The sequence below is a fragment of the Cavia porcellus genome, unplaced genomic scaffold, assembly GCF_034190915.1.
Source record: "Cavia porcellus strain 051 isolate PalLab524CR breed Dunkin Hartley unplaced genomic scaffold, mCavPor4.1 scaffold_25, whole genome shotgun sequence".
NCBI lineage: Eukaryota > Metazoa > Chordata > Mammalia > Rodentia > Caviidae > Cavia > Cavia porcellus.
The window spans coordinates 49,867,938-50,156,295 of record NW_026947508.1 but is presented as its reverse complement, the minus strand read 5'-3'; the positions used below and the strand labels follow the sequence as shown (position 1 = coordinate 50,156,295).

At 43.2% G+C, this 288,358-nt stretch overlaps 2 protein-coding genes and 1 long non-coding RNA gene across 8 annotated transcripts; 2 read left to right on the top strand and 1 right to left on the bottom strand.

Annotated features, from left to right (window-relative positions):
- The first annotated feature begins 90,177 nt into the window (after positions 1–90,177).
- On the top strand, positions 90,178–108,574 carry LOC134473081 (uncharacterized). The gene is made up of 4 exons (XR_010043197.1): positions 90,178–90,344; positions 105,651–105,698; positions 107,415–107,715; positions 108,436–108,574. It is a non-coding gene; the product is annotated as an uncharacterized LOC134473081 (long non-coding RNA).
- A 10,990-nt stretch (positions 108,575–119,564) lies between these two features.
- Usp24 (ubiquitin specific peptidase 24) lies at positions 119,565–259,920 on the top strand. Of its 5 annotated transcripts, none has more exons than XM_063236559.1 (69): positions 119,565–120,024; positions 151,886–152,051; positions 153,312–153,379; positions 158,386–158,529; positions 159,080–159,202; positions 163,788–163,823; positions 164,178–164,243; positions 167,062–167,127; positions 170,626–170,700; positions 171,255–171,413; positions 172,537–172,651; positions 172,833–172,936; positions 175,391–175,498; positions 175,665–175,760; positions 175,850–176,011; positions 176,210–176,257; positions 178,167–178,226; positions 181,583–181,690; positions 182,296–182,445; positions 183,203–183,334; positions 184,132–184,243; positions 185,843–185,919; positions 186,862–187,002; positions 187,176–187,229; positions 188,132–188,247; positions 191,357–191,423; positions 191,539–191,649; positions 192,289–192,387; positions 192,479–192,652; positions 194,397–194,482; positions 194,642–194,735; positions 195,694–195,849; positions 199,313–199,410; positions 201,524–201,619; positions 201,733–201,961; positions 202,607–202,766; positions 203,578–203,733; positions 206,136–206,206; positions 206,831–206,991; positions 211,949–212,010; positions 212,757–212,948; positions 214,076–214,193; positions 216,621–216,765; positions 218,325–218,444; positions 218,966–219,091; positions 219,712–219,810; positions 220,672–220,754; positions 221,288–221,429; positions 222,760–222,879; positions 223,252–223,472; positions 224,219–224,343; positions 225,443–225,584; positions 226,019–226,169; positions 227,218–227,367; positions 228,010–228,113; positions 229,765–229,878; positions 233,002–233,098; positions 235,296–235,415; positions 236,092–236,184; positions 238,260–238,362; positions 240,091–240,212; positions 240,990–241,103; positions 242,762–242,827; positions 243,865–243,931; positions 245,453–245,531; positions 253,687–253,762; positions 255,341–255,427; positions 255,779–255,889; positions 257,452–259,920. In XM_063236559.1, the coding sequence occupies exons 1-69, from the start codon at positions 119,710–119,712 to the stop codon at positions 257,512–257,514; spliced, it is 7,971 nt and encodes a 2,656-aa protein (XP_063092629.1). In that variant the 5' UTR covers positions 119,565–119,709; the 3' UTR covers positions 257,515–259,920. The 5 variants fall into 5 exon arrangements, with proteins under 5 accessions (XP_063092629.1, XP_063092630.1, XP_063092631.1 ...); XM_063236560.1 differs by having other exon boundaries at positions 119,566–120,024; positions 235,299–235,415; XM_063236561.1 differs by lacking the exon at positions 227,218–227,367 and adding an exon at positions 227,078–227,173 and having other exon boundaries at positions 119,566–120,024.
- Positions 259,921–260,814: 894 nt separating this feature from the next.
- On the bottom strand, positions 260,815–272,224 carry Pcsk9 (proprotein convertase subtilisin/kexin type 9). Of its 2 annotated transcripts, XM_063236565.1 has the most exons (12): positions 272,033–272,224; positions 270,658–270,781; positions 269,820–269,834; positions 268,869–268,987; positions 268,571–268,712; positions 267,266–267,462; positions 266,044–266,227; positions 265,249–265,422; positions 264,980–265,128; positions 264,468–264,642; positions 262,913–263,091; positions 260,815–261,848 (listed from the first exon to the last, which is right to left on the bottom strand). In XM_063236565.1, exons 1-12 carry the CDS (start codon positions 272,054–272,056, stop codon positions 261,633–261,635), a joined length of 1,698 nt encoding a protein of 565 aa, XP_063092635.1. In that variant the 5' UTR covers positions 272,057–272,224; the 3' UTR covers positions 260,815–261,632. The 2 variants fall into 2 exon arrangements, with proteins under 2 accessions (XP_063092635.1, XP_063092634.1); XM_063236564.1 differs by lacking the exon at positions 269,820–269,834 and having other exon boundaries at positions 268,869–268,996.
- Positions 272,225–288,358: the final 16,134 nt, after the last annotated feature.

The window sequence follows — 288,358 nt, the reverse complement described above, 5'->3', positions numbered from 1 at the left end:
AGCCAGAAAATTTATTTAGAGTTATCTCTATGTCGAGCCATATGTGGAATGGTCTTACCAACATCCTCTTTTTTAATCCTCATGACAGCTCTTCTACTGTTAACCCTGTTTGACAAGTAAGGCTCAGAGAAGTTAAACAGGTTTCTGCCAAATCCTCAGAGTTAAAAGGAGGAAGATACCATGATTTAAACATAGGCCTGTCAAGTTTATAATCTGCCCACTGTGCTAAAGTATGACATTATATCAGATAACATATGTGAAAGCTTGAAGTAATCTACCTGGCAAGGAGAGAGAAGTCGATGTACGTTTATCCTTCCCCCCTCCGAGAGTGTTTCCAGAATGAAGGAAGGAAGGAATCTGCATAAACATACACCACCCTCTGATTCTCCTGTCCCCTGTGGTCTCTTCCTCCTCGGAACTCCCAGGACAGTGTACTTCCCTCTCAGTGGGGAATTGTTTCCTCCCCGCCTGCTCCCTGCACCCAAGAGCTTGTCTCCTGGAGAAAAGCCCAAGTCTAGCTCCCCTCTTTTCCGCTCCCCGAGGCTCCTGCACTGGTCTAGTGTTCACTAGCTGCTCAATATCTATCACAGAGTGAAGGACTATGTTAAACTCCTCTAAAGCAGCACTGGTTAAAGAAATGCAGGAAAAAAATCTGAGCTGAGACTCAAAGCAGGCTCCAGGCCTGGCATGGTGTTATGGTTTGAATCTTACATGTCCCCCAAAAGTTTATGTAGGGCATAGTCCCCAGCGCAGCAGGGTTCAACAGTAGAGCCTTCAGGGCATCGTTGGATTGGGGGAATCTGACCTCATGAATTGATGCATTTATAGCTTAATTTCAAGATTGTGGAAACTTCAAGAAGTGGAGGAAGAAGTTCACTTACAGGGTCTATCTGTCTCCACACCCTTCTCCTGCGCCCTCTGTTTGCTGGCTGCAATGACATGAGAAACCCCCTCCGCCATGTACCCCCACACCATGATTCGCCTTCCCACAGGCTCATAGGAAGGGGGCTGTCTTCATTGCTTTTACTCTTTAATAACACAAAATACCCAAAACTCAGTGTCAAAAGAGGACTGTTTAGTGTATCTCAGAGTTGTGGAGGCTCCAGTCCATCGCTGGCTGGATCCAAGGCAGGCTGGCATGGCAGAGGGGCATCACCGAGGAGAAACAGCTCATGGCAGCTAGAGGGTAGCAAAGCAGCACGTGATGACAAATACCCCCCTCTGTGCCCTGGTGTTTATGCAAGTAAGCACTTAGGTCAGGTAGCACTCACACCCAGGCTAGACCTGTCCGTTATCCACACCCAAAACTATGTCAAACCAATAGGCAGACTAATTAGTAATCACAGACCCTGAATCCCAGAGTTACACCCTCTAGATCCAGCAACATATGAGCACATGAAGCTTTGGGGGGGCATCTAGATACAAGCCATGACAGGGGCCAAGCAATCATGGGCTAAAGCCTCTAAAAGCATGAGCCAAAAATAAACTTTTCCTCTTTTTAAATTGTTTTCCTCAAGTATTTTGTTATAGCAACAGAAAGCATATGCTGTTACTAACTTTATGTGCAAAGTCTGGCTTCTCTTGATCTCATCTTTCCATCTTCAACAAACGAGGGGCTTGCAAGATATCTTGAGAGCTCTTCTGATCCAGTATTCTAAGTTATGATGTCACTAATGGTCAGAAGGGGCTGAGGGCATCCAAATACCAGCAGCAGCACCTATGCTGTCCAGGAATAGACAACGCTTTCCCAGTTCCCAGCTCTCAGCATTTGGGAGCCTTGCAAAATCCTCTTGCCAGTCCCAGGAGAGAACTTTACAGAGATGACTGAAATGAAGAGCCGAGCACTCTCAACCCTCTGTTCCTTGTTCCCAGAGAGCCCTCCTGGGGCCGAGGAAAATTCTAGACCCTTGAGTACCAACAGAATCTGTACTGCATGTCCCTTCAGGAAGGAGCTGTAGTGATGATAATTGGTTTGTGTACAGATGATTTATCCTGCCTTGTGTGATCCCTTCATGGACACTACTACAATTGATTTTCCTGTGAGGCACACTGCATTACAGTTTACATATAATAATATAAATTTTTGTTATAATATTTTGTATTTGACTCCTTGTTTTACAAATCAGCTGGAGCTCCAAGACTGAGAAAAGCATTCTCGGGTCCATGGAGCTATCTTCATACTCCGAGGCCCAGTCTTTATATTTAGTTTTATTTTTCTAGTAGGAAATGTATTTACGTGGTACAAACTCCAAACGGTATCAGTACGTGTACGAGTGTTCCCCATTCTCCGTGTCTCCCAATATTTCATTCTCTTCATGAGAGAGGATCATAGTTATCAGATGCCTGCAATCCAGAAATCTCCACTAAGAGGGAAATGCTGGGCACTGGGGCACACCACAGTTTCCTTTTCCATTAACCTATGCAAAGCATACATGCCAGTACATAAATACCTGCCTCATTGGTAATGGCTAGTTGGTGGTACAGTACTTAAAATGATTTCCATTGATTTTGAAGAAAGCATGAGGAGCACAAGCCCTTTTATTGGAGAGAAGGGTTTGAGACAGGGGACTATGTAGTTCAGAATGGCTATGAACCCACTTTGTAGCCCAGGCTGGCCTCAAACTCATAGTGATCTTCCTGCTGCAGCTTCCTGAATGCTGGGATTACAGACATGCACCAACATGCCCAACTATATAACCTGAGTTCTTTTTTAATTTTATTTTAAAAAGAATAAAACCAAACAAAACAAAACAGTGAAATTGATACCAGACTTCAAAACAGGATAATAGGAAATCAACAATGGCTACCATAATGCATCTGAGTGTCTGCAAAATCGCTGCCCATACTATCAGACATAATAAAACCAAACAAAACAAAATAGAATAAAAACAATGAAAACAGAACATTGAATGAAATAAAACAATAAAATAAAAAAGTGGGAACAATATTGAATTTCAAAAACAAGACAGAAGGAAATGCCCTGCATTTGCCTTATTGCATATTGCTATCCTCTCAGTTGATGCTCAGACTACATGCTGTAGGCCTGCAAAGTCAAGCAAACAATACAAGCATTAAGGTGTTTTTGTAACTCAGTTGCTAACAACAGGGGGTGAGGAGGATGCGGTGTTCTTGTCTCCTAGTTGGCTCACAGGAAGGCTTGTTTCTCCTCCCGGGACCCGCATGGCTTCCACCAGCTCATGGGAAGAGCAAACTGTGTAACCCAATTCTTAAGAATTAAGGAGCTGGGATGGCAGGTCCTCAGACCCAGGGTCACTGAGTTGTTCCCATCAACTGATTCTGGATGAGAGCTCTACACAGACTGAATGAAGAGATGAGAACAGCACCACATGTGAGCACAGTGCAATTATTGTACTCCAGAGCGCTGGCCACAGGTACCAAAGCAGTTGGAATACTAGACAGTGACAAAAGTCACGGGGAGAATCTGCCTTCTTCCATGGAATCTGCCTTCCATGCCCCTTCTTCTCTGGCAGCTTTGCATTCCAAACCCAGCTCTTCCACTTCCTAAGTCACCTATGTAGCAACCATACACCATCAATCACTGAGTGTGGGGCAGACAAGTGGATGTCCACCCACGGAACTACATTTCCCAGGAACCTTTGCTGCTATATTTTCACCAAACAGTTGTAGCTAGAAATTGCCGGCCCACCACTTCCTCTCTGTCCTCCTTCCAATGGACTACAGTACTTACATGGAGCTAGTATCTCAGTTTACCCATCTGTAAAATGGGTGTGTTAATAGTTTTGTGAAACCCACTGAGACAAAAATGGTACCAGAGGTACAGAGTACTTTATGCTGATAAGAAGTAGGGGTTTAACCTTCCTTGTGCTACTCTTGGCCAAGTCTCCTCTTGGATTTGATGTAAGAGTTCACTTGGATGAAGTCCTGGTTAAGGCCTCAGACTACACAATGCCTGCTGACCTTGGTGCGAAGGGACCAGGGGCACAAAGACCTATTGTCCTGTATTTTAAAAATAATCAAGTGTTGGCAAAGAAGGACAGAACACGACAAAAGAGAACTGTATTCACAATTTCCCACTACTCATTCTGCTCAGATCAAAGGTTTTTGTGGCCAGTTTTCAGAGCTGTATGAACCACAGTTCTGTTTATCAGTGCCTGATGTGGGCCAGGCTGATGCTTAGTGCCGTATGTTGTATATGCTCTCCCTCCACTGGTGTTCTCAGCAGCCCTGGCCAGAGGTTCTCTCACCACTTGACAAATAAGGGCTGAGAAAAACAAGAATTGCTCGCCCCAGGTCACAGAGCTGCTGGGTGGCTGAGGATTTGAACACAGGTCCGTTTGGTTTCAGGATCGGCACCTGTGACTTCAGGCTCTCCCGAATACCTCCTGTGTTCCCAGCTCAGGCTAAATTACCTGCGGATAAAAGTAAAAGGTATCAGACACGGACCTTGGAAAATGAAGGAATGAAAAAGCCATCAGATCTGAGACAGAAAACATGTGTTTCTCTGCCCTTAACTCCTTCAGTGCCCTTTGTACATTTCTACAACTCTCTGGGCTTCATCGCTCTCATATAGAAAATACAAATAGCTCCAAAGCCCAGGGTCACTAGGAAGGTTAAGTGAATGAGGTAACACGTGTAGAGATGGCATGTAAACTAGGAAATGCTGGACAAAAATTAACACTGCTTTGGTGTGTTCCAGAGGCCTCATGTGTTGAATGCTTCAATAATATCCGTGCACATTCAGTCCACTAGAAACAGAGGGAATCAACTGGTGCCTCTTGAAGACGTCCCCAGCCATGCTCCCAGGAGTTCATGTGCATGAAGGCAGAGCCATTGGAGCTTCCTCCAGCCGGGGCCAAGGGGAAGATGTCAACAGCTTCACAGCCCTACGTAAGCATCCCCGTGCCAACAAAGCCTTTATGTGTGGAGTGCATTTTGGAGCGCAGAGAGCTGTGCAATGGCTGGAAATTATTTGGGCTGCCCTGGAACTCAGCAAGGCAGCAGGACATTATGCATATGAGAAAGCTGAGGAGCCACAGCTCCAAGATGTGCCACAACTTGCTCAGAGACTTAGAGTTATTAAGGAGCAGCTCATATCTCGGGCCTGGACGTGGTTCTAAAGTTCTTTCCATTCCCCCACATTGTACAGCACTTTCAACAGAGGAAATACATTGTCCTTTTTAGAGCCGGGGTTACAAAGCCTCGGGCCGTGGTGGCGAAAGTTTTAGAGCTTCCCATGACTCGAAGCAGCTCACTGCGGCATGAGTGCCATATTCGCCACCACTGGCGTAGGGTGAAAACTTATTCATTCAATGAACGTTTACTGAGGCTCTGCCCCCGGCCAAAATGCCTTCAACACAAAATACACAAGGCAGAATTGTAAGTTTACAATTGCATGTTTAGTTTACACCTTGCAAAAGACGATTCAACTTACTCATTTTTCTTTTTGATTTCTAAACTGGTAACTTTACACAATCATAGAACATTCAATTCAAAAAATGTTCTACTTAAGCTTCCTCCATGTACAGATGGGGTTGCTAAAAACCACAAAATACAAACGCCACGCCCAGTGTCACACAGAAATTTGATATCAGGAATTCAAGCAGAGTGCCTGAATTTAAAGCCCCATTTATTTCTGCTTCACCATATTCTGGGTGTCTGGTCTGGGCCTTAGCAAGTTCCCCTTCTCCTTCTCGTTCCCCTGCTCCATCTCCTCTTCCTTCTCCTCCGTCTCCTTCTCCTTCTCCTCCGACTCCTGCTCCTCCTCCTCCTTCTTCTTCTGGAAACATCACCTATTCGATGTAGTTTATCTTTGTAAGATAGTTGTGGTTTATCTTTGTAGTACCAGCATCTGGCATGGAAGATAATACCCTCCACAAATGTATGATAGTTGAATGACAAATGAAACAACAGTAACACAAGAGTCTCTAACAGACTAGAGTATCGTCCAAGGTTACATAGCTCCCAAGTGGCCAGGCCAAGACTCAAAGCGGCTGTTCTGGCTGTGGAAGCCCCCTCTCCTACTGGCAGGAGGGCCTGCATGGGGCACCGGGGGCGCAGCGACGTGGAGAGCCATTGCACCATCACCCTCGAGGCCTTCTTGCTGCTCTCTCTCAGGGTTGGCAAGAGCCCTGGTGGCAGGGTCCTGCAGGAGGATCAGGTCAGCGGGCTCAGCTGGAAGCCAGGCACGCACGGAGAGTAAGGGAAGATCCTCCGTGCGAGGCCACCTCCCGGAGGGCCTCGGGCCAGATGGCCAAACCAGCTGCATATGTTTGGAAGGCAGGGAACAGCCTTGCTGGGGGCCAGGAGAAAGATCCGTTCTGGGGGTTCTGCCAGACCTGGGGATGCAGCTGCCAGAGGGGAGTCGGGCCGTGGGGAGGACACATGTGGCCACAGTGCTGCCAGAGGCCATGCTGGCCCCACAGAATCGATCCTCTAACCAGAGCCATAACTTTCATCCAAGTCCCAGCGTGCCGTTTCCCAGATTAGGCCAGAGAAAAGTGGTTCCACATGGAGGGTCAGCCGGTGGCCTGCTCGCCCCACCCCACCTCCGGTCCGGAATCACGGGGCTCCATTTTGTGTCAGCACGAGGATGTTACTCTTTACTTTTGCTCTCTTGAACACATAAAAGTAATTCTGCCAGATTTAAATGTCCGTGTGAGGCCTGCAGAAGCTGAGCGTGAGCATGTTTGCACTTCAGGGCTGGAGCAGGTCCACGTGTGGCCGCTGGAGCCAGGTGTCCACGTGGGGAGCGCTGCCTCCCGCAGCTCGGGGGTGCCGAGGAGGGAAGAAGCTCACACACAGGTGCCCCTTCCGAGGTCTTCTGGTGGGTTCACTCGTGTTTCCTCTGTTATCTCACTTCACGGATGAAAGAGCAAAGTGTCTGGGAAAGCTGACTCGCTCACAATCACTCTTTCCTTCACCAAATGTTTAGCATGTTCACAGTGTGCCTGGAATGAACTTTGGTAGGTGGGAAAAAACCACTTATATTCTTTATTTTCCCTGCTGTATAAAAAGACTTACTGACGTATTCCCTGAGAGTTCCACACAGTTTCCCAGAGAACCTAGGGAGAAGACTAATCCTGAGAAAGCCAAAGAGGCATTTGGAGAAAACAACTTCTCCAACTAGACTGCACAATTACACGGGAAATCACTAGTTAAATGATGATTTCTTAGGAAATTGCTGATTAAAGAAACTAAACAATGCAGGATTTTCTTGGATACAGAATTTTTCAACACTCATAACTGGCTGAAATGTACTTCACTCTCCCAAAAACCTAGAGAGTATGTGGTATTCTCCCAAAATCTTGAGCTTTAGTGCTAAGACAAACTATTTGGGAAACATTTCCCTCACATATAATGAGGCTGAATCATAGAAAGTTTCCAAAATTTTGCTGGTTTTGTCTACAAAACACTGCCCCATATGGTTGAACCTAATAGATACGATAGAGTTTTCACAGACCTTGTCCCTCCCATGTCATCCTTCAGAGTGTGACCTAACAGGCACTCTGGCCATGTAACCGTGAAAGGCTCATGGTTAGGGCTGGAGGAGGCCCTTGGGCAGCTGGCATGGGTGGCTGTGCTGAACCAAACCCATGCTTGTACCTCCACACTATGGAGCTGTCATGAGACCCACATGCATAGCTAGCAGCTAAAGTCCAGGAGGATGTGGGGGCGCTAAAATCCACCAGCGAATGTGACACTTCCCTGGGGAAGAATCAGCTGTACATCCTCCACCATTTGTCCTCCTTCTGGCTACATACAGAAGACTCTAAGACCCACGAGGCTGGCAGATCCTCAGGATGGCAGATCCTCAGGATGGAAGCTACACTCGAGGGAAAATCCACACTGAATTAGTATAAGGTACGGGAAAAAGAAACTGTTAACCATAATCACCATTTAGGTGACCTTAATCACTAATTTGGTTAGTTTTGTTTTCACAGACATCATAGGAGACAGTATTATCTACACTACTATAGTAAAGATGGGAACAGGTGGGGAGAGTGGCTGGACCCTGAAGATTACAATGTATAGAGAAAAAAAGCAAACCAACTTGAACAAGGTTCACCTGAGAAAGGGATCACCCTGAGCAGGGTGGCCATTCCAGGCCCACATGTTTGGAAGCCAGGGTATAAAATCTGAATGAAGAGCCACGTCGGCCATCAATGATGTTATTTTAAATGCTGCCCCGTTGGCTGACACACCCGTGGCGTCTCCTCCCTCCCGCCCACGTCTAGACGGTCCTCTGCCCGTGCTCTTGCTCAGTCTCAGGGCTCTTCTCTCCCTAGCACTTGTGTTCTGGATTCCCCATCTCCAAATTTCCCTAACACCAGGCTTGAAGGGTTGGTTCTCTTAGCTCTGAAAAACCCAACCACATCTCTCCCTGCTTGAACTCTTCAGTGGTCCCCAGGACACTCGGAGTAAGCCGGAGGCTCCGCAGCCTGGCACTCAAGGGCCAGCCTTCATCTCCTTTCAAGCCTCCCACTGGCGACCCAAGCACACCCACCCATCACCCATATCGCACATGGCCATGTCTCACCTCATCCTACACACTCTCCACCATACAAACTACAATAGTACCCTTTTTTTCCTTTTTGAGACAAGATTTTGCTATGCAGATCAGGCTAGCCTTGCACTCGCGTTGCAGCCCAGGCTGGCCTTAACTCACAATGATCCTCCTGCCCAAGCCCTGGGATTATAGGCATGCGCCACCACATTTGGTGCTCATTATTTAAAAATGATTATCAGTATAACTTTAAATACCTCAAATGATGTATACCTATTTTAGAAAAATTTAATAAATTCCAACAGACTCTAAAATTTTCAATTTTTCTGAGATAAGAAAAAAATTAAAATATTTTCTCTGAATGTTCAAGGTTTTTCTGTTTTGGGGGTTTTGGTTTTGGTTTTGGTTGATTTTGTCTGTTTGTTTGGTTTGGGTTGGGTTGGGTTGGGTTGGGGTTTTCTTTTTCAGATTTTGGAAGAAATCAAACATTTTCTTGGTCCCCTGAAAGGTTTTCAGGCTGCAGGAGCCACAGCAGCGGAGCCAGTGGAGCAGGTTCCGCGTCCTTCCTGAGAAGTGCACCCATCTCCAAGCCTTTCCCCGGGGCTGTGTTGTGAGAAGGAACAGCAGCACCTCGCTGGGACTTTCTCTCCCCACAGTGCCCACGTAACAGGAGGGGCCTCAACTGCAGCAAACTCAGGGTCACCAAGGGGCTGGTTCACCACAGATTCATTGCCTCAGCTTTGAAGGTTGAGGCTCTGAAGTCTTGGATGAAGTCTTGCTAGTCTGGACTTCACAGTCTCCCCAAGTGATTCTGGAGCAGACACACACACACACACACACACACACACACACACACACACACTCTCTGAACCCTGAGGAACCCTTTCGGGAAGCCTGGTGACAATGGGGAAACGTTGCTGTGCCCCTTACAGCTGCAAAGGTCACACTGTGTGTGTTTCTGGCTTCTACCGACCAAGACAGTGCCTAATGCCAGTGAGTACTTTAAAAATGATGAACTGACCTGGGCTGAACTAAATGGGTACAGAATGCTTTAACCTGAGGACGTGGTGGTAGAAAAAGCTGCAGTCATCTGATCTCCTGCACTTTCCTGCAGAAAGTTAAAATGCAGCAGACCATCGCCCAGAGTCTTGGGAAAGTGAGCCATGCCTCCAAAACAGAGCTTACTGAGCAAAACAGGAAGAAGGTGCCCTTGAAGAGAGACCAACCTGGGTCTAAGAGTTGATACCACCTCCTCCTAACTCTGTGGCAATGGGAACCCACCTCATATTTAATCTTCTGTTTCCCTACAAATGAAATAGAAGCAGTATAATATCTTGTATGGAGCTCATGCTCAGGGGAAATCCATCGAATTCTTTCCATGTGGACAGAGCCACGGGCCTTGGAGGGGGAGGTGTGAGCCTGCCTCTCCCACCAGGCTGGCCCTGAGCTCGGGACTTGCACAGAGTGAGCTCTCCATGTGTGTGGCAGCAGTGGACACTAGAACCCTGCCTAGCACTCAGAGCTCTCTCTGTTCTTATTACCACACCAGGGCTTGACTTCAGAAATGAGGAAGAGGTCACTCTCTGCAAATCACCTTGCATTTCCCTCTCCCGGGTAAGAAATAAGTCCTGGAGGTGTGGAAGAGACTCCATCCTCCACCTCACCAGGACCCCAAAATAGACCAGAAAAGCACCCATCGTTATCGGTGGGCGTGCCGGCCCTGACATCCACCTGCAAACTGGTCTTCAGGTCAGGCAGGCACCACAGTTGACCTTACAGTCCTTTCTGCTGGCCTTTGAAAATAACACAGAGGGAAAATATTTACCTCCCCGAGGCAAACATCTGCGTTACAGTTTCTGAACATGAGCCCACAGAGAGTTCTCTCTCCATGAGGGCTCCCAGAGAAGCTAGCAATGCTGGGGCCCGCTCCCAAGAAGGGTGGCCCAGCCTCCCAGGGAGTCCCCAGGTGCCCATCCCTCAGGAATGCCATTGAGTCCCTGTGCACACACTGCTCTGCTTTCCTTCGTCCGGTCTGTGAGGTGACTCATCTTAGCAACGCTCAGGTTTTATGAAATGGGTTTCGTTTTGTTCACTTCAGGCCCAATGTTCTGAAGGGGCCTCAGCATGGACCTTGATTCTCTGTCTGGCTAAAACAAGATGGAAGAGAAGGGAAGGGGTAAAATACAGTAATCACAGTTAGCTCCAGGGCACTGTAAGGCTACTGTGAGCCTTAACTGCATGAAGCATTTCAGCTGGCCACTGGAGACCAGGCTTAAAAGTAGTTAGTCTCTAATAATTTATCAAATGTAATAGAAACTGTTGGCTGATTGCCCCATGGGGGCTTCTTTCCCATTCTCCTCACAGGGATGGCAAGAGAGGGAGAATGCTAAAAAGCAAGATTTCTTATTCCCAGCCTTTGAAAAATAGCCATATGACCTTATTAAATTCACTGACACACAGGGAATAAGGTACTACTGGGCTCCTGAGACAGTGGCCCCGGAAGGACAGATGGAGGGATCTTCCTCTGGAATCGCTGGCCGACTTCACCTTCCTGTCTTTGAAAATGGGCATTTGACGCCTAGAGCTGAGGCTCCCCTGTTTAAATCAGGAAGCGACCAACCTGCAAGCAAGAGTCACCATGGAGGAAAGAGGAGCAGATTGGGCAGTGTGTGTGTGTGTGTGTGTGTGTGTGTGTGTGTGTGTGTGTGCGCGCGCTCACGCGCGCATGTGTGTGCTGGGCCAGGAACGGCCTACTTCTTAAACTACCGCAATCATTCACAGTCAAAGATATCTTGACTGATGGCTAATGTATTATCAAACCACAAGACACTTACCTCCTCAGGACGTGAAGTAGGGAGTAGGTGACTTAAGGCTTAAAAATAGACAATAAGCTTTTACAGAACCTGGAAGATATGTAAGTGAATATTTAATATTCTTAATACAGCCCATGAATGTATGTGTTTGCAAAATGAGAATGATAATAGCTACCTTTTGGGTTATTCTACCAATTACATAAGCTAATATATGCAAAGTAAAATCAACAGTGCCAGGTGCATACCAAGTACTACCTTATTAGCTATCATGTTAATGAGTAAAAACTACAACTTCCTTTAATAAAATACTAGTTTGGAGAGGGCACTGGCCTGGAAACCTGAATTCAAGACAGATGCATTCCCTCTTTGATCATGTATCAATTTTTATGACTGTTTTAGGACAATGAAATCTTAATGCAATATATTCCCTGTATCAAAGGGTGTTGAAAGTTTGATGACTTTTGAGTGATTGCATGTTGCCAATTCAGTAATTAAATAAATGAATCACTGGACATCTAAAAAGACTAAAAAAAATACTTGCAAATAAATAGAACATTTTGGTTATGCAACTAAGTATGAGTTGGATGTTTTTAAATAATTCATATGAAATTAGTTTTCTTTTCCTAAAATAATAGTTGTCCAATACCAAGCAGAAAAGTAAAGAAGACACCCAGGGAGTTGAATGCCTGAGGCCCAGTTCTGTTTCACCACTAATCTGATATGTCTCTGGCTGAGAGATTTCTGCAGGAGCTGAGCCTCAGTATCTTAATTGCTTAGTTAGAACAAGAGCCTGGAGCTAGAAAGAAGATGGCTCTCCTCCAGCTCCACTCCTTCCTGATCAAATGCCCCACTTCTGTTAGGATGAGAAACATATACTGCAAAGGGCCTATAAAGAAAACTACCATTTATGAGAGATACTGGGCATTACAAAGTCAATGAAAATAATGCTAAAAGGTGGTGTGAAAAACACGCAAAATCAACAATAAATGGTAACCTAGCAGCAGCAGCATTAGACAGATGACAAGGGGCAGTTGGACGTGTTAGAGAGCAGAGCTGGACACATTAGCCATTGGAGACAAGAAAGTCAAAAGGGATATTGATATAAGTGCTTCAAAGGAGACGCAAGGTAAAAGTAATAAAATATCTATTGTATTTACAGGTTACCTGGTTATGGGCCACACTGCAAAGGTCAAAGCTAAAGAAAGCATTTTGTGTTAGTACAAGATGTTATCTGGAAAACGATTCCCAAAAAACCAACATTTGGTTCATTTTAGGTTCATCCTAAGGCCTCACGTGTAATTGTCATCCAATCTCAATTCTGTTGAATATAAGACAAACTAAACATGACAATAATGTTTTGTTCATTTTTCAAAATAAGTTCTCACCAAACTTGCATATTTTTTTACTGTTCACAGTGAAATTCTTGGGCTTATCTTAAGCTTATTGAAGGACATTTTGTATGGTCTGACTAACAATAATTGCCCCCATCTATCACTGAAGGAAGGAGCATACCAATGTTGGGGAAGGAAGCATCACACACAAAGCCAAAAAGATACAAAAGTATATTTGTTTTTAAAAGTAATTTTCAACACTTTTAGGAATCTTGTTCAAGAATCCAGTGAAAGATACAGGTACTATCTTTCAGAGAAATACAACCACGTGCAAATACACAAACATTTGTCTCGGACTTCAGGATATCCATGGCCACGCAGGTCTGTTGAAGATCTAAAGACTGAGAACCATAGGTCCGGGACCGGCCTTCTGGTGTGGTTAAGGAAAAGAATGAACTCTTGCAAAATGATCAAAAAGTATCATATATTCACTTTTAAAGTATTTTTTCACACCAACTGTGTACAGTCACTGTTCCAGGTTGTGGTCAAATGACTTCACTGGTCATCCCAAGTAACAGATTCCTGTACCTACCCCTTGCTTGGTAATTCTGTGATCTTCTCATTCTGTCCCTGGGAGTGACCGTGTCACTTATTCTGGCCAATAGGACAGCAGCAGACTTGGCACAAGCAGAGGCTTAATAAAAACTTGCATGCTTCCACTTCCTTTCCTAGATCGCTCACTTCCACCCACCACACCGCACACACACCAGCAGCAGCAGCAGAGACTCTGGGCTAACTCAACAAGAGACACAGCAAGCTGAATCTTCCAGCCAGTGTCATCCTGAGCCAGCTTGTCCTGGTCAACTTTCCAGGTTACGTGATTACATGAAGACACAAGAGTGACCCCAGTCAAAGTCGGCCAAGTGTGGCCCAGACTCCCAAACTTAGAGGGTGCTAAGAAATAAAAACCGTGATTGCTTTAGGCCATTAAGTACTTGTGGATAGCGGGTGATACAGCCGTAGATAACTAATACATAAGCAACAGGGGAACAGTTGTGACCAAAACAGACAATAGCCTTTTTTTCATGGAGTTTGCTTTCGAGCAATGGAAGACAGATGTGTGCAGAGTAAAGAAAAATGAAGTGGAAAAGGGTAAGCAAAACCAACTTTGAAAGGCCAGGAGGCCTGGTGGAAGATCTTGGCAACATTTCAAGGGATAGTAATGAGCAACTGAGCGCTTTGGAGCTTTGGAGCAGCAGAGTGATCTTCATAGACTTTCGTTCCAAAAAGATCTTGAACAGCTGTGTAAAGGAGCAAGAATTGGGCGGTGCTGGCCAATTGTGTGGCGCTTCAGCAGCACCAGGGGGAAATTAGAGAAAGGCAACTATGGAAACAGGAAAGACAGTGAGAAAGAGAGGAGCCTGAGAAATATAGAGAAGGTAATGTTAAAGGAAGTTAGAAATTATTTTTATTTGAAGAGTGAAAAAGAAGAGTAAAGCTGGTCCATTTATTCAGTGACTTCCTCCTGAGCACCAGTCATATCTCAAACCCACCGGGCAGTTTTGGGGTTAACACACTCCCACCAGCCTCAACCACTAGCAGCACATGCTGGCTGGACTGCCCAATGGGACTTTCCCAAGCCACGGAAAGGGGCAGTCATGCATGTGCCACCGATGGTTCAGAGCCACCTGGTGGTAAGACACACGAATTACAGCCCCAGCTCTATCTTTTCAAATGTAGCAGTGAAGAAAATCAATCGCATATGTATCTAAGTAAACAGGCAACTACAAATTAGGACAAGTGCATGAGAGAGAGGAATAGACAATTCCTAACTTACAACGGGGCAGGCATGATTAGTGAGGGATCGCTGAAGATGTGAAATTTGAGCTGAATCCAGATGGGGTGAGAAGGTGTTAGGCAGACACCTAGAGTCAGGAGACAATACATCAGACCTCCCACCCGCCCCCACCTCAAAAACTTTGTATGAACATTTTGGGGCAAGAAAGGTTCTAGAAGATGTAAATGAAGGTGTAAGAAAATGAATAAAAGGGACAGTGGGTAGGACATTATGAATGAGAGATGTCAGCAGGAGCAGTTCTGAAAGGGCCTGTGGTCTGGTTAGAGAGTTAGACAAAACTTCCAGGGGCACTGGGAAGTGACCACAGGGTTTCCAGCAGTTATTCTGCATGACTGTGGGGAGGACAGAGGTGCCACTCCAGGTGCCTGGCAGCAAGAGCAACAGATCTGGAAGAAGGCGGTGAGCTCACTGCCAGGGCACTGCTGGGTTTGAAGTGGCTGGAGACCTGCATTCGGAGCTGCCCAGTAAGCAGCAGGATAAGGGCTGAGGGTGACCCGGGGTGTGGGTGTGAGACAGAAGCTTGGTACTCACCAGTGCAGAAGACACCGTCGAAACCATGCTGGCAGACACAACCCTCCAAAGAGAACAGGCGGATGAGAAGAGAAACCACAAACAGAAAGTCCTGAGAGGGATAGAAAGGAGACTGCAGCCTTCCCAGATGACTCAGGCCACACCATTACCGCCAGATCCCCAGGAAGCCACAGGAAGAGTGTGTGGATGAAGGAAGGGCTCCAGGAGGACATGGCTATGGCAATGGAATACTTACTTTTATGCCTAATGTCAGAGGTTAATATTATTAATGAGTTTGATTTGTTACATGCTGTGAATTGAGTAACAAAATAAAAACACAAGCTTGATTTTAAAGGGAAAACTTTGGTCGGAATAACCTTTTCTTCCATAAACAAAACAAAGCCTTGTGCAACCAAGCACGAGGAGCCAATGTTAAACAATGTCATATGGAACTACCGTCCCTCTGGGTCAGCCCTAAATAGTATATCAAGTTCGATGCGGCAGACACTCAGTAAAAAATAATGACATAGGATTTAGGTGATCCAGAATCTTCTTAGTGCCCTGCCAACATCACTCATGAGACTCAAGCTAAATCATTTTTCTGCATAACATTGTCATCTATGAAACTAAAAAAGTGGGGCTTAACTATGCCTCGAATTTCTTACAGTGTCCTTTGAAAGGCTGGTCAGCCAGCAGTTCTCACTGAGTTTCTATAAATCCACAAACCTGCATATACATCATCTTAGCTGATGCCTGCACACACCGACCCCTCCTGGGAAAGGCATTGTTGCCAGCTTGGAGACAGGATGAATGAAAGTCAAAAAGTCAGCATTACAGCAGAACCCACTTGGGTGCTCATGGCAGATAACCTGGAGTTTAATAGGTCCTCGTGCTTACGGTACAGATTATCAATATATCACCTCTCAGCACTGCCACCCTTTGTTGTCCTGCTGGCGATGTAAGAGCTGGACCAGGTGGAAGGTTCTCCTTGCCGCAGGCAGCATGTTAAATTCTGTCAGCAGAGGCCACTGGAGGGGGGCTGGATAGAAAGATTTTTTTTCCTGGTGCCTGATACTTACGATCTGCTTGGTCATACAGTGCAAGCCGCGTGTCAAGGATGCTCAATGGTGCCTGGTCCTCACCAAGTCTCCCTGCATCCCTAACAGCAGCTGTTCCCCAGGAAGTCTTCACCGCACCCCAGTGAACAGAATAATACCCCAGAGTTTCATCAGCTCCCAGGGCTGGTTTCCCGCAGACCTCTCCACCATCTGCTGAGCTGCACACCTGTCCAATGAGGCCCAAGAGTCTGAACCTTGACATTAAGGCAAAGGGGGAGAGGCAGGGGTGGGGCATTTTGCAAATTGTTTCCTTCCTTAGGTATTACAGCTGCTCCTTAAACCCACTACTTCTGCATCAGTTAAAGGTGTCTCTGCCTTTTGGTAGTTAGGCTTCCCTGTCACCAGTGAACAACTCTACATTAAACTCTCTTCTACTGTGCAGTTTCTAGGTTCTGACTGCTCCTGAGTGCCATGCTCTTAGAGAGAATCACTTAACCTCTCTAAGCTTCAACTCCTGTGCAAAGTGGGAATAAAAATAATAACCTGCTGTGATGTTACACCTCTTAGAACGGTGACAGGTGCTTTACAGTTATGGCTCAGGGGCCCTCACAGAGGCCCACCCAAAGCAGCAGCAGGAGGCAGGTGGCAGAGCCCACGGGTCACTTCACCCAGGAGCACTACACCCCAGGGAGTCAGGGCTCAGAGTCAGAGAAGAAATTCAGGGTTCAGGGGGAGGAGACTGGGGTCCAACAGGATAGCAGGGTCCCAAAGACACTGTTAGACACAGGTAGGAGCTCTGGGGGTCTGGTGACTGTCTCTGGGATGAGACCAGCGGAAGGACCTGCTGTTGCTGTGTCCACCCAAGCCTTGCCCACCTTCCTCTGGTAGCTCTGCGGCGCTTTCTGCTCTTTAGAGTCCCTCCAAGGAAAACCCGAGATAGACCTTCCCCTGACATCTCGCCCTGTTTGCTCTGCTTGGACTGCAGATTCCAGGAGTCTGCCTTTGTGCCTGACCACAAGTGTCCCCGAGACTCCTCCAAGACATTGCAGAGAACCAGCTAGACACTGATGCCACCGCCCCAGGCTCCAAGGACAGCAGTGCCACCCCACCTTCCAGCTGGTCCAACACCCCGTTCCCATCTCATCCTCAGGCAATGGTGTAAGGCGCCTCTCTGAACCCAGAATCCTCGCCTCCTCCCGACCAGTGCAAGCCACACACAGCTACTGCGTTCTGCGCAGGCGCAGCTCTCCCTGCTGGAGTGCTTGACGCCACAGTAAATCTCAAGGTCACCTCTGCGAGACCCAGTAAGTGACCTTCCCCTCGGACCTCAGGACTGCCTTTCGCATCACAGGAAATAGGTCCTCAGGAGACCTTCCCTCAGGTCCTGACCAAGCTGGGAATCCCATAAGCACTTGGTCCCCATCAGTCACACAAATACTGCATCTGTTTTCCCTTCCTCATCCTCACTCTGGGAAACGGGCTGTGAGGACAGGCCCCCACCTGCACCCCCGCTTCTGTGGCTCCCCCTCTCTGTAAGGGACCCCCAAGCAGACAGAAGATTGTCCCTCCCCTTGGTCCCTGTCACTGAGACAGTGATTTCCACTCGCAGCCGCCTACAGGGGAGATGAAAGAAACCTTTCACAGGGGACCCAACACAAGCTCACAGCCACACCCGCCGCACACCTCATTGGCACTCACACACTGGCTCCCTCACACCTTCTCACACTTGCTGCCCACGGTATCCAACCACTTCCTGTCCCGAAAACACTCTGGTAAACAACCCTACACTCTTCTGACGTGTAGGGACTCTCACACAAGCCCTGCTGGAACTGGCACTTACGTTCCTCCTCTCCATCGTCTCTGTCTCTGTCTCTGTCTCTCTCTGTCTCTCACCACTCCAAGGACCCCACTCCTTCCTGAGACAGGGAAGAAACTCCAGACGCCATCGTTGTCCCTGACACCTTCTCCCTTGGATTTGGCTGCCCACCCAGCCCCAAAGGCCTCTCCCCATCATCCTCCCAAATAATTCAGACAACAGATGGTTTGGAGTGCCAAATCCTGCCCCTGGGTGACAGAGGATGTGCAGGGCTGTCAAACCTCGGCTTGCGCTGATCAGACTACAGGAGGTTCAGGGGGTGAGGATGTGCAGGGACCCAGCAAACACAGGCAAAGGTAACATAAGATTGGGGAGCAAATTATCCCTGTGCCCACCGCACGAGGCAGTTCTCCCCCAACCATGGGTGCGAATCCCAGGAAGCTTGGGCGGGGAGCATTCGCTCAGCCCCTTCTTCCTCCTGCCACACAGTACCTGGCACTGATGCATACTTTTTCTGAGCCAGAGACAGGACAGGCACTGGATATATCTTATTTCATTTAAATCTCACAACCTTACCAGATAAATGTTACTGCATTTGCTGTGTGGGCAGTGAAAAAAACCAAAGAATTGGAGAGTTCAAAGCAACCTGCCAAAGCCACACAGCACGTAAGGCCACACCCCTACGTGACCCCCAAGTCCACAGTGACACAGCCGCCTCCCTGCACCACCTTTCCCTTGCATTCTGAATGGGCAGAACCAAGTTTAGGCCTGGCTCTACCACTGACTGCGTGGCTCTGGGAGCTGCTGCATCTCTCGGCCTCCAGCCCTGTACTTGTGAAATGAGGATCCCACATCTGGTTGACAGAACGGCTGTAAGGATGACAGAGGGATTTTCTGAGGCACTTAGCACACTGCCTGGCCCATGAGAGAGAGGTCATTAACAAATGTCTCATCTCCATCTTCCTGCAAGATCAGGGGAGGACCTGCAAAGGCTGAAATGAGCCCACAGGTAACAGCTCAAACCCAGAACATCCTCGGAAAAGGAATGAAGCTTTTCAAATGTAGTTTTTAGATTAAAAAAATAATACTCTCCTTCCTACCATAGGGGTAAGCCATATGGAACTCATTCCCCTGAGGTGGTGCAGACAGAGGCCATAAGCAGGTTCAAGTTGAGCTGAGATCCCTTGATGGATGACAGAGCAAGTGGGGGGGCATTATGGATGAGTAATGACCCCTCCTGCTTACCCCACACCTCACAGTTTACCATCCCTTGTCCACCAGTTATCTCCTTAGACACCCACAATTGCCCCAAGGGCGGACAATGAGGTAGAGGATCTCTAAGATGGTATCACCTCCCCATGTCAGGTGGAGGAACCGCAGCCCAGAGAGGGAGCAAGTCACACGCACGGTCATGGCTGGGGCTCAGAGACGCCAGGCCAGCTGACAGCAGGACTGCGTTTCATAATAACAGAGCTCATATCCTTTTGCCAGCAGGACCAGGGCAAAGTGAAATAAGAAAAACATCTAAGGCACGGAATTTAAGTCCGGGAAGGCCAGTGTCCCCACAAGGCATGCTTTGCTGGCACTCACCCCAATCTTGGCCCTGTTTACCAAGCTTTGTTCTAAACACCTGTGTTAGGCTTAGAGATAGATGTCCTCTCAGGTTTTATATATTCAGAAGTGGGGCTTTGGAAGGTGACTGGGTGATCAGGTGCTGACCTGCTGTTAGGAGGGGGGGCCTGATCGAAGGCAGGTCACTGGAACCGTGGCCTGGAAGGGCATAGCATTCTTGTCCCCACCGGTCATCTCCCCCTTTCCTGGCTGCCATGAGTTGAACACATTTTCCTTGGCCATTCTATTTCTGCCTTGAAGCCAGCCACCCACGGACTGAAACCATGAGGCAAAATAAACTTCTTTTCCTATAAGCAGTGGATGCCAGGATTATGTTCCAGCAACAGGAAGTAAAGAAAACCAGATAAATATTAACTTACCTAATTTTCACCACAAACCATAAGTTAGGTACCGTAGCATCACCTTTTAAAGACACAGACGACATGGTGCTCCTTTGAAGGTATGGGAAAGAGGGGGGAAGTTGACTGCTCAAGGTCCCGTTGGAAAGGTCCACACTCAGGTGGCCTGCTATGTGCCCGCCTTCTCCCCTGCCCTTGGGAGAAACAGACATCACAACAGACATTAAAAACAGACACTACTTGTCTACAGGTTAAACTTCAATGAGCAGGAGAAAAGAAATGACAGTCACTATGTCTCTGACACGTAGGTGGTTGGATCTTACTATCTGTAGTAGTTACATTCGCCAAAGCTACCATGAACACTGAATGCCACCATGAAAGCCACCATGAATACAGGAGTAGATTCCTGCTGGTCACAGCACTATCATCAACTGATTCCTGTGTAACCTACTGTTATGCATTTCTATTTAAAGATTATATGAAACCTTCATTTAATAGATAATATTAATGCAGGAGCTTTGAACTCACCTGCATCAGCGCTGCAGTTCACACCTGAAAGAAGCTAGCATGTGGGACTTTTTCAAAACAAAGGCCTCCTTGCTCTTAATATACTAGACAGCAATTCAGCACTGTCCTCAGGACCATTTTAAAAGCAAAATCACCAACAAAAAGCACAAACGTGAACAATGTGGTGCTACGTAGATTGTGAATAGAACAATTGTTTCCATGCAAGAGCTGGAATAAGATGAGGCATCACTGTCACGAGATTAATTAAGACCAACAGCCCAACATTCCAAGGCCAATAGCCAGGAGCTGCAAGCTGGTAGGGAGGAATCCAATTCAATAAAGGGTCTCTTTGCAGAAAATGGAGGGGCCGTCATCCTCACAGCTCCATCTTAGGGGTCCTGGGATACTAAAGGCCCCTGGGTTACAGGAAGGGAAAGGAAGAGAAAATCAGACAGCCATATGCTGACTAGGGTCCCCATCTTCAGGACCTGTGTCTCCTCACCAAAAGATCACAATAGGCCTTGACCTCCTGCAGCTAGTCCCTGTAGTTTCTTCAAACAAACATACTACTTTACTGCAGCTTTAAACCTCACAGTAATTTACATGCTTCCTGTGCATTTGACTAAAGGCTAAAGAGGGATGTTACAGGGTTCACCAGATGTTCTGGGATTTTTAAATTTAAAAACAAAATCACTTAACAGTTAACATCTTCACCATTTAGAATTTAGAATGCTTCCAAAGGCTTGGCAAGGGGAAGTGACAGTATGTCCTGCTGAGGACAGTTCCCACAAGAGCCACCACTGTTAAATCACCTTGTTGGAGCTGAGCCGGAGGTGTGTGTGTCAGGTAACTCACAGTGTTCACCACTTCACACATGATCACAGCTGACTGCAAAAGCTCCGTGAGTGCTGGGAGCAGGGCTTCACATCAGAGCACTTGCCAGAGCATGTGTGAGTGCCTGGGTGTGAACCTTGGTACCATCAAATGACAGAACAAAATAGGAATACTGATTGGAAGTGACAACAAATTTTAGTAGGCTGGCAAATTCTCAAGTAGCGAATCCCTGAGGAGTAAGGATTTGCTATGTGAACAGCATATACCAACAGGTACACCCACTGCACGGACACTCTACAGAGCCCAGGGACCTGCTCACAGCTAGGTGAGCAGAAGTGGTGGAATCTGAGCCCAGAACACTTTCCTCCATCAAAGAGGAGTACGTTTAGCTCTTCCCAGACCCTCCTTTCATGAACCTTAAAGAACCAAGTGCAGTGTCACACAGGATTTGCAAGAATATAAAGACCAGGTCAGAGAGCCCTGCTGAACTTCATGACACAAAGTTTGCCCACATGTACAGAGGAGGCGGCACCTCCTGCCTCACATGCAGCTTGTTAAGATGAGTCCATGAGCTGCAAGGGCTTCAGGTGCGGGTGACTGCATCCACGTCTCCTGGAAACCAGTCTTTCTTCCATGCCAGTCCTATCCCCCGAGCAAAAGCAGCAGGCCAGGCCCTCCCACAGCAGGAACAGTTTTTGTTTTTTTTTTCTCCTTCTTTCAGGGTTCAACACTGAAAAGACAGCTCTTGGCAAGTTGTGTCCCTTTGGAAAGCTCTCACGCTTTGAGGTTAGAGAGCACCAAGTCCAGATGCCAGGGCCACGAATGACTGTGTGACCCTCACTCATCTGCTCTGACCCTTGATGGTCTGATTGCAAAATGTGATGAGTGCTTCCCTGGATTAGTTTCAGAATTAAATGAATTAAAGTTCTTTGCAGTTTGCTATTCCCAGCATGTTCTGGAACCAGCATCATTGCATCAACCTTTTAGGAATGCAGCAACTCAAGTGCATCCTGGGCTGGAGGATCTGAATCCATCTTGTAAAAAGACCCCAATCTAGACTAAGGAGCAGCTCTGCTCTGAATGTAGCTGTAATCATCGTTGTTACCTGGACCCAATCCTCATGTTAGTTACTGATGACTAATGTGAGCATGACAGTCACTAATCTGAGGCTGGGACATTTTGAAAGGCAAGAAAAATGTCCAGGGAATAAAGAGGAGAGAGTGCCACCACTCAGGGGACCTGGATGTATCGTTTGACCTCAGTTTCCTGCATTCCCTATTTGCTTTAATAGTGTTTAGCATTATATTTAACTTTATTCTCTGTCCTGGGTCCTGGAAAAAAAGCTAAATAATGTCATGGCTCCCTTACTCAAGAAGTTTACTTTCAATCAGAGACACATAAACCACTACCCCCACAAAAGTTATAATACTGAGATGGAAGTCACCAGACCACCCAGCAGGTGCAAATGAAGGATGCCTGAGGAGACAGAAGATAACGAACTCTTCAGGTCTCTCTCTAAACACTCTGTCTCTCTCTCTCTCTCTGTGTCTCTCTCTCTCTCTCTCTCTCTCTCTCTCTCTCTCTCTCTCTTTCTCTCTCTCTCATTCACTCTCACTGTCCTTCTCTCCCTCCAACCTTCCTCTTTCTCTGCTCCACCTCCGCCTCCTATCTTTCACACTGTTGTGTCTTATTAGATAAGTCACCTACTTAAGTATTGGGTGCTTTTCCAGCCAATAGTATTACATGAGAACAGTCCTGTAGAATACCTGGTATTGTGAACAAATTGCACTCCCAGGAACATGTGCCTTTATTGTTGTCTCCTAAGAGCTTTTAAAATGTATTCAATGGGGAAAATTCCTCCAGCATCTCTAGACAAAAACTGTGACAGCTCTCACTTAGGTGATGTAACAGAAAAAATGTGCTAGACTCTTTGTAAATCACAAATTGTTAGGGTTTTCTGCTGCCGTAGAGAAGCAAAAGGAAAGAAGAAGTGGCCTTTATTGAGGAATGGAGAGGAGCGTACCACTCGTGGGGTTGGGCTTTCTCCTCTGCCAGGTACAGAGGAGGCTGAGGGTTATGTGGCCTCTGCCCAGAAGCAGTGTTTGGGGCGGGCACTGATGGCACGTGAACTGACTGGAATTCTCTTCAAGCGCACCAGAAAGGAAAGAGGAAGTTGTAACAAGGCTGAAGGGGAAAGAGGAGGAAGAGGTTTTCAGGGTAAGTGTTGTTTTTGCTTTGGCCTTCTGCCGTGTTAGACCACTGCCACAATGTCCAGTAATTTATATGAAAGGGCAGAAACCTTTCATTCTCGTCTTTCTGCTGTTAGGAAAGACTGACAGCTCTCTCTGACTACTTACTCCTGGATGGGTGCATCATGTTGGGGGTTAGGTGGGTTGACAGGAAGATGGTTGATGCCCATGGAGAAGCTGGTACCAGGTGTTAAGTGTAAGGAGTTTGTCGTTGGTCAGTGCTCTCACATCCTAGATTGGAGAAATCTTGAAAAAAGTTTTAAAAAGACAAGGTGCTATGAGGAGGCAGGTCACTATCATAATTAAAGGTCCCAGGGGAGGTAGAAAGAAAAGGGCCCATGATCTGACTGTGTCGTTCCACCAAGACCATGGTGAGGAAGAATATGCGTAGCTTAATTGTTGTTAGTCTAAGTCATTGCGCAGACTTTTTACCTTGTCCATTACAGTGCCTGACTCATTTATAAGGAAAAATCTTTTTCCTCCCAGCATAGCACAGGTATCTCCCTCTTTTGCCATAGGGTGTCTAGGGCTCTTCAGTTCTGGAGAGTGACTGCTGCAAGCCCATTTATTTGGTTTTGAAGTGCACAGATGCAGATGATTATGCCTTCTATGTGTTGGTGAAGCTCCAGGCAGAGCTGATGATAAAGATGAATGGTCAGGCCTATTTTCCCCACCCTGAGGCTCTAAGTATAGAGAGAACACCTGCATCAACAAGAAATGGAATGTGGATGGCCCTGTTTCTCAGGTGCAGTGTGTGTGTTGGATAAGAACAAAGGCTCCATGGCCTCCTGAGAATTTATTGTTAAGGCCAAAATTAAAGGACTGATGTATAAGCTCCTGCTGCCCACTGGGAGGAAGACAAGTAGAGGATGCCCCAATTCGGCATCCTATAAACCAGCCCCGGGGTGGGCAGCTGGCTGGGTCCCGGTTGGAGGTAATGTTGTGAGTGCGTGGGGAAGGTCCTCCACTTGGTGAGAATAATTTTGGGACAAAGACACCAGGCAAGTGAGATTAGTCAGCCAGTCAGAAGAACCACAGATAGAGTAAAACTGGGGAAAACGCAGCCTACTGTGTGAGGGTGGACGGCTGGGAGAGAACATGGTAGCAGGAGCTCAACAGCACCTGTTCTAGTTATATCTCCCACTCGGGGTTCAGCTGAAACCTAGCCAGGTTCTCGGGAGAAGCCCATGTGCAGGGCTGATGGAACTGTCCTGTGCATGTGTCCTGAAAGATTGTAATCACAGGTTACACTTACTTTATAAATGAGTCAGGCGCTGTAATGGACAAGGTAAAAAGTCTGCACAGCTACCTAGACTAAAAGCACCAACAGTTAAGCTATGGGTATTCTTCCTCACCATGGTCCTGGGGGAATGACACAGTCAGATCATGGCCCCTTTCCTTCTACCTCTCCTGGGCTCTTTAATTACAATAGTGACCTGCCTCCTCATAGCACCTTGTCTTTTTAAAACTTTTTTCAAGATTTCTCCAATCTAGGATCTGAGCATTGACTGACAAATTCCTTATACTTTACACCTGGTACCAGCTTCTCCATGGGCATCAACCATCATCCCGTCAACCCACCTAACCCCCAAAATGATGCACCCATCCAGGAGTAAGTAGTCAGAGAGAGCTGTCACCCTTTCCTAACAACAGAAAGACGACAATGAAAGGTTTCTGCCTTTTCATATAAATTACTGGACATTACGGCAGTGGTCTAACATGGCAGAAGGCCAAAGCAAAAACAACACTTACCCTGACAACCCCTTCCTCCTCCTTCCCCTTCAGCCCTGATTACAACTTCCTCTTTCCTTTCTGGTGCGCTTGAAGAGAATTCCAGTCAGTTCCTCATATGTCATCAGTGTCCGCCCCAAATGCTGCTTCTGGGCAGAGGCCACATAACCCTCAGCCTCCTCTGTATCTGGCAGAGGAGAAAAGCCCAACCCCACGAGTGGTACGCTCCTCTCCATTCCTCAATAAAGACATTCTTTTTCTTTCCTTTTGCTTCTCTGTTGTGCCGGAAAACCCTAACACATACAACTTGAGCTACTATCAGCATCTGTTGCATTTGGTGTTTCTGTCCACCAGTCTCCTCATGTTTGTTTGGTGAAATATTTGAAAGCAAATTATAAACATCATGTTGTTACAGGCAGTGGAATTAGTTAGAAAGATAGGCAGTCAGACAGGGATGGGCTCTCAAAGGCGCCAAAGCAGAAGACCAGATAACTTGCAACTATGGAGGAGATAGACACCTCTGCTGTGGGCCAGACATCAAGACAAAAGGCAGAAAACAAATGCAATCACAACCCTAAGTATAAACATCAGGGGCTGATTTCTAAATAGGTGTGGAGTGTGGACTGCCTTGAAGACACCAAGAGTCACCATCCCAAACCCCTACGGGAACAGTCACTGTCCTTTAAGCATGACTGCTTGCTATATAACTGGCTTCCTCCTTTGTCCTTGATTTTGTCAATTTTGCCTGAATAATTAATCTTATTGGTTGACCATAGTTCTGTCCCACTTTGTGCCCATCTGCCTTGTGAGTTCCCATGTTTTCCCCATCTTCCGTGTTTTCCCCCATCTTGGACCCATCTCAACTTGTAGTTTTACTCCGTAAGAGTCCTTAGAAAAGACAGTCTTTGGCCCACTTTCCCCCGAGCCCAGCTTGTTTGGGACCCTCAAACCTTCTGGGTGCGCTGGAAAAGCTAGGCGGGTCTGAGGTACTTGGAGAACTGTGGAGTTCTAAGCAAGAAGGTGGGTGCCCACTTTCACCGGAGCCCAGCTTGTTTGGGACTGTGGAGTTCACCAGTTCCAGAGGCCTGGCAGTCTGGGGGAAATGGGTGCCAGAGTCCCAGGAGCTGAGGGCATAGAGGTGGATTTCCAACAGACCCTGAGGAAGCTTTCCAATAACACTTGAAACACAGAAATATAGGAAAATGACAAAACGAAAGACCAAATTACAACGTCAAACCTCCAGCCCATCCCAAGAAACCTTAGAAGTGATGTATATAGAAGAAAATATATGCCATACACCTCAAATATCGAACATAATAGCAACTAAAATAAACAAGCAAAACCAGGAAGCTTTAAAGAAATTCAAATTAGAAATAATCTCTCAGGTAAAAGAAGAAATGATCAAAGAAATGAAAGAGATGCTGAACACATCTAAAGAAAACATTAAAAAATTGGAGGAACTAAACAAAAAAAATGGAATCCCTAGATGAGCAATATAAGAAACAAACAGAATACATAAAGCAGATGCACAGATATATACAGGAAATCAAAAACTTCACTGAAAGCTGCAAAAGCTGCCTCAATAAAAGTAAAAGTAGAATTTCAGACCTTGAAGACAAGATTGCAGCTAGTGAACAGGAAAGGAAAGATCTTTTAAAAATAGCAAAGAATCAGGCAATAACAATTCAACAGCTGCAAGATGATGCAAAGGAAAACAGCATAAGATTAATAAGGATACATGAAAAAGAAGGGGACAACACAAATGATATCAAGAGGCTATCTACAGAAATAATAGCTGAAAATTTCCCAAACATGAGAATGGAAACTGACTATGGATCAGTGAAGCATATAGAACTCCAAATAGCCATAACCAAAATAAAACTATGCCCAGATATATAATAATGAACATCACAGAAATGCAACATAAGAACAGAATATTAAAAGCTATTAGAGAAGAGACAGATCACCTATAAATGAATACCTATCAGAATCATAGCAGACTTCTCAACACAAACAATGAAGTCAAGAAGAGCATGAAGTGAAGTATTCCAGATCCTAAAGGAAAATGATTTCCAACCTAGACTGATGTACCCTGAAAAACTATCATTCAAAATTGATGGTGAAATAAGATACTTCCATGACAAAGAACAGCTGAAGAACTTCATGATCACCAAGCCAACCCTGAAAAAATATTGAAAGACAGTTTAGATACACTTAGGAAAAAGCCATTAAGCAAAGCAGACAATTAAACAGAAGAGAAAGATAAAGATGCAACAGCAGAAAGATAACATGTCAACAATAAACCAACACATAACAGTTATAACCATTAATGTAAATGGTCTCAATGCACCAATTAAAAGAAACAGACTGGCAGAATGGATCAAGAAACAAAATCCAACCATATGCTGTCTACAAGAAACCCATCTAACCCAGATGGATACTCACAGACTGAAAGTCAAAGGATGGAAAACAATACGTCATGCAACAGGAACCAAAAAAAAATCAGGAGTAGCCATTCTGGTTGCAGACACTGTGAACTTTAAACCAATAATGATCAGAAGAGACAAGAAGATCACTACATACTCATTAGAGGAAAACTTCAAGAGGAAGAGATAACTATCCTAAATATATATATACCAAATCTCAGAGCACCCAGTTATATAAAACAAGTATTAGCAGAACTGAAAAGTCAAATTATCAATAATGCAATTGTAACATGAGACCTTAACACACTATTGACACCAAGGGACAGATCAACCAGACAGAAAATCAGCAAAGAAGTAACAGAACAATCACACATGTGAACAAATGGACTTGATAGACATATACAGAGTGTTCCATCCAACAGCATCAGAATACACATTCTTCTCAGCAGTACCTGGGTCATTCTTTAAAATAGACCATATATTAGCTCACAGAACATATTTAAATAAATGCAAAAGAGCTGAAATTATCCCTTGCATGTTATCGGATCATAGTGCTTTGAAATTAGAAATTAATGATAAAAGAGACTGCAAATGTCCCACAAATACATAGAAACTGAATAACACACTCTTAAGTAATCAGTGGGTCACAGGGGAAATTAAACGATACCTACAAGAAAGTGAACATACAAGTACAACTTACCAGAATCTGCGGGATGCAATGAAAGCTGTCCTGAGAGGAAAATTTATTGCACTGAGTTCCCACATCAGGAAAACAGAATGAATACAAATAAATAACCTGATGCTACACCTCAAACAGCTAGAAAAAGAAGAGCAAGTCAAGCCCAAATTCAAAAGAAGAGAGGAAATTATAAAAATCAGAGCAGAAATCAATGCAATAGAGACTAAGAAAACAACCCAAAGAATCAATGAATCAATGAGTTGGTTCTTTGAAAGAATAAATAAAATTGATAAGCCCCAAGCCAACCCTATTTTAAAAAGGGAAGAAAAAGCTCAAATTCATGCAATAAGAAATTAAAAAGGTGAAATCACTACAGACTCTATAGAAATACAGAAGATCATCAACACCTATTTTGAAAACCTCTACTCTCAAAGGTTTGACAACACAGAAGAACTAGACAGATTCCTAGAACCATGTGAAGTACCAAAGCTAGGTCAAGAGGATATAAAACTGCTAAATAACCCAGTTTCTATTAATGAAATTGAAAATGTAATTAAGTCCTTACCTACAAAGAAGAGCCCAGGCCCAGACGGATTCACTGCAGAATTCTACAAGAAAAACAAAGACCTAATGCCCACACTCCTCAAACTCTTCAATGAAATTGAAAGGGAAGCAATACTTCATAAATCATTCCTGGAAGCAAATATTACTCTAGTACCAAAACCTGAGAAAGACTGAAAAAGAGAACTATAGATGAATCTCCCTAATGAACACAGATGCAAAAATCCTCAATAAAATATTGGCAAATAGGATGCAGCATTTGCTGCATCAAGAAGATTATACACCATGACCAAGTGGGATTCATCCCATGCAGGCAGGGATCGTTCAACATACGTAAATCAATAAATGTAATCCACCATATCTATAAAGCCAAAAGTAAGAATCATATAATCATTTCTATAGATGCAGAAAAAGCTTTAGATAAGGTCAAACATTCATTCATGATAAGAACGTTACAGAAAATTGGGATAGATGGTCTTTACCTCAATATAATTAAGGCCATCTATGCCAAACCAACAGCCAGTATCGTACTAAATGGCCAAAAATTGAAGGCCTTTACTTTAAAATCAGGCACAAGATAAGGATGTCCTTTATCACCATTCCTATTTAATATAGTACTGGAAATACTATCCAGAGCAATTAGACAAGAGATAAAAATAAAAAGGGTAAAGATAGGAAAAGAAGGAGTTAAATCATCATTGTTTGCAGATGACATGTTACTCTACATAGAAGACCCCCCTAAACTCCATTGAAAGACTCTTAGATATAATAAATAAATTCAGTAATGTAGCTGGATACAAAATCAATACTCAAAAATCAATAGCATTCCTATACACTAACAACAAAATCACAGAGAGAGAAATAAGAGAAGCCACACCCTTCACACTAACAACCAAAAAAATGAAATATTTAGGAATTACTCTTATGAAAGAAGTGAAAGACCTATACAGGGAAAATTATAATACACTGAAAAAAGAAACTGAAGATGATCTCAGAAAATGGAAAGACATCCCTTGCTCATGGATAGGAAGAATAAATATTGTGAAAATGGCCATTTTCCCAAAACTCTTATACAGATTCAATGCAATCCCAATAAAAATACCATCAACATACCTCATAGATCTAGAGAAATCACTTCTAAAATTCATCTGGAGTGAGAAGAGACCTAGAATAGCAAAGACAGTTCTAAGCAACAAAGGCAAGGCAGGAGGCATCACATCCAGACTTGAAGTTATACTACAAAGCAACCGTAGTAAAAACAACATGGTACTGGAATCAAAACAGAGCCAAAGATCAATGGAATAGATTAGAAGATACAACCACAACTACAAACACACACAATCACCTTATCTTTGATAAATGAGCCAAACAAGTTCACTGGAAGAACGACAGTCTCTTTAATAAATGGTGTTGGAAAAACTGACTCTCCATTTGCCGAAAACTAAAACTAGACCCATGCCTATCACCATGTACTAAATTAAAATCTAAATGGATCAAAGTCTGAATATTAAAACAGAAACACTAAATCTATTGGAAGACAACTTGAGTAGATACCTTGAAGACATAGGGGTAGGTAGAGAATTGATGAATAGGACTCAAACTGCATGGGAAATACTTCCCAGAATCAATACCTGGGACCACCTCTTATTAAAAAGTTTCTGCATATCAAAAGAAATCTCCAGCATAGTGAAAAGAAAAACCCACAAACTGGGAAAAAAATCTTAGTGAACTTTCCCTCAGACAAAGGACTTCTGTCTAAAACATATAAAGAATTTTTAAAAATCAGACCCCCAAAATTCAAAAATCCCAAAAATGGGCCTCTGAGATGAAAACACACTTGTCAGATGAAGAAATACAAATGGCAAATAAATACATGAAAAAATGTTCATCATCATTAGTCATTAGAGAAATGCAAATTAAAACCACGCTGAGATTCCGTCTCACTCCTGAAAGAATGGCCAAGATCAAGAAAACCACCAACAACAAATGCTGGAGAGGCTGCGGGTAAAAGGACCTCTCCTGCACTGTTAGTGGGAGTGTAGACTGGTACAACCATTGTGGAGGTCAGTCTGTAGATTTCTCAAAAAGCTGGGATTGGAAGTCTCATTTGTTCCAGCTATTCCACTTCTAGGCATATTCCCAGAAAAACTGAAAACATCATACCACAGTGATATATGTGCACCCATGTTTATAGCAGCACAATTTGTAATAGTCAGATCTTGGAAACAACCCAAGTGTCCATCAACTGAGGAATGGATGAAAAAGTTGTGGTATTTTTATACAATGGAGTACTATTCAGCTATAGAGAAGAATCACATTGAGAAATTTTAAATAAATGGATGCAGCTTGAGATAATACTCATAAATGAAATAAATCAAACTCACATGTATGAATACCAAATAGTTTCCCTATTGTAAGAAATGATTCAAATGTATAAAAGTGTGTGGTAATCATGATTCCCCATTATGTGGCTTTGAAGCCTTATAAAGTTTTCACTCATTAATTAGAATGGCTTTATTCTGGGCTATTTGATATTATTGCCTGTGATGAAATGAACAGCTATTCTGAAGAAAACAAGACATCATAATACCTAGTGCTGATTTAATAGCATCTTGTTTTGAAGTCCCACCAAACTGTTGCTCTCCTGTCTCCATTGGTTTTATCATATTTATTTTACTGAATTTTATTATATGATAGTATAAACAAAAATTTTTTATAGGCAAAGAGATAATATAGAAACCATTGTTCGTTTTCCATTAGCTGGTTCTAAATACCCTGTAATACTTTCATCCACGTGAATGGTTTCACACTGTCTTGATATGTTTGATGCTATGTACGAAGTTATATTCAAATATTTCAAGGAAAGAGACACCATGGTAACTACTATTAAGTCGAGTTATCTTGTGGTGAAGCACTAGGTTGCTGAAATTGTCATGCTTTGACCTGTATTATGTTGTTATGTCCTCTTTTATCTCAATCTCCCCCTTATTCATAAAAAACTTTATTTTTTATTATTTTTTTAATTAACGGGAAAAAATCAAAAAAAAATTAAGAGGATATGTTATAGTACCTTTTTGATTTCCTATTAACTTGATTTGAAGCTCTGTAGTACTCCCACTATCTTGTTTTGACTGATTTTACTCTGTTCCATTCTGTTTGATAGTATCAAGTTTGACGGTATAGGAAACTACTTTGAAGGCAATAAGATTCACTATGATGCCCATTCTGGTTTGACTATTATCTTCTTTTGAAGTCCTGTAATGTTTCCAATGTTTAGGTTTTATTAGTCTTGTTCTGTACTGTTTTGTTCAATTTTATTATACCTGATGACATAGGCAATTCTTTTTAAGGAAGCAAGAGGCATTATGGTAACCATTGTTGATATCCTTGTATTCTGTTTTTACATCATGTGCTATGTCTATACTTTGTTTTGACTGACTGCTTTGTTTTGTCATATTTGGTTTTATTCTCTTACAGAAAAATAGTAATAAGAACTATGGGAATAATAAAACCCAAAATGTGTAAATTTTGTTGTAAAAAAAAAAAAGAGGGAAAATAAGTGCTCTAAAGGATACAACTGCAAGCGTGTTTAGGTATGTTAAGGTAGATGACCATATTACTGAGTTTTTGTTGGATCATTGAACACAACTGTTGACAGTCTCACTGTTTGAATGTCCAGTTGGTATGTTTTAATCCTGTAACTTGAACAACTATTTTTAAGATGACAATATGTAATCTACTAACTAGTGATTTCTTACCATCTTTTTTGTAATTCTGTATTACTTGTACCCTTATACTGTTTTGGTTTTTTTCCTTTAAATAAAAAAGACAGTCTTTGGCACCCTACTTGGGACCCCATCTCTCTCTCTCTCTCTCTCTCTCTCTCTCTCTCTCTCTCTCTCTCTCCCTATCTCTCTATCTCTATCTCTATCTCTATCTCTATCTCTAAGAGAAGATATTCTTCTCTTAACTTCCATTATTCATAAAATTCATTCTTCAGTTTTAGAGAACATGGACTCATACTGGGACATCTAGTAGGCTGGGCGTTGCATTCCTCTATATCAAGGTCACTGATGTCCTGGCTGCTTGCGTACCTCTGGGAGACTTCAAAGATGCAGGATCAAGAGTAGAACAAGTCTTTATTTTAACCTCAGAGACATCTAAGAAACATAATCTGGCATCGTCCCAAGAGGTAAAACCTGCTTTGGCCTTTGCTAGAATAGGAGAATTGCCCTCCAAATTCGATAGTAAATCCTTTCCTAATAAGGGAGTAGGGCACCGTGAGACAATTAAAACCTGCAGCTAAACATTTGCTCTTTGAATTGGCATGTCAGAGCAGAAGCACAGCAGCTCTGGCTGTAGCTTTGCTTAACCCCAACTATGGCTATAGATCTAGAGGAGGGTTTCCAAAGAGAACTAATGGTGCTGTTAGAAACAATCCCCAGACTCAGTTTATCATGCAACTAGTAAAGCATTCAGACACCAAGAAATTTCCAACAAGATGACATTGTTTTACTGCTGCAAAAGGGCGCCAGCACATTTTACAATGAGGCAGCAAGCATGCAGACACAGTAGCAGTCTCTTTATTTTGTAACACGAGAAGCAGCTGACCTTCTCTCCATCCACCGGATTGAAGGTTCACAGTCCATCCCAAAGGGCGAGTTTAAGCGGCATGAGGGGAGGGTGTAAAGGATTGCTGGGGGATTGCTAAGGAAGGGGATGGTGGGTGTGTGGGACTGAAAGTCCTTGGCTATTGATAAGTTATCTTTAGTGATCAGTCATGCTCCTGGAATCTCAGATGAGCAGACATTGTTTGTAACTCTAGTGTAAGGTGTAAAGAGCCTAGAGTGCACTGGAGTTTAAGATGAAGACATTCTCTTGTTATATTTGTCATAGAAAAGACCTTGTTTCTCACAGTACCAGAGATAAAAGACCATCCGGGGGAAAGCACAGTGAGACTTTGATCATGGAAAGGGTAGGTAGCCCAGGCCGGAGACCAAGTTACCACGATTATTTTTCCCCAAAGAGTGAGAAAGGTATCAGAAAGACTAAACTCTAGGTGGCCACATGAAACCTGAACAAGGTGTTCTGTGACTAGGTTAATAATAGACACTCTGGCTCCTTTTACTGCCATAAGTGACAGAAAATGGCAAAGGGAAGGAAGAAAAGGGGCGAGCCATATGAGGTGGACCTCTGGGGCCACCGGCTGCGGAAACATAGAGGACTGTGCTTGCTCTCCCCGCCCCACGGGTAGGTAGGATGCACTGGGAAACTGTTCCCAGCACCACAGGAAGGCTTCCTGCAGAGCCGTTAGAGGGACAAACAGACAAACAAGGCCCAAAGGGCTGTACCTGCTCCTGGCTGGCTCAACAAATGTGCTACTGGATTCTGGGGTGCTACCATCTTCTTTTTTTTTAATAGTAGCAAAGTTATTGAAGGTAAAAGAAACTTTTCATATTTATTAAAAGTAGGAAGAAAAGAAGGGTAAGGAAAAAATGGGCTCTTCAGAGCAAGCTCAGGCCAAGAAAAAGTAGGAAAAAGGGAGGAAAAGGAATCAATGTGTAAATTCACCTACAGGCACAGAGTGGGCTACCGTGAAGAGACGTGATAGCTGGAGTCTCCTTCCAGAGGTTCTTTCTGTCTAGGTCCTTCCTGTCCTGACAAGGAACTAGTCAAGAGAAGCACAAGTGGTAGCAACTTGGTTCCATCCATAGTAAAGGCATAAAAGGAAACGAGTTCTAGAAAGCAAATTTGGGCCAAGTTAACGTAGGAAGAGAAGAACATTCCACAGCGTGAGGGTGGACCACCACGAAAGAACCGTAACAAGAGCTCAGCCTTGATGTCCTTCTTCACGTCTCCCACTCCGCAGTCTGGCATCAGGTCTCAGCCATCCCACTGGAAACCTGCTCAGATCCTGGCAAGAAACCCATGTGTGCAATTCCAGGAGCTGTTGTACGCATGTGTCCTGGGATTTTTGTAATTAACAAGTTATACTGAGTTCTCCAGCTCGTCTTGGCCTCTCCCTAGCTTATCTCACCGCTATGCCGTACACATTGCCTCGGTCCCTGTTCACACCAAGTGTTATCAGTTTCCCAGTGCTGGCTAACTTAAAAACAGGAAACATAACTTTGTTACCCCATCTACCAAATTCTCCAGGAAAGTGCCTTTGGCCACCTAAGATGAATGTGAAACACCAGCAGATTATAAAAACAGCCCAAAGGAGGGGGTTCACAAACACAAAAGCTCAAAGTTTCTTGCCTTATCTCTTAAGTAAGTATGGTTCTTCGGGGTTGGGGATTTAGCTCAGTGGCATAAGCGCCTGCCTTGGAAGCAGGCAGTTGCGAGTTCGATCCCTGGTACCGATAAAAAGGAAAAAGACAAAAAGAAAAAAATATGGTTCTTCTACCTCTCATAATAGTACCAACTAATGATTACTGAGTCCTTAAGACATACACTATTCAGTCCTCATCACATTCCTGTGAAGCTGGTACAATTTTTACATCCATCTAGCAGATGAGAAAAACGAGGTACAAATAGCTTAAGTGACCTAACTGAAGTTGCACAGACAGCAAGTATCTAACTATAACTTGAAACCAGACTCTCTGGCTCCAGAGATAGTGCCCTTAAATATAAAGATATCTATTTCTTCCATAACAGCTTCAAGCTCTCTTTAAGTTAAAAATGCACTGCACCTTCTAACTTACCATGTACCCATGGCCTTGGACACTACGGCCACTATGAGTGTGGCACCTGTGCTATGAGCACCCCCAGCGGGAGAGGCACCACCCACAACCCTACCAGGCTAATGAATTACCTGTTAGCTTACCATGATCATATCATTAGTCAGGCTACCATCACCCCCTTCAAAAACAAGAATAACTTTCGGAAAGATGAAGCGCCACAATCATACAGCAGGTTTGATCTGCTCTCTTCAGCTGTAAAGACCCCCTGTTCTCCTGATGGCCTCTTTCTGGTGAGGACTCTGACCTATGATCAGATGAGTGTCGTAGTGTGATCACCAGACATTAAGCCAGAGTGACTTCAAGCTTGGATTTCCAACTTGGATGGATGTGGAGTCACCGCCCAGCTCTGTAACCTGCTGGCTATGTGGCTTATGATCAAACTGTCTGAGTTTTCTTATCTACAACATGGGAATAGCAAGTCCTACTACTACATAGGCTCAGGTGAGGATCAAACAAGATGTGAGAGCGCTTAACCCAGGGCCTGACTCCATACAAGCACCTCAATGAACAGGAGCGTCTGCAGCACTGGACACACCGAGTGACAGTGACACCAAGTGCCCCGCCAGACCTCACAGCAGTGCTGGGTTCACGGTTGGGGTCCCAGAGGACGGATTTCATCTGGGCGTTGGGGGGACAGAAATACTGAGATGAAAGGCTATTCTTTCTGTCTTCCATCTCCCGGCTGGGAGAAGGCCTGTAGCAGTCGAAGCCACCAGAGCTAAGCAGCAAGGACAGCTGCTGTTCCCCAGCCAGGAGTCACACTGGGTGGGGCCTGAAGGACTATGTCCTCTCTTACTCCATGCCATGCTGGTGGCCTCTGGGGAGGAATCTACCCTCTCTGAGACTTTGGTTCACCATCTTTAAATGGGGGAATGGTAGCACCTATCCCATTACTCACAGAAATCACATACATGAACCCCCACCCAGCGCAATAGAGAAATGGGCAATAGAGAAATGGCAGTGTGTGCATGAGACACCCTATGCCACACCCTCATTCTCCTGTCCCCCAAGGCCACCCAGCTCCAGGTAAAGCAGACAGTCCTTCTGGCCTCCACATGCAAGTATGGCCATGTGTGCTTGCTTACATGTACATACATGCACACACACATGTGCACACACACAGGAGAGTCATGTTTAAAATCATCGCGTGGATTCTGATGTGTAAAGCACTGAAAATGTTGGCTTTCAAAGCATATTCCTGCCTCAGACCAGACCAGCTCCACCTCTGCCCCAGCTAAGAGCTGCCCTGCTGTGCAGAACTCCCACAAGCTCCTCTCCTTCAGCCGAGCCCCACCCCAGCCCCCAGGAGGAAGCTCTCACTTTCTGAGTGGGCACTGTCCAGTGTGGGCACTGCCCAGCCAGGTGAAGCACTTCCCATGCAAGTTTCCTTCCCACTATCAGGGGGAGTCTGGGTCCTGGGGCAGCCACTGGGGAGCCTGTGAGGGCCATAGAGGAAGAGGGCCTGACAGATGAAAGGGCCATGGAGCAGGGCGTGGTAGTGCATGTCCATAATCTGAGGACTCTGGGAGGCTGAGCCAGGAAGATCAGGACTTTAAGTCTAGCCTGGGTAACTTGGTGACTTTGCAAGACCCCATCTCAAAATTTTAAAAATAGGAGGAGAGTGGTTACCAGAGATGTTGCTCAGTCAAAGGGCCGAGTTCCGTTGCTAAATCACCAGTACCACACATACACAAAAGCAGCAGGACGCAGCTCCCTCAGCCAGGAGCCAGTCACAAACTCGATCAAGGCTTCCCTGCATGCACCTCGTACCAACAGTGTGTGATGCCTTTCCTTTCCCTTTTTGTGGTTCAGGGCAAATGAGACTCAGCCTCGTGTCTGCCCAGCATCTTCCCACTTGTTTCTTGCCTTTGAGCCCTTCATTATAGTCACTATATTCCCTGCCTTGCTCTGACCCACAGATAGAAGCCCACCGTCACCGCCTCCAATCTCCTGATTCCTAAGTCAGGACTCTGGCACCATGATGCTCCTCTTATCATGTTACGACAAAATATCACTGCAGAAGCACAGCCTAACACGAATGAAAAGATAGATAAAATGTAGCTCCCCTCACCTCCATTGTGGATGAGGAAACAGAGGTGTAGACAGCCAGGAGGGCAGTGAACTGGCCACAGCCTATTTGCATAAATAAAGTTTTTTTAGGACACAGCCACACGCACTTACACACACATGGTCACACAAGGGTGAGTCATTGCAACACGGAATGTATGACTCAAAAGCCTCAATATTTGCTATCTGGTCTTTGAAAGGAAAAAAAATGTGCAGATTCCACGTGAAAACAATTTGGATAAGGTCCTGTAGTTGTAAGAGTCAGAAGCAGGAGTCTAGCCTGGGCCTAACTCCAGAGGCTGTGTGGAGTCACCCCCTCCCCAGATCCCACGTGGCCGGAAGTAACCATCACTGTGATGAGCTGGTTTGACATACTGAAGTCTAAATCCTACCACCTGAAAATGTGACCGTCTTTGGAGACCAAGTCTTTAAAGATTTAGGTTGCAGTGAAGCCACTAAGATGGGTCCTGGTCCAATATGACCTGTGAACACCCAGACAGAAGATGACCCCGGTGAGCCAAGGACAGAAGGAAGCCAACACTGTGACCTAGAACTGCCGTCCTCCAGAGCCATGAGAATTAAGTTTCTCCTGAGCCATCCAGCTTGTGATCCTGGTTACCGCAGCCTGGCACACTACACCACTCCTACACATACCAGATCTGGAAGGTAAGGTGAGAAGGGAACTTTAGTCATTAACATCACTGCATAAGTGTTGTGCGTGTCTTGCGCCCCGAAGTTCTCACAGGATGCCTGCAAGCTGAGAGCTCCTGTTTCCATTTCACAAATGAGGCATTTGAAGCCTGACAGAATATGTACTTTTCCAAGATCACCCAGTTTAGAGAAAGGGGATGTGACACAGTCTGAGTTCCAGAAGGGTTGGTGCACTGGACCCCCAAAAAGGCCATTTGGGGAACTCTCAGAGTCACAGGGTATTTGCTCCATTGAGTGGTTTACAAGGACTTGCCATGCTGCAGACTAACCAGTAGAGGGACCCTGTGACCAATGCCCTTGTTCCCAGACTGGTTCTGGTCAGGGAGCACTGACAGGGAGGCTCATAATCTCCTGCCCAGATTGATGTACCCTGAAAAATTGTCTCTAGAAATTAATGAAGAAACAATATGCTCCCAAGATAAAGAGGAACTAGGGGAATTTGCAACCACCAATCCAACTCTTCAGAGAATACTGCAGGACAGTCTAAAGAGAGAGAAAAGTACCAGGATCTCAGGAACAGTGGCAGAAAGGCCTCAATAAATGGAGCAGAAAGCAAAATGAAGAAGACAAACAGACAACTAATGATGGAAAAAGAGCACAACAGGAATGAGGCAGAGAAGGTTGGATATAATTTCTAATACAGATAGCCTAGATACACTAACTTAATGAAAAAAAGAGAAAATCACAGGCAGAGTGCATCAAGAGGTAGGATCCACCGAGATGCTCTTTATAGGAAATATAATTAACCTTAAGAAGTATATATGGACTGAAAGTCAAATATGAGAAAACAGTACTCTATGTGATAGGGAACCAGAGAGTAATAGGGACAACTGGACCAGTATTTATCGATAGGTTGGAAAGACAGGCTTTAATAAGTAAAGAAATACAAGTAGAGATCAAGTCCAGGAGTGAGAAGGTTCAGAACCACTCAGGTAAATAGCAGGCTGGCTCCCCGCAATATAAAACTGAGGATGTTGGGGAGACCCCAAAATGCACAGTGCACCCTGGGGGAGTGAAAGGGGAGGAATAGTCTTTAAAACGACAACAGAATATATTGCTAATAGTGTGTCAGGAATTTAGACCCATGTTACTCTCACCACTCTGCTTAGATAGAACTTATTCCATCCCAGTTTGTATACAAGCACTAGATCTGAGGGCACAGTTAACTGTCCCAAAAATATCAGGATATAGCACAGTAATCATCTTTAATTTCCTATCAACTTAATCTAGATCCCTATATAACTTATACTGTTATATCATGACTGATCTTAGTTAAATCTGACTTGTTTGATTGCTGTTTATTATTGACAGACTTTATTCAAAACTGTTAAGGTTGATAGTATCAAGTCTGAGAATATAGACAACTATATTGAAAATGACAATGATTCACTATGATAGCTATTCTGGTTTGATTACTACCTGTTTTTGTAGTTCTACATTATCTACAAAGTTGTATTTCTATTAATACTGTTATGTACTGATATATTCAATTGTACTATGTCTGATGATATAGCCAATTCTATTGAAGATAACGAGACAACACAGTAACCATGGTAGAATTCCTTCTACAGCAATTTTGTATGTCTTTTTAGTTTTATGTGTCTATAGGAATATGTTTTGTTCTGTCCTGCTTTGTTCTGTTTCTCCCTCTAATAAGAAAGGATAGAAATACATGTTAAGACTCATGCTTGCATAAAACCTATAAATAGTTTACGAGAACTGATCTTATGACACATGATGAAGTGAACAAATACTTTGAAGGAAAAAAAGGCACTACAGTACCCAGTGCTGATTCCAGAGTGTCATGATGTGAAATCCAGCAATACTATTATTTAGTCTGCTTTGATTTGTTTAATCTCAACATAAATGAAGATTTGGATAAATGCGTGTATGTTTTAGTGTATAGGATTGATAATCATATTACTAAGTTTTTAGTTGATAGTTGAACAGAACTATTTGCAGTCTCACTGTTTGAATTACCATTTATATGTTCCACGTTTGTGTCTTGAACAATTATTTGTAAGAGGACAAAATATAAACATCAACTAGTGATTTATTACTGTTTATTTTTTTCTTTGAAACTATGTATTATTTCTACCCACTTTGTTTTGTTGTGTCTTTTTTAAATAAAATTTTAAAAAATAAAAGTTTATGTGATACCGTGAGATGTTCATGAAAAATATTTCTTAATTACTTTGTTAAAGTAGAACTACTTATCACGAATGTTCCTGCTGCCCATCACAATCCATAGTACTGTTATCAAAAGATTAAATACTTAGCTTACTCTTACTGATTCAGCTCTTCTCTTTTGGACCAAAGTAACCTGAGAACAAGTATATTAACACCCATTAGAATGTAATTACACCTGTCATACCTTTGGAATGTTATGACTGTCTTTCTATAATTTTGGGGGGTTGTTTGTTTGTGTGTATGGCTTTTTTCCCAGACAGAGTCTCACTATGTAGTTCAAACTGGCCTTGAACTCATGCAGCCCAGGCTGGCCCACAAATTCACACGAGCATCCTGCCTAAGCCTCCTAAGTGCTGGAATTATAGGCATGAATCACCACGCATTGCTTCTTTATATAATTTGAATTACACTACGTGTTAGAGTTTTGAAAAAATGTGGCCAGTTTTTACAGAAGAAAAATAATAAGTAAGCCAGAGGTCCTGCCTTGGTGTTGGGGAGTGACCACCTTGCCAAGACACGTCATGTAAGTGGGAAACAGGCAAGATGCCCCAGAAAGAGCCAAAGGGGTTTGAAGAGCCTGCAGCCCCATCCTTGTCAACAAACAGCAGGGTGGCCTTGGGCAGCTTCCCCCCCTCAGGCCTTCTCCCACCCACACAGTATGGGGTGGTCTGGATCCTGTTAGGCTTCCTTCAAGCTGTAAAAGCCTATAGCACCTTTGACACAACAGCAAAAATGCTCATTCTCTCTTTCACATCCTAGAAAAGTGTACATATACTGCTCAAAAACTAATTTGGAGACTGGGGCTACACTTAGTGGGAGAGCACTAGGCTGGCATAGGTAAGGCCCAGGTTCCATCTTCAGCACTGTAGGGGAAAAAAAAGAAAGAAAGAAAAAGAGAAAGACTACTTGGGGAAGTCTCTGTCCTTGGTGCCTCTCTGAGCTCTCTGAGATCGGGTAGAGTACACACTGACGCATGCATCCCATTGCCTGGTGTGGTGCTTGACACACAGGACGCAGGGGAAGGGTGTTAAATGAAATTTAATTGGAGGAACATTCAGATTGAAGTGAGACGGCCACCCTCTCACACCTACACACACTTGCACGCTCACACGCACACAAGCGTGCAATGTTCACCTTTCTGCTTCCTCTAGGAAACATCTCTCCTGTGTCCTTCCGACCCTTTGCAGTTTATCCATCAGTACCTGCCCCACCACCTGCTTCTATGGTGCCTGCCCATGGACCTGAAACCCTCAAAGGGCTCATTTCCCCAAGCCTGAGCCACAGCCCTGGGAAAAGCACTTTAACGAGCTGCTGGTGAGCAGCTGGGAGCAGCTCTGGGTCCTGCTGCAGACACCTCACTCCCTCCCAGCCAGGGCTCAGGGAAGACAGAGAGGGTCAGGCTCACTTTAGCAAGACCCTCCCCTCACAGCCAGTTGTGTAGCCTCACAGAGGAGGAACGGAGGACCCCTCCACTTCAGTCCTTTTGGTCTGCATCGTTTAGAGACTTTGATTCACTTGATGTTAAATCAGAAGCACCAGAAGACACCATCACAGAAACCCTGAGGACATAAAATGACTGTCACTAAAGCACCGCCCCATATCCAGATGAAGAGAGGAATTGACATTTCCAGAGCACCTACTATGCAAGCAGGGCTGTGCCAAGGAGCACGTTATTATCATATTTTACTTATTCTTTACCCCAAAGTGCTTGGCAGAGATCAACTTCATGTCAGAGAAACTGAGGGTTAGGGAAGGAAAATGACTTGCTCGACGCCCTGCGAAGTACCTAATTCCAATTACTCAGCTAAGGTTCATTCATTCCAAAGCTCATACCTTTCCTTCCTTCCTCCATTCGTCCTTTAAAACATAGTGTCCGGCACATAAGAGGTTCTTGTCTGATGGCTTGTGTGACACTGTAAGATACAGATGCAGGATAGTGAAGGAGGGGACAGAACAGGCATCTTCTGCCCCATCCAGGTTCCTCAGGCCAAAGCTCCATGGGGACCAGGGAGAAAAATGAATTCCAAAATGGACAAGGGATTCAAGTTTTAAAAGACTAACTGACCAGAAAATGCTCAGCTCTGCAACCAAAGTGTATTGCATCAAGCACATAGGAAGGTAATGATTGAGATGGCCAGTGGTTCCATGCTTACATCTTCCCAGGACTAACCTGGTCAATGCACCAGTTTTTATAGTTACATTAGAACATGAGAGGCAGAGGGTCCAGGGAGGGATGGAGCCAAGGATAAAGTGCAGCCCTGGGGGGTCAGGTGAGTCCTTGCAGAGGAGACTTGCGGTAAACAGCACCCAGGCAGAGACCCGGGCTAAAACACAGGGTCAGTCAATGTGGCCACAGTAGATAGGAAAAGGCTGGGAAGGGGTGTGCTGGGGGCAGGCAGGAATGATGAGGCTCTCATAAGCCAGGCTGAGGGCTCTGGCCTCTAGTCTAAGGGAAAAAGAGAGTCTTCACAGAGCTATGCAAGGGGAGTAACAGCCTGGTGAGCATCTGTAAAATATGATCTAGTGGTAGAATGGACTGAAGAAGTGAAAATCTTAATGCAGGTAATAGAGGAGATGCCCATGTCTGGAGCCATGGACTTGGAGACAAAAGAGAGAAAGTCAGGAAGGATGCTGTCAGTCCATTTAGAGGCTTGATGGAGATTTCCACGGGTGAGATCCCAAAGTTAAAGAATGTACCTAAGGCTGGGTGTGGTGGTGTAATTCCAGCACTCAGGAAGCTGAGGCAGGAGGATCACTGCACGTTCAAGGCCAGCTGGGATATAACGTGAGTTCAAGGCCAACCTGAACTGCATAGTGAGACCCTGTCTCAAAAAGACAAAAAAAAGAATGCACTTGTGCAAGACATCAGCAACAACAGCAGGCAGCATGGAGCAGAGACTCGGAGCAAAAACCGCCTGCAGCTTCACTGTATAATTCTTACAGGTTCTTATCTTACGTTTACATTCTCACGTAGTGTTATAGCCAGCGCATGCGCGTTTACCTGCGCTGTCAGTGTTACATAATTGTCTCCTACTATGCGCCTGCGCTAGAAAGTGGGGTCCCATCCTCAGGTGTCCTCAGACGCCCCTGACCTTTGAAGCAGTCTAAGAGATTCCTCTACAGACACCAAGGAGCGCCTGTTTTCTACAGCGACAGCTTTGTCACCTGTAACTTCTCCAAAAGGAACTCAGGACTTGGGGATGAATCTGTGTCACTTTTGACCTAGATATGTACCTCACTCAGGCCCCTAGCCAGGCCAAATCCTCCCAACCCAATGGTCTTTGTCAAATTGCAGCTGGAAAGAAGGAGCAGGAAGAAACAGACACGGTTCAACAACTGGGCAGTGTCCAGCATAGCACAGACCAATGGAAGAAGACATAAAAATGGAGAGCAAATTGCTCTACAAAGGTCACTTAGCCAAAGACCTCATTCAGTGGCCGAGGACCATGCAGGAGCAGCGCCTCCGCGATGCACAGTCCTGGCTTCTGCTCTCCCCTCGCCACTGGCCTGTGTGAGACGGGGTGCTCCCATCTCTAAAGTGGTTTACCGAGGCTTTTCCCTCACAAGTTTCACGGGGTCCTGGGAAGGTCTAATAAAATGCCGGTAAGTCACGGGACGGGGCCATTGGTTTAGGCAGCGGCAATGAACACACTTTCAGAGGACACAGGAGACACCTTGAAGGCATTCAGGATGTACAAAGGAAGGGATGGACGTGGATGAGGAACAGGGCAGAGGCCAGGAGGGTGCCCAGCGAGCTGCGCACACACTGGTGTACAGATTCAGGTGCGGGAACCCCTCCTCTCCGCAGCCTAACTCATTCCTGTCCCCTGGGCCGAAGCTGGTGGATGACTCTGCCCTCCTCCCTCTCTCATTGCCAAGAAATTCCCGGGGGGACCTACCTCCCAGGAAAAGTAAAACAACACTCCTCAAGCATTTGCTAAGTGCCAGCAGAGGACTTTATGTGTTATTTCAGCCACACGACAATCCTTGAGGAAGCAAATACACTGTCCTCCTACTCGACCAGTGAGGAAACTGAGGCTCAGAGAAGTGGGGCAGCTAGCTCTGCTGGTCCTCTCAGCAAATCCAGGGCACATCTAGTCTGAACCAGAGCGTGAAACTGCCCGCCTGAGGGGTAGAAGCTGGAGCCGCCCAGCCCAGCGGCTGCAGGTTCTGCTGGCAGGGTGGTCTAAGTCAGTTACTTGTGAGTGATTTAGTGGAGGGCCTGGGTTAGGAACAGCTGGGTGCTTGAGCAAATTTGTGACCCCACCACCAGGTGTTCCTGCTGCCTGCCAGCAGCACCTGGATTCTGCATAGCAAGGAGAGCAACAGAGCCCAGCCAGTCAACACCTTGTAGCTGCACCAACTTGCTTGAGCTGAGGAACCCTGCTCTCCAATTTGACCCCCAGCACCCTTGTCCTCAGCGGGTGGTCCACACACCAGCAGCATTGCATGGGCGCCACCTGGAGCCCTTAGGATGCAGAACCACAGGCCTCACAGCGGTCCTGTGTATGCAGGAACACAGCCTGTGACTGTAAAAGAGTAGGAGTCCGGTAGCCACGGAGAGGTTCCTGGGCCTCAGACAAGTCCCGCTCTCTTCTGCCCCTTAGTTTTCAGATTTATGAAACAATACAGAAAATACTCAGATCTACCAGGCAGGGGACAGAAACTTGCAGGCCAACCACATAGCATGGTCAGTGTTTTAATGATGAATTAAAATAAATAACTCCACCAGTGGTTACTGAGTACCTACAAGGTGCGGCCCTATTAAGTAATGAGGCCTTGCTCTAACGAAGCGTATTGATTAACTCTCCAACTAACAAAAGGGGAACAAGAGCCTCCCTCTGCACTTCGGTAATGCATTTTAAATTCACCAATATCTAGTCTTCCCACTTATAAAATAATAACAAGCAAAGAAGCTAACATTTACTGAACCCACACTGTTGCCAGGCGTTATTCTAAACACACACAGGGGCTGGGGTGCACTTAGCTGGGGGAGAACTTGTTTGATACACGTAAGGCTAGGGTTCAATCCCGAGGACCACAGAAATTGAAAGCTAAATTGTATAAAACAATCCATATAAGGATTTTCTCATATAAATGAGCTCTAATCTTGATACCCACACTATAAATGCGCATGTGTATGCGAGTACACACACACACACACACACACACACACACACACGTAGGGCAGTATGCCTTTGGAGCAGTTCCTGGATAGCACCATGCTGAGGCTTCAAGGGACCCATGAGTGCACCCTGAGGAATGAACTGAGTGTACACTGACGGTCACTGCCGCTGCCAGCGCTCTCTGGACACTGCCCTCGGCTCAAAATAACCAGCTCCCCCAGTTCCTGCTCATGTTAAATCCCCCACAGTGCAGAAGTCCGAGGCCTCATGCTCACCCCAACCTGGACCAACTGAAAGACCCACCGAGTTCCCTCTCCCAGTGGAGTGAGCTGAGGTCCTGGCTGAGACCGCATCACAGCCCAACCTCTCTCTGGGTCTCTGCTGCTCTCTGCCCCTGTGCCCTGCCCCAGGAGCTGGTTCCAAGAATGGCCATTCCTAAGCAGCCTGCACACCCATGTTCACCTCCCAGGTGGCTTCCCAAGCACTGCAGCCTGCTTGCTTCCCCTGTACCGGGTGGGACGGGAACCTCCCCACGCAGCTTCATCAGCGCACTTCGGCGAGCTCACTCCATTGCTAGCCTGCTCTCGTGTTGTCTGCCCTTGAGCACAGGAAGCCTGGAGACCAAAATTTCCTCTTTCTGAGGCCTGGACAAAACTGGTTGGATGTAAGATGACCACTGGGGTGACCAAGACACACCTTCTAACTTCGTCCAAATCTGATGTCCATACTAAGTGGCGCAGCTATGGTCCGCCGTGAAGGAGCAAGCAGGGAGACACTGAGTCCCGGCAAACCCCCTCCCCCATGGACGTGCCCCTCCCTCCTTTCTTTCCTGTCTGTCTATGAGTCCCTGCCCCAGGGGGCTCAGAAATAGATTTTCAAGTGAGGCTCCAGGTTTTCCACGATCTGGTCAGAGAGCAAACTCGGGCCATTGGTGTTCAACTTGTTTTGCCTTCTGGCTTTGTAACACTGAAAGGGAAAAATTTGTACCTGTGCATGATGTATCCTCCCTTTGTATTCCGCTCCCCTCCCCTCCCTTCAGCCCTTCATCCCCTGCCCGTGTACCAAAGGTTTGTTCCCATTGCTCTCCTTCCATTCTCTTTTTCAGATCCTTTTTCCCTTCCTTGCCGCCTCCTTCCCCTCACTTGTCCCCTTCCCATCTGAACAAGCTCTTCCTCTCCCCAATCCTGTCCTCCGTTGTGTCCCTCATTTACCCTGTGGGTTTCTCACGCAAGAATGTGTTTCTGATTTATGTTATTTAAAATTACAGTCTTGGGGTCATCCATTTACTTAAAAGTATCCCAAGTTTATTCTTGTTTATGGCAGAGTATTATACATATTATACATAAAAACCACGTTTTCTTCATTCATCTACTGATGGGCACACTGGCTGTTTCCACAAGTTAGTTATTATAAATTGTGCTGCTAGAGACGTGAGTGTGCAGATATCACTGTGTTATGATACTTTATAATTCTTTCAAGACATACCTAAAGGGGGAAACCTGGCCCGAATGAAACCTCTACTTTTAGTTTTTCGAGAAATATCTACACTGATTTCCATAGTGGTTTTTCCAGTCTACACTCCCACCAACAGTGAGGAAAGCTTCCTCTTCCCCCACGGCCTCAACAGCGTCGTTACTGATTGACTTTTCTTTTTTAAGTTTTTATGTAAAAACTGTCTGATTTCTTCTTTAATTTCCTGTTATTATTTCTGTAAACAAGTTTTTCGTTTTGCTTTGTTTTGCTTTGTTTTGGGTTTTGGCTGATACTGAGAACTGAACTCGGGACCTCATGCTTGCCAGGAAGGTGCCTCACTGCTGAGCTATACCCCCAGCCCTTGATATCTTGGTAATGGCCATTCTTTCTGGAGTCGGATGGACTCTCAGTGGTATTTTAAATTACATTTTTGAATAGTCAGCCATGGTGAACATTTTTTTTGTATATTTATTTGCTGTTTGTACTTCTTCATCAAAGAAGTGTTTGTTTACTTCAGATGCACATTTTTGGATTGTGTCTTTAAATATGGAGGAATTTGATTTTTTTTAGTTCTTTTTATATGCTAGATATTAATCCTTTGTCTGAGAAACAACTGACAAAACTTTTTTCCTATTCTGTGGGTTGTCTCTTCAATCTATGTGAAAACTTTTTAATTTAATGTGAACCCAGTTGTTGAGTCTTCGTATTATTTCTTGACAGATATTGGATGGCTTAGAATTTTTGTATCTTCTTGCTTCAGCTTTAGTAATTTATATGTATGTAGGAATCTATCCATTTCTTCTGAAATTCCCTCTTACTAGACTAGGACAGGCTCTCAAAATAGATATTAATAATCTTCTGGATTTCTGAAGCATCCATTGTAATTTCACCTTGTTCATTCCTAATTGCATGGATTTGGGTCTTTTCTTTCCTTGTTTTAATGAAGTTGCCTAAGGGTTTGTCTATTTTATTTAACCTTTCAAAGAACCAGCTCTTCAGTTTATTAGTTCTTTGTATTGTTTTCTTAGTCTCAATTGCATTTCTACAATTTCTGCTCTGATCTTTATAATTTTCTTCCTTTTATGGGCTTTGAGTTTACTTGGTTTTCTTTTTCTATAAACTTGAGGTTAAACAATAGATTATTTATTTGAGCTTGCTCTTTTCTTTTTTTCTGATGTAGGAGTTCACTAAAGTTTCCTCACAGGACTCCTTTCATCTCCTCCCACAGGTTCCAGTATGTTGCATTGGCATTATCATTCAATTGTAGAAACTGTCTAATTTCTTCTTTAATTTCACCTGTGACCCCTTGGTCATTGAAGAGGGTATTACTTAATTTCCATGTTTTTAGATAGTTTTTGTGGTTTCTTTTGTCATAGATTTCCAATTTCATTGTGCTATAATCTGGTGATATGATGGGATAATTTCAATATCTTTGCATTTATCTATACACGTTCTATGAGCTAGTGTGTGGTCTACTTTGGGCTGTAGTACTAGGTATTGGCGTGCAAAGAAGATCAATTGATCACAATAGCTATGTCTCCTTGGCTAAACTGGTACAAACGTTATTAATAATAATGCAATCAGTAATAACAGTAGCATCAAATGCAGACTAGAAAATGACAAACTTTGATAACTAATAATTTGCTACATTTAACCCTAGATATGAGATTGTTAGTTATTTAACAAAATTTAAGACAAATCAGAAAATTATCCAATAGAGTGTTTTTACCCAAAAGGGAGAACCTTTAAGAGAGAAGGGGGAAACATGGAGAATGGAAGAAGAGAAGGAGATTTGAAGCAAGGCTGAAAGACAGAGAGAGATTATCCAAGCCTCAGGAAATGGGTGAAGAAGAAGACAGGAGGGAAAGAAAGAAGGAGAAAACAAACAAACAAAAATATCCTAAAAATAATATTCACACTTACAAAACAATACAAAAGAAAAAATAAAGGTTTTCTTAAAGCCTAAAAGCAAAGGAAATAAATATTTGTGTGATTGCAAGCCTGTGGTTATCTTCTGGGGTCTACAGATTTATGGCAAAGTCCAATTCAAGGAATGCCTCTGCTCTTGCTGTAGACAAGGCAAGCAGTCAAAACCTAGAGCTATTCTAGACAATTCCAGGAAGCCAGCAGTAGGATTAGGGAAGGATGCTGTTTGGGACCTTCAAACCCGCAGAAATTGAGGTTGATACTGGCCTCTGGTTGTAGGATGGGTTTCAGTCTTTGTTCTCCTTCCATTCTCTTTATTAGATCCTTTTTCACTTCCTTGCCTCTTCCTTCCCCCTCACTTGTTCCCCTTCCCCTCTGAACAAGTTCTTCCTCTTCCCAATACCTGTCCTCTGGTGTCTCTTGCTGAGCTGATCACAGCTCCCTGACATGGACATCTGCTGGAGCTTTCCCTCACCCAGTCACTGTGGGAGTGTAACAATGAGAGCCCTGAGATGAAGCCAACCCGTGGCTGCTCTGAGTCCCAGGATCAGTTGGGCCTTCCCTAAAATAGCACCCAGGCCAGCACTCTGGCCAGGAGTATGTCAGACACTTGGACCAGAGTCACTCACCAGCTGTTGTAGTGCACAGTGTCCACTGCTCCATTCCACTGGTGTGTTTCTCCCTAGAGGCCTCTGGAGTCATCCCCTTTCACCGTGCCTCTGTAGATTCAATCTTCCTTTCTCTCGCCATAGTCTAGGAGCTGGGGGGAAAGTGCAGGTTGCACCCTTCCTTTTTCTGTGTTGTGTTTTGACTCTTCAGTTTCTCCGTGGGCTTTGAGCTTCCCTTCAGATCCCCCTGAATCCCCAGGAGCCAGTTCCCTCCTCCTTTTGCTCTCCAGTTATTTTCCAGTGTCTGGATTCCAAAACTTAGAGAGGCTGATGTATTTTTGCTTACTGCCCTTCTGTCTTCCTAGATATTTCACTACTTTTCTGTGCTGGGCTCTCTGTCCATGACGGCTAAGCTGTGTGAATTACATTCTTTTACAAAAGAGATACTGGGGCCCAAAAAGATAGTGGTGCTGGCTCTTTTTTCCCTCCACCTTGTTCCTCTCTAGTACAACAGGGTTGAAACACTGGGTCATCCAGGAGGAGTCACCAAAAGTGTCAGAACTCAAGTCTGGAGAGACCGGCCTGCTTGGGAACACCACCCCTGCCATTCCAGAGCAGGGCACACAACTCTAGACAAGAGTGGACGGATTTCAGGACTCAGACTCCTGAGTGGTGACCCAGAGCAGGTTTCACGAACGTATGCCAGGTTTTACCTGGCATTCTCTTCCCTTCTGTCCCATTTCCCTTTGAGAAATCTTGCCTTCTGATCACTCACATCCAAATAGGGCAACACAGAGTTGAAGCAGAGAAAAGGAGGGAAAATCTGGGCTGGGAAGGTAGCTTGGAAGTAAAGGGCTTCCCTAGCAAGTGTGAAAATCCTTACTCCAGTGTTCACTTTCAGTCATACTGTAATTCAGTACCATCACTGGGCCTTTTGGTCCCTTTTGGGCTTAAATAAATGTAAGTTTCTGACATATTGTGAGCTAAGAGTCTTCATGGATGTAGAAAATCTTAAGCTGAATCAATAAATCTGAGTACAAGTCAGAGAAATTGGGGCAAAAATCCCAAGTGTCTGGACCCACACTGGGAAGGTGGCTGTAATTTCCAGTGCACTGAACTCTGAAACATGTGGCTTGGCCTTGACTTTTAGTTCAGGCATGGAAGCTACCTCTCTGTTCCTCAGTTTCCTCATCTTTGTGACACAGATACTCAAATTCACCTTCCCACTGGGCTGTTGGGATGATTAAATAGACTATCACACATGAAGTGCCTGCAGCAATGCCCAGCAGATTGTAAACTCTTAGTAAAAGGTCTTACCATGAACCTAAGATACTGGGTAACCTGAGGTTCTTCCAAGCAGCAAGATAATATTAATGAAATGTTCAGCATTTTTTTAAATCCTTGCAATTTATGCATTGTATTGTTTTGTTTACTTGGAGGTTAATGGAGTCCTGTAAGACTCCATTAGATAGAGACTTATCCTCTCTATTGTAATCACTTGTTTCAACATTTTCTTTGGAGAGTGGGGCCTCTGTACGTGTGGAGACTGTTTGCTCATTGCTCTATCACTAAGGCTGAAGTGTGGTGTCCACTCTACCAGAGGGTCTATTGCAAATGCTGCTAGCAAGAGCTAGGCAGTGGAAAGGTGGCTAAATATTACAGTGCGTCCTTACCCACTTTGTTCACTCCACTTGGCACCTTCGAGCTTCTAGTTCTCCCCCAAAGTCAAAAATGATCATGGAAGTAAAACATTTTGAATCAATTCAAGCATCAAGATAATAACCAAGATAGCACAAATAAAGACACTTACCAAAGAGGACTTCCAGAACTGTTTCAGAAAGTGGCAAGAACAATAGAACAAATGTGTCTGAAGCAAAGGAAAGTATACCGAGGGGAATTAATGGAAGGTGCATGCTCTGAAATAACTTTTTAAACTGAAACACAGTAGTTTTCAGTCACAGCTCCTTATATGGTAAACTCTTAATGAATAAGTATTTGTTGAATAAATTGGCCAGGCCAAATCAGCCAGGCCTACAGCTAATGAATGCAGTGTTGGAGAAGAAGGAGGAGTCCTTGCTGGCTGTTGTATCCCTGTCCTAAAGAATGGTTCCATTTTTCTCCAGGTCACCACAGGAAAACCAGACTTACACATATGGAGATAGTCACGGTGGATCGTTCAAGGGTCCAATCAACAGTACTTGGGGCTTCCCCAGGTCAACATCATGAAGGCAAAGCCCAAGAAATGTTTCCCTGAGGCCTGGGAGAGGCGAATTTTGCCAATCCTGATCATTCTGTGCTGGTAACACCACATCAAATGGTCTCTGGAATTTGGGAATATTAGCAGCATTTGTGGCCAATAAGTCATCTGTGACAACTTAGGCAACATGGGGATATTTTGGCTTAGATCAACCTGGAAAAAAATTTTCCGTAGAAATTGCATGAAGAGCAAAAAATGAACCCTGTTCAAACAAATGTTTCTGACCCAGATCTGACTCTGTAAATAATACCACATGAGAGCTCAGACATGCCAGCCACTTAAGTTAAGGGAATACTCATCACACCTTTCAAGTACTTTCTTCTTTCGGAGGGACTTTAATTAAAAGGCCAGAGTAAGTCTGGTACAGAGAATGACAAATGGGAAATAGGTCATCTTATAGAGGCCACTGGCATAGAAACAGGAGGATCTGGGCAGGCTGGGAAGCTGAGCGTTTATTAAAATTCTTTAAGTGGGAACTCACCTAAGTTAGCTGTCAGTGGGTGCTCTGGGGAGGATGAAGATCTCCTGCTCAATATGGTCCCAGCCTGAGTCTCATCCGAAAGCAAATGGCAGAACTATCTATTCAGATCTGAGACAAACCTCAGTATTCCCTTTAGGAATTCTGCACCCACAGATCATACTGCCTTCTCCAGCTCATGTCTAGGGCTGGAGTGGAGAAGTAGAAAGCCAAAGTTTGGAAGGAGTCTTACAAGAGCAAGCTCCAATGCAGAACAGGACTCACCAGGTGGGACTTGTCTGGCCTGAGTGTGCTCAGAAGGAGGCTCAGGTGAGCCTTGGTCTCCAGCTGGCCTAAGAGGAATGAGCTGAGCTGAACCAGCCAAACTGTACACCTAAGCAAGAAACACAGGCCATGCTTTGGGGCCAAGGGGAGCTGAAGGACCTTCCAAGTCCTTTGTCATTATCATAACTGGCTCATATCTAGGTGACCCCCAGAAGACTCATGCACTCATGGTGGGCATTTCTGGAGTGTATGACACCAGGATTAGGTGAGTACAATAACTGCATTAGTGTACTGACTGGTTTAGCATAGTTCTAGGAGTCGGTAATGGAAGACCCATCTAGATGTGGGTGGCACTAATCAATAGGCTTGTAGCCTGAGTGGAATAAAAGGAACAGGGAGGTTCCTGCTTGCTGCTTCCTGCCTGCCCTGCCATGAGCTATCGCTCCCCTCTGATGCCTGTCTGCCACACCACCCTGCCTTGGAGCCATCCAATTATGGGCTGAAATCTCTACAAACTGTGAGCTGAAAAAAAAATCTTTCCTCCTTTACTTTGGGTGTCAGATATTTTGTCCCAGCAATGAGAAAAGTAACTCAGACCATCGTGCTCCCTATGATTCAGTCTTGGCCCACTTCTCTCAGTCCCTGCTCTCCAGCTCCAACTTCCCTTTTGAGACCCTTTCTCCTCTTACAACCTGCCTACTAGGCTTCTCTTGCTCAATATGTACAATGCTCTTCAAACTTCAAACCCACAAACTGGACCCCCACTTTGCTACCTCCTGCTCAATATGGTCCTAGCCTGAAAGTCTCCTCTGACAGCAAATGGCAGAACAATCTATTCAGATCTGAGGCTAACACTTCTTATCAGCTTCAACTCCTCTGTTCCTCACAGTCGTCCACGCCAGCTGTGGATCTCAAACAGAGCCTCTCACTGTCCCTGTTTGGGATGCATCAGGTCTAGGGACCTTCTCTCTCCAGCCTGGGGTGGGTATAGCAAACCACAGTGACCCAAAGACCTTGGGTGGCCCTGAGGAGAGTCTAGGTCCTAACCCTTTGTCCAGGGCTCCTCCTTCCCCCTTCAGCTGCTTCTCCTGGTGGGGCCATGCCAGGCAACTGACCCCTCTGGCTCTCTCTACTCCCAATTCTTCCTTGTCATCATCTCTGCCCCACCTTGAACTCTGAGCTAGTGGGAAGCAGAGAATGAGAAGTCTCAAAGTCCCCATCGCCTCCTGTGTATCTCTATCACCAGGAAAGACTGGGTCTGCACAATTAGTTACCAAGTGTAACCTCAACCTACAAAACAGAATCATTCACCCTTAAAGAAACCTGCCCAGCAGGAAGCCAGGCTCCCACTCCCCTGTGAACCAGAAGCAGTCTTGCTAGCTGGGGAGAACCAAGAAGCCACACCCCACTAACTATTGTGATTTTCCTACTGTCTTGATTTGAAGTCTGATATCATTCTAATTGTTTTGTTTTGCTTCGTCTTATTTTATTGTTTTGTTTTATTCCCTTTAAAATAAAATAAGCCATGGATTTAGCTCAGCAGCCAAGAACTTGCCTGGCAAGTGCAATGGTTGTGAGTCCAATCCCTAGTACCAAAAAAAGTAAAATAAAATGAAATAAAGTAACCTGGTCAGTTGCAACAACAAAAAAATTGAGATCCCCTTCAGAATTTTTTCTCTGTCACTGCTACACCAGCTGTCCTCCCCAAGCATCCTGGAAGCCACCAGCCTACTCCAGAGCAGGGCAACTACAACACACACACACTCACACACACAATCCTGCATACAAGCATGTGTGCACACATAAATATTCAGACAGTCATACGGGGCTTACTGGAGGAGGAAGAATGGGCTTCTTGTTAATAAAAGTAGGAGATATATACTGGGACACTGCTGGGGAGGACAGTATCTGTGACCCAAACTGTACATTTAGAGCCTTTAGTTCTATTAGTTGGATTTTCCTGTAAAACTCAAAGCTCTCCAAGAAACACTGTCTTATTTATTTCTGCAGCTCAGAGCCTGGCCAGGATCTGACATGGATGCTCCTTCCACCCCTAGAATCCACCCTAGGAAACTGGCTCCTGGTAGCTAAGAAAACCAGGCATCCAGGATAACCGCCAGGATATTTGACTAGATACCCTGCTCCATCTTCCCCATAAGTCACTTGGGGACACAAACTCTGAAGGTGTCACTTACGTTAGTCCATTTGGTTATGACCTGATAAAAGGCCCATAGAAATCAGACTTAATGGCTAAAGCACAAGTTGGAGCAGCCCAGGGAGAATTAGGAAGGAAGCAAAGCCCATGTCTGTGAGCCACCCTGCATGAGGGCTGGGGAGAGAACAACCCCACCTCCACCCCCACACTCCACCCGCCTCCTCCCCTCTAACCTGTAAGCAACCAGCTGATTCAGAGGACCTGATGCATTGCATGCAGGGGCAGTGAGAGGTCTGTATTGTTTGACTGACTTGGCAAGCCTAAAGCTGGTAGTCTGAGCAATACAATAACTACTGTAAATTTCCAACTCTCTTATCACTACTTTGATTCATTTTATTGCTCTGTTTTATTCCCTTTAAAATTAAATAACTGAGAATCAGCCATGCTGGGACTAGGAGGACCCACCAAGAAGCCAACAAGCCAGACTTTCTGGTAAGCTGCACAAGTTGAACAGGTTCCAGGAAGAGAAAAGTAGATGGCGCCTCCTGTGAGCTACTGGCTGGTTCAGAGCACAGGCTGAGTTGGTAACAACTAAGGTACATAAAGCAACTAAATGCTTGTATTATTTGGTTAATTTTGCAGGCCTGGGGCCAGCAGTCTGAGCATTTCTTAGGAGGATGACAGTATGCAGTATAGCAAATATGGGGGATTTCCTTCTATCTTGTCTTTGAAATTCAATATTGTTCTCACTGTTTTGCTTTGTTCTGATAAATTGTTTTTGCTTTATTCAATATTCTATTTTGATGGGTTATATTCTGCTTTGTTTTTGGTTTGATTTTGCTATACTTCATGGAATGGACAACTATGAAGAAACAAGATATACTATGGGGGCTGGGGATTTAGCTCAGTGGCATAAGCGCCTCCCTTGCAAGCAGGCAGTCGTGAGTTCGATCCCTGGTACTGATAAAAACGAAAAAGACAAAAAAAAAAAAAAAAAAAAAAAAAAAAAAGATATACTATGGTAGCTACTGTTGTTTTCCTAGCATTCTGCTTTGAAGTTCTGTTCCAATTCTGCTGATTTGTTTTGATTGGCTTTGTTCTGTTTTGTTTGTTGGGTTTTACTATCTTTGAAATAAATTTTTAAAAAATATTAAAAAGCAAATTGGTCATTACATGTTCGTGGATGAAGGGAGAGGTGTTTACTAAGACCTGGCTTGGATAGGTTTCATTAATTCCTTTACTCTTATCAGAACTGTGCTGAATAGTTATTATCTTTATATGGGTTGCCATTTCACAAGTAAAATAACAACAGCTCAGGAAATGTAAGTAATTTTCCTGGGGTCATGCAGCTACTGAATGGTTCATTAGTTTTGAACTCAGATCCTTTTGCAAAGCCTGCTATCTTTTTTTCCTATCTTTTTGAGACAGGGTCTCGCTATGCAGCTCAGGCTGGCCTTGAGCTCACTTTGTAACCCAGGCTGGTCTGGAACTCAGTGATCCTCCTGCCTCAGCGTCCTGGGTGCTGGGATTACACTCGGCTAAGCCTGTTATCTTTTCACATTCTGTGAGGCAGCCCTCTTCCCTTCAGAGAGGCAGCTCAGTGAGCCTCAGAGGAGGAGCCAAACCGATTGGGACAGTGAGGGATGGGATGGCACTTAAAGCAAATGTGGAAGGGAACAGGAAGCACTCTGGCCCAGGCCAGCCATGCTGTGCTATTTTAGCCCATCCTCACAACAGACTATAAAGGAAGGAACTGGGGCAAAGAGAAGAAAAGAAACAACCAAAGTTGCAAATCATAAAAGATCTGAGATTAAAACCACATCTCACCCAAGAGGAGGTGGTAATCCAAAGGCCAAGGCCCTGTCCACTGCCATCCTGGCTAGACTGGCTATAATCCAAGACATAGGTCCACCCAGAGCAGCGGTGGCAAGCCTATGCCACACGTGCCGCGGAGGGGACACGTAGTCTCTCTGTCAACACATAAGCCAAGTCGCCCCAGCAGCAAAACATCAGATACTCAGATTTAATAGCAGTGTTGGCACTTTTCAATAAGTAAGTGGGTTTTGATTGCAGTTTGGGCACTTGGTCCCTAAAAGCATCACCATCACTGCCCTAGGGAGATCTAGGAGCCCCCTCAGAGACTCTGGCACCCAAGGTAGCATATGCATGTTAACACTGAGAGCGGGATTATTTGAGGCTGGGACTTTGGGGGAAACGTAGAACAGATTCTGACCCCTCTCATGCCTGTCCCAGACTCAGAGGGAGCCATATGAAAGCACTTCGTCTTACACCGCAGTCTCTCACTCCACTGCCCCAGCTCTGATCTGCATGTATATTATTCTGTAGAGGAAAAGATAGACAAGGAATAAAATTCAGCAATGCCTAAAATCTCAAGGGGCAAGAATTGCGGTCATTAATGAGACTTGCTGTCATCTAGAATGCCGGCTGGCTAAAATCTGTCTTCTTTTTCTGCTCTTAGATAAGGCAATGCCTTTAGGAAGCCTTCCCTGGAAGGCAGGCACTCACCCTCATCTGCACTCTGTCAGATGGCCAGTTCAGAACCTAACACGTGCAGCCCAATAATTACTTACACGTCCTTACTAAGCTGTGATCATACTGCAAGTCAGAACCCTGCCTTCTGTGCAGTAATAAAAGAATGTTCACCGCTTCTCATGTCCCCACCACAACCCACATGGCTGACACTCATCATCTTCCTTAGCATTCATATAGTCTACATCTGTCTGTCTCAACAACTTGGGGACTTGATCCCCAGAAAGATTCCCTACAGGACTCAAACCTGTAGAGATCCAAATCTGGGCTCTGCTCATGTGCAACAATGCAGAGTATTTATTGGAGAAATATTTGTCAGTATTTGTAGATTCTAACCCTGTCCCCTCAAGTATTAACTAAAATTGAATATGTATCAGCTTTCCATTGCTGTGTAACAAACCACTCCAAATCTTGGTGGTTTAAAACAACCACCATTTCCTTTGTCCTTGATTCCAAGGATCAGGACACAGGCCTCTCTGCTACACACATACAATTTTCTGCTCTGTGGCCTCCCTCTGCATGGGTACTCCAGGGTTCCTTACATGCAAAGAATGAAAGCAAAGAATGCTTAAAAGTTTAAATCTCAGAATGTCAGTTCTGCTGTGTTCTACAAGGAGCAGAGCAAGTTACAAGTCCAGCCTAAATTCAGGAGGGTACAGAGACGCACTCCACAGCTGTTAGATAGGGCAGGCAGGGGTACATTACAAAAGACACAGAAGTAGGAGACAGAACCCTTGGGAACCTCCTGTGCCTGCCTGCCTCAGCTATGGTGCCCACTGGTACTGCTCAGCACCAGTCCAGAGGCTGCGAAGTGTGTGTGCATGTGACAGACATGTGCCACTCACTGACTGAAAGGTGATACCAGATTTCCTGCTTGAATGTGGGCAGAACTCATGCAATCAGTTGAAGGCTTGAAGAGCAAAGACACAGCTTTCCAATGGAAGAAGGAATTCTGCCTCAATAGAAAGTATTGAGTTTCTGCCTGAGTTCCCAGTCTGCTATGTGGATTTTGGACTCAGATCCACAAAATCAACTCTTACAAAACTTCCAACCTATCAACAGTCCTCCAGATTTCAGACTTGCAAGGCCCAACAGTCATGTGAGCCAATTTCTCTGTCTCAGTCTCTCTGTCTCTGTCTCTCTCTGTTTCTCTCTCTCTCTCTTTCTCTCTCTCTCTCTCTCTCTCTCTCTCTCTCTCTCTCTCTCCACCCCTTTCTCCTCTCTCTCTATCTATTCTGTGCTTCTGTAACAGAATACCTGATTTTAGGTAATTTACAAAGAACAGACCGGTTTCTTACATTTCTGGAGGCAGGTGAGGCCAAAGCCAAGAGGTCACGTCTGATTAGACTCAGCTTGCTGCATGGTCCCATAGCAGAAGGTGGCGGATAAAAGTGTGAGCGTTATTAAAGTCCTTTTAGAATCAGCGTGAATCCATTCTGGAAGGCAGTGACACTTCAAAAGCTTAACCTCTCAACACTGTTGTGCTGGAGATACACTTTTCAATGCATGAATTCATATGGACACATTAAAAGCTAGCAAACATATACACTGTGTTTTGTACTGGTTTATTTCTCTGAGGGACCCTGACAACCCCAGGGACCATTTTAAACTATTACAGTAACATTAGATAGATTGCAATCAGAACAAAGGGTTGCAGGATTATCTGTTCACTACCTTGAAGAGAGATCACTTCAGTCCTCATGTGGAAACCGGAGTAAGCTTCTTCTGACATGAGACTCTTAGTGAATTTTCTCATTTTCCACTTAGGCTAGAGTTGGCTATGATAATCATCACATTCACATGACAGTGATCGTCACAGACATCATCTCTTTTACAGACCTGTGCAGATTCTAAATTGAATCTGCAGAGTTGGGCACAATCTTTTAAAGTTCCAACTGCAGGGCCCTGGGTACAACCCCTGGCATGTCCCCTGGCTGCTGTGGACATGGGGTACAAAAACAGGCAGCCCTGGCACCAAAGTAGACCTAACTTGCCTTTGAGTCATTTGCTACAGATGCAGAGCACTGAAAGTGGACATTTCAGGACCTGGAAAGTTTGCAGTTGTGGAAAATTCCCTACTGGGCAGGAACCAGAGGAAAAAGAGGCTAATGGGGGAGCAGATTCAAATCTGCCAACTCAAGCGGGAGAGCCCAGCCCCGGCCTACCCAGCCGGAGATCACCAGCACACTGTCACACTCAGAATCCCCTGATGCGATGCGTGTGACAGGCCACCTTTTCAAGCCAGCTCACTGCCTGCATGGTGTCCTGTGATCACTCCCAGCAGGAGCAGGGAGGGCACGAAGGTCAACAATAAAGGCGCTTTTCTCAAAGGCTCAGTAGAGTTTCAGGAAGCCAGCCAGGGCCAGCTCAGCACCCTGGGGTTAGTGGCAGCTGAGCCACTAGAACACATCCCCCCCAGTGTCCTGATCTGGGGAGTTCCTTCATTCAGAGTCCTGCTGCTGGTGCCTCCCCGAAGTCAGAGGACCAAGGGATGCACAAAAGCAGGCTATTGCATGCCACTGCCCAGCCAACACACAGAAGGTAGAGAAGAAGAGAGTGACCAGGACAAATGAACACCAAACCTGCCCCCCCACCAGGCAGCAGGCGATCAGAGATCTCTGAGAATTGCTCTCCTCCTATGCCTGACTGAGTAATCTTTGAAACTCAATTACTCTGTTGCAGGAAAATATCCAAGCCAAGCCAGACCAACCAAACTGAAAGGAAGACTTTGGAAAGAGGAGATAAGAAGGACACATTTAATCTTTAAGCAGCGGACTACTGGATCTTCACACTAGTGGACTGCTGCAGGGATAATTTCTCAAAAGCAACAGCCTTGAATTTAGGAAAAGTTTAGGTCATATAGATTTTAGAAATGAGAGGTACAAGGCACTTGACAAAACCTTACATAACTGGTTATGTACATTGAGTCATGTACTGACAAGGCAGGCTGGTGTTTAAACAACAGAAACACTCATGGAACAAAGGAAGGGGGCCCTCATTGAATGAGTGGGCACAGTTAAGGGCATTACCACATATAGAAATGTTCCAGGGAGAGTCTCGGCCCTTACAAAATGAGCATAGTTAAGGGTGTCATAATATAGGAACACTCTGGGGAGGGGCCCTTGAGTTAGGCCAGGGTGCCTGAAGGTATACACAATTACTCTGACTCACTGCTCATCAGAGGTCTGCAGCTGGGTTGTAAACACCGTCAAGGTTTATTGAATTCAACAGAAACAGCAGAACAGAATCTTAGTTAGAGTCTTCTAACTGATCATGAAATACCTCTAAGTTTGTGCTCTCATAAATGTGTTCCTACATTATAATTGTGGCCCAACAACACCATTACCCCTCTTTTTATGGTACTGGGGTCAAATTCAAGGCCAAGTACTACCCCAGCCCCCAAGTTACACATTTTTAGGTGGGCAAGGTCTATGACAATAACATTTGTTCCAGCCAAGTGGAGATGTCATCTCCCAGTCCCTGTTCTGATGTATAAAGCTTGGGTAATAACTTCTGCTTCCAGAACACTACTTGAGAACTCAGTGAGCTCATGTGTGTAAAAACCTTCCTAACGTATAAAGCACCTACAGACTTGCTCCATGCTATCTAATGGAGCAGGAGGCACCTCCACACTGCAGGATGACCAGGTGACTGCAGTCCCACCACAGTGCATCCTGTCACGTCGCCCACAGGTTCCACCACGCATGTCTGCTGTGATGTGCGAAGTCAGTGATGCTCCCAGCAGGGCCCCTGCAGCAGCAGCAGCAGTGGCAGCAATGACTACATGAGCACTATGAAGTCCTTTTGCATCAGTATGACCAAGGATCTGAGATGCAAGAACATCAGACCAACTTTAGTTTCAGGAGCGCACTTCTCTCCAGAGAGGGCCCCCAGAAAGCATCAGCATATGCAGATGACTTGGGAGCCTGTGTAACTAGCCAGGCAAGGAAAAGTGAGCACAGTCCCCCAGGAGCAGCCAGCAGAGGCTGCTGGCCAGAGGCTGGCTGTCCCTTGGCATCCTTGAAGGACCATCACCAAGCCCTTGGCCAAGAACCATTCCAGAATTTATGAGGCTAAAAGAGGCACTAACATGACTTCTATTTTATTTTTAAGAGAAACTGGAAGAGTATATAGGGAACAGTGTCCCTCGCTATTTTCCAAGGATCTTCAGCAGTGTGGCATCCAAGGAAGGGGTCCCCAGAATCACCATGCATGTCCCTAGAGTTCACTGTAATCTCCATGGTACTCAGGAAGCCAGGGAACCTTCTACTCTTCTCCACCACTGCCCACCAGACACAGTGTGGAGCTCCTTAATTGGACACAGAAAGGCCTGTCCAGCTTTCCCCAACCAAATTTTACAAGTTTATTACTCAACACAGCACGGAAGGACTCACAATGCTGGTGTCCCACGGTAGTCAGATGTACAGGCTTCTGACATGGCAGATCTGTAATCTGGGCTCCTTCCCTTACTATACTGTGTACCTTTGGATGTATCGTTTCTTCTCCTTGATCTGACTTTGGTTCCACATTCTAAAATAATAGCATGTGCAATAGATTTAAATGGAATCTTTCACATAAAGCCCTCATCACCATGGTAGCCACCACCAAATCAGTTGTCTAACTGTGCGCTGTCCTTTGCCCAAGAATCCGGCCTGCCCTGCCCTGGGCCCACCCTGGGCCCACCCTGGGCCCCACACTTCCAGATGCTCCAGCCACATTCACCTCTCCCCCTGCCCTGAGTCTCACTCCTCCCTCGGGATTTCAGGTAACTGCATTCACCTGTGAAGGCACCTGTGGGATACAGAAATACTACTCAATTCAGCACCCAAAGACCATGGTTCAAACTTCAGCCTCTCCAGTGATGGATGGCCCACTAGTCCTTCATCCTCTCTGGGCTTCTGTTTCCTCATCTTGAAAAAAGAAAGAAATACCTCCCTCCCCTTGTAGACAGTGAACAGGGTGATTTATGTAAGAGAACTCTGTAGACTCTGAAATGCCACGGCATGTTACAACAAGGGCAAACTACTAAGTTTCAGGGCAATGGTAACATAAAACCATAAAAACTTAGTTATTTATGGTCTGGTTATGCCTCTGTGGTCTATAATGTTTCTGCTGGGAAACCTAGAGTTCCGATTCAGTGAATCTGGAGAGATCATGTTGCTGATAAGAAGAATTTCCATGGACTCCTTTTTCCCTCACCCCTTCCACCAGGTCCCACCATGAAAAATGTAAACATAATTTGTTGTTGCTAAGATGAGGAGACTTCTACTTCCTCTCACTTGCAAAGCACTTTACAATTTACAAATAGGTCACACGTCTCAAGCCTGAAGCACCAAGCAGAATTCTCCATGTCAACCTGGGTTACTGCTCCCCTTCCAAATCCAAGGCCCCAGTGTTCAAAATTACCTATGAACCTAAAAACAGCCTAACTTCTTCTACAAAGGGCCAGGTGCCCACAAGAAATGGGATTCTTCGCAATGCCTGTCCCATGTACAAAGCAAGCCAGAGTTCTCTATCCTGGTAGGTAAAAGGATGATCCCTTCCTCTGCTTTATTTCTTGAAACATGAAAATCTGTCTGTCCTGTCTCTTCAGGATGACAGCTGCAAAACAGACTGAGACTCCACATAACTAACCAACCAGCCTGTCCAGGTCTCTGTGGGTTCTATAATAAGATGTTTCTCTCACTTTAACCTTCCTGGCTATTTCCTAGGCAACATCTAATGATGGAATTTCACAGTGCTCCAATCATCCAGTTACTTTCAGATAGGAAAGATGTCTAGAATAAACAGATTAATCTGTAAGGGGAAAAAAATCCAACTTGTTGAATGCTGCACTGTTTCATAGCTGGAATTAGAAGCTGTAGTCATGGGGGACAGAGGTATAGCTTAGCGACACAGTGCCTGCCTGGCAAGTGCGAGCTTGTGAGTTTAATTTCCGATACCAAAAAGAAAAAGAAGCTATAGTCTTCAATGTTCTCTACCACTTCACTAAATTCTACTTAAACAATAGAAATTCTACTGAGATAAGTAAAAGGAAGTTAAAACATAGGAGCTGGGCTTTAAATAAGAAAAATGGATATCTATTCCATGCCTGAAGTTCACTGTATAACACTGAATGAGTCCGTTTTACTCTCTGAGTTTCAGTATCTTTGTTGGTGAATGAAACAGCTGTACTATTTGAGGTACAGCAAGCACTCACCACACGTGTTCCTGTAGGAGCTTTATCCATTTGGAGCCCATGCAGACATTGCTAATTTACAACACGATAGACTCTGAAATCCCAGTTTACAACACGATATAGTGCTATAGGCAGCAGCCACCAGTAGGTCAGACCTGAACGGGAAGTAGGTAAAGCCAGTGTACATCGCTGAGATACATGACTTCTGAGAGTTCTGACATTCTGTGGTCTATACTCTAGTGAAGAGAAAAAAGTGCCAAAGTAGATCAGGAAACCTGGAACCTAACCACCACCCTACCCTGGGTTTTTAGCGCCACCAAGAACTCATTTGTAAATGAGAATAACCATTTTATTCTTTTTATTTGCACTATATCTGCAAGGCTGAACACAAAAATCCATGAGATGTGGAACAGTTTGATATACCAAAGAATTCTGCTTATTGTGATAGAACATCGTTTATTAAGCACCACATCAGGTATCCTGAAAAATTTATCTCGTCTCAGGTGATGCTCATGACACTAGTGTGGAGTTGAGTTTCTTGGAGAAGATCCAGTCAACACGTGCTTCAAATTCCTCCAGAGCAGGACTGGCTTTGCCATGCTTTACATCAATCTTCAGCCTGTAGTCTGGGCATTCAATAAATATTTGCTGACCTGATTCTGTGGAGGAAGCTGGGGTCATAGTTAGCAGGTGAACTATGGCTATGATGATGCATTGGACTATTGGGAGTACGAAGTGTAAACTTCTTCATCACGGTCCCGGGACAGTCCGCAGCTCCAGACACCATATTTTCCAAGTGTATGTGCAAAGTAAGTTAGTGACTGGGCAACGAGGGTGGGCTGTTCAGGGAGTGAGAGAGAGAGAGCTTCCATCAGGCACTGGTCTCCTTTCACTAAGGAGGGAAATTCTTCTCCTAAGTGACTTTTCCTTATAATTCCTGGGCCACATGGTCCTCCCTGTGTGCAAAAGAGTATGGGAGGGTGAATACTTGGGAAAGAAGGGAAGGGAGGATGGGTTAGGAATGGCCCTGCAGTAAACATGTAGCAACAACAGGAGGCGACACTGCTTCACGCATTCTTCATGGGCTGGTTGCCTACAGATGCTATAATACATTTAGTGGTAAAACAAAGGATAATAAATTTATTCTCTTTATTGTTCTGGAAATCAGAACTCTCAAAAAGGGCTCACCAAACAGAAATCAAGAGCAAGGCTGGGCAGGGCTTTGCCCCTTCAGAAAGCGGGGCAAACTGGGCATGAGCATGAGTCTGCCATGAGCAGACTGGGCAGCATGTCCTCCCTCTGCCCTTGGTGGCTCTCCCTGTCAGCTGGCAGGGCAGCATTTCTGGAATGCTCAGACCACCTTCAGCTTCCATTCCTGCATTTTCCCTGGCCCTGACCTTCTGCTGTGACAGACCTGTGATTACACAGGTTTCCATTAGGATGGTCCAGGACAAGTTTCTTATCTCTAGATCCTTAACTAACTCACACCCACACAATCCCTTTTGCAATTAAGGTCACAGGTCAGGGATTCGAAAGTGGACACGAGGGCCTGTTATTACCCCTCACCTGATGCCTCCTGACACCACCCTCCTCTGGCACAAAGGTGACAGCTGCTGGAGGAAGACTGCAAGGGAAAGGAAATCAGACGTGCCCGAACTGGGCACATCTCCTGCTTACCTGCCTGGGATTAACATTCAAAGGACAACTGCAGAGAGGCCAACTCAGAACAAGTCTGTCTGCACCCAGTCCAAGGAGGAAATATCCAAGACTGCTTTGAAAACCAAAGTAACAGTGCTGGGAAGGGAGGAGCCCTCCTGCTTAGACTATCCAACAGCACCCCCCAGAGCCAGTGAGCAGGAAGGGAGGGAGGGCCTGTCCTTTGGAGTAATCTGCTCCCCACAGAGGTTTTGAACCATGCTGAGTAGATCCAGGAGGCTCAGGGCAGGTGTTAGGAGGAGAAGGCCAGGCCCAGGCAGTGGTTTAAACTTCCCCTGTAATTCTAGGCCCAACTGGAGTTAGACAGAGCAGTACACAGTGACTGAAAACTTTTGGCTCTGAGGATTCAAATGTCAACAATCAACACCTCCTCTCACAGAGCTTCCAGTTTAGACAGACTAGGAGAGCTGGAAGAGACACGGACCACGACTAACAGCTACGTGGTATAAAGCAAATTACGGGTAACTGCTCTATTCCAGAGTTCTTGGTTGTAAAATAGAGGTAATAATAATAGACCCTGCCTTACAGGATTAGAGAAAATTACACTAGAGAATTCACATGCAACTCTTAATATGGTATGTTGTTTAGAGTAAGCTCATAGCTAGGAGACTAAGGCAAAAAGATCACAAGCCCAATTCCCATCTGAGCACCTTAGCAAGAACCTGTCCCAAAAATTAAATAAGTCAAAGGGGCTCAGGAGGTAGCTTAGTGGCACAGTAACCCTGGCTTAGATCCCAGTACAGCTAAATAAAGAAGACACACATAGAGTTGGAGGCCTCTTGAGGATGCTGGTCTAGGAAAACATGACTGCGTGCTGCCCCAGCACTGTGGAATCTGAAGTTCTCCTCACCAGACCTGGACAAAGCTGCTGGAGTCTTTCCATTCTAGTGCTCCATTGCAATGTCGCTCTGCAACTTTCATTTAAGAAAACAGAATCAGGAAAGCGGAGCCCTTGGGATGAGCCCTTGCTGAGCAGCAGGAGGACCTGCACTTCCAGGACAGGTAGGGGTCTGGTGCAATGTCTGGGCCATGGCCAGCATGCTGAGCTGCGCTTGCACCCAATGCACCTTGCCCAAAGCATTCTCAACGTTCCACTTCCTCTCTGCCTGCTGCTTACCCCACCCCCGGGTATTCTGCATCCACAGTGTGAGGTCAAGTGACCTGTGTGACATTGTTAGTACCCACACCCAGCAATTAAAGCCACACTGCTAACTAAGCACTGACACCTACTTGGTGAACATTATCTCCGACAATTCCCAGCAATTGTATAAGACTCACATTCTCAAGTCTATGACATAGATGAGGAAACAGGCTTGAGGAAGTCTGGTATCTTGCTCAAGATACAAGATATTATCAAGAGGTAAAAGAGGATTCAGACTCAAGCTGTTTCACTTGACACATCCATAACTTCAGGAGGCAGGTTCACCAAGCTTGCTGGACTCCCAGATTTTCCAGCCTCCTTCTGACCTAACACGCCCTAAACCTGTCTTGTCTACATATAGGCCTCCCCCAAAATACCGTGGCCTCTAGCCTGTCTCTCCCCAAGCACACACATGTATCTATATACCTTACCCTCTGGTTAGCACTGCTCAGGCGCTCTCCCAAGCAGACTTGCAGAACCACCAAGTGATGCTGCTTTAAGATGTCAGCCTGCGCATCCCTTGTGCTGTGTATCAGCCCTAAATATCCCTCCAGTCCCACATGTCCAGAGCTGGAGCTTTGGGAAGGTGATTAAAGCACAGGAGTGCTATCCTTGTCAGAGGATCGATCCACTGATGAAGTCAAAGCTGACAGTGCTGTTAGGAGGTTGAGTCTGCTTGGAAGAGATGTGTCTCTGGAAGTATCTCCTTCCCCAACTCCCTCCTTCCCTCTGCTTTGTGATTTCCAAAGGTTAAGCAGCTTCACCAACTCCTTCTACTCATCATGCTCTTTCTGCCTGGGAGTTAGACAGCTGTGGACTGACCCCTCTGAAACTGTGAGCCAAAGAAGCCTCCTCCTAGCCTTTAAATTGCAGGTGTCAGTAATTTATCAGACAAAGAGTGACTAACACACCTTGTCTCTGCACTTGTCAAATTGGACAGTACTGACACATCCTCTGGTGACAGTGCAAGGAATCTACAAATCCACAAAACATGTGAAAAATAACAAACACTGTTATAGTTAGTAAGAACAGCTATTTTTTGAGCTTTGAGACATGAACTATGTAAATCACTTTATGTGTGTATGTGCATATGTATACATATGCATAATCTCATTTGATGATTACTCTAAGCCTCTTGGGTGTTATTATCTCTGTATTTTATAAGAGGTAGGGTTAGAAGCAGACAGAAAACAAGCCTCAGAGAAGTTAAGTATTTGCTCCAACCTATGTAGATCTGCAGGTGGCAAAATCGGATTTTGACCCCAGATCCTTGAGCCTCCAGAGCCCACACTGTGACCACAACACTTTACTGCCTCAAAAGAGTGAGCATTACATTCATACCTTTGCACAAGGAGAACCCATGAAGGAGCCAACGTCCTTGAGAACTAAGTAAATCCTTTCCTTCTCTCCTTATGGTGACCCCACCTCATTAGCACTTGCCAGCAGACAGCAAACTATTCTCAGAAATTGATCACAAAGAGATTACAGACCGGAGATGAGGAGATGCTGCATTTACAAAGCTCTAAAACAAACTGTGGAAGCAAACAAAGTAAGACCCACAGTCTCCAGCCCTGTGTACACTCCCTCAGACCCTGAGTCCTTTGAGATCTTCCTCTGACCTGAAACAGCCCAGCACAGAGCCGGTGCTCAAAGGAAGAACTCAGTGAGTGAATGTGCTTGTAGTACTCATGAAATGGGTGGCAGTGGAGAGATAACACATACCCTTAAAAAATCACAGGTAAAATTTGTCCATGCATGCTACAAAAATGTGTTTCATGTGAACTTCAATGGCCAAAATCCCAGTTTTCAGGAAGACAGTCATCCTTTTTCATCTTTTCCAACAAAAGGAATAAAAACTATAATTGCAAAATTAATAATTAAAAATTAAAATAATTATTTTATAACATCAAATAGACTGGTGATTAGCACATGCTTCCCTTCCTCATGTGTCATTGCCGATGAGGATCATGTGATATCAAGTATGCTAATCACCAAGCTTCTCTGTGTCACAGAGAAGAGCTAGCAGGTTGCTGCATGCCGAGGGCAAGAAAGCCAGAAGCAGCTCCCAGCAGGATGCTCAAGGGAGAAACTGCGAAGAGAAGGCTAGGAGGTGGAACAGGAGACTGACGTGAGAGCAGACATCTGTGTCCAAGGATGTGCAGCCAGGAGCATCCGGCCAGAAAGCAGGCACCTTCTTGGCAGCCCGGTGGGATGAGGGACCTTTGCCTCCTCATCCCGGACTCCTGCTCGCACCATTCCACAGCTGTGTCTCCCAGAAGCTCCTTTATGGTCTTTGACTTTTTCCTAAATGCTCTGTCTTACTTTTAACCTTGGTTATTCTAAAGGCGGTTAATCCACCCCACCGTCTCATCAGGGAGAGGAACTTCTAAACAAATGAACTGACTCTTAAGAATGCACAGGAAAATGGAGGAAGTTTTCCTTCGCTAGCGACCATGAAGGGAAGGAAGATATCTGTCTTCTGGGAATGGTGAGATGCGGCCTTTCCTAAGTCCCCCAGTCAGGCCTGAGTTTAGGTGACAAAGGAACTCAATCACGAACACGTCAGGGCCCATCTCCACAAGGGGGCAGTGGTGTACACAGTCAGAATCCAGCTTCACAACCTGGCCATGGCCACTGGGATCAGAATTAGGGGCAGGAAAAATCAAAGATCCAGAGTCAGAGAGTGAAGGATCATTGCACACGCACACACACACACCTGCAGCTGGGACGCTGAGTCCCAGGAACAAGGTCTCACCCATAGTGTCCTAGAGACCAGCCCAGAGCCAGCCCTCCTTCCCTCATCAGTGGTCCCATGTGGTTTGGTCCACGGTCCCTGAGATGCTGGGCCTACCCAGTCCCTGGAGCATGAGACTCTCCAGGTGGGGTCCAGGGTCCCAATGGTTTTTAAAAGCCTCCAGCGTTAAGAAGTCCAGCCACACCCAGTGTTGCCTCTCAGAGAGAAATATGAATCTCCTGTTCCTTAGCAATAAAAAAGAGGCAATAAAATATGCAAGTATTTTAGAAAACGTATTTGAAATAGTACATAAGCCAAGGGCATCAGATAACAAATGTCCTATTCAAATTGAGTAGCTTGGGAAAGTTTATAAAAGAATTATAAAAGTAGAGTCAGGATAGAGAAAAACCACAAGGATCAGCACACCTGGGAAGTGTGACCAATCCTGAACCAGGAGAGGTTAGGAAGATGGGAACCAGGCAGGCGCGCGCGGGGGGGGGAGGGGGGGGGCACCCTGGGGGGCACACCCCCAAAGGGAGCTGTGATTTCACTGGAGAGGCTGTCAAATGCACTGGAGCCACTCTCCCAGCCCTCTGAGGGCAGAGGCCACAAGGCAAGCAGTCTTGATGTAGTTCCTGCAGGTGCACTTCCTGGACCACGAAATAGGGGCAAAGGACAGTCAGTGTGCAGACCTTCCCCTCCACGAGAGCTGGGTGGGTGTGCTGTATGCCACTACTGTGTGGAAAACTTCACGTGGACTCGTGAGTGAGGAAGACATTTTTTCACTTACTTGAACACAATCTGAACAAAATTACTCTAGGAAAACAATGATAGGACTTTAGTTAGAAAATATAATTTCTAAACATTTTAACTTCACAGTGTCTTTTGAAATATGACAGTGAGCACCTTTCCTTAGAGCTGGATGATAGGAAAAGGTTCATTAATTGCAATGGAGTAAGATTGGTGATTTTCTGGCTGGAAAAATGGACTCCCCTTTATGAGGCTCAGAAAAAAATCTATACTGCTTATGTTTGCTTTTTGATGTCTGCTTTTTCAAAGAAGTGTCACATATATATTTCTTATATATTGTCTTCCCCTAGATCCCTTCACCAGCGGATAGATCTGATGCTGCAGGCAGAGTCAGGAGTTACACTGAAGTTGGGTACCAGCTTGATTGTTCCCTCATTGTGCGACCTTAGCCTCATGGCCCTTCCCTCCTTCGGGCCTCAGTGTCCCCAGATATAACCAGAGAGCTGAATTAGGCTTGTAGATTTCAAGTATTTTTTAGCAGAACCTTTCCAAGCAAATCACACAGCCACCAAACATCTGAAAGATTTAGTAGTTCCCTGTGTGTTGAAGCAGACCCACCCTGACTTGCAGCCAAGACCCTCGGGGAAATCCCAGAGGGTTTCACCATCCTTCCAGACCTGTCCTGTGCAATGCCAGTTGCATGAAGTGGTACACAAGCAGGGGAGAGAAACGTGCAAGGAAAGTTGGAGGCACCCATTGGATCTACAAAGCTCAACAGATTTCTTTACTGCAGGAATTATTTACTACACTAACGTGCTTTGCTAATGTCCAAGCTGATAAGAGAAAATATAGTTGGAGAAACAGTAATCTGCACAAGTGTCTCAATTTTATTTACCCGATTCCACAATCAAAAACATAATTTATTTCAATCATGATTCAACACATACATAGGAAGAAACAAAAGTTTCACAAAATTTATCGCTACTGCACTATGGGAACATTTTCAATGTTTTAGTTAGATGTGAGAGTACAAATATGTGTGTCATTGAGCTGTGATGCAAAATTTCTCAGTGTAGGCTAGAGTCAAAAATGTCTGAAAGCCACTAACTTGGAAATTCTAGGCTCTGGGATTTCGTCATGCAGCCTGCAGCCCCCGCCAGGTCCTGAAGACACAAATTAACTGATAGCTTCTAGGGCTTACATCCTAGGAGCCTCCTGCCTCTGCCCACAGCAGAGCTGGGCTCCTGAGAGCAGGAAGGATGGAGGGAACAGAGCGGTCCCTGGAAGCCTGGGGGTGCAGCAGGGAACAAAGAGGTAGTTTGTCTCCAGCGCTGCCAATCCTGCCCATTCACAGGCACCAGAGTCATTCATCCTCTCAACTCCCAGGCTGCCCCCCGGGGCTCCCCAGCCACTTCCACAAGGGGTTAGTGTCAGATCTGGGCAGTGCTCCCTGCTTGATGTGACCAGCATTCAGGCCGCCTGTGAGAATCGGAAATGGAGGCCCCCTCGTCAGTTCAAAAGCAGCCCCCCACCCTGGCTCTCCAGTGCTCTTGGCTTCTACTGCAGCCCAGGAGGACCCAGAAACACCCACCTCTCCAGCTGTGTCTAGGTTGTGGGAAAGGTGCTGGTCCCCACTGGGCTCCTGCTCCTTCCCCACCTGCCCCTTCATTCTCTGGTCAGCTCTCAAAGGACTGCTCTGAAAGTCCACCTGTGCCCGAGCAGTGCACACTGCCCTTTCACTACAGAAGGGGCAGTGAGACTGTCATTAAAGTCTGCCTTCTCCCAAGTTCAAGCCTAGCCATGAGGAAGAGAGAGGCAGCGGCGACACTGGGTCAGCCCGAGCTAAGTCCAGGCCCAGTGACTGTGATTCCTGGAATGAGGAACCAAGAAGGGTCAGCGGAAACAGCAGCTGAGTCAGGAGCTGAGGACAGCAACAGGGACATGGGACAGAACACCCATTTCGCGTCACACACACTCAACTGCTGCCGCTGTTTATGTTAAACAGATTTTTTACAGCAGCTTTATGTTTGCAGCAAAAATGAACAGAAAGTACGTGGTTCCCCTGTGACGCCCAGCACTTTTGCACATCTTCCCCGCCCCAGCATCTACATCCACATCTGCACTTCCCTCCGCCCCACCACGCTGGAGCAACACTGAGCCACTGCTGCCAGCCAAGTCCACAGTGTGCACTGCGCTTCACCAGCAGTAAGCTTGGAGTATGAGCAAATGTACAGTGCCGCAGAGCCACCGCTGTCGTGCCCGACCTCCAGCTCCCTGTGCTCTCTCTCTTTATTCATCTCTCCTTCCCTCAACCCTCAGCAGCCACCACGCCTTTTCCTTTCTCTAAGGCTGTGTCTCCTCCAGAGTGCCACCCAGCTGAAATCATGTGGGAGGGCTTTACAGATTACTCCGACCCTGTCTTGTCCTCTAAAGCAAAGGAACTACAATAGCTAGACTAATTTTGAAGAAGAGGAATAAAATGAGGAAATTTATACTACTGTTTTAAGGCTTATTCTAAAGTAATCTGGACTGTATGTATTGCTAGATGGACAGATACATAGATGAAAGCCACTGAACAGAGATCTTGGAAATAAATCCACATAAATGTGTCCAAATGCAAAGCCATCGGATGGACGAAAAATTGCTCTTTCAATTGATACAGAAATAACTGAATATCAGAGGAGAAAGAATAAACTTCAATCTAAGACATACCTTAAACATAATTAACTTCAAATGGATTGTGGACTTATTATAAAAACTATTACACTTTTGGGGGGAAAAACTATAGGAGGAAATCTTCAGGATCCATAAAAGAAAAAATGGATTAAAATTTAATCCATCAATATAAAAACTTTTGCTCTTTTAAGAGGTTGAAAAGACAAGCCTCAGTGAAAAAAATATGCAAAACATAGCAAAGAAATTGCATACACAAATGCCACTTGAAATTTAACAGATCCAGAACACAAAAATTCAACAAAAATATGGGGAAAAAAGACATGTTACTGCGTTTCACCGAAAAGGCTGCACAAATAGTTAAGTACACACACAAAATGGGGTTTACCTTTGTTCCCTGATAGGAAGATACAAAGTAAAACTGTCACAAGGTATTACTACACCTATGTCAGAGTTAATGAAATAAACCCAGTGGCAACACAGATGCTGTAGTGGGTTTAGAGAACCTGAATCACTCACACATTGCAAAACTCGCGAAATCAGTCTGCAATTTCTCCAGGAATTTACCCATGCAGCTATAGTACAAACCAACAACAAAATACCTGGACATTTATTCCAGAGAAGTGAAAATTTACATTCATGTAAAAACTTGTACACAAATGTTTATCGTACTAGTCAAAACCTAGAAAAACTCAGATGTGCTTCCCAATTATTTACAAATACCAGTGGTGTGACTGTCATAACCATTCAACTGACACGTCTTCTTGTATATGTGTGAGAATTTGGCAAACAGTACTGAATGGCCACCCATCTTCCATTCTTATCTTCTAAGATTATCTCAATAAGTAGACAGACATGTTTGATCCTAGCTATTATAGAGCTCACAGATTGGGGAACGAGACAAGGGAACAAGAATGTACAATTGAGTGGATCAACGGTGTGTTGTGTTGTTGTTATAAATCCCCAGCATTCTATTGCTACCTCAACCCAAAGACAGGCCAGACGCAGAAGCTGACTTCACAGATTTGCAGAGGGGCCTGGGATTGTTTTATATTTTCATGCAAAACTCATCATGAAACTTTCCAAAGGACTATGAACCCTAATGAAGTCTGTCCTAATTAGAAACCCAAACATCACTGAGGAGCTCTGATCAATGGAGCAAAGAATAGTTGCCTGATTTAATTATCCTGCAAAAAAAGTTGGACTTTCTCCTCTTCTTAGACTCAAGCATGAAGAACACACATGGTAATATAATTACTAAGGCCTACAAGATAGAGTCATCTCAGCCCCGCTTCCCTACAACATAGATGACCTTGATTTAGTTCCTTACACCTTCATTTCTCCTCCTGTGAAAAGACCATCTGCTAAGGTAACTGTGTGGGTTAAATGAAATACAGTAATGCACACAGCCCCGTGCCTCCCACATAGCAACTCTTCAGTGGTTCGTGTTGTTGCCTTAGGATAAATTCTTGGGAGTAAAAGTGAAAATGAGATCATTTAAACAGTTTTTAAATTTCATGAGTAAAGTGCAAAATTGTTTTCCAACAATAGTCAAAGCAGTCTGTATTCTCTCCAACTGTGTAGCATCCATCTCTCCCTACCCTTCAATTTCCTCGATGAATTTCTTTCTTTGTGTTTCTTTAACAGTGAGAGTGAATGAGTTTTTAAATTTCTGATAGCTATTTGCAATTCTTCTTTGGTAGATTGTATAGATAGATAGATAGATAGATAGATAGATAGATAGATAGATAGATAGATAGATGGATAGATGGATATTCCGCCAGGAATGTGCTCTTATTGATTTGTAGGAACTCTATATATTAAGGACATTGATTCTTTGTTGACAATGCAACACTTTCTAACTATGTAGAGGGGGTGAAAGGGGCAGTTTGTCACTGGGATGTGAGCAGAGTTTCTGAGTTGATTCTAGATGACCTTCAAACTGCTCCTAAGTCTGCATGAATGCTAGGACCACCATTGTCCTTTGTTTCGTTCTGTTTTCCCACTTATCTATATGACATTTCCCTTCAACCACAGATGAAAACTTCCACAGTCTGTGTCATGTGTAGGGTGGCCATCGTGGGTCCTGTGTGTGCCCCATCTTTCCATACTGCACATGTGAGCATTGCTGATAAAATTCCTCGACCTTCTTCAATCCAGAACTGTCCTGGGCCAAACAAGAGCACCTCGTAGAGAAGTTCCATCTCCCCCACCACTTCACCTGGGCACAGACCTCAGCCAAAGACTGATTGACAACCGCGTGTAAACCCAGTTATACATGAGAGGAGGATTCAGGAGGAGACTGTGTTCCTGCTTGGCTCCCCCTGCTGGCTGCAGGCTGCTCACCTCTCCCCGTTTCTGAGAACATTTCCCAGCAAACTTCTGGAATGTGACCCGCTGTCTCAGAATCTGCTTCTGAGGAATGTAGCCTGAAGCCGTGGCCTCCCCAGGAGTAAACATTCTTTTTACGTGAACCTTTATTTCTACAGCACATTCTGACTTATACTCCTTCATGGTCACACTGAGCCTTGTTCTCCTTGATGATTGAGGAAACCAGAGTGGAGAATTGTGCCAGTAGTTGTCCAAGGTCATCCAGTGTACTGGTTAATATTTACAGAAACCCTAGGGGCAAAGTAACCTGAACATGCATTTTAGGCCAATAACAGTAGGAACTATAGCTTGGCACCTGGCCTTCATGAACTGAAATCTCACATCTTGCTTCCCACAGCTGGTTCCTTCTGAGCAGGAGTGATTCATCATGGCTCAGCAACTCTAGAACAGAAGGTACAAGAAGCACCTCACCCAGAGGTCCACCAGGCTGGACCCACTGTGTGGTGGTAAGAGCTACAGAATATCACAGTGGTTGTGTAATCTTACAGGAGGTAAACTGAGGCCCAGCTGCACAGGCACATTGCCCCATGGGCCTTTCTGGCATGGGAAAAGTCTGGGCCTGTTCACGCATAGATCCTTTGCTTTGATTCCATTTGATACTAATCCAGCAACCCCCTTTCATCCCTTCCTCGGACCTTCCCTGGTACCCAAGCTTAGCCCTGCGCTGGTGCTCCTCCAAGACACTCTTCTCTGTCTCCTCACCAGCCCTGCATGCCTGCCCCACCTGCCTCAGTTGGTCTCCTTGTTCCTGCTCCTGCTCACCAGGGCAGACTGGCTGCTATGTCTCCATCAGCTGGCTGGGGTTTGGGCAGCTTTTTACAATTCTTGGTGGCACTTTTCTCATTCCCATCATTGTCCATCCCTAAAACACACAACCTGACCAGTGGCTTTAGGGAGACAGAGGCAACCGTGGATGTGGCCCCTGCAAGCCATTCCTCCGGCTGAGAGGCTCTACATGCAGTGCTGTTGTTTCAAGTCTGCGTGGCCCACTTATTTGCTTCCCCTTTAGCTGCTGCTTCTTGGGGGCCCAGCTTCTCAGCACGTACCCTGTTCTCGCCACAATTCAGCCCTACTGCCTCTCCTCTACTGCCAAGAAGCCTGTACATTAGTTCAAGTTCCTCCACCCTAAAAATAAACCAAACAGTACAACACCAGCCTGTGAGCCTGCACCAGCCCAGGGCTGAGCTTCCCTGGATCTCCTTTTCTTCCTGATGAGGCATCAGTGTTCCCCGTTGTTTCTTCCTCCTGTGCCTTTCACTGCTCAACTGTTGCAGCCAGGCCTCAGCCACCACTGCCTCACAAAATGGTTCTGACTACAGCTGCCAGGGTCCCCTCCCTGCCCATTCTGATGGCTGATCTTCAGCACTCACTTCGTACTGTGTGCCACTCCCAGCAGCTCTGCCTCTAGCACCAGGGTGGCCAGGACCCATGTGGGTCAAAGGACATGGGATTTTAGGACTCCAATGGGGACAGTGCCAGGCAAACTGGGATGCTGCTCACCCCAAGCGATTTCCTGCCTCTAGAACTTTACTCTCTCTTGGGTCTACTTCTGTCCTCAAAGCAATCCTCCTCCATTCCTAAATAATGCTCTTATTCTCTGCCCAAGAGCCATTTAACTCTTCAGGACTTAACTTCAGTTCAGTTTTCTCTCCTTATGTGTCAACCCTGAGTGATCTCATCTCTTCTCAAACCTTGACATCTGGAAACGTGCACTGCTGTTCTTCCCTCCCAGGTCTCTTGTGAACTCTGCAACAGCCCATGTCACACACCCACATGGCAAACCTAATGCAGTGAGGTCACCACAGAGCCCCCATCCTGTCCCCCTCTCAGTTAATGGAGAATGGTGAAGGGCACTGCTGTGATGGTGAAGAAGATCAGGGCACCCAGGACAGCAGGGGCTCTGCCCACCCAGCATCCATACCCTTCTTGTGACAACAGCACTCACTTTTCTTTTTCATCTGTCTCCCAAACCTTCTGTTCAGTGTGTTTTTGTGAACCAACCCAGCTGAGGTCAGTCAGACATGTGGGTGATGGGATAAGACAACATCACATAAATGATGCAGGTTCATCCTGACTGTCCATTTCTCCTCCAACCTGCATCCCAGGGCCACTCCATCCTGTTCCTTCCAGGTCCTGGATACTGAGATGTCTCCATGTTCCTTATCCCTGTGTGCTACCCAACCCTCCACTGAAAAGTCCTACAGGATTCCTTCCATAATTTCTCTCCAGTTCAATCCTTCTATTCTGGTTTCTCTTCAGAGTGAATAAATCTTTCACCTTTTTCCAAATTTATCCTTCTAATGCATCTGCATTCTACCACTTACTTCTGACACCATCTCTGATGTAAACTAAGCAATAACTTCTACTTTCAAGTAACTACTTTGTGCCCACTTAGTTGTTCTTTTCCAAATCCTCCAAGGTGGGTTTTGTTGTCACTTCTTTAAACACAAGGCAATCAGAACTTGGAGAGGTGGAGTTATCCGCCCAAGGAAGCAGACAAACACAGTGTGGATGTACGCCCTCTGCACCACCGCTAGGCCTCTCTCGAGCTCCCAGGCGAGCCTCCCTCCCGTGCTGCCTCTTCTGGTATCTTATCTACATAGCAAATCTGGCCAGCTGTGCGCGTGCTCAAAGCCCTGCTGGAACTCTGTTGACTAGAGGATGCCAGCAGAGGCCCTGGGTGTGGTCTTTCCCGTGTCACTGCCTCTTCCCAGCCCCACTGGTTCCCATTCCTCACCTCATACATGTGCTTCTGGTCGCACTGACATACTGCAAATTCCCTGCACTCACTGTTTCTTGCCTTCTTATCTTTGCCATACAAGTCCCTCCTTGTGGGACACCTTCTCCCTTCTGCCTTCTCTTTCCCCTCAAGACTCAGCCCAGCTGCTCTTTCCTGCAGGGAGTCTTATTTGACAGCGTAACTCCTTCCACCATGTGGCACTGCTCTTCATCCATATGTCCTGCTGTGCAGACCGCCACCAATCAATCTACTCACTGCACTATGAAATCGGCTATGTCTGTCTCCTGCATGAAGCCAGGGCCTCCTGGCAGACCAAGGCTTGGTTCAGCCCCATTTGCACCTGAACATGATTAGTTACTGGCATCTGGTGATCCCCCTGCCCCTCCTGCACATGCCCCTAGGACCCCATCCACCTTGGTGCTGTGTTACTCCCTGACAATGACAATACTGCACCAATACAAGGAAATCACTAGCCAGGCCATCTCAAGGTGCTGTCACTAAATAGGAGCTGCCAGAAACTGATTTTCCTTTGGTATTTTCTAACATTGTAAAAGGAATTCATGCTTCTATAGTGTGCTCAAGAAATTTACTCATGGGATACTGAGTTTTCAGAAGCAAGTAAGGTTTGTTTCAAATTGAAGTGGTCCAGTCAGCCTCTGCCATTGCAACTCCCAACTATTGGCGGGCTGGCACCGATTCCTTTGTTCCCTTCTGCTATATACCCCTGTATGAGTTCACAAGGTCAGGGGTAACCATGGATACCACTTTGTGCTGCACTATCATTGCTTTGGAAGGTTACAAGACCTCCTTACACATCTGGTTAATCCACACACAGAATGTGGGCACCAGGCAATGTGTTGCCTTGAGATAAACCCATCTGTTTCCCTTTCTGTAGTTTTTATGGCCAATTAAGGGAGAGGAGGAGATTTGGGGGATTTGGCCAAAGATCACTCACCATTTGAGGTCTAACTGCCAGCTAGGTGTCTAAACTATAATCTATAGGCCACAAAAGAAATGAAGTTTTCAAGACTAGAATTTAGGAGGTTTCAAAAGGAAAAAAAAAAGGCAGAGAAAAGAAAGCAAATAGTGAGGATTACAAACACCTTCACATTCCCCCCTGAAGGCATATTTTAATCTCTAGGATATGCATAGTCCTTCATAAGGCGGTGGTTTGTAGTTCTGCTGACTATAACAGGGTCATCCGATATCATCATGTGAACCTGATTTACACTGCTTTGAATCCCATCCCTTCCCCAGTTAATGAGGCACATCCCCAAACTGAGTACCAATATTATTATCATGAGTATTAGCCCTGTTATCCCTGCCAGGATGGAGGCTAGTTCTGGGTTCCAATTGAACAATTTATCATACCATCCCTGAAGGTTATAATATAATTTTTCCTGTTCCTTTGCTTCTCGTTCTACTTGGTCTAGAGTTTCTATGATTACCCCTGAGATATTTGCATAGAAGCAACACTCTTCTAGTGCAGCACAAAGTCCTCCCTGTTCTATGAAAAGTAGATTAAGTCCTCTTATGTTCTCTAGGACTATTTCTGCCAGAGAATTCACCTGCTTATGAAGCTGTTTCACTGCTTGCCGCATGCCTGTCACGCTCTGTTCTGCGCTGTGGGTTGTTCAGTGAAGCCTCTGTAGAACTGTTTCAGAATGGGCTATTGCTCCTGCACTCATTCCAAGCACCCCAGATCTACTTACCCTGGCCAGTATTGGCAAGACAACAGCCCACCTTGTCATGTGTAGTGATGGACAACAGGTGTCAGTCCTCAGATCCTCCCTGGATAGCTGTCACTCGGTGGATAAGCATCATCAGGAGGCAAGGACCCATCTGAGTAAACCTTTTCCAAGGTCTAGGTAGAATCCATTAGTACAGAAAAACCAGAACCCCCAAGGTGCCTGATAGGTGAAATCCTGTGACCTGGTCTGATTGCATACAACCTGGTTGTTACTCTGTCCCATGCAAAATTCCTGCCCAGTAAACAGTCTCTATCATGAGTAAAGGTAGGGGTTCTTCTTCTGGGGAGAAGACTGTTTGAATGGATATAACTATGGTTGAGGAGGCTATAGCTTCACAAAAGGGTGGACTTGGTCATAGACACATCCAACATCTCTTTGCTATAGTGGAGGTCTGACATAATTAGAAGTTAGTGACTCTTATTAAGCATCTGATAAATCTCAAACTTTGCACTTGTACAGACCAACCTGAATATTTACCAAGGATGTTGCCTTTTGGGGGGATCTTAGGCAAAACTTTTGGTCTGGAGCCTTTGGGACCATGTAACTCATGGGAGAGTGCAGGAAAAAGGGTACAGACTTCCGTCCTTATATGCAGATAAGGATCCGTGGGCCTATCCATCCCCCTGTTCCTTGCATGTGCATATGAATGACCCAAATGAGCCTTATTGCCAAAATTGGATTATTAATATCCTGGAAGATGATTCTAACCTGCAAAGAACTTGTCTGAGTACCAGTTCTGCAAACTTGTTACTTTTCTCTATAGACCTGTACGAAGTTGTCATTCTGCCCACCAGTGAGTCAAAGGATTTGGGTCTTTTTTTCTACTTGCAGTGTCAGATCCATCATACCATCCTCCCCAGAGTCCTATGATCTCACAATCCCAGTGTGAACAATGTGCTTCTCTTTCATTACTACAATTTCCCTTTTTCATTTTGGACACAATATCACCATTTGGGTTATCCCTATTGTGTGCCTTTTCTTGTACCTTACATGCAGGAAAGCCATTCATAGACCCACTGTCCAGTCACCAGTGGCAGTTACAAAAATAGCATATGGGGATTACAAATACAACAGATTGTTGGTATCAAGAGAGATGTTGTTCTGCTATTACAGCACATTTAAGTCCAATAGAGTTCATTTGTGGGCATGCAATGGTGTAATTACGGAGATGCCCCTGAAGTATAAGGGAGAGACCCTTCTTATATGTGAACTGATGTCATCAAACTTCACCAGCAAGACAAGGAGCAGGAAAGCAAAGCCTAAGTCATCTAGGTGTGGTCCCAAGATGTTTAAACAGGTTAGCCAGAGAAAAATCAGTTGAGAGTGCTTAGTCCAATAACTACAACTAGGTAGAAAAGAAAAAAGCTTCCTTCTCTGGAATTCCCCACCCCTCTTGGGATGTAGTCCAGAGTGCAACAGCAAACATCATGGAAGGAAAGGAAGGAACACAGTAAGGAAAGGGACCAGGAATTCAATGGGATAGCAGTACAGTGAAGTCTGACATACGGTGTCTACTCAGTCTTCAGCCATGCATTGACCCATCAGCTTCCAGGGTGATGAAAATAAGGTTTTGGGTACATTGTCTTCTCTGCATGGACTTTAGGGGAGCTGTCTAATCAGGGTAGTCCTTCCAGTCTTCACTGGGATGTGTCCCCTCATTCTTGTGCTATAGGCTCTGATAACATTGTGGTTTCAGTGGGGACGAGGTCTCAGGTGACAGTGGTGAGTCAGTAATTGTCTAATCCCAAGGTGTCCACTTCCTAACTCTAGAATGATGAAGCCACAGTGTGCAATTTGCAAACTTCAAAGCAGTGGACATGGTTATTATGACCTCACCAGGGCTCTCCCACTATGATTGAAGGGAACTTCTCTTTGCAAGCTTTAACTAAGACCTCATCACCAGCTTTGAACCCACAGACTGGAGAATGTACAGGAAGAGGGTATTGCAGCAGCAGTTGGTTGAAGCTCCTTTGAGTTTGATGAAATGCTTTCATTTGCTGACACAATTCCGAGGTTCCAATCTCCTGTAGTCCTTCAAGCACTTGCACAAGTGGAGGAGATCTCCAAAACATTACCTCAAAGGGAGTGAGCCCATCCCAGTATGGGGTACACTGTGATATTAGGAGTGCAATAGAAAACATTACAACCCATATAGCTACAATTTCTTGGCAGAGTTTTACCAAAGTGTCCTTTAGAGTCCAGTTTTGTCTCTCCACCTGGCCCAAGCTCCTAAGTCAATAAGCCATACGTAGCTTCCAGACAAACCTTAAGGCCTTTGACAGACCTTGTGTCACCAGTCACAAAAATGGGTCCAGTATCTGAACCCACCATTATGGGAAGCTTATACTATCTGGGCTCTAACCATCTCCCTAGATATTTAAGTCCTGGTGGGAAGTGCCTTCACCCAACCCCAGTAGGTGCACATCATGACCAGCAGGTATCTTTTGTCTCTACTCATGGGTTTAAATTCAGTAAAGTCCGTCTCAACATCTTCACATGGCCAGTCCCTCACCTTCAGATGCCTAGCTGCTGCTGAGACTGCAGCTGGCTTCACAATGAGCGGCCACAGAGACACGAAGTCCAAAGTCTTGGTACAAAGAAATAATGACCAAGCAAATTTGACATGGTCATCTTTTCCAAGTGAGTGTCACTAGGTAGGTCTTGTGTTACATAAAGTCCCAGGGTCTCAAGGAAAATAACCTTTCCTCTTGGCAAAATTTGCCACCCATTTTCGTCAGTGGCCCCTTCTGTCTTTGCCCACTTAAGTTTCTCCTTTGAATAGTGGGGTAGTTTAAGTAAGGGCACTAAAACATGAGTTGAAAGAGGCTGCTGGCCCCAGGCAGCTAGTTTAGTGGCCATATGAGCTACCCAGGGTCCCTGAGATTCCACCGTCTCATCCCTGTGACATCCTGGGCGGTGCATCACTGCCACCTTAGAGGGCAACTGGACAGCTTGTAATAGGTTCAGAATCTCTTGGGATTTTTAAATGTCTTTTCCTTTCTCTGTCAAAAGGCCTCTCTCCTGGTAGATGGCGCCATGCATGTGTAAAGTAGCAAATGCTTAACAAGAGTCAGTGTAAATATTCTCCTTCTGTCTCGCCCTTCCCCCAGAGTCCATGTGAGTTCTATTAGCGTGGCCCATTGTGCTGAAGTCTCAGGAGGCAATGCCTCTGACTGGACCTTTTGATCCAAGGTGACAACTGCCACCCCTGCTTTTGGACCCCATCAATTACCATGCTGCTGCCATCAGAAAATAAAGTCAAGTCAAGATCCTGGAGGGGAGTGTCTTGTAGATCCGGCCAAGCCACATACACCATCTTCACAACTTCAGCGCAGTCATGGTCAGGTGGCTCCAAGGAGGAGGGCAAATGAGAGACAAGGGATAATGACTTGAGTGGTCTTAATGATGAGTTTAGAACCCTTTAATAAGACTCCCTGATACAGGCTAATCTGGTTCCCAAAAGCCACTTACCACCAGGTCTTCTTAACAAAGTCTCTACTGCATGTGGTACAAACACATTCAAATTCCACCCCAGAGTCAATTTGTCTGCTTCCTAATATTATTGTGGTAGCCATGGGGTATAGGCACAAGGGCCGTCCTGCCCTCGTCTTTGGCAAAATTTGCCACTGGGTCTGGCCTTTTTGACAAGTATGCCATAGATCTCTTCCAAGGTCCCAAAATTTGTGCTAGGACACCTCGAGCAAACTGGAAAGGTTTTGTGATACCAGGCAGTGCTAGGGCAGAGGTGCTTACCAATATTTCTTTAAAGTCCTCAAAGGCCACCTGCCATTCAGGATTGCATTCCACTGAAGGTGTATTTCCTTCTTTAAGGCCTCATGAAGAGGTTTAGCAAAGCTGCAAAGTTAGGGATGCAAAGCCAACGGTATCCTATAGTCCTCAGGAACTCCCTGAATTCCTTTTTGGTAACAGGTACCCACAGGCCCTGGGTGGCCTGAAATCATGAAGCTGACAGGGCCTGTGTTCCATTATTCAATACAAGCCCCAGAAATTTAACAGTTTGCATAAAAATTTGACACTTTTTCTTCAAAACCTGATTCCCTTTTCCTGGAGCAATCCCTGCAACTTCTTTCTCCCTTCTTGACTTAGTTCAAATATTTCGGTGGCCAAAAGCAAAGGGATAAGGTCCCCGCACAAGGCTTCCCCAAATATTGTCAGTGAGTTCTTAAATCTCTGAGGGAGCCTTGTCCAAGTTAACTGGACATCTCCCCTCAGGTTTCTCCAACTCGAAAGCAAGTATTTCTTGGGACCCTGCAGACAAAGAAATGCAAAAGAAGGCATTGGAACTCTAAGATGAAGAGTGGTGACTATACTATTCACAGCCCTAAGATCCTGGACTGGTCTGTATTCATTGGTGCCAGGTTTCCAGACCAGTAGGAAAGGCATATTCCAAGGGGACTGATATTCTTTTAGTGTTCCCACCTCAAGTATCTTCTGTATGTGGGATTTAACCCCCTTCCATGCCTCCATTAATGACATTGTTTTAAGCATACTGGTTTAGCATGCCCCACCAGTTCTGCCACTATCTCATAGTGGTATGTGGGTTGCCAAACCTGGGAGATTGTCTTCTGCCCAAACCAGAGGAAATTCTGAGTCCAACAGAGGAGCTCAGGGTCACCCAATGAGGGTCCCCTCCTGTCTAGCTCCATGATGTGGCAATCCTCCTGTAAAGGAAAGGTTACAGCCAAAACATGAGCTTCAGCAAAGGGAAGCTCTTCTCTGGTAGTCAAAACAGTTTCTGAGGGGGTGAAAGAAATTTGAGTTCACAGCTTACAGAGTAAATCTTGGCCCAGAAGAGGGAAAGGAAGTCAGGCATAAGCACAAAAGCATGACTAACCACTTGCAGTCCAAGCCAGACCCGCTGAGGCTCACAAAACAAATAAGAAGACATTTGGCCAGTTCCCCTGTATGTTTATTTCCTCACTTAGAAGTGGGGCCACTGACTGTCTATGGATATGTCGGCTCCCGTGTCCACTAGGAATTGAACAGGTTTTCCCTCCACAGTTGTGGTTAACATGGGTTCCCTGGGGCCAAGGGGCAGGGACCCATGACCTCATCAATCTGAAACTTGCCCTGCATCCACCACAAGCATTTCCTTTTTCTTCTTTCTTTGGCAATTTGGGGACTCCCGCTTATGGTGTGCCATCTCCTTGCAGTAGGCATATAATTTGGGGTCTAATGGAACACATCTCCTTCCTCTTTGCAGCCACTTCCTATCCCCTCTCTTACTTCTTGCCCTTGCCTATGCTTTCTTCTTATGGGTTGCTAACATCACCCTCGTCTGTTCCTCCAGAGCTTTGCACTTTCTGTCCTCTCTGTTGAGCCACCTCTGCTAACTGAGCTAAAGTCATTTCAGCACATCTGTCCAACCTCCGCAGTTCATGGCAAATGTCAGGTACTAACATTTCAGGTGACTAACGTTTCCAGCCTCTAGGGGGTCATATGATGTAAACCTGTGATAAGCCTCCCACAGGTGCTCTAGGAAAGCACAAAGGCTCTCATTGGCCACCTGGCATACCTCTGCTACCCTTCGCAAGTTTGTGAGTTGGCAGGCTGCCATATGAAGCCCTTTCAATAAAGCTGTGTGGTGATCATTTAAACTCTTAATTCCATCACCTGTGTTGGGATTTCAACTTGGCACTTCCCAGGGCAGTACACATCTCAGCCTATCTGTGACTTCCTGTGGTGTTCCTGGCCCTTTGGTCTTTACACAGTCTTCTGCCTCCTTCCAACACTCTCTCTCCTTCCCTCCCTCTCCCTCTCCCTCTCCCTCTCTCTCTCCCTCTCCCTCCCCCTCCCCCTCCCCCTCCCCCTCCCCCTCCCCCTCTCCCTCTCCCTCTCTCTCATCTGAGGTAAATAGGGAATAGAGCAATTGCTGACAGTCAATCCAGTTGGGGTGGCGAGTCTTAAATACTGATTCCACCAAATTGATAAGAGCATATAGGTGCTCAGAGACTGGGGGATTTTGAGTTTTACAGGTATACAAGTCACTGGAGCTGATGGAAGTGTTTAAAAAAAAGTGATCTGAATCGTCCCTTCAGGTCCTGGAACCACCATTTCCCAGAGAGTAAAACAGAAACTGGGAAAGAGGATGACATTTCCTCCACAGCGGGCAGTACTCTTTCATCCCTTGCCAGCATATCAGGACCTGCCTAGAGCAAAGCTCAGATGGAACAGACAAGGGTGATGTTAGCAAGATCCAGACTCTATACATCCTGTAGCCCCTACCATATTAGGACCTCGGTGTCTTGAGATCCAAGCTTGAGATCCAGCTTGTGCTGCATGGTCCCCCTCATACAGGGACCATCCAGGAATTCAATGCCTAAAACTCAAGTTCCATGTGCTCATGGTCCCTCTCATATTTGGATCCTGCTGAGCAGAATTCTGGGAGTCTGGATTTGCCCATTCCACTGCCGGCTCCAGAGGGTTGATGGTGGGGTGCCTGGTAAAGCAGAGGCAGGGACTGCAGGAAAGGAGTCAAGGACTCCTCCTCTGAGGACAGAGGCAATATAAGTGGCTTCATATTAGACTGCTTCTCCTGAATTACCAGCATCTATTTGGGAAGACTCCAAATACAGAGTTTAAACGAGGGAAGCGACAAATGAACCATGTGTATCCAAGAATCAATGTATGGAAACTAATCTGGATGCCCTGGTTTTGGGTAGCTACACTCCACAGCCTGTTGGTTATCTAAAAGTCAAGTGTTCCCTCTGCCAGCCATCCAACCTCAAGGGCAGGCCATTAAAATTTACAAAATATCCAGAGTTTCCTTTTCCTCATCTTAACCTCCCCATCTCTGCCACATTTATCAAAATTGCTGAGCATGCAACCAAATACAGTTGGCTTACTGCCAGTGGACCCCACCGTGACCACTGTTAACAAGCCCGAAAATCCCACAGTCTGTCTCAGCAAGTCCCTTGCCCTCTTTGTTTTCTTAGCCCAGCCAGAAATAAAAGTGAAAAACCAACGCTAGCAAATCTTGAAAGACTGGTGGCAGCAATCTTCGCTGGCAGCGGGCTAAAATGCATGTACTAGACAGACACACAAAAGACAAACGGCCTGGGGAGGAACTTCCTCACTTCTCAAAATTTGGAACAAACTCAGGGAAGCTCCCTGACAAATGGGCAATCACCACGTCTGGTGTACTAAGCTCTTTTCAAGTCCAAGAAACAACCAAATAAATTCCTGGTGAGCCACGTGTTATTTGCCCAACTAGGAGACCAAATCAGAAGCACTTACCTTGGTCAAGGGTAGGTACTCAGTTGTTTCTGCCTCCTGGCCATAGGCGCCGTTCCCTCAGCTGTTCCAGCAAGCTGGCTGAAATCAGCCTGTCACCCAGCGTTGGCCACAGGGCGAGGCGCACTGGGGCCTCCTTCAAAGGAAGTTGTCTACAAAGGCAAATCTCGCTGGGGCCTCCAAAAGGTTACCGTGTGCACAAGAAATTTACCCACAGGATGCTAAGTCGTGAGAAACACGTAAGGTTTATTTCAAATTGAAGTGGGCAGTCAGTTTTTGCCATTGAAACTCCCAACTACTGACTGGTTGGCACCGATTCCTTTGTTCCCTTCTGTTATATACCCTTGTGTGTGAGTTCACAAGGTCAGGGGACTTCCATGGATACCACCTTTTTGCTGCACTGTCATTGATTTGGAATGTTATAAGACCTTGTAACACAGTTGCTTAATTGACACACAGAATGTGGGCACCAGGCAGTTTGGTGCCTTGAGATAGACTTGTTTCCCTTTCTGTAGTTGTCATGGCCAATTAAGGGAGAAGAGGAGGTTTTGGGGGGATTTGGCCAAAGATCACTCACTATTTGAAGTCTAACTGCTCACTAGGTGTCTAAACTATAATCTCTGCCACTAAACTGCACATCCTAGAAGACGTCTGAAATCCTCCCTTTTCCTCTCCTCCACATCTTGGATGTGACAGAGCTGCTCAGCACCAGTGACTCTAACACCCACTGTCTTTACTCACATATTCTTGTCCTAACATCACAGACACATAAATGAACAAGCTGGCATGGCCACAGCTTCTGCGGGGAGCAGAAGACTTAAGGGTGGCATCCTTTCTCTACCAGGCAGAGACAAGAGGAGTTCATTTGCTGCTTTTTAAAGGATGCTTCTAAATTTACAAGTTTAGAAATTTGCCTCTTTCTAGGGGTGTTTTTGATGCTGTAGTAGTGTAAAATATGTTTCAAAGAACATTTCTGACCAGAGGTATTTATTGTAGCACCTCAGCTAACTTTTGGGCTCTGGAATTTGAGAAAGTTCCTTATCAGCTCTGTGTCTCTGTTTCCTTAGATGTAGACTGAAGATAGTAATTCCCTTCTCGTAAGGTTGGTCTGGGGATAAAACAAGATTAAAAGTCTGCAGCATCCTTAGAACAGTCTGAGTCATAGTAAGTCCTCAAGAATCTTGGCTGTTTTATGAGGTGACAGTTGTGGCTATTGATTTATTATTATCAATACTTTTTCACCTGCCTTGACCTCCTTCCATTCCACTGTACCCAAGAAGCCTGACCCTCTAGTTTTGGTCTCCTACCTGTGGTCTTCTGGAATCTAATCCCCACACACCCCCTGCCCTTGTCATTTTCTCTAGTGCTACCCCAGTGACCTTTCCAAAAGACAGAAGTCTAATGGAATTAATCTACTAAGATTCTTCAGCGGTCCTCCACAGCCTTTATTAGTCATAGATCCTTGCCTCTACTGAGGTCTCATTTGTCAAAACTCTACTGATAAACTCATGTCTATCTAGAAGTATTTATATATTTTTATAAATATACTTTCTCAATAAGCACTCCTTGCATAAAAAGAGACAAAAATATTGTTCTGGCCCTTCCTCATAACTGTAATATGAATGAAAGAAATGCTCTCATCAGACTTTACCTTAGGATGAGTGGACTATCCCTGTCGGCAAAATACATCTACCAGTGTTTGGGTTGAGTGGTCTCTCATGTGAGGGGGGATATGAGAAATGGGAGGTGCAGAAAGGGGAACAGATGGAGGCCACGGGGGCTATGATGTGACCTCAACCTCGGGATCTACCTCTGCCCACCTAAACTTATGAATCGGTGCCTGCAGGTTGCTTACAGAATACAGTGGCAGGGCTGAACTCAGCCACTGAACAGACTGGCAGACAGCACAAAGCGATGAGAAGGAAGAAGCCACAGCCAGAGAGAAACCATGCGTAACATCCCAAGCTGCAGCTTTGCGCTCAGGTCAAGGTTAACCAGACTTCCCACGGGTAGCATCCAGGGTGCACAACCACCCTCTGGAACACATCGCACCACTGCAGTCCTGGTATGGGTCTAAGTGTCGCAATTCAACACCCAGATGGAGGAGGAGAATGCAGCTCTGACCTCGCTCTGACCCTGCAAAGCCTATGGGGACCTCTGTCTCCACCTTTGCTCAGGCTCACATTCATCTTGCCCTTACCAAAATTCAACTGTTTTGTGCACTCTTTACTGACAGTCCTTGTCACTCCTCCCTGGCTTTTCCTCCTCACCCACATTTTTGAAAAACTGTATTGACCAACATACATTTTACCACAGTTAACATGTTTCCTCATATTTTATAAACCAAAGCCTTGTACAAGCATCAGTGGACACTTCTGACTTGCTTGGGATAACAAAATCAGTGCTGACCTGCTATCATTCAGATTGTTTGTGGTTTGATACTGGCTTGTGTTTGTGGAAATCTTATGACATAACCAGGCAGCCACTCCTAAGGGAAGTCTTTTACTGACTCATTCCACAAACAGAGGAACAGAGGAGACTGGCTTGCTCAGCACAGCAGAGCAAGCACACAGCAACACTGAGATTCAGACTCCCGTCATCTGATAACAAAGTCCAAGCTCTGATGCCATCAACTATTGTTAAGCTGGTGAAATAAGCAGTAAAATGTAAAGCATCCCTAGCATTGCAGATGAAAGCAAAAATATGCAATGTCCACCATGTTTGATGAAATATATCAAAGACGTGGTGCCTGCCCACATCTTACATACATCCCTAAAAGTCCTTGACTTGCAGATAAGGAAACAATGTAATAAATGGAATACTAAGAACGGAATTTACTTTTTTCTTCCAATGTTTTGAGGAGATTGCTTTTACTCTTAGAACAATTTAAAATGTATAATTTGCTTTTTTCTTTCTTTTCTTTCATTCTTTCCTTGCAGTAACACAGAGCCACACTAAGTTAGTAAGGGCTTTTCCACTGAACTGAATCTCCAGCCCCCTATATATTTTTTTAATTTGGCCTAATAAGTGTTTCTTTCTTTTCCTTTTTCCTAATTGAACACAATATATACAGTGCTCTCCCTCAACAGATGTGCAGCCCAGAAGTTTCATACACTAATCATTTGCATAACTATTGATATAGGGGAAAGAAACTGTTGTAGCCTAGCTCTAACCAATGTGCCTCCATCTGGTTCTGTATGTGCTGCACAACCGCCTCCCCTCCCCATTCTTTTTAGGTTGAGTTTCCATTTCCTGTAAAAGCCTTAAGTTTCAGTTTCTTGTAATCCCTCCACCCCTTCTGCCTATCTGTAATAAAATGTGCTGTTCCTTAAGAAATATTTAACTACAAGGAAGTTACAGGAAATACCAAGAAGCCTAGGTGCTATCAAACTGTGTCAAAGTTTGCAACATTCCTGTGATTTTTAAGCTTTAAAAACCCAACCCTTTACCTGTAAGGCGCACAGTCTTCCATATTGGCTCCTGGAGGCTGCATCACCAGGCCTGGCCTAAAATAAAGCCTTTGCTCCCTAAATTTTAATTTCTTGCTTCCTTGGATTTTATTCCAGGGTCCAAGCTATCACATTTGGGGGCTTGTTCAGGATGGAAGCAAGACCCCCAACTCAATTCTGAATACCTAAAAGTAAGTACTCTGGAGGGTTTGTTTGGACCGTGATCAATTCATACTTCAGGAGGGGACGCCCTCAATTTGGGGAGTGGGGACCTCCCGAGGACAGAGTCAATTGGTTTTTTGGATGAATTTTGTCCGTTTGTGACTCTGCCTCAGATGGGAAACCACTCTATTGGGAGGGGACGCCCTCAATTTGGGGAGCGGGAATCTCCTGGGGACAGAGTCAGTTGGTTTTTCTGGGATGAATCTCGTCCATTTGTGACTGTGCCCCGGGAGGGAATCCGCTCCATTGGTTAATTTGTTAATTCCTCCAGATCCCAAAATTTGACCAATTTTTGAGCAAAGGCCATTTTTGCTCCAGCTTGTCTTTATTGTATGTCTGCCTGTGTGTCCATTTGGTCTAACTGTTCTCCTTTTGATTACCCCAAATCTAACAGAACATTCTCTCCTGGGAACCCCTTCTACAAGTCCAAAATGGACAAAGTGATTTAGATATTTATGTTCAGTGTTTTCGTACTTTAGAATTGTCTGCCTGTTTGAATTTGTCACTTAGGGGCTCGTTGCCCATTTCTGTTGCAGGATCCATATGGCTTACTAGACTCAAGGTTCATAATAAAAAATTATTTCCTTTAGCTCACCAAACTGTGCACAAAACAACCTTTGTTTGTGTCTTTAATGTTGGGGTGCCTTGTTTAATGTTTTAGTCCTCAATTGATTACTTGCAACCTCGGCATGCCTTTTAAAAAAGTATTTTTCTTTCTGGTTAAAATGTAAACATATGTGCACATATATATGTATATTTATGGTTTTTAAAATCATATCAACTTTACCAAGTAAAAACCAGGTTATACTGTAATTGAGCCAGTTAAAAAGGTTACAGTTTTTAAAAAAAAAAAAATACAGCATTTTGGGGCTGGGGATTTAACTCAGCGGCATAAGTGCCTGCCTTGCAAGCAGGCAGTTATGAGTTCGATCCCCGGTACCGATAAAAACAAAAAGTAAATAAATAAATAAAATAAAAATACAGCATTTAATGTGGTAAAAAGACATGAAATGATTAAACATGTTTTAGACTACTAAAAGATCACTTCAATGATTTTGTTAAAGGTTTTAATGTCTAAAAAAGCAAGAAAAAAAAGGTAATTGACTGATAAGTTTTAAAAAAGGATGGTTTTGTCTTAAAGTAAAAATGTAAAAGAGAAAATGCTTTCTGTGGCATGGCTATTGCTGGGGGCTCTTAAGCAGCTTTATGTTTGCAAATCAAGAGCAAAGAGCCCAACAGGATAATTTACAATACTGTGAGAATGGGGAGGGGAGGGGGTTGTGCGGTGCATACAGAACAAGACGGAGGCGCATTGGTTAGAGCTAGGCTACAACAAAACTCCCAACCTACTATATGTCTGGAACGAGTTTGTGTTCTCTAAAATCAAAGAATGAATTTTAGGAACAATGGAGGTTAAGAGCAGAAATATTTATTGAGAGAAAGAAAGCTCCTGTCTGAGAGAGACAGAAGGAATCCCGAGCAGGTTGCCAAAGATTCTGTATTTTCCCAGGATTTTTATAGAGTAAAATCATGAGGTAAGGTGGGTCTAAAATTGGGGAAACCAGGAAATTGGGAGGTAGATGGGCATGAGGTGGGACACGGCTATGGTCAACCAATAAGTTTAATTGTTTAGGTAAAATTGACCAAATCAGGGACAAAGGGGGAAGTGAGTCACATTGTAGGTGAGCATTCTTTATGGATCAGTGACTTCCTTAGGGGACTGGAATGGTGACTCCTGATTTCTCAAGGTGATCCAGATTTAATGCCTAAGGATTATACTTAGGATGTGGTTGCGTTTGTTTTGCCTTCTGTCCTGAGATCTGGCCCACATCAAGAGGTGTTCATCTCCTCCAAGGTCATCAGACATCTGGTCCTCTGTGCTGGCTTTTCGAGAGTCTAACCCTGCCTGACTGCCTATAATATTTCTAACTAGCTCAGCTGCCTGAAACACTGTAAATACTTCCGAGCCTCACTAATACATAGTCGTCAGTTTTACCTGTTGCCATACTTCCTGGTACTATTTTGAGTTCCATTCTTTTTACCAAATACACTCTCAGACATTCTCTGCTTTTGTCTTTGGACATTCTCCATGTCACATTAACGTGGAAGACTTGCCTCTCCTTTCCAGCTTGGAGGTCACAGGGCTAGATAAAGAATGTCATATATTTGCACGTAGCTTTGATTTTCTGTTTTAAAAATTGGCCTTCTTCTACTTTTGGATTATTTTCTTAGGCTATTTCTCCCTGTTGGGGACCACAAATTCACAATAGCTAATTTTTCGTATTTCCTTAAGGGATTAATGGAAGTTTGGGATTATCGATATCATCCTTTTGAGATTTCCCATTAACTCTGTAGTAATGGGCCATATCCTCCCCGTACTGAGAAGAAGCTAAAACCACTAAGATTAAAAACCACTCCAGCACAATCTCCTTCTTAGCATAAAATCATCTCTGCCCTCTTAAGTCATTTGTCGTGGACCTCTGAGTCTTCCACCAAATTTGAATCTTCTGCTAGCCCCTCCTATCACTGTATACACCCAATAAATAGTGACTGGTTTGGAGTGCCTTTGTCTCTGCCCATCCTGAGGCATTAACCTCCCAGCATTGCTAAATTTGTCTGTTTCTTATTTCATGCTTTCACCTTATCCCTCACACAGGCAGTTGGGGATCTTGGCCAGGTCCTCAGTATTCCCCAAAGTCTGATGGCCAGGTCCAGGAGTGGAAAAGTATACAGGGAAAGCATGGACCCTGGAAAAAAGACTTGGATTTGCTCCTTTCTCCTCCATTTACTGCTAGGTGGCTTTAGATGCATTGCTTACTCCCTTCCTAAACGTCATTCTTTGACTGATGATACTGTCCCCACAGGACAGTTATAAGGATTAACAAGAAAGTAAAAGACATTGAGTCATAATAGATCCTAAGTTAATGGAGGTAGCTGTTGTTAGTATTACTAATGTAAGTGGTGTGTATGTATGTGTATGTGTGTGTGTGTTACCATAGTACTTTCCAGAAAATTTAGAGTTTTAAAGCCTCAGTCACATTACTTGATATTCACACCTTTGTGTTACCCTGTAGTAGTAGCAAATTAAGCCAGAATCAGTTCTTCACACTGAATGAATTTGCAGAGCATGCACTCCTGCAGCTTAGCTTCTTTAAAGCCAAAAAGAAAGGAAACAGAAGTTGATAAAAATTGTATTTAAAGAAGGTGGTGTAAATTACTCCAAGACCCTGAACTCTGTGCTTCCGGAATCCCTTTTTCATGGATTCTAGCACTCAGGCAAACAAAAGAAGAAAGTATGGTAAAGAATTTTTAAATGTGACTTCTGTTTGAAGAGAGCCATTAATTACTAATGTGCCTTTTACACAGAGGAGTAAATCCTGCCAGGAAAACAAACAAACACACCCGCCTGTCTTGGAGAATGGGAGCTGACATTTGAGAGAGAATTGACATTTGGAAAGTAAAAATAGACACTCAACAGATACAGTATCTGCCCACTAAAAATATGTATCAACACACAGGCTGACCACAGTGGGAGAGTGCTGACCACATTAGTGGGTTGTTCAATAATGCTCTATTTTTAGGGCTGTTGAGTCAGGAAAAAAAAGGTTGGCTTCAATGACCGTTACACATGTCAAGCAAGGACATGCAGGGTAAACCTCTATAGTATCTAGAAATAAGGACTTGGAAGACAGAACACACTTTTCTGTGACAAAGCCATGATGCTATAGCTTTCATACGTGCTGGAGTTAAAGGGAAATGGATTCTCAGCACTGGGAGGCTCTTACTGATACCCTAGTACCAGATGTGAGATGTTTCTTGCCCGGAATCTAAACCTCCAATCCGTACGCTGAGGAATTCCCCATCTCAGGAGAGCAGCGGGGAGCAGACTCTGCCTCCTTCCCTAGAAAGCTCTGCTCTCTCCATTCCCCAGGCAGCTGAGGCTCTAATGTAGGACCCAGCTCAGAATGTCAGAAGCTCAGTTCTCAGTCGGGCGTGAGTGATGCAAAGGAGGAGGGACCGGGAGAACTCTTTCCATCACAAGAAGCAAAAGCAACAACATCTGTTCCCAAGGGCAACATGACCAATTACGCCATTACGGCATTGATACCCAGTCCTGGCACAGGTACAAGCTATGGTGATTGGAGTACAATGGCCTGGTAGCCACAGCGGCCTTGACAGAGTCTGCCCCAACTCTGGAGCTTCTGTTCCTGGCTTCTCTCTACTCAGTCTTCCTGGTTCCTGCTCATCCTATAGGTTTGCTCTTCCTGGCTTCTTGCTAAGCTTGTGAGCTGTCCAATTCCTTTTGACCAGTTAATTTTCTGTTTCAGAGGCAATGAACACACAGCATCAAACCCAGATCCGGAAGTTTCCCACTTTAGTGTTCTTGTCCCACGTGGTGCAGCCATACCGAGCAGAGGGTGCCTGTGAACATGGCCCTCTGTCCTTGATGCGCTCTTCAGTCCTCTCCTGCCCAGGGGTCACTACTGCCACGACCTAGAATCTAAGTGATTCCTAGAATCACCTAGATTTCATGACCAGAAGGGAAACCAGGATATAGTAAATTAGAGATGACGAAAGACTGAGAGGTTGAAAAAATGAACTCCAAGGAAGATAATTCCTTTGAGAAACTTTATTCTGCAGTAACAAAGTGAGGGAGAGGAGATATAAATTCTTGGAAAAGTGAGATCCAGGGAAAATTCTTTAGGATACACAGGACTGAGTGTCCTTAAGTGCAAAAGAAAAGAATACATAGAAAAAAAAGAAGTTGAATATTTTCTATAAATTTAACCTGAAAATTCTTAAGGCTAATACTAACATCACCTACTACAAGGGCATATTGACATCTTCATACAGGTGTGTGATGACTTAGTCCAAGTATTGCTTATATGGGTGATGTGGGACTTCCTAGCCTCTTTACACTGCTGTAGGTAAAATTATTGTTCTGTCCTCTGGTCACCAATAGTCGGTCATGTCTGTTTGCAGAGCTTCCAATGTCATGCTGGTTGTGTCATCTGTCTGTTCCCCTTTTAATATGTTTTAAAGGCTAAAGATTATGTCTTACCAAGTTTTATGATCCTTGGGCCAAGCATAGAGCCTAACAGGGTTATGGGATTACGTAAGTAAAGTCAGGGTATGATAGAGCTAAGCCATACGGTGGCTTTTCTGGAACAACACCCTCCATACTTATTGAATGAATGGGTAAGTGAATAGCAACCAATACATATGTATATGTGTGTGTGTGTATACACAAGATAGGTAACTGTACTGCTAATATCTGTTAGTTCATCAAAAAGAACAGGTTGGACTGTCATTGTTTGATCATTTTTTTCATGCCTTAATCTTGTAATCTGCACAGCCGCTTTGAAGATAATAATGCACAACACATTAACTGTTATCTTGTTTTGAAATCCTGTATTGTTTTCTTTCTTTATTAATTTTTATTTCATCTATTTATTTATTCATTCATTCACTAATCCATTTTGTCTTTTTGAGACTTGGTCTCCTATGCAGTTTAGGCTGGCCTTCCACTGACTTTGTGGCCCAGGATGGCCTCAAACTTACAGAGAGCCTCGTTCCTCAGGCTCCCAAGTGCTAGGATTACAGACATGTGCCACCACATCTGGCTTCCTTCATGTGTCCCTTTGTTTTAACTGAGAAAAGCAGGTTAGCAAACAGCCTTCTGAAAGAGAGAACACTGCAGTTTGGAAGGTACTTCTCATTCTTCATTCAGCCTCACCCATCTGTCCTTTCATTCACAGAGCCAGCCTTGGCATAGGCTGTCTTGAGCTGGTTGGCTTCTCAGAAGGACTTGTGTGTATTTCAAGCTCTACCAAAGAATCTGGGATGAGGGTTCCGTGCTACAAAGGCTTATCCTGGGGAGGGACGACCCAGAAGGCTAAGGTAGCTCTTGCTTTTCCTTTCTTTTCTATTTTTCTTTATTTTTCACCTTCTTTTTTGTATTGGAGATTGAACACAGGGCCTCTGCCTGAACTTCACCCAGCCCCTTTTTAAAATTTTGAGATGAGAACTTGCTAAATCCCTGCATTGCCTAAGCGCAGCCTGGACTTGCCTTCCTCCTGCCTCAGCCTCCCAGCCTGATGGGATTTCAGGCATACATCACCACATCTGGCAAGTCAGGCTCTTTGGTCAAAATAATTTCTCAGAGAATTTAGACTTCTTATTTCAATTAATCTTTGCCTGAATTCCTTGCAAATTGGGGAAGTATTCTGGCAGGAACAGACTAGAAATTTTCATCATCTTGCCCTCTTTGATGCCTCAATAATCCAATAATGGGTGATTTAATTGCTCATTATCGGAAAAAAAGTCATCCACTTTTACCTCTCTCCTGAATGGTTCTGTTCAGGGGGAATCTGCTAAATCAAAACTTCTTTCAGTTGGAATCAAGTACGCTGATATTTTCTTGTAAACATGCTATTTTTTGCCATCTGTAGGTGTGCTCCTCTGTCTGGTGCCCTGATCTGTGTCCTAAGCTGCAGATTGCTGTGGGCCATGTCCCTTGGGTTCCCATGCCCCTGGGCTCCTGTTGAGTTTGGCTAACAGGGGGCACTGGCAGGAGACTGAGACCAAGAAGAGTATGAGGCCCATGGAACCCCCTCACCTCCCTGAGGCGGAGGCCCTCCTTCATCACCCCACAGACCTCCTGCCAGCAGGCGGTAAAGACTTCTCACGTGGTTGCTTTGCAGGCGCCTCAACAGCTCTCTAATTTCCTTAGCGTTTACCTCCATGAAAAGTTGCTTGCTGGTTTCTCTTCTGAATCTTTTCAGTCAGAAATATGATACAAACAACAGTAAATGAGTGAGAGTAAGTTTAAGCACCAGCCAAGCAAGATTCTTATATTTTCTGCTCTTTCCAAAGTCTAGCTCAAAAAGTATCACTGTGGGCTATACGGTGCCGATCACAGTTTCTCCACCAAAAGACATTTTCAAACTTCACGACTGATTAAGGCAAGAATCTCAGACTTCAGACTTTTCCTTGCACACTAAACAGAAGAGATCAGCATGGAGAGGCATACTGAAGTCGGTGAGTTGGTTTCTACAAGCAGTCATTCAATAAAATTTTGAAGTAAATACAGTCTATCCTATGTTCCTTTCCTCTACCTTTCATGCTGCTCTGGTACTCAGGGTCTCTTTCTCTACCTCTCACACCTCTATGTGCCGCAAGGATGTCACATACACACACACACACACACACACACACACACACACACAGAAGCGGAGCATACAAGTAGGTTGAACACTGCCCTGTGGGTACCAGCTCAACCAAAGCTAGAATGCAATAAAAACAACAAAAAGTTATAGACGTAGACAGATATCTCTAGGTACACAAGGGGTGATCAAAATATATGATGAACTTTGAATTTTAAAAATTATTACAGTGAACCAGGCATGATGGCTCACGCCTATAATCCCAGCACTCGGGAGGCTGAGGTGGGAAGATCATTGTGAGTTAGAGACTGGCCTGGGCTACAAGTGAGTTCAAGGCCAGCCTGAACTGCATAGCGAGACCCCATCTCAAAAAAGACAAAAAAAAATTATTACAGTAATTCTTCTAGACTACTCCCTCTCACTTCTGATACCTTTATCACACCATTTTTGCCACTTTGTGAAGCAGTTCTGAAAGTCCTCATTTCAAGTTTCCTTACAAGAAAATACAATGACTGCTGTGCCCAGTGTCACCCAAAGGAGGCTCACCAAAACATCCCAGTGTGTTCCCCCACTTTACTCAAAGGATCTGGCACCATGCAACATCTGGCTCTTTCCCTAAAGTGAAACTGACCATGAGAATTTTGAGTTATTTCAGGCCATCGAACCAGGCACAGAAGAGCAGCATTCATAAAAGAGAACCTAAAACCAGTGCTTTCTTTTACCACCGGTTCTCAGCAGCAAGAAAGGAGGGCATAAAGTGAGGCCAAAGCACCGTCTCTGGGCTGGAGACAAAGCTTACACGAGCACCGTCCCAGCTGTCCTAGCCACTTTTCTCTCACTGCCGAGACAAAGTATCCAATACCTACAAGTTTTAGGAAAGATTTCCCACAAGGGAACATTTATTTAGCTCACAGTTTGTAGAGGTTTCAGTCCGTAAGTGGCTGGCTCCAAGGCAGGAGTAAGTGGCTTCACAGAGGAGAACAGTTCATGGAGGGCAGAAGGCAGCAAAGGCAAAAAGGGAAGGAAAAGACAAACCTCTCCCTGTCCCTTGCATTTTACCCAGGGTACTGGGATTACCATGGTGCCAAACATATCCGGATACTGATTTAGTAATCATCCACCCTTAATCCTAGCATTGCATCATAAACCAACCACACACTCTAGATTCAGTCAGAAAAAGTTCCACATATGACTGCATGAGGCACTGGCAGGACACAAGCCGTCACACAGGCCATGACTGCTATCTCCTATGATGAGCCCTTGGGATGAAACTGTCCATGAGGAAGACATGAAGGAAGGAAGTGGGCCCCCTGGAGCCAAGAAAAATCCGTGTGAATTGAAGCCCAAAGAGAGAATAAAAAGAAAAATTTCAGTGAAGAAGAAGGTGATAAGCAGCTGCACCTTCTCCCTGAGATGGGATTCACTGCTGTTCAGATCTGGGATGCACGGTCGTGGTGATGGTGGCAGCTGGCAACCCCAGCATACTCTGCAGAAAGACATGGCAACGGAGGGCAGCAGCAGACATGGAGGACTGCACTGGCTGGTGGTGAGTGCAGAGGACTTAGTCTTCCCACAGGGAGAGAGTGATTGGCCAGGAGCCATCCTGGAGTCAGGCTGGATAAGCCCAGAGCCCAGAACTGCTGCCAGCTTCTTCCAGAAGCTCCCAGCAGGGTGCAGACCCAGGAAAATTGCTTGGTCTGAGGTGAACCCAATGAGTCTGGTCTCAGAGCAGGCCTGCTAAGGCTATCTACTACTCTGCCATAAAACAACTGCTGGCTTGCTGGGATAGAATGGCATGATTCAGGACTCTGTCTCCACAGATTGTCTATTAGTCAAATCAGAGAGAATATCGGAAGTGGACTATTTCTTTTCTTTTTTTGTTGTTGTTGTTATTATTACTTTGTGTTTTTTTTTCTTTTCTCTTTTCCTTCATTGCTTATATGTGAATGTGAAAGTGGTTCTTAACCTTTTGTGGATGTGATTCTGCTTGGTTCTTCCCATTATCTCTTCCATTTCTCTTTTTCATCAGTCTTCTGCACCAGTTTCCCCAAGTTGGAGTGATCTTCCCCTTTGTCTTCCTGTCTTACTTCTAATCTCTTTCACTTCCACTTCTCTATTTTCTCCATATTTCATTTTAAATTTTAAGCCCAAGGGCAAAATTGACCCAGTATGAACTTACTGCACATAATTATCTGGTTTGTTTTACATTTTGTTATATAATCACAAATCTAGTTCATACAGTTAAAAGTTACAAACTAAGGATTAACTCAGTTTGTTGTTTTCTAGGGTGTGCTTGATGCTATTGGTACCACTATAGCCAAAATTGACGCAGTTGTTCCAAACAACTGTTGGTTCTGATAATCTATGACTGAGATTAACAATTAAAAACATCATACCACAGTGATATATGTGCACCCATATTTATAGCAGCACAGTTTGTAATAGTCAAATTTTGGAAACAACCTAAATGCCCATTGACTGAGAGATGGATAAAAAAAGATGTGATATTTTTATACAATGGAGCCATAAAGATGGATAAACGAGACACTTTTATAGGTGGATGAATGCAACTTAAGAACATACTCATTAGTGAAATAAATAAGACACACATGTGTAAACATCATATTGTTTCATTAATGTGAAAAGCTGAAAGAAAAAAACATGTCATATGTGTATGTATGTGTATCTAGTTAAGATAGTTGTTCTGCTGATTTCTCTGAGTTCACTGAAGAGAAAGATTTGTGCTAGTGCCGTTCTGACAACTGAATGCAGAAGTGCTCTGGGTGAATGATTTAGGGGTGACAATGCACAGTGTATGCACCGTTGTTGCCCTCGGGGGAAAAAAAAGAAACTGTCCGTATAGTTCCAGTTCTGGGGTCTGGATAACTCTGAAGTGTGCCCCAATCTCAATGCCAAATTGACATCCAAAGTAGGGAAACTTCTTAACTGAGAAGTTAGAAACCATATGCTCACTTTTGTTTTGGGTTTGATTTGGTTTGGTTTGGTTTGGATGTTTTTGAGACAGGATCTCTCTATATAGTTTGGGCTGGCCTTGAACTTGCAATGGTTCTCCTGTCTACCAAATGTGAGGATTACATGTGTGCACTGCCATGCCCAAATTCTCAGTTTTAAAGAAGCAAAAATTATGAAAAAGTGCAAGCACTCCATAAGTGTACTGTTAATTAAAACATGCAACAGAATAATTATACACATGGTAAAAATGAAGCTTTCTATCAGCCCTGAAAAGCATTTCTATGCCTCCTACAGTAAACTCAGCCTGAAGATACCAGAGAAAAGACTCTAAATTCAACACACCTAAATCATGAAATGTCTGGCTCCCAAGGCACGAGCCCAGCACTGATCTCAGAACACCTAAATCTAGCCAATCAACACCCATTTGTGCCTCAAAGAGTGCAAACAAAAGGAACACTTTTCTCTACTAAACATTTGATTTAGTCAAAGTGAACCCCAAAAGAATCCAAAGGTGGACTTCAGAAATTGCTTATCTTCACTCTGAAGGTAGGACTTGAAAATAAGAATGCTCTGATTTCTGAAGTATAGATGGCAAACAACTTTTTAAACTTTTATTTATCCTTTTAATAAATGGAAACTAGTTTCAAGAGCAAAAAGGAAAAAAAGAGGACTTCCAGAACTGCTTCAGAAAATGGCAAGGACAGTGTTATAAGTGTGTTGGAAATGGGAGTGGGGATATTTTGAGAGGGATTAATATGGAAAGATAATTGTCTTTTGCTGTAATAAAATGTTTTAAACATTAACAATCACTGTATTTTTTAAATCGTGTCTCACATGTATCTGGAAAAATAATGGGAAAATCATTAAGAGAAAGTTGGATCCATGCATTGAACAATATTGAGTCAACAAGATAATTTGACAGAAGAGATTCAGGGTGGAGATAACATTTCATCTCTCCTAAAAGTTTTCTTTCTCAGGGTTGCTGAAGTCAACGGTGGTGTTAGTCTTCACAGTGTGTTATAACCCATATTCTTGTGCTTCCTTCTACAATGCTGGCAAGCACATATTTTTTTGTCTTTTATTCATAACTATGGCCAGACTATCCCAGACTTTCATTTTCCATTAAGGGAAATGCTGGTGGTGGTGATTTATAACTCACAAGTTATCCTTTTAAAAAAAATCCACTTCTGATTAATATGGCACTTCGTTGCAGCTGACAAGTAGTCATGTTAAGTGTAATTTTATTATTTTTGAGACAAGAGAGCTGTAGTAAAACATAAACTCTATTAAGGCTGATGGATTGCTTCACACTATTCCTTTGCAGAGGACTAAAGCAAGCTGAGTGGAAAAAGCAATCACTCACGCCTCCCTCGAATAATAAAAATAGCACTTGAGCAAATGAGTAGATGGAGGTGGTTAAAAGGATGTAGTCATTTCTAGCTTCACCTTGGACAGCTTCTCAATGCTCTGGTCTGGCTTTTGAGATTCTCTGAAGGCTGTCTCCTGCCTGGGTCTCCTGCCCTCACCATGAGAGTCTTCACTGAATCCCATAACTTAAAGCAGTCCTACCTCTGTGCCTTTTCCTGGAACACTCATCAGAATGAGGACTCAGGAACTCAACACCACCTTTCTTCCTCTTCTCTTTTGTTTGTAGAATACTTGCACCTGTCTCCAAGTCGTCAGGGAATAATCCAGTTCAGAGCTGCTTGAGAACACTGGGCAAGGCTGCCAGGTTCTCCACTGAGCACTGTGGAAGATACACTTCCAGCCCAACCCCTGCCAGGAACAGAGGCGGTGATCTCACTTCAGTCTCTACTCTTTTACTGTCTACATTAAGATGGGAGCAAGAACCAAGAGAGGGAGGAGATTGTTTATTATGAGGCAGGGGGAGGAGTATTGATATCCAGCCCTGAGTCTATCTAACCCACTGGAAGTGACACCGTGAGATGACATAGTCCCAATACTAAGAGTTTAGATCTGAATAGAGGAAAACAGCTGATAAACAAAATCAAAGAGGGTAAATTCAGATAATGGCAGATGCTTGGAAGAAAATGCACTAAGGAATGATCTAGAGTGAGAGTGGAAGAAAATGCTTTAGACTGGGGCTGAAGGGGCACCTCTCTGAAGTGGGGATCCTGAAGTGACCCTGAATGATGATAGGCTGTGTGGATGACAGAGGCAAACCAGCAAGATGCGTGTGACATCTCCCTGGTGAGACAGAGTGCAAAGCCTGCAAGGGCAGACTTGTGCGGCCTCAGCTTAAGTAATAAGATGAAAAGTGAGATGAGTCCAGAGACACAGGCAAGGAGTAGAGGACATAAGGTAAAGAACTTGGATCTTCTACTAATTGAAGCCCAAAGTTATTTAAAGTAAGAGATCAGATACAGTTTGATTTATATTTGTAAACCTTTTATTTGTAGGTTCAAAGCAAGTTTCAAAAAAATGTTATAGACTGGTCTTATAAATCCTTAACCTTTCCTCCCCAATGTTAGCACTTTACATAACTATAGAATTGCAATGGCAAACAGAAACACCAAAATGACACCCGGGATTTGGAAGCAGACTTATTTATGTTGACAAGCACTGATCAGGATCATCAGGCCCTGATGTCTGGTGGTCTAGGGCTTTTATGGGATAAGCAAGCAGGAAGTACAGAGGCAGAAGGGTTTGTCAACTGGGGATTGGTTTATACAATGTGTGCCACAGTGATCAGTTATGCATCAGAGTACCCAGCTATTTCTAAGAGACAGGAGCAACCGGAACTGGAACAGAAACTATTACCTGGGCCGCTAACAAACTGATGTATTCTGGTTGGAGCATAGGGATGTTCTCCTACAGTATAATATCATAGCATAGAATTGACATCACTGTGATCCATAAATTTTTCAGACCTCACTAGTCATGTGTGTGCTCATTTACAGTGTGTATGTATGTGTGTCTGTAGTTCTTAGCAACTATATAATGTGTGTACCTTCCAAAATCACCACCACAGTCAAGGTGCCAACAGTTCCATCACTCCAAGTGTCCACTATGCACGCTACCCTTCCTAGACACTTTGACTCTCTTTCCACAAATCCCAACCCCTAGAAGGCACCAATCCATTTTCTTTATCATCATTACAAAATTCCAAAAGCAGTGCACAAATGAAATCATAAGTATTTGCCTTTTGGAACTGCTTTTTTTTTTTCACCCAGCAGAATCTCTCTCTTTACGATCCATCGAACTTGTTGCTTATATCAATAATTCATTCTTTTTGCTTGCTAAGTAGGATCTTGTGATACAGGTATGCCACTGTTTACTCATTTGTCAATGATTACTTCTAGTTTGGGGCTATTGTAAATAATATGAACATTCTTGTGCAGATTTTCATACAAACATACATTTCTATTTCTCTGAGGTAAACATCCAGGAATGTAATTGCTGCATTGTACGGTGAGTACATTTTTAGTTAGAAAAGAAACCACTGTTTTCCAGGGTGGCTGTACCATTTTACATTTCCACCAACAATGCGTTATTAGTGATCAGACTTTATGCATCCTCACCAGCAATTTGGTGTTGGTGCTGTTTTTCATTTTAGCCTTTTCAATTGGTATACAATGACAGCTGTTTTGTGGATGAGAGGATGGGAGGATTTCGCTATGGATTTTATATGCATTACTCTAATGATTAACAATGTTGAACATCTTTTCGTGAACTTATTTGCCAGCTGCATGGACTTTTTCTTTACTTGTTGTCTGTTGTTTTTATTGTTCTTTTAAGAAGAAGCTGTTTATTTGTTGTGGGGATTGTTTGGTTTTTCTGTTTCTGTTTTTTGAGACAAGGTCTTGTAGTGTAGCCCGTGCTGCCCTGAACCTGCAATCTTTCTGCTTTAATGTCTTCAGTGCTGGGTCACAGGCATGTGCCACCACATCTGGCTTGCATATCCTTTTTTAGTAAGATATCTCCGTGTCTTTCACCTATTTTCTAATGAGACTGTTTATTTTACTGTTGAATTTTAAGGAACATTTTTGTATTCTAGATAGAAGCCATTTATCAGATATCTGGTCTACCTCCCAGTCTGTAGCTTTTCATCCTCCATACAGGGTCTCTCACAGAGCAAATGTTTATTTATTTATTCTGTCTTTTTGAGACAGGGTCTCATTATGCAGTCCAGGCTGGCTTTGAGCTCACTTTGTAGCTCAGGCTGATGTTGAATTTGCAACAGTCCTCCTGCCTCTGCCTCCCGGGAACTGGGAAACATTTTTAATTTTGATGAGGTTCAATTTACCATAATTGTTTTGTAAAGTGTTTTTGGTATCAAGTCTAAGGCATTTTTACTTTGTCAGAGGTCCTTAAGATTTTCTGTTTTTTTTTTTTAAACATTGTTTTATACTTTCATTTAAATATCGGCTCTGCTTTGAGTTACCTCTGTGAGCGTGAGTCCTAGGGCTTGTTACAGTGGTTTCCTCCTGTGGGTGTCCAGTTGCACACACAGTTTGTTGAGAAGACTTGCCTTCCTCTGCTGACTGCTTTGTATATTTGTCAAAAATCATTTGAGCATAGCTGCATGACTCATTCCAGATTCTTTGTTCTGCTCCATTGACCCAAAAGCCTGTCTGTCTGCCAGCACCGCACTGTCCTGATTATTATAGCTACATAGCAAACTTACTATTAAGTAGGGTAATTCTTCTATGCTATTCTTCCTTTTCAAACTTGTTTGCACTATCGTAGGTCTTTCATCTTGCCGTACTCATTTAGAATAAGCATCTCTAGTCTACACAGCAATCTTGCTGGGACTTTGATACGAATTCTATTAAACATCTAGATAAATTTGAAAAGAATTGGTATTTTTACTATGTTGCATTTTCCAATAAATAAACATGTTATAACTCTCATTTGTATAATTTTTATTTATTTCACCTGTGTTTTACAATTTTGGAGTCATATATGTTTTGTTAAACTTATGCTTAAGTATTTTGTTTTCTTTGGAGCTGTTTAAATGGTATTGTGACTTCAGTTTTAGTTTCTTCCTATTCCTTTTTCAGTATGTAGACTTTTGTGTGTGTTCACCTTCTACTGTGTGTCCTTGTGGGACTTACTAGGTATAGGAGGCGTTTGTTCTGTGAGCCTATTTTTGTTTTGTTTTTGTTTTGGTAGATTCCTTCAAGTTGTCTACATAGAAAATTGTGTTCTCTATAAATCAAGGTAAGTTGATTCTGCCTTTCCAATCTATATCTTTTACTTTCTTTTTTCCTAGTGCCGGCTAGACTTTTCGGTGCTGTGTTGAATAAGACTGGTAACTGTGGGCACCCTTACTTTTTTCTGAACTTAAAGGAAGAGCATTTCAGTCTTTCATCCTTTAATATGATGTTACCTATAGATGTACTTTTCTGTTGTGTGTTCCATTTATAAAGTTGATTTCTCTCCTTTCCTACTTCTGAGAGTTTTCACAAATGGATGTTGAATATTGTCAAATGTTTCTTTTCTTTCATATGACAAAGTGAATTTTCTTCTTTAGCCTGTCATTGTGAATAATAGTGCATGATTTTTTGAATGTTGAACCAGCCTTTCATCTCTGAAATAAACACCACATCAGGTTATTATTTGGGTTTACTGTACTGGGTTCAATTCCTAGTACAGCACATTAATAAGCTGGTTAATTAAAGAAAAAGAAAGATAGCCCATCAAGGTTGTTCAGGTATTATATTAAATTTCAGATATGTCAGTAGAGAACTGGGGTGTGTTTGGGCCCAGGATCAGTTGTGGAGGTAAAAATGAGCCTTCTATTAGATTAGCTATAGTTTAGGAAGTGGAGTTGGTGAGGGAGAACAGAAACATAAAAAATGACAAGCACAGAGTAGGGAGATTCTATCCCCTAACACAGGAAAGGCTACAGAGGGAAAAGTTGGACAGGGGGTAACATGCAGAAATCAAGAGCTCTAGGTTAGACATCATAAGTTTGAGGTAATTCTTAGAGCTCAGTGGCAAGAGTAAGTATGCAGCTGAGTATCAAGTCTAGTTCAAGGGAGGAGATACGTAAAGCCATGGAATTGGGTGACGTCATGTAGGGAAAGGCACGTGGAAAAGATGAAAGAGGAGCACAGGCTGACTCGAGACAAGGCTACGCAGGGATAGTACGGAGCACGTAGAAGAGGCTGCTCCCACTTATTTTTTCTGTGACGAGGCTCCTTGAGAACAGAGACCTTATTTAATGTCACTCGGTTACACTCAGAACCTAGCCTACAGTAGATGTGCAGCGGGTGTTTATTAGTGATAGTGAGGTAGAACAGAGCAGTTTGACAATGATTCTTAAGTAATAAGAGCTGAAGAAAATGCACTTCTCTTTTAATCCAAGCAAAGAGAAAGCAACATATAGAATAAATTTCTATTGTGCTGGGATAAAACACAAGGAATCATTTCTTTGTGAGTTCTTTTTTTTTTTTTTTAATAATTCCTGGCAAGAACCTGCTGCTTATTTTGAAAAAAACTTACCTTCTTGCTCCAAATGTACACTCATTTTTTTAAATTTAGAAAGTCTATTTACTTATTCATTGGTACCAGGAATCGAACTCACAGCCTTGCACCTGCCAGGCAGGTGTTTATGCCACCAAGCTAAATCCCTAGCCCTGTGCACTCATTTTCATCCTCTCTACAAGACACTGTTTCCCAGGTACCAACGCAGCAGTGTGCTGGTAAATGTTTACCAACTAACTCTCAAACAAGCACAGAACTGTAGCATCTAGCAATTTCTCTGATGTGAGTAATTTTGTGTTCAATTTAAAGCTATCAGTCTTCTGTTGCTAAACACAGAGATGGAAGTAAATGCACAGTAGTACATTTTAAAAATACTTATAGTAGACATAAATAACCTCAAAGCACGGTTGTTTCACACTGGTTGAGAGTTCTTTTGCTCAATTCCAGATCAAAATCATGAATAACCAAAATACAACTCTGCCACAGCCCTGATGCCATCCATCAGCATCACGAGTGCTGAATCCTAACAGCTGACTCAGTTGGCTGCCAATTCTACTGTTGCGGGCTTCCACCATCCACCAGCTTGTGCTGGGCACCATAGTGAGATCTACACAGTGCTGGTCTCTGTCACCGTCATCACTGGCTGCTGTTCTTTGGAGCTGCTCAGGGCTGACTGCCCCAAGCACTTATTGCTCTTTCTTCTATAGTCACCACTATAAATCACAAGCAGATTTACAAATTTATCAGAGTAAGTCTTTAACAATACACCAGAAGGGGGAGACCACCAACAAGTAGGAAGGGGTGCTGTTCTATAGCAGCTGCAGGCCTGTGGCTGGTCCAGGTGGAAGTGGGAGATTGGAGCTCCTTGAAAGACAGCTGTCATATCTCTGGGGCAAATGGAAGGGACAAAACTGGGGAACTTCAGGAGGGCTAGCTGTGTTCAGCACAGCTCATCGGGGATTGAGGATGTTTGGACTATTAATAATGAGGTCAATCTCTCGTGCCTTGATCTTAGCCGTGTTAGAGTGCTTCTCCTTCTTGAAAGAGGCTGTGGCAGTCTGAAGTGACAAGTGGTGGGGAAGGGGCCCTATGGCTGACAGCTGAGCTGCACTCCTGTTAGAGTAGCCCTGAGAGGGTGGCCACTAAATAACAGAGAGGACAACAAGGCAAGTTGTTCCAGTCCAGTTGGCGGGGGGTATGGTATTAAGGGGGCCCAGAGGAAGAGAAGGAGATGGGTATGATAGCAGTTGGCCAAGCTATCCTCCCCTCTGGCCAGAACAAGAAAATGGGGGAAAGTTAGGTGCTTCTCTCGTGTCTAGTGGATAAGAAGTAAGAAGTGTTAAAATATTAGGAAGTAATGATATTCATAATGCATTATATTCTGAATGTGTACACCTTAAATATAAGCTCTTATAATTAAATTTTCACACTGGCTGTGTTTATAAGCTGGCTGACAAAATTCCTACAGGTTTACAATCGGGCTCACGAGATGGTTAACATCCCCTCCCTGACCTCACTGACTGTGCGGAGTCCCAGACAGAGCCAACCACGACGAACCAGGCGCTTGGTCAGACGAAAGGGAGAAAGCACAGTTGCTTCTTACTGACTGACGCCAGCTTCCTCCTCCAGCTCTGCAGAACCACCGGGGGTCAGGTCGAAATCTTCTGCATCTTAAAAAACCAACCCAATACCTGCCCCTGACAGCCTTTTCTTCTTTCTCTGTCTTATCATGAGGCTGGAAAAAAGAAACATTCATTTTCTCAGGGTTCCGTGTGGCTGAGTTGCCAGGGAGACCCAAGAAGTGCTAGGGGATCGAGATTGGTCTAGGAAAGTTTTTTCGTTTCCTGATTAAAAATGTGGCCCTCTTCCCCTTCTTCCCTTTCTCAGACATGATTAGCATGCCTAGAGCTCAATAGCTATTTTGAGATCATGAGGAAAAGGCAGAGGTGTGACGCACTACTGACACCTGACTCAGCAGTTTCCAACGTCAGACCTAACTGCTAGGGAAGGAAGAAAAACTTAGTTTTTTAAAAATTTTATTAATTTATTTACTTTTATTTTCAAGTTCTTTTGTTGATTGGTCTGATATTTACAACCCAAGTCATGTCTACCCTACACATAGGCATTTTGTCTGCTCTGGGTCCCATTACACTAAAGAACTCAAAGGAAGAAGAGGAAAGCAAGTGACATACTGAGCACAATGCTGGGTGGTTTTCACACTTCTTTCTCTTTAAGTTTCACTATGAGGGAGGACATTTACTAAAATATACACTTATCATGGCTGGTCATACCATGTGTTTAAGGAAGACCTGATATTGCTGTGGTTACACTGACCTTGAAGAATTAACTGCAGTGCAAATTTGCAAAGGTTTCAACACCTCCTGCTCAGCTGCAAATTAAAAGTACATAACACAGACTTGTAACTTGGATAAACTGGACACAAATCTCAGGCTGATGAACATAGCATCCATACCTACTTTTGCCAAGCAACTTAGAACCCTCAATTTGATTCAGATGTTCAGGGACACTTTTTCTTTTATCAATTTGCCTGGGTTTCAAAGAAATTAAGAAAAGCTCTTTTCCCCTTGGGGTTGAGCTGGCATCCACTGGGAGAAGGCCTTTTTTGTTCGCTCTCAGTGTTTGCCAGGTGGCCTACTTACATCCTCATCTCTGGGACACCCACTTGACACCCACAATTTTAAACCAGAAAGGTTTATGTTGGCTCACATTTGTAGAGGGTTCAGTCCATAGCTGGCTGGCTCTAAAGCAGGGTGGCATGGCAGAGGAGAACAAATAGCTCATAGTATGGAGGCAGGAAGCAGACACAGAGATCAAGAGAGAAGCATGGAAGAGACAGACTCAGGCCACGCCCCAGGGACCACCTCTTGTGACCAGATCCCACCTCCCAACAACAAACCAGCTATACCTCCCTGTGATCTCATCACTTTCCCAAAGCCCCACCTATGAGCGCATAAGGCTTTGGGTGATATCTAGATGAAACACCAGGGTTCTAAAATTTTCCTAGGGAGAATCAGGAGGGAACACAAAGAGAAAATTGCATTCCTAGTGCCCAAACAGCCCACTAGGACTAGAAATTATGGGCCTTTACCATGTAGCTTAAAAGGAGGCTTTCCTGGCATGAGTCTGCAAGACACCAGGAAACTACAGAAGATGACAAGGGAGAAAAAGGAGGACAGAAGCTGCATCATAGAAACTACATAAACAGCAAAAACTACACTCTGTTTCCAGTATTAGAGTTCCTCCTCTCAATGCCTATGGCACCTGAACACTCTACCCCCTCCCCGCTTAGACGGGTCTGCCTTGCTGGACTCCTACTTAGGAGTGGAGAGTAGCTTATTGAAGCCATAAACCATGGGGAAAAATCAAATGGATTCAGTCCTGCCATTGCTATTTGATCTGATATACTGAAGTTGCATTCTCTTATGTTATCTGGGGCCTATGTTGGTTTCTGGAAACACATCTCCCTTGTCAACAGGAGAGGGCATGACATTCAGTGAAAATGAGTTACGGTATCCACGGTCCCTGTCATAGATCTGGACAGCACAGGGCCTGGTTATGCCAGGTAATCAGAGGCCCTCTCCAGGATTTTGCTGGGGGAGAGGGGTTGGAGTAATATCCTTCCCTCAGGCTGCAGAGTAGTGGTGAGGGAGTGGCCTGTGAACTAAATTCTATACATTTATCGACCAAAGGAATGAATAGATTTAGTAAAGATGGAAAAAAGAACACCATTTGTTTCAATTGTCCAAGCCTCTCAGTCACATAACCCAACCAATAATTCGTTTCCTTTAAGCAAGTTTGAATTAAATTTCTGTCACATACAGCCCGAGTCCTGGGACCATCTATAGAGCAGGAAGAGTAATATCCACTCCTGAGAAAAAAATAATACATAGCCAAGAACCTAGCTTGATGTGACCCCATCTCAACAGGTACCATTTATTTGTTCATTGATGTGTCATTATCACCAAGGAACACTCATTACAAAGGCTGTCATTAGAGTGTTTTTAAAGGAGGAAAAAATGATGACATGATTTGGGAAATGCTTGTTTTACACAAATTCTTTCCCAAGGGACTTTTCAGAGTCTCTAATCTTCTAATCTGCCTCAAAAATTCCCAAGTAGACAAAGTCATATGACCACAAACCTTGTGACAAGGAGATCCTATAAACACATTGGAGGGATTGCTCTCTCCAGTTAACTCAGGAGCTGTGCTGAACAAACACTGCTGTAGTGACAGTCTGACTGTCACCACCCAGCTCCCTTTCTGCCTGGTACAAGTCTGACAGGTTCTACTCCAGTTGGGTTACTAGCTTGCATTTGAAAACTAACTCCTCTCTGAGCCTCAATCTCATATGTAAGGGGTGATGTTAGATTCCATGACCTTTAGCAACTCATCCAACTGTGGAATTCTTTGTTTGTGTGGTTCTAGAAGGCTCTAGAAAGATGAGATGTAGCGTATGGACTTATGAGGATCAAGAAGGGTACTGAGTAAGAAAAAGTGAGTAGAAATGGCATACTGCAATACCTGTAATCCCGGCTACTTGAGAAGCTGAGGCAGGAGGATTATAAATTAAGGGCCAGCCTGGGCCACTTAGAGAGAACTTAACTCAAAATAAAAATAGAAACATAAAAAGTGCTCCCTAGGCTCAATCCCAAGTGCACAAAGGAAAAGAAAATAATTGGTATATTGGCAAACTGCAGTTTAGGCTCACAATGGCCATTAGATCCAGTTCAGCTTTTTGAAGACATTATTCCAACATTCTAGCAAGAATAATCTTCGGCTTGATTCACTTTCTTAAACTGACATTTGTTCTGTAGATCCTCAAAGGCCAAGAAAATTGGATAAAAAGATGCCACAATTTGGATCTCCAGGTCCCCGCACAACAAAGCACTCCTTACTTCGCTGGTTCTGATTTTTCTTGATAGCTGTGAACTGACTCTCACTTCCGCCTTCAACCAACAGGAAACCTTTTCAGATTGTTTAGTAAGTGCAAATGAAATAATGAAGGAGGAAGCCTTTGAAAAGTGTGAAGCACTTCACAAATATTTTCTTTTTATTATTCATCGAGTTTAATGTGTAATTTTGAGTTCACCACAGACATGACTTCAGGCAAGCAATTCATCAGCTCTGCCCTTCATATAAAATGAATGCAGTAAGAAATGGGAAAGATTAACTAGAAAATGATGGTGGACACCTTTGAAAATTGAGGGTCATTGCAATGCTTACTAATTAACAGTTACCACGCAATTGTGAGGTTATAAATAGCTCTGCACTAAAGCAACAGAACCCACAGCGCCTCGCTACTTTTTCACTTGTTACCATTTGATTTAGTCCATTAGCTCCACCAACCTATAATTAGCACAACACCCTGGAAAATTAATCCAGTCTGGTGACTCAACATCAGAGAAATGAAACAGACTTCTGAAAATGTTAGGAATTAAGCTGAACCCTGAAGGCTAGGTCCTCGTGGTTTCAGAGGGAACTAAAAGCCTGACGTTGCAGCTAAATACAGGAAAGTCCATCTGCGCATTTCCTCAATTGACGTTCAGCTGCTGTCAACATAAACATATTCCTAACTAGAATTTTCAGTCAGCTATAGAATAGGGAAAAACATGCAAGCTGTTACATGATGACTACACTTTCCTTACAAGAATGTGGCTTTGCAGCCGTGTGTGGTAGTACATGCCTATAATCTCAGCACACAAGAGGCTGAGGCAGAAGAATGACCATGAGTTTGAGGTCAGCCTGGGCTCTATAGTGAGTTCAAGGCAGCCTGCACTACATACCGAGACGCTGTCCCCCCTCCCCCCCAAAAAAAAGTTGCTCTGGAGCTAAGTCTGATAATATAATTAAGATAAACAACTCAGATCTTTATCCTGGCAGAGATTCTTGGGTCAGCCTGAGCAGCAGGTTCTGGAGGCTGAACTGGCAGAAGAAATCGGGGCAGAATCTGAGTTTAGATCATAATGTCCCCCAAAGGTCATGTATTGAAGGCTCAGTTGCTGTGACTGGGAAGTGGTAGAACCTTTAGCAGGCAGCACCTAGTGGAAGGAAGTTAGATCGTTAAGGGAAAGCTCTTGGAGGGAACGCCGGGCCCCTGGTGCAATCCTCTTTCCCTCTTTGCTTCCCAGCTACTATGAGATGAGCCACTCTGCTCCCCACCATGATGGTCTGCCTCACCACAAGCCTGAAAGAAACAGCCAGCTGACCCTGGCCTGCAAACTCTGATGGTAGGAGCCAAAAGAAACCATGCCTTCTCATATGTGCACTTTCTCGGGATTTTGTCACAGGAGTGGGAAGCTAACACAGAGTCTGAGCACGCCCAGAGCCGGTAGATAAAGGTATTCAACAGACAGAAAGGAGAGTGGAAAATTACTGAATGTACGCAAATCAAAGCAATATGGAAGACCGGGAAATGGAGCCAACTATCCCGGGAGATGAAAACGAGGTGACTTAGGGTTACAAATGGACAGTGTGCGCTTGGGCAACTTCTCAAGATGAGCTTTGCTTTCAACTGGCATAAGTGTCATGTGCAGGTGAGTATAAAGAGTTATGAAAGGTCAGGAAGTAAGTCATCAGAGAAATAAATGTGTCGTTTTTTTCTCTTTTTTGTAAAATATTTTTATTTTCCAAATTAAATAGCCCCAGTATCCTTTCTGATGAATGTTATCAGCTTTAACTATTTTGTTTCCTACTTTATTCATGTGATAGGATCATGGAAGTCTGCAGGAACTTTCCTAGTTACTTCTCCATTCTTCTAACACCAAAGTCATCACCTTTCCTCTGGTGCAACCCTAACTCAGAGAAATACCATTTCCTTGGTCATTTGGCTTAAATTTTGGCAGTGTTTCCTTTGCTTTGATCATCAGATCCAACTGCTGAATCCTAAACACTGTATCTTACGTCTGCAAACTTTTCATTCTCACCCATAGATGTTTACTTGATCTCTCAGTATTTTAGTGCCAGTGATATTAAAGCACAGCTTCAATCATGGCATTCCCTGACTTCAAACACTTACTAGTTAGTTGCCTTACAAATCAAGGAAAAGTTCTTAGTTTGGCACTCCCAATTCAGTACCACACAGTGGGCTACTGGAGTCATCTACAAGTCAAAGGCTTTCCAAAGTGAGGCAGTGAAACCCATTTGCAGTGTCCAGGGATAGTTCTGCTGATTATTCATGATGCTGAGGACAACTCATTGCTGCTAGAGCAATAACTACAAGGTAATGTAAGAGCGTCACTATGTCAGTCACATCGTACTCCTAAGCAAAGTACAACATGACATTAACTTTTATGCGAAGTACAGTGTGATTCTACATTTGGCAATACACTCTTCTACCAACAGACAGACTTAAGAATTACTTTTCCTCTTCCTCATTCGGGCACATCCTATTGTTCATATTGATTGTGTTGTTTCTGCTGTTGGGCAGTACATACTTAAAACCCAGAATCCACCAAAAGTGATTGTTCTTTTTTTAAAAAACCAATATATCATATGCTTCAAACACTGGAAGACTGAATCCAGTGCATACATAAAGAATTAAGCCTATCTCCAGGACTGCTGTAAGAGAGAGGGAGAGAGAACAGTTGCAACTCATACATCTAATAAAGGATTTGGATCTGGAATATAAAATATAAATAACCGAACTCACAAATGGGCAAAGGAGTCAGTAACAGTGACACATGCCTATTATACCATCTACTGGGGAAGTTAAGGCAGGAGGATGGAAATTTCAAGGCCAATTTGGTCAACTGAGAGTTTAACTCAAAATCAATTAATTAATTAATTAATTAATTTTTAAAAGGGCTGGGAGATAGCAAGTAACTCAGCAGCCTCTTGGCATTCAATTCCCAGTACCACACAAAAAAAGAAAAAAGGAAAAAATTCATCCATTCATTCACTGTTGCTTGAGGTGGGAATAGATGGAGAGACAGGTGCGTGAAAGCTAATGTCTACAGAGTTTCTTTTCAGGAGAGGACAATGTTATAAAATTGACTGTGGTAATACTTTTGCATATCTGTGATATGTCAAAAACCAAAGAACTGTACACCTCAAACAAGGGAATTGTACAGCATATGAATATCTCAATAAAACTGTTACACATACATAAAACTTTAAAAAAGCAATGCCCAACTATAGTATTCAAGATAAGAACAGTAATGTCACTTTGCTGCTCTGTTTTATTATACATCAACATCTGATACGTTAACATCATATCATTGTTTTCTAAAAAACTTAAAGTTCACATTAACCTCCATTTGTCAAAGCACTGAGACACTGAATTATAGTCAGAATTAGGGATCCCTCCCCTACCTCTAGGAGGAATTTATCCAAATCTCTTGAAATAATAGGCCATCTAATTTAAAAATCGTTTCAGATTTTGCCCTTTGGTTCCTTATAACTGCCTTTTTTGGGGTCAGTCATGCCTGCATTCCCAGAACTCTGGGAGGCTGAAGTAGATGGTTCACAAGTTCAATTCCAGCCTGAGCAATTTAGTGACTTAGTGAGACTGTCTCAAAAATTTTTAAAAATTAAAAATTAAGATCGCATTACCTAGATCCTCAGGTCATCGCTATAGTTTTTAAAACTACAATGATTACAAAAACACTATGCTTACAAAAATATAAGAATTTACAAGATAAAAGTCAAAACCAGGGATTTAGCTCAGTGGTTTAAGTGCTTACCTGGTAAGGGTGAGGTGATACATTCAATCCCCGGCACCAAAAAAAAAAGCCAAACAATAGAAATATATCCACAGCAGGACTAGATATGGAAGTTATCCAACATAGACTGAAGTAGTGGTGACTAGTATGTTAAAAAAGTTGTAGCTGGACACAGTGGCACATACCTGTAGTCCCAGCACACAGAAGGCTGAGACAGGAGGAGCATCACCAGTTTGAGGCCAAGTCTGGACTACATAGTGAGTTCAAGGCAAGCCTGACCTATGTAGTGAGACCTTGTCTCAAAAAACAAAAACAAGCAAACAAAATAAGTAATTAAGTGACAAGATAGATATGGAGGCCATAAAAAGAACTAGAGTGAAATTATAGGACTCACATTAATAATTCAATAAATATATTTAGCAGCAGACAAGGTTTAACTGAAGAAAGAATTTGTGAACTGGAAGAGAGGAAAGAAGAAAATACCTATACTAAAGCATAGAGTGGCAAGGACTGGAAATTAAAGAAAACAGTATAAAAAGCAGAAGTGATTCTATGAAAAGCTCTCACAGTATGTGACTGAACACCCAGAGGAAAAGGGAGAGACTGTGAAATAGTAAATCAGTGGTTTTTCAAGCTAATGAAAGATTCAAGGCATGTATTAAAGAATCTCAACAAACTCTACAGAGCATAAATGCAGAGAAAACCACATTTGGATCCATGACAGTAAAACTGCTGTAAACAATGAATAAAAAACAAAGACTATATAATTGTGAAATATATTTTGATAAAACAAAACTCACCTCTTCATTTTAAAGTGGTTACTTAGGTAACCTAGTGGTTACTCCTAACTGGGTTGTCAACTTTCATTCTTTCTCCCTTATAAGCAATTCTCCACCCTGTAATTTGGCTGATATTTCTAAAATTTAAGTTAACATGCTAGGTGTGGTGGTACATACTTGTAATTCCAGTACTCAGGAAGCTGAGGAAGGATTGTCATGAGCTTGAGGCCAGGCTGGGCTAGTGAGTTCAAAACCAGCCTGAACTACATAGTGAGGCCTCAAAAAAATCCCAAAAACAAAATGCAATTTAAGACACCTCACCTCACTTCCCTGCATAAGCATTTCCATAATTCCTTTTCCTTAATACCAAATGCAAACTCTTCATCACAGTCATATGACCGTCTTGGAGGCGGCGTCCGTCTACCTTCCTAACTTGCTTTCTCACTCTCGCCTCTAGAAGGGTGCATTTCAGCCCTGCTTTGCCTGTTTTGAGTTCTTAGTTGCTTCATTCTCACGCAATGTAAGACCTTATGGACATGTTACCCTTGTCCTTTTGACCTTTCTTCCCTTGTGCTATATTCCTTGACCTGGCTTTCCTAATTTTGGTCACTTCATTGTTTATATGTCACTTTCTCTGGGAAACTTTCCAGACTTCCTAGACAGGTAATTTACCACTATCAACCCCTGAAGCAAGAAATTTGCCCCTTACATCCTAAAATTCTATCAAAGCATCTATCACACTTTATGATAAGTTCCAAATGGGCCGGTAAACTGCATGTCTGGCTCACAATGTCTCCCAAGTCCTCAGCCTGGTTCTAGAAATTCAATAAATAATTTAAAAATTACTAATTAATATTAGAAACTTGCCTGCTTTGTCTTCAAGATAGTCCATCACACATCTAGACCTAGCTATATTTTTGTCTTTCTTTAGAACCTTTCTAGAGAAGAATATATGTGAACTGAATGTAACTTAAAATATTTTTTTTAAGTCTTTAACATTTTCTGGACTTTACTGTGATAAAAATAAAAATGTAAATTAGATATATGAATATTCATTCCCTAGTATCCACCCATGCTATCCCAATTCAGTAGGATTTAAAGTGCTCCTTGCGTCCTTACATGCAGAGCTGTGTGATTTTACTACAGTACTTGCATCCTCAGATGACACTGGCTTTTCAGTCACTCTGGGATCTGGTTGGAAAATGGCCTTTCTTGTTTTTTGTAGCCTTTTGTGGCTCCTTTCCAGTTTTTATCACAGACTTTGTTTTTCTCTGCTTCCTCTTCTCAGCTAAGCACAGCTTCCTCTGTCGCGTTCTGTAAACCTGCTACTGTTGAGGAGTCTTTTGATGTGCCATCTGAATCCGCCAGCCTTGGCTCAGTACCGCTTACATTTCAGCTCGAATCTGAGTGGCAAGCTTTTCTTCTCTCCCCTTGTTACTTTCTTTTCCCTTGCAGCTCATTTCACAATTTAGCCACCGAGTTAACACTTCAAAGACGGGGCAAAATTGAATGTTCTTGCTTTGCAAATAAATAAATCAATAAATTTTTATCTATTTGGTTCCCTCTCACATTGCCAGTGCCAAGAACAGAACCTGGCTCCTGGTCAATGGTACCTACTTGAGCACATTAAGCATCATGACAGGCGCTCTGTGACAGGCTGCTTACAGGGTATGAGTTTACTTTTGTTCTTTGCCCATCAGATACACTGAACTTCATTGGTAACTAGATATTTAAAACACTATTTTAATGTCTATTTTGGGGCCCAATCCAATTACAGACATTTTTTCCTTAGGTCATTATTTTTTAAATACTGATGTTCAGAAATGGAAGGATGTTTTGTAATTTTTATTCACAAATTAAGAGACTTTATTTCCTTTGGATATGAGACTTTATTTCCTAAGGATTATAACTTAGCCTTTAATAATAAGAATAAAAAATACAATAGTTACTCCATTTAAATGTAAAAGACAGTGATAGAGTCACCTTCTAAATCAAAATGCCAGTGTTGAGAAATATAGTGGCAAGTTACTAGGCAAGAAGGGTTCATGGTGTAGGGAGAATGCAGAGAACACTGCGGGCTACTGCCAATAGTTTCACACTTGGGGGACAGGGAAGGTGCAGATCTTAGCGAGTGCTGGGTTGGAAACAGGGTTTGATAGGAAGAGTGGCTACTGGGACTTCAGGTACAGGAGTAAGCGAGGATGAAGGCACTGGGAGATGAAACTAGTTATGAAGTCCAGTGAGCCAAGGGACAGGCAGCAGGAGTTTGGAGAGGGTGGGAAAGGGCCTACAAGCATGACTTGGAGGGTATGAAAGGGAAAAAGAAGACCGGGGTAGAGCTCGGTGGCACAATGCTTGTCTGGCAAGGGCAAGGTCCTGATTCTCGGTACCCCACCCAAAATAAATAAATAAATGATAAATTTTTAAGTAGTAGCTCGGGGGCGCGCAGGAGGTGGTGACAGCAAAGGTTGGCTTCCTAGTCCTGAACGTCCAGACCCTTCCTAGAGGGCGAGGAACTCTGGAACACAGAAACAAACGGTGCGGCCCCGGAGCCAAAGCCTGGGGCTGAAACGTGGGCAGGGGTCAGCATCGGGGCGCGGCGTCCCGAGGGCCAGCGCACCTGCGGCTGGCGGAGGGCAACGCGCTGCGCGCAGGGAGTTCCACAGAGCGCGGGGATTTCGCGTTCGGATTGGAAAGAGGTTTGAGACTCTCCTGGGTCTCAGCGTCGGACACGTAGTAAAGTCCGGTCGGATTTGGCGGGGCAGGAGAATTCATTTCGCGTCCGTCGGCTGGGGCGCCTGGGACGAGCCTGGAGTCGCGCGGTGGACGCGGGGCTCTGCTCCAGGCCTGGGACATCGCAGGCCGGGCGCCAGCGGCGGCCCCGGGATGCTCGCTGCTCTGGGGTCGCAGTGGCCGGCGCGCCCCAGGAGACCCGCAGCGGCGGCGCGCGGCGGGGCGACCGCACAGGACCCTCCCCACCCGTGGCCGCCCTTCCACCGCGCCCCGCCCCGCCCCGCTCCGCCCCGCGTCGGGAGCCGCCCCGCCCGCGCCCCGGCGGCCCGCGCGGGGAAGCGGCTTCCGGCGGCGGCGGCGCAGCCCCGCGGGGAGGAGGCGGCGGCGCAGGCCAACATGGCGGCGCGCAGGGCTGGGCCGCGCCGCCCTCGCGCCTGAGTGAGCGCTCCACAGTCCCGGCCCGGCTCGCAGCGCCCGTGCCCGCAACAGGCCCGGCCCGGGACCCACCGCCCGCCGCTCGCCGGCCGGCGTGGCCCGCAGCCCCGAGCCATGGAGTCGGAGGAGGAGCAGCACATGACCACGCTGCTGTGCATGGGCTTCTCGGACCCCGCCGCCATCCGCAAGGCCCTGCGTCTGGCCAAGAACGACATCAACGAGGCCGTGGCGCTGCTCACCAACGAGAGGCCCGGCCTGGACTACGGCGGCTACGAGCCCATGGACAGCGGCGGCGGCCCGGGGCCCGGAGGGGGAGGCGGCGGCGGCCCGCGCGGCGACGGCGGCGGCGAAGGCGGACCCTCCCGCGGCGGGGGCTCCGGGGGCGGCTTCGACCCCCCGCCCGCCTACCACGAGGTGGTGGACGCAGAGGTGAGGGGCCACGCCCCGCGCGGGCGCCGTGGGCGGGGGTCCGCCGCGCCTGCAGAGGGCTGCGCGCGGCCGCGGGCTGCCGGCGGCCGGCGGGGCAAGACGGGCTAGGGTGCCGGAGCACTGGGGGCCCGGGCTTTGGAGGGGGAAGTGGGATGGGCCAGGCCGAGAGGCGGCCTGTGCTGGAGTCGGGAGAGGGCACTGCCGGGGCTAGGGGCGAGGTTGGGGTTTTTAAGGCCGGTCTCAGAAAGAGAGGACCTGGGCAGGGTCTGGAGCGAAGAGTCGGGAGCGAGGAGTGCCAGGCATTGGTTGTGGGCGAGAGAGGAGCGCAGCAGCGAGGCGCTGGGGGCTCGCCGAGGTGCAGTGTAAAGGCGGTGGTGGGGACTGGACAGCGAGAAGGTGCGGAGGAGCGGCCTGGCTGGGTCGGCTGCTGGGGAGGAACCAGCCAGTGCCGAGCCCTGCAGTTGGAGCAGGAAGCTGGGACCTAACCTGGTCAGAGGGTGCTACGTGTAGATAACGCTGAAATGAGTTTGTAGGCAGAGTGAAGGTGACAATGACTTGCGCGGGGTGGCTTAGGGTCGGGGTTATGAGGAATCTGGAAAGAGGCTGCAGGCTGGTTGGTGGCTGTGATGAGTCTAAGTGAAGAAAGCTAGGTCTCTTTAGTTAGGGATGTGAGCCAGAAGACGACACATTTAGTAAAATAAAGGGAGATCAACCAGAAACAACAGTGCTTCGGATTAGTTATTTTGCAGAAAAATAGTAGCTCGTGGAAGGAATTTCTGTTTTGATTAGGGAGTGCATTTCAGGGTGCAGGCGAGAAGCTTGGTCTGATCACAGATCTCCAGTGAGTGTGTTTGTGATTTTAGCCAGAGAAATGAATTTGGATAATTCTTTGTCAAGCCTTCTAGTTCTGAGTAATGCTACGTCCTTTTTTCCTGTGACTTTTGCACCAATTGCTCGGGCTGAAGTAGAGGAGAAAGAAGGTGACACTTAAAAAAAAAAAAAAAAAACAACTCAGGTTTCTACACAAGGTTTCTTGGTTTCCAAACTTTCGCATTTGCTAGGTGGCCTTCTGTTACCCAGTAGCTGTGGCAGTAAGGACTGATGATGTTTCCTACTTTGATAATTTTTTTAAAAAAAATTTCCATGTAACCAAGTAACTGTACTTAGGCCACTTTAAGAAATATGCTCTTGGTGCCAGTTCTCACCACTCCTCGCCTTGTTCCTTCCAGTTTTGACCCAGTTTTGAAATCAAGAAAGCCATTGCATTTTCCCAAAGGCATTTAACTATACAAAGCTCAGTGTGTGTCTTTGTTATATGAGAAAGTTTGGGTTCTGGCCATACATTAGTTTCCTAAGATTACTATCTTTGATGGTGTGATGTTAGGAAGCTGCCTGTACGTTTAAGTGCTATACAGAGAAATGAGGGGGGCTTTTTGTAGGTGAACAGCCAAGTGGGGTTGAGTTTGCTGTCAGATTTCATATTAAAGCAGTGTCAATCTTCCTTTCCCTTTGACCTGTGGATTTGGCCTAGGGGAGACCACACCACTTATTTGGAGCATTCCAGAAGCCTGGTCATGGGGCTGCCCTACCCCATGATACAGTGCAAGCCCGCAGCATCACGGGCCAATGCTTGCCTGACACATGGGAGGCTGGCGATGAGAATATTTAGCCAGTGTTTGCCACTGTGATTCTGAAACTCCCAGGGATGTCCCCTATGCAGCTTGCCCATATTTGCATTAGACAGAAACCAGGGCTTTCCATTCTAGGAAATAAGGAAAGGCCCTCGTTTGTTGAACATCCACAGTGTTAGGCTCTGAATTTGCTGCTTGTCCCTTTTGTAGGTCCTTGGGTGAGCCAGTTACTGCAGGACCGTTTTAGAGATGCAGTTAGTGGCAGAGCCAGAACGTGAACCCAGGTCTCTCTGACCAAAGTTTGATTTTTTCCAATGTTTTACTCATCTTTTAGGGCTGAATTTATTCAATAGCAGTTCAGACAACAAAGAAAAGTAGAAGAAAGAGACAGATTTTGATACTACTATGCAAGTTCTGGAAGGATGTGAGAATCCAATAAAAGTATTGAGACCAGAATAATGGGTAGGATGAAAGTAGAACTATAGATTTTTGGCCAAATGTGATGGTGCACACCTGTAATCCCAGCACTTGGGAAGCTGAGACAGGAGGGTCACGACAAGTTTGAGGCCAACCTGGGCTACATAGCAAGACCCAGTCTCAAAACAAACCAACCAACAAACAAAAAACCTATAGTTTTTTGTGGGTATTGGGAATTGAACTCAAGACCTTGTGCTTGCCAGGCAGACGCGGTGCCACTGAGCTGTATCCCAGATCAAAACCTACAGATTTTTAATGCAGACTTTAGAAGCTAATTAGCTCAGTTCTCTCATGTTATAGATGCTGTTTTTCAGGCCCCAAAGGGGAAATGACTTATCTCCACAGAGCCCCCTGATAGATGAAGGGGCTGGAGCTGTAAGGCCAGGGCCCTCTCTCCCTATCAGCTGCCTCCCTTTCAGGAAAGGGAAAAAAAAAAAAAAAAAAAAAAACAACAACCCAGGAAACAGCAGTGGGTTAAAGGGAAAGAAAAAAAAGAGTAAAAATAATTTACCCTTTTTATTTATTAACACTTAACTTACATAATATATATGATTTTTTTTGGATAGACTATTTCAGTTTCAAATGTCCTCTTAAAAATGTTTGAGAATTCTGGGTGCTAAAATGCTTGTCTAGCTTGCATGAGGTCCTGCTTGCATCCACAGCACACAAAGGAAAAGAAAAGAGAAGAAAAATTAATACCTTCATTTTATATTTGTAGGCTGTAGACCACAGTGATTCTTTCAGTTAATGCCTTCCATGCCCCAGGCAGGGAGTAGAGTGGCGAATAGAACATGGAGTTTACATCGAGTACGTTTTTTAGTCCAAGACTCTCACTTTACAAAAAGTGACTTCCCAAGGTCATGGAGCTGGTTAAAGAGATCAGCTTAATCATTTAGTGCCCTGCTATAATTAGGGTTTGGCTTCAAAGTTAAAATTTAGAAAAGTAAAAACAGTTACATTTTAGAAGCAGTAAGACTACATTTGGAGGGACTCAGTTATCTAGCAAAAGACATGGAACTGCAGAGAAATTTACCTTTTTCATACCCTCCAATTAAGTAAAGGTATTGCTTTGCAGGAAAGCTGTGTTGTGTTCTTATATTGTTGGATGTAGATGTAGTTTTTGGTTTTGCTCTGGGTCTGGATTGGACTTTAAGAAGCTTTCAGTACTTCAAAACCATACCCTGGTAGGTAGGAGTCTGTTCTGTTACTGCAGAGAGTACAATCTCACAGCTGCTCTACATAGCTTTTCCTGATCTTTTAACACCAGTGTCAGAACTCTTTTTTTGGTTTGGAAGAGGCCCTCATTCTGTAGTACCATGCTGGCCTGGAATTCACCATCCTTCTTCCCAAGCCTCCTGAATAGTTAGCATTGTAGAATGGCTGGGATTACAGGTGATGGCTGGGATTACGGTGGGTGCGCTAGGCTCAGCCTCTCGCAGCTCTCACTGGTCCTTGTCAACTCCTCTGACCACCTCTGAGCTGTGGCTTCTTTGGTCTTGCCCTCCACAGAGCCATAGAGTTGGTCCTTGTGAATCTTGCCCAGGGGATGGGAGTGTCAGTAGAAATCTGAATCAGATATGCTAGACATCTTAATAAAACTTGACAGTTACAAAAGGTACCTTACTCTTTCTAAGGTTCTTGATCTTTTCTTTAGAAAATGTTAAAAAGAATTTTTCTGCAAGGAGTTTCATATTAACTGAAGGAGTACCTTTCCTAACTGTGTAGTTTTGTTAATACTCTCAGAAGTGATACTTAATGTTGTTATCTGACAAATATTGTGAACTCTGGTGGTCTTGTTTTAATGTGTATATTGCTTCTAGAAGTATTTTGTCAGAAATATTTGCAAGATTTCTTGCTTTTTTTGATTTTGAGATTACAGCTCCAAAGTTAGTCTTGCATAGATTTAAAATCACATTAATGTCAAGTTCCTTAACTTATCCTTTGCCTCACCTTTGGTAGTAAGTGGTAGTTATACAAATAAGGTTTATATTAAAGTTTTTTCTTTTTCCCTAAAATAAAGTGGTCCTAGTATATTTGAATATGGAATAAACTTCAAAGTACATTTTAATTAACTGTTAATGATTTGAATATAGGACCTGTGGTTTGTGATTTACTATGATTTAGTAAATTTAAAAAGTGCATTTATATGTTGTTTTAAAAAACCAAATTCCTCAGATCATTTGAAAATAGATGACTAAAAATAGGGATTATGAGTGATGAATGGAACTGGATCTGAGTCCAGCTAAGAGTTGGAGTCTGGCCTGGTCAGTGCCCAGCCGTTTGCTTCCGGAGTGAATGCAGGAAGGCAGCACCCTTCATGTGCCTAAAATCTGTGAGTTGAGTGAAATCAAGGTAGATCACGACCACTTCAGACCGCACTACGTCAGGAGTTTACAACTTAAAACTAATTTTAATATTAGAACAATATGATATCTAAACAACTTTAACGTTTAGCTTTAGTAGGAAAATAAATCAGTATACTTACATATTTGTACATTTACTGCTCAAATAGTATGACATTTATTCGAACCTGAGTGTGAAGGGAAAATTTGTTGTTCATATGTAGTAAGGAAGTATTTAAAAAGATAAGTAGGATCTTTCAAAGCGAGAGTTCAGTTTTCCAGGCAAATTTTCATACTTTGGAACACCAGAGAGAAATAACAAGTAAACACATAAATGTGTGATTGAATCATTTCAAAACACCCCCACAAATTTAATCTCCAAAGCTCATGCAGTTCACTCTTTTGTGTTTAAACTTTTCTCTTGAAGCACAGTTCAGATAAGTTTTAGTGTTAGCTTGCCTGTTTGATCAGAAGTGTTTCATGATAGTCTGAGCGTGAGGTGAGGAACACTGGAGGTGTGCACCTTTGACAGTGCTTCCCAGAGGATGGAGCCCCTGGAAGGGGATTCAGATAGGAGGACGTTGCAGTCTGACATAATAGGTGGCAGAGATTCTGCTCACAAAATTGTGATGCATTTTCCAAAGAGCCAGTGTGGTTTCTTTTTTTTTTTTTTTTCTTTTTCACTTTCCTGTAGGGAGTTTTAGTTTTCTTTTTTAAGCTTGTAATTGTCATTTTCATTATTACAGGCATTTTATTGTTAATATTATCCCATTTTCAGTCACGGGTTTTGTTGCTCTACTGTGGAGGTTGATAATGTTGTTTACAATGTCTGAGATGGGTCTGTAGCAAAGGAGATTCATTTATTCCACTGGTCTGTGTGTGTTCTGCCTCGGAGCTCATCCTCAGGGCCTATTTTGTTTGTCTACTCTGTTGATAGCTTGCTTTTCTGTCCCGTGATGAGAATCCTGGCTTCTTTCATCTGTGGCTCTCGTACATTTCTCCATGTGTGCGTGCTGTGTGTATTTGTGTGAAGGAAGTTGAATCTCTGTCACAGATGATTCATTAAACTAGCTAACCAGATCTTTAACAGTAAACTTCGTTTGTTTTGTTTGTTCTAAGGAAAGAAATAACACAATAGTTGGAATACTATCATGGTAATCTTGCCAGAAGTTTAAATGCTTCTGCCCTGGTACAGAGGTCTGTCCAACCTTTCCCTAGGGCTGAGGCGAAGACTTGGTTGTCCTCGTGGAGATAAGTAATGTCCTAGGTGGCCAGTCTTCCTGTTCCTGAGATGAGCATCCTTGTTCTAGCGCACTTTTGGCTTTCCTGTAGTGTCTGTCCAGTTATTTGCATTGTGGAATCAAATCGAGAGCAGTATTATACAAAATAATTTCATGGACAGTGTGATGCTTACATTATCAGTTGGTTTCCAAAATAAAAGCCTTTTTCAGAAGAAACACTTGTTGGTGGGTATTCTATTGTCAGGATTTCTTACTTTCCGCCTACGGTGCTTTTAAATCTCTCTTCTCATAAGCAGATCAGCATTTCTTTTGCTTTATTTTCTCTCCATTTCTCTATGCTGTCAATTTTGGTTGAAAATTTAGTTGTGTTTTGAATCCTGAAAATGTATCTGAGCTCCTAGAAGATGTAACGTACTCCACGTTGTAAATGGCAGCACTTACAACAATGTCTTTGTTACTCGAGATGCTTTCCTTTTTTTTTCTTATGGGAAAACCAGTGAATTTTAACGCTCAGTGTCACTCCTGCCCCTTCTTTTTCCCCTGCTCTAGTTTTTGTTTGTGCCCCCTTTCTTACTGCTTCCTTGTGCAATGCATAGTGGCATCAGAAAGAGCTCTCTACAATGCGGGGTGTAACCTTGGTCACAAGCATCAGTGTCTCCTCATCTGGAGGTAAACCGGGCTCTCGTTTAGGGGTTGCAGCCCAGTCCCTGTGCTCATGGGTCCTGCCTTCCCATGTTCCCTCTTGGAGAGCATGTGCCATTTGTCTCTCCACCCTTCTCCTTCCCCAGCTTCCTATCTGCCTGCTCAGCACTAACTTGTTCTTCACGATTAGGGTAGCACCACTTCTCATTACCGCACACTTGTCTCCATCACCACACCCTACCAAGTAAGGCAATGCCGGCCTTTCCGTTAGATAAACAGTACATTCACATTATGTATCTTTCCTAGTAGGCTTGAGAAACATCAGTATTTCTAGGACTCTTGGCTTACAATAGTGTTTGATTGGATAGGGAGTTAACTAAATGGATGGGTGGACAGAGAATCTTAAATGAAATGAAAGAAACAGTCAAGTAGTAATGGAAGAAGAATTAAGCCAGGAGATGCCATTTCTGCTCAGAGTTCTGCTTGCTGTGTCAACTGGGCAAGTCAGTTTACCTTTCAGAGCCTGAGGGCTTTTTGTTTTATTTGTTGTGGTGGTTGTTTTGTTTTGCTTTGGTTTTTGAGACAAGGTCTCACTATGTAGTTCAGATTGGCTTTGAACTCACTAGATATAGATAGCCCAGGCTGATGTTAAATTTGCAGAGATCTTCTTGCCTCAGCCTCCCAAGTGCTGGGATTATAGGCATGTGCCACCATGTCTGGCTTTAGAGCTTCAGTTTTCTCCACTAAAAAACGGGGCATTTTAGAGTATGTCTGTGGTTAATTGTTTTTGTTCATTGACACTTTTGAGAAATTAAAGAGCTGTGGAACCTTTTAGTTATGCATGTAAATATATACACAATTTTTAAAATATGTGCTAAAACAAATTTATCTTTGGGTGGATAGAACTAATGTTCTAAATTAAAAATTTTTCTTCATTGAGTTTTTTTCGTAACATAAAATAAAAACAAACTGTCTGCCCGTTGAGATGCAAGTAGTTAAAAAGATTGAAGTATTATTGTGTGATTCTTGGAGAAGTTTTGCAGACTCCAGAATTACTTGAAAATTTTGCTCTTGAGGAATATTTAATTTTATGTAACTGAAACTATTAAATTTATTTTTCTTAGCATGCAATTGGGAAGTTGTTTGTTTGTTTGTTTTTGGTACCAGTGATTGCACTCAGGTCCTTGTGCTTGCCAGGCAGGCGCTCTGCCGCTGAGCTGAATCCCCGGCTGGGAACTGGTTTTCAGAACTCTAGAGGCTGTCCTTTATTACCTAGTCGTTGTACAGTTACTACCTACAGAAGGTAAGATTCACAAGACTTGCCAAACTGAGGTCAGCGGTACTAAGTGCTTCTGCTTAGTTGCTTCCTTGCCCTTCTGCTCCTTTCCTTCATGTCCCATCTTCACATCTCCCCAGCATCTTAGCATTTCTTTAGTCTTTGTTAATTGTTTTAGGACCTTGGCCTGTATAACTGAGTATAACTGCTGTGTGCCTTTTGATTGACCTTTTGTTGTTAGAAGGCTATTATTGTTGTGACAAAACACTTGAAAAAATCAACCCAAGCAAACTGTCCAGTGACTCAGTACCTGAGGAACGACTTCCTTAGTTCTGGTTCCAGAGCTTGCAGCCTGTGTTCTGTGCTCCATCGTTTCTGGGCCTAAGGTGAAGCAGAGCATCAGCAGGGAGTATGTGGAGTAGAGCCGCCGGCCGCATGGAAGCCAAGAAGCAGGGCGAGAGGATCGCCGAGGGAGGAGCCTCACCCCGAGCTCCACCCCGAGGTTTCACTGCCTCCCAGTGCCCGGAAACTATAAACTTAAGGGCATCTTACGCATCCATTGAGGCGCTAGATCAGAGCACTCCCGATCCAGTCCCTTCCAGAGGTGCCGCCTCAGAGCACTACTGCGCTGGGGACCAGGCCTCAGACGTGGGCTGTCGGGTGTTTCAGATGCAAGTCTCAGTGTGTACAGATGGCCTGCCAACCTTTGAAGAGTTGAAGATGGGCAACCACATTTTGGGGTTTTTTTTGTTTGTTTTTTGTACCGGGGATTGAACTCACCACCTTATGCTTGCCAGGCAGGCATGTATGCCACTGAGCTAAATCCCTGGCCCCAGCGAGCATATTTGGAAAACATCTAGTTTTAGAGATTTTGTTTTTGTTTAGGCCAAAGAGATGGAATACCAAAACATACTTGGTTGATGTAGCTTTTCCTTTTTACTTGTGTTCCTGTTGCCTCCAGCTGTGTTGCAAAAGGGTGGGACAGCAATTTTTTCTTTCTTTTTTTGTTTTTTGAGGGGATGATTTAATACAGGATCTTGTGATACAGTTCCCGCTGGCCTTAAGCTCATTTTGTAGCCCATGCTGGCCTTGAATTTGGAGTGATCCTCCTGCCTCAGCCTGCTACATGCTGGGATTACAGGAGTGTACTACCATGCCCAGCTTCAGTTTTGTTAAATGGAAAGTAAAGAGTACCCAGAATAAAATCTCTAGATTTTTATTAGTCAATGATGAAAGGTAAAATTCCGTTGTTAACAACAGACATACTGAACATGTCAGGACCAAAAAAATAGTTAAAGACTCATTTAATGAACAGCCATTTATTCATTTGTTTTCTTTTGAGAATTTATTGTATACTAGGCTCTAAATAGGTTTTGAGAATAAATACAAATCGTAATCCCTTCTGTTACAGCCTCCAGCCTGCTAGGATTTCTTATGCTTCAAATTAATTTTAATACTTGATTTCAGAAACTAGACACCTTAGAAAGCTCTAAGTTAAATGTGGAAGAGCTTAGATATATCATAAGCATTCAAGTAGTGCCTCAAGAATTTTCTGTAATGCAATTTGATCTGTAGTGTTATTCACTGCCAGGAAACCAATGATACTTTTTTTCCAAAAGATTTTTTAGTGATGTGTAACATACAGATTCAGTATTTATTTATTTGTTAGATGTTTAATGTTTGTAGGTTTATAGTCTCTCAGCCAGAATCTCTTTTAAGATTGGTACTAGCTGTTTTACTGAAATGTCATTACTTTTTGTCCTAGAAACATGAGTATATAGGTTTTTCTCAGAGGAAAAGTTGCTTAAGGAATTAGTCGTTAGGCTAAAAATCTTTTATGGTTGTTGGGAATACATATAATTTTTTTCCAAATCTGTTTTATTTCAAGGAGAAAAAGAAAAAAGCTAAAAAATTTGAAACACATCAATCAGGGACAACATTGCGCATTGTCATCAAATACAAAATACAAAATAATTTTAATGCCAGAGGAATGTTGTAAATTTTTGAAGGACTTAATGATAATGGATTTAGTAGTAAGTCTATAAATGAAAACTTGTCTGGGATTGGTGACATTAGGAATAGTTTATTATTATTTTGTTTTGTTGTGGTCAGTTTTTATATTAGAGTCAATTCTATAATAATACTTTGAAAATGTTAGTAATTTTCTTGTTGTGAGACTTAACTTCTTGTGAGGGCTGCCTCATTTTGAATTGTTCTAATGAATTAGAGTAACACCCGAGCATTTTGTATTTCTTTAGTAACAGTTAAAATGGGGTGTGTGTGTGTGTGTGTGAAAACATTAAGTTTCTATTGTACAACCAGTGTTCAGCTTCAGTCTTGAAATTATGCTTGCCAGATATATGTAATTTGTACTATAATTAGAGTAGGCTCTTACGTATGTACAGATACACTGACATTTGTGGTGAATAACAAGCAAGTGCATTTTGCTTTTCATCACATTGAGCTTTATGAAATGAAATATAGAACATATCTGTGGAAAAGCATTTGAAACATTAGGAAAGATCGTAGGATGCAAAGTTATCATGGACTCACCCAGTTGGTCATGATTATAACGTAGAGAGATTTTTAAGGCCACATAGCATGATACAATTCATAAAACAACTTATCTGTGGAACTGAATGTGTTTCTTGCCATTTCCTGTCATTCTTTTCATTACTCCAGTAAGATGAGACCTGGGGTGTTAAGTCCTGTCAGTTTAGAGATGAGGATGTTAGCAAAGTCAGAAGGGACTTCTGCCTCCCAAGGGATATATGTGTTTTTTCATGATACAGACTTTCTGATATGGGGAAGTCTTTGTTGGTATTCTTTGACATGTCCTTCCTCAGGAACTTTCCATTTTTTTTTTTTTATTAAAAGGAGGAAAAGTTTATTTAGTTCACAGTTTGTAGATGCTTCAGTCCCTAATCTGCTGGCTCCAAGGCAGGGTGGCACAGGGCCAAAGGGCAGCAATTCATGGTGGTGCAAGACAACAAAAGCTACAGTGGAGAAAGAAGACACATGCATTTTTCTGTCCTTTATGTTGTATCCAGTCTACCAGGATTAGGGTGCTGCTAATCCAGTTAGTGGACTGATCTAGCAATCACCTACCCTTAATCCCAGCACTCTTAATTTTGGCATTGAATCATGAATCAGTCACACATTTTAGATTCAGCCACCATCTAAAACTGCATAAAACTTGGGGGGAACATCTAGACCCAAACCATAATATCCCATCTTTGGCTTTTTGAAGACTCATGTATATTCCTTTACACAAAAGATATTTAGTCCATCTCAGAGTATTGCTGAAATCTTAACAGTTTCACCTTTTCTGAAAAGTCCAAAACCCAAGCCTCCTTTGGGATTTAAGGCAAATTCTTAGCTGTGAGCACCTGTACAAATGAAAAGAAAGTTAAACACTTCTACCATTCAGTGGCACAAGATAGACATTTCCGTTTCAAGTGGGAGGAATATAAAGGAATGAGACCTAAGCAAGTCCAAAATCCAGCAGAGCAAACATTAAGTCCTGTAGTTCCATGTGCAGCATCCAGGAAATCTGTGTCAAGATGTGAACTCCAAAGGGCTTGGGTGGCTCTACCCCTGAGGCACTGCTTGTGGTTGTAGCTCTGGATCCTCTCTTGGCCTCCTCTGCTCCTCCTTTTACATTCCTGGCTTCTCCAAACTTCTGGGGTCTCTCTTGTACCTTCAGTGTCGCACTCACACACTGTCTCTTCAGGCACACTGCGTGGCCTCCCAGGCCTTCTGAAATCTGGGTGGAAGCCTTCCTGATCCCACAGTTCTATGCTGCAAGCATCTAAAATCAGTGCCATGTGGATGATGCCAAGTTCAGCTGCCAGCTTGAGCAGTAGCCAGGGGTTTGTTTGTTTTTCTCTCTCTCTTCCTCTATCTTGGCTATTGGGATCAATGCCTGGATCGCTGAGCACTCTGCATTCAGTTCTAAAGAACAAAATTCTCTAGGCCACCACCATGGTGTTCTGGGGCTGGCTTCTCAAAGTCTTTCACTTTTACAGTTTTGAAATTACAAAATTGGAGTCCTGCTGCCTCTTGTGATGCCCTTAGGCTATCTCTTCTATTTTCCTGTTCTGTCTCAGGAATCAAGATCCCCTCTGCTCTATCCATGCAGTCCACAGCTTTACTGGAACATCCTTTCTGGTCAAACTCAAAACATATAATATATAATTTTTTTTTTTATAAAGACAGAGTCTGGCATTGTAGTTCAGGCTGGCCTTGAACTCACAGCAGCCCTCCTGCCTTAGCCTCCCAAGTGCTGAAATTATAAATGTGCACCACCATACCCAGCTCTCAAAACGTTTTAGATCATTCTGATGGACTCTTTGCTCTTGATTCTCACATAGATCTGGCTAAAAAGCCCTCAGTAGTAGCCATGCTGCCGCCTCATACGTTCAAACTGCCTTGAAATTTCTTCTGCCAGATTAATTGGTCCACCACCCTTAATTTCAGTCTCAGCTGAAGTCTGTGGGCATGAGCAAAATGCAGGCAAACTTCCTTCCAAGGCATAACACACATTACCTGGATTCCAGCAACCTGTGCAGTCCTTCCCAGCAGAAAGCTCCTGAGCTGGTCTTTGCTAGCAGTCTGGTCTTCTGAGCTTTGGCCAGAATCTCCCATACAAAACAGCCTGAGGTGTTCCAGCACTGTCTTTTCAGCCAGCATCTGTGACCCTTTCTGGACTCTACCCACTAGGAAACTGAAAACTTCTGAGCCACTGAGTCAGGTATAGTCGCAGCAAGAACCCTGCTTCTCTGGTACCAAATTCTGTCTTTTCTCTCATTACTGAGACAAAAATCCAGCTCTCAAAGTTAAAGGAGGAAAAGCTTATTTATTTAGCTCACAGTTTTTGGAGGTTTTAGTCCATAGTTGACTCAATCCAAGGCAGGGTGGCTTGGTAGAGGGGCAGCAGCTCAGGGCGGTGGAAGATAGTAATAGCAGCAATGCAGAGACACCATTTCCTTTGCTAAAATGGATTAAGAAGGCAAAGTTGCCATTGAGCCTCTGGCCCTAGTTTTGTTTTGTTTACCATTTTTACCTTCCGCAATTATTCCTAAGTTCCTAAAGGTTGAGGAGAAGGTCATGTAGTTGCCATCAGTTGTAAAGGTGTTAGATCGTGCTGTTCACTTAGCATCCCTGGGTACTTGACCCTGTGCCTGAGTCTTTCCACAATGACATGTTAGTATTGAAGACTTTAAAATGAACTTTTTAGGAGCTAGTATCCAAATCTCTTGAAAGAATATGCATCCTGATTTAAAATTGTTTCAGGTGTTTGTCTTTGTTCCTTAAAACTGCTTTTTTGGAGCCTGTTGTGGTGCAGGCTTGAAATCTCAGCATTCTGGGAGGCTGAGGCAGAAGGATCACAAGTTCAAGCCCAGCCAGACAATTTAGTAGCTTAGCAAGACCTTGCCTCATAATTTAAAAAAAAAAAAAAAAAATTTTTTTTTTTTATGAGTTGGAAATGTATCTCAATGTGAAAGCCTGGGGTATAGTCCTCACCATAGGCAATCAATGGATTGATAAAATCAAACAACATCCTGCCTTTTTGTTTTCTGTGTATCAGACACAGTGAGTATCATAGATAGCAACTGGGATGTATTATAAACTTGTAGATTTTATTTATTTATTTATTTATTTATTATGGGACAGACAGCGGAGCCACAAAATCCCATTTTTATTTTGAGCAGCACCAAGCACTCAAACAGGCTATAATTTAATGCTCAAAAGGGTTCTGAGAAAGCCATATGCAGGGAGCTGATCCAGTGAGTAGTTTTCATCCCACCGTTTCCTGCTAGATTTGAGTGCTGGAACCCAGCAGCCACTGTGCACTAAGGGAATCCGGCAGATGATTATGAAAAACATCAAATCTCAAAAGAGGCAGGGGTAAGTGGGAGTAAAACTTAGTGATGGAACACTAGCCTGAGACAGGGAGAGAGGTAGTGAGCAAGAGCAGGTGCACATCAAAACTTGTGTATTTTAAACACTTTGAAAGGTACCATGGAAAGCATACAAAGGTATTAATGTGTTGAAAACAATAGTTGGCCTAGATTATGTATTTTAATGAGCATAAAAATGAAACATGCAACTATTTGAGGATACTTTGAAATGTGATGGGTTGCTGGGGATTTAGCTCAGTGGCATAAGCACCTGCCTTCCAAGCAGGCAGTCGCGAGTTCGATCCCTGGTACCAATAAAAAGGAAAAAAGACCAAAAAAAAAAAAGAAATGTGATGGGTCCTTTATGACTTTTTCTGTACACTGTTTCTACTGCTTGGCCTGTGCCCGCCTAACACTTGCCGTATTAGACCATAAGGATTAATCCGTAGCACTGTCTGCCTAGCATCAACTTGAGGCTGCACTTGATCTTTTCTTTACAAAGTAGTTTTAATACAGGCCTGGACTTGGCAGAGAGAGATCCACACATCTCCTTAGTTTGGTCCTGCAAGTCCCCCGAGTCCACAGAGGCTGGCAGACCACATGTACTGCTAATCACTTTGCTGGTCAGGGTTTTCCGTGGAGCTTGTTGAGTGTAATCTCCCAGCACACTGCCTCTCTGCTCCTCTACTCCTCCCTTCTAGAATTGAAATAGAAACTCTGACTTCGTATGTTTATCTTAGGTATTGAAAATTATTCTTTTGTCATCCATCTTCATTCTTATCCATCCATCCAGTGAGCACTTATTTTCCATAAAGTTCAAAGTTAAACAGATTAAATGGGAAATATTTAGCTTACATTACCATTTTGAAACATTTCTTTCATTCACAGGCATCCAAACCAGTCTTACCTAAAACTGTACCCCACAGTATAAAGTAATATAAATTTTTTGGTAGTCTTTTGGCAGATTTCTCTTGTAAGGTTTACTTTGTATTGCAGACTGTGGGAAAGAAGTTTGTTTTTGAGTTATTGCCTGTGTCTTTATAATGGAGCAGTTTTGTACATAGCACATTAAATTTGAATGTAGGTATTCACTTTTGATTTTTCTTTAGCTCACAGAAAACTATTGCACACAGGAAGGAACAAAATAGATGCTAGAATCAAACCTCTTGTTTAGCTTTCAGTAGGACTGTTTGCCAACCTCTTTGTAAATAGTTTCTTTTCGTGACTTAGTGGAAATCTACTTCAGCAGCAGGAATGATTTGCAAAGATTATAGTTCTATGGTGGAAGGAAAAAACATCCTGCACTGTAATTAAAACAGGAAACTGGCTTTTAGTGTTTTCAAATTGATGTATTTGTTTGACTTAGCTCTAAAGTAATGATTACTGATGTTACCTATTAGTCCAAATGAGTTTATTTTGAAGTAAAGCTACTGAGACTGTTCATTCCTGCATCCTTTTGTCACCCTATTACAAAAAAAAGAATTAAAAAGATATGGTGGGAGTAGAGAAAAGGAACAGTAATATAGTAACCGTTTATGCAGCACTGGACAGATCTGAGTGTCTTTGGCTCTTGTTTGGCCTTGGAAGAGCGCCTGTTCTTAAGCCGTTCATATCCCACTGTGGTGTCAGCACCTAGAGGGGTGCTCAGGACCTGATCACAGTTTCTTGGGTTTTTTTCTTTTTCTTTCTTTTTTTTTTCCTCTCAGAATAGTTGTCCCTACAAGGACACTAACTGGGTATTCCTAGAGATTGACAGAGTGGAAGAATTAAGTGAAAACTATTCAGTTAACTGTTAGAAAATGATAAGCTGCAAGTTCAAAGTGGGTTAGTATTCGATAGCTTTCTCATTGCTGGACACCCATACCTTAAAGGAGAAAAGGATTAATTCAGCTCATGGTTTCCAAAGACTTGCTATATGGTCAGCTGGCTCCAAGACAGGGACATCATGGTGGGAGGTCGTGGTGAGCAAGGCTGCTAGTTAATGATGATCAATAGTTAGAACAGGGGAACTGCCCCGGCAGGAATGGGCAAGGGTCTGTATACAGTGCCTCTGGCCAACCTTCATGGCCTCTCCAAACATATGCAGGAGCATGCTTTCCTAATCTGCTAGGCGTTCAATCTAGGGACATTGGCATCAGGATTAATGGTCACAGGGTATAGTCTGATTTATATACTAGATGTGTTTTTCCCCCTAGTTTTTTAAACAGCAAAGTTTTATTAAAAGTAGGAAAAGAAACAAATAGCAACAAGCTTTGCAGAGCAAATTTGGGCCAAATGACAGTGGGAAAATAAGTGTACCCTGCGTTGTGAGAGCGGGCCACCAATCAAGAGAGAACACAGTGCTTTCAATTTTTTTTTTTAATCTTTAGAAAATTCAAGCTGTGGAAGCATTGAAAGAATAATACAAAGGCTGTGGATATATCTCAGTGGGAGTACACTTAGCTAGCATGCATGAGGCCATGGGTTTAATCCCCAGTGCTATGAGACAGCAAATTTGTGGAGTACAGTGAATCTTTGCGTGCCCTTCCCCATGCTTCAGCATTTGTAGAAACTCTCATTTGTCTATTCCATGTCTAAGTACACCCTCCCTAGACCTTTGGAAAATGAAAGTAAGTTAAAAACATCATGACATTTGACTTCTACTTATTTAAATGTGTCGCTCTTCAGAATAAAGACATTTCTCTATAGAACTGCAATATTATTTCACAGTTTAACCTCAGTACAATAATACATACTATTCAGATTTTTTCCACTAAAGAATGTTCCCCATAGACTTCTTTTAATAAGATTGAATGAAAGATTACATTTGGTCATCACATTCTACAGTGATCTTTTTGTCTTTTAAGACATACTGTTAAATATCTAATCCAATTCTCTTACTGTATTATTAGGAAGACTTATGATTGAATCATTTTGTTACCAGTGTATCAGGGAAAACGGAACAAAAATACTGAATTTTGTTTCATTAGGGACTTTGCTTCCTCTGGTAACACTGCATCTGTCATAATCTTTTTTTTTTCTTTCCTGTGGAACTGGAGGTTGGGTACTGGGGCACCGTAACACTAAGGTGCATCTCTAGCTTCTTGTTATTCTTTGTTTTGAGACAGGGTCTTGGTAGGTTGCCCATGCAGGACTCAAATTTGCCATCCTCCCCTCTTAGCCTCCCATAGTACTGGGAGTACAGTCACTTCACCAACTGTGCCTGACTTATTTTGATCTTGTATAGCATTTTAGCATTTTTAGAGCTAGAGGAATCTTGGATATATAGGTAAACTGTTGCATTTCATAGGTAAAATCTAGGAATGGAGATACCAAGTTTTGCGTTAGGCAGTACCTGAAAATCTTTTTTAGATTGTCACAACTAGAGGAGTGCCACTATCAGCTGGTAGGTGGAGCTCTGGGTTGCTGCTAAACATCTTACACTCAACAGGCAGAACAGTCCCTTTTAACAGTATTCAGCCTAAGATGTCACTAGAGTTTAGAAATCCTTGTTCTACAGTCTAATGGTGAGACTTTTAGCCATTGGGACCTAACCTTTGTCGTCGTCGTTGTCCTCTTCCTCCTCCTCCTCCTCCTCCTCTTCCTCGTCCTCCCCGCCTCAGGTTTGTGTCTGGCCGTATGTCCCCCGTCCCCCCCCCCCGCCCCCTCTTTTTGAGATAGGACCTTGCTCTGCAGTTCAAGCTGGCCTTGAACTCACTTTGTACCTCAGGCTGGCCTTGAACTCACAGCAGTCCTCCTACCTCAGCCTCCCAAGTACTGGGATTACAGGTGTACACCACCACACATGGCTTAACGATTGTTTCTTTAACTTTAGATTCAGTGTTCTCTCCACATGTAGAAATATGCAGAGCCTTGCCTTCTGTCTCATTCATCCTCCCTACCTTTTCCTGTGCTTTTTACTTGGGATCTTTTTTTAAGTGTGATGAATCATCTTTCTTACAACTATGAAGATTAAGGCAAATTAGAACCTGCTGCTTAAGCCAACGTGTATTTTTCAAAAAACAGAAATATGTAAGTGCTTTCAGTGGAGTTTTTTTTTTTTTTGAGTTTTATTCCTACTCTGTAAGTAAAATATTTGCAGGCATATCCCCCACCCCTTTCTCTTTCTCTCTTTCTCTTTTCCGTCTTGTTTAGGTGATGTTTATTTACAGAAGGAAGCGAGGAAGGCGTACAAAGATTGGGGGCCCTAGACCTAGATAACCCTGCAGGCATATCCTTTTGAAAGTACTTAGTTAACCACAGTAGCATTTTACTTTTGTTTATTTGACATTTGAGTTTTATACAGTATTTTCACTTACATATAAAACAATATTTATAAGCAAAACAAATGGTAAATTCTTTTGCAGATTAGGAAATTAAGGTTTATCGAGTAACAGTCTATCTAATTGTAGTTAGATAAATAATAATCAAAATTACCGGAAGGTAGAGTTTACTTGAATTTTCTTCTGCAAAAAATGAATAGGCATTCCCAAAATGAAGTAAGCACTTGGTTATTAGACCAGTGTTGGCAGAGGTTCGGAGCTACTGCTGGAGATGTTATACAAGGGAGCTAGGTATTACCTAAAGTAGGTTGGAGCTTTAGAAATAGCTCATCTCATTGAGTACACAATCATACTGGGGAACCAAACCACTAAATACATGAAGTTAAAACAACTCGGTGTCTGAGTTGTAGACTCAGACGATGCTTCAGATGGGCCATATTCTCTCTAGTGTGAAGTACACATATAGTTCTCTGTACTTACGACCCCTTTCCCTTCTCTTTCATTTGTACAAGTATTTATCAGGTGCTTAACATTCACTCATTCACTCACTAAACATTTATTGAGCGCCTATCCTGTGTCAGGGATTGCAACCAACAAAACAAAAATTCTACCCTGGTAAGTATGTGCTAGGAGGGGAGACAGACAAGAAACAAGGTAAATAAGTAAACTGTAGAGTGTCAAATGGTTATAACTACTGCAAAGAAAAAAGGCAGGAAATGGAAGAAGCAGGCTAAACTGAATGGGCAGGTATGATATGGACTGATTTTCAAGTAAGAGAAGGACTGGGTTTCAAATAGAGGAGAGGTTTCCCGGTAGAATCGTGTCTGAACAAAGACCTGAAAAAGATGAGGGCATTGTCAGATTATAAGAGGGAATTGTGCTCCAAGTTAGGGTTGGCAAACATTTTCGCAAAGGGCTGGATAGGAAACAATTTAGATTTAGTGTGGCAGCTCCCTGGCTCTGCTATTGTTGTATGACAAGCTAGAGATGATATGTAATCAAATGAGAACTTTGTTCCAATAAAAGTTTATTTTAAAAAGCAGCCAGTGAGCCATACTTGGTAGAAGGGATACCTGCTGCAGCCGATGTGTGAGAGCAGGGCTGGCATTTTCAGGAGCAGCAGAGCAGCCACTGCAGTTAGGCAGAAAGGAGAGCTCAGCTGTTCAGTTGAACTCCGGTCAGCTTGAGGACATCGGTGGAGGTCTGCACGGGGCTAGAATGTGATCTGGAGGGAGAGATAAGATGTTTGTTGCTGCACATGTTAGTCAAAGATACCTATGTTCTAGTAGAGTTCAAAATGGGGTGTGCGTATGTGTCTGGAGTCCAGAGAGGGCATCTGTACTGGAGCTAAAACCTGAGCTTCCGCTCAGAGACAGACAGTCCTTAACATTAGACCACTTACCCAGCAACAAGGGGAATGGTGGTGCTCCAGAGGAGCAAGAATTTGTTTTTGGTGGAGGGATGAAAAATTCTTAGATGTAGCAATGAATTACTCTACAGCTCCACCCCACCTAACAGCCTTGCTCCATAATATTAAGTTCTGTGGGGAATGAAGTGTTTAAGGAAAATGTCTACAAGAGCTACGTGGAAGGAATGATAGTGACAACAAGGTGAAGCAGTCATGCAGGAACTTGTGTTTGTGCAGTACCTGCTGGCAGCCGACAGCTGATGCAGTTTCTGAGCTAGTGAGTGAGAGTCAGGTTCCCTGTGTGCGCCTGTTATTGAGGAAGCTGCAGCTGGTGGCTGATAGCGGACCCGGAAGGGATGCTGTCAAAAGGGTGTTGTGGCCGCCCAAGTGGAGGACCTCTCACAAAGTAGTGTGACTGTAGGGCAGGAATCTCTGAGGTAGCATCATTGTGTAGGTGATGAGATCACACATTAAGTTTCAGAGATTAGGAATATTAGAGTAGGCATACAGATTTGAGTCGAAATCTCTTGAGTTTCTTGTGGCTATGGGAAATTTGAAGTGTCATTAGAGCCCCAGCATAATAACCCCAGTCTTGAGAATGGCCTAAGGAAATTGGGGCTACAGTTATCTCTTTTTATGTTCCTGGAGTCAGTGAGTCCCAAACTTTAAATCCCTATGTAAGAAACTACCACTTAGCCAAGCTTTATAGTGCACGCCTGTAATCCCAGCACACGGGGGGCTGAGGCAGAAGTAATGCTGCCCATTGGAGACCAGCCTGGGCTGCAAAATGAGTTCAGAGCCAGCCTGAACTGCATAGCGAAACTCTGTCTCAAGTAAATAAATAAATGAAAGACTACCTTTTAATTATAAGACAATCCCTTCTCATGAAAACTTTGTTTCTAAGGTTCTAAACACATGAATAACCAGACAGGGTTAATGCAGGGGACCAGATGAAATGTCAACTTTTATAGAGTAGTTATGAAAATTATTTACTATTTATAGCATAGAATGAAAAGGCATTCAGGAAAACAGTTTGCAAACAAGACACATTGTGTTAGTGACTTGTAGACTGTCTACACTTACCAATCATTTCTTCTTTTTTAAGAAAGCAGTATTACAGTAATTATTTTCTTAGTCTGAAATAACAGAGGGAATATGTAATCTGCATGTAAGTCTCCCTAAAGTACTTTAAAAGTTATTTTATAAAGTTGACAATCTTAAGATTTAATCAAAGTTATAATAAATTAGTTACTTGGAATCAAATGTGGATATTTTGGTATTTTTCCTTAAGCACATGAGATACGTGGAACCAGTTGTCTGTTTTTAATATGTAAGTCCATTTAAAATCATTCTGGAGAAACCAAGGGCTGATTCCTCTGTCATTTTTCTATACACTGACCAGAAATTTAGCATTTTTCCTGAGTACATTGTACTCAGTAGGATAATTCAGTAATTGAATTATTAGAATAAACTTTAAACAACATTGACAGTCTCTTCATTAAGTGGAATACTTTTCTTTATCTGTGTTCATTGAGTCACTGGGAAGAGAGGAGCTTATCTCTTTATTAGCAGGCTTGGGCACCTCCCAATAGGTTTTTTTTTTGTTTTTTTTTTGTTTTTTTCCCCTTTAGAGTACGCTTAAATTTAAATGCTTTCTTGTCCAGTAGGGCAGTAAGGTTTTTTTGTTGTTTTGTTTTTTGTTTTTTTTCTACTAGGGATTGAACTCATGTCCTCGCATTTGCCAGACTGGCGCTTACGCTGCTGAGCTAAATCCTCTGCCCAGTTTGTTATTTTCTAAAAGGATAATGAAGATAGTTTTCTAAATGAATATTAAATTTTTTTTTTTTTTTTTTTTTTTGAGAGAGAGAGAGTCTCACCATGCAGCTCAAACTTGAACCCACTACAGAGCCAGGCTGACCTCAAAATTACAGCGATCCTTCTGTCTCAGTCTCCTGAGTGCTGGGTTTACAGGCATGTTCCACCAAGGCCAGCTAAGCTGTATTATTAACTTAAATACTTGATTTTTAAAGCTTACTTGCAAGTGTCAAGTACATATGTTTTGTGTACTCAAGCCTTCCCCTTAAGATATTGCCTATACTTGTTATACAGAAAAATACTTCTGTCACAGTCATCTGTGTGTTAATTTTTTTTTTTTTAATTGGTACCAGGGATCGAACTCATAACCAGGCACTTGCAAGGCAGGTGCTTATGCCACTGAGCTAAATCCCCAGCCCCTGTGTGTTAATTCTAAAGATTTTGTTACATCTGCAGAGAGGGCAGGTTAGTCATACACAGTGACAGTATTTATTGATCCTGTGGATTGGGATTGGGATTTTATCCCAATAATTAAAAGTTGCATTGTCCTCTCAAGTGAACTGTAAGCTTTAGTATGAACAGATTACCAACAGGAAGTGACAGCCTCAACCCTTTGAATTCCTTACACATTCAGGTTTCTGTCACATACTATGAGTGACAGAAAACTTGTTTGTATTTTCATTTACATTTATGGTCATACAAAAATGATATATTTAGAAAATCTAAACATTTTATTTAGATCTAAAGAAATCTAAATTATTTAAAATGTATGAGCACGTATCCAACAGTGTTGTTTTGATTTTAATCCTAAACTGGACAGTTTAGATATCATAATTCAGTACATTAGCACATCTGCATTATTTTTCTTGAATAACTGAATGCACAGACACACTGGCACAGTGTTATTAGAAAAAAAATTTTTTCGTTAACACAGGCATCAGAATCTCATCTTTTCTGCTTTAGTGCAAGAATTGTGTGTCTACACGGGATGATTTCTATAAATACTGCCATGTTTTCCAATCTAAAATGAAACCAGTAGAGTAGCATAAAAAGCTTTACTTCACGAAAGAGGCTAAAAACGCTCATTGTATTGATACTCTTGAAAAATAAAGTAGTACTGGTTTTGAAATAATGATCTGTGCCTTAGCCCTGGAGGCCCATTACCTCTGACCTCGACTGTGCACACACGTGTCTTCACCGCAGGCGGGGCACCCGCGGGGTGGCTTCACGCTTCGTTTTTCTGCTTTCATGGTGTCCTGTTCTGGAAAGGCTAGAATCGTGTTTTTTGTCTCTTACCCCCTGCACTAAGTACACTGTCTGAAACATAGCCAACTATTTATAAATATGTTTTATGTGTTTAGAATCAATGCCTATTAATGGCAAATTTGTATCATTTGAGTTTGGCAGCTGATAAGAAAATAGTATATTGAATTCCATAGTTTTTGTTGAAAGTCCAATACATTGTCTTTGGAAAGCTGTTTTGCAATAGGGCATTTCTAAGCTGTTCTGCATGTATTCTCATGCTCAGTGTGTAATTTTTGCCAAGAACAGACTCCACTCAAAATGATGACTCAGAACATTAAACTAAGCGAGTTCCGGGAACCACTGTTCCCGCTTCCTACGTATCTGTGTTAGCAGCAGCCTCCTCCACAGACAGTGCTGCTCTTGGTCATTTGTTAACGCTCACAAATGACATGTCTATTTCCTCCTTTTTAATGCCAAGAATGTTAACTACTTACCAGGCAGCGTGTCTTCACCTGTCAAGTCTTAAGTACTTTACTTTTTAAATTGCCATTTTAAGACTGTCTTAATGGCTACAGATACTGTTTTTATTATAGAGCCTTAAGTGCAACTTGGTTGTAAAATCCTTAGTTATATACATATACACGTTTGTGTTTAGCAGCTATAATCACTGAACTTGTTTTGTCAACCCTTTAATAACATTTTTGAAATGTAATTCACATAGCATAAAGTTTATTCTTTTAAAATGTTCTGTCAGAATTGTGCAACCAAGATTACCGTTTAATTTAATTTATTTATTTTGTGTGTGTGTGTGTGTGTGTGTGTGTGTGTGTGTGTGGTACCGGAGATTGAACTCACAGCCTTGTACTTGCCAGGCAGGCACTTATGCCACTGAGCTAAATCCCTGGCCCTGCCATTTAATTTTAGAATATTTTCATCACCTCCAAAAGAAGCCTCATACCCAGATAACAGTTACCTTTTTCTGCTCCCTGTCCCCATTCTCAGGCAAATGTTAATCTACCGTCTTCTGTGCCTAGGAGTTTGCCTCTTCCGGACATTTCATATAAACAGAAAACCGTAAGGATGTGGCCTTGTGTATTTGGCTTCTTAGCATAATGATGTTGACGTCATTCATATTGTACCGCAGATCATCATGCTGTTCATTTTTAAGGCTGAATTATTCCTTTGTATGTTTCTAATACATTTTGCTTATTATTATCAGTTTTGTTAAACTTTAGAGTTGTTGGTATATTTTGGGTATTAACTATCATGCAGTAGTGAACACTTGTGTACAGGTTTTTGTGTGGACATACATTTTCATTTCTGTTAGGTATATGGCTAAGCATAGAATGCTGTATATTTTGGTAACTGACTGATGTTTGGGGAACTGCCAGAGATTATCTTGAAAAATGAGTGTGCTATTTTAGAATCCCACCAGGATGCATGAAGGTTCTGGTTTGTCTACATACTTTTTTTTTTCTTAATTTTATTTAAGGAGAAAAAGGAGAAAAAGGGTACAAATTACAGAATTTTAGAAAAAAATAAACAGTAGGAAATCACTAGTTAATGGATTACATATTGTCATCTTAGAAATATTTGTTCAAGTTACAAAATTAAAGCATATAAAGTGGACATTCAAACAGTGAGACTGCAAACAGTTCTGTTCAATGATCCAACAAAACTCAGTAATATCATTGTCTGTCTTATACAGTTAAATATACATGCAGTTATATTGTTTAGAGCACTTTCTTTTCCTCTCTTTTGTACAATGACTATTGCACTTTTTGGGTTTTATTACTCCCACAGTTCTTATTACTTTTTTGGAAGAAAGTAAAACCAAATGTGACATAACAGAACAGAATCGGTCAAATCAAAGGGTGGACATAATAGACAACGTAAAAACATAATACAAGGTGATCAACAATGGTTACCCTAATGCCTCCCGCTATTTCCAATAGAATTGCCTATATCATCAGTTATAATAAAATTGAACAAAACAGTAAAGAATGAAACCAACAAAACCAAAACATTGGAGACATTACAGGTCTTCAAAAGTAGATAACGGTCAACCAGAATGGGCATCATAATGAATCCCACTATCTTCACAGCTCTTGCCTTAAACTTTCGAACCTGGTACCATCAAGCAAAACAGAATAGAGGAACATCAGTCAAAACAAGATGGTGAGAGCAATACAGGGCTTTAAATCAAGTTAATAGGAAAAAAAGTGGGTTACTATAATATATCCTGCTATTTTTAAATTTATTTTTCCCTTAAAAGGATAAAAATAAAAAAGTAAATAATAAAATGGAGATTGAGATAAAAGAGGGCGTAACAACAAAACAGCGTAGATCAAAACATAACCATTTAAGCAAAAAAGTGTTTTACCACAAGATAATCCTGACATAAAAGTAGTTACCATATTGTCTCTTTCCTTGAAATCTTTGAGTATAACTTCGTATACTGTAGCATCAAATATATCAAAACCATTCAAGAGAATGACAGTATCACAGGGTATTTAGAATCAACTAACAGAAAATGAACAATGGTTTCTGTATAATCTCCTTGTCTATAAAAGTTTTTGTTTATACTATCACATATAATAAAATCCAATAAGATACAACATGCTAAGACCAGTGGAGACAGAAGAGCAAAAGCTTGATGGGACTTCAAAACAAGATGATATTAAATCAGCGTTTACCTATTATGACGTCGTTTTCTCCCAAATAGGTGTTCCTATCATCCAATCTTCTCTCCCTCATTTCTGTTGAGCTCTTTTTCTGTCATTAGTTGTCAATTTGTCTTCTTCATTTTGTTTTCTGCTGCATTTATTGTGGCCTCTCTGCCACTATTTCTGGATTCTTCATATTTTTCTTTTTTAGAATATCCTGCAGTATTCTCTGTAGGGTTGAATTGGTGGTGGCATATTCGCCTAGTTTCTCTTTATCCTGGAAGCACCTTGTTTTTCCATCAATTTCCAGGGATAGTTGTGCAGGATATATCAATCTTGGATGGAGGTTATTATCTTTCAAAGCTTGAATTATTTCACCCCACGCTCTTCGTGATTTGATGGTTTGTGCCGAGAAGTGTGCTGTAATTCTGATGGGTGTTCCTTTGTAAGTGATCTGTTTCTTGTCTCTGACAGCTTTTAATATTCTGTTCTTATATTGGATTTCTGGTATTTTGATTATTATATGCCTGGGTGTAGCTCTGTTTGGGTTGTAGGTGACTGGGGTCCTATATGCTTCATACATCTGAGTATCTTTACCTTTTGCTAAATTAGGAAAATTCTCCTGGATTATTTCTGCGAGTAGCTTTTGTAGTTCATTTGTTTGTGTCCCTACATCTTCTTTTATGTTCTTTATTCTTAAGTTATAGATCCTCTTATCATCTTCTAGTCTTTGTATTATTGCTGTTTGTTTCTTTGTTATTTTTAAGAAGTTTTTCATTTCATGCTCCCATATTACAAATCTGCCCTCCAGTTCAGATAATCTATCCTTAGTTTCTTTCAAGCTGTTATGCTAGTTTTCGATAAGAGTTTTTAGTTTCCTGGTAATCTCTTTGAACCTGCTTCGCGTATTCTATGTTTTCTCTATTTTCTCCATCAAACAATTCTGCCCTTTTTTTCTGTTTTTCCATTCCACCATCTATTTTTTCTTGGGTAGTGCTTAGCATTTCTCTAACTATTCTGCTTATGTCTTGCTTCAGGTCATTAATAACTTCATTCCTGAACTCGTCTATGAGGCTCTGGAGATAGCGCTTTATGTCTATTGGTGCTGTGTCTGCTATTGCCTGTTTCTCAGGATTGGGGGCCGAGGAGCCCTTCTTGTTGCTCCCTCTTCCCATATTCTTTGTTCCTTAAGTACAAGTGTATATAGGAGGCCCAGCTTCCTTCCCTGTTGGCCACAGTCTGATTGAATTGCGCTGGCTAGGTGTTCCCGCCCACCGCAGCGCACCAGGGAGTTACGGACCAGGCAGCCTATGCGGGGCCTGCCCCTCCAGGTCAACCTACCGAAGACTTCACCGCTAGGGTGCACCTCCAGCCACTGGGACCTGGGCTGTGCTAGCCTACTGGGTCTCAGCCAGCAGCGTCACGTAGGCTAGGCACTGCTCACCAATCCCGCTTGAGAGGGGGATATGTGACTGAGGTCACTACAGCGCCCTGTTCCAGCAAGTCTGCCTGGTTCCAGAATGTCCTCTGTTGGAGCCTCCTAGACTGTGGAAGAGTCCCAGTTTCCCTCACTCACCGCAGGTCGATGCACGGCTCCCCGCCCATCCCACTCTCAACTCCGTTCACTGATTCCCGTTCTCAGAGCTTTCACGCGTCTCTCTCCCTACTGAGCCAATTCAGACACAGCAGCGGCGGCAGGAAACCCAATTCGCGTCTTCCAATGGCACGGGCTCCAGCTTCTATGCTGAGGCTTTATCTGTTCCTGTTATAGCACCAGGATTGCATTCCCAGTTGGTTTTTCTCAGCCCAGTTCGTTCTTGGGTCGGCAGGGTGTATCTCCTCTTGCTTAGGATTCCTCCCTCCACACCATTCCTGGATTCTAAGCTGGGTCTCTCAGAGAGCCTCCATAGCTGCTGCTATCTGTCTGTCATGTTCTCCCAGAAGTCAGTCGGTTTGTCTACATACTTAACACCACTTAGGTTTTGCCTGTCTTGTCATTTTAGCCATCCTAGCACGTGAGAAATTGTATCCTATGGTTTAAATAAAATAATGATGCTAAGCACTGTTTTATGAGCTTTTAAATGTCTTCTTCAGAGAAATATTCATTCAAATCCTTTGCTCATTTTTGAGTATTTTGCAGTTATGAGAGTTCTTTTTTTATGTCAGTTTCATGTCCTATATCAAGTATGTGATTTGCAGATACTTTCTCCTATTTTGTGAATCTCTTTTGGGTGAATTTTTATGTGTAGGATGGAATAAGGATGTAGTCTCGTTATTTTGCTAGTGTATGTTTAGTTGTCTTCATACCATTTGTTGAAAAGGTGCTCCACTGAATTGCCCTTATGTCTTTGTCAAAGATTAAGTTGTCTTATCACCCTTCTAACAAAATCAATTGACCATTAATAAAAGGGTTCATTTATGGAATCTCAATTTATTTCATTGATTGTTAAGCCTTATGCCAATATGATAATGTAGTACCGCCTTGTTTTGATTATTGTAGCTTTGTGTAATAAGTTTTGAAACTGGAAAATGCGAATCCTTGAACTTTTTCATATTTGGCTATTGAGGGCTCTTTGCTTGTTTGTGTTGTCAGTTTGTCAGTTTTTGTAAAGAAGCCACCTTAAATTTTGAAACTGGTTGTTTTGTTCCATGAACATGAGGTATCTTTCCATTTATTTAGACCTTCTTTAATTTCTTTCAGTGATTTTTTTTTTTGTTTGTTTGTTTTGCTTTGTTTTGTTTTTGTACCAGGAATTGAACTCAGGATCTTGCACTTCCCAGGCAGGCATTGTGCCACTGAGCTATATCCCTGACCCTCTTTCAGTAATATCTTATAATTTTTAATGTATGTCTTATACTTTCTAAGTAGTTTATTCTTTTTGATGTTACAAATGGAATTATTTTCTTAATTTTCTGCTAAGATTATTCATTACTGTTTAAGAATGAGTTGAATTCCGTGCACATAATGTATTCTGCAACTTTGCCAAATTCATGTTAGTTTTAGAAGTTACTTTAGTGAATTCCTGTTTTCTGTTTTCAAAATCATGTTGTCAGTGAATAAACAGTTTTATTTAATCTTTTCCGTTCTGAGTAACTTTGATTTCTTATTTTGCCTAGTTGTCTCCACTATACATAGCAGTAAAATGTTGAGTGGAAGCCCTGAGAGCAGACTTTCTTGACTTGATGTTAGAGGAAAGCGTTCAGTCTTTTACAGTTAAGTAGGACGTGAAGTGTAGGTGGTTTTATAGATACCTTTCATTGGGTTGAAGAAGTTGTGTTTTATTTCTTGTTTGTCAAGTGTTTTTACTTGTGGAAGCCTGTTGGATTTTATGAATATTTTTCTGTATCAGCTGGCCTGTCATGTTTTTTGTACTGTGGTGTCTTCCTTTCTTGTCACTAGGACGCAACCCACAGCTTCAGAGAGGAGAGATTTCTTTGGCCCATGTTAGTCCGTAGTCAGCCGGCCTGGACGGAAGAGGGGCAGTCTGAGGGAAGGTCCGAGGAGAGAGGCACTTCCTTCCTGGACACTTCCTGGGTGACCAGCCCGTCTGACCAGAGCCTGCCTGGCCAGCCGTGGTGTTCCCATGATTCAGTCTCCTCGGAAAGCCTCACCGTGAGCTCCCGAGGCCTTGGAGGGGCATTCACCATCTAAACCCTAACGTGTGGTGCATCATAGCGACCGAATAAATTGTACCTGATCAATGTATCCTTATATGTGCTTAGGTTCAGTTTGCTAGCTTACTGTTCGGGATTTTTGTGTCTATTCATAGGGATATTGGGAGTTTGCTTGTGTGAGTACCACCCTTGTACATTATTTTAAATCATGGTAAAAGTAGCATAAAAACTTACCATCTTTTGTACAGTGCTGCGGCGTTAAGTACATTTCTGTTGTTCTGCACCCATCACCACTGTCCCCCTCTGGGACTTTTCATCTTTGTTAGCTGAAACTCACCCATTAAACACTGACTTCCACCCACATCGCCCTCAGGCCTTGACACCACCAACCCACCTTCCTACCTTCTTTGTGAATGACTACTTGGGGTACTTTTTAAAGTGCAATTGATAATATCTTTTTACAGTTGTGTGGTATCCCCAAGACTCTGCATATTGTAGCATGTGTCAGGCTGCCATCCTCTTTAAAGACAATAATACTCCGTTTGTATATACTGTGTTTTGTTTATCCATTCACTTATTTTTATTTCATTTGATCAGATTTGCTTTATTCTCTGTGGGTACAGTGTGCATATATGTGTCCGTTGTTATTCTTGAGAAGTGCTACATATATGGTGTCTCTTTACCCTAAACATGGCTGTGGTGTGGTTTGTCCCCACAGGGGTCAAGTGCTAGAGGCGTGGGCCTTGGTGTGGTGATGTGGGAGGTGGAGGGAACTAGCAGGAGGTCCTTGGGCCACTAGGCCTCTCCCCTCTGACAGTAGTAGTGGAGCCCTAAGTCAGTTCTGACTTGTTCTGAGAACCAGAGCCTCATGCCTGAGCTGTCTTTGGTCTTCCTGTCTGACTGTGTCTCTCTCACATGTTTCCACTATGATGGCCATCCTCTATCAGGCCCTGACCAGAAGCCAAACAAGTGGTGCCACCTCACTTTGGATTCCCATCTTCTACAACTATCAGTTAAACAAACCTCTTTTTTTGTAAAGTTACATTATACTAGCTATTTTATTACATTAAGTGCATACAAATATTTGTGTAGATTCCCTAGCCTCAATATAACATAGTTAGCAAAACTAGAAAATAGACATTAATCCATTACTAAAGTCCTTTGAGCCCCAAAAGGAAAACAAAATACATGAAAATTCCTGTCTTTATATCCTTCCAGGATTCTATATTGTCATACCTTTCTAGTCTCCTTCAGGCCTCTAGGACTGGCATTTTTTTAAAGAATAGAGGCTAGATATTTTCCAGAGTGCTCCTTACTAGGGTTTCTTTAGGATTAGATTGAGGGCATATACTTTTAGCAGGAATGTCACAGAGGTAATACTTGTACCCTTCACAGTGCATGGTAACCAGAAGCTCACGTTTGCCTCATTACTGATGGTGTTAAGGGTCCTCTTCCCATCAGGAAGACAATAATACTCCGTTTGTATATACTGTGTTTTGTTGAGAGCAACTTCTAAAGTTGCTCTCAACTTTAATAGCAGATACAGTCATTTGATGATTTGATGGCTTCCTTTGTGGTAAGATTTATTAACCTCTGTAGAAACTGGTACATATTCTGTCATAAGGACGCATACCTACTTTAGAAGCAGCCATTTGTGGGTTTTATGTACCTTAATTTAGTAAATGTAAGCATTTAGTCTGCCAAGGCTACCATCGTAAAATACCTCGGGCTAAGTGCCTTAACCTATAGAAATTTCTCACAGTTCTGGAGGCTGGAAGTCCAAAGTCAGGTTGTTAGTAGGGTACTTTTGTGGTGAGGATTTTTTTTTCCTGACTTGCAGGCCTTCTAACTATGTCTCCACTGCCCTTTCTTCTGTCTACTCTCCCAGAAACAATAATCTCTCGTGTCCCTTTCTGTTATGGTTGTGTTTAAATGTTTCCCAAAGCCTCATGTGGTCATGGGGAATGGACCTTTTGAAAGTGACTGAATCTAGCATTTGTGATTGGTTCGTTGGCTAGTGCTGGGATTGGTGGTGTGAGTGCTGCACCCGTCCAGGAGCTGATGGCCAACATACAATATAAGGGAGGAAGAGAGGCTTGCCCCACTTTTGCTCTTGTTGCTTTGCTGGCTACTGCCTTGAAGTGTTGTTCTGGTGCCATGCCACCCTCTGTCTTGGAGCCAGTTGATTATGGAAACCTCCACAAACATTGAACTAAGTAAACCTTTCCTTCCTTCATGTTGGCTATTGAATATTTTGTCCCAGCAACGAGAGAAAAGTCACCGACACTTCCCCTTAGAATATAGGTCCAACCCTAAGGACCTCATTTAACCTTAAGTGTCTCCTTAAAATCCTGTCTCAGCTGTAGATTTTGCAAACAGGGCTCAACCAACCATAGATCAAAAATATTTGGGGGAGGGGAGAGTGTACTGAACATGTGCAGAGTTTTTTCTTGTTATTATCCCCTAAATAATAACTATTTACATACCATGTACATTGTATTAGGTACTGTAAGAAATGTAGAGAAAATTTAAAGTGTATTAGGGGATGTTTGATGCTTGTGTGCAAATACTACAAATAATTGCATTTTATATAATGCACTTTGAACATCCTCAGATTTTGTTATTCTCCGAAGGTATCACTTTTCCTTGGAGTCAGTCACTCATGGGTAGTGAGAGCCAGGTTGCTAGTCACATTGGAAGTAAGAGCTTCAGCATACAAATTTGAGGGAAATAGTGATGGTTGGGAAGGGGCAGGCACGCCACAAGAGTAGCCTAGCTGGGAGCAGTGGACCCCAGGTGGAGGAGAACTGGGAAGTGAGGCAAGAGAATCGGTCACTTTAGCAGGGGTGGGCAGAGGGCAGTCCTGAGAATAAAGTAAGGACTGAAAGAAACATGGTGGCTGTGTTTAATGACATACAGCTCAGAGTAACCAAGACAGCAGCCCCTCTGGGGAGTGGGGAGCCTGGAACCAGATTGGGGTAGCACCCGCAGTCATTGGGAAGGTGGGAATGGCAAATTAGATGCCTCTGAAGAAGTTTGCCCCCTCAATGAAAAGAGAGATGAGGACAAGGTGGCCTGAAGTGAAGGCAGCTCTGGTGAGAAACTGAGTTTCCTTTTGAAAAAAGGGATCACCTTCAAGAGAGTAGAGATGCCAGGATGATGAAAATTGAAAGTATTTTGAGGTTTTCTTGGTGAAAGATGTGATTTTTTTATAAAGAGAGACTGAGTTCACACTTTTGGTATTAATAGCTACTAAGCAACTGCTCTGTGTTAAATCCTTAATTTTAGAGTAGTCATTAATTAGTATATCTGCTTTCTCCTTTAATGCCTTTTCTCAGAAGAATGATGAAAATGGAAACTGCTCAGGAGAAGGAATTGAATTCCCTACGACAAATTTATATGAACTGGAAAGCCGTGTTTTGACTGATCACTGGTCTATTCCATACAAACGAGAGGAATCTCTAGGCAAATGCCTCCTGGCATCTACCTACCTAGCGAGACTTGGTAAGTTTCCCTGACTCAGAAAGCATAAGGAGATTTTCCATAGATGGCTGGGGTTAATCTTAGGACTGGTCATTGTCTGTGATCTCAGATGGATCGTTTATTCTCTTGTCTCTGTTCATTGCCCTGTGAATAAAAGCTTTGAACTATGTCAGCTGTTTTCTTCTAGCATCACGAGTAAGATTATTTAAAATATAGTTGTAAAGCTTTTTAGCAGTTAGAAGTAACTTTTCCACAGAAGCTTGGGATACCTTAAATTTGAGTTTGAAAACTGCAGGTTTTGTTTTTAAGAACAGAAAATAAAGGCTAGGGATACAGCTCTGAGCTAGAGCACTTGCTCTGTTGTGGGGCTGTGGGCCCATTTCCAGCAAGGGGAGAGAGGGGAGAGGGAAGCAAGCAGTGTTCAGTCTGCACTCATTTTGTGTGTTCTTGCCTGATCTCCTGTCTTAGATGGTTTGCAAAAATAAAGCTAGTAGAATGATTTAAAAACTCACTACATTGGAAGAGTAGGTGATGTCAAAATAAGAAAACATTTGTACTATAAATCTGTAAAAGAAAGTAATTTGTTCATATTATATTTAGTTTTAAATGACTGTGACCTTTTTATTATTATTATTATTTTTTTTTTTCTTAAGACACAACCAAAAGAAATGTTAGGACTGGCTTGGGGTTAGCCCTGGCAGCTTCCCAGCCACAGCAGTGTTTTTGAGTGAGTGCCTTTTAGGGTGTGGGCATTCTGCTGGACAGTGGATAAAAAGAGGAAAATGTGATCCCTGGTATATCAGTGATAAGCAAAACTGATTATTGGGTTTAAGCAGGAAATGCATTTCTTATCAATTACAATTTGACAGTAAATTCATTCATTCACTTAGTTTTTATCACTTCCCATGTGAATTGTGCCAGTGTTCTGTGTATTTTATTAGACAAAGTTGCTTTGTTTCCAGAGTGACTTTGGCATTTATAAAAATGTTTGTGTTTTTACAGTTATTTAGGAAAAAGTAATGGCTATTAAGTAGCTACTGTGTTTTAATTACCTAGTCAAGTCTTTGGAGTTATTCTGACATGGAAACATAAGTTAACTTTTTATTTTCTCTTTTTAGTCTAATGCTGTGAGTTCTCAGCTGTTATTTTAGCACAATGTCTAAACCTTAAGAATGAAGGTCTCTCTAAAGCAGTTCCATATGTGTGACTTTATAGTCTATACAATTTCTGTAAACTACCTGACATCTAAGTATAGTATATTCTTTCATTTATTTTATCAAGGTCTTTCTGAGTCTGATGAGAACTGTAAAAGGTTTATGGATAGATGCATGCCTGAAGCATTTAAAAAGGTAAGAAAGATGCTAATCTTTAAACTTTTGCTTTGTTTTGTTTTGGTTTGGTTTTTTGTGGGGTAGGGTCTCACTATATAGTTCAGAACTCACTGTGTAGCTCAGACTGGTCTCAAACTCACAGCAATCCTCCTGCCTCAGCATCCCTAGTGCTAGGATTACAGGTGTGCACCACCACTTCCGGCTATCTTTAGACTTTCTAGTGGGAGCAAGAATACATATGCTTTTTATTTTAGTTTTTTATATTTAAGGCCAGCTTATAAACTTTGTTCAACTGATGAATTCTCTAATATTAAAAAAAAAGTGGCTCTGAGTTTGGGGCTTATTTCCTTTATATTTAATTGTTTCACTTCCCTTTGATTGAATGTAACTTTTACTTCCTACTGTTTAATTACTAAAGAATAGATTAAGACTTAGTAATGCTAGGAAATTGGCATCTTCGTAAACCAAGGGTTGTGGCGAATAGGTAGATAGTGACCGTTTACACAAGGTGAATCACTTTATGCCTCATTGAGGCAGAAGCAGACGTTGCTACCTGAAGTTTCACGAGGCTAGGTATTCTTCCTTACAAGTGGCAGCATTCCCGAGAACCAGAGTGACATGCGTGCTTGTTCCCAGCCTGGTCACGACTCTTAGGCAGCAGTTGCTGACTCCACAGTGGGAATAGAAGATCACAGGAATCACGTTTCGGAAAGCAGTCTGGCTCAGCGTGATCCCCTGTTAGGACCTGAGTCTTGAATCCTCATAAGATGAGGGACTGTGGGGCTGGGGATTTAGCTCAGCGGCATAAGCGCCTGCCTTGCAAGCAGGCAGTCGTGAGTTCGATCCCCGGTACCGATAAAAAGGAAAAAGACAAAAAAAAAAAAAAAAAAAAAAGATGAGGGACTGTGCCTATCCTAGACCCTGCTGTTTCTGGCGGCGGGTCACCAGATGCCTAGCTCATAGAATGAGCTCAGTAGTCTTAGTTGAATGAATGAGTGAGGCTCTTGCTGTCTTTTATTGCTGGATTTTGACATCCATTTTTACCCCAAATGCAAGTAAGTAGCTAGAACTACAGATGGGTAAAATTTGTATTTCTCATAAAACAAACTGCACATTTGCAAATGATTATTTCCATCTGCATTTTGTAAATACACACCCTTGATTCAGTGCTTAAAAAATAGCAAAGTTAATTTCAGAAACAAAATTATCTTCATCTTTGAAAACAGGAGGAAATTGTTTTAAATTATCATTCAAGTAGAGATTATAAGGAATCAGGATTTACCTCATTTTAGGTGAATTTAAAAACTCTCTTAAAAATGCTTTAAAAGGGGCTGGGGATTTAGCTCAGCGGCATAAGCGCCTGCCCTGCAAGTAGGCAGTCGTGAGTTTGATCCCCAGTACCAATAAAAAGGAAAAAGACAAAAAAAAAGAAAGAAAAAGCTTTAAAAATAGACTTTTAAAAAATCTGTTTTATTCAAAAGTAAAAAGAAGAAGAAAAAAAACTACAATAAAAAAGCATATCCATCGGGGTTAACAGTGGTACATATATTGCACATTGTTGTCCCCAAATCATTCACCCGGAGCACAAGACATCCGCCTTCAATTTTCCAGATAATACCAGCATAAATCTTTCTTCAGAGTGAACTCCAAGAAATCAGTAGTAAAACTATCTTAACTATTTTTATATACATATACATACACATATGTTTTTTCTTTTAGCTTGTCATACTAATGAAACAATATGATGCTTACACTTGTGTGTCTTATTTATTTCACTAATGAGTATGTTCTCAAGATACATCCATTGACCTATAAAAGTTTATCGTTCATTATGGCTGAGTAGTACTCCATTGTATAAAAATACCACATATTTTTTTATCCATCCTTAAGTCGATGGGCATTTAGGTTGCTTTCAAGATCTGACTATTACAAACTGTGCTGCTGTGAACATGGGTGCACATACATCTCTGTGGTGTGATGTTTTTAATTCTTTTGGGAAGATAGTCAGAAGGGAAATAGCTGGGTTCAATGGACCTCCAATCCTAGTTTTTTGAGGAATCTCCACACTGATTTCCACGGTGGTTGCACCATTCTACATGCCTAGCAATGGTGGAGAAGGGTTCCTTTTTCTCCATAGTCCATCCAGCATTTGTTATTGGTTGATTTCTTAATGCTAACCATTTTTTCTGGGGTGAGGTGAAATCTCAGTGTTGTTTTTATTTGCATCTCTCAAATGACCAGCGATGTTGAACATTTTTTCACCTGTGTATTTGTTCTTGTATTTCTTCATCTGAGAAATGTGTATTCATTTCGAGGCCCATTTTTGAATTGAGTCTTTAAATCTGGGAGGACTGATTTTTTGAGTTCTTTATATGTTCTCGGTAGTAATTCTTTGTCTGAGGAACAGCTGGCAAACATTTTCTCCCATGTAGTATTATTTCTTTATTGTTGGTAGTTTCTTTTGCTGTGCAAAAACTTCTCCATAGGATGAGATCCTATTTGTTGATTTTTTTTTTTATGTGATAGTTCCTATGCAGTTGGAGCTTTGTTCATAAAGTCTTTGCCTTCACCAATGTCTTCAAGTGTTTTACCTACTCTATTGTCCAGTAGATTTTTAATATTAAGATCTTTGATCCATTCAAAATAACAGACCGTTATGAAGTGACATACTGTGACTCATATCTTAATATATGTATAAATTTACAAAGAAGAAAAATACAAGTTTATCAGTCATGAAGAGGGACTTGTTAGTCTTTAAAAAAGAACCTTTAGGGTGAAGATTCCCAGATTTATTCAGCACCACAATGCATTGTGCATTTGAGTTGTGATACTCTGCTTCTGTCCTCAGAGGTGTTTCACACTACTTCTGTACTCTGCCGTCAGCTGTAACTTAGCAGTATTACTGGTCAAAGTGTTGATTGTTTCTTTGTAAAACTGTGAGCTTGAAGGTACCTTGAATTATGTGATTCAAAATTGTGAATGCAAGAATCTTAAGTTCTTTTTCAGTTTAGAGCTACTAAGGTTTTCCCCCTCAGTTAGTCATAGTTTATCAAGTCAGGAGAGCTACAAAATTGTACTTGCTTTTAGTCTTGGCTGCCAGAAAACTCAGTGAGAGTTAGTGTGATTAGTACTACTTCTCTGTTTTTGTTGAAAGTTGTCTCAGCTTATTTTAGAAGTAGTGGTCTAAGGGGCTGGAGATTTAGCTCAGCGGCATAAGCACCTGCCTTGCAAGCAGGCAGTCGTGAGTTCGATCCCTGGTACCGATAAAAAGGAAAAAAACAAAAAAAAGAAGTAGTGGTCTAAGCTAGGTGACTGCAGGAACAGAGTAGGCAGAGGGACTTTGTTGTCGTTTCCACACTTCTCACTATTCAGCTCCAGGCCAGCCTCGATGCCTTACTGCATACTCAGGCAGTGAGGATTGCAGCTTGGCCATGGTACAGTGCATGGTTGTGTCTAAACCTTGAGTGGCTCTTCCCTGCAAGGTGCTTCCTGTTTCCATCTCTCTTAGAACGGCATCTGCAAGGTGAAAGGTGAACAAATCAGTTGATACCAGAGGGAGTGGTGCTTAATCTACATAGGATTGCCTTTTGTAATTACATGAAGCTGCTCAATATTAATGACTGCTTTGTTTTACTAGTTTTTAAATATAGGAGGAATATATAGTCAAAAAATTCTTGCAAGAATAATAACAATGGTTTATATAAAATTAGTCTTAAGGTTTTTGCTCATTTGAGTGTAAATGGAGCCATTGGTATTTAGAAAATCTGGAACTGCAGCTCAAGCTCTTCTGGGCTGCTCTGTGTAAGGAGTTCTCAGTGTGGCCAATATGAGATTTTTTATTGCATAAAATTTTCTTTCTAGAGGAAAATCTTAACAAAAAAATGAAACTGCCATAGCAATTGAAGTGAAATCCTTTGATTTCTCATCTCTTCTACTAAATTAGACTTCCTTGGGTACTAGAAACAGATTGACAGAATCCAATTTCTTTTTTACTTTATGTACTTTTTAATTTTTAAAAGTCTTATTAGTCATATTTGCAGTATAGTAAATAATGATTAGATTCATGGTGGTGAGTTTGTACATACACATAGCGTGTCTTATTTCCTTGTATTTCCTCTTCCCATCCTCCTCCCACCTTCCATTTCTCGATCACTTTCTCTTTTTTTAACAAGTCTAAGAAGCTGATTATAAAATATACCATTCTTTTATGTTTGATTATGTTTAAGAAAAATAGTTGCATATTAGTGTTACAATATCGTATCACTTAGAGATATTTTAGTTTTCTTTAAACATGTAAAAATTATTTCTTCTGTATGTCAAAAAATAATAAAAGCAAAATAAATTAGTAGAGCATTTCCATAACTTGTTGACTAAATTTAGAGTCCTATGTCATCTGGTCAACAAATGGAAAGGTGCAGTTTTATTTTCAAGATGTTAAAATTTTGGAAAGAATATTATGTTAAAATCCATGAAAAAAAGTATCTATTTCTCAGGTTCTAGAAGTAACTAACATTGACAGCCAGCTATCAAGATACATTAATAATGTCTTACCATTTATAAAATGCTTTATGTATGTGACATCTTTTGATCCTTTTAATATCTGTGTGAAGTGGGCAGGAATTGTCTGATTTGAGATGAGAGAACTGAGCCTATGAGAACTTGGGTAAGTTTGTTAAAGTCTACATAGCTAGAAAACAGTAGCATCCACAGTTGACCTCAGGGTTATACTTGCTCTGTACCTCTTGAGGTTTCCTAGTACTAATAATGAAAAATGGAGAGCCACGTAAAATTTTTCTTTTACATAAACTACCTTCATGAACACAGGAATTAAAATGAAAAAAAATTGTACTGACTTTGAATGAGAGAAATGAACAGACTATAGTTATAGATCCTTTAAAGCAAGCCATATACACAAAATAGGTATTTTGATCATAATCTCTTTTTGTGGTTGACCTGATGAACCATTGCTTTCCTTTTTCAAGTTAGATTCCTGAATCTAACCCTCACCCTTTATGTTTTTGTAGCTCCTGACATCAAGTGCTGTTCACAAATGGGGTACTGAAATTCATGAAGGAATCTACAACATGTTGATGCTATTAATAGAGCTAGTTGCAGAGAGAATAAAACAAGATCCAATTCCCATTGGTCTCCTGGGTGTGCTGACAATGGTATAGTATCTTGTAAATGAAGTACTTGTGTTTTGATTTTATTTCACAAATTTGATATTCTCTAACTTGTAATTAAAATTGCTTTTATTATCAAAGATACTTAGTTCTTAGAGTCCTGGATTTTTATTTTAAATATAGACCATGTTTTAGTTTTAAACAAAAACTTGTAGTTTTGCTGAGTTTTCAGCTCATAGAGTGGTTAGCTGTCTGCTTTTCTCCCTCAGCATTTGACTCTGATCTACTCACGTGAAGTGCTCTGCCCTTGGTTCCTGGCCGCTGGCTGGCTCGCGCCGGTTCCTCCTGGCTTCCTCTGCGGCTGCTTCCGGCCGCTCAGCCTGGGCAGCACTTGCTCAGCTCTTACCCCGCTGCTTCCGCTGTCTGCTGCAGCTGCACGGCCATCCTTTGCTCCTCTGCGTTAACCAGCACTTGCTATTCTTGAATAAGTTTCCATTCACAGACAGTCCACACCTATATTTTTATCTTCTTTTCTAATGCTAATGTGTTGCTATAGAAATACAAAATAACATTTCTCTATTTTCTTTGAATCTAGGCTTTTAATCCAGATAATGAATACCATTTTAAAAACAGAATGAAAGTCTCACAAAGGAACTGGGCAGAAGTATTTGGAGAAGGAAATATGTTTGCTGTTTCACCTGTATCGACTTTTCAAAAAGTAAGCATAGTTCTCGTTCATCTTTTTATAGAGAAATGAACAGAAAAATATTTCCTATGCTATAAAATTGACCTTTTACATGGAAAGATTGTCTATAAAAAATTACAAATACCCATATGCCTCATATGAAGTGCCTTAAAGTTTATGCAGATATTACATACGTTTGCTGTAGCTATTAACTGATGTGAAGAATCTTAGGGGTTTGAAACTGTATTTGGTGAGATCAGAAATGACCTCAGTGTCCTGCATAATGAATTACCAGAATCTCAGTTTAATTGGCTTGTCCCTTTCTTAGAGATATTTGAGACAGAGGATTTGAAATGATTTGGAAATAACTAATTGTAACTGTAATTCATCTCCTCATATATAATTTAGTTTTAAACTCCATAAGCATTGAAACTTCAGCTTTTTCAGGCCCAGAACCAGTAACTTTATTTGCTGGTGAAAGGTCTGTAGTGTGTTAGTAACTACCACTCAGGGAGTACATAAGCTACACAGCCCTCTAGTTCAAATAATGAGTTTTGAGAAACAGTTAAAAGTCAAATTTAGTTGATAGGAATCTTACCTACTGATTTAGGGTTTAGCGTAACAACTATTTATTGACTATTCAATGTTTTTGGCATTATTCTGGGTTTTGGAGGTAAAATATAAATCAGTAGTCCTTGTCTTTAATAAAGTATTACAGTGTGGTTTCTAGTTTTAGCATAGCAGAAGAAATATGAAAACAAAAATTACACTATAATAAACAGTAAGTATAATACTTATTAGTATTATAATCCTAGAATAGAGGGCAAAGAGTAGTTATTGCCACCTTGGTGGCTCAAGCAGTAGTCTGGAGAGGAGGTAAGATCTGAGAGGAAAGGACACTGGATACGTGCTTTGGAAAAATTTAATCACCCACTAACCCTCTGAGTTGGTCAGACTTGGACACAGAGGTCAAGCACTTCCCCAGAGGTTATAAGCACAACTCATGCTTTCTTTTGCTATATCTTTTCTTCTCTGTTACTCTCCTCTTTCAGAACTCTAGGAACCCTGAACACGGTGGTTCAGTGTAGTAAGCACTCAGCAGACATTGGCTGTCTTCCCTTCAATTTCTATATGCCACAACTGAGACCAGAAAGGTTCAGTCTTTGTATTTTTTCTCATTACCGTAAAAGAATTCTCTCTTCTGCTGAGCTTCAAGATTCCTTCTATTCTTGCTTTCTCAAGTGCTGTATTTTGCTCTGAGATTTTTGATTGCTTTGGTGCCCTCAGGCTCCTCCTCACCATTATCGTCCCCCTTGTGCACAATGTGCGCCGGTGTCTGCCCGTGGAGCACATCCTCTCTGGCTCTCACATGGCTTTGTGCTCCTCTGCCATCCATACCTCATGAAGGATTCCAGAGCCTCCTCCTGCCCTGTCCCTCTTTCTGTGGCTAACCTAAAATTTTAATGTATTAAACAAACAAAACTTAAAATTCAACGTCTTTATTCTGTCAGAGTGAGCGTGTGTCTCATGATAGGACCCCAACTGTTACTTCTCTTATCTTTACCATGCTTGTCCTAGTCCTCACCTGTCTTTTTTCTGCCATAAAATAGTTGGTGCACTCTGTGTCCTAAATGTAACTGTATACTCCATTTCTTGAAGAATGTTTTCACTGGATTTTTAATTCTGGATTGATGTATATTTCTGTCAAAACAGTAAAGATACCAGCTCATTATCTCTGGCTTTTATCCTTACTGTTGAGAAAACAGCTGCTGGTCTGACTGTTGCTTCTGTTAAGAGGTCTGTCATTCTTCCCTGGCTGTATTTTGAGATCGGTTCTTTCCTTTTTGGTGCTTGTCCATTTAACTATCGTGCAATTAACTGAGTTATTTTTTGTATTTATTTTACGTTACATGCATTGAGCAGTTCTGTCAATTTCTGAATCATTATCTTTTATAAATTTGCCTCTTCTCCATAGTCTCACTTCTTCTGGAGTTTTGACTGGATTATGTTGTGCTTTATAAAACCAACTTTGTAATTTTCCCTTTTTTTGTCTTGTGCTGTATTATTCTTTTATATTCTGTGTCTGAAATCTACAAACTTGTTTTGTATGTTACAGAGGTATAGATTAGGGCATATGCTTTCTTATGTTTGTTTGATTTCCATGAACTCATGTTTCTTAGAATTTAGTGTAGGGGGATTTTTTTTTTTTTTTCCCCAAAGCCTTTTCCCTTCAAAAGAATTTACTTTTATAACCAAGCATGATGGCCCATGCCTGTAATCCTAGCTCTTGAGAGGCTGAGGCAGGAGGATCCTCATGGTTTAGAGGCCAACCTAAGCTACCTAGTGAGTTCAAGGCCAGCCTGAACTATATAGCAAAACCCCGTCTCAAAAAGAAAAGAGAAAGAGAATTCACTTTTTGCTAGGTGCTGGGAAGCTCTATAGTCTGAGACCTTTTGGTTTCCAAAAAGTAGAATACTTTTTAGTTTCCATCAAAATACAGATTTACAGATTCTCCAAAGTGTACATAGTAAAGTTTTTCAGACCGTCAAGTCAGTGTGAACTTGAGCAGCGTCTGAGTGGCAGTTCCTTGGCTGCAGATTCATTGAGAATTCGTTCTCCCCTCCACTGTGTACTGAAGTACGCAGTCTTCCTTGTTTTCGCCTCTGCAGTGTGTTTGCGTTCACGTCATCTGCCCGTGGTGCTCCTCGGGTTCCAGCTGTAGGCAGCTGTCTCTTGGGTTCACTGTTCTCTGGGTTCTCTGTCTCTGCCCATCCTGCCTGTGTGTCATGTCCCTCATGAAGGTGGATGCTCAGGCCACCGGGACTTACCGATGTCCGGAGTGAGAGCCAGCTTCCGAGTCTGCTTACCTCACGGGATTCTTACTTCTCTTTGTTTTAATTTCTGAGCTCTTTGTTGCCAATTTGGCTGTCTGGTTTAGAAGGTTATTTCGTTAATGTTTTGATTAAGTGCTTTTGCAGCTAGAGAGGTTTTAAGGTAGCCAGACAGATCCCATGAATGCCAAGGCATTCCACCCTGCTGCTTTTTCCCGCCTTCTGTCGGCATCATTCTCGTTAAAGCACCCAGGCCCCTGTATTTCCAGGTTGGGAGAAAGCATCTCACTCTGCTCACACCATTGGGCACACTTCTTTCTCCTAAGTCTGTTTCTTCTCTGGCTTCCAGGACGCTGTAGTGTCTTGCTTTTTTACCTTTCTCCCGAGCCACAGTTCATTTGTTGAATCCTTCCCTCTGGCCCAGTTTATCAGGCCACACTATATTCACTGTGCTTTCTGAGAAGCGTTTTCCTTCTGTGAAGACTCATCATCTTATGCTGATGGCTCTCCAGTATGTCTGTGTGGTCCAGACCTCTTTCCTGAACACACCAGATTTGATTTGCCAAGTCAGCTCCTCCTCTTGGCTGCCCCAGAGTTGTCCCTCTGTGCCTGAACCCATGTTGCCTCCCAGCCTTTATTCTTCTCTCAATAAATAACGTCCCCATGGGTCACCAGCATGCCAAGGACCTGAGAGTCTCCCACAGTTCATTCTCTTTTCTTACTCCCCGCCGCCACACCATGAGCAGTCACTGTAATGTCCCTTTACCACGCCCCTGCTCCATGCTGCTGTGTCCCGTCTGGTCATTGCACCTGTCTTCTAGTTGGTGGTGTCTGACCGCTGCTCACTGACCCATTCTTCCATTCCATTCTCAGTAGAACTGCAAGGGTGTTCCTATGACATGAACCACTCTCCTATGTAAAAAATGTGTGTTGCTCTTCGTAAGCACACACGTATGAGCTTTTGTGTGACTTTGCTTCTGTCTCCTCATCCGAACCTTTCTCGTGGGTCATCATGTTTGAGCTGACAGTTTTCAGTTAGTTTTTAAACACAGTAGACTCTTTTCTGCCTTCCCCAGACAGCCTTTTCAGCCTCTCTGGCTGGATTATTCCTTAAATGCTAAGTCTATGTCATCCTTTAGGTTCGATCTTAAAAGACTCCTCTTAGAGATTTCTCATGCCCACTCTCTGAACGAGAAGGCTCTTTCTGCTTTTCTTTCGAAGACTGTTTGGTTTTCCTTAAGTAAGGCTTACCACAGTCTGAATCCTCTTGGGATGTGGTGGCTTCCCTGGTTTTGTTGGCCTGCTAGAATATGAGTCCTCTGTAAGCGGGTTGCCACGTCTCTTCCCAGTCAGGGCCTGTGTCAGGGAGTGAAGGAGGACAGGGAGTGCTGGCGTGAGGGCCCTGAGTGATGATGCAGCTGGCACTCAGCTTCCTCTCTGACTCCTCATTAACTCCTTTTAGGTAAATAATTCTTCATTTTAAAATACATCTTTGTTAGGGAATTAAACTGGTTACACTTACCTGAAGAGCTTAAACAACTGAACTTGGCTACCCAGAAGTGCAGAAATGCTCCATATTATGGCAATTCCATCAAAACCCAGATTTACAGAGTTCGTAAATTGTATGTGGTGATAAAAGATTTGTATTAGGTGACCCTTGGAAAAGCATTCTAAAGTATTTTTCAGATTTTAATGTTTTTCTCTGACTTCTTATTTAGAATAAGAGAACGATAAAGATTACTGAGGTAGCTTTCATATTTCTCAGTTTTGATTTTCTTTTCTCATAGGAACCTCATGGATGGGTTGTGGATCTGGTTAATAAGGTATACAACTTTTATCAATATGGTTTTGTATTTTGTTTTTTAATTTTAATCAGATTTTTCAGAATTGCTGTTTAAGCACGTAACAAGTACCGACAATAGTCAGGACATTTTCCTAAGGAAACATGTCTTAGTGTTCCTTCATTCTGCATGTGCAGTCTGTACAAGCGAACCTCAGCTTTTGGACTTAGCATATCCTATGCATTGTACCGCAGGAGCACTGTTACTTCCTTTATGATGAATTTCGCAAGACAGTGTTACAGAACACAATGACAGAGTAAAACGGTAGCTCTAGATTCTTGGTTAAAATATTAATGTATCATGTTTCAAATTAACTTGAACCTATTTTCTTCTTAGTTTGGAGAATTAGGAGGATTTGCAGCAATCCAAGCCAAGCTCCATTCAGAAGATATAGAACTTGCAGTAAGTTCCCAACATCTATATCTACTTAGCTTGCTTTATCTAGGTTGATACACAACTAGAGGATATATAAAGTTAAATGTTAAAAATTAATGTTTAGAGCATCAGATTTTATAGTTCTTGATAAGAAATGTTTATTCCTAATCAGTCGCATTTCCACATAGGACATTTATTTTTTGCCTTAGTATTTTTTATGGTGAGTTTCTCTTCATTTGTAATGTTTATATGAAATGATTTTAATGTTTAAATACAGTAAGTATATGTATACATAACAGTTTCGTGACTCAGTAAAATTAATACAAGTCAGAATATATTTCATAGGATCAAGCACAAATAAAAATGTTTCATTTTTGCAACATTATTCAATACGCTTTTAGGTATTACAGACGTACAAATAACACGGGGCCCAAACACAGGGGCTTATCGTCTCTCTGGCGTACTCTTTTATGGTCACCTTCATTTTCTTAAAGAGTTTAACTTTGTGAGGCAAATAACTTTACCTTTGACTTTTCAGACTGCTGACCTGTTTGTAACTAAGAGCACTTTATTTTGATCTCCAATTAACCTGTTATGCCAAAGGTTGCGAATTTTTTGAATTTTTGCATGAACTTCATATATGTTACCTAGAAAGATGCAAGGAACAAGAATTTGAGGAGAAAAAATTTTATCATGTTCCACTGTTATGCGTATTTTAAAAATGGAACACAGGGCATTAAAAGGTTAATCATTCAGTTAAAAACTTCAGCACTTGACATATATATGTATGTTAAACTGGCCACCATAATCAATGCAAGGCATGATATAAAATGATATAACTATATATTGCAGATTGCTTTCACAGCAGCAGTTATTTCTGTGGTACCATGACTCATCAACTCCCCTGGTCCCTCTTTTGATGAGGTCTAAATTTTGGTCAGCCTTTCCTTCTCAGCTAACATGAATCTGTATGTGTTGTTTCTCTTTGCATCTCCCTCTCCTTTTCCCACTCTTTCTTGCAAACTGAATTATCGTGGAGATGTACCTTACCTATATCTCCATCTGACCTCATCATGGACTTCTTTCCAGGTTGATGCTTGCAGAGCTTTCATAACTTCAATGTGTTTCTGGAAAGGCTGTACCATGATGCAGTCACTTATTGAGAGATGTTGGGTTATTTCTAAAATTTTTTTTATTTCTAATTTTTACTCTTACAGAGTGGTCAGGTACAGTGTACTTCTATTTTTGAAGGACCAGTTCCTTTAGAAAATAGAATTTCTGGGTTAAAGACTGTATATATTCTGCAATTATAACTGATAGCATTGTATCTGTTTTCAAAAAGCTTACACCAACCAATGTGTTTCCCAAGCCCGTTTTATGACAGTCTCAATAGTGCTGAAATTTTCAGTCTTTAATTTTCCAGTATAAGAGACAAAAACTATTTTGTTGTTAATTTATAGTACTCTAATTTCCTGTGAACTTGATCATTTCATCTTACAATTAATGTCTGTTTGCATTCTTTCTATAAATTAACATAGCTATTTGAGTCTCTGTTAGATAGTGTCTTACTAAATTATAGAAATTCTTTTGGTATTAAGCCTATGAAGGCTGTTACTGTTTCATCTCCTCATTTTTCCTGATCGTGTGTTTTGGTATACAGAAATTACACATTTTTGTTTAGATTTTATTTAATGATTTAAAATTTTATAATTTGCTTAGATTTTAGAGATTGTTTCTTCTACCTCAAGGACATTTTTTACAACTTAGTTCTTGAATGTGTTTAGATTTGGAGGTTGGGGACCAGGAATTGAACCTTACGACCTTGCGCTTGGCAGGCAGGTGCTTATGCCACTGAGCTAAATCCCCAGCCCTAGAAATTTTTGTATCTATATAGATGTATAGATACAGATCTTTAAAAAATTTTACACTTGATCTTAGCCAAAAGGCCAAGAAGCAGTTTTTTTTTTTTTTTTAATTAGGAAAGAAAAAACAGTGGGGATACAAAATTTCAAAACAGGATGGTGGGAGAATAACAGTGGTTAGTATATTGCATATTGTTATTGTCAAAGTAGAATTGTTTATACATTGTGTGAGGTGGAGATCCAGTTTTATTTTCATTCAAATCAGTTATTGGAAGATCCTCTACTGAATGCATTTGTGTTTGCTGACTTTGTATATGAACTTGTTCCTGGTCATCCATTCCAGTCATTTGTGCTTTGAACCATTTTTCTGTACTGTTGTTCAGTTGTGTTAATTACTGGTAGCCCCACTTCCACCCAATAGCCTTACTTTCTAAAATCATCTTGATTTTTCTCTTATTTTCATTCTTTGGCATATAGTCAATTTGTGAGGTTCCTCTACAGGAAGTCCCACTGAGGGCCTGCTTGGAATTGCATTAAATAGATCAATGGCAATAGGTCAGTGCCTGGGAATTGATAATTTTACAGTACTGGGACTTTCCTGTTAGGAGTATAGAACCTGCTTATTTAAAATTGTGATCCTCCTTTGTTTAGTAATATTTTACAATTTTCCCAAATGAACCTTGCACAGCTTTTTTTAAAGGCATGTTTCATGCTCTTCCCAACTGTTCTTTTCTTTTAAAAAAAATTTGTCATGTTCTACAGTATGAACTTTAGTATTATTTTTGTCCAGCTTCTGGTTTTAATCATGTTAAATTTTGTAATTTAAACAGATAAACATCTTCATATCACCACTTTACTAGTCATTCATTCATAATTTAATCAAATTACTCTGCAAATTTTTCTCCAGTGTAGGAAAAGGATTTGCTTGATTTTGATAGCAAAAAACCTTGGTCACATTTCTTTGTGGTCTTCACTTTTTGCAGGCCGTCTCCGCATTGGTGCAGCCATTAGGTGTATGTGCAGAATACCTGAATTCCTCCGTGGTACAGGTAGGATTGAGCTATTTTACATGAATGCACACACTGATTGAATTAAGACTTAGAAACAGTAACTGTTTTCTTTTTATCAGATCGTTGAGAATTGTGCTTTAATCCAGGGTAAATTCTTTTTCAAAATAGCTGTTCTTCTAGTAAAAATATTATCTGAAGATAATAAAAATACTCAATAATTCAAAGTATGAGACCTCTAACCTCTTTTTTTTTTAATTTTATTTAAGGAGAAAAAAGAAAAAAAAAAACAGAAAAAGGGTACAAGTTATACAGAATTTCAGAAAAAATAAACAGTAGGAAATCACTAGTTAATTACATATTGTCATCTTAGAAATAGTTGTTGAAGTTACAAAATGAAAGCATTTAGAGAGGACTTTCAAACAGTGAGACTGCAAACAGTTTTGTTCAATGATCCAACAAGACTCTGTAATATGGTTATCTATCTTATACACCTAAATATATATGCAGTTATATCTTTTAGAGAACTTTCTTTCCCTTTCTTTTGTACAATGACAATTATACATTTTGGGTTTTATTACTCCCACAGTTCTTATTACTTTTTTTTCTTTGAAGAAAGTAAAACCAAATGTGACATACCAGGACAGAGTCAGTCAAATCAAAAGGATGGACATAATACATAATGTAAAAACAAAATACAAGGTGATCAACAATGGTTACCATGATGCCTCTTGTTATCTTAAAAAGAATTGCCTATATCATCAGTTATAATAAAATTGAACAAAACAGTAAAGAATAAAACCAATAAAACCAAAACATTGAAGACATTAGAGGACTACAAAAGAAGATAATAGTCAACCAGAATGGGCGTCACAATGAATCTTATTGAGACCTCTAACCTTTGAGAAGTTTATCTACCTTTTTAATGAATCATTTTATTAACTTTCTTCATTTTCTCATCTGTAAAGTAGGCAGCCTGTATCCCTCTCCTCTTCATAGGTCTGTGTCAGTAGTCACTGCCTTAATAAGTTACTTCAGGTCAGTGTTGAATGTTCAACTAGTAAGTTACTCCCATCCGAATAACAGCTGTACAACACATCTTGTCTTACTTTCTGACTACAGAAGTTTAAGTCGCTGATCAAAAGTAGTCAAACATAAGTGTCAACTTTTCTAATGCTGACACATTGTAGTGTTTGTGTATGTTCTAAGAAATAAGTGATTTTAGAAGCATAATGTCATTTATGAGCAGTGTTTCCATATGCAGTACTTTTTCTTTCCAGCATCAACTTTGGATAGAGCCGTTTTAATCAGGGAGATAAGGGTGTTTTGTTTTGCTCTTTCTTTCCATAGTTGATACTGGAAATTCCTACCATTTATTAAAGTTAGATACTTTCTTTAGATGTCAACATTATCCTATAGGATTTTTTTTTTTGTACTGGGGATCAAATTCATAACCTTGTGCTTGCCAGGCAGGCACTTATGCCACTGAGCTAAATCCCCAGCCCTATCCTATAAGATTTTTAAGTGAAGTAGGATAGCTTATTTAAATGTTTTCTTCATTCTGTTATCATCTTTAGCAACACCTGGCATTCTTGTAGTTTATTAAGCATGTAAGTATGAACATTAATTTTGTAGCTGATACAGTTAAAACATAAAGAAGCAAAATAATTTGTTTAAAAATGTAATTGGGGGGTATTGGGGATCAGACTATTGACCTCACTCTTGCCAGGCAGGCACTTGTTTGGAAATGAAGCTGCTGAGCTAAACCCTTGACCCCAAAAATGTAATAATAATTAAATAATTGGTTTTTAAAAGAATAATCAGATTCTGATAGGATTTTAAATGCATTTACCTATACATTGCTCCATGGGAGAGAACTGAACATAAATGTTCTTCCTGCTAATTAAGTTCATTAGAAAGTACATATCTTACAAGAACAGAATACAATTTTAAAAGAAAAAGATACTAATTTCCAACAAAAGTATATAGAAATTCATCTTCCTTTTATTGTATCTGTCTTAGTTACTTTTCTTGTTGCTGACCCAAAATACCCAACACCCAAAGTTACAGGAGGAGAGGTTTATTTAGTTCATAGTTTATAGGGGTTTTGTCCATAGTCAGCTGGCTCCAAGGCAGAGTGGACATGGCAGAAGGGCTTCCCAGAGGAGAACAGTTCATAGCACCCACTAGGTAGCAGAAACAATAAAAAAACAGCATCTTTCTGCCTCTTTTATGTTACCTAAACTTCCAGACTACTGGGGTCAGAGCAGGGCTGAGCCATTGGTGGACCAGTTTCGTAATTACATACCCTTAATCCCAGCATTGTACCGTGAATCAGTCTCACTCTGTAGGTCCAACCACCTCTGGAAAAGCCAACCTCTGACCACACAAGACTTTAGGAGCACATCTAGACACAAGCCATAACAATATCTAATCAGCTAGACTTTATTCAGCAATAAATTGATACCATGATACATGTTACTTCACATAAACTAAGAATTGCATTTACTGTGTGCTACTTGCATGACCTGAGAGATCCAACTTTACTTCTGCCTCTTCATCTGCAGAATGGTGATAATAATTAATACCTGTCTTAAAGAGGTGCAGTGAGGGTTAAACAGAGCCTGTGCTCACTGACAAGGACATTAACCTACCGTTTAATTGTAACGGCCCTCAGTCGTACCATACCATTAGCATAGATGGAAATGAAGAAATTCTGTCTGGTTAATTGTGTGGTGTCGTTTTAATCCATTACTAATGTATTGGTGGCTCTGACATCCAATATTATGTTTTTTTAAACCTTATCAGCCAAATGTTAAAAAGTTATCTTACTTAGGTGAAGGTGCTAGTTGATCTCGAGCTATTATTTCATCACTTGTGACACTGTTGAGTTACCTAATTGGGTTATTGTTCTGAAGCGTTGTGTTAGGAGACTCATTTGTAGGTCTTATTCATGTCAGCAAGCAAAAGCATCTTTTGCCTGACTTGTGTTCATTTTTAAGAGCTAAATGAAAAATATTTTATTGTAAGAACAGCACATAGTTGTGCTTAATGTTTTGAAAGTTTGCCTGTGTATCTTAAGTTGTTCTTCAAACCATTCTTGTAAATGTAATGGCAGGAGACATACCCTTATTAAATTAAGGACTCTAAGTCACAGAATCAGATAAGGGTTCACTTAGGGCAGTGTTAGCTAGGTTGTGTGACTCTTCATACCAGAATTCACATTTTTCATGGCAGTCTGTGCTTTGTGAATGGTGAATAAAGAAATAGCTCCTCCCTACTTTTAGAACAGTTTCGGGAGATTTTAAATTTTTTACTTTGTCTTCCAGTACTGGGAATTAATCCAGGGCGTTTGCACAGAAGTACATCTTGGGTTTTTTAAAATTTTGAGACAGGGGCTTACTGAGTCACTAAGTTGCCTAAACTGAGCTGGAACTTGTGATCCTCCTGCGTCAGCCTCCAAGTGCTGGGATTACAGGCGTCTACCACCACAACTGGCAGGATTCAGTTCTTATTAACTGCAAATTTTTGTTTCTGTAGCCCATGCTAGACCCAGTCATCCTTACCACAATCCAGGATGTGCGGAGCGTGGAGGAGAAAGACCTAAAAGACAAAGTAAGTTCTATTGCCAGCCAGATAGTCATTCTAGCAGAGCCCGGACTTAGAAAAGTTTGCATAGCATCGCTCTCTGAGTTCTGGTCACACAGTGATTTGCATCAAATTAATTGTACATTCCCTCATGAAAAACAGCTATTTCAGAAACACCAGTGGTTGATGTTACCTCAATATTAGAATAGATACAGTATTCTTTATATGTGATCACCATTCAGAATTCTATTGACCTGATTTTGGAATCAGTGTAACAGAGTAGAAGAAACTTTAAAACAGTGTAATATGAAAAGCTCCTTTTTAAATGTTGTTGTTTAAAATAGTTTTAACATTTAACATGACTTACCTTTCTTGGTTTTCCCTGAATGGTGTGGTGTGGTGTGTGCGGTGAGGTATGCTTGCTTACCAACGTGCTCAATTTCTGTTGAGCACAATGTAGTTAATTGGTCGTGTAGAATATCAGATATGCCAGACTGTTGATACTCTTTATTCTTGTGTGTATTTATGAATTGGGGTCAAAAAGGTTTTACAGTTCTTTTTTCCATTTTTATTAAATACAGAGACTGGTGAGCATCCCTGAGCTCTTATCTGCCATCAAGTTACTTTGCATGCGCTTTCAACCTGATCTCGTGACGATCGTGGATGACCTTCGTCTTGACATCCTCCTGCGCATGCTCAAGTCACCACATTTTAGTGCTAAAATGAATTCCCTCAAAGAAGTAAGTTTTACATTTGTTTCTACAAGATAGAAGACTTGGGACTTTCTGCCAAAACTTGTTTATTAACGTAAAAATATTGAGAAAAACAACATTTCTCTTAATCATATGAAGAAGAGATAATAGTGATTATGTAGGAAATGGTGTATATATTTTTAATTCTAATAAAACGATCTTATTTATATTACTTTCAAAATTCTGTGAAATATTTAACGTTTTTATGACATTTCTTACAATATAGTCTCTCAGAATGTATGATTTGAGATTTACTTTTTACCCTGAAGAATAATTCCTTTGACTACATATGTGGGTCAAACCAAGCCTTCTAGTAGTGTTAGGATGGAAAAAACAGAGTGACTACAACTGTGTTGGTGTGAGGAAAACAGTGGAAATCATTTTTTGTAGCTCCCTGAACTTGTATGAGAGCCATGAAAACAGTGCAGTGGGTTTGGTGAATGACAGGCGATGCCAGTGGTAATTCCAATGTTGTTTCCTTCAGTTAGGGCTTAGTTAGAACTCAGGATTCTTAGCTGCAAGTGAAATAAACTAATCTTGAATCATTTCAGGCCAAAAGAGGAACTTATTGGAAGGAGGTTTAGCTATTTCATGTAAATAAAAGATAGAATAGGCAAATCACGAAAGGTTAAGGACACAAGTTAGTTTTTAAGCAGAGTTGGAGACCAGGCTGCAGCCAGGACTCTGTCCACATCTTGCCTCTGCTTTCTGAGCATGTTGGCATTGTTCTCTGTCTGTGTGCAGCATGGTATCTTTCACATGTGAGCACTCGTGGCCCTGGGTTGCTAACTCCCAAGCTTCACATCCTGCAGTTCTCATTCTCTCTGAGGAATGACACTTCTGTAAATTTTGGAGGATATGACTCGTAACTGGAGTTTTGGTTAGACGAGCATTCCTGAGCCATGCAGCAGTGTTTGAAGGAGTCGAAGCAGAAAGGATGGCAACGTGTTCTTTCTAGGCACAGCACAGATTGTAGTCTGTTGATATCTGACAACTGCCTTTTAATAGATATTGGCTAATTATCGAACTAGTTGCTTATAAATGTTACAGGTTTTATATATATATGAAAACTTTGATTACACATTCAGTGACAAAAATCCTGTCTTTTTAGGTAACTAAACTGATAGAGGACAGCACTTTATCCAAATCTGTGAAGAATGCTATAGATACAGACAGATTATTAGATTGGCTAGTTGAAAACTCAGTTCTGTCAATTGCACTGGAAGGTAAGTTGCTTCCAAAAGATAAAAAATCAACACAATTATATTTTAAAAAGTACAAATTGTTTCTTTTGTATTAGCCTGTAAGCAACCGTTTAGCAAGTAACTATGACTTTTAACAAATAGAATTATATTTAGAGTCAGTGTTCACTTTATCTGGCTTCCTCGCTGTTGTTTTTTCTACTAGGCAACATAGACCAAGCACAATACTGTGATCGTATAAAGGGGATTATTGAACTCTTGGGCAGCAAATTGTCATTAGATGAGCTTACTAAAATTTGGAAGATACAGGTAAGTTGCTCAGAATTATTTTTGTCCTTTTCTGACGTGTATGGGTGACACTAGCAGAGAAAGAGTGGCATGCACAAGGAGAAAGGACCAGTGTCTTGCTTTAGCCTGAGCCATGGTGCATCGTTCCTATTCTGTTTCACGGTTTTGGTTTTTGTTAACCTAGCTTATATAAAAGGGGTTTGTCTACTCACAAGAAGTTTCAGACTACTGATTTAGCCTTATTTCTTAGGTTAAATAATGAAAAGACTTCCTAAAGGTTATTTATCAATAGCACAACTAGGTTAGGCGTATGTCTTTATCAGTGCGGTTCTGTTTTCACTACATTGTTTGTTAATTTTCATTAATGACATTTTCCCTCTAATAAATGAGGACAGTGATAACATTGGTCCTCACGTCCTCCCGCACCGGGACTCTGAGCAGTGTGTCACGGTCTCAGCATGCCCTTCGCTTTGCTTCTCCTCCACCTGGGCTGTCACCTGGTTTTCAGACATTCCTTTTTCAGTCTCCTTTAATAACATCTGTTCTATTTGCCTATCGATAGCTTTTTGCTTTTTTTTTCAAGCCTTTGTTCTTAACTCCTTTCCATTATATAAGCTTTCTATAGTTATTTCAGCAATTCCTGTAGCTTTGACTCTGTGAGTCGTGTAAATTCAGACCTCTTCTTGGCGCTCCAGTGCAATACATACATCTAAAGTTGTATCTCATCATCATCTCAGTTCATTAAGCCCAAGCCTGCTTGTGCTTCATGGTCCTTCAGTGATGGTATTATCCTTATCTAGTTGGTAAGCCAGAGCCTAGAGCTTAGAGCTCATTTTGTCTGTGTCTACCTAGTCACTGTATCACTTAGAATCTTGTCAGGAACCAAACTATGGCCATGTATTTTGAACACAAGCAATTGACTACAAAGGTGTTGGTAAGGTGGATGATTAAAAATAATAGGATGGGGCTGGGGGTTTAGTTCAGTGGTATAAGTGCCTGCCCTACAAGCATGAGGTCATGAGTTCAATCCCCACTACCAAAAAATAAATAAATAAAAATAAAAATAGGAAAGCAAGAGAATAATTAATGCTAGAGAAGTGAAAAGAGAGAATGCTTAAGAAGTGTTAAGTCCAAGAAGAGCAGGCTGCCCTGGGAGGTGCTTTCTCTAAGCGGGGCTGGAGGTGCCATTGCCGCTAGCGCTTCTGGAACCCTTTGCTTACCTTGGCCCCCTGTGTTTACTGTCTGAGCCTCAACCGCAAATGCTCCTTCCTTCCCCCTCCCTTCTCTCTCAGCACTGCCCCTCACTGATAGGAGTTCAGAAAGGGAAGGTAGCTGGCAAAGGACTCTGGAAAGTGTCATTTGTACTGCCCCAGCCCAGAATTACAGAGCAAACTCCAGAAGGGAAGGAGCAGGAGTGGAACAGACAGTCCTAGGTCTCATAGATGTCCAGGCCATGGTTGAATATCCTCATGTATTTTTGTTCTGCGGGTCTAAGTTCTGAATTTCTGTAAGGTTGAAGATTGGAGATCATGCTGCCTGTATTATATATACCTCCTACATTCCCTAGACAGCTGTGTGTGTGCATGGTAGGCGCAAGAAAATAAAAGAATTTACAAATGTACAAGTTTCTCACATGAGGAACAGTGAGGCATAACAATATCACAGTTGACATTCTAAAGTGAGTGTTTACAATAAGGTGATTGATGACAGGGTTTGCAGCTCTGATTTGCTGTCCATAGGGAGAAACACTTTGTTTACGAGCAAAATTAGAAGTGGGGCAAATAACTCCAACTTGAAGCCCCTTGAAACTGTAAAATAATGAAAGTGAATATGCTTGTCTTATGACTTGAGTTTCTTTTTTTTTGTTTATTTGTTTGTTTTTGGTGCTGGGGATTGAACTCAGGACCTCAAGTTTGCCAAGCAGGCGCTTATGCAACTGAGCTAAACCCCCGGCCCATGACTTGAGTTTCTTACCTAACTGAAAATACAGGTGTACGGTACTCCAGGTTGTAAACTCACCTGTTTTATAGTTGGGGGCAGACAGCTGTATTTGTATTTGTGTGGGGAAGTTGGCCTTGGTCGCGTTTGTCACCTGCTTTGGAGTTTACAAACTAAAGCAAACTTTTGCTGAACATTTTTGTTTGCGAACTGAATTGTTTGCAAATAGAAGCATTTGTGAACCAAGGCATTACTGTATTTTGTTCTCCTGTTAAAGTGAGTGTCAGACTGAGAATTTGATTATTTTTTTTTACATTGTTCTTTTAAAGATTTAATACTGCTAGGATTAAATAAGGTCAGCTGATACCCATTATTAACGGTTGCTTCATGTAGTCTTGCCAGTACTATCATGAAAGTGGATGCTGGTGAAAGTACATTGTTGTAATTACTTTTGCTTATATAAATTACCAGGGAGAAAGTCTTAGGTTTTGCCAAGTTCTAAGATTTAACTTATTTCTAATGTCTGCTATTTTCTAGTCAGGACAATCATCTACCGTGATTGAGAACATTCACACTATTATTGCTGCCGCAGCTGTGAAATTTAATTCCGATCAGCTTAATCATTTGTTTGTCCTCATTCAGAAGGTATGCATTCAGTCAAACTTGTTTGCTTCTAAATTTTTCTAAAAATGTGCTCTCAAGACACCTGTCCCCCATAGCAATGTTTTATTGTTTTTTTATTCAAGGTTAAGGATTTTTGCTCATTTTACCAATTTAAAGCAATTCCTGTATCTTTTTGTCTGTTTCACAGAGCTGGGAGACTGAGAGTGATAGAGTAAGACAGAAGCTTTTGAGCCTGATTGGACGGATAGGCCGGGAAGCTCGCCTTGAGACCACTTCTGGAAAGGCAGGAGAATCAATGGACTTTTTAATTATAAACGTTTAATGCAGTCCTATTTGCAGGTGGACTGGCTCACTATGGTGCTATTATTGTAGGTGCTGGATGTCCTCTGGGAACTGGCTCATCTTCCAACCCTGCCTAGCAGCCTTATTCAGCAAGCCCTGGAGGAGCACCTGACAATCCTGAGTGACGCGTATGCGGTGAAGGAAGCGATCAAGAGGAACTACATCATTAAGTGCATAGAAGATATTAAAAGGGTTGGTTTCATCTTTGGCCCCATCTTATTGTCAGAGCAACAGTATTGCCTGGAAAGTTAGGGCAAAGTTACTTTCCTGCCTGTTATGTACATTAAACTAAGAGTTCTATCTGTGAGCCCTTACTTAGAACCTAAGATTGAAAAATTCTAAATACCACTTTTACAAGTTACTTACATTTCTCTTCAAATAAATTTTCAGCCTGGAGAATGGTCAGGTTTGGAAAAAAACAAGAAGGATGGATTCAAGGTAAGAATTTGTAGATGAATGTAACCAAAAGGTGTACTGACTTTATACTTACCTTGGATAAACTGCATCACAATTTAAAAATACTAATATCCTTTAAATTAGTATCCATATACAAATCTGATGTTTATGATCCATCCTTTATTTAAAGCTTGGTTGTTATTTACTCTTAAAGGGGAAAAACTACTTGGATTTCTAGAGTTTTTTAAGTAGTTGTTGTTTTTTGTTTTTTTTGGTACCAGAAATCGAACTTAGAACCTTGTACTTTCCAGGCAGATGCTGTGCTGTTGAGCCCTAGAAAAACTTAGTGTCACATTGAAATAATAGTTTTATATAACTTTTATAAAATTATAAGACTTCTGCTTAGTTTTTCCCTCTTGAATTTGATCTGATTATGTACAACTTTAATAAGTACTATGGATTCTAAAATACCATGCCCATTTTTCTACTCTAAGAGAGAAGAGGAGGTACATTCTTAGATAAGACAAAAAGGAAAAGAGGTTTCATTCCGTGCTGGCACCTAAAAATAGTGTTTCAGATGCTAAGTTTTAGGCAGTCATTAAGATGAAGGCCTGGCACTGGGCTGCATTTCAGAAGAGGGAGGAACTGACCCTGTGGAAGGCCGCCCTGCAGGCCTCCCACCTGCCGTGCTGTGAGTCTGTGGATGTCCTGGTGAGTAGAGGTAGTGACAGCAGTTGTGGCTCCCCTGTTGCTCTGGTTCTGACTTCCCATCTCCTCTTGAGAGTGCTGACCTGGGTCGCTAGCTTCCTTCCCTGATTGCAGCAGTCCTGGCCTGGCCTGTATAGCCTTCCCACCGCAGGCCTTGGTGTGGCCATACCAAACAGTTTCACCATTTCACCAGATAGATAGATTTGTGGTACAGCAGCAAGTGGCTTAGAAGTTCATTGGTCAATCATATTCTTTGGTTTTCACTACTATTCTTTAAAAAATTTGGGGCACTGCTAATTTTCATTGTATGTTCAGAGACTGTCAGCTCTTGTTAATAGGCATTGATGACTTAGCGGCTTATTCTCGTTACAACGTTTGCTTGGGAGCGTTTAAGAATGTTATGCTTCATATTTCTGACACTAAAATCTCACCAGGTGAATATTCTGCATGCGATCCAGTTTTAGAGATTTTTAAACATTAACAAACTAGAGCTAGTAGTTATAAGAAATGCTGCAGCTGTAAGACACTATTCAGTAACCTTACGTCTCTACACTTAGATGCGATTTGAATTTTTCCAATTTTCTCAGCTCAGTGACTTATAATTTAGCAGCTTCTTTCCTTATGACTGAAGAGTTTTCATCAAGTTATCAAACAAGTTGAAGTCCTTCAGTAGTAATAGTGACAGGCTAAGCGGCTCTGCGAATAATGGTCTTTTCTTCTCTGTAACAGATGTGTTTCTTTATACATGTGAAGGTCAGAACTGAAGAGACTTCTCTTTCCCTCCAGAGAAACGGCTTTTGAAATCCTTCTGAACCGTTACTCTTTCCTTGTTGTAGCGAAGCATTTCCTGGTTCTTCTAGTCGTTGCATCATTGCATCTTTTTGCTTCTCTTGCAATCACTTCATTCACGCCTGCTGTTTTATAACAAAACTCAAAAAGTAACAGGAAAATTTCTGGAGTCATTTTGTGAGACTTGAAAGGAATAGCCTCGCTCTTTTATTTCCCCACTGCTCCCAGTAAAGACATTGTGGCGTACCATTATCCCATTCCAAATAATACCTTCATTTTTACATAGCACTTGCTAGCTACTAAGTGCTTTCACAGATATTTTTTTAAAGTACACATTGCTGAAGGGGGGCAGTGGGAAGTTCAGAACCCCACGGATGTGGCTCCAGGCAGGGGAGTGAATTATTTACTGCCACTAAAGGTGTTTTTCTATGCTATGCCCTTTCCTGCCAGGCAGCAAGGTGGGCTGACTGGGAATTATGTCTCCCTGCCAGGCTACACAGAAACTAAGCAAAGGGTAAGACAAGATCACCCATCTCTTATTCCCCTCCCACCCTCAGCTTCCTCTGTTCCCTCAACTGATTCCCTTTCCCTCTGCTTTGACACTCATAAAATTCCCAAGTCCCAGTGTTGTGTTCAGAAATTCTGACCTTTATTTCTGACTTTATTTCTGTAGATTCTGCCAGGGTACCCTCAGCTCCTTGGTCCTCTTTCTTTCCTTTGCTTCTTTTATACCTTCCACTGTCCATCCCAACCCTTTCCCTCTTACTTCACTTTTTTCCTTCAATTAAAAATTTTAAATGTACTCATCCAAAAAAAAAATACTAAACCAAAAAAAAATATTTTTTTTTTACTCAGTCAGTAGTGTTTGCATATTAAGTTGTTATCTTTAGGCTTCCTAGCTCAGTCCCTGCAAGCTTTCTGTAAATTTTAGTTCCCTTCCTCTTACTTCTTCCCGTTTACCTCTGAGGGTGCTCAGAGCCTCCCTTACATAGATTGAGTATCTCTTATCTGAAATGCTTGGAACCAGAAGTGTTTCAGATCCCAGAGATTTTTTGCATTCTAGAATATTTGCGAATACTTTACCACAGAATTCTGAAATCGTAAATGCTATGAAATAGGAAACTTTGAGCTTGTTGACATCAAAATGTTTTCAGTTTCTTAGCACTTTGGAGTTCAGATTTTTGGATTAGGGACCCTAAAACAGTTTCCCATGAGAAAATTTATGCTTTGGTTCCAGATAAAAGGCTAAATCTAGAAAAACAAGACAGATGAGTATGTTCAGCTTTCAAAAGATAAGAGCTCAAGAAGTAGAAAGCTTTCTTTAAAAGATGCTTAGAGGATTGTTACAGAGAAGTGCGATTCAACTTCTGTCAACTGAGATCTATCTGCAGATGTATTTCAAAGAAGAGATCAGTGAACTTTTTTGTGAGAATTACGTGAAAACAGAATGCATTGCCTTCTGAGACAGTGAGTTCCTCATCACTAGAAATACTAAAAGATTAGTAAGTCACTTAAAATAGTGCATGAAGACAGTTTGCACGTAGGTTTGCAAGCTAAACCAGTTGTCTGACATTAAGAATCTAATTTGGACATCCCATTAATTGCTGCTTAGGAAACTTCAACTCCAGAACATCATTAGATGTTTACCACAATCTTTGGCATTGGAGAAGCAAAATTTAATTGAGAGTAGTTTAAATAAAGCCATAGACAAGATGCAATAAATAACATGTTTCCTGGTTGCTGAACTTTAGAAAACGATATAAAAGACATTAAATTCTGATTCTAGAATTTCCTTATTTAGTATTACATTTAATAATAAAAAATTTCCAAAATAAAATATTCTAACCATGGTTGACTTAACAGGTCATAATGATACTACTGTATCTGCTTATTGCTAAAGCAGATTTTTGTAATGTGTTGGTATCATTTAGACAACAGCTAAATGATCACTGTCATTTTGCAACTTTTTTATTTTAGCAGAAACATTGTAGCTAGACTCACAAGTAGTTGGCTTTGAAGATATACCTTGTGTCTGTGATCCTAAGATGCTAGTTAGTGCAACCTGCATCACAGATTTAATTAATTTGCAGAAAAAGAGCTGTAGATTTAACTCTCACCATACATTGTTTAGATACATAGTCTGAACCTAGGCTTCTTTTTGACTAGTTATGCACAACTTCCCTGTGACACACCGCCTGTCATTATCTACAGTAGTGCCTTGGATCACTCTGGAATCTTCCAGATTGATTGTATAATTTTGAGACATATCAAAATATGGAGTTTAGCGTGCTTGTCCTCTTTCATTAAACTTAAACTACTTTTTCCTTAACTGAGAGATGAATACTACACTTTAAACAATTCCTTTACATTAAGGTACAACTTAAGACAGACATTTAATGCTCAGTGATAAAGCCCTCCATGTAGCCTGAGTACATCACACCAACTTCTGCTTTGGAAAACACTTCACTTTGAGACCATTGACATTCTCTTTGCTCTTAATTAATGGACATCACAGGCTCGTCAGCACTGTATCATTGTGTAATCTTCTTGATAACATTTAAGTAACAAGTTCAACTCAAAGGCTATCTTTGTTGTTATTTTCACTAAGTAACTGATCAGCTCAGATGTCAGGTATCTCCTGTATACAGCTAAGTTTGCATGTACTCAGGTAAGAATAGCTGTATGAAAAACTCCCACTCATGCCTAGTGACTGTTAAGTTTCTCTTGACCTGCATATAAGAAGTGTCAATTTCAGAAATGTTAATATCTATAAACCTGTATCTTAGACTCCAGGAAATATGGTATTTGTTAATTGACTACATGATCATTATGAGGCAAGGAAAACAATATTATTTTGGTAGCGGCTTGGCCACATTTACATATTCAGTAATAGAATGCTTTCCTGCAAAAGAAGTAGTTTTTTCAAAAGTATCTTCATTTTGCAGATTCAGTAAAACTAGAATTTTTAAAATAATTTTTAAATAAATGCTATGGGCTTAAAGCTTTAATCAATTTTTGGTTGACTAATAATGCTTAATCTAATACTCCTACCAAATTTTATATTGAAATTTTATAGTTCAAAAGTTGCTATTTTATTCAAAACCAGTTCTCTTTAAAAAAAAATTATGGCCTAAATCAGACTTTTCCATACTGTACTGTGAAGGCTGAATTGTCAAGTAACAATTTCAGAAATACTGTAATACTTTTGAAATATTTAGAAAAGATAAAGGGCAATCTAAAAGGTTTGTAAAAGTTAATAAAAATGGTAATGGGAGGCACTGAGGATTAGACCCAGGATCTCACACATGCACACATGTATTCTGCCTCTGAACCATACCCCCTACACCTTAGTAATAAAAACAGAATTACCTCTTAGGAAATTGTTCTAACTAGGAAATACAAGCAGTTGTGTTTCTTCAGTATTTAGTCTACGTCAGTATGTGGGTCAGGTCCTTGATGTCTTTTCATAGAGTTAGAGAGGCCATTCCTAACTCCATTTTACTTGCCAGCCAGTTCACTGCTAAGCTTTGCCATCAGTTTATTGTGTCAACATGTCTTGGCACCCTGTGCTACTCAGTCTATCCTCTGAAGTTGCTAATTCCTCGTTGTCTGTTTTTGCTGATACACCCCTGTACATTTACTGTCACTTCACATCCACTCCTGTTTGCAGTTCTTGACATAGGAAATTGCATGCAGAATAAGAAGACTAAATTATGAGTGCATGGAGATAGTTATGAATGAGCAATATAGAGAGGAAAAATATAGAATGCATAACAGTGAAACCTAATTGCCTTGGACATTTTTTGTAGCAGATAAATGAGCCTTCCATTTGTTTCTAAATTTAATTAATGCAGCTCCTTTTTCACTCAGTCATCTCAGCTTAATAATCCCCAGTTTGTATGGGTGGTACCAGCTTTGCGTCAGCTCCATGAAATTACACGTTCATTCATAAAGCAAACCTATCAAAAACAAGACAAGGTAAGAGGATAGTAACTTTGATTATTTATTATAGAATTACTTATGTAACCTTCTAATAAAACATGGCTAAAATTTGTGAGTTTATGTAGTCACTCATGTCTTTATGATTATTAATGTAGTTGGTTTATGTAATCTTGAGCTTAAGCGTTCTGCTTTCATGTATGTGAAGCTTTTCTTTTGATGCATCCCTAACTCCTTTTCTGTCTAATTTGTTGAAATAATTAAGCCCACTTTAAAAAATTGGAAGGGTGTTTTAGAAATTTGAAAAGACTCAAAGACATGCTTGGTATTGCAAGATTAGTTTGCCTAAGGAGCTAAAGCTTTCTGAGTGTGATAGGTTTGGAAAGAAAAATCTGGAAATGTATATAGGATGTGAAATAACTCTTTTCAAAGATTTTGAATTTTTTTTAAATGAGGAATCACTTTTACATGCAAATAAAATAAGATAAAATATTAAACAAGTTTATTAGTTCCCTAGTGAATGTCCACTCCAGATTGATAATAGTTGCTATAAGAAATATGAGTGAGCACTTTCTCATCTGGGGTTATATCCTAAAATAACTGCAAATTGTCATACCACATTTCTTTTCATTGTTTCTGCTAAGAGCATTATTCAAGACTTGAAGAAAAATTTTGAAATAGTGAAATTGGTAACGGGAAGTTTGATAGCTTGTCATCGGCTTGCAGCAGCTGTGGCTGGGCCCGGGGGCCTGACTGGAGTGACACTCGTGGATGGCCGATACACTTACCGGGAGGTATCAGGCATTGCTTTTCTGTTTCATGATTTAGAGCATTCATTTGGCCTTTCCCCCCTTAAACTGTAATAGTAATACTTGTTAGTGTAACTATTAGCTGTCTGTGCAGTGACAGCACAGTTTTGTGTCTTGACTATAGGCAATCCAAGATAAAGTTTAGCAAATGGCATTTGTGAGTTAATCTTTCAGTTATTCACTTAAGAATTGCATATAATAAAGTAAAAAAAAGCTCTTTGTCTTTGATCTGAGGTAATAACTGTCTTGTGTGGGTAGTGGGTTTTACTTTTCAAATCAGTTGGTTAATAATGTTGTTTGAAAATTAGAAAAATAAGGGCTTGAAGGGAGGGTAGAGGATTCAGGAAAGAATACAACTTATAACATGTACAGGTACAAATTCTCTATTATGAATGTGATCATTATGTATATGTAAAATGTACCAACAAAATCTGATTTTAAAAAATTAGAAAGTATCCTAAGTCTCTAGTTGTGAGTTTGTGGTATTTTACTTTGAAATTACTGAAATTATATTGTTTTTACTTCTGAGATCAACCAGATTTGTAACAGACTTGAGGTACCTTCTGTTCCATTGACTGTCAACTAGTGAACAGATTTCTCCCATTGATATTATCTTAAATTATATATGTAAGGGTTGAATAAACAGACTTGTTTTTTAAAATGCAAGCTTCTGTTTCATTTTAATGTTTCTTTTAGTTAAGAATACCTAGAGTTAACTGATGAGCATTATTTCTTTTTGCAGTATTTAGAGGCACATCTGAAATTCCTGGCATTTTTCTTGCAAGAAGCTACCCTGTATCTGGGTTGGAATCGTGCTAAAGAAATCTGGGAGTGCCTTGTAACTGGCCAGGATGTTTGTGAACTAGATAGAGAGGTAGGAAGATGTGGGTAAAATAACACAGAAATGCTTAAATATTGTACTGTTGTTTGCTTCACATTTTTGATATGTCTCATGTCTTCAGTTTCTAAATGCTTCAGTTTATTGTTTATAAGCATAAATAATATAGGCTGGAAACTATTAAATGCTGGAAATATTTTGTCTAATATGTATCCATAATATAAGTAAATAAATGTATGAACACTTTAATACTTTTGATAGCATTCTGGATAGGATGCCTTATTCAGCCAAGTGCATACAGATAAATAATTCTATTTAATTTTCCTCCCTCCAGTGAAGTTAATTTTAAGTTACAACTAGAAACCTTTGACATCCTTAGAATAATGTTACACTTCCAGAAACAATTAAAGAAGAATCAGCACTTGGACAGACTTTTAAAACTATAATTAGACAACTAAAAATATGAAATCAGAACAGAACTTTCATGTTTGCAAATAATGATTCTCAGTTCCCTCATTTCATTTTACAGCAAGATTACTAACTATTTCATCAGATTGTTAAAAGAACTCAGTACATGATGATGCCTGGCTGTCCGTAAGCCTTCATGAATACTGGTGGGAAAACCCCAGTGTAAATTTCAGTGAAAAGTAGGGTGCACATTTTGTTTATTTACTTCCGGAATTCCAAACATTTGACTTTTGAGTGGTATCTTCTCAATTACGCAAGCTCTTAAGAGTATTAAGAATAGTAGGTCTTTCCATGGTGGGTTGCGGGCTGGGTATGTGCCTGAAGCAGCTTTGGCTTGACCTAGGAACTCTTCTCTTAATCCACAGCTGTGCTTTGAGTGGTTTACAAAAGGGCAGCACGATTTAGAGAGCGACGTGCAGCAGCAGCTCTTCAAGGAGAAAATTCTGAAATTAGAGTCTTATGAAATCACTATGAATGGTAGGAAAAAACTTAATATTTTTACTTTAGTTCTTATTCTTCCCTATCTTCCTAAGCCTCTTTCTTAGAAGCAACCAGTTAATTTGATACATCTTCTAGAATTTTCCCTGGACACGTACACAGATATATACACAAATAAATTACTTTTTACATAAATGGTGTCTTACAATTATGGCTTGACAGTTGAAGTTGTCTTTTTGAAATTCCTTAGTACAAAGGGCTTATTGTAGTGAAACTTTATCAAAGTATAGAACTCCTTCCAGTTTTTAGTTTTAAGCAGCTTTTAGTATATTCACAAAGTTGTGTGGCCATCACTGCTTTGTAATCTCTGCTTACTCTCATCTCTCCGAAAGGAAGTTCTCTCCCCGTTGGCAGTCATGTTTTATTCCTTGCCTCAGTTCTAATCTGTTTCTTTTTTCACAGAGTGGACTAATCTGGACCTTTGATATAACTGGACTCACACTGTTTACACTTGGCTTTTTTTTTGTTATGTTAAACATCAAAGCTTCCCAGGTTATAGCATGTATCAATACTTTGTTCCATTTTAGGAATGTATTAACATTCCACTGAGGAATTTTGTGTCTCCATTCTTCAGTGGATAGCAGTTTGTTTGTTACCATTTTGGACTTTAACCAGTAAGATTCCTATAAACATTCACTTTAAGGTTTCTGTGTTTTCATTTCTTTTGGGTAAGTGTCTCAGTGTCAGATTGCTGTGACATCTCATTAATCTTTGAGGAAGTGCCAAACTGGTTTTGAAAAGTGGTTGAACCATTTTATAATCCTACCAGCAGTGTATGAGAATTTCATTTTTTCCTCATCCTTAATACTTGTTACTGTCTTCTTTTTTTTTTTTTTGTAAAGACATCCTAGTGCACATGCCATGGTATCTTGTAGTTTTGATTTGCTTTTCCCTCATGACTAATGACTTTGAGCATCTGTTTGATATACGGTTATTGGCTGTATTCTTTGGAGAAATTTCTATTCTTTTTTTTTGTGTGTGCTATAAGTTGTGCTATAATTTGGCCTTGAAGTTGTGATCCTCCTCCTCCTCCCCAAGAGGCTGGGAATATAGGCATGTGCCACCACACCTTGCTTAATAATCAGAATTTTTTCCTGTTTTTTATTTGAGTTATTTGTCTTTTTATTACTGATTTGTGCAAGTTCCTTATATATTCTGGATATTAGCTTTTTATTAGATACATAATTTGCAAATCCTCCTGTTCCGTGGATTCTTTTAATTTGCTTGATAGTGTCCTTTGCATCACAAAAGTTAGTTTGATTAACTCCAGCTTACCTATATGTCCTTTTGCTTCTTACACATACTGGTTTCTATTGTTTTATTTTGTTTGTATTTTGGGTACTTTTGCATTGGTGCTCACTCTGTTCTTAAGCTCCTGACTCCTGGGCTCAAGCAACCTTCCCACCTCAGCCTCCCATAGCTGGTGCCCCAGACATTTGTCACCGTGACTTGCGCTGTGCACTTTGAATATTATAGCTGACAAATTATGAAGCATTTTATGTTTTTACCTTGTAATTTATATTTACGTTTTCACTGATTATGTGTTACTTAGAATGTATAAATTTTCTATAATTTCAGGTTTTAATTTATTTAAGACTTTTTTTGAAAATGTGAATCTCTGTGATCATCGATTAAAAAGACAAGGAGCTCAATTGGTAAGTACATTACTCTCAAATCGAGATAATTTGAATTATCTTGTAAAACTCGATATTCAGCAAAAATACATGTGTACTAACTGGGAGAACACATGCTTTTCTTTTTTGTTTTTAAGCAGAGGCTTCTTGCCCCACTAGCGCCCCTCCTCGGCCACACCAGCTGTTGCTGCTCTGCTGGCTTATCCCACCACGCTCGGCATCTTGCTGAGCTGTGGCAGTTGTGGGCTCTTACGGCTGGGTCAGCTTGGAGGGCAGGAGTCAGTGCATCAGATCCAGCAGTTCACACCGCCTCACAAGAAATAGAATCTTTATTCTTGGCAACTGAAAGGCAGGGATTGGAGGGAAAAATACTAGGAATAGACAGTGAAGCAGGAAAATGGAGATGCATACACTGTATACAGCTTATGTTTATGCTTACGTGTGGTCCTTAAAAAAGAAAGACAAACACTTTTTTCTTTTTTTTTTCTTTTTTAAATCTCTTTCATTTGTGAGCTAGCTTGCTGGGATGATACTTACAAAATCTTGTAGGGCCTGGATTTTGCTACCTCTCCACAGTGTTGGAAAAACCAGATTAAGTTCCAAGAATGGGTAACCACTTGTAGGTTGATTCCTTTTCTTTTTGAAGGAAAGCTTATGAAGATGGTACCCATCTTATTCCTGAGTTGTTTCAACAGCCTATGTGAGTAAAGGTCTGCCGTGTTTCAGAAATGTTTGGAAAAAATCTTTATCTCTTTCATGGTTCCCGTAGAGATTACCCAGCACTCCTGTGGTTGGTTGTTTTTTCAGAGTTCCATGTCTATACAGTGTTTCCTGCTGTTTTAATTCATACTGACCTAAAGAGGTGTAGGCTCAATGTAGTAATAGAAAATAATTTTCCATAGTTTTGTAATCCCAATGTGCTGTATAGTTTGTGTGTAACTTTAACTTTTTTCTTTTGAATAGTATGTAGAAAAGCTGGAATTAATAGGAATGGATTTCATTTGGAAAATAGCCATGGAATCACCTGATGAAGAAATTGCTAATGAAGCTATTCAGTTAATCATAAACTATAGTTATATTAATCTAAATCCTAGGTTAAAGAAGGTGAGTCTCCAAGGAAAGAAATTACTCACACAGAAAAGCAGAAACTTATATATATTTTAATTGATCGGTTGTGATCTTTGGCCCCAAAATACTTATTTTGATGTTTTTTTTCTTAATAATTATAATTGAATACCAAAGCCTGATGTTAATTTCTGTATGGTTCCTACTTTTAGGATTCAGTGTCTTTACATAAGAAATTCATTGCTGACTGCTACACAAGACTAGAAGTGAGTAACAAGTTTTGTTAATCTGTCTTTAAAATGAATGCTTTATTCATTTGATAAGTTGTATATTTTTAGATAGCATAATGCTGATGTTTACAGCTAGAGACTATTGAAGAATTTGTCAAGAGCACCATATTGAGGCGTAGAGAACAGATACCGTCGGAAATATGCTAAGCGATCGTTCCTTTTCTTTCTTACCACCTCTCTTCCTGTACTGCCCACCTCCCTTTTAAAGTATTCAGAAAGCAGGTCTCCTATACATTCCACATTTCTAATAGTCTTTTTTCCCTTTTCCTATCTAGAAACTTTATTTAAGCACTTGCTTTCTTTCACATTTCACGAAGTTTATACAATAAATACTATTAAAGATCACAGTGGGAAACTCAGTTGCAAATGATATTGGTTGTATTTGTCCATAAAAAGCTTGCGGTTTAATATTGTGTCATATGTATTTTTAGTGCCTTATTTCTAACATGATGATTAAAGCTTTAAGCATTTATTTTTACTGTAGATTTATGCTTAAGTTTTATATCTGATGAAGTCCTAAAGCATAAAGTGCTACTGCCCCCAACAGTCAATAAATTAATCTTCTGGTGATCAGTATGTGCTGTAATCTCTATAGTATTTTACATCTGCCTATATAAGATAGCATTAAGTATTAACATATGTGGGGCAGTAGTTCTTACCTGGATCTGGTTTTGTCTGCTAGTGATGTTTAGAGACCTTTTGATTGTCATAACTAGAAAGGGTCTAGCTAGGACCTAATATGTCAGAGGCCAGAGATCCTGCTGAATGTCCTGCAATGAATGTCTAGGATGGCCTTCTGTAACAGAATGATGCCCCGTATGTCAGTGGAGTCCAGGCTGAGGAGCCCTGATACGGAGCGAATACTTGTTATTTTACAGGCAGCCAGCTCAGCCCTTGGTGGGCCCACTCTAACACATGCTGTGACCAGAGCAACAAAAATGCTTACAGCAACAGCCATGCCAACGGTAGCAACGTCAGTGCAGTCTCCCTATAGGTGAGTGATTGCAGAGGTAAACACAGATGTGCAGCACATAAATATGTAGCGGAGTTTTTAACTTTTTCCCCCTCTGTGGATGTTTCTTAACTATGGGTTTTTTCATATTATGGAATAATATTTTGGTTGTGGCTTTAGCTCAGCGATGTAAGCACTTACCTGGTTAGCATGAAGTCATGAGTTCAATCTATAGTACTACTACTACTACTATTAATCATATGTTCCTTTCATACACCTCCAAATCCACATCTTAACAGTCTGTAGGTCGTCTCCAGAAATACCCAAGTATTGCTCTGGCCCTGTGCTCCTTCCTGCCTTGTAGCCAAGTTCTGTCACTGTGAAGCGGAAGCCGTCCTTATGTGGTCCACGCTGGTCTGGGGCTCCTGGCCTCACATGAGCCTCCTGAGTAGCCAGGGTTGTAGACAAGTGCCACTGGCCAAGTATCCCTCTTATGTATTTTACAGTACTTTCATTTTGTGTAACACAAGTCATATGTTTAGATGGAATAAAGATTTATTCATCATACACATAGTAACAAAATATTATACAGTAATATATTATTATATAACATTATCTATATAATACAATGTTTCCCCACCAATAATTTCTTAATTAGTCAAATCTAGGGTACTAATGAGGTAAGCAAAAAAAAAGTCTTTGTAAAGATGGTGATCCTGTTAAAATGATGCATGTGATTAATCTTAGTCAATGAAATCTGGGATGGTGGCACGTGGCTATCATCCCAGCACGTAGGCTGAGGCAGGAGGGTCCTTGCGAGTTCAAGACCTGGATTACAAAGTGAGCTCAAGGCCAGCTTGAACTGTACAGCGAGAGCTTGTCTCAAAAAGATCCCCCCGCCCCAAAAAAAAAACTTAAGTCAATTAAAATACAATAGTAAATGAAATTATTTTAAAATAATTTTAATGAGAGCTTTTATCCCAGATGTTTGTGTTAAAACTTAGAGCTCACATTGCTATTTAGAGCTTTCAGATATGAGTGAAATCTAAGTTTAAATGTTTGCTGAGCTCTTTAAAATAGTAAAAAGAAACAGTGCATGCTTGGAAGCATCATGGTGAAGTAACTAGCATACTTTCCTGGGGTTTGTGAGCCTCCAGGCAGGTGAGCAGCTCCACAGGTTGGTGCCTGACCCTTGCTGGGGTTCGCCTTCCTCGCAGCGCTCTGCTGCCCTCTAGTGAGGGATCCTTGCATAGTCGTTCTTTCCTCCTGGAAACACCTGATTTACATCTCTGTAGTCACTACTGGGGATATTGCTTTTTCTTTTCTAAACTTTCCTTTGAAAGGGAAATCAAAACAATATCCTTCCCATATTCTACTTTTTTACCTTTTTTAAAAATGAGTTGTTCCTGTGTAGCTCTACTTTTAATACAGAGGAAGTAAATAAAACTCCGTTCCCTCAGACTTCATTTTTAAGTGGCAGAAGGAGTTACAGGTTTAGTTCATGCAAAGAGTACTAACATGCTTTTCCCATGCTCATGTTCTTGGAAGTATGTCTGAAATATCCTTCACCCAGAATTTTTGTTAAGAATTCCTTATCACACGTTTGTAAGATTAACTCATCTCTGTTACTCAGTTCCTTAATGACTCATCTGCCAGATAAATCACTTCTGAGCTGTTGGGTTAGGGTTTCCAAACCCTGCTTCCTTACATCAGTGCACTCTTGTCTTATCTCTTCACTAGGTGCTTTTTATTCTGGATCATTTCATATGTGGCTGACTGCACAGAAAATTCATATATTTCAAAGCTTTATTACAAGCTTTTACATAGAATTACTAAGAATGTGTAATTTCAAAGTTGAATTTGAAGTAAGACATTGTAGTTTATCATTAGTTTTCAACTTTCCAGGATGCGAAATTGTTTTCGTGGAGGAGGGGTGGTTATGCTTTCTTCTGTGTAGTATTTTGCAGAACTACCTGTGATTTTATTAATTATTGAGACATAATTATAGCAGTTCACAATTAAATTATTATAGCACTTGGATATTTTCTATCTGAATTTCAAGGTTATAGTTCTTGCCCATAAACTGGAAGAATTTAGAATTAAGTGTAACTATTAAAATATGTTTAATCAACTGTTTCTAAAATAAAATTTCCAGGTGCTGGATATAGTGGCACACAGCAGTAATCCCAGCATCAGGAGGTCAAGCCAAGAGGGTTGGTGCAAGTTCAGGGCCAGCCTGTACTAGCCTGAGCTACATAGCAAGACCCTCTCTCCAAAAACAGCCAAACAAGCAAACAAGACATTTCCTAAATTGCTTATTGGAAAACTATTCCAGCTGTTAGAAAATGGTGATACCACTCTAATTTTAGAAATGCACCTATTTGAAATATGTAGACTTTCTGGAATCATAACCACTTACATTAAGGGCACTTGAATTTTTGTTTGTTAATATTGATGGGTATGGTGTTCTCTTTAATAATATATGAAACTGTGCCTCTATAAGCTGTTAAATATCGCAGTGCTATTTTTTTCAAATGATAGTCTTCAACCAAAAGAGACCACAGATTTCATTTTCAATTATCAGTTTTTATTTATGGTATACTTACTGGTTTGTATTTGTCTTCTCATTTTCAGGCAATCAGGACTTTGTCAGATTTCATGTATTTGTAGAGTTTCATGGCATATTTTAGTTGTAGAATTATAAGAATTAAACTCTGATTGTTCGTTATGGGAGGGCTAGGCCTGAAGACCGAGGTTGACTATACATGGAACAGCTGATTAAAATAAGGGAAGAAAAGGAAAGAAAGGGGCAGGCTTCTCCCTGGCTGGCCTGTGCATTGCAGCCATGAGCAGGGTGAACCACATCCTCATTTGGTTGAAAGAACAGTGTAGTATTTTCAGATTTCAATCTTTGACCATTGAGCACTGACTGTGATTGTAATGTTGTTGAAACAGATTGGAAATAGGGGCTGGGGGTTTAGCTCAGCGGCATAAGCACCTGCCTTGCAAGCAGGCGGTCATGAGTTCGATCCCCGGTACCGATAAAAATGAAAAAGACAAAAAAAAAAAAAAAGAAAAAAGAAACAGATTGGAATTGAGCTCAAATTAGCAATTCATTCCGAATACATTTAGCTTTTTGTTTAATCCATAGGTCCACCAAGCTTGTAATAATTGAGAGACTGCTACTTCTGGCAGAGCGCTACGTGATTACTATAGAGGTAGGCCTCTCATTAAGCAGCTTCACGGTACGAGGAGATTAAAAGTGCTGGGGGGTATTTCTGACTTTGAGTAGCACCACTGTCCATCTGACTTGTTTGATTTGTATCTTTCAAGGATTTTTACTCGGTTCCACGAACTATTCTACCTCATGGTGCCTCATTTCATGGACATCTTTTAACTCTTAATGTTACTTATGAGTCTACCAAAGATACATTCACTGTAGAGGTAGGTTAAACTAAGCTCTGGAGCCATGTTCACGGTCTCGTTACTTTCGTAAAAAGAGCGTTGATAGAGATACATGAATGATGATTTTTAAAGCTATTTGATAAGCAGATTTATAATAAAGACCTGAAATGACAGGAATCTAAGGGGTACGGGCAGATACATAAGTAAATGTATCCTGCTAAGTAGTGATAAGTGTTAACAAGAAGTAAGTAAAGCAGGCAAAATTGGTAGAGAGTTCTGAATATGCATAAGATTTTAGATGAAGACGGATTGGAAAAGTCTCTGAGCTGCCATTTGAGCAGAGACTTGAATGTAAGTCCTTGGAAGAGCATTTCAGGCAAAGGGAGCAGAGGATGAGTACAAAAAAGGAGGACAGGTGGCTGTGTGGGTGGAGCGCTGCAGTCAGGAGGTTGGAAGGCCTGTGCTCAAGGCTTGGGGTTTATTCCGTGCCACGTGATAAGAATGGTGGGGACTGGATCGGTCAGTGGCAGTGAGGGGAATCCCAAGGACTTCGCTTTAGATTGCTTCTCGGCTCTGCTCCACCTTCCAGAAAGCGGCCATGTACGTGGTAGGAGCTCACAGTTGTTTCACGAACAAGTGAGTGAATTCTGTCCCAGCAGTGTTGATTGTCCTCTGCAGGCCCACAGTAACGAAACCATCGGGAGTGTGCGGTGGAAGATAGCCAAGCAGTTATGCTGTCCTGTGGATAATATACAGATATTCACCAATGATAGCCTGGTAGGTGCCATAGCAGCTTTTGGCCCTTAGCCTGCTGTGAACACGTTCATCTTCTTGTCCCTCTTGGTAATTAGGAAACCATTTTTTGCAGTTGACAGTGAATAAAGACCAAAAGCTGCTCCACCAGCTGGGCTTTTCTGATGAGCAGGTCCTCACAGTGAAGACTTCTGGCAGTGGGACGCCCTCTGGGAGTTCAGCAGACTCCTCATCCAGCTCCAGCAGCAGCAGTGGCGGGGCCTTCAGCTCATCGTATGCCATGGAGCAGGTACTGAGGGACTGGCTGTCGTTTACCACCAGGAAGGTCGCAGTTAGCATCTTAAGTTCGGCCCGAACTTAAGGGTTAGGGGTTTTTGTTTTCTTCCTCCCTTCCTTCCTTCCTTCCTTCCTTCCTTCCTTCCTTCCTTCCTTCCTTCCTTCCCTCCTTCCTTCCTTCCTTTGTTTTCATGCTGGTGTTAGAACTCAGGACCTTGCACTTACCAGGCAGGCCCTTAGGCCTGTGAGCTATATCCCCGGCCCGGGGCAAGTGATCATGCTCTGTTCTCTCTGACAAGTTCTGACTCTGGAACGTGCCACTGAGTGGCTCAGGTTCGTCTGGGAGAAGATGTCAAACTTTACCAGTCTTCTGAATCTCAGAGCCTTCAGGGACATGGAAGCGCGCTGCCTGGCTCCCCACTACCCTCGTTATGTCTGCCTTCCCTGGTTCCCTGACTTGCCCTCACGCCCTCCTGCACCGCCTGCCTGTGCCCTCCCTTCCCTGGGCCTCCGGCTGCACACGCCTGCTTCTCGGAGCGGCTCTGAGGCCTCGCCAGGACTCCAACCTGTTCCTACTCTGAGTGCTGCACTTTCCTTCCCTTACTTTTTGTTTAACATGCTGTAAAATTTATTGTTCTTGTTTTTCATTCCTCCTGTAAAATATGAGCTCCACAGAAACAGACTTCTGTGTGTTTTGCTCCCCAGCACCTCCGCAGGGCCTAGACTCCGGGGTACTCAGTCAGGGCTTGGTCTGCACCCTGTGTCAGTGTGTCTGTCTTATCTTAGCACTGAGCAGGCTCCGGGGTACAAAGCTAAATATGACGTTCTGCACTTCGGCTTTTACTGTCTAGGGAGAAGGCTCATGGAAAGGAAAGGTATTTAAGGGTGCATAGGGGTTTTATTTTCATGGTATGTATTTTAATGTCACATGTAAGTTTTTCCATGTGACTGTGTCCTAGTTTATAGCATAAGCTGTATATACATACCAAAGAGCTTTTCAGGTTTAGTATGAATGTTGAGGGGTTTTAAAGTAGCCGTACTCCGACAGTAAGCCGCTAACAAATTCTCCAGTTGCTGACTTCCATAGGTGGACCGTGTAAGTTTCACCATTGGCTCATGAACAAATCTAACTTACAGTTTTCCAGGAATGGAACTTAGTCCTAAGTTAGAGACATAGTGTATGTAAATCTCAGTAGTATTATGATGGTTAGTTAACAAAAACAATACACGAAGCCTCTTCACTTTATATTTTAAACTCTCATTTATTGTGAATTTATTAAAAATCTTCTCATGTACAAATATATTCTATGATGTAGTGTTTTACTCCTCAGAGCCAGAAAATAGTGCGCTCGTCACATCTTTATCTCTTTGCAGTTATATCCACTTCATCTTTTCTGATCTTCAGAAGTAGCAGCTTAGCTCACACATGCTTTTGTGTTGGGGTGACTGAGTGTATATTCCTTTAATTTCGCTTCCAAGTCCATCACGACCCACTTGGCTGCAGAGGAGCTGCAGTCAGCTGTCGGGGCTGCTGCTGTGCACTGCCTGTCATACCTCTCCGGCACCTTCGTCCCTTCCCAGGCCGGTGGAAGGGAGGAACTCCTCACTGTGTGCCCTCTGTCCACTGAGCACTGCGCTTCCCTAAAACTCTACAGTGGCTAGACTTTAAGAAATAGGAATTTCATGGCTGTTTGGTAGAAAAAGAGAAGATTCTTTTGGAAGATGTATATTTATAATACTTTTGTTTTTTTCCTCAGGAGAAATCCCTCCCTGGTGTGGTGATGGCTCTTGTGTGTAATGTATTTGACATGCTTTATCAGCTCGCCAATCTAGAGGAACCAAGGTACACAGAAATGTTTGTGAAGTTTGAGAAGGAAAGTTACTAAGGTTAAAGAACCATATAACTTGTGAATTCACAGGTGTTTTACTTTATAGTTCATATTAATGAATCTGTTACTGAAACTGGCTTATGGGAACAAAATTTTTATTTAAAAATTTTCAGGATAACTCTCCGAGTACGAAAGCTTCTGCTCTTGATACCAACGGATCCAGCCATTCAGGAAGCCCTTGATCAGCTTGACTCTTTAGGCAGGAAGGTATTGTATCTGTAATAGTCATTTTACCAGGCTGAGACTTGTTCATGGGGAGCCGGAAAACAGACAGAAGCTAAACTCACAGTAAGGCCACATCCTAGCATCTTTCCCATATTTTGTCTTTGAAAACAATACCTTTGCTATAAGTGGAATTTAGAACTTCATGTTCGCTTCAAAAGTCTCCAGAGAGTCAGTGATGACATCAAATGTAGAAACAGAAAGAGCCTTTGATGTTGTCTCCTGCTCCCGGCTTATGGTGTGGATTAGAAAACAAGCCACAGAGGTGAAGTTATGATAGTCCAGGGTTAGGCTGGTTCTGATTCAGTTCAGATGCTTTTCTTTCACCACAAGCCTCTGATTGGTGCATGTCTGAGTTATTTTTAAGAATGGATGGTCATTTTAATTTTTTTGTTCCTTAAGAGATATCGGTACAGAGAAAATGTATTTTATCTGTCATATTGTTTAACTATTCTCAGAATAAATTAGAAAAAATTGTTAGAACTAATTTTTCTGTTTTAGTGGTTGAAATTTAGATCAATTCAATCATGTCATCTGTGGTTAGGTACTAATATGAGAAAGAAGAGAAGTAATGCAGTTATAAAATACATCACTATTATTAGCTAAAAAGAAATTTTCAAAATTACTGCCTTAACAGTACAATAATTTCTTTATCAATATCTAGAAGTATAGGTTGTAAAAACAACTTTAAATGACCTTGCTAGTGTTGCTTAACGTACATTATTAAATGTGTGTATGTAGTATTGGAGTACCATGCAACACTTAGAATTTGTATAATGTAGTGTGACATTTTGTTATGGTTTTATGAAGGTGTTTTTCAGAAAATTTCATTGATATGGCTTATATTAAGGAAGAAAACATTAGAATGTGGATCGGTATCTGTTTTTAATTTGTGCTTTTAAGGCATGCTTTTTTTTTTTTTTTTTCATTCTTTTAAATTTAGAAAACATTGTTGTCCGAATCAAGTTCTCAGTCTTCAAAATCTCCATCCCTGTCTTCAAAGCAGCAGCATCAGTCAAGTGCTAGTTCCATCTTGGAAAGTCTGTTTCGGTCTTTTGCTCCCGGAATGTCTACCTTTAGAGTACTCTACAACTTGGAAGTAAGAAACCTTGTTTCTTTTCATTTCAGCAGGTCCATTTTGGTTTGCAGATTCATGTTTTCCGATGCCAGAAATTAGTAAAAGTTTCTTTTACAGTATTATGTGATGATGTCTTAAAAAATGGGTTTTGAAAAAAATAGAAAATTGTTTTGCCTTTTTTGTGTGTGTGTGTTTTGTTTTTTGGTAACAGGGATTGAAATCATGACCTTATGCTTGCCAGCCAGGCATACCACTGAGCTAAAACCCCAGTCCCTTTTTTGTCTTTTGAGACAGGGTTTCAATATTATAGTTCAGGCTGGCTTTGAACTCACTTTGTAACCGAGGCTGGCCTTGAACTCACATTGATCCTTTTGCATCAGCCTCCCTAGTGCTGGGAATACAGGCATGTGTCACCATGGCTAGCCAGTTCTCAGGTTTGTTTGTTTTTTTTTTTTTTTTTTTTTTTCTTTTTCCAATTTGTACTTAGATTCATTGTTATATTTGCAGAATAGTATATGAATAATTAGGAGGTCTTATGTTACATATGCATCATTACCTTCCTCTGGAAGTTTTTATGTCTATCTCCCACTTTCCTAGCTAACTACATTCTAATTTTTTAAAAGAAAATTATTACAGCTTTCTGCCACTAGTCAAGACTTACAAAGAATTTACTAGGAAGCACATTAACATTGTCATTTTAAGGTTAAAAAAGCTATTAGGAGGGCTGGAAATTTAGCCTTGGCATGCACAAGATCATGAGTGCAGTCCCCAGTACCAAAAAAAAAAACTATTAGAACTAGAGAAAACTTACATTTATTATAATCCTCGTCTATTCATACCAGATTCTATAGATTTAAATAGTGGCTTCAACAACCAACACTTACTACTTGTAGTCTCGGGCTAGGGACTCCTAGTGGAAGCCATTCAGTGTATGGTGCGGGCCCTCTTGCTGGTTCTTATCAACTGTGTTCTTTTATAGAAGTACATTAATCCCATTCATGAAAGTTTCCATCCATATGACTCATCATCTCCCAAAAGCTCCAGTCCCTATCACACTGAGAGTTACAGTTCCAGGGTTGGAATTTTGGAGAGGATAGTCATACAACCCATTACAATTACCTTCCTGAAAGTAGGCATAAATTAGCAGCTTTAGTTAATGAAATATTTACACTGCAAATAGTAAAACAGTGCAAATGCTTACTGTGTGTAAGTCATTGTGGTTGTTAGAGATCAGAGTTGAGAATAATCTCAGGAGTAAGACATAAGGGAGGCTGGATGTACCAAGTTTAGAAAGCAAAGCGTAGACAAAGTGGGAAAGTGACCAGCTGCAGATTGCTGCTTGTGGAGAAAGATGGCTCAGTCTCTTGTGTCACTCACACCTGTAGAAAGTAAAGTGCTGCATGACTTTTTACATCTGTTCATTGAAGAAACCACAGAGGTGCCGAAACAGCCTTACTTAGGCTTGATGAGATGTTAACTATATTGTGTACACTGTGTTTCGAGTGAGTTTCAGGCAGCAAAGGTCTTAATTGGTGAAAGGGTACTTGGCGTTCTAAATTTTATTTCATCAGAGTGTAAGACTGGCGTATAATTCATGTTTCTGCTCTTCTTGTTAATCATTCTTTTATGCATGCCAGGCAGGCACTTGTACCACTAAGCTAAATCCCCTGCCCTTGTTAATCATTTTTGTGAAAAGATGTATTGAATTCAAAAGGAAAATATATTTAGTAACTAATTTTAAAATGAAACATGTTCCTATTCAATATGGGCATTTAAAAATAGTTGCAATATTCCAAAACAGAAAATTGTGGCCAGTTTAATCTTATAATGTTTGCATCTTAGGGTTGTCACAACATTTGTCTTTGATTTGCTTTGGAATGATTGTCTCAAAAAGTTAAGATACAATTTTTAATTCCCTCTTTAGAGGGCACTAAAAAATCAGTGGTGCAGCAGTCTGGCTTGCATTGTATCTCCTGAATTACATTGTCTTAGGGCTGAAATTCTAAGTAAATATCTAGTAAAATATCTCTGATTTTAGGACTTTTGGGAAACTTAAGAATTCATTTGATAGGTGTGTTTTGTTTTAGATACATAAAATATTTTTGGAAAACCTAACTCCTCCCCCAAAGCGTATATTTTTACTATTACCCAAAATGTTGATTTGCTTGCATTTGGTTCATTAACTCATGTTTGCCCACCAAGAAGCTTCAGAGTGGCTACTCCAAATTCATGTTGTTTTGAAGAAATCTTCATCTTCACTAATTGGTGTGTGTCAGGTGTGGGAGCAGGTATGGGTGATGGGTGCAGAGCTGTGTAGGCATGGGAAGTCCCGAACCCAGAGGGCTCCCCTTTTCCCGTGCAGTAGTCGCCCTCTTTCGAGAGCACCTGAAAGGAAAGCATCTCTAACAAAACCCCACCTTCATCATCCAAGCTCTTAAAGCTCATAGGGTTATAGAAACATGTTTTTAGGCTGGAGATGGATCTTGAACTATTACCTAATTTAGAACTGAGGTGGTAAGAGATCTTTTTTAAATAATTGTGACTACGTAAGATATTATTTACTGTGTAATTTTTATCTGCCTTTGACTGATCATGACTAAAGCAGACGGGAAAATTGCGTATTAAGAGTCTCTTATCTAGTAGTTGATGAAATGAAAATATGAATTAAATGTGTAGCCTTGTGCTGTAGTATAATTCTTTGTCTAAAATAACTCACTGCCCTGCCAAGTATTCAGTTAAGCTTTCCTTAGGTGTGTACTGCCATGTGAGAGAAGGAAGGGCTGGGCGCTTCTTACAGACTGCAGTCGTGACCTCCAGTGAGCGGTCCCTTAACCTCTCCAGTCCCAGACAGACACCTCATTCATAAAGTAAGATACGTGTGCCTAGTCCATGGCTCATAGTTCGTTGGATAGGGTAAATATTGGGCAGTTTTATGAAACTTAGGTGCTTTCCGAACATTTCTGAGCCGGGTGTGGTGGCACATACCTGCAGTGCCAGCTACTCGAGAGGCTGAGGTAGGAGGATTAGAAGTTCAAGGCCAGCCTGAACAACTCAGCAAGACCCTGTTTGAAAATAAAAAGGCTCGGGATGTAGCTCAGTGGCGGCATGCTTGCCCAGTGTAGGTAGGACCCTGGCTTCCGCCTCAGTACTACCAAAGGGGCAGGCTAGGGTCATCTCTAGCGTATCACATAAAATCGTCTGTTCTCTTGAGTGTGAGGGCCTGAATCTTTGACAATTTGCCAGCTTCAAAAGAAGAACAACATGGTGGCTTTCTTTAGAACTGAACAGATTTTTTTCCTAATTAAATAGAATGTGGGAAATGTGTTTATCTTAATTGTGAAACTGAAGCCGCTTATAGTTCTGGAGAGAAAATAATGTGTAACAGTTCAGAGATTCTTGCTCAAGTTTCCTGAAGGTTTTGCCTTGTAAAGGAGTACTTTCTGCCGAAAGTGTTGGAATGATTGATTATGCTTATCTCTTCCAGGTTCTAAGCTCCAAACTCATGCCAACAGCTGATGACGACATGGCGAGAAGCTGTGCGAAATCCTTCTGTGAGAATTTCCTCAGGGCAGGCGGTTTAAGGTACATGAGTGGCAGGAAATGAATACAGTGCATCATTAATTCTGCCCACAGATCCTTGCCGGTTCTCAGCAAGATGTGTGTGGGTAATCTGAAGGGATGATGTTTTAGGCCTTCAGAATGTTGTGATTCATTGTAGGACTTCACAAAACTCAGAGAAATGTGTCTCTTCCACCTCTGTCGGGAAATTCTTAAGTAGAGGTGAGGAGGCCACATTGAGTTTTGTGTGTTTTGTTTTTTGGGTTTTTTTTTTTTTATATATATTTTTGAGACAAGGACTCTATGCAGCTCCTGCTGGCCTTAAGCTCACTTTCTAGCCCAGGCTGGCCTCAAACTCGCAGCAATCCTCCTGCCTCAGCCTCTTGAGTGCTGGGGTTATAGGAGTGCACCACCACACCAGCTTTCACATCAGTTTCTTTTGACTCTTCCGTTATAGTTTGAAATAAGGTGAATTTGGCTCTGTAACCTATGTTGTGTCCAGTATTGTAAAGATAAATGAGACATTATCTCTGCCTTTGAGAGGCTTGTGGTTTAACAAAGAATAGCAAGCGGAGAGCTGGCTATCTGAAGGATTTAAAGAGAGGCAGATAAAAGAGTGCTGTGGGGAGGAAGGCAGGAGAGCAGTGGTGAGACGTGTGGGATCACAAGGTGAGTGACCACTTCGTAGCCTGAGCCGGGGTTGAGAAAATGCCTAGTAATTCCCAAGGTCAGTAGAGAGGGACGGGGAAGTATGCCAGAGCGGAAAGCAGCAGGAGTGAATTGTGCAGGTGAATCTCCTGTTACAGGAGCTACAATGAGCTAGACCATGGATGGGGCGGAGAGGGCGGGGGATGCAGGCTAACTTAGGCCCTCTGTTGAGGAGTAAAGGCCAGCCTGAAGCTTGAGCAAAGAGCAGTTGCAGGAATTCCTCTGCAAGTCTGGTGGGAGGAGAAGCTGGACTGGGATCTTGTGGCGATGCAGGGGATAGGAAAATGAGGACCGAAAGGATTCGTACACGACATGAAATGACCAGTGCATGCGCACGGCTTTTTCAGATTACCCGGACGTCTACCGGTTTGTGATGATGAAGGCATTGTGCTTTTGGCTTACTGGGGTGTCTCAGTTCATTGATGTGGCAGGCACTGTTTTAAGGTCAGGGGACAGAGCAGTGAACACATTAGACACGTCAGGTGTCTTCACAGAGCTTGTGGTGTTTCAGATGGAGCGATGAGGAAGTACATGTCAGGTGACAATAAGATCTGGAGAGAGAAATACAAGAAGAGCTGGGACTAAGGGGTTGTGGTTTTATAGAAGAATCAGGAAAACCTCACTGGTGGAGTGACATTTTACATTACAGTGACCTGAAGGATGAGGGTAAGGCCTGCAGACACAGTACCGTGGGACAGAGCTCTCCAGATGACTAGCTAGAGCATTCCCCTGCAGAGGCTACAGGAGGGAGAGTGGTCGGGGCCAAGTGAGTGAGACACAGAGCTGAGCTGGGTCGTGACATTGTACAGATCCTGGAGGTCACGGTAGGCAGCACCTTTGGGCCATTGTACAGATATAGCCTTTTTTTTTGAGTGCTGGGGATCGAATTCACAATCTCACACTTGCCAGCAGGTGCTTATGCTGCTAAGCTAAATCCCTTTTCTCATATAGCAAGCCACTGAAGGATGGAGTGCAGAAGGGTCCCATGATCTGACTCACGTTTTACAGGGATCATTCTGATATTTTGAGAAGAGATTTGAAGGGTGAAGGAGCAATAGTGGAAGCAGAGGAGCAGTCAGAAAGCAGGGTGTAAGTGGACTTGGAAACAGGCTTGACTAAATACAGTCTCGGTATATTTTCAAAGTGATAGTTGTACGAGTATCATGATAGCAGTGGTTTATGAGCTCAGGACAGTTAGAAGGGAAGCTGTCTGAACACTGTGGTAGGTGTCTTTGTAGCTAAACCAGGAGTCTCACTGTAATGGGCGAGGAGGGTTCTGTCTATCATGGGAAGTAGTTACATAATTCATTTATATGTAAGGATTTTATAGAAAGTAACCAAGAACATTAATTAGCAGTCAATTATAGGAAATTTCCTGTGGAAAAACAGAAGTGTTACTGTACTGCTTTTTTTCAACTTTTCTTCACAGTTTGGTTGTGAATGTCATGCAGCGGGATTCCATCCCATCGGAAGTAGACTACGAGACCAGGCAGGGTGTTTATTCCATCTGTCTGCAGCTTGCAAGGTGTGTAAACCTGTTTACTGCATTAATCAGGCAATGCTTAACTTTCTTCCTAAATTGTAGCATTTTGAGTGTTACAAAATGACCTTGAATAAGTCTGCCTTTTTCTTCCTAAGATTTTTACTTGTTGGACAAACCATGCCCACGTTATTAGATGAAGACCTCACCAAAGATGGCATAGAAACGCTTGCTTCACGTCCATTCCGAAATGTCAGCCGGCAGACAAGCAGACAGATGTCCTTGTGTGGTACTCCAGAGAAGTCCTCCTACCGACAGTTGTCGGTATCAGATAGGTCTTCTATCAGGGTTGAGGAAATCATCCCTGCTGCTCGAGTTGCAATACAAGTAAGCCATTGGTTTACTCAAGACTTAGTAATACCTCCAACTTAGAAGGCCCTCCTTGGGGATATAAAAGTTATGCTTTGAACATTGTTTTCAAGGAATTTATGATAAGAAAAAGACAGTGCAGAAATAACAAAAAATCAAAGTAAAAGGTATCAAGTATTGTAAAACTACAAAGGCAGAATGCTGTGTGGGCCTTGGCAGTAACAGGAAGGATTTCCTTTGCCAGTGCCATCCCAGGGGCTTTGTGCCAAAGGTGGTATCTGAGCTGCGTCTTGAGGACAAGATGGGATTTGGATAGAGCAAAGAGACTTGTCCATGAGAAAAAGGAGAGCAGGAACAAAGTTAGAAACAAAACCAGAGCTTGTGTGCAAGGTCGCCGGCAGTATGTGGAGGCCAGACTGTGTGGGAAAGGAAGCTGCAAAAACCAAGTTGGTGAAGGGCCAGTGGAAATGGAGCGTGGAGAGGAGAGGGCTGTGTCGCACAGGTGACCGGTCCCGGGAGTCTGAACAGTATGGTAGCGCAGTAAAGCTGTCCCTCTGGGATCTCAGAGGACAGGGTCTCACAGAATCAGAGATACAAGGGTCCATGGAGTGGTGATCACAAGCCGCTGCCTTTTCTCACAACACTCTCTCCACACTTCTTTAGACTATGGAAGTCGGCGACTTCACTTCCACTGTGGCGTGTTTCATGAGGCTGTCATGGGCTGCAGCTGCAGGACGCCTTGACCTTGTTGGGAGTGGCCAGCCAATTAAAGAAAGTAATTCTCTGTTTCCTGCTGGAATTCGAAACAGACTCAGCAGTTCAGGTACTGATTTCAAAGGGATGGTAATTAAAATGTAGGCAAAAAATAGCTGAGTCATCTACGTGTGAATTTTTCAGAATCACAAAAGGGAGAGAGAGCCTTTCCTCTTGCTCTCGAGCATGGTAAAAATTCATCAGGCTTAATATTCATGCACATTGCTGTGCATATGTCCTAGTGTAGGAGAGAAAGCATTTACAGATGCATAGAATAAATGAGGAAGCCAAACCAAACAGTGAATGTAAGTGTCACGAGGCCACTAGTTCTATATGATTGCAAATTCGTCTAGAATTCTGACCTGGAAAAGTTTTTTCTTGCTTTGCCAGGTTATTTTCTATTGGACCTTTTTATTACTTTATGTCTTAGCTTTGTATTGTTTTTATGCTCTATGTCTGTACAGAAAGCTCAAGAGTTTTTTTAAAAAGTCTTTAAAATTATGATGTCTAGTAAAATGAAGAAGTGTTAATTATGCAGTGTTTTTAGGAGTTTTATGTGCATGGAAGCCATTCACACCAAGTTACAAGATACAAAACATTCCTGATCACCCAGGAAAGTTCTCTTGTGTTCCATAAGTACACTGTCCTTATTTTGCTACCTGAAATACTTTTACCTTCTGAAACCCTTTTGAATTTCCATAAATGTTTTAAGTACAAAAGCAGTTGGAATGTTTCAGATACCCAGAATCTCTTTGTAAATCATTTTGTTTCTTAGACAAACTTTCTTAAGTATGTAGTGTCATGTGAGAATTCTGGATATGTTCTAAAATACCGCACAGTACCTATAGGGTCCATGGTGAACTTCTGCTTCCTGCTTTCAGGAAGCAATTGTAGCTCCGGCAGTGAAGGAGAACCAGTAGCCCTGCACGCAGGAATCTGTGTCCGGCAACAGTCCGTGTCCACCAAAGACTCGCTCATTGCCGGAGAGGCTTTGTCTCTTCTTGTCACATGCCTGCAGCTTCGGAGCCAGCAGCTGGGTAAGAGGAGGCGACTTATTTGTGGTCAGTTTCTTTCAGGGGAGGACCTGGTTTCTGTTGGGAATTGTTTACATTCCTTCATAAATAAGATCCTGTTGTTAGCAATGAAAGGACAGGGAGGTCGCCGGTGGGTTGGTAAGGAATAATGCCAGAGTGGACCTTTCGAGCATCCTGTGTGTTGATGTTCCACAGCAGGTGTTTCAAGAGGTAACTCTTCAGTTGGGGAATTAAAATAACTCAGATTGCTAATTCATAAATTATATAATTAGAATTATATCAATTCCTGATAACTCTTATTAGAAATTATGAAACTTAAGGTATTTCCTTTTTATCTGCATTGTTGGCTTGGGGAAGCAGCACTAATGCTCATCTTTCTTCAGCTTAGAGGGCTCAGTCCCTCATTGTCCCTGCTCTGTGGATGTTACCCAGTGTCACAGCTGTAACTCCACCCAGGTGCTCACAGCTGTTGGCACCTCGGTCTGAATCTATGGCCTGGGCTGCTGCCCAGACATCTCCACTGGGATATCAAGTAGCGATCCCAAACTTGACCTGTCTGGAACTGAATTCCTGTTCTTGCCTGTATCATAGCTCAAGAGTGTGCTCAGCTTAAAGGCAGCATCCAGCCTTCCACCCACTGGCACACACCTTGGAGTCATCTTCGATTGCTTTTCTCTCACCTTACCTCTAGTCTCCAGCACCTTTTCTTCGCAGACCTTTTAGATTCCACCTTCGTGCCACCCTTACCGCCAGTACTCCCTGACCTGTGGCATTTCTTCCTTGGTGCCCTGACTAATCTCCCTGCTTCTGCCCTTGACGTTTATTTTCCACACAGTGACCGGGGCACCTTCTAACATGTGAGCCAGGTATGTCACACATTAACAGGCCTTCTCAGTTGACAGAGTAAAAGCCAGATCTTTATTGCGGTCTCCCCTTCCGTCCCACGCTGTGTCTCTGTGCTGCCCCGCACTCACTGGCCTTCCTCTTCCAACCTACGAGACACGTGTGGCCTCATGCCCTTGCGCTGCCTGTTTACCTCTTTGTGGTACGATCGCTCCTCATCACTTCAGTTAGCCCTCACTTCCTTATCCCATGCAAGCCTTTGCGTATGAGTCACCTTGGTGACATATTCCCAGACCACTTTCTTAAAAAATCACAACTCTTCTTTTGCTCTCGGATTCCCCAAACCCTTCACTGCCCTGCCTCCCGCTGCCCGCCTTGTTTATTCTTCCCTGTAGCATTTATCGGGTGTAATGTACAGTGCAACTTACCATGTTTACTACTGTCATGCCCTCTTGAGCTGATTCTTAAGTTTCATAGAAGTTTTGTCCGCTTTGTTTCCTGTTGAGTCTCCAGTACCCAAAGGCAGCCTGGTGTGTAGCCGCCCACCAGCCGAGAGTGCAGCCTCAGCTGCTTCAGTTAGAACTCGACCAGCACACAGGAACCTGGTCTTAGCTGTTAGCACCTATTTCACACTGCTGGTTACTTAGAATTGGTGATCGTTATGTACTGTATTTTATATTACACCCAGACTAATCACAGAAACCACAGGTAAAGATACACAAAGCTAGACACGTATGGGAAATTAAAATCATGTCTAAAATGGTTTCTTCTGAACAAAAATGTGTTTGAAGGTTCACATAAGAGAAGTAGAAAGTGTTATGAAATTGCTTCAAAAACCCATGCCAGCTGGGTGTGGTGGTGCACACCTGGCATCCCAGCCCTTGGGAGGCTGAGGCAGGAAGATTACGGCAAGTTTGAGGCTAACCTGAATTGCACAGTGAAACCCTGTCTCAGAAAGGCCAAAAACAGAGAGAGAGAGAGAAAAAGAGAAAAAGGGAAGGGGAAGGGAAGGGAAGGGAGGGGCCGGGAGGGAAAGGAGAAACCTATGCCATGTTCTTAATTTGTCTTTCCTAAAATTATTTAGCTTTTTTTCTTTTTTCTTTTTTGTGGTGCTGGGGAGTGAACTTAGGGCCTTAACAGTTATGAACAAGTGCTCTACTACTAAACTACATCCCCAACCCTTAGAAGTATTATTAAATCAGACTGAAAAGTTATAACTTCTTCAAGCTGTTATCACTTGTGTTTTATTTGGGGGAACATTTTTTTAGTCACAAGTGTTAGTAGTTTATCAGAGCAAAACATAGTTACTCTATAACGGGTGTATATACAAAGCACTGTGCTGATGGCAGAGTAGAAAGATGCTGAAGGCGTGAGCCCCCAAGTGCCACAAGAGTTGGTGAGGTAAGTGGAAAGACGAGAAGCAGTTGTAGAGGGACCTCAGTTTGTTTTCCATCTAGAAAGAAAAGACGAATTTCTGCTTGAGCTTAAGGAACTACTCAGCATTTTAGAAAAGCGCTCTCTAATTCAGCTCTCCCTCCCTCCCTCCTTGTTCTTCTCATTAGCATCCTTCTATAGCTTGCCCTGCGTTGCTGATTTCATCATTGATATTCTGCTTGGATCACCAAGTGCTGAGGTAAGGGTTTTTCCGTTACTTGTAGAAAAGCGTCCCTTGGCTCGTTCTCCTGAGAGCTTGGTAGACACCCATGACACTGTGGGAAGGACAGGAGCGTGGCACTCAGGCTGCTCGGGGAGTCAGGCCCCCGCACCATCAGCCATTTAGTGAGCTGCACTGCCCTGCCTCCTGCCACCCTCTCCATCTCCCACCAGAAAGTGTGAGGCGGACGTAATGATTAACTGACGTCTGCTGTGGCATCTAGTGTCCCAGCCAGTGTTCAGCACCCGTAATTTGCATGGGCAGCTGGCAGTAGACATCATTGTCAGAATCAGGAAGATCACCAGCAAGCCAGGAACTTCTGTTAGATAAATACACTTTGTAAACACTTGGGTATTTTTTTTAATTTGCATTAATTATAAGCATATTGATTAGAACAGAACAGTACATTAATTTGGGAAATTAGTTTGCAAACCACCCTTGTTTTTAATTAGCCTGTTTACTCAATATAATCTTCACCATTAAAAACTGGTGTTCTTCAGTAACTTGAATGAACAAATAGTGTGGACTTTGGAAGAAATCACCTTTGAGCACCTTAGAGTTGTTGACTGACACACGGTCTTGTCACCGGTCTCATAATCTCAGATCCGCCGGGTCGCCTGTGACCAGCTGTACACGCTCAGTCAGACAGACACTTCAGCTCATCCAGAGGTGCAGAAACCAAATCAGTTCCTTCTCGGTGTCATCCTCACAGCTCAGCTGCCTCTCTGGTCCCCAACTAGCATCATGAGAGGAGTTAATCAAAGGTATGTATTCAATACACAGAATTCTCCTTACACAGAGAAAGAGTGAGTATAACATGTTGCTCCCCGAAAGCCCATCAGCATTACTAAGATGCCAGAAGAACTTCTTTATTACTCTGACATTCTTTTGGGCCCTGGAGAAAGGCATTTGGGTTTTTCCCCTTATGCTAGACAGGAAGGTTACACAACGCCTGGTTTTCTCCTCCATCTTCCCCAGCTCCTGACCTACCCCAGAGAGAGTTGGTTTACCTGGACAGTGAGATCTTGATGTTATTTGAGTGAAAGTCACTGTGTAAAAGCCACACTGCTCTGATCTTCACGAGGATCACTTTCTCAGCTCACATACTTCATAGCTCCATGTCTGGTGATAGCTGGAGTGTCCTCCTGGCTTCCTATCTCAGTTTTATACAGACATGATCATATAAGAAACCGTGTGATCCAGGCTTAGCGGGTGACATGGGGAAGTCCATTCTGCTTGTCTTACAGTGACTCTGCAGGCCAGATGTATCAGTCAGGGCTAATTTTTGATCTAGTCCCAGAAAAATATTATGACCCCAAATTTATGCCACATCATCCAGCTCAGATTTATCACACAGCCTCTGCTGTGGAACTTACAAGGTACCGTGGTGCTTTGTGGAATCAGTGTCTCTTTTGATTTTATATACATTTTACAAATTAGAACTCCGGAAGGCAGGAGACCATGGGACTGCTATAGACTTCACATGTAAGCGTCCATGCTTGGGTCTTTCTTTTATTTTTTTAAATATAATCAAATAGCTGTAACAAATTTATTATTATACCTGTTTCTAGCTACTATACAGTTGGATGGCATTAAGTACATACATGTTGTTATGCATCTGTCAGCACTGTCCATTTCCACAATTTCTTCATCATCCAAAACCAAGACTGTATCCGTTTGGATAATAGTCCCCATTCTTCTCACCCACCCAAGCTCTTGGCAACTGCCATGCTACTCTCTGCTTCTGTGAATTTCACTAATCTCCTACTTCATAAAATTGGAGTCATACACTATTTGTCCTTTTGTGTTTGGCATATTTCACTTATCCTGTCTTCAAAGTCACATCAAATATATCGGGAGCCCCTGTAAAGCAAAACTGTACCCTATTGGATGTACAGACCTTATTTGCTTATCCATCAGCTGGAGATCAATATTTGGGCTGTTTCTGCTCTTTGGCTTTTTTGTGTAGTGCACTGTCCTGTATTTGTTTCAGTCCTTGTTTTCGGTTTCTTTGGGTAAATAACACAGGAGTAGAGTTGTCAGGCTGTCTGATAATTCACTATGTGTGCATTTTGCTTTTTTAAGTTAGTTTCAGGTTGTTGCGCTTTGTGTTTGAGGCGGCCCCATACTGGTCTCCAGTGTCCACACTATGTACTCCCTGCCGCAGTACGCAGGGCTTCCTGCATCTTGAGACTTACTTTCTGAGGGTTTGTTCCTGTTTGTTTTGTATTTAATAGTCGCTGTCCTAATGGTTTTGGTTTGTATTTCCCTAATGGGAGTGATGGTGAGCATCTGCCCTTGTGTTTGTTAGCCATTTGTACATCATATTTAGAGAAATAGCTATTACAGACCTTTACCTTGATTTTTTTTGTATAGTGTTTTGTTTGTCTTGTTTTGTTACTAAGGACTGAACCCAGGGCCTTTGCCCTAAACTACATCTCCCACCCTTCTTGTTCTGAGACAAGTCAGCACTGAGGCCCTTACCGAACCCTCTTGCCTCAGGCTCCCGGAGTGCAGGGAGTAACAGCAAACACCACAGCCCCAGCTCCCAGTGTTTGGGTTGAGTTATTTGTTGTCTTTGAATATCTTGTGTTGATCCCTTACCAGATGTGTCCTAGTGATATGCAGAGGTTTTTAATTGTGAAGAAATCAAATTTACCTATTTTTCCTTTTGTCGATGATGCTTTTGGTGTCATACCTAAATAGTCATCACCAATCTTGTGTTATGAAGCCTTTCCATTATGGTTTCTTTTGAGGATTTTATAACTTTAACTCTTTAGTACTAAAGTACAGTTAGGTATTTGACCCATTTAAGTTTTATAATTGGTATAAGGATTTAACTTCTTTTACATGTGACTAGTTTTTTCAGCATCAGGTTTGAGGACAGTCCTTTTTTACATTGAATGGTTTTGGCACCTGGTTGAATTCATTTGACTGTAGTGTAGCGATTTATTTCTGTTCCCTTGGTGTATATTTGTCTTAATATTCCACAGTCTTTTGATTACTGAAGCCCCATAGTAAGTTTAAAAAGGAGATTGTGAATTCTCCAACCTTATTCATTTTTCAAATCTGTTTTGGGTAGTTTGGGTCCCTTGAGATGCCATACGAATTTTGAAGTGAATTTTTCTGTTACCACAAGTGTTGTTGAAATTTTGTAGGGACTTCATTATCTGTGGATGACTTTGAATGATATTGGCATTTCAACAAAATTTATCCTAATTAATGAATGCAAGATGTATTTTCCATTTACCTATGTCACCTTTAATTTCATCAGTGTTTATAGGTTTTGTTGTGCAAAGTTTTCATTTTCATGATTAAGTTGATTCTTAAGTATTTTATTCATTTCTTTGGTTGGGGGGAAGGATCTCTGTGCAGTTCACTGCACAGAGCTCACTCTGTAGCCCAGGCTCGTCTCAGACTTGCCACATTCCTCCTACTTCAGCTTCCCAAGTACTGGGATTACAATGTGTGCCACTAGGCCCAGCTAAGTATTTTGTTCTTGATGCTGTTGTAAATGAATTTGTCTTCTTGATATCTTTTCAGATTGTTTGTTGTTAGTGGAGAGATAGAGCTTGTTTTTGTGTGATTTTGTATCATTCAATTTTGCTGAATATGTTGATTCAGGATTTTGCATATTTAAGATCTTGTAACAAACACATAATTTGACTTCTTTTCCAATTTGAGTGCCTTTTATTTTTTTTGCCCAACTGAACCTTCAGACCTCTGTTGGGAGGCAAGGGTGGCACCCTGATTGCTGTTCTTGAAGGAAAAGCATTTGGTCTTTTACCACCGAGTGTGATATTAGTTGTGAATCTTTCAGATATGGCCTTTACTGTATTGAAATAATTTCCTCCTCTTCCAAAGATGTTCTGTGTTTTTTATCACAAAGGGGCACTAAATCTTCTCAAAAGATTTTTCTGCATCCTGAGGTGATTTTTTCCTTTTTCTCCGTTAATACAGTGTTACGGTGGTTTTGCACATGCTAGGCCATCCTTGTGTTCCAAGAGTCAGTCCTGCTTGTTTGTGGCGTTCAGGTGCTTAAAGGTAGTGCTTAGTTTGGTTTGCTAGAATTAGGATTTGCATCAGCATTCATAAGGGTTATTGGTGCTGTGGTTTTCTTGTACAGTCTGTACCTGGCTTTCATAGTGGAATAATGCCAGCATTGTGAGAATAAAAAGTATTATTGGACATACTCTTCAGTGTTTTAGGAAAGTGAGGAAGCATTGGTATTAGTTCTTCATTGAATGTTTGGCAGGATCCAGCCATTTTATTTTTGTAGAATAGTGTTACCAGTTTAATTTCTGAGTTTTAATAAGTTTAGCCTTTTTTTATTTTAGCCTGTCAAGCTAAAGGTTTTTCAATTTTATTAAATTTTTTGAAGTTCTTTTTTTAAGCTTCAGTTTCCTTAATAAAACCAAATTTTAAGCAGGCGTGGTGGCACATACCTATAAACCAAGCACTCAGGAGCGTGTGTGGCAGGAGGGTCTCTGCAAGTTCAAGGCCAACTTGAACTACAAGTGAGATTTTTGTGTCCAAAAAAACCCCTAAATTTTAAGAATTTTTTTTCATTTATTCAGTTTATTGAAGATTGTGTGCCTATCATTGTAAACAAGTTGAAGAATCAACAGAGATAGAGTTATAATTAGTACCTGGAATACCAGAATGAATCTGTTTGTTTGTTGAGGCAGACAAACAAATGCATACAAAAATTTGCTGTTAGATAAGTATAAGCAAATTTTAAGAATTTAATCAATATTAAATTATTCAAGAATTGTGAAAGAAGCAAATAGCATTAAATAAGATTAATAATGTATATCTCAAAGAATCTCTTCTAAAGGTATATTAAATGGAGAGCTGTTTAATTTCACATAGAGCATTTATTTTTGCATAAAATTATGTCTCACAACCTTTTTTATTGCCCACATTAATATATATGTAGCAGTTATTGTGGACTTCACACCATACCACTTACATATTTTTATCTTGTAATCCTCAGAATGACCAAATGACTTTTATTATCTCCGTAATTTATAGCCATAATTTCAGGTTCAGTGTGTGTTCTTGCCATTAGTACATGGTTAAGCCTTTTATGTGTATTTGTGTATATACTTTCATATTTACTTCTAGTACTAAAGTAGCATTTTAGAAATTTGAAAGCCGAGAGTTAGAAGTTAAATAAATTGTCCGTGGACAGCTCACTGTAAATAGAACCATGACCAAAACCAGTGTTTTATGTGATTTTAAAACGTGTGCTGTTAATCTTTGTAATTGTAGATAAAGCAAATTTAATCACCCATATAATCTCCCTTTTCTGACTCTGCTTTATTCTTCCTACTGTTTGTCACTGCTTGACATATGTATATGTATTTTATGTACTGTTTATCTCCCTTGTTTCCCTACAATACCAGGCATTTTGTGGGTGCTTAGGGGATAGTAGTTGATATTTGAATGAACAAATGATATCGTTGCACATATAATTTAAAATGTTAATAGATTTAGCAAGTTTCCTTCTCTTTACATTATTATTCTTGTATTATAGCTTTACTAGCAAAATCATTATATGACCCATGCTAAAATACAGAATTTAATAAATGTAGAAATAGGTGTCTTTTGCTTTGGAAAATTTTCTTGTCTTGATTACTTTATAGGCTTTTGTAAGAAAAATGCTCTTTATTTTCAAATCAACCTCTTTTTGGTAACTGAAACCTATTTATTTTTTAGATTATTATCTCAGTGTATGGAGTATTTTGATTTGAGATGCCAATTATTAGATGATCTAACAAGTAAGTAGATGTCTAAATTTTGTTTGCGGTAGAGGAGTGGAGAAAATAGCTGGGAGGCATTTCTAAATCTGACTTACCTATCTCAGATGGAAATGAGATTATAATCACTATAAATTGACTATTTCTTTAAATAGCATATATACTGTGCATCAATGAAGTCTTCTGTTATATACCCAACCATTATTGTATTGAGATTTATTCATTTTTAGAATTGTCAAAGGTTCGTATTTTAATTATATTAATACAAAGCTTCTATGAAGGGTCTTTGTAGCATAATTCTGACAGTTAAAGATTCATCATTGAAGGAAAGACAGACTATATCAAAGTATACGTAAAACAGAAGTTATTTAATTACATGAATTCATTGTTAGGAATTCTTTTGTTGAGATTTTAATCATCTGTATTTATTCTTAAATAATACAAAGGTATATGAGAATGTTCTATGTAAACTTTAGTTGTTCATATTAAGGGCTACTTTATTCTCTACTCTTTACAGACAGAAAGTGCTACAGCTGATAGGAAGTAAAATCAGAGTCAGGATGAGCAGAAGTATTCATCAGAAAAAAATGTCAAAGCTAGGAGAACAAAAACATACCTTATAGTAAAGCCTGATAGTCAGAGTCTGGAAGCCAGTGATAAAGTGAAACTTACGTGATTAGTTAACTCAGTGCCCTACTAAGAATTTTGACACCATGAAGAGAAAATGCTTTCCTTGTTGTAAATGATTTTCTTTTCCCCCTTCTAAGCTTCAGAAATGGAGCAGTTACGAATTAGCCCGGCTACCATGCTTGAAGATGAAATTACGTGGCTAGATAACTTTGAGCCTAACCGCACAGCTGAGTGTGAGACTAGTGAAGCAGACAACATCTTACTGGCTGGACACTTGCGGCTCATTAAGACCCTTCTTTCACTCTGTGGGGCAGAGAAAGAAATGCTCGGTAACTGTTGCTTCATTTTGTCATGTGTCAGAATGCCTCATTTCTCAGCTACTGCTGTAGTGTAGTGTATAATTAGAATAATAAACTAGCGCTAAATGTTCCCTGGAGAATTTACCCCTTGGGAATATAAAACCAATGTACAGTTTAGGTGGCTAGCAAACATAAGGTGTATTTACCTTTGTCAGTAAACCACATAGAGAATTTTACAGTGTTCAAAATGGTTTAATTACAAAACTGGTTTTTGTTTGTTGGTTTTTTGTTGTGTTTTATTTTTGAGACAGGGTTTCACTGTGCAGTTCAGGCTGGCCTTGAACCCACTGTGTAGCTCAGGCTGGTCTGGAACTCAGCGATCCTCCCGTCTCATTGTCCCTGAGTGCTGGAATTGCAGGCATGTGCCACGACACCTGGTTTATAAAACTTACTGCTAAGCAAAGATTATAATTAAAATGACTTGTCTCTTTTCGCTGCTTTACACATTATAAGATACAATCTATTGTATATCTTTTAAGGATGATTCTAATCTGGGGAGGTGACCCCCAACTCATGTATCCCGAGTGCCAGGGTACACACGGTATGGTCTGGGTTCCACATGTAATCTCAAAGTGTGTCCCGTACTATAAATTACATCCAGAAGACAAACCAAAAATGAACTACCATTCTCATAATACAAATGAAGCTCCATAAACTCTTCTTGGCTACAGGGGATCTATAGAAAAGAATGATTCTTAATCAGGAAGAGAAAGGCCCATCATTAAAGAAGGCGAACTTTAAAAGTTACATAAACCTCTGTGGATTTCCCTATGCCGAGAGTAAGAGTCTGTTCATTAGCCCATTCTGCCTGTGGTGTTGACATCTGTATTTCCAGGGTGAAAGGTTGACTTCTCTCACTGTATCATAAGCTAATAAAGAAAAACTCCCCCACTTGTCCACCTTGGTGCCTGTCCCTTGCCCTTCCACCCCACAGAGGATCACCTCAGAGGAATCACTTAAGAATGAGCATTTAGCTGGGTGCACTGCTGATGGGCGGGCTTTGGGTGCTTCTGCTGCCCTGGTAGGAAAGCGCAAGCTAGGATCTTGGAATGAAAACTCGTGTTCATCCTCACCGTGAATATTATGCTCTATTCCAGGTTCATCACTCATTAAACCATTGTTAGATGACTTCCTTTTCCGAGCTTCTAGAATTATTTTAAATAGTCATTCTCCAGCTGGCAGTGCCGCCATCAGTCAACAGGACTTTCATCCAAAGTATGGAAAATGCACGTTGTGTTCAGTTTTGGTAACAATTCTAATTTAGAACTTTAGTTCAAAAGGATTTTTCTTAACTTGGAGTTCGTCTTCCATCTTGTGAGTCTTTTCCAAGACATGATGAACTGTGTAAACAAATTCATGTGAAGATGCGTAGTAAAGCCAGCCTGGCCCATGCGAAGCACAGAGCAGGCGTGTTGGTACCATCATCATCATCAGAGCAGAAGAATAGATAATAATTGACTAACTTGGTCGGGAACAAATCGTGGGAGAAATGAAAGTCTTAAGAGTTGTCTGCAGGAGCTGAGCTGAGACCGAGTAGTATAAGTGCCTACAGAACTTAGCATGCACGAAGTCCCAAGTCCTAGGCTCCAGGGGAGGTCTTAGGGTCCCTTGGGAGAAAAGGATGGGTGCTGTGATATCCAGGCTTTGTTGTTTGACTGTGTTCTGGTAACTGCAACTGCTGGTGATTTGTTACAGTTATAATTATGGAAATCAGCTTTTGTACTTTTTATGGGTAGAAATTAGATTCCTTTGTAATGTCAGTCCTCTTTAAGTATTAATATTCTCCTGGAGAAGCCATAACCTGTCTAATTTGCTGTGAATCCAGGTTACTTAAGAACATGAAAACCAGAGTTAACTGAGTAATATTGAAGAAATGGGATTTAGTATTTACAATGAAAAAAAATTCCTGTGTAATTTCAGTATTTATATGGCCAAGGCATAATAAGCAGAATTTACCATGTGTAAATATTTATCCAAATAGAATATGAATTTGTTTGGGGAGGGGCTTCATTAGAATTCTTGGATTGTCCCCAGTCTCCCCCAGTTTAGTTTTAGGTTTAATATGATCCATGGATGTCTTTAATTAAGGCAGTAGAAATACATGAGTGTTTTGATTTGCAGTGGACATTTTAAAAACTTGAATGTTAGTGAACTTTGTGTTGATGAATCCTTCCCTTCAAAGTAATACTTTGACATAAAGTATGTTTTTATTTTCTTTGTTTTATTGTTATTTGTTGTTTTTTGTGGGACTGGAGATTGAACCTAAGACTTTCACAGTAAGCTGGAACCCAGCCCTTTATTTCTTTATTTCCTATTTTGAGACAGGTCCTGATTAATTGTTAAGTAGCCCAGGCTGGGCTTGAACTTGGGGTCTTCCTCCTGTGTCCTCTGGGAGTGCTGGGATTAAAGGCCTGTGTCAGCACGCCTGCCTTATTTCTTAAATCACCCACAGTACCTTGAGTAGGAAAGGAAGCATTTTATCTCAGCCTTTTGCAGTGTGCTGAATGATGTTCACTTACCACAGAGGCTTCCAGCCATTTCCCTCAGAGATCTTAAAGCAAGAAACTAGGTTTAAAATACGTAAAATGCTTTTTAGAAATGCTGCTATCATACATTACAGTAATAGAACCACTTACTTAGCGCCTGTGTGTGGTACCTCCCTGCTCATTTCTTACCTGTTCTTTTCAGTCCGGAAGTCTAGACAAGAGGCAGAGGGCAGTGTTGAGTCCATGACCACTGTCCTCAGGGCCTGAGGCGGTACTCATCAAGGAGCCTCGGCCTCCCTGGCCACCTCCACACTGCATGTGTGACTTCGCTTAGAGACAGGGTGTCCTCTTTTCTGTGTATCCTTCCTGCCATGTGGTCCCCTCGGTAGTGAAAGGTGGGCAGAGCTTGCTAAGGAGTACTTCCCATGCATGAAGGCAGGCAGCATAGGAAGTCTGATTTCCTGCACAATGTTAGTAACCTTTTATGCTACTTGAAATAAGTTGGTTTGACACACTATGTATTAGAAAGTTGACTCACGTCCTTGAAACTTGTTGATCCTCAAGCACATAAAATGTTTATGAGTTATCTATTCTGATTCGCATAGCTTTCTTTTTCTACCACCAATTCAAATTTCAAAAAGATAGCTGCAAAAATTTGTCTTCTTTCCTGCTTTGATTGGAAGATAATCCTTTCCCCTGTTGTATTTATTATAAAGTTCTCAAACTCTTTTCTCCTCCATTCTTGATTTGTTCCTTAGATGAGATCACTGTGAAATCATAAGTGAAAGAATTTTACTACTTAATTTTCAAGCCAAGGAAGTGCTTAACTGTAAACCATATTTATACCTCCTGCATACATGGCCTCTAGGTTATTTAATTTCTGGCTTAGACTTGACCTAACTATGTACCAGAGATTTTTGTCTTTTTGAGACAGGGTCTCACTATGCAGTTCAGGCTGGCCTTGGGCTCACTTTGTAGCCCAGGCTGGTCTTGAACTTGCAGCGATCCTCCTGCCTCAGCCTCCCAAGTGCTGGAATTACAGGAGTGCATCTTCACGCCCAGAGTGTATTTCCATTTCAAATGTTGACTTAGTTTAATTAGAAGTTTGAGCAGATTTTATTCATTGTTGAAATTCACTTATGCCTTTTGTTTTTAGGTGTAGTACAGTGAATAGTCGGTTGGCAGCCTATGAAGTCCTTGTAATGTTGGCTGATAGTTCACCTTCAAACCTTCAAATTATTACAAAAGAACTACTTTCTATGCATCATCAGCCTGACCCTGCTCTTACCAAGGAGTTTGATGTGAGTTATGCGCTTACTTTTTTAGAAGTGAACATTTAAACATATAACTGTAAGATTGTTTGCATTCTCCTTGCAGTGAAGAAAGTCACTGTTTTGCTCACTGTGTGCATGTGTTAAAATCAACTGCAAACTCTGTCATTACCCTGATACACTCTGGTATCTTATGACGTTACCCTTTGAAAGAGAAGAAACATTTGCAAATTGGTCAGTAGTTACTCTCAGTGGAAAGTACCATACCAACCTTTTTTTTTTTTTTTTTTTTTTTTGATACCGGGTTTGAACCCATGACTTTGTGCTTGCCAGGCAGGCACTTATGCCACTTGAGCTAAATCCCTGGCCCCATACCAACCTTTTTTAAAAGTATCATTGTGCTGGTCTAGTGCCAGGCTCTGTCATGCAATATGTTCATGTTCCCTTGCATTCAACAAAGATTATAGAATTTACCATATGCTTGGTGGGGCTCAAAAGCTGATAAGCTAATAAGTTTTTGGGGTTCAAAAATGAAAATATGATCCCGGTCCTTAAGAAGGTGAGAATATGTGCAGTGGAAAGGACAAACCCATCAGCAGATCGTGGCAGTATAATGTGGTACAGTAGCAGACAAAGGCAGGTCCTGGATGCAGCCATTCTAACACAGGCGTTTCACTATGGGTGGTGGTGTCTTACAGAGCTGCTTAGCGAAGCTGGAACTTCAAGTAGAGATTGAAGACTGTTGAGCCAACTGAATCAGGATGGAAAGGTCATTCCTTTCCAGCAGTGAGCAGAGTATGAACAGGGCTGTGGAGTCAGGAAACACTGTATCTCCCTACTCCCTGTTGTCTGTCTTTTATCTGCCTCATTTATTTATTTATACTTAAGGTTTCACATGTAAGAGAAACCATTGACTATTTAAGCTTGTCCGATTTACTTAACATTAGAAGACCTACAGATTTTTGCTGGTTGGTTATTATTACATAAGTATAGACTCTGTACTTGACATTTGCAGGTGACCTGAGCTCCTGTTATAATCACGTTTTAGTGCCTTGTGACCATGCCCTTTTCCACTTGGAGAGATGCCACATTAAACCTTAGTCAAGATGCTGTTTCTGGACTTTTTTCTTACCCAGAAGGGCATTATATTGAGATGTACAGTATTTCAGAACATTTATAAGTGATATTCTGCTTGCTTGATTAATGCTGTGCCTTTTTATTCTATAAGCTCCTTGGGAATCATGGACTGTGCATATTTTTGTTCTTGTACATTCCTAGTACAATGCCTGGAGTAAGCAGGCCCTTGATAAATACATGTTGGATGATAGATGACTGTGTACATGACTACATGAGTAAGTAAACACACACACCTGCCATGTGCCCCGTGTGCTGTGAACAAAAAGACTCACTGAGATAGCAGTCCTGTCTCATTGCATTCCAGCTGCAGAGTGCATTGCGACTGCATTTCAGAACACACTGGATGGTTAAATCTGTGGCTGCGTCTCTGTCTCCTCTCAGACATCCTGAGTAGCTGTAGTAGAAATGTGCCTGTGGCTAAGGTGTTCATCCTTTTCTCTTCTCTTTTCCAGTACCTTCCCCCAGTGGACAGCAGGTCCAGCTCAGGGTTTGTGGGGCTGAGGAATGGTGGTGCAACTTGTTACATGAACGCAGTCTTCCAGCAGCTCTATATGCAGCCTGGGCTCCCTGAGGTGATTGGTTGCCTTCCTCATCTTGTTCAGCATGAGAAATAATGCATGCTTTGCCTAAAAATCATTACGTACTGATTTATTACTTCTCAGGTTTGGAAAAACTAGGGATAAGTGGGGACTGAGTGTTGTTCATAGTTACACATTTTTATAAATTTGATGTTTAATGTCTTGAGCTAATGTGATGTTTTTTAACTCCATGGGAATTCTAACATCCCATTCCCTAAAATTAAAACTAACATTTTTAATATTTTAGAAATACATAGGCTGTATCATCACTGCCTTATAATAACCTACTAGTAGTATTTATTTCTTTAGAGATGTAATATTACTAGCCCTGGTTTTTCCTAATCACACAGATGATTCATTATAATACCAGCTATAAAATATTCAAGCTAAATACAGGCAGAATTGTGAACAGATCCACCCATGCATAGCTTTCTAAAACAGTGTGGCTTTCCTGTGTATATGTCAGTTTCCTGTGAAACAGTTAAATATTTCTAACCTGATACCTTTCTCTTTAGTCACTGCTTTCAGTGGATGATGACACAGACAATCCTGATGATAGTGTATTTTACCAAGTGCAGTCTCTCTTTGGGCATTTGATGGAAAGCAAGCTGCAGTATTACGTGCCTGAGAATTTCTGGAAGGTATTCAGTAATTTTTGATAGATTTAAAGGTATTAGGTATTTGGGGTTTGGGTACATTTTCCCCCTGTTGATAATGGTTTCTTACCTTTGCTAACTCTTGATTAATCTCATTGCTAAGAATTTACTAAAAATGGTTTATATAGTTCTTATTCAAACTGGCACTTGGTTTCAAATGATTAGAATGTTGTTGAGTAATGAGTTTATAATTCCTAGGAATTTGCTAATCTTACTTTTGAGTCTTTCTCCTGTTATTTTAGGTCTTTGAAATATTTTTTCAGATTGTTCCTCTGAATGCAGGCCCTCTTTCCTAATGACTTTAAGTACCTGAATGTTGCTTATTTGAGCCCAATAATGGAGGCTTAGTTTCTAAGAGAGCAACTTCCACAGCTTTAGATCTAACCCTATAATCCCCTCTGGTTCAGAGATACACCATGATTCCAGGAGCCAGAGAAAAACACGGATAGCTGAATTTAAGCTTGACTCACTCCAGTAAAAATTTCTACGTCCTAGTAGTGAATTTGGTTTTTAGAAGGATTTCAGTGTTTTTTCATGTTCTGTTTCTGCTACCCTTAGAAATTGCCGCTTTCTCTTTAAACATCCATTTAATTCTTCCTGCATAGATTTTCAAGATGTGGAACAAAGAACTTTATGTGAGAGAACAGCAGGATGCATATGAATTCTTTACTAGTCTCATTGACCAGATGGATGAATATCTCAAGGTAATAAATAAGTCTTACCTTCCTGCCAATTCCCCCAGACTCTAATTACAGTTTGAAAACAGTGCTTCAGAGTTTGCAATTACTATGAAACTGACAAGTCAGAAATTTATAATCTTAAGCATCACAGCTGCAGTTTAAACATCAGACCATACAGATTACTGTAATCATTTCTTAATTAATCTAGCATACAATAAAGTATGTAATTCTTAATCTCTACTCCACAGTACTTGCATATTTTATACTTGCATATTTTCACTGTGTACTCCCTGAGGTAGTCTGGCCTCACAGGAATGCTGCAGCACCGGTGAACTGATTGCCCTTCAGACAGTCTTGGAACTCAGAGAATTCTGGCAAAATGAATGGGAGGGGGACCAGATGAAACATTTATTTATAGTGCTACTTAAATGCAAAGCTTCCACCCCTCCCCAGGGAAACATGTCACAGACTCCCTTAGGGTTCTGACTTCTAAGATTGCCTGTGTCAGCTGTCAGCGCTAGCTTCTCCTTAGTAGGTACCATTTATCCACTTCTTTGCTTTGAAATAAGTTACAAATTTATAGCATTCTTTCCACAAGAATAAAGAAAGATTATAGAGCTGTTTCTAAATTGGTATTTGTGGCATGAGAAGGAGGACTTGGGAGAATGCAGTCCTTGCCCTGAATGGCCCAGCTCTCCTTCCCGACGGCACTGTTGAGAGACTGACCTCCTGGCGGGTTATCAGCATGCCATCAATGCCCAGCTGAGGGCCCCACAGTGGCCCCATCTATTTCGGTTAAACTGCAACCAGTGTTTTATCTTCGGTGTGAAGTAAGTTCTGTGTTTTAGGAGCTTTGGCTCAAATTTTAACTTTTTATTCCAACAGAAAATGGGGAGAGACCAAATTTTTAAGAATACTTTCCAGGGCATCTATTCCGATCAGAAGATCTGTAAAGACTGCCCTCACAGGTTAGTAAAGTGCCACTGATACATGAAAAGGGGCGCTCAGGGCTGGGTGAGTCGTGCAGTGCTGCATTGTTTGCTTAGCATGCACAGCATCCTGGGTTTGATGTAAGCACCAGAAAGACAAAAATGATCATTATTCTTAAATATTCCGTAATGGTGTTGTAAATTTTGCATTTGTTGCTATATCTCAGTGGATTTATAAATGTTTAATTTGATTTTTTTTTTCGTCTTTTTCCTTTTTATCGGTACCGGGGATCGAACTCACGACTGCCTGCTTGCAAGGCAGGCGCTTGTGCCGCTGAGCTAAATCCCCAGCCCCAATTTGATTTTTATTTCCAAAATTTTTTTGTGGCCCTAAGAAAATACTTACAATCTTAAGTTATCACAATTTGATGTTCTTACTTTTAAAGTACATTTTAAAAGGTTGAAGTATGCATTAATTTCACTGATTGTGAATGTATTTCTGTGTTCCAGTTCAGATAGCTTAGTAATTTCCATAATTTACATTCATGGGTTTTCTCTTATTTCCTAATCAGATATGAGCGTGAGGAAGCTTTCATGGCGCTTAATCTAGGAGTTACTTCTTGCCAGAGTCTGGAAATTTCTTTGGACCAGTTTGTGAGAGGAGAAGTTCTAGAAGGAAGTAATGCATACTACTGTGAAAAGTGTAAAGAAAAGGTATTATATCTGCCTGTTTTAAAAAACAAGATTACTCAGGTGTGATAGTGTACGCCTGTGATCACAGCACTGAGAGGCGGAGACAGGATCACTGTGAGTTCGAGGCCAACCTGAACTACATAGTGAGACCCTGTCTCAAAAAACAAAGTACAAAAACAAACAAGATTAATTTGTTATTCATGTACTGTCTGTGTTTCTGTAAAGTCAATATTAAGGTTCTGTTGCCACTTCTGTTAGGTGGGTCATTGCTTGCTTTACTTCAGTAGGAAAGATCTTTTCACTGATTTTCTCTATCAGCATAATCGTTGATTATGATTATTTAAAGAAAAAAACAGATAAAGCTAGAAACAATACAGAATTTCAGAAAAATAAACAGTATGAAACAGTAAGTTACATACCGTCATCTTAGAAATAGTTGCTAAGTTACAAAATTAAAGCACATTAAGTGACATTCAAACAATGACACTGCAAACAGTTCTGCTCAGCGATCCAACAAGAACTTAGTAATATGGTTATCAGTCCTACATACTTGTTTTTTATGTTGAAGAGGGTAAGATTAAACATAACAAAATAGTTTATAAGAAACAATTTAAAGAAACATAGATTTCAAAGCAAGTCCACTGGCGATCTTCACAGTCTATCTTATTATCTCTAGTTTTCTTCCAAATAGTTGTCCCCATCTTCACACACATTGAATATATACTGGACATTATAGAACTAATCAGATCGTTACAGGATGATGAAGACTTCTTAGGTCTTCAAGACCTGATTTTGGGGAAGTCAATAATGTCTACCATAATGTTTCTCAGTCTCTTCGTAGTAACTGTCTTTATCTTTACGTATGCTGGAACTGGAATATAAGAGACTAGACTAATATCACTCTGAACAGTGAATGATAATATTGTTAGATTTTATATCATAATGCTGCAGAATTAGCACTGGGTTTCTTAGTGTCTCTTCTTCTTCAAAGTATATGTTCATTACATTGTGTATTATACAATCTGTTCCCGTAAATAGTTTAGAAATTCTTCCCATTTGTGAATCTCTACATGTAATATCTATCCTTTCTGTATTATAGGGAAAAACAGATCAAAACAAGACAACAAAATAAATTCCTAGAAAAACATGAAATGAAAAAGACACATAAGACCACAATATTTGGGGATCTACCATAGTTGCTATGTTTTCTTTTGTTATTTTCAATAGAATTGTCCACATCATCAGGCATAATATAATTGAACATAACATTACATAACTATTTTATTAAAAACACTACTTTGAAGATATTGTAGGACTTGAAAGCAGTTAATAATTTTTTACTTTTCTTTAGAGAATAACAGTGAAAAGGACCTGCATCAAGTCTTTACCGAGTGTCTTGGTCATTCACCTGATGAGATTTGGATTTGACTGGGAGAGTGGACGCTCCATTAAATATGATGAACAAATTCGGGTAACTTTTTGCTTACTGAAGTTTCTCCACCGTGTCCTCACTGCCTCTTCCGTCTTCTGTTTTCCCTGTCACCCCGCCCCATGAACAGCATCGTTAGGAGTTCACAGCCAGTGTCTGGAGAAGCTAGGAGCGCTGGATGGGCTCCTTTGGGCAGCCCCTCTCACGGTGGCTGTCATGTGTGTGCTTTCTGTAACATTCAGAGTAGGACCTGCTTGCACTTGCCCGCACTCAGCCTGTCGGAGACGTTAGCATCCAAAGTGAAGGGTGGTCCTCAGTTAACTAAGGCAACAGCCTTCTATTCAAGTGTCTTACTTAACTAGGTGTGTGTGTGTGCTCCTAATCGACACCACGGTGGGCCTGTTCCTTCTACAGTTTCCCTGGATGCTAAACATGGAGCCCTACACAGTTTCAGGAATGGCTCGCCAAGATTCATCCTCCGACGTTGGTGAAAATGGTCGAAGTATGGATCAGGGAGGTGGAGGATCCCCACGGAAGAAAGTTGCCCTCACGGAAAACTACGAACTTGTCGGTGTCATCGTGCACAGTGGACAGGCGCATGCGGGCCACTACTATTCTTTCATTAAGGACAGGCGGTAAGGGTTTCCTCCCATAGCTCTCGCTGCCTCTCTGCTTTCTCCTCCTCGCTTTAACATCCACATCCACGCGGTGGTGCCCTGTTCTTGAGGCTTACTCCACGTTTAGCTGTTGACGGTTTCTAGAGCTGTTCTCATTTATTTTATTTCAAGGAGAAAAAGAAGAAGGAAAAAAACTAAACATTTCAAAATATATCAGTCGGGGGCAACAGTGGTACATACATTGCACATTGTCATCCCCAAATCATCTGCCCAGAGCACAAGACAGCTGGCAGTCAAGTGTCGGAACAATACCAGCACAAATCAGTTGTATGATTATCTTCACTTTTTTTAATGCACATACACATATACATATGCTGTTTCTTTCAGCTTCTCACACTAATTAGACAGTACAATATTTACACACTTGTGTCTTCTTTATTTCACTGATGAGTATGGTCTCAGATTGCATCCATTTACCTATAAAAGTCTCCAGTTTATCCTTCTTTATGGCTGAGTAGTATTCCATTATATAGAACTACTGCGTCTTTTTTATCCATTCCTCAGTGGGCATTTAGGTTGTTTCTGAAATTGTATTTGGCTCTTCGATTTAAAAACTTGTTTTAGAAACTAAAACCACTATTACTACATTTTTCTTCGATATTTTCAAATGCTAATGACTTGGTTTTGATGTAGATGATATGCAGAGATAAGCATGTGAGGGATGCTTGGTTTTTACCTTATCATGTCTGCTCTCTGGGCCCTAGGGGATGTGGAAAAGGAAAGTGGTATAAGTTTAATGACACAGTTATCGAGGAATTTGACCTAAATGATGAGACCCTGGAGTATGAATGCTTTGGAGGAGAATATAGACCAAAAGTTTATGATCAAAGTAAGTATTTACGGTAGGCTATTTCCACCTTGTTTTTTCTTTTGTACCAAGGATAGAACTCATGACCTTGTGCTTGCCAGACAGGCACTTATGCCACTGAGCTAAATCCCAGCCCCTGCACTGCTTTTCAGTATGCAGTTCTATCTAGTTGGAAGCACCATTCTTTATAGAAAAATGCATTGTATCTCTTTTGCAGTGCAGCAGTTCTTTCTACAGAACCGTGGACTCGGGGATATCCAGAATGAGAATGTCCCTGCTGCAGGGGCTGTGGGGCGGGGGCACCCGGACACAGCGCACCACTTGCGTGGTGGAACGTTCCCCTCCCCCCATCTGTAACTGCCGTGCTTCAGTGAGACAGTTCATCTTAACGTGTTCTAAAAGAATTCATTTAGAAGCTGAAAAAGAAAAACATTTAAGCTGCTCATAAAAAATGTTTTCACATATTAGAATTTGGAGTAAGTCAAGAGGATGAGATAAAGTAAAAAACCAAAACAAAACTGATTGAACAAAAATTTACTCCTAAAAATAGCTACAGGAAAAATAGTTCAGATTTCCTTTTCACTTACATAGAAATAGCTTAATTAGAAAAGACGCTTCTAACAACTGTGTTTTACCACTGTGTTTATTACGCGGTCTCTACTTGTGTCGATTCTGCTGTGTTAGACTGCGCTGCTGTGCCATGTACAGTATACAGTGCCCAGTGAAGCGCTTAAGGGGTGGGTTTCGTAGCATGAAAATGGGCTTCGATGTTGCTATCTTCGCAGAAATGCTTCAGTAAGGGCAGTTGTGTTCCCGCCCTGTTTCACAGAACATAATTTAAGTATTGCTTCTTCTGCTTATTTGGATTCCCAAGTACCTTCCTTCTTTCCCTTCCTCCCCATTCTATCTTACATCCCAAGAACGTGTTCTAATTCCAGTCCAAGAACTAGAGTAACTCTTCCTTCCATTCTCAACAGTATAAAGAACCATATTGTGCTTATACTTTGAATTTAACAAATTTAATTCATAATTCCTTACTGTGAGTTTATGGACTCTTGGCTTTAGATTGACAAGAAAACTTTCTTGTTTACAAAAATTTCTTACTCTCACCATGAAACAGCAAACCCGTACACTGATGTACGTCGAAGATACTGGAATGCCTATATGCTCTTCTACCAGAGGGTATCTGATCAAAACTCTCCAGTGTTGCCAAAGAAAAGTCGAGTCAGTGTTGTAAGGCAGGAAGCTGAGGATCTCTCTCTGTAAGTTCTCTTCTGTGTCATTTACTTTGTGATTTCAGTAGGCAATATTGTGATCTTTGAAAATGTACTCTTGGGTATAGAGTTAGCTAAGCTAGGGAAAAATTCTAAGAAATATTCTAAAAAGAAAACAAAACAATCCTTTTTCTTGTATATTGCTACCTGGACATTATTTCTTGGCAAGAATTTATTTTGAGCTTAGAAGCATACATGTTACCTCATTCCAGAATTGAGATTTTTTTTTAAAACATATTCTGATTGCACTTAATGTCCAAAGCATAATACCTTGTGAGCAGAAGATGGTTTTTCTAAGGTTCTCTTCTCAGCAAATTTGCTTTGTAATATGTAGGATTGGGAAAGTATACAGTTTACGTATAGTTCTAGAACCCTCTTTATGTGTTGGCCAGTTTTAGTAACTTTCTAATTCCTTCTCTCAGGTCAGCTCCATCCTCACCAGAGATTTCACCTCAGTCATCTCCTCGGCCCCATCGGCCCAACAATGACCGACTTTCTATTCTGACCAAGCTGGTTAAGAAGGGCGAGAAGAAAGGACTATTTGTGGAGAAAATGCCGGCTCGAATATACCAGGTAAGAACCACAGAAACAGTTCCAAGGAAAAAGGCCCTGTAGATAAGTTGTGTAGGCCCAGAATCTTCTGGCTGTCTCCTTAATCCACTGTACCTCCTGCACCACCTGCCTGACCCCACCAGTGTTCCGAGGCTTTTGTGCCAGTTCACTGTGGCTAGTGAGTGCTGTGCCCAGCTGAAATTAGCTTATTTTAATCTGGAGAGAAAACCAAGTTAATGATCATAGTCTTTACATAAAGCTACTGTGACAGTGGTGACCATTATTTATTGAATTCTTGCTCTGTATTACAGATTTTAAATAAAACTCTAATTCTTAGAAAATTCATGGAATAGCATTTTTCAAACAGAAAACGTGAGGCTCAGAAAAGTAGAGATGGCTTTACAGTGTCACAAAGCGAGGATTTACATTTAGCACTGTCCTGTTCCCCATTCCAGAATTTTTTCACTATGTAATCAAAAGCTAGTAGCCAGAACCAAGGAATTTTAAGAAAAATATACAGTCTTCTATTACGAAAGAAAATTAAGCCATCTATCACAGGGAGGTATGGAAATTCAGATACTTGGGAAAGCACAGAATGTCAGATGTTCTTGTTTTTCTATTACTAAGTTTATTGGTACAGTTTAGAGATACATAATGATTCCTGAAATTTCGGATTTGAATGTCCTTCACACGGTCCAAGGTGCTTTTCCTACATTTCTTGACAGAGTTAATTAATGAATGATTGTTCACCTTTCTGCAGCTTGTTGTATTTGAAAGAAAGATTTTTCTCTTTCATTTTTTTCAAAATTCAGAGCTTAAAAGAAGGAAATTACTACCTATTATTCAGTTTTATAAGCCTCTTTTTAGTAAAAATACATACATATTGTTTTACTTTGTTTCTTAAAATAATTGCAAATTTTCCTTTCTAGATGGTGAGAGATGAAAACCTCAAGTTTATGAAAAATAGAGATGTGTACAGTAGTGATTATTTCAGTTTTGTTTTGTCTTTAGCTTCATTGAATGCTGTAAGTAGCTGGTTGAACTGTTACTTTTCTTTTCTTTGAGATAGGGTCTTTGCTGTGTAGGTCAGGCTGCTCTTAAACTCACTGTGCCCTGCTCAGGCTGGTCTCAGACTCGTGACCATCCTCCTGCCTTAACCCCCAGAGTGCTGGTATTACAGGCATGTGTCACAGCCCTGGCCTGTAGTGTTATTCTAAAGGTGAGGATTACAGTTAAAAACCTTTTAGCTAATCTATCCAGTAATGTCTTCCTTCCTTCCTCCTTGTTAGCATTTAGCAATCAGGTTAAGTGCAAAGAGCTCCCGGAAATGCATCACCTGCTGTGTGATAGAGAAGTGCAGCAGCATGCAGACTGACAGACAGACTCTGTGCTGTCAAGTGGCTCTGAGTTCCCACATAAGTGCTGCGTTTTAAAGTGCCTTTGTTTGGGTTTTGTAAAGAATCTAAGAATGACTATGGGATTGAAAGGCCATAGGTTCCATCAATGCGTAGTGAACTTTGAAAAGATGAATTTTTCTAATTTGTCGTAGTCACATGTTGTTAAACTCAAGATTAACTTTGAAATACTTCTTTCTTGAGTACCATTATTATAATCTGCCAAAAGCAGGGAAAATTGTTCCTAGTTTCTGGATTACCTAACATTCTGTGGCTTACAGGCTCTATTTTGATACTTAATTTAAAATTGAGGATATCCTCTTAAGTGTTCTAAAAAATGAAATGGAATATCTTCTATCATAAAGTGGCCAGATTTTTCTTAACTTTATTTTGTGTGTCATTAGTCAGTTCATAAATAATCTGTAAAACTTCTGTGAAAAAAATAAATGTCCTCTTCTCTCTCTTAGACTAAATTAAAGCATCCATATTATCCTTGCATGGCAAAAGTGAGCTTGCAACTAGCCATTCAGTTCCTTTTCCAAACTTACCTTCGGACAAAGAAAAAACTCAGGTATATTTTGGTAGTTTGTTGTGACAAAAGGCACAATTTACAAATTCAACTTTTGCGGGGGAGGTTGACAACATTACAAATGTCCTGCATTTGCCAGGCAGGTGCTGCGCTGCTGAGCTACATCCCTGGCCTTGGCCCTTCAAAATATTTTAAGGGTGACTATATAGTCAGGTGACCAAAATATGGTCTCTTAAGAAATTTTTAATCTAATGAGAAAGGTAAGTAAAAAAAGAAATAACTGATGCAAGGCACAGCTTAGTACATCTTTGGGAACTGTGCAAAGCATATGCAGATGTAGGGATTAGGGTGACTAAAGGAAGGCATTGGTGTTTCCGGAGCATTTTGAATGCAAACATAAAGAAATGTAGAAGGATCATTCCAGGAACAAGGGAGGAGCCCGAGTAACCCATGAAGACTGGCCTCGGGGACCATGAATGACCTAAAGCTACCTTTTTATAGTGATTCTAAGGGGCTCCATGAGCTGATGCTGAATGTCTCCTTTGGAATTTGAGAAGTGCCCACATGCCAGAGGAGGGAGCTTGGGATTTGTTTAGTGGGAGATCACAAGGGGTTTTGTCCTGGAGCACATTTAGTGAGTGCATTGACTGCACCTTAACTCATCACTGGTTTTATCTCCAGCACCTGGCTCATAGCCTCTGGATAAGTCATTGTTCTGTGACTAAATGAGTGACAGATAAAGAACTGATGGTTTGTGAGATGTCCCTAAAAGCAAGACTCAGAGAAGAGACCAGTGAGCTTCCATCTGTCACAAGTTCTTAGTCTTTTCTCTTTTGTCCATCGGTTATGGGCAGGCCGTTAGGGGAAGATTTTGTACTCACAGTCTTGAAAGGGACATTGATGCATTGGCAGCTTCACTTTTATGTGTGATAACTGAAGGCGTAGTGAATGATCTGGCTTTATTCATTGAAAAAGACAGGATGTGCTCCTTTTCTTTATTTGCATGTGATATCTACATGTTACACTATTTCCTGCCATTTTTGAGCACTGAGGAACTTGTGAGTCATATAAGGTTATGTCACTTTTTTCTGCCTAAATATATTCCATAAAGCAGGATATTAATAATTGTAGCAATACTGTATAAAAATATTGCTGTAAGCTATTCTACAAATGAACATTTCATAAGTATGAATTAACTTGCCAAACAAAATGCTATGAATCTGCCCCTTTTTTTCTAATAAAAATTGTTTGATGAGCCGGGCGTGGTGGTGCACTCCTGTAATCCCAGCACTTGGGAGGCTGAGGCAGGTGGATCGTTGCAAGTTCAAGACCAGTGAGGGCTACAAAATGAGCCCAAGGCCATCCTGAACTGCAGAGTGAGACCCTGTCTCCAAAAGACTCCCCCCCCCTGAAAAATTATTTGATGAAGATGTAAAGTCCAAAATTTAAGCTTCTTTATACATTTTTGTCTGGGAACTGGAGGGAACAGAACTGTCACATGAGTAACCCTCAAAGGATGGAGGGAACCAACTTCTGGGTGTACTGAGCTGTTGAAGTAGCTTGTGAGGGAGAATTTAGCTGGCCATCCATCCTACCTACCATAGCTAGATGGGCAGATGGATAGGTAGATAGATGGGCAGGTGCTGTGGGGTCGTTTGCTGGTCCCTAACATCACTCTTTGCTTTGTAAAAAGGGTGGACACTGAAGAATGGATTGCTACTATTGAAGCATTACTTTCAAAAAGTTTTGATGCTTGCCAGTGGCTTGTTGAATATTTTATTAGTTCCGAAGGACGAGAATTGATAAAGTAAGTACCAAGATCTTTTAATCAGAAGAAATCTCTTTTCCAATGATTCAGAAATATCTCACCTTGATTTTGCCTTTGTAATTGGAGTCCACTCCCGCTTTCATCCTACAGCAGTGAGGGATCCCTCAAGCTGTGGTCAGCGTGTGGAAGAAGAATGTGTGGGGCGGACGGGTCCAGGTGGTCACAAGTGTGCGTCCTGCAGTGGCTCCTCCTAGGAACCCACAGTAATGACAGGCGAATAGGCAGGCAGGCGGTCTGTGGTTACTATACTCTGTATCTACTGTCTGCTTTTGTTCAGATTCTGGCTGAAAGTTTTCAAACATCTACTGAAAGTACATTACCTGATAGTAGTTTACCAATATACTTATGATTTTAAAAAGTAATTTACTTTTCTGGTTAAGAATTCACAATGCTGGGCCGGGGATTTAGCTCAGTGGCGTAAGCACCTGCCTAGCAAGCACAAAGTGAGTTTGATTCCCGGTATCAAAAAAAAAAAAAAAAAAAGAATGTCCAATGCTGCAGACACTGTGAGTGTCCACACTTCACTCTCGGTCATCTTTCAGTTAGCGTCACCTTTCCTTAGTGAGCTGGGAAGAGCAAGTACCTCCAGGGTCAGTGAGAGGTGTTCCATCCCTCTGCCTTGGTCGTCAACCTCTCACATTAACTCATCCGCTTCTTCCCAGTGACCAGCCTGAGGTGTCACTGAGAGAGAAGGTCACACCTGCCAGCCTGCTCCTAGCTCCCACTTCCCTCCTGTGCTTATGGGGAAAATGTTCTCTCTCCTCTCAGAGTGAATCTCTACATGTGCAGCCTTCTCCAGTCAGTTGGCTCCAGAATTATCAACTTGTTCTTGCATCTTTCCCATCTTGGTCACTTCAGTCATCATACAGATGAGTTCTGTGATCTTCCAGCTTGAACATGCAATAGGAAATACAGAAATTTAGATCCTTTTCCACTAGGCAGCTAAGGTCTGGTGATGTTAGAGGTCTGATCAAAACTTCTTTTCTTCTTTGCTGGAGGGATTTCTAGTGTTTGAACCTAGGGCCTCGTGGACACTCAGCAGGCTCTCTGTCTGCCACAGAGCAGATCCCAGCCCCACCCGTGCCTCCTTTACTCGTCTCTGCTCCAGGCATTGCTTCACCTACTGAAGGCTCCACTTCTCCTTCCCCCCAGCTGTCTTCACTCAGCAGCCAGAGCACACTTTCTGAAGCAAATTAAGTGACTTGACTTTTCTGCTGGTAGAATTCTTTGGGGGATTCCCACTGCACTATGATAAAGTCTAAAATTTTCACTGTACTCCTCAAGACTTTAGTAGATCTGGTCCTTGTCCAGGCTTGCCTTGTGTTACTTCCTAGCTGACCAAGACCTAGCCATCCTGGCTCATTGATTCACACGACACACTGAGCCTCAGCCCCTGGCACCTGTTACTCCCTCTCTTCTGCATAGTAAGTGCCTCCTGCTCTCTGTCAGATGTCATCTTAGCTAACACTTCCAAAGGCTGCTTCTGAGTCCTGTCTGTAGTAAGTTTGCCCTGTTGATCTGCTCCCTGTGTTTTCCCTGTGGTTTCCCTGTGGCCCCCACTGATCTACAACTTCTTGTGAATAAAAGCCAAGCCTTTGAAGTAGTATGTGCCTGACCCTTTAGCACTAGAGATAATTATTCACCCATTTTCCCAGTCAGTTGTGAAATTTCTTAGTATAAAACTTAGCTATATATTAGGGTCATAGATGATGAATGTTCAGAAGGAGTGCAACAAACACTTTGTTCATTCTCTACCAATTGCTTTGTGTACATATGTTTAAGGAAGTAATAATTTTTTCTTTCTGATTACTTCTTTCTTTAGAGCCTTCAGGACATCTGAGGTTGTTAGTGTTATAGCTAAAAAATATATACTGGAACAGGTTGAGTAACTCTTACCGAAATGCAACCAGGAGTTTTTCAGGTTATTTTAAAAGTTGGAATGTTTGTACTCCTAGAACCCAGAAGTAACTGTTGCTTACAAACTGATCTAAAGAGACTAAGATTACTGACGTGAAGGGTACTTGACACACACATTCCCCACCCAGCACTAGAGATAAACCACGACCTCACACTACCCTGCATCAGTTTATTTTGAAGCAAGTTCTCAATTCCTCCAGATGGTCTTAAACTTGGGATCCTCCAGCCTCAGCCTCTGAAGTAGCTAGGATTGTAAGCATGCACACACTTTGACATCTAGGAAGAACTTTTACTTGTGAGAAACTTAAAATGTATACAAAACTAGCCAGAATAATGAAACCTAATGTGCCCATTTTCCAGCTCAAGTTGCTGGAAAATGGTGTGGCTCTTCTTGCCCAGTTCTCTTACATGTGAAAACTCGTAATACACTTTCCAGCTCTATTCTAAATTACATTTCAGCGTATGTAACATTCACTGTGAATTCTTCAGCATGTGTTCTGTCAGGTACAGTTTTAAAACTACATAAGCAATTTATCACACCAGACAAAATGTCATCTGACAACCCAGATATCTCAGAGATAATCTTTTTACCATTGGGTTTGTACAGATCTGGATACGGTGAGGTCCAGACTGGCCTGTGTTTTGTGTCTCTGAAGACCTTTACAGTCGCTGAGACTGCATTGCCCCAGCACCCCTTTCTTTGTTCCTGTTTTAGGGGTGAGGAGATGGAACTCCCTGCTCTGGACCCCTGTATCCTCAGTCTGCAGCACTGTTGTAGGAACTGTGCTGTATATTCATACATTCCCTCTGTCTCTCTCTGTGTCTGTCTGTCTCTCTGTCCCTCTCTCTCTGTCCCTCTCACTCACTGTCCTTGAGCCCGGCTGGCCAGAAAGTGAGTGTCAGAGAGTGGCTGTGGGCAAAGGATGTTTGGCGTTCACTGTTCACCAGGTGGAGGCTGGGGGTCTGATCGACCTCACCTACTGGCACCTCCCTGCCTGACTCACATGGCACTAGCAAGGCTCGGTGGAGGTGGGGGCCCCCCGCTCCCCTTGCCTGTGAGGAACCATCTGTGTGCTTTGGAGACTGAGCTCATGCCTCTGCACCCCGGCAGGCGAGCTCCGTGCAGCAGGTAGGCGTTGCAGAGTGCTGTTCCTTTCTTCACGGCACATTTCCGCTTTGTTACAGGATCTTCTTGCTGGAGTGCAGCGTGCGAGAAGTGCGAGTTGCTGTGGCCACCATTCTGGAGAAAACCTTAGACAGTGCCTTGTTCTATCAGGATAAGGTCAGTCTCATTTTTATAATTTCATTTGTGCATTGTGCTCTTACTAGATGTTCACAGTTGCGTGTAATTTGAAAAGAGAACCTAACCGTCGAGTCCGGGCAACCCATCACACACACGTACCTCCTGTGAACTGCTTTCTGAAACACGCCAGAGAAAAAGGCATTCTCACCCCTCCCACGGTCCAGAAGCCACAGCAGGCAAGGAGGTCGTTTCGGTCTGCTTCAGGGTCTTCTTGCAGAGCACCCCGTTCAGAGCCCTATGTCGAATCAGTGCAGGGTTTCTGAACGAGACTGACTCGAGGCTGGACCCGGTCTGGACACTGCACCACCCTGCCCTGGGGTTCTCTTTCCCCACGCTCCGTTTCCACACCTAGACCTGCGGCTGGCAGCCACACCAAGGAATGGTGTTCATCTGAGGACCTGGCCAGAGTAGTTCATTCCTGGGTCTCTGTTGCTCCCTAAGCTTCATTTCTGTTCCTCTGAATTTTGTCTTCTTTCTAACCCCTTTCTGCACCATACCCTCCGATTCACGGTACCACATATACACATGTTAAAACAAACTGGTGTTTATTCTTATCTTTGATCCCTAAAGACTTAAGTCTTACAGACATAAATGGCGTACAGTGTAAATCTGATTAGTCAATGTCTTATGAAGTCCTAACAAACACAGAATTACTTCCCAAGTTTGCTGTTTCAAACGGCTGACACTCCATGGAAAACTTTGAAAAATATTTTCAGAACAAATTGGCTGGCTATAGTGTGTCTTATGAAATAAATGCAAATTCTGTGACTCACTGCTTCAGATTCAGTTGTTGGCTTTGCTGTAGAACCTTGAGTGAATCACTTGAGCAAGATACCAATATAGATTTGGTGCTTGGCGCTAAGTACTTAGTACCTATGGCATTAGCAGCCTAGGGTGCGCTCTTAGACTAGACAAAGCTTAGGAGCTTTACTCGGTCTTAAAGTGAGCCAGAAACCAAAAAGACTTTGAGGGCCAGGAATATATAACTCAGCAGCACAGCGCCTGCCTGGCAAGTGTAAGGTTCTGAGTTAAATTCCCAGTTCCAAAAGAAAAACAAACAAACAAAAGACCTTGGCTCCAGAAAGCAAGCAGTTGATTACTGCAAGGCAGTGGTTTTCCTTAGCCTAGTTACAGAACTGTTCCTCATACTTTGCCTGAACACAGTAGCCTTCAGGAGCTGCTTAGCATGTGATTAGTATTACACTGAAATTCCCCTGTGGATGTCTGCTAACCTGAAGCAAGAGTCTTTATATAAGGACCATCTTACTCCCCAGATTCGTCCCCTGGATCAGCCAAAACAGAGGAATAGATAGAGCCAGTGCAGTCTCTTTCCAGGTGGGGTCAGGCACTGCGGTCTGGGAGCCGTCGCCCGAGGAAATCCTGTTTCATAGCCCAGTTCATCCCAGACGTGTATTCTCATACTGATTTTTCCCCATAATGGAAATGCCGCTGGCCTCCCACTTTATACTTCACTTACTGAAAATGAAGGGCTATATAAATGCTAAACTTCACCCCATTTACAGTGGGAGTATTTCAGAAGTCTTTGAGTATCATCTCCAGAGGAATGAATTGATGAGAGTAGGAAGGCTGGTCGTCTTTTTCAGCTCACAAATGAATGCCAACAGCCTTGCAAAACAGTTGGGGTGGGAGGGAAAGAAGAAGCAATGTCATAACCAAAATGGATTCTAAACAAATAAAATGTTTTTCAAAGCTTTCCACGAGGCGTCCGCGGGCTTCCAAGTAAGTTCTGGGTTGAGTCGGTATCGCCGTGTCTCGCTGTCAGGCTGTCGCTCTCCATTCGCTCTGTCGGCTTGGTTTGCGGCCCCGCCTGTGTCTGTGTTTTCCTTCTCTGCATCTGTGACCGTGGGAGGAAGCGGCGTAGTGGAGGGAGGGGTGCGGACGTGCTTCCCCCCGCAACGCGAGGCCTTGTGAGAGAGGAATCGTCTCTGGAGAAACATGGCAGTTAGGCAACAAAGGAAGCAAAAGCAGGCTTTTCTTTGTTACTAGAGAATCAGTGTTTCTGGACAGTAAAACTGATAATTTTTGCTCTCCAAAGCATAAATCCATCTGAATATGAGACTGGTTGTATCAATTTCCTTTTGTCCTTATGGTGATTTACTTCAGAGGAATCCTGTTTTATGTTCTTTTTCTTTGTATAATTTTCTTTTCTTCTAAGCAGTTAAAAAGCCTTCATCAGTTACTGGAAGTACTCCTTGCTCTTCTGGATAAAGATGTCCCCGAAAATTGCAAAAACTGTGCTCAGTACTTTTTCCTGTTCAACACCTTTGTGCAGAAGGTAGATTTTTTTCTAATATATTTTCCTCCTATAGCAAATTTATTATCTAAAGAAATTTTATGCCTGGAAAACTTACAGATTGCTTACTATATGTTCTGTGTCATAGGGCTTTGTGAGTATTTCATCTTAGAAAATCTAAATTAATGAGTTTTAAAGCCAGGGATTTAGCTCAGCAGCATAGGCGCCTTACAAGTGTGCAGTGTGAGTTCAATCCCTGTACCAAAAAAATTAAAATTAATGAATTAAAGTATCTGTAAGAATACTTGATGCAGACAAGTTTATTTACTTATGGATGGCAGTTGAAGTTTGTTTACATGGTTACGCTGGGCACATTGGTGCATGCCTGTAATTCCAGCTACTTGGGAGACTGAGGCAGGAAGACCCCAAGCCCAGCCTGATAGTTCAGAATAAAAAAATGAAAAGGGATAGGGATGTAGCTCAGTGGTAGAGCACCTCTGGCCTCAATCTCAAGTACCATGAGCAAGATGACAGACTAGCAATTGCATGTTTGTTATCCATTGTGAAGCAATAGAAGGCTCGTATTTTAAACTTAGATCTTAACAAATACTTGCTGTAACATTTTAAAATATATCGAATCTATCAAAGTCTGTATATAGCTGTCTTCTTAAATGTTGGCTGAGACTGTGACTTGTCCTCCCTCCTTGTTGCATGGCAGCAAGGTATCAAGGCTGGGGACCTCCTCCTGCGGCACTCGGCGCTGAGACACATGATCGGCTTCCTGCTCGGGGCTGGCCGGCAGAACAGCCAGGTAAGGCTGGGCCGCGGCGGCAGCACTGGGCCTCACTGTGGCTCTCCTTGCTTTCATGAAGGCCCAAGTCAAGTTGCATCCAGGCTTTAACATTGTGTGGAGCGCAGTTACTTCTCAGCTTCTGCATGGAACTGTAGACTGACACTGTAGTAACCCACGGAAGCAGCTGGCTAGGATGTCAGGCGCTGTGTGAGGTGTGATTCCATGGGAAGGGAAGAAGGGGTCCTAACAGGTGAGGGCAAGGGCTCAAAAATCTTCAAAGAATAAGGTGTCAGGGTCCCCTGCTTTCTCTCCGGGGCTGGGAAATTTTTGGTGGTGGCTGGAATTCAGATGCGACATGGTATGGTTATAAAGTACATGATGCTGCAGGTATGTATGACACTTTCCATCAAACAAAGGCCACACTGCACAATGCAAGGGCCAGCTGCATCTGCAACTGTCCTGTCTGAAACTCCTGATGTGTTTTCTCATCCATGGCACAGTGATACCTTAGTTATCCTAACAGCTCCAAGCATGAACTCTCCACTACTTGAACAGCAAAATTCAGAAAACTCTGCTCAGTGTTGATAACTTTGCTCAGTAATTGACCTGAAAATCTGAGTTAAAAAACCTGTATAAGCCAAGAGCAAGTCACATGCCACGGACACAGAGGGCTGGCACTCTCGCCTGGACAGCGTACAGAGCTTGTGTTCGTGCATTAAACATTTGTCATCATGCTTTTTTTTTTCATACTTTATTTACATAAAATATTCCTGTGGTACAAAGAAAGTTAGTGGCTCAGCAGTAAAGCTAAAAGCAAACCTAAAAACCACAACACAGTTTTTTTAAAAATCACTGCAAGGCTGGGTGTGGTGACACACACCTGTAATCCCAGCGTTTGGGAGGCTGAGGCAGGAGGACTGCTGCAAGTTCAAGGACAGCCTGGAGTACAAAAGGAATTAATTAAAAGCCAGCCTGAACTGTATAGTAAACCCTATCTGAAAAAGACAAAAAAAAAAAAAAGAAAAAAAAATCATTGAGAAATTTGTTAAAGTTCTAGAAAAGAAAAGAATGTGTAACTGTTCTGAGCTTTAGAACCAATTTTTTATTATTTCTTATAGAAAACATAGGCTCAATTTTTGAACTTTTCAGTATTGAAACAGATGTGGAATGAATTGTGCTCCCCAACCACTGTATCCCTGTGTCCCTTTTATATGATAGATTTAAAATACGTAGAATGTTAGTACGCAGTAATGCTTAAGTACCGCTTATTGATTGCCTCTTATATTCCAGACACAGCTGGTCGTGTGGTAGGGGGATGTCAGGCACTCATGGGTTCAGTAATATAGTTTCTTCCCCATTCTCAGGCAAGGGCTAAAGCATGGTCACGGTACGCCCCGAAGTTAACGTGTCTATCGAGCGGGAGATTCAGTCCCAGCGCCTTTCTCTGGCCTGCCTTCCGTGCATCCCAGGCTCCTCAGCTCCCTGTCATGTCACCCTGCTGCTCTCAGGCTTCAGCTGGTCTAGCACCACACGTAATTCACCCCAGGTGTGGCATGTTGAGATTATAATACTGCTTTCACTGTGAGCTCCATGGACACTAGGATTTTATTTAAATTCACTGCAACTCAGCGTGCATGAAGTTAGCATTAGTTTGCACTTGTGAAACACATTTTCTTTGTTCATGTTTCACTGAGTCGGACAGTTGTGCATCACCAGTACATGCAGGGTCTCAGAGGATACACCCACACTCCTGCAGCATGGTGAGTGCTAGGGCTGGGCCGATGTGGTCACCTGTCTCCAGGCTTATGTGTTTCCTGTTATTCTGAGGTGTAGGGAAGTTACCTGGCTTGTCATGAGCACTCAGAATCTAAATGATGCTCCTAGATAAATGGATGAATTGGTTGGTTGTAGAATTTGAGTCAATGTGTTTCAGTGGAAATCTTCCTACATGTCTTAAATCCTGTGGCTATTTGTATTTTACCTCTTCTATAACAGGCATTAAAAAGTATAACCCACTAAATTTTGTGAACCAGCACATTCCATCCTGACCCAGGCCTGTGTAGCACTAAAGTGTGTTCTGTCTTTGGTGACAGATACGCCGCTGGAGTTCAGCCCAAGCGCGGGAGTTTGGGAATCTCCACAACACGGTAGCGTTGCTTGTCCTGCACTCGGATGTCTCTTCCCAAAGGAATGTTGGTGAGCTCCTCCATGTCTTTGTATGTCTGAAACAGAGCAGCGGCTGGGTGTGTCTACGTAGCGTACTGATGTCTACAGTTGAGTGGATGTCACTTATTTCTTAACTATTTGGTATCCGAAGAACACTTAAAATTTTTTGTTGTAACTCCTGTTAAAGTTTACCATATCTTACAAGTTTGCCATGAGAGAAAACAAGTTAGTTGTTTACTTGGAGTTGTGTGCGTGTTTTCACATTTTAGGCATAAAGACTAGAGTTCATTCATCACAATAACTTAAACAACTGATGTGTTGTGTAGTGGAAAAGGAAAGCATGGGTTGGAGTTTCCTAGCTGTTGAACTTGACCGAGCCACCTGACCTCTCTGATCATCAGTGTGAAAAGAAAATATTAAAAATATAACTGCCTTGCCCCAGGGGTTTAGCTCAGCCATGTAAGTGCCTGCTTGGCAAACAAACGCAAAGTCATGAGTTCGCTCCCCACTTCCAAAAAAAAAAAAAAAAATATATATATATATATATATATCTGCCTACGTATAATAGGATTGAGATAACGTGTTTAAAAACTTCGTAAAAGGGGGTTCAGATATAAATGAGTAAGGTGTATTTTAATGTAAGAAAGAGTTGGAAGCATTCCCTGTTGGTCACCCACTGGTAGCACAGTCACAAAGACACAAACTGTCCCACGTGTTATGCGGTGTCCTTACCGTGTGTACCATGTTTTCATACATTCTGAGACTTGATCGCGACAGTAACAGCAGTGCCACAGCAGACCAGCTGTATTCAGTGTTCTTTGTGCACTGCCCTTTTATTCTTAATTGTTTAATCCCCACAGCAGGCCAGTTGAGAGAGGTTCTTTCTGTAGGAGAGGTAAGTATAAGAAATAGCAGTTTAGTGATTTCCACAAGGTTTCACAGCTGACAAGTAACAGCCCAGGTGTGAGTGGGAGCCCCTGCTCAGAGGCTGTGTTAGAGCGTTGCTCTGGCCAGAGTGACCCAAAGGCAGGAAACTGGCAGAAAACCTCTGAGCAACATTCTGATAGAAGGGTGCTTGGTGGCTCTAAAGGGGGGTAGGGGAAACACTTAGATAGCGTTTGCTTCCTAAACTCTGACTCATTCATTTGAACAATAAAACTTGGCTAGATGTGGTGGCACATGCCTGTAATCCCAACATTTTGAAGGCTAAGGCAGGAGGATCGCTACAAGTTCAAGGCCAGTCTGGGCTACTTAGTGACCTTAAGCCCCGTCTAAACTATGTGGTGAGACCTTGTCCAAAAAAATACAATAAAATAACAAAACTATCAAATTCTGTGAAGTTGATTTTATAAAAAAAATCCGAGTCTCTGCATCCTTCTTTTTCTAGAAAATGAGGTAATTCCTGCTACATGGGTTGAATGTGCTTTAACCTAGATGGTATTGGCCATTGTTCAGGCACACTTGAGGGACAAAAACGCCTTGACCAGTGTCTCTAGTAGAAGTTGTGGGCATTTTTTCATACACTGCCTGTCTTTTGACCTCTTTGGAAGATTATCTTGGGAATCACTGGGGGTGCGGTGTGCAGCACCAGGTAAGGTATCCTTTAAAGGGCACAGGCAAACACATTTCTCTTCCGCAGCCTGACTTCCCCACCAGGCTGCAGGATCATGTGTGTGAGAGTCCTGTGGGTCTTCGTTTCATGGAATAACACCAAGTGAGACGGGCTTTGTTTTGTGTTGCTTCTTTGGTCTCCTAAAGCTCCTGGCATGTTTAAACAGCGGCCACCCATCAGTATTGCTCCCGGGAGTCCGTTACTGCCCCTCCACGAGGAAGTAGAAGCCTTGCTGTTCCTGTCGGAAGGGAAGCCTTACCTGTTGGAGGTACATGCTTATTATTTCTGAGCTATTTATTTTTTGTTACTTTCTCCTAGTTGAGGAAAAATAGTTGTTGCCATGTTTTGCATGTTATTCTAACGAAAAATACTGTTAAGAGAGGATTGTTTAATACATCTGTGTTAGGCATAATTTGGACTAAGGGTGTAGCTCGGTAGCAGAGGACTTGCTGAGCCCGTGGAAAGCCCTGGTTTTAATCCTCAGCCCCGCAGTCAGTCTGTCAGCAAAGTAGAAGAGACTCTAGTACTCATTTCTGCCAAGATGTGGACCCTCTAGGCCCTATCAGAAGGTTTAGCTCCCAATCGCTTGTGTCCCAGGTCCCAAACTCGTACAGCTACAACTGCGCACGCGCTTAGCCTTGGCGTGTGCAGCCCTTCCACGTGTCCCTCCTCCAAATTCCATCTTCCAGAACCAGGCACATGGATGTGAATCTGTGAACAGAATACCATAGTGGTTTTTAAACTACATCAACAATGTGTGCTACATTTTTTTTAAAGCTAAATGTTACTGTTTTGGACCTAACTTTGTTCAAGGTCATTTGTCTTTGAAAATTGATGGAAGTGACTCCCAGAAAAAGGGCACACTTTGCGATCATGAATTGTGTAAAAGGCCAGACTGACTGACCCTGAAGTCTGTCCAGAGCCCTCTGAGGAGGAGCGGTTTTGAGGCAGTGCTGATGTTCTTGAACTCTGGGTAAAGTCCAGCCAGAACAGACCCACGTTAACCAAAGCGTGGGAAATGCTCACACTTCGCCATCACTGCCAGGTCATGTTTGCCCTGCGAGAGCTGACGGGCTCCCTGCCAGCACTCATCGAGATGGTGGTGTACTGCTGCTTCTGCAACGAGCGCTTCTCCTTCACCATGCTGCACTTCATCAAGGTAGGCCTGGCTCCCTGAGGCACTGCCTTCCACAGACCAGCAGAGCGGGTGTAGACGCTTTAAAAACGGAGAGTCAGGAAAGACCTCAGAAGCCCAGTCTTGAATATTCTTCCTTTATTTGAGATTACATCCTTTCAAATTCGTGTATTTTGACATAATCAGGATTTTATTAATGTAGTTGTCTTTTTCACTTTATAAGTAGTGTCATTAAAAGTTATCTGAGTTGGTTCATCCTTTCATGTACTATAATTACTTAACCTTTTTCTTCATCTAGAAATGCACATTCACATAGGGTTCAGTTTTTAACTAGGTAAGAATAGTACTTTATAGTTAATAATAATGCTGTGGGTGACCATTATTATGCAGAATTCTTTTCCAGTTTCAGTTTCCCCACATAATGCTTTAAGAATCAAAAGTAGGGTTTGCTCACCTTCTAAAGTAGTATGTAATTATGAGCTGAAAGAAAGTAATCATTATCATTCAGAATTGCTTCTAGCAGACACTGTTCCCAAGTATTGCATGTTTAGTTCACCGAATTCCCTTATAGTTCTCTAGTAGATCCTATTGTTATCACCATGCTAAGGTTGTAGAAACTGAGGCACACAGCAAGGAATTTGCTCAAGATCGCACTATTAGTCAGTGACAGAGTGGGCTTTGAACCTAGGAATGTGGCTCCAGGGCCCATGGGCCGCACACCCTGCCTCCGCCTTCCTCAGTACTGCTAGAAAAGCAGAGCACACACTCATCGTTTTTAAGCCTTCCGAGGATTACATATCCATTCTCTTTGTGAAGACTTCAAGCACACACCCAAGGGCAGTGTGATTACTCCCGGTCATCTGTGACTGTCTTCCTCACAGTATTGTCACATGGCTGTGTTTCCTTCCAGCTGCTTTCTGTGACACACACTGTGTACACTGCTTTCTGACCACAGAAATCCTACTGTACCTTCTTTGTAGCACCAAGAGTTACAGTGGTGATACATGTGGTGTTAGCAAGTAGCAGGTATCTATGGATTATGTCTTGAGGCTCTTGAGCAAGAAGTGTTTTGCCCTCAGCCTTTGTGTGTATACCTGTGTCAGAGGGGAATGAATTCCTGTCTGTGCTGTCCATGACCTGGGGCATGTCTCCCTCCACAGGAGGGGGTTCAGTCACGTATGGCACGTGAAGTGCTTAGTGCCAGAGCTGGCTCCTGGGAAGTGTGGTGTGACAACACAGTGGTCTTTTCCACCATATATATGCACAAAATGTATATGTATATGTCTTTATATATGCACAAAAGGGTGAATTTTTGCAAACCTTCCTTCAGTTAGTGTATACTGGCAGATTTTTCTTTCATATTTACCTTAGTATTTTTATTTGTACCATCTTAGCTACACAGCATATTCTATAAAGCCAAATAAAGTGTGTATATGTATTATATATTAAATTGGGGTCTCTTTAGTGACTTAAAATTCTTCCTTTCCTCTTGTTCTTTCTCTGATTTCATAGTAAAGTGTTAGGGAGCGTTGGACTCCTTAGAGGACCTCAGGCATGGAGGTCTTCTGCTCCCTGCTTCACTCTCTTAAGGCATGGATCCAGCACTGTTGATTGCTCCACAGTGCAGTTTCTACCAAAAACTTAGGGGAATTTTAATATTTTAAAAAAATACTGTATTTCAGAACCAGCTAGAAACTGCTCCACCCCATGAGTTAAAGAATACATTCCAACTGCTTCATGAGATACTGGTAAGTCATAAATGTTTGATTCACATATGTAGGTGCTCTTTAGTCATGTTTAAAAATGAAAGTTACTGGTCCTTTTATTGCTTCGTGTTTATTCAGTCTGCACTTTCTGAGTCCTCTTCACACCCGTCTTGTCCTGCATGCACTGCTGATTTAGAGACGAACCGTAATAAAATTGCTTCCCAGGAGCTCACAGCGAAATGTGAGGGAGCAAGTCAGCTGCACAGGCAGTTAGAGGCTTTGGTCTAGGGAGCAGAGCGTCTCACCAGGTGGCCGTCACTGTGCTTAGCCCCCGGCAACCCTACAGGTGTTCATCAAATCTTAGATACCAGATGTATCAAATCTTAGATACCAGTATTTATATAGGTACTATTAAAAATATTTGGCAGCCATGAGATGTAATTATTTAAAATGTTTTCTAATTTCAGAAAAGAGAGAAGCAAAAAAAAACAAGTTACAGTCAGCAAAATACATTATTATTAGAAATCGAGACTTTAAAAAGTGGAGTGATTTGCCTGACCCCTCCTGGGCAGAGCCAATATCTGAGCTAAATGCCCAGGACCAGAGCCCTGGTTTTGTATCCGACTCCTAAGAAGCTGTGTGACTTGTTGGCTGGGATGGCCAGAGGAAAGAATGGAAACTGAGTGAAGCTGAGAAAGAAACCAAACCAGGTGTGCAAGGCGTCTGCTGCCAACACTAAGGCACATGGACTCTGCTGTAGGAACATGTAGATAGGAAATGAGCAGCTCCTTACATGTTTTTTTGTTTGTTTGTTTGTTTGTTTGTTGTTTTTTGGTACCAGGGATTGAACTCACTACCGCATGCTTGCAATGCTGCTGAGCTAAATCCCCAGCTCCTAAATGTTTAATCGTTGTATGTTAGTTTAAATCTGAGCTGTGTGCAGTGCGGAGCACCCCTTGTGTACTGGGTCTTGTTATGTAGATGCTGACCTAGGCCCCGGTAGATCTGTGGAGAAGCTGCACTGGCTGCCACGTGGTTTCTTCCTTCAGTTACCAGAGCTCGTGTATTTGCTTTCACAGGTCATTGAAGACCCCATACAAGTGGAGCGAGTCAAATTTGTGTTTGAGACGGAAAATGGATTGCTAGGTAAGGACGCCAGCCCCCTGGATATGAGTCTGCAGTGGGTGTGTCTCCTCGGCAGGCAGAGCCCCGCCCACCCCAGCGTGGACCAGTGGCTGGCTGTGTGAAGTCTGAGGACCAGAATTAAACACCTGAACCTTAATACCCACATGCCGTCCCGCTGTTGGGCAGTGAGGACAGCTTGGGGTTGGGATGCTGTGATGCTTCCCATATACGCTAGAGGCTCCTTCTGAGGCTGGAATTTTCCTTCCACTCCGCAGCCATTGGAGAGAAATCTTAAAACTTCAGACTTAGATGGCTGTCAAGCACATGGCATGTGGCTGTCCTTTAACCTGTGATACCAATACCTATACTTCAGTTGTCTATCCATAAGACTTTTTTTAATCAAAGATTTCTTTTTCAGAAGGCCAACTTAGCTTTAATAAGCTATATATTAGAAAAGGTTTAATTAAAAATACCATAACTGCCTCCCCACCATCCCTGCCTGTATTTTCAGTTTTCAGTGTTACTTTAGATCTTGTGCAGTTGTGTGCTCCTTAACGTTCTGTCAGCAGTGGATCACATACATGATGATGTCACACAAAATTATGTTGCCTAGTGACATGGTCGCTGTCTATAAATGTTTCATCACACACCATGGTGACGTGATTAACTAATGATGCATGTTTTGTAAGGTGTCAGCCTCCTTAAAAAACACATGACTGTATTGGGAACAGATCGAGGGCTGTAGAGATTTAAGATAATTAGTCATGTGGCATCAACCTTGTAGGCTCTTGCTTTGGAACAGTGTGTTCTACTCAGAGCTGCACCCAGTGCTCTGAAGCTTAAAACCTAAAAACATTGGAAGAACAGGGAAGATTTGTTTATTTTCACTTTATTTTTGTTTTCTTTTGCTTTTTTAGACAGGGTCTTATTAGTTCATTCATGCTGGTCTTGAACTCACTGTATAGCCCAGGATGGCCTCCAACTCAGTGAGCCTCTTGCCTCAGAATCGAGTGCTAGGATTACAGGTGTGTGCCACCACACCCAGCAAAGATTTGTTTTTAATTCCCTAAAATTCAGAGTAGGAAATAGTTACTAAACAGAACTAGTCGTATATTTCTTTCTTTCTTTTTTTTTTTTTTTTTTTTTTTTTTTGTCTTTTTCGTTTTTATCGGTACCAGGGTTTGAACTCACGACTGCCTGCTTGCAAGGCAGGCGCTTATGCCACTGAGCTAAATCCCCAGCCCCTTAGTCATATATTTCTGTTAGACTATTATAACTAGTCTTTTTTTCAGCAGTTGGTGCATGGAAAACTTTGAAGCCAATTTCAGTTCTCCTGAAAGCCAGACTTTGATCACCATGTATCTAAAGTAGCATTTTTGCTCAGTGGACTTTGGAGAAGTCTGTTGAGTCAGGCATCACCTTGGTTTCAGTTGCTTCTGGTCCATCTGACGGGATGTGTATTTTCAGAAGAGAGCAAGTTTGCTAGTGCTTGGACCCACTTCAGTTCAGCACATTGTTGAAGTGCCCTCTCTCTCCCTCTAGCTTTGATGCACCACAGTAATCATGTGGACAGCAGTCGCTGCTACCAGTGTGTCAAGTTCCTTGTAACCCTTGCTCAAAAGTAAGTATTGACTTAATATGTTGGACAAAGTGTTGCTTTAGCTACAAGTCAGAGATGATTAAAAAACAAACAAAAAAACCTGCCTTATTTTGGTACCTGTAAGCAACTGAGGTGACCTGGGCAGACCTCGTAGAATTTTAAAAAGATAAAAGCTAAACCAGGAGGCCTAGTGTCAGAAGAGTTGTGGGGACCCGAGAGCAAGACACGTTCATGAACCTCCCCAAGGTCATTCACATCAATGTAACCCAGCTACCAACTCTTTCAGACTCTAGGTCCCCAATTACCAAGCAGACTTTCAAGACACAGAATCTTGTAACCTTGGCCATTGCACACTATGCACCCAGGCACTGTGCCAAGCACTTTGTCCCTGTATCACCTTTCTTATCACCTCTCCTACCTAGCACGTGGCTTACGTGACAGTGAGTCATACAGCTAAGTCTTGAACCCAAACAAATGTTAATTTTGGTAAAATACACATAACACAGAATTTATTCTCCTAACCATTTCTAAGTATGTACATGTATTAAGTTCATATCGTACAACCATTATCACCACCCGTCTCCCATGTTCTTTTCATCTTCCCAAACGAAAACTCTGTGCTTGTAAACATTAACTCCCCACTTCCCACTCCTCCAGCTACTGGTGACAGTTCTGATTTCTGTCTTTATGCCTTTGAGTACTCCAGGTGCTTCCCAGAACTGGTCTAATGCACTTTTTGTGACGATTGTATTTCAGCTAGTATAACGTCTTCAAAGTTCTTGTTTCATACATACGCAGGAAGTTCTTTCCCTCTAGTGATGAATAATATGTGGTTGTATGTGCACACTGCTTCTTGTTTATCTGCTCTGTGGCTGATGGACAGAGGCCTGTTAATGTCGGCAGAGGCCCGAGTCGTGTGCTGGTTTGCCTGCCTTAGTTAGGCAGGGTGTGGGCTAACAGAAAATCAGTGACTGTGTCATGACCCAAGGCGAGGGAGGCTGCCCGGCAATTTGTTTTACTCTTTATTTATATTTTGGGTTTATCATATAAGAAAAATCATGTAGTATTTACCCTTGTATGTCTGATTTATTTCACTTAACATATCTCAAGATACATTCATTCTCCTGCAGATGACTGAAGTTTATCCTTCTTTATGGCACAGCGGTACTCCCTGGTGTGTAAATACACTTTCTTTCTTCATTCATCTGCTGATGGACAGACGCGCTTTCAACAAAATTTAGCTATTATGAATCGTGCTGCTATAACGTGGATGTGCATGTACCACTGTAATATGATACCTCTTTCAGGAAGATACCTTGAAAGGGAATAGCTCAAATGGAATTCATAGTTTTACTTCTTTGAGGACTCTCCACGCTGATTTCCGTAGTAACTATACTACCTCACGTTACCACCAACAATGTAATATGTATTTTTTTCTATTTGGCCTCTCCAGCATGTGTTATTTGATTTTTTTGTTGTGTTTTGTATCAGAGATTGAACTCACGATGTTGCGCTCACCAGGCAGTTGCTTATACTGCTGAGCTATCCCCGGCTGTTTTTAGATTTCTTGATGATAACCATTCTTTCTGCAGTAAGGTGGAATCTCAGTGTTGTTTTAATCTGCATTTCTCTAATGGCCAGAGATGTCGCACATTTTTTCATGTATTTATTGGCCATTTGTACTTCTGAGAAATGTCTATTCATGTTACCTGCTAATTTGTTGATTGGGTCTTTTATTTTAAGGGATCTCTTTCTTCTGAGTTATTTATGTAGTCTAGATACTAGTTCTCTGTCAGAATTAACTGGCAGAATTTTTTCCTATTGTATAGGTTGTCTCATTAGTTTCCTTTGTTCTGCAACTTTTTAATTTGATATGATCTCATTAGTTCATTCTTGGTGTTACTGTGTAATTGAGATTTCCTTTAGAAGCCCTTGCCTACATCTGTATCTTCAAGAGTTTTACTTGTATTGTTTGTTTGTTTGTTTTTTGAGACATGGTCTCACTATGTAGCCCAGGCTGGCTTCGGACTTGCAGGGATCCTCTGTCTCAGCCTCCTGAATGCTGGGATTACAGGTGTACGTCACTATACCCAACTAAAAGAGTTTTTACCCATTTTATCTTCCAGAAGTTTGTTTCTCTTCTAATGTTAGGTTTTGACCCATTTTAGGATTTTAGTTTAGTGCATGATGGGAGTTGTGGGCCACCATTTGTTAAGAAGAATGTCTCTCCTTCAGTGTTTTGGGCCCTTGGTCAAAGATTAGCTAAGCTCAGTGTGCCTCAAACTATTTCTGCACGCTGTTTTCTGTTCCACTGAACTGCAAATCTGTTTGATCGAAACAGCAGGGATCGTGCTGCTTTATCCCTGTGGTGTGGTGGAACTTTCAGTGTGGGGTTGTGATGCCTTCTACTTAGCTTTGTTGCCTGGGATTGCTGTTGATATTCAGGGTGTCTGCTGGTTTCATATGAATTTGAGAGTTGTTTTCTGTAGTTCTGTGAAGGGACCATTGGGATGCATTACAACTATGCAACAGTTTTGGAAATAAACCATTTTAACAATATTGGGTCTGCTATTCAGGAGTAAGTTATTTCTCCATTTTTTTTTTAATGTCCTCTTTGATGTCCTTTTGCAGAGTACTGGTTTTTTTTCTTTTTGGGTTTTCTTGTAGAGGTCTGTCACTTCCTTGCTTAGGATAATTCCTAAGTATTTCATTATTCTTGGTGCTATTGTGAATGATAATGTCTGCCTACTTTCTCTGAGTTTAGTATTGGTATATAGGATCACTTTAATTTGTCTCACCTCCCCCCATAATCTATCTATCCATCTCTCACTCTCACTCTCGCTCTTTTTGAGAACGAGAAAGACAGGGTCTTGGTATATGTTGTAGCCTTGAACTCACTATGTAGCCCCGGCTGGCCTCAAACTCACTGCGATCTTCCTGTGTGCTGGGATTGTAGGCATGTGCTATCATGCCTAGCACTGTTAATATCTGTATACTGATTTTTTTTATCCTCCTAATCTACTGAATTTGGTTATTCTAGGAATTTTTTGGTAAAAGTTTTTGGTCTTCTGTGTAGAGTATTGTGTCATCTGCAAATAATGATAGTTCTGATTTATTCCTTTCCTATGTGTATCCATTTTATTTCTTTCTCTTGTCTCATTTCTCTGTCTAATGTTTGAAGTACTGAATTCATCAGGAGTGGTAATAATACACATATTTGTCCTAGTCCAGATTTTAGATTGAATGCTTTAACTTTTCCCCCTTTATTATAATATTGGCCATTTTCTTAAATGGCTTTGCCAGATTGAGATGAGATGAGGTCCCTGTTTTCTTCAGTGGTTTTGATTTGTTTTGGTTTGGTTTTCTTCCAGGAATCAGATTCAGGGCCTTGCGCTTGCGAGGCAGGTACTTTACCCCTGAGCTTTATCCCTGCCCAGTCTGTGTCTTTTGATTGAGGAATTGAGAATATTCACACTAAGAGTTACTACTGATAAGTGTTGACTTATTCCTGTCATTGCTTTATTTTTTTGCTGATTTTCTCTCTCTCCACCCCCACAGTTCTACATGCCTGCTCACCCTCTCCAATATATTCATTCTGTTAGACTGTTTGGCCTTGTTGGCTTATTTGTCTCTTTATAAAATATTCTTGAGAAAATTTTGGAGTGCTCGTTTGACACTCATAAATTCCTTAAGATGCTCTGTCACAGAAGTATCTTATTTCTCCATCAGCTGTGAAAGATAGTTTTGCACAATACATTGGTTTAGGTTGAATGTTTTCTTTCAGGGCTTAAAACACTTTGTCTGCTACCTGGTCTTTGAGGTTTGTATTATAAAGTCTGTTATAATTACTGTAATGAGTTTATCTGTAAAGTAACTCATTGCTTTTCTCTAAAGGATTTTAAGATTCTCTCCTTAAATTGGACTTCTGAGGTTTTGCCTGTTATGTGTTGAGGAACAATTCTTTTCTAATAATGGCTATTTAAGATTCTATATGCCTCGCTTATCCAGCTGTTTAACTTTTTGTCCATATTTGGAAATTTTTCTGCTTCTCAAAATCAATTCTTTATGCTATTTAGGCTGTCTTCTGATTTTTCACCAGTTTAATTAATCTTAATCTTTTGTCATCTAGGAGGTGTTAGATCCATTGTTTGTGTTCTCTTGTTTTCAAGGTATTTCTAAGCAGTTCATCATGGACATCAGTCCTGTCCTCCAGTTCTGACGCTCTGACCTTACTTTAATCACTTCTGCCATCCATACTTTCAGTAATTTTTAATCTCCTGGATTTCTGTTTGGTACCTTTCCATGGCCTTGAATTCTTTGCTAAAGTGGTCACTCATGTTTAGTATCATTTTGTTTACTTCACCTAATTTTTTACTAATGTCTTTTGTAAGCTCTCTGGTAAGTCCATTATCTATTCAGTTATATTTTCTTTGAGCTTGCCTAGCACATTACTGGTTTGTTTTTAATCTCCTTTATTATTTTAAATAATTTGGCTCTTTGGCTTTTTCCTCCCTGTCCATGCCCCTAGGACCAGCTTGGAGGAGTTGGGAGTTTTTGGAGGCTTTGTGGTCTTGGGATTTTTTTCAGTATTTAGGTACACTTTAATTTCATATGGGTTAACATTCTGCTATATTTCATTTCATTCTTTCTTTTTGAGAAACTGAAAACAAAGGGAAATTGAGAGTAATCTGAAGGGAATCCAAGGGAAATATTTGACTAGTATCTGAGTCTTGCAAAAGCTCACTGAGCAGCCCTTTCTTCTCATTATTATTTTTTACTGTTTTTTGCAAATAATGTCATTTGGACTCAAATCCAGCATAGCTTTTTACTAATTCCTGACTTAACACAACTAAAATTTACAAGTATGTAGCAATATACATTTTTAAATTACAGTGCATACACCTTGACAATCAAGATAGTCTAAAGTAAATTGCCCTTTAGCTCAGTTTCCTTTTTAAATGTTAGGTCTTGCCAGTCTACCAAAAGAAAAGTTTCAGATGTCCTTCAAATACCTTTTGTAAATGTCATCTGCTAGTAAACAGAGGCAGGTTCATAAATTTTGTTTTTAGTCTACATATGACATTTGACAGACTCTTTATATGTCTGCATTAAGAAAAAAATTATAAAACAAAACCCCGAAAGTTCTAGGGGACTTGCTGACTTTCGAATGGGCATGTCATTTTCCTTTGTTTCAGTTATGAGGCACAAACTTCTGAATTTAAGCTCTATAAGGCATTAGTAGAGACCTTGAAGGCATTTTGTTGCCTTGTTTCCTCACGTTTCTTTCTTTTTTTAAAATTTATTGGTACATTTAGGTATACTTAATGATCACGTTAATCATAGGGGATTTTTTTAAGAGAACAAAACAAAACAGATCAAAACAATGCAAATAACACAGGATTTAAGAACAAGACAACAGGAAATCAACAGTGGCTGCCTTAATGTCTCGTTTTCTTTGAAATAGTTTTCCATACCTTCACATACAATAAGTTAATACAAATCAGAAGAGTATAAAAGCAATCAAAACACAAGAATGAGAGCCTTAAGGGCTTTCAAGACCAGCCACTAGGAAATCAATAATGGCTACCATAATGTCTCTTGTTTTCTTCAAAACAGCTGTCCATACCTTCGTAGATATTGGAATCAAATAATTGAAAGCAGACTACAACCAATCAAAACCCAAGAATAAAGGCATAATTGGACTTCAAAACAAAATGATAGAAAATTAGCAGTGGCTACCATAATACCTTGTTTTCTTTTGTGTAGCTATTCATATCATCACGCATAATAAAATCAATTCTTGTAAACTCTTTAGGTGAAGTTCTAGGCATATATAAGCTTATACATGTACATCTATCCTTTCTGTATTAGAGGGAAAAACAAAACAAAACAAAGTATAGAAAAACAAGAAACGGGTCAAATAAATAACAAAAAGCCCAAAACAGTAACAACGTAATCTCTCAAAACAAGGTGGTAGAAATGTAACAAATTTTGTTATCTTGCATGGTTATCTTCAAAAGTCTTACTTACTCATCGAGGATTCATGATACGTCTTGATTCTTTTTCCCCGTTCCCCTAGCCTCCCTTCAACTTCTCTGTCCCGCCTTATTTACAAAACCTTTGTTTCCATCTTTCCCTTCTTTTCTCATCTCTCCTTTTCCCCTCCTGTCTGTGCTCCTCTCTGCTCCCTAGCCCGCCTCCTTATTGGAATGCTTGCTTCCTCTTTCACAGTATCTGTGTGGTCCTTATTTACACTTCCAGTTTCCCACAGCAGAGAATCATGTTTCTGGCTTTTGTTCTTGTTTTCTACCAAAGTTTAGGGTCACTTACAGTAGAAAGACACTGTTGCTAGCATGGAAATACATTTAGTTCATGTTTGCTTCTTAGGGATGATTCTAGGTATGGCTAACTCTAGGCCTTTGTCCCCAGGTCCTGGTAATGTGGAGGGGGAGGATACAGTGTGATTAGCTAAGCACAATTCTCCTAGAATGGATCAGTATTGTTAATGGCAAAGGCAGTCAGATATTGGCAATTAAACCCAGTTAATAGCGATGATTGTCATATTGGCTATAGTCATAGAATCAGGAATGATAGTGTCAGAGACAAACTGGATATTATATCCCCCAAGAACCAATAATACACAATCCTTAACCACAGAAAATAAATCTATAATTATAGTACAAATACTACTGAGACAAGCCAAATATTGACATACAGTAAATATCTACCAAAGAGAAAAAATAAGAATGAAAGGGGGTAATAACCCTAAGCCCCATCTAACTGGTGAAGAATAAAGAAAAAGGAAGGTCAGAGAAAAACACAAACTGCCCTGCATTTTGAATGATGGTTTCTTTTCAGGATCTGGAGTGGTTTCCTCCACTTCGCCGGAGGTTTAGGCGGTGCCCTGCCCTTCCTCCAGGGCCCCTCTGTCTTGTCTTCGGCCATGGACATTTCCGAGCCCTTGCTCCCGTTAGTCGATGGAGAAAGTACACAGGCCTCGGATCTCTGCTGGATGTGGGCAGCGGGGAGAGGGTTCGGGCAGACTGCTGTTCTCAACGCCAGCACTTCTGAAAGCCACACAGCAGGCCTGTCCTTGCACACAGGGGTCGAGCCCCGTGTCTTTCCTGGTCTAAACTTAAACTTCTTAGGGACTCCGTACCTAGCCTGCGCCCCTTTACTCCTGCCCTTCGTGGCTGTCTCTCTCATAGGTCCCTGTGGGAGGTAGCACTAGAAACCCTGCAGTGAAATGACTGACAGATGTTCTGTAATCCGCCCCTTCTCAAAAAGACACCTGATGAAACGTCCTCCGCAGGACGGCAGGCAGGGCCCCAGGTTTCTTCTCCAGCCGCAGCCGGCCGCCCAGGGCTTGCTTTTGGAGTAAACCGCCCTACAGTGTGTGCTGGTTACAGTGGTCATGGGCCTTTCATAGGGGCAGTGCTGTTGGCCTGGCCTGCTTCTCCCTGGAGCTTCTGACCCTGCTGGGTCACCGCGTGTCTGTGGAGAGTGGTTTGCCTCCCTAGGAGCTGCTGTGGGCTTCCGGACTGCTTTATCCTCTCTCTCCACTGTGCTCTGTTTCTCCAGCTTTTGAGGGGTTTCTACTTTGTCTGTCAGTTCCTTCCCAATTCTCTGAAATCTACTTTTTTTTTCCCCATCACCAAATTGTTGTTTTCAGGTGTTTGGATTTCAGGTCCTGGAGAGACTGTACTTGGCTTCTGGTTGCTACTCTGCCATTTCCTTTCCTCCCAGAGTTCATTAATCAGACTCCATAGTGACAGCGTGTCAGGCGCCACCTTTCTAAGCAGTGCTGGATCTCTGGGTAGTCCCATGCCAGCAGGTGCTCAGTCAGCTGTCCGCGTCTGTGTTATTCGCACGCCCTGCACCTGTGCATTCCGACACCCACCAGTGGTACCTTCCCCCTGGGTGCTGTCTCCAGACAGGAGGGGCAGCTTACAGTAAGCAAAAGTGGAAAGAGAAAGGTGCTTTAGATTGTTTTTCCCATTGTGTCATTCTTTCTTACTCAAATTACTACTCAAGTTTTAAAAACATAAAAGTGTAATACCAAGACAACTAAAATTTAATGACAGTAGAATTGCTATGTTTTGGAACAAAAAGCTACTAAAAAAATTAATATTTGCACCAGAAGTATTTGACTGATAGCAGTCTCCTCAACCTCCAGGTGCCCTGCTGCTAAAGAATACTTCAAGGAAAACTCCCACCATTGGAGCTGGGCCGTGCAGTGGCTGCAGAAGAAGGTAGCTGAATTCTTAACTTCTCTAGCTGCAGCGTAAAGGTCAGCTGCAGGACGTCTGAACAAAAAAAGTCCTCCAACCCTAACTTGTGCACTGACTCCAAAGCATTCTCATTCTTCAGGTGTTCTTTAATACAGTCCGTGCCCACTCATGTGCACTGAATGTCTCCACACACGTTCCAGGATTCCTAGCTGGTGCCTGAAACCATGGATAGTACTGAGCCCTACATGCACTGCTGTTTTATTAGGTGTATAAACCTGTGACAAAGTTAAGCTGTATGTTAGGAACAGTTAGAACAATCCAAAAAAAAAAATAGGGGATGGAGGGGAAAAAATAGTAAGCCAGCTACAGCAGTCCACTGTACTAGAAGTCGTATGAAAATGGTCTTGCTTTAGTTCCTTTCTGGTTGTGAGGCCAAAGTACCTGACACCCACAATTAAAAGGAGGAGAGATTTATTTTCACTCACTTCGCAGAGGTCTCGATTGTCATCAGCGGGGCTGTGGCGGGGGAGACAGCTCATGGCACAGCCTTTCTTCTTCCTTTCGCTTTCCTGTCTTTTGAGACAGAGTTTCAATCTGCAGTTCAGGCTGCTCTTGAGCTTACATTGTAGCTCAGGCTGGTTGGGAACTTGCAAGGACTCCCTTGCCTCAACCTCCCAAGTGCTACATTATAGGTGTGCTGTTCCTTCCCGTTTTGTTCCACCCAGGCTACAGGCCTTTTGGTTGGTGCCACCCACACCCAGAACTACGCTGACCCAGTCAGTGAGCTAATCCAGTGTCAACATCCATGATCCAGTCTCTCCCAAAAATCTCACCCATGGTACCTGAGACACAAGCCATAACAGGTTTCTATCTCTTAAAAACTCATGTTCTTGACTGGTGCCCATCTTGTGATACTGTGAAATGGTGCAGAGACTGTGAGGAGGCGAAAGACACAGGCACTGTCAAGTAGCTATGCTGCTTTGGCCTTGTGACAGTCAGTGATGATCACTGAGCCACAGCCTTGCTGGGCAGGAAGAATATGTAGTGTGGATCTTTTGCTGGACAAAGGGACAGTTTATATCTAGAATGGCACAGAGAGGGACAGTGCAGGATTTCATGGTACAAGACTGGCACAAAGCTTAAAACATGGAATTATTTCTAGAATATTCCATCTCATATACGGTGGTAGCTCGGTTCACAAAATTAATGCATTCCATGATTCTGGGAAAGATGGCTCCAATTGTTTTCATCATCCAAGACAGAGTTCACTCATGGAAGCCAACTTTTGCCAAACACTTCTGTGAGTGAACCAAATTGTTTATGAACAGAAGCATTTGTGAACCAAGTTATTACTGTGTTTGGACTGTGGTTTGTCACAGGTAACCGAAACTCAGGAAAGTAGAGCTGAAGATGAGGGGACGCCAGGCGTGTCTGAACCTTGCAGGTGAAGGGTCAGGCTGATGTGGAAGGAGAGTGTTCCCCGGGTACCTCTCTGTCCCGGGTCCTGGAAGGCCTAGCAGCCACGGTCCTGTGCCTAGACTGCGGTGTTGGCATACTCACCTGTTACCTCTTAATGATGGGCTTCCTCTTCCGTCTCAGATGTCAGAACATTACTGGACACCACAGAGTAACGTCTCTAACGAAACTTCAACTGGAAAAACCTTTCAGCGAACCATCTCAGCCCAGGTGAGGGCAGTCTTCATTCCCATGTGCTTTGAAACCCCTCATTACAGGGTTCTTAGAACCACTGCCCAGAGGGTGGAGGCACAGGTGAAAATGAGAACAGGCAGAGGCAGTGGTTGGGTTTTTGTTAAAAGACACAAATTGCTGACCGCTGAGGCAAACCTTGCAGATGATTTGCCTAGCAGAACAGGGCTGTAGCTGGGTGGCCTAGGCTACAGAGCAAGCAAGTTAGTGCCGGTGGCCAAGGTAGGAGCGCCTCTCTCCAGGCTGTCAGTGCCACCACAGGTCAACAGAGGGTGGTGCCTGCTGTAGGGACAGCCTGTGACTTTTCTGCTGTGCTTTAACATCCTGCAGGATACATTAGCGTACGCCACAGCTCTGCTGAATGAAAAGGAGCAGTCAGGAAGCAGTAACGGGTCGGAGAGCAGTCCTGCCAATGAGAACGGAGAGAGACACCTGCAGCAGGTACAGCAGGGGCTGGTCTGGCCACAGAGACCCCGGCAGCAGGCGGAACACAGCAGGGCAGCCAGGGCAAGGCCTTGGCAGGCCACGGGACACGGTCCTGGTGACCAGCCCCACGCATGCTGGTCTCATGGCCCTTCCTGCTTCTGTCTCACTGGCCTTCCTGCATGTACAGACCCTTGGCAGGGAAGCTAGTGCCACTGTGATAGACCTGCTCACCAGGAGACTTGAACTGACTTAAGCCCATTCATTACTCATCACTGGAGGATAGAAATCGTCCTCAGACACCTGCTACATGCAGCATGGGGCTGAGCATGCCTGTGATCACGCTCATGCCAGCCTCCCTGCCGGCCTGTGGCCTCCTTAGCAGCAGTCTCCCCTGTGGGCCATCGCACAGAGCGAGTTGCTGGTGTCGTGTCCATTGGTTCTGCTCCGTTACCTTTCAGATGCTCATCGCAGTGTGGGCAGCCAGTACACTAATCACACAGAAGGGGTCACTCTCGGCAGGTTACCACACCACCTCCTTGATTTGCAGAGATGATGAGAGCTGGTGGGCAGGAGCCCCCAGCTGCTGGCTCCCAAGCCCCAGGCCACAACCCCTGCTCTGTCCTGCATCCCCTCTTCCCACCCTCCACCTCACCTCCCTGTCTGGACAGAACTTCACTTTCCTGTCCTCCGTGCATCTTGAATTCTCCCCTCTGCCCTCCTCCCTAGCAGTGTTTGAACACAGCTCTTCCACCCCCTTTTCCGCCTCTTACCTCCCTCCCTGTCCTCAGAATCACCCAGCTTGCCCGGGCCCAGCCTGACTGCTGCAGTGAGGTCTGTCCGTGCGTCCTCAGCACCTAAGTCTCCAGGGCTCTGGGGGGCCCCGCCGCCTCCTGCTGCTCGCTGTCTGCCCACCAAAGCCTGTTGTGGCTTTCCCCTGCTGCTTGGTAGAGGCCAGAACCCTGCACGCAGCCCTCCTGGGTTGGTCCCTGCACACCTTGCCCAGCAGTGCTGGGTTTAATTTCTCAGTTATTCTCCCCGCTAAGGCCCACCCCACTCACTCCGTCTAACTCCCACCTCATGTCAGCCACCACAGAGGTTGTCCCTTTCCCTTTGTTCCCACCCCCGCCCAGCTCACCTGCAGGGCACACACATGCCAGGTCTTCAGAACGCTTGAGCACATAAACCAAAGGCCAGCACTGTGGATGACAGAGACAGAACGAGGGCCCAGGGATGATTCTTCAGGTGCGTGCCCAGCACAGAGCAGACAGAGTCAAGCTCGTCTCTCTCTGGGCTTTGTCCCCCTGCTCCTCGAGTTCCAAGAAGAGCCTGCTTGTGGGCATGAGAACCGCAGCCCAGGCAAGGCACCGAGGTGACTCAGTGACATAGGCATCAAAATGTTCTGCAGAATCACAAATGTCAAGCTGAAGGTGTAATACCTACCCTGCGATTTAGTGTCCATTAGTAAACAATTACATTGCTGCATGAGGACATGTTTAAATTACAGAACATAACTAGGAAAGCAGTGTCGGAAATTTCTCCCTAACGGCACGGATTTTCATTTCCTGTTCCCTTCCCAGGGTTCAGAGTCTCCCATGATGATTGGTGAGCTAAGAAGTGACCTTGATGACGTCGACCCTTAGAGGAAGCTGTCCCGCACCTGACAGAACTGGGTGTCAGCACTTCCGGAAACAGAATCTCACCTTTGAAACCATTGTCGGAGCCTGGGGACAGGCCAGGACACAGCGGACATCGGGGCTATGTCCTCGGAGGCTTCCCTGGCCACAAGGCCAGGAGGTGACCAGCATGTGGCCAGCTGTCCCGAGGCACAGTCCTCGTGCAGAACGGATGCTTCTGTGGAATCTGAGGAAGGAGCGCTGGCGGCAGACTTCTGTCACATGAACATTCGAGAGTGGGGGAGCTGTTGCTTTCTCCATGGGCCAACAAAGGATTCCCTTAGCTTTTATACTCTTAAGAAAAAATAGCAAGCTGCCGCTAGGTTTGTGAGGGCAAATTTTTAATGTTGCAGTAACATTGAATAGGAATATCCAATTTAAATGATGTAAAGCTATGTGGTAAAATTCTTTTTCATTGTAAAATAGTAGTTAAAGAGTTCAGTTTACACAGACCTTTGTATTTAATATGTCTCCCTTCTTGTATAGAATTTCAGATGGGTCTGATTGAGAGCCCTGGGCATAAGCTTAAATCTTGATGAAATGTTACCATGATCAAAATTGGAACACATTAAGCTCTTTAAGGTATTTTCTGATATGATTAAAATTGAAAAGAGCAATAAAATAAAAAAGCTGTTTCCAGCAGTGCAGGGTGCATTCTCTGACATCGGGCATTAAAGAAGTCAGGAGTGGTTCCCAAATCAAATTTTTAAAACAGCAAAATAAAAAGCACTTTAAGATATAATTTTATTGAGTTTGACTTCATAAAATTATCTTTTTAATGCTTGGAGACATATTGAATAAACTGTAGTCTTAAGTCCTGTGATCTGCAATCATTTGCTTTTACTGAGAACATAATTTCTGAAGCCCTTGGTAGTGGTATCCGTGGAATTGAGTGTCTGCACTGGGGGAACTGCTGGAGGAGTTTCACAGTGCATTTCGTGCTCACCTAAACATGACTCATCAGCCCTGAAGAAGCAGGATGGGAAGCCTTGCTGGAAAGCACTGGCGAAAAACGTGTACCACCCATTGAGCTGCACCACCCGCTGGGTTCAGGTTAGGCACCAGCCCCCTGCTGGGGCGAGGGTGGGGACCACAGCAACACCCCTGTACTTGGAACGTTCTGTCTTGAAATGGTCGTACCCTGTTGTCCTGTTTTGCCTCTAGTTACAAGTTCTGCTCACTGCATGCAGAACTGGGGAAGCCTTAGGAAGTGCCGGGTTGCCACTGTGGAACTCGCAAGTCAGAGGCACAGCCAGCCCCAGAGTGCCTTTTTGATTGCGTTTGCACTTGTGGGGACATGTGACAGCAGACAGCTTCACCGCCTGCACGCGCAGCCCTTCTCTCGCCTGTTCCGCTGTGGCAGTTCCTGTGCAGTCAGACTTCAGCCTGTCCTTCACAACCAACCACAGGCTGCTGACAGATTTTGTCAGACTCACAGGAAGGTGGAAGGCCAGAGAAGCAGACGGCACGTCTGACGTGGACCTGGTGTTCTTGCAGTTGTAAATGTGATGTGACTGAGTATCTCGTATCCTACCACGTCCCCCACCCTGGCCCTCACCTGTCCACACCCGTCTTCCTGTAAAGATTGTGTGGGACTTTGAAATGCTAGCGAGGATACTTGTGGGAATATCATCGCTGGCAGCTGCACTCTCAGGAGCCCCAAACCAGGAGTGAAATCACCACTTCTAGTCCCCTTATTTCCTATGGAAACGCCTCCTGCCCCGGCCCTGCCAGCCTCGCACAAAGCTGTGGCAGGGTCACCTCACTCCAGCTTCGGTTTGTGTCCTTAGGTTGTGAGCATTGACTCCACGATGCCAGTAACCACTTGATTTCCAACAGCTGCAGTCAACAAGCCTGCTGAGGACTTTTTTTAATGTAGTTCCACAAAGTGACAAATTGTGACAGGCTTGCCTTGGAAAAGTTGTCATTTTTACTGCCAATTTTTTGGATGAAGTTTTTTATAACCTTTCACAACGGTCTGCAAATTGAGCAAGAATTGCACAAAGGACTCAGTGCTCCGTGTTGTCGAAGCTGTGCAGCAAAGGCCATTCTGGGCGTCCCGGACAGGAGCAGCATCCTGGGGACAGCTCATCCACGACCCAGCCGCTGGCACCTGGCTTAAGTCCTAGGACCTGGAGCGCGGAGCCTTCTCCCTGCCTCCCTCCCTGCGGACATCGAGACGTGTGCAGTCCCTCTGAGCTTGGAACAAGCAGGCTGGAATTGTCCTCTGCTACCTCTTTGTGTACAAAATCTTGTTTATAAAATTTCAAAAGAAAGTAGATAAACTAGGAAAGACTCTTAATTCTAAACTTGGTTCATGCGTGGCAGAGTTCTCAGCTTCTGAAAGTACAAAATAAATTTTTCAAAAATGTAGAGTTGAAGTCTCACCAGCATTTTTTTCCAGGTGTCAGAAGGTGGCCGTGGCGGGGGCACGGTCTGCCTGGGCCTGCCCCCAGCTGCCTCTGATTCTTCACCGGACTGGGGTCTCCTGAGCCTGCACTGGTCGCAGCTGAGGACTCCTTTGCAGAGCGTAAATGAGGACACAGACCTCAAGGTCCTCCCAGCCTGCGTTCGCCTCCCCTGTGGCTCCCCGCTTTCCCAAGGCAGCCCTCCCTGCCTGAGTCCCACCCTGGGTCTCTGGGCCTGTGCTTTTTTGTGAGGGTCCCTCTCACATGCCAGTCCAACTCTCCCTCCTCCCCACTGGTGGCTGTTGACCACCTGCCAAGTCTCTGCAAGAACCCAATTGTCCCTTATAAGTGACAGCTGTTGGGCTGTAGGAATCTCAGGGACAGGTGGAGTGGCGTCTCCAGGAGGGCCGGGTCTGGGTGCACAGCGGGTGTGAGGCCCGAGGGCCATGAGCATCTTCCCCGCCTGACACTGAATGGTCAGAAAGCAAGAACTATGACAGGTCCCTTACACAAGGTCTGTGGAGGGACAGATCTTGCTTAGGACATGCTCACCAGCCCCACCAGGAGCCCCCACTTCAGTAGGACAGTCTGCAGACTGGACTGAAGTCCAGGATGAGTCCTGTTCACTGGGTGGCAGTTACGGGCAAGCTCTGACCCTTGGGGAAGCGCCGGCACACTGACCCCACAAACGCCCAGGTCTGCTGCTGGATGAGGGTGGGAGTGCACTCCAGGCTGGCACACAGCCTGCTGGGCCCCAGAAGCTGGGCGGAGGCTCGCGGTGCTCCACTTCTCTGAGGCCATCACCCACTAACTCCATGCTACCCTAGGGCAGCACCCTAGCAGTCAGGTCCAGGCTGGATCATGACAAAGTTATTTTTATTTTAAAAAGTCACATAATAAAAACTACAAAACCCAGAATAAATACAGTTACAAAAGCCAAACAGTTCTGGGAAAGCTTGGTATAAAAAGGCCACAGAGAGGCAACCCAGGAGAGATGACCTATGAGAGACCACGCTTACGTCGCGGGAGCGGGGCGGGGGAACAGTCGCCCCTTCCATGGCCCGCTAGGCCATCAGGAGCAGCTCTGGCCCCACAGGACCCGCAAGCCGGTGCCCATCCTGGCACAGCAACGAGCTGATTCCTCACCAGGCCGCTCGGCATCTTGTCCAGCACCTTCCCATGTCCCCCAGTGTGCGCCGGCAGGCACCACCCATCTCTAGTCCCGGTATCTCCCCTATAAAGCAAGGTGCCTGCGTTACTGGGCAGGGAACGGGAGGCAGCTGGGAGAGACATGGAGCTCATCCCTACCCTCATGCCAGGGGTGTGGAAAACACATCGCCCATTAGCCAAGAATCCCAAAGGGGCGTCTCCGAAGTGGGCAGGCACTGCAGGGCCACCAGCTCCCTCACCACCCCAGCTCGCCACTCAGCTCCTTCCGGCCCCCACGACCTCTCTCCTGCGGGTAGGCTTGACTGAATGGCGATGGCAAGAGCGTAGGCCAGGGCGGGTCATCAGCCCAGAGGCGTGAGGATCGCACCAAGCTGCAGCCCGTGACGGTACCAGGCAAGACCCCGAGTTCTCCCAGGCAAGGAGCCCCAGCAGATGCCACGCAGAAACATACGTGTCCCTGCAGGCCCAGGCCCCTGCCCTGTGCAGGGGGCTGTCCAGCTTGGGGTGTCACTGGCGCTCTGGGGAGGCCTGCTCTGAGGCCTGGCTCCGGCAGCATATGGCGATGGCTGCTAAGGCCTCTCCGCGGGTCCTGTCCAATGCCTTGACGTCACGACTCCTCACCACACACGTGTCATCCACGGCGTAGGTGCCGAGGACCGAGGAGGCCCCAGGGAGGGTGCTGCAGCCTGTCAGGGTCCAGCCATCCTCACAGGCCACAGTGACCTGCCAGAGCCAGGAGGAGATAGCACACATCTGTACTGCCCGGACTTCACCTCCTCCTGATGAGCTTTGGGGGGCCGCAGTGCCAACTCTCACTCTGGGCCACTGGACGTGCTCTGCAGCACACACCTGGGGCCCATGCCCAGCACTGCCCCATGCCAGCCCCTGCCACTTGGCTGGCCTGTCCACTCCTCCCTCAGCTACTCGCCACATCCCCTGCCGCCTCACATCCTGGTCCTGGCCTGCACCCTGCCCCTAGCCTGCCCTGCAGGAGCCCTGTCTGCTGCCCTGCTGCTGCCCACCTCCTCTGCAGCTCAGCTCAGCTCCGTAGTGAGCCTGCTCATCCCCTGACCTCACCCCAGGCTCCAGCCCACCCGGCAACACCCCGCGTCTGGCCTACAGCCTTGTACCTCCCGACCCTCCTAGGCCCACCTCTCCCTCCTAACTGCTTCTCCTCCTCGGGCCTCTTGCTGGCAGTGCTGGGAACTGAGCCAGGGCCTCCATACTGAGTTGCATCCCAGTCCTTTTTATTTTTATTTTGAGACATGGTCTTACTGAATTGCTAAGCTGTGTGGGGTGGCTCATAATGTCATTCTCCTGCTTCCGCCTCCCAGAGGCTGGGATTAGAGGCGTCTACCACCGTGCCTGCCCCCACACTCCCTCTGCCTGCAACGTGATCCCTGGCTTGCCATCCCTCCTGTCTGAGTGCAGACTTTCCTGACCTCCCGCCCACTCTCTTTCCTGCGCTGCCATCTTCCAGGGCATCTTTTCAGTGCCCCAGAACCTTCAGGGGTGCTGGGGTACCAGGGTAGGGCACCCGCACACTGGGTCCAAGGCAGGCCTGCCCTCAGCCACCAGGCAGAGAGCACGCCCATCTGCACAGCCCTGCAAGCACAAGCTCTCTCACTCCACCTCCATCTGTGTCCATGCCCTCCAGGCTGGGCCTTCCTGCCCTCACCCTTCTGCCTACACCCCAGCACCCCACTCTGACACATGACAAAGCAGCAATGGAGCAAACGATGACCCAAAGCCTAAAGGACAACCATGTGCACCCGCCCACTCCTTACCTGCTCTGCAGGCCAGGGGACTCCGTGCTCCCTGATTCTGCACTCCAAGCCCGGGGCACTGCAGCAGGAAGCATGCACACTGGCCTTGCTGTGGCCTACACACTGGCTGGGCCCCCCTGGCCTCAGCATGGGCCACCCACGGGCCCTGAAATCCTCAGCCTCCCAGTGGGCACTGCAGCCTGGGTAGAGGAGGATCATCTCTGTCACGGGAATGCTGGGCAACCTCTTTCTGCCCCCACAGCTTTAAGGCCTGAGGCCGGGGAAACCCAGAGACAGCTCAGATAGGAAAGAGAAGCTGGACTGAGCAGCAGGATCCCTGGGTCTCAGCTCTGCTGTGCAGACAACCTGCAGTGTGACCTTAGGAAAACATTCGACCTCTCTGAGCCTCAGTTCTAGTACAGACATACTCTCCTTGCCACTCCGAGACAGGAGCCACAGGACAGAGTCCAAGACCTGTGGCTCAAAGCCTTGCAGGCCCCTGCCCTGTCCAGCCACTGGCAAAGTTCAGGTGTGAGCTTGGGTGCCTGGCACTCCTTTCAAGGGCCGGAATCAGACACACCCAGTGGTGCAAAACCAAGGACAGTGGTCATACAGCTGCACCAGGCCGCAGCAGCCCTATCTCTGAATAAGTGAGAGTAACATCACCTGCCCCGGGCACACTGCAGCAGTGAAACACAGACACATATGTGAAGTCTCAGCATAGCCCCTGACCCATCAGGCCATGGCCACTTGTGCTCTTGGGGAAGCCACTCGGAGTGCCCAGGCCCAAGCCAAGGCCCCATGTATCGTGCCCACAGGTAGTGATGTTCATGGGTCTCACTTCGAGGTGGCCCAGGACCCAGCCATCTGCGAAGAAAAATGCAGCCCTGGTCTGGCTGAGGGCACCAGCCACCTGCCGGGTCCTTCCACTCCAGCCCGGCCAGCACCCCAGCCACTGTGCCGGGTCCTACACTGCACCTTCTGTTCCTAAACCATTCACAACTCCCTGTCATCTACAAACCTTCTGGGACACTTGTGCTCCATCAACCAGGGCCACTCGGCCTCCCGAGACCTGAGGATTGCCATCCTATTGCTTGAGGGAGCGATGCCCTGCCACTTGCTGGGGCACACTTGTCACAGAGTGGCACCTTCAGACAAGGAAATGATTTTGGAGGCAGTAAGTAATGACCGTAATGACAGCTAGAATGTATAGCATCCTCCCTCCCCATTTCACAGACAGGGAAAGCAAGGTACAGAGCTGGTAAGCTGCATGCATGACTGCTGAGGAGCTGAGTGGCTCCAGCCTGAGGTCACTCCTCGCCCACTCTGTGAGGCCCACCCAGCACCCCAGGCCTTGCTCTGGGTGGCCCCACTTTGCCACCACCCTAAGACACCACCCCTGCCTCTGAGGCAGAAGGAAGCCAAGACAGAAAGACAAAACCAACCACCAGGTTCCCAGCCTGGAAATGCAGACTCCTGGCTTGCGATGGGCACACAGGCACCCAAGCAGGACTGGTCACCCCCGTGTACCACGCCCACTGGACCAGAGGTGTCAGGGACAGGGCCAGCCTCCTACCTGTGAGGACCTGGTCCTTCCTGTGGCAGTGCACACGGGGCTCCATCCCAGCCCTGGCTGGGGCCGTGTGCAGGCTGCAGTTGGCCCGGGGCAGCAGGCAGCACCTGGCGACAGCGTGGACACCCTTGCCCCCAAATGCGTTGTAGGCCACGCACACTCGCCTGCCCCTGAGGACCTGTGGCCAGAGACAGAGGCTGAAACCTGCTCTACCAGGACGCACCGCAGCAGGGTCCCCCAGTCCTTCCCAGCCCTGTTCCTGACCTCCTGGGGACCAGACCCCACACCTGCCTGGACACACTGTTCCGCCAGTGGGCGGCTCTGGGTTTCCTGAAGTTCCTCTAGAGACAGCTTGGGTGCAAGGTCTGGTCTTGCGCTACCACCACTGACCCCAAGGGCCCCATTCGTGCTGCCCCATGGCATCTCTGGAACATGGGCATGGCTTGCCCGCAGTCCCTGTGGCACCCAGGGCCTTGGCCAAGAGCCCACCCCACACACCACACTGGGCAGGTCACCTCGATGCGCTCGCCCTTCCGCTTCCCGCTCCGGGAGTAACTGGAGCAGCTCAGCAGCTCCTCGCCGGGGGTGCAGTGGGCCAGGGCAGTGGCCGTGTGTCTGGGCCCTGAGCGTGCTGACCACACCGTCCTGCACAGCAGCCGCCCCCCTGCAACAGGCCCAGGTGAGGGAGGAGCCGGAGGGCAGCCCCGGCTCAGCTCCTGCTGGGGACAGCCCTCCCAGGGCCGCTGAGGCCCCTGTCGGCTGGCTACCCTGCCACCCTACTCGCCTGCTCCACGGGTGCTGGGGGGCAGCGTGGCCACCAGGTTGGGTGTCAGCACTCGCTGGTCCTCAGGGAACCAGGCCTCGTTGATGACATCCTTGGCAGCGAAGTGGATCAGTCTCTGCCACAGCTCAGCCAGTGTGAGCTTGGGTTGGGCTGTCAGCATCATGGTCACGATGCCTGAGTGGGATAGGGCAGTCAGAGGCGGTGGTGGCATCACCCTCCTTCCCAACTAAGGCCTCCAATGACCACACTGCTCTTCAAGAGAGAGACCACCTGCAGCTCCAGGTCAAGGCAAAGCCAGCCACTAAGACATCATGCTTGCTAGGCCCTGGTCAACTCCTATTCATCCCTCAAAGCCTAGATCAGCTAACCCTCCCCAGGAAGTCTTCCTTGCCCCTTCAGTACTAGTGCCTCCTCTGGGCTCCTGCTGATGGAACCCTGACTGCTCTGTAGCCCTTCCATTCAAGCGCTTTCCTACCCCATAGCTGAATGTTGCTGAGGGAACCACCGTGGTCTGGCTCTCCCATGTCCCTCAAAGGTCTAGTGCTAAGGGCTTAGTACCCAGCCTGTAGCAGTGCTTGGAGGTGGTGGAGGGCAGGAGGTGGGGCCTTCAGAAGGAAGTCAGGTTGCAGGACACAGCCTCCCTCCTCCCCCCACTCTGCTCAGTACTGGCCCAGGAGCAGCAAGCTGACCAACCCATGACCTTTGCAGCTGCCCACACCTGTGCTTTCTGGCACAGGCCCTGTCTGCCCATGGGGCTGTGAGCCTTGTAGTGGCTGAGGCAGGAAGGTGACTGACCCGCCACATGGGCAGCCGCCTGTGATGTACCACTCCGTGACACAAAGCAGGTGCTGCAATCACTGGAGGCCCCGATAATGTCCTCCCCTGGGGCAAAAAGGTCCACACAGCGGCCAAAGTTGGTTCCCAAGGTCCCCAGGGTCACTGGCTGGTCCTGGGCATTGGTGGCTCCAACTGTGATGACCTGAAAAAGTGAGGAGGGGGGTGGCAGAAAAAGCAATCAGGGAAGGCTGCAGGAATGGACAGACCTCGCCAGCCACGCTGGCCATCTCCTACACACCCCTATAGATCCCACCTAAATGTCCCCTACTAGGGTAACTCTGACTCTGGGAAGAACTCTAGTGCCTCTGTCCTGGCCCACCCCTGTACTTCCCACCATGTAGGTGCATTCCTGAGGCCCCCAGGCAAGGCACAGTCTTGTGGGAAGACACATGACAAACAGCAAGCCAGTCCCACTCTAAGTGCCATGGGGAGGCCACAGCAGCAAGCGGAGAGGCTGACAGGTTTCAGACCATCTTTCATTCACTTGCTGGCGTACTGAGGTTGAACCTAAAGCCCTTCACACTGAGCGGCGTCCCCAGCCCTTTATAAATGTGGAGGCTGGCTGGGTCTTGGCGAGTTGCTAGGTTGACTGGGCTGGGTGAGAACCAGAATTCTTCCTAATTTATTCTCCCACAGGATGGAATTACAGGGTGACATCTGCACCTCCCTACCAGCTAGCGCCAGGCTGCCAGGCCCTGAGCGCAGCCAGGAAGTCCTCCCCTAGCCCTCACACCCAGAGCCTGATGCACAGTGGGCGCCCTGGGGCATCAAGCAGATGGGGACCTGGTGCCCCACAGTGCTGCCCGTGCTCCCTCGGGGCCCTGTCCCATGCTCACACAGCCCAGTGACCAGCAGGCATCGGGCACTGCAGATGGGATGCGGACTGTGGACCCCGGTGCCCCCAGCCCTTTTTCCCCTGCCACGGGAACTATGCGGTCTGGGCAGGGCTGCAGGCGAGGGAAGCCTGCAGATCCATGGGGTGGGACAGGCTGGGCTGGCCGTGCATTAGGCCGAGCACCAGGGTGCCTGGAGAGGAGACACAAAGACAGGAGAGAACCGGGGTGCCTTTCTGTCCCTCCACAAGGCTGGAGCAGGCACCAGGTCCCAACCTTGGGGTGCGGCACACAAAAGACCTTCAGGAGGGACAGTGGCCACCACGGGGCAGCACCCCGGTACCCACCTCGGGGGCTGAGGCTGGAGAGTACAGGCAGGCATCGTCCCGGAAATTGCCAGCAGCGGCGACCAGCACCACCCCTGCCCTTGCCAGGAGGTGGCAGGCGGCGTTGAGGGTGCGGCTATACCCACCAGCCAGGGGCAGCAGAACGACCAGCGGCTCCACGGGCTGGGCCAGCTGGCTTTTCCGAATGAACTCCAGGCCTGGGAGGACAAAGCCATGTCATTTCCCAGAGATGCACCTTCCCCTGCGGCCTCCTCCTCTTAGGCATGGAGGGTGGTGCCAAGGGGGCCAACCCCCAGGGAGTAAGCTGCTTTTCTGGGTGACTCATCTAATCTAAGCAGATGGGTGTTGTAACCCAAATGGACCCCAGTCAGCAGCTGAAGTCTAAAGAGAAAAGGCCAAGCTCCTGAGGAAGAATCCGGCCTTTGGCTCAGACTTCACAATTCATCTCCCTCCCAAGCCCAGTGCCAGGACAGGGGAGTGCAAGGACCAGTTAGGTACACAAGTAGCCCCTGGGCCTTTGCAATTTGGAGGGCTGCATAGGTCTGTCCCAGGCCTGGGGCTCGATGAGGGGGTCCCACCACTGCCCAGAACCAGCAACTTCCCCAGTGACATCTCCAGCTCCAGCTGTGTCCCCTCGGCAGGGCACCCGCTCTGGCCCAGGGCCGAGGTATGCAAGTCCTTTGTTTGGTGTCTGGTCACAGCAGGATGTTGGAAGCCAGACACACCTCCTCTTCCCTGCCCACAGGCCACTGTCCTGGCCCTCAGTGTAATCTCCTAGATACCTATCTGCAGGCTGGCTTGCATCTCCCACAGAAGCTGCCAAAAGTCTGCTGCCAGCCCCTCTACAGAGTCTGCCAGCCCACAGTGACCACAGGGCCTTGTCAGACATGCAAGCCAGGGAGACTCTGGGCTTCAGTGATGAAGAAACTTGCCGAGATCACCTCAGGTGATCAAATCTAAGATAGCACAGTGGAGGACAGAATTTCTATTTTGTTTGGTTTTATTTTGGAAACAGGGTCTTGCTATGCAGTTCAGGCTGGCTTTGAACTCACTGTGTAGCCCAAGCTGGCCTCAAACTCGCCTCGTGTCCAGGTGTTGGAGAGGGGAATAGTGTGGGCTCTTGCAAAGTACCTGACCTAAGGGAGTGCCTGGGCTGAGCCTTTGCCCTTTGGAACCTCAGTTTCTCCATGTGCACTCCTGACTTCTGCCAGCTCTAGCCCTCCAGAGCACTGGGCCGAGGCCCCCTAGGCTCCCCGGTCACCAGGGCTCCCAGGACTTGAGCTCCTCTACGCCAGGCCCACTCACCTCTGAGGGTGCTGCTGACTGTGCCCCTCCCTTGACAGTTGAGCACACGCAGGCTGCGTAGGCCGGCGCCCTTGGCCACACCCGCATCTCGGCCACTGACCACACCAGCCAGGTGGGTGCCATGACTGTCACACTTGCTTGCCTGCTCAAGAAACACAAGGACCCCATGAAAGGCCACCATTCCTCAACATATCGCAAGGGGCAGGATGGACCGACACCCACAGCCTGAAAGCCAGGGAGGGGTAGGACCATCGGGGGTGCGGCCACAAGGCCCAGGACAGGGGTAGAGGGTGCGCACCTGTCTGTGGAAGCGCGTCCCGTCCTCCTGGGGCACACTCTCAAAGTCAGTGACGGTGATCCTGCCCTGGATTTCCCGGTGGCCGCTCTGGATGCTGGTGTCTAAGAGGTACACCGTCACTGGGTGACCTGCACGCCGGCGGCAGCGTGGAGAGGAGGGAATAACCAGATGCTGAGTTAGCACTGTGCGTGCGAGCCGGCTCCACAAACGTGCCAACACGCAGGATCTTACTCAGAGCCTCCTTCTCAGCTGCACACATGTTTGTGTACAGGGCAGCAGGGAGAGGACCTGCCCAAGGACGTGTCAGTGGCAAGGATGGAGCCAGGGAGTGTGGTAGCCGGCTCAGGGACTAAATTAATGCAGCTGACAAGTAACAGGAGCAATAAGCCCGGGTACAGCCTCTCCCAGCTCAGTCCGGGGGAGACAGCACAGGGCCAGAGCACAAACAGAGAGGGGCTGCTTCCCCCAGACCCAGCTTACAGAGTCCCCCAAAAGCCTGCCACACACTCACCCTTTCTCCTGGGTAAGTGGTATTCCCCAGGAAATGGGGTTCTCTGGGAAGTAGGGTCCCCAGGAAGTGGGGTTGCTTTGGAAATGGGGTTCCCCAGGAAGTGAGGTTCCCCAAGAAGCTGAGTTTCCCACCAAATGGGGTTCCCCAGGAAGCAGGCTACCGCACAAGACAGATGAGGGGCCCAGGCAAAGGCAGGGAGAACCTGAGGGTGGCCACATAGCTGGGCTGGAAGGAGCAGCAGGAGGAGGGAGGAGCCTTGGGCCACAGGGACAGCCTCAGCCATGCCCACAGAGCCCTGCAGGCTGTCCACCAGCGGGGTCTCAGGGCAGCAGCAGGGCGGGGTCAGAAGTTACTGCTGAATGAGGAGAGGAGGCAGCGCGAGCACAGCACCTCCCTGCCCCCTCAGCCTCACTACCACAGCTGGCCTGCCCCTCCCAGACCACCCCTGCCACCCCCTGAGGCTCCGAGCGAGAGCCAGCAGCAGGTCCGAGATCGTGCCGCTCAGCAGTGCTGAAGTCACATCTGTACCCCGTGAATGAAAAGTCTGCCCTCAGGCCCAGCCAGATGGCACCAAGGTGCCCACCCTTTCTCTCTGAAACCCAGCGCTCCTGGAAGCCTTCCTCCAGCCAACCCCCCCCCCCGCCCACACTCCAGGAGACTCTGCACTCGGGTTCTGCCCCCTGCTCTTCATACCCCTTGGGGCCCTAACCCTTGGGGCAGTGTGGCATCTCCCAGGAGTGGGCAGGACAAGCGGTGGCCCCAGGAAGCTATGCTCACACACCCAGAGCTGTGCCGTGCCCTTGTTTGGACAGCAGCAGTCATCAGGTTAGGGGTCTCCAGCTACCGCAGCCATGGCCCCTGATACAGGTCCTTACAGAGGACAGAAAGGATGGAGGCAAAGATGACAGTCATAAGCCACAAGCCAGGGACACTCTGGCCACCAGGAGGAAGGAAAGGCAAGAAAAGGTGCCCTCGCCATCAGATGCTCCACTTCCAGGCCTCAAAACCCCACAGGACCATGGTGAGCATCCAAGTCAGCCTCTCCGGGTGAGGGCAGCCAACCAGGCTACTCCGAATGGAGAAGGGACAGCCAGGACCAGCCAGGAGGAAGACAAACGGGGCCTGTACTCCTCTGGAACAAGAGGAGGCGAGGCAGGGTGGACTGCTCGACAAGGCAGGGACATGAGGAGGGTCAGTGGGGGAGCCAGGTCCCTCACAGGGTGGGGGACACAGGGCCAAGGGGGCAGTGGGCAGGGGGGGCCATTCCAGGGTGCTCACTGGGGGCACTGTACTCCTTTGCCTGGTGCCGCACAGGGAGGATCCGCTCCAGGTTCCACGGGACACTCTGCGCGAAGACAGAGGAATCTTCCTCGATGTACTGGACGAGTGGCAGCCGCAGAGCCTGCAGAAGCCAGGGGGCTCTGTTCCAACACCCCAAAAGCCTGTCACTTTCCTGCATCCCACAGGTAACGCCCACCCCGGTGCCGACAGACATAGGACCAGGACCAGGAGCAGGTGTCCTCACCCCTCTACCAGACAGGGCATCCCGCACGGCCAGCCCGGTACCAAGAGCCCACACCTGTGGAAAGCCCAGAGGGGCTGGGCGTGGGCTGCGTGGACAGGAGCACAGCACGAGGCTTCCAGCCGAGCTCAGCTTGGGGGACACTGACAGGAACTGACACCACCAGCCCTCCCCTCACCCGGCCTCCTTGAGGCCCAACTCATCGCTGGGTGCCTCAGTGTCCACAAGGCTCCTTGGCTTGCCCAGATCTGGCTTCCGTGAGGACAGCCTGGCACATGGTCATTCAGCCACAGCCTGCTGCCCTGAGCTAACCCCGTGCAGGGATGCAGTGAGCTAGAAGTCTGAGGCAGTACCCTGCCAGGTACGTGCTGTGTGGCCTCAGGCGAGACACTGTCCCATTCTGGGCCTCACTGCCTGCAGCTACACCGGGAATTGGTGTGCAAATGACAACCCTGTGCCGCTGGCCAGTTAGAGGACCAGGAAGGACTATTAAGATGTGCATGGATGCACACGTGTAGGGCAGAGGACAGCAGGGAGGCCAGAGGTCATTGTCGGCCCTGTGACTTGGGGTGAGCTGGAGGGAGCAGGGTCACTCTAACCCAGGAGAGGTATCTCACCCCCAAGCATCGGCTCATAGGAAATGTGCAACCCACGTCATGGATTTATGGAATGACCTGGGGCTTGTCCTCATGCGCTTCTGCAGGCAGACCCCTGGGCTGGACCTCACCTTTACCCCTGATGTCTGTGTGGCCCTATCTGTACCTTGGTATCCTGCTCCCCACGCCCCAGTACTGGAGATGGAATCTGGAGCCTTTAGCCTAAGCTATAGCCCTAGCTGTCTTTTAAAATTTGAGACAGAGTCTAAGTTATCCAGGCTGTACTGAAACTTGCAACCCTCCTGCCTCAGCCTCCTAGACTTCTGGGATTAGGGACATGTACCACCCAGACCAGGCTTGGAATCCTTTTCAGGTGCAGGTGGAAGGACCTCTGGACTGCAGCCAGGTTCACAGGCTTCTGCACCCGAGCTAAAATCGCAGGGCTGCAACACCGTGTGCCGTGTCCCCTCTCGGTCTCCATGAGAACACACCAAAGCCAGGAAGGGCCACGCAAGTGCGGTTAAGGGCAGCTCACCATGTCCAGCAGGTCTCCGCTCATGCGCACCAGGAAGCCAGGGACCAGGTGGTGGAAGAGGTGCAGGACTGTGGTGACGTAGCCCCGGCGGGCAGCCTTTGCCTGCAGGCGGTGCGCGGTGTGCTTGGTCTGCCCACGGTGGGTGCCCTCCTTCAGCACCACCAGGTAGGTGCCAGGCAGACGCCACGCGTCCTGGGGGTAGGGGTGGGGCGTTAGGCCACAACAGGGCACCTGCGCGGTCCTCAGCCCGCTCCATACGGGCAGCTAGGGTTTCAGCGGAACAGATGCGGTGCCCTACAGAGACCACAGAATCCTCACGTGCTGGCTGCTGCCCTTGGCCCAGCACGGTCAGCTGCAGGCAACTGGGCCACAGCAGGCCGCAGGGCTGCACCTCACGCAGCCTCCTGCTGCGCCACACCCAGCTGTCCTGGAGGCCCCAGCCCAGAGGGAATCGTGCGTCCCCAGCCCATCGGCACCCTCGTCTCCGCCCACCTGGCTCCTGACCCCTCTTCCCAAGGACAAGACTCATTTCTCTGTGGGACCAGAAAATGTAGCCTCGAATCCCAGATCCAAAAGTCACAAGCTCCGCAGCCCTGAGTGAGCCACACAACCTCTCTGGGCCTCATTATCTCCTCTGGGTGACAAGGACCACACTGTACCCGCAGCACAGGCGTGGAGAGGCCGGGGAGACGGTGGCATAGAGCACCCCCGAAGCTGGACAAGTGCAGTCAAAGGAGCAGCCTCGCCCCCTCATCTGGGTGTCTCCCCGTGGCCTCAAGACAGAAGAGGGCCTCAGAGCCCATGGGTGCTGGACCACACCTGCTCTCAGAGAGCTCCTAATGGCATACAGAAGGCAGAGCCCGTAACTGCCACAGCAGAAGCATGAGTATGTAAGCACACAGAAGCTCCAGGTCAGTGCAGGTCAGAGTCTCCATCACCAGTTACAGAAACCTCCACTCAGAGATGTTCCACGCTCCTTACCCCTGTCTGTGCTATGCCCTCCCCCACCAAAATCAATTCTCCTTCCAACGGCATTTGGTGGCCTCCTATTTATGCCTCAAAGATCCATCTAAAATGTCCTCTGTCAAATGAAAATTCCATGTATGGGGAAGATACTCTGCAGTAGAGCCAGAGCTCTGGAAGCCAGGTTCTAATGTACCACGGTGTGGGTAGGTCCGCCTCTTCTCTCCGCTGGGTGTGACTACAACATAAGCAATTTTCATCCTCAATTCAATGCCCACAAAATGAATGAACTTGCAGACTTAAGGAAGTTCCTGTGCCAGGCTTCCAGGGCACAACACCCTAGCACTGGTCCTGGGGCTGTCAGGTCCACTCAAGCCCCTGTGGGGTGGGGCGTCAGTACTTCAGGAACCGTCATTCTGGGGGATGGCTACAGGAGATGTCCTTAAGTCCTCTGACCACAACCCACATTCTCCCTGTAGAAAGCAAAAGGTTCAGAGAACAGCCTGACATCCCGGCACCCAGGGCGGGCAAAGAGGGTAGAACCAGGAGACTGCACCCAGCCTGGCACATGACCATCTCCTGCAAAACGGCCTCTGCCCAGGCCTGATCTGGGGGTCACTCGTGGGTCCAGAGCTCCAAGTCCGCATTCCCACGGTGGTCTGTCTCCCTTCCCATCGAGGTTCAAGCAACTTTCAAGCACCTCACAACTAGAGGCGAGGCCAGGTCCGCCCCAGCTTTGCACCCAGCACACCGGGCCCCAACACCTCTGCGGACCTGCAGGGTTCTCACCGGGCCGGCCTCGCACCCCAAGGCCCAGGGCCAGGCGCCCAGGTGCCCGGCTGTGAGCGTGGGCGAGTGTGGCCTCCAGGTCCTAATGGCCAGGGCACCAGTCCCTGCCCAGCACCACAGCCCCTCTGCCTCCGCTGTCCTCTCCTTCGGCCCAGGAGCTGCCGACCCCGCCCCCAGACCCGCGCTCCCCAGCCCGGCCTTCCGGCCCCACCCCACACCGCGCCGGACCGAGGGCAGGGTCCTTCTGTCGCGCGGACGGGGAAACTGAGGCCCGCACCTTGGAGCAGCGGTGGAAGGGGGCAGTGGGCACGTGCGGGGCCGCTTCGGCCGGACCGTCCTCTTCCGGCGGGAAGGCGAAAGCCAGCCCCTCGTGGTCACCGTCCTCGGAGTCCCGGGCTTGGGCGCCGGCTGGTGCGGGGCCCAGCATCAGGAGCAGCAGCATCGGCCACCAGGCTGGCGCGGGGCCGCGGGTGCGCATCGCAGCAGCACGGGGACCGGGCCACAGAAGCTGCGCGACCCTTCTGGCGAGAGAGACCCGGCCTCGATGCCAACCAAGCCTTCTAGGATGTGGGCGCTCGATGCCCGGGGGCCGGGTGATCACCCCACCGGAGCCCCATCGGACGATCCTAGCTGATTAAACATTAACGGAGCCCTGGGTTGGAGGATCAGGTTTCGGCCATGCCTCCCCAAATAGCGTCAGATTACGCTGAGAGGGAGGAAAAAGGAATCTGGACCCCTAATTGGGCTGGTGGGCAGCTGTACTCTGGAGCCCCATGTACAGGCCTCTCCCGAAGCCTGGTGACCCTGCTAATCCTGTCTGACTGCAAAAACTTCACTGCCCACAAGCTTCCCTCTACCAGCCTTAATTCGGTGTGCTTCACTTAGCCTGAACCTTCCCCAGAAGTGCTCTGACCTCACCATCCATCGCTGCATCCTCAAAACACTGCGCTGAGGGGACAGCCTGCCCTTTTGCAGGGCTTTATTCTACAGATTTCCCTTTAAAATTTGCAAAGGTACCCTGTAGATGCGCTCACAGGCTCTGGACAGCCCAGTTAGCAGATCTCATCTACACACCTTGCCTGTAACTCCATGGGACCGCTGTCCGGGACCACCCACCTTGTGCCTGGCAGGAGGACATGGCTGTGAGAGGGCCTCTGATGGCTCCTGTGGCTCAGCAGGAGGCCCCACTTGGGGAGGGGGGCAGGGGAGGGTAGGAGGGCGTTAGGGTTCCTCTTGGCAGATGCTTGGCTGATTCTCAGGTTGGCCCCGGGGTGCTGAATCTGAGTTGTGCCTCCCCCCAAGTTGGCATTAACTTCACTCTGGAGAGCCCACTGACCGAGGTCTGCTGCCCCAGTAGGTAGGCGGGAGCCTCCTCGAGTGACCACTGAGGGCTTCCCTGGTCTCTCTGTGTGTCCCTGGAGGATGTGCTTCCTGCTGTCCGGAAGCTTCCTCACCAAGGCCCCTCCTGCCGTAAGAAAGGCTGGCAGCAGGCCTGCCCTTCTCCCGCCCCTCAGGGCCTCCTGACGGCACAGGGGAAGGGACGTGTGGTGATTGGGCAACATCAACATTTGGTGATTGGGCAACATCAAGCATGTGTCCCCCGGACTCCATCTCTCCAGGGCTTGGTTATCCACAGTAGTGAATTGACTACAGCCCCCCCTACACACACACAAAGACAAGCCCCGTCCTAACCCCTGGTGCCTGTGAATGTGACCCCATTTGGCAACAAGGTCTGTGCAGATCTGATTAAGCCGAAAGTCTCAAAATGAAGCCAGATGTAGTGGCACACAGCTGTAATCTCAGTGTTTAAGAGGCTGAGGCAGGAAGATCGCCGTGAGTTTGAGGCCAACCTGGGTTTCATAGGGAGAACCTGTCTCAAAAAAGAAAAATAACAGAGAAATCCTCAAGATGACATCACCTCCAGTTCGAGTGGGCCGTGACTCCTGTGGCTGGTTTCATGAGGAAAGAGAAGGATGTATCAGACAGACCCAGGAAGGTGGCCCTGGACAGGTGGGGCACATACTAGAGGGACTGGCAATGAAGGATGCAGCAGCGCTAGATTTTCCGGGGGGAAGGACCTCGAGAAGATGAGGACATAAAGCAGAGGCAAAGCTGGGGTCACCTGGCGCCCCCTTACTCTCCCAGGGGAGGAAAGGAACTGCTCACCCACCGTAGCACATTTACCTGTGCACTCGGGAGGATGGTGTCAGCTTCAGCCCACTGCCTGGCAGCCCAGTGCTCGGATGGTCTGGAAGGGTTGTTTTCCTGGGCTGAAGCGACTTCCGTGGCTCGCTCCAGGGGCTCTTGGGATGGCCGTGCCCCAGCCATGGACATGTGGCTAATTTCCAACCCAACAGCTCCCGACAGGAGAAGGGAGCACAGGAGCCTCCAGAGCTGAGAGGCCAGGAAGGGCCTTCACTAGTGCATTTGGGGAGAGCATGGCCTGGCCCATTGTGAGTGCAAACTGTGTGCCCAGAACAACAGGAGTGCAGAGGGTTGCCCACAGCCACCAGCTCTCTAGTAATTTGTAGTTTCCTTCAGAAACTAATGTACTCATTTATGTGGGATCTTTTCAGAGCTATTTGATTTTTTTTTATTTAAAAAACTTAAATAAGACTTTCAGCGTTTATCTAAGAGTTTATTTTTAACTTTTTATTTATATTAGTGTGCCCTTAATCAGAAGGTCAAATGTTATAACCCGGTCTGTAGAGTCCAGCAGCTGTTCCTGTCAGCCCCAGGGTCTCTATGTCCTGACCTAAACTCATAGAGCGCCTTGGCTTCTCTGGACGCAGGACTTTCCCAGTGGACTAGAGCCCAGGCTGGAGCACTGGTCACTCCCAGGCTCCCATGGAGGCACCACAGTCATTGACACAAACACTGAAATATTGGCCTCAGCCTTGAGCCACTACCTTAAAACCCCCAGTGACCTCTGTACTGTCACCCTCCATATGTCACTGCTGCTGCAGGCACCCAGTAACACCCCTGCCCCTCCCTCCAAACTGCAGCCTCTGGAATCCAAGAGGCTCCTCTCAGGACTCTCTTGAACACTTTGATGGCTCCCTCTTGGGAAGAAGGCATCCCTAATCCTGCTCCTGCAGCTAAAATCACCGGCTAAAACCACCTCGGTGCACCCACATCTGTTGCTGTGTTTTGGGGTGTGGATCTGTCTGGCTCCCAGCATCTCGAGCTCATCTCCCATGAATGCTGTGGAGACTTTATAATCAAGCGTGCAGTGAGCAGGTGTAAGGGTGCACACCTGTAATCCCAGTACCTGGGGGGCTGAGGCAGGAGGGTCAGCACGAATTTGAGGCCAGCTTGGGCTACATAATGAGAGCAAGGCCAGCCTGGAAGACATAGCACGACACTGTCTAAAAAGAAAGAAAGAAGAAAAAGAAAAAGAAAAATCAAGCCAGCAGGGACTCTTCCTGCCTCCCTGTACACCTGAACATGTTTCGTAAAGTCTTAGAATGTATGGGATTCATTGTTGATCACCTTGTATTATGTTTTTATATTATCTATTATGTCCACCCTTTTGACTTGACCGATTCTGTTCTGTTATGTCTCATTTGGTTTTACTCTCTTCCAAAAAAGCAATAAGAACCGTGGGAGCAATGAAACCCAAAATGTGTAATAGTCATTGTACAAAAGAAAGGAAAAGAAAGTGCTCTAAACTATATAACTGCATGTATATTTAAGTGTATAAGATAGAAAATGATATCACAGAGTTTTATTGGATCATTGAACAGAACTGTTTGCAGTATCATTGTTGGAATGTCCACTCTACAAGCTTTAATTTTGTGACTTGAACAATTATTTCTAAGATGGCAATATGTAATCCATTAACTAGTGATTTCCTACTGTTCATTTTTTTCTTCTGTAAATCTGTATAACTTGTACCCTTTCACTTTTTTTTCTTTTCTCCTTAAATAAAAAAAAATTAAATTAAATTAAAAAAAAGTATGTATGGGATTTTGAGAAGAAAACGTACACAAAGGCTGTCCGTCTGTGTGTCACTGCATCACTTCGGGGGGCCAGAACAGGCTGGCTTGTGCTCCACCCAGCCCAAATCCCAGGGCTCACCATGACTGACCGCCAAGCTGCGCTCACGGGCCTCGCTCCATAGTGTTGACGCCACCCCAGAACCAGACTCATGATGCCACCATCACTTGGAACCATGGGGACACTGACGTGTAGGGGAGTGAGTAGTCCTACACCTATTGGCTTGAATTCCTCCTCCAGCCTAGGCACGGCCCTGCCAAGGAGGGAAAGGAAGAATGTGTGGATCCCACCAGGGAGGGCCTCCCATAGCCACCCCGGCAGCCCAGGGAGTCGTCACAAGGTGCAGTCTCTCATGGTGTTATGGGAGCACTTGGTCTCCCCGTCTCTGTTCAGCCTCCTCCTGTCCTTTGCCCATGTTTACAGTTTGGCTCTGGGTCTTTGTAATCGCTGTTTAACAAGAGTATCACACTATGTCTCTTCTCGGTGATATTTGTTGCAGGTGTGTTTTTCCCAGTTAATTGATCGACTTTGGACTTAATGGGATATTTTGATATAGAAACTTTTAACTTTCATAAAGTCAAATTTATCATTTATTGACTTGCAGATTTTGTGCTTTTTCTAGAGAGGACACCCCAATATCAAGATCACATAAAATTCTCTTTTGTAAAACATCTTCCTCACATCTTGGCTTCTGCTGGAATTTACTTTTTACACAGGAGTGAAGTTTGTCTTTAACGTCTCTTTTGATTAGGATGCATCTGTTGTGATCCATGTGTACACTCCCCGGGGGGAGCTGGCACATGTCCATAACGCACCTCAAGTCTTTTGACTCCTCTTCCCCTCCCTGTGAGCTGCTTTTTCCAGATGGCTGGGTTGTCACTTTAATACCATTCACCTACCAACCTATCTTTTCTCCACTGATCAGAAATTACATTTTAGAAATTAAATCCTCTCAGAGCTTTGTGTTTATCTCTGTCTCTGTTTTGCTCTTTTAGTAGCTCCCATCAGGATCAAATTGAATATGTGCATATATCCTAACCTAGAAATTTTAGTTCTTGGGAATCTATCCCAAGGAAATAATTAAGCAAAGTGACAAAGACGTACCTACGGCACAAAAATGAGCACCACGAAACACTGAGAGCAGCGGAAGCAGTAGAGGACTTTGCTTGATCTAGCAGGACCCCAATGGCATCCACCCACCGTCAAGGCAAGGCCCGACCTAGATCTCTGGCCCAGCACATGCAGGGGTTGAGGACTGCAGGCTGCTCATTCATAAGGAATTTAGCTGGACAGAGGGGGACTCACCTCTTTAGGCATCTCCGACTCCAGAAGACTGAAGAGAGTGTAGCAATTGTGGAGCAGGAGAAACTCCCCTGTGATTCTGTTGCTGGGAGCCCCAGGGGTCGCGGCCAATGCTGCTCAGTCCCCAGTTTGCACCACCTCTCCTTCTTATGCGGTTCTGGGCTCCAACTGTGACCTGAGCATCACACAGCTCTCCTCCCCTTTGAACACTGCCATCTTCTGCAATAAAACCTTCACTTTGATCCGTCAGAGGGTCTATACTGCTATTTGCCCCAGACTTCCTCTGCAGCTCAGCAACCTAAATACCCACCAGTGGAGGACAGATTGTAGTCTGTTCATATGCTGGAGTATTGTGCAGCTGATTCAAAAGGAGTGAAGCAAAGCTGGGTATGATGGTACCTGTGGCACTTTGAGGCTGACCCAAAAGACTACAAGTGTGAGCCCATCCTAAGCAACTTAGTACCTTCTGATATGTGTCAAAATAAAAATGAAAAAGGCTGAGAATGTAGCTCTGTGATGGCCCAGTCCTGGGGTGGGGGGGAAAGAAATAAATGTTGATATGGGTTTTTTTATTTAAGGAGAAAAAGGGGGAAAAAAGCAGAAAAAGGGTACAAGTTATACAGAATTTCAGAAAAAAATAAACAGTAGGAAATCACTAGTTAATGGATTACATATTGTCATCTTAGAAATATTTGTTCAAGTTACAAGATTAAAGCATATAAAGTGGACATTCAAACAGCAAGACTGCAAACAGTTCTGTTCAGTGATCCAACAAAACTCAGTAATATCATTGTCTATCTTATACACTTAAATTTACATGCAGTTATACCATTTAGAGCACTTTCTTTTCCTCTCTTTTGTACAATGACTATTACACATTTTGGGTTTTATTGCTCCCACAGTTCTTACTGCTTTTTTTTGGAAGAGAGTAAAACCAAATGTGACTTAACAGAACAGAATCGGTTAAATCAAAAGGGTGGACATAATAGATAATGTAAAAACATAATACAAGGTGATCAACAATGGTTACCATAATGCCTCCCATTATCTCAAATAGAATTGCCTATAGCATCAGTTATAATAAAATTGAACAAAACAGTAAAGAACGAAACCAACAAAACCAAAACATTGGAGACATTACAGGTCTTCAAAAGTAGATAATAGTCAACCAGTATGGGTGTCATAATGAATCCCACTATCTTCACAGCTGTTGCCTAAACTTTCGAACCTGGTACTATCAAGCAAAGCAGAATAGAGGAACATCAGTCAAAACAAGATGGTGAGAGCAATACAGGGCTTTAAATCAAGATAATAGAAAGTCAAAGTGGGTTACTATAATATATCTTGCTATGTTTTAATTTATTTTTCCCTTAATTAAAAGGATAAAAATAAAAGTAAATAATAAAATGGAGATTCAGATAAAAGAGGGCATAACAGCAACACAGTGCAGATCAAAACATAACCATTTAAGCAAAATAGTGTTTCACCACAAGATAATCCTGACATAACGTAGTTACCATATTGTCTCTTTCCTTGAGATCTTTGAGTATAACTTCGTATACTGTAGCATCAAATAACATCAAAGCAATGTAAAACCATTTACGAGAATGACAGTATTACAGGGTATTTAGAATCAACTAACACATAATGAACTATGGTTTCTGTATAATCTCCTTGTCTATAAAAGTTTTTGTTTATACTATCACATATAATAAAATCCAGTAAGATACAACATGTTAAGACCTATAGAGACAGAAGAACAAAAGCTTGATAGGACTTCAAAATAAGATGATACCAAATCAGCACTTGAACTTGTCTATGAGGCTTGTCTATGAGATAGCCTTTTATGTCTATTGGTGGTGTGTCTGCTATTGCCTGTTTCTCAGGATTGGGGGCCAAGGAGCCTTTCTTGTTGCTCCCTCTTCCCATATTCTTTGTTCTTTATATATGCAAGCGTATATAGGAGGCCCAGCTTCCTTCCCTGTTGGTCACAGTCTGACTGAATTGCGCCAGCTAGGTGTTCCCGCCCACTGCAGCGCACCAGGGAGTTACGGACCAGGCAGTCTATGCCGGGCCTGCCCCTCCAGGTCAACCTACCAAAAGGCCTCACCGCTAGGGTGCACCTTCAGGTGCTGGGATCTGGGTTGTGCTAGCGTACTGGGTTTCAGCCAGCAGCGTCATGTAGGCTAGGCACTGTTCACCAATCCCGCTTGAGAAGGGGATATGTGACTGAAGTCACTACAGCTCCCTGTTCCAGCAAGTCTGCCCTGTCCCAGAATGTCCTCTGTTGGCACCTCCTAGACTGTGGGAGAGCCCCAGTTTCCCTCACTCACCGCAGGTTGATGCACGGCTCCCCGCCTGCCCAGCCCTTAACTCCGTTCACCGATTCCTGTTCTCAGCGCTTTCGCGCCAATTCAGATGCAGCCGTGGCGGCAGGAAACCCAAATCGCGGCTTTCAATGGCACAGGCTCCAGCTTCCACACTCAGGCTTTATCTGTTCCTGTTATAGCACCAGGATTGCATTCCCAGTTGGTATCTGTCAGCCCAGTTCGTTCTTGGGTCAGCAGGGTATATCTCCTCTTGGTTAGGATTCCTCCCTCCCCACCATTCCTGGATTCTAAGCTGGGTCTCAGAGAGAGCCTGCGTAGCTGCTGCTATCTGTCTGCCATGTTCTCTGGATCCCAATGTTGATATGTTGTTATTGTGAGGTATCCAACATCAGTGACTTTTAAACAATATGTTATGATCCCATCTCAATAAAATTGCTGTGTTGTATTAGTTAGCATCGCATGACTACAATGAGGTTCCTGAGGCAAATAACATATAAAGGGAAATGGTTTATTTGGTTCAGTTTTGTAGATTCAAAGGCATAGCACCTGCATGAGCTGAGTTCTGGCAAGTTTGGCAGATAGCAGAGATGGGATAAGTCTTGGAGCCAAAGTTCAGTTCTTGTGTAAGAGTAGGAAGAGGACTGGTCACAGTCCTACACCCTTTGCAGCTCCCCCCCCCCCGCCATGTCTAAGGACTTTCCACAAGGCTGCCACTGACAAACTCCAGTGGACCCTTGGGAGACTGCCCAGGGAAGTCCAGGTCAGAGCATATGGTGTATACGGCCTCTACTTCTGCACACACCGGCACTGCCTGAGTGGCACAGCATCTTGGCCTCTGTCACAGTTACAGCAGCAAATGCACTCAGTGTCTCTCCTCACCTACCTAGAGCTGCTTGCTGTGATCCACATGGCATCTTCATCTCCCTGCCTCATTTTTTAGCCTTTTATTTTTTATTTTAAAGGGAACAAAACAATAAAACGGAACAAAACAAAACAGAACAATATTAAATTTCAAAAAAAAGACAGAAGGAAATCCCTCATAATTGCTATATTGCATATTGTTAACCTCTAAATAGGTGCTGAGACTACCAGCTTTAGGCCTGCAAAGTCAACTAAAAAATACAAGCGTTAAATTGTTTGTTTGATTTTTACTTCAGTTGCTATCATCTCAGCTTGTGTTCCTCCAAATCAGCTGGTTGCTTGCAGAGGGGTGACTCTTATTGTCTTCCAGCCTGTACACCAGCTGCTTCACAGGAGGCTGTGGGCTGGTGTCTTGGTTCTCCTCCTGGCCCACAGGACTGCCACTGGCTCATGGTGGGGCATAGGTTAGCTCTTGGTTCTCCTCCCAGCCCACAACTGCTGTTGTTCTGTCTCATTTGCCAGCCTGGTAGGGCGGGCTGAGCTGAGGCCACTACTTTAAATTAACAGATGAATAAACTCAAGGTCAGAAAAGTGGAGCCCTTGGTGACATCATGTAGCTATGATCAGTGGATGTAGACCCCCAGCTGGTCCCTAAAATTCAGGGCACCCATAAGGCCGAGAAGATGAGAGCTGGGTCCTCTGTAGTGGGCTTTATTCTTCTGAAGATCCCAGAGCTCTTTCTCCAGCTACTGAATCTTCAATAAGGTGACAGGTGAGAGAAGAGCAGGGAGGAGCTTGCAGTCTCTGCCTGAGTGCGTCTATACTGAAATCCAAGGACACCTGCACTGAAAAGTGACAGTTATAAATGGCTGCTTGCAGATCTGCAGGTCATGTGCCCAACTCCTCCACAGGACTGTAAACGATATAAGCAGGAACCTAGTCTAAGTCACCAAGCACCATGCTGGAGCTTGATTTGTAGTTAGTGACTGAAGCAACAAATCAGAGACTCCCAGTTCCCAAGACACACAGAGACTGGTCCATGGCCTGTTAGGAGCAAGACAACACAGCTCATCTGTATCTAGAGCTCTTCCCCATCTCTCACATTACCACCTGAGCTCCACATCCTGTAGTGAGATACACATGCAAAGGATCTAGGCTGTGAGCTCCTTATGAGGATTTAATGCCTGATGATCTGAGGTGGAGCTGAGACTATGTTGCTAGCACTGTAGAGCAGCTGCAAAGATGAACATTAGCAAGGAAGTCTGACTGCCCAGAGATAATAAGAAATCAGTTGTTTTCAGACTTCTAACAAAACCCTATCAGTGAGTGGTAAGTGACGACTTGGTTCACCTGGTGGCAGGCTTTATATGTGACAAGCGAGTTGATGTACTTCAATGGTATAGCTGCCATTTGGTGTGAGAATCTGACAATTTATTCTAGTCTATATGCAGCTTGTCTATGATTTTATTTACCATATCTGCCCATGGTGCTTCCTTGTCTTGTACACTTGTATCTGTCACAGTTTTGGTCACCAATAAGCCAAAACGGAGGGGGGGGGGTCCCCTGGAGAGCTTCTTTGATCATTGCTAAATTGTAGTTCTAAATGCCTCTCTTATTTGTATGTCAAATTCCTTTTCTCTACCAGCAAAGTTTTCTGTCACAGTGTCTGTGAGCATGATTTTGTTTATTTGTTTGTTTTGTTTTTTTTTAATGGAACTTTCACTTTATTTTTTTAATTTTAAAGAGAATAAAACAGATCCACCTCCCTGTTCTGGCTGCGCTCGGAGAACTGTGGAGTTTCAAGCAAGCAGGCAGGTGCACACTGTCCCCGGAGCCCAGCCTATTGGGACCCTCACACAGTCTGGGTGCAGCGGAATGGCTGGGCGGGTCTGGGGCACCTGCATCCACGTCCCCGTGAGTCTGGAGGACTGCGGATTCCTAAGCAAGCAGGTGAGCATCACCAGTTCCAGAGGCCTCGTGGCCTGTGGTAAGTGCCCAGAGCACTCTGCCCCAAGCCCAGCCTGTTCGGGACCCTCGAGCCTTCCAGGTGCAGTGAAGTAGACAGGCAGGTCAGAGACACCTACATCCGCCTCCCCATCCTGGCTGTGCTCAGAGAACTGTGGAGTTCCAAGCAAGCAGACGGGAGCACACTGTCCCCAGAGCCCAGCCTATCTGGGTCTGCGGAGTTCTAAGCAGGCAGATGAGCACCACGAGTTCCAGAAGCCCAGTGACCATGAGGAACTGGGTGCCAGAGTTCCAGGAGCTGCAAACATAGAAGTGGATTTCCAACAGACCCTGAGGAAGCTTTCGAATAACACTTGAAACACAGAAATATAGGAAAATGACAAAACAAAAGACCAAATTACACTCTCAGACCTGCAGCCCATCTCAAGAAACCCTAGGAGTGATGTATATAGAACAAAATATATGCCATACACCTCAAATATCGGACATAATAGCTACTGAAATAAACAAGCAACTCCAGGAAACTTTAAAGGAATTCAATCTCAAAATAATCTCCCAGGTAAAAGAAGAAATGATAAAAGAAATGAAAGAGATGCTGAATATATCTAAAGAAAACACAGTTTAAAAATTGGAGGAACTAAATAAAAAGATAGAATCCCTAGACGAGCAATATAAGAAACAAACAATACATAAAGCAGATGCACAGAGATATACAGGAAATCAAAAACTCCACTGAAAGCTGTAAAAACTGCCTCAAAAAAAGTGAAGATAGAATTTCAGACCTTGAAGACAGGATTGCAGCTAGTGAACAGGAAAGGAAAGATCTTTTAAAAATAACAAGGAATCAGGAAATAACAATTCAACAACTGCAAGATGACACAAAGAAAAACAACATAAGATTGATAGGGATTAATGAAAAAGAAGAGGACCACATAAAGGACATCAAGAGGATATTTAGAGGAGTAATAGCTGAAAATTTCCCAAACATGAGATCAGAAACCGATATCAAGTTCAGTGAAGCCTATAGAACTCCAAATACTCATAACCAAAATAAAACTACACCCAGACATATAATAATCACCATCCCAGAAATCCAACACAAGAATAGATTATTAAAAGCTGTCAGAAAGAAAAGACAGATCACTTATAAAGGAAAACCTATTAGAATCACAGCAGACTTCTCAGCACAAACAACAAAGTCAAGAAGAGCATGGAGTGAAGTATTCCAGATCCTAAAGCAAAATGATTTCCAACCTAGACTGATGTACCCTGAAAAACTATCAATCAAAATAGATGGTGAAATAAGATACTTCTATGACAAAGAACAGCTGAAGAAATTCATGAACACCAAGCCAATCCTGCAAAAAATATTGAGAGAGAGTTTAGATACACAAAGGAAAAAACCACTAAGCAAAGCAGATAATTAAACAGAACGGAAAGATAAAGATGCAACAGCAGAAAGATAACATGTCAACAATAAACCAGCATATAACAGTTATAACCATTAATGTAAATGGTCTCAATGCACCAATCAAAAGAAACAGACTGGCAGAATAAATCAAGAAACAAAATCCAACCGTATGTTGTTTACAGGAAACCCATCTAACCCAGATGGATACTCACAGACTGAAAGTCAAAGGATGGAAAACAATACTTCACGCAACAGGAATCCAAAAAAAAAGGAGTAGCTATTCTGTTTGCAGACAACGTAAACTTTAAACCAACAATGCTCAGAAAGGACAAAGAAGGTCACTACATACTCGTTAGGGGAAAACTCCAAGAGGAAGAGATAACTATCTTAAATATATATGCACCAAATTCCAAAGCACCCAGTTATATAAAACAAGTAATATCAGAAATGAAAAACCAAATTATCAGTAATACAATTATAACAGGAGATTTTAACACACCATTGACACCAATGGACAGATCAACAAGACAGAAAATCAGCAAAGAGATAAAAGAATTGAATCACACCTGTGAACAAATGGAATTGATAGACATATACAGAGTATTCCACCCAACAACAACAGAATACACATTTTTCTCAGCAGTACATGTGTTGTTCTCTAAAATAGATCATATATTAACTCACAGAACATATTTAAAGAAATGCAAAAGAGTTGAAATCATCCCCTGCATGTTATCAGATCATAGCGCTATGAAATTAGTAATTAATGATAAAAGATACCGAAAAATCCCACAAACACATGGAAACTGAATAACACACTCTTGAGTAATCAGTGGGTCACAGAAGAAATTAAAGAAAAAATTAAACAATATCTACAAACAAATGAAAACACAAATACAACTTACCAGAATCTGTGGGATGCAATGAAAGCTGTCCTCAGAGGGAAATTTATTGCACTGAGTTCCCACATCAGGAAAACAGAACAAATACAAATCAATAACTTAATGCTATACTTCAAACATCTAGAAAAAGAAGAGCAAGTCAAGCCCCAAGACAAAAGAAGAGAGGAAATAATAAAAATCAGAGCAGAAATCAATGCAATAGAGACTAAGAAAACAATACAAAGAATCAATGAATCGAAGAGTTGGTTCTTTGAAAGAATAAATAAAATTGATAAGCCCCTAGCCAACCTTATTTTAAAAAGGGAAGAAAAAGCTCAAATTCATGCAATAAAGAATGAAAAAGGTGAAATCACTACAGACCCAATAGAAATACAGAAGATCATCAACACCTATATAAAAAACCTCTACTCTCAAAGGTTTGATAACACAGAAGAAATAGACAGATTTCTAGAAGCATGTGAAGTACCAAAGCTAGGTAAAAAAGATGCAAAACTGCTGAATAACCCAATTTCTATTAATGAAATCGAAAATGTAATTAAGTCATTACCTACAAAGAAGAGCCCAGGCCCAGATGGATTCACTGCAGAATTCTACAAGGAATACAAAGAAGACCTAATGCCAACACTCCTCAAACTCTTCAATGAAATTGAAAGGGAAGCAATCCTTCCTAAGTCATTCCTAGAAGCAAATATTACTCTAGTACCAAAACCTGAGAAAGACCCAACTGAAAAAGAGAACTACAGACCAATCTCCCTAATGATCACAGATGCAAAAATCCTCAATTAAATATTGGCAAATAGGATGCAGCAAATCATCAAGAAGATTATACACCATGACCAAGTGGGATTCATCCCAGGTATACAGGGATGGTTCAACATACGTATATCAATAAATGTAATCCACCATATCAACAGAGTCAAAAGTAAGAATCACATGATCATCTCTATAGATGCAGAAAAAGCTTTTGACAAGGTACAACATTCATTTATCATAAGAACCTTGCAGAAAATTGGAATAGATGCTCTTTACCTCAACATAATAAAGGCCATCTATGACAAACCAACAGCCAGTATCATATGAAAGGGCCCAAAATTGAAGGCCTTCACGTTAAGATCAGGTACAAGACAAGGATGTCCCCTGTCACCACTCCAGTTTAATATGGTACTGGAAATACTAGCCAGAGCAATTAGACAAGAGAGAGAAAAGAAAAGGCATAAAATTAGGAAAAGAAGATGTTAAATTATCACTATTTGCAGATGATATGATACTCTACATAGAAGACCCCCAAAACTCCATTGAAAGACTCCTAGATATAATAAATAAATTCAGCAATGTGGCTGGATACAAAATCAATACTCAAAAATCAATAGCATTCTTATACACTAACAACAAAATCACAGAGAGAGAAATAAGAGAAGCCACACCCTTCACACTAACAACCAAGAAAACGAAATATTTAAGAAATACTCTTACGAAAGAAGTGAAAGACCTATACAGGGAAAATTATAATACACTGAAAAGAGAAATTGAAGATGATCTCAGAAAATGGAAAGACATCCCTTGCTCATGGATAGGAAGAATAAACATTGTGAAAATGGCCATTCTCCCAAAACTGTTATACAGATTCAATGCAATCCTGATAAAAAATACCATCAACATACCTCATAGATCTCAAGAAATCAATCCTAAAATTCATCTGGAGTGAGAAGAGACCTAAAATAGCAAGGACAGTTCTAAGCAGCAAAGGCAAGGCAGGAGGCATCACAATCCCTGACTTCAAGTTATACTACAAAGCAACAGTAGT

Excerpts from the sequence above, each read along its gene's own strand:
- Pcsk9 (XM_063236565.1), bottom strand. The coding sequence starts at position 272,056 with ATGAGCGGAGACCTGCTGGACATG. Across the intron at positions 266,228-267,265 it reads CTCCAGCCTCAGCCCCCGAG|GTCATCACAGTTGGAGCCAC; the intron begins GTGGGTACCGGG and ends TCACTTTTTCAG. Across the intron at positions 264,643-264,979 it reads GGAAGGGCGAGCGCATCGAG|GTCCTCAGGGGCAGGCGAGT; the intron begins GTGACCTGCCCA and ends CTCTGGCCACAG.
- Usp24 (XM_063236559.1), top strand. The coding sequence starts at position 119,710 with ATGGAGTCGGAGGAGGAGCAGCACATGACCACGCTGCTGTGCATGGGC. Across the intron at positions 224,344-225,442 it reads ACCAAAAGTTTATGATCAAA|CAAACCCGTACACTGATGTA; the intron begins GTAAGTATTTAC and ends ACCATGAAACAG. Across the intron at positions 245,532-253,686 it reads CTTGTAACCCTTGCTCAAAA|GTGCCCTGCTGCTAAAGAAT; the intron begins GTAAGTATTGAC and ends CTCAACCTCCAG.